This window comes from Apus apus, chromosome 3, assembly GCF_020740795.1.
Source record: "Apus apus isolate bApuApu2 chromosome 3, bApuApu2.pri.cur, whole genome shotgun sequence".
NCBI lineage: Eukaryota > Metazoa > Chordata > Aves > Apodiformes > Apodidae > Apus > Apus apus.
The window spans coordinates 23,523,946-23,771,651 of NC_067284.1; the positions used below are offsets into that span (position 1 = coordinate 23,523,946).

Here is a 247,706-nt window from a genome sequence, read left to right on the forward strand (position 1 = left end):
AGCAAATGATTAAAACTGAAACCATTTATTGAATGCACGTCAAGACATAATCAAAAGAACTTGCCAGAATCAAAATTTGAAGAGACTATCAATGAATTCTGCTTAGGACTGAATGATGTAAGTAGCAAGAATTCCAAACAGAAAGATTATATCTTTATCTTAATCAGTGTTAGTCAAATACAGAGTAAGAATTTGAGAGAGCTATTTCTCAAAATATATTCAGGATAAAATATTAAAGCAAACCATGTTTTTGCCTAACAATTTCTTTCTTCTTCTTCTTTTTTTTTTTTTTTTTTTTCTCTTTTTTTTTTCCTTCTCTTGTTTGTAATGTGGGAGGATCTTAGCCTAGCTTTTACTAAGGACTGTACTAACCCAGCCTGCAGTGCTCTTTTTCTATCTTTCTTTTTTTTTTTTTTAAGCTGTGAATAGGTCAAACATCTACATTTCCAATCAAGTAGCTGTAGTGGAAAAGCTAAGAGCACATGTGAAAGGGAGTAGAGAGCAGCCTTCTTTTCTTGCTTCCATCACATAAATACTGTTTGGTAGAGCAGAAGAGGAGATTCAGACTTTATGTAACGTTTTCACCCAATCTCCTCTTCAAAAGCATTAACTTAGTTAGGAAAGTTGAAGTAATTCTGCCAAAACACTGTTTATCTCTGGCATTCCCAGATACTCAGACACAGAATATATTCCTATAGGTATAATTGAATTCTGAAATAAGTACTTACTGTAGTATAAAATACACTTGGGCAACATTTTCATTACAGCACTTAATCCAGCTGAAATCCATTTGAGTGCTTCAGAATTCCCCCTAAGAGTATCGTGTTTGCAAAAATAGATTAGACAGATGAATAATAAGTCATGAATTATTTAACAGAGATAACACCTCCAAAACATAATTACGTCCACAATGAAACAAATAAAACAAAAGTGTAGAGGCTTCAATAAAATCAGTCTGGAACATTACACATTTTATTGAAGTACCTGGGAGAGACTGATCTTTCCAAGAAAAGAGTTGAAACTTATTACAAAGCAAAGGTGCAATACCTGAACTCAGGACATGGCTTCCAAAATAACAATTACTTTAATGTGACTGGAGGACTTTTAAGATATAGATCGGTAGGAGAAGTATTTTAGTTGGGTTTTAAAATGAATTCCTAAACTCTATGAAAATGGTTCTAATGATTTATTTTCAAAAATACCTCACCTCATTACAAGAGATAACAGAAAAAAAAAATCTGAATAGGTTTTCAGTTGCCAGATTGGTTTAAGAACTACGAAAAATCTGGGACTTTGGAACTTCTACTGTCTTCCTGAGATTTAAAAATTTTGTAAAGTCATACTTGCAGAGACTTTCATTTGATCACTTCAGATAATATTTCTTTCTTCTTTGCTGAAGAGATTGTAAACTATGGAAAGCACATTTAGGTACAAAAAATATGCTAGAAAGATGGGTGTCTGCTAATTGGCTTCATCCTGGCTCAAACCAGGACAATGTCTCACAAAGTATATATATAAATTCCCTTATGTCTGAAAACCCCCATGTAATAATATTTGAAACAGCCATTTTCAGCATGGAAAACTGTAGATTTTATGATTACCAAAATAAAAATGGTATGGTGTCCTTTTTCTGTTTACAAATATTAAAATGCTTCAGTACTGTGTCAGAGCTGCATAATCACTTAAAGCTTTTTCTTAACTATGCAGTTTGTAAATCTGTTGGCTCTTATTGCCTAATAACAACTGCCAGGTGATCAGAATAGATTAATTTCCTTGATTATTATATATTTCTTCTTCAATAGCTATCAGCTGAATAAGCAGTTGTTTCCTCAGTGTGATGCCTTCTGTCTTGAAGGTTTTCAGAAACGTCAAGACTCTTGCCTACGTTAAAGATGCAGTTTCATTTCTCTTCTCTTCCCTTCTCTTCAACACAGACAACCACCTCCAACACAAACCAAACCCATGGTAGAATTTACATGAAAGAGAAAGAAAATCTCTTTCCCCTTCAGGCTCAGCTCTATGGCAAGTGGATTCAGTGCAAGTCTTGCCACTGACCTCAGTAGGAGCAACACTCTCAAATTCTTTTCTTCTAGCAGGCCAATAAAATTCTTATCTGCACAATGACTGCCACATATTGGTACTATTTTTGCCTACACTTAGACTAATAACACTGGGAAAAGTTACATGTCCATAAATTTTGAAAGCATTTAATGGGGCTTTTAGGCATATAACCTCCTGCAAATCAGCAGAAGTTATGCAGCTGAAACCTGACATTCACTCTGGTTGTGCCATTTTCTTGTATATGGTGTGACTGTTAGTAGACATATGGGGTTTTATGTCAGAATAATAACTAAAAACTAGATATTGTTTATTTGTAATATATGCTATTGAGCATCTGAATTAATGAAATGGAATTTGTGGATGGATAGCATGTAGAAGGGAAGCAGAAAAACATTACTGCTTATAATTCAGCCTTTGACATTTATATTCAGGAGTGGCAGGGTTCAGAGTTTGATGTGTTGCTGGTTTTGTCTTCTCTTACATGTTTCAGTAATAATTTCAAATGGGGGAAGGGAGGGCAAATATCCACCTTATGTGTATAATTACAATGTAGAAAAATTTAGTCGAAGCTGCTTTCTAAACAATGGCCTACTACTGTATCTCAGTGTGGAAGGAAAAGGGCATTGTAGCCTGAGATTCCAGTCGGATGCAGTCTTTTCTGACTAGAGGAAGGAAAAAGGCAACTATGATGGAGTCTGGGAAGACCACATCTGCCCATTAGGGGCTGGGAATCTATCTCTCTTTACACAGAGCTACTGAGCAGCCATAATTTACATTAAAACTCTCAGTCCATTACCAACAGTTGACCTTTCAACCTTAGTTTAAATGCTTCACGTCCCATTACTTTCCTCCCAAGTCATTTACTTTCCTAATATTTTACAATAATGCACTTCAGCATTGTCACACATTTCTGGCTCTGATTATGGAAAATGTTTCCGTTCAAGAAAACACTCCACTGTGTGCTTTATTTTACTTATCTTCCAAAATTAAAATGAAGCATGATATTAATGTTGGCTCTCTGTAGAGATAGAAGGAAAACATGCTTATATGCTTCTCTGTCCTGGGCTTTGAATGATGGCAGTTATTTTTTCCAGTCTGTTTCAAACAGAAGAACTAATGTAATCATAGATGCATTGAAATGAAATCCTAATAAAGAGTCTTCAGAAAAATGCATATATTCATGTTCCCACTTAGAAAAAAGGTTTATTACACTTGAAAAAGATATTTGAAACATTCCATCTTTCTGAAACATTGCAGTATACTTTTGCAATAGCTTGTTACTCATTACTGAATAGATTTAATTATACTTTCTCTGTAGTAGAATTACAGTTACAGATGTTTTTTTGCTACTGATTGGAATGTCAGTAATAATTTAATTAGATATTATGACAGTTTCCATGGCTTATATGTTAACACAGTTAAATTCTCTCTGTAAACTAATTTTGAGAACAAATGTTTCTGTTCAAAACCTTTTACAGTGGAAATGTTTCAAAGGTAAAAAAGTTAATTATAAGGCTTTTTGCTCCCCTTCTAAATCCTCTGAAGGAGCAAGAACATTTTCCATGGAAATACGGTCAATCACTGTAATGTTAAAGAGGCTCTAACTGTAGCACACTGAATGGTATATGGAAAGTGTATGAAATTTAAACTACCTTACAATCAAAGTTCAGTGGTAGTATTTATTTATATAACTATAGTGACCTTCAGTGTGCAGAAGATGTGCTTTTTACTGTGTGGTTTTCTTGTATGCAAGAACATTGAATGGCTGTATTATATTTAATTAAAAGCAATAGTGGGCCTACCCAGATGTTAAAAGGGCTTGATCTGAACAGTGTGTTGACATCAGATGAACAGGAGAGGCCACCTGCTAGCTCCACTTTTGGCTTTGTGGATGATTTGCATTCCTGTGGCCTGTTGCTCTGCATGATCGCTCTCAGCACTTCACAGCCCCATGAGCTGTTTAATATCATGGATACCTTCCAGCCATGCAGGCTATCTTCTTTTGTAACATCAGTGCAAAAGAAAGAATGACCACTTGCATTATTCTGATGGGTAGAACATAATGCTTCCACTTAGCATATACCACATCAAATAGGAGGAAATTCTTTTCTATAAAGTGGATTAAGATAAAAATTAATCCATTCTTGCCTAAGAGTGCTAACAGACCTTATTTTCCTTTCTCTTTGTGAAAGATAATGCTCATAATTTTAATCTGAGCACAATACAATTCAGGCTGTAAGTGGTACCCTAGTCTTTTCAATTGAACACAGAAGGTTTCTAGTGTAAACAGGTAAAATTTGCTAAATATGTGTACTGCCTGAACTCTGAGAATCCTTTCAGTAGCATAAATGCTTTCATGAATATGACTGCAACTATTAGACTGCTAGTGCAGTCCTCATTTCCATCATCTTTCTAAAAAAACTATATATATTTTAAAGTGAGAGGCAAGAAAAATTGAATCAAAAAGAAAAAGAAGTAATTACAGCATTTACCAGCAGGCAATACTGAAAGACAAAAGAAAACTTTCAGATCCTTATTTCCATATATTGTCCTCTCTTGAGAATACACTTGCTGCATAATACTCAGTGAAAGTTTCCTATAGGCTTCCAGCTTGAAGGTTATTGTATCATCACTCAAGGAGTGGAAGGATGCCTTTATCTAAAAATAGTCATAGTTATTTTCCAGTTCCCTTTGTATTTGTGATCCATATTTATTTTTGCAGTGAAGAGTTGACTTTGTTCCATCAACTCACACTGGCATTTCCTTGTAGTTTTATACTCTAGTATTAGATAATGTATTTAGCAGAGATAAAATGCATCCTGTTATGGTGTGGTAAAAGATGCATTAATTTGTTTAAGTTCTAGAAGCAAAAGCTAACAGTTGCTTTAAGTTTTAGTAGACTGCTGAAAAATATGCTTGCTTTTGTGTTTGATATATCTTTTTCATTATGCAGTATGATGATTTAAGGTACGAGATAGACAAATAAAATATTAATACACAGCAGATTTATATATCATGTGTGCAATAATTCAGTTCTAACTTGCTTTTTAAACTTTGAACATTTTAAATCAGCTTTTTGCTATAACCAGACAATTACTTTCTTGCCAAATTATTTAGTCCCTTAGAAGCTCTGATAACTGAGATTAAAGCAGAATTTATATACCTAAATACATCTTTAAAAGCCTAACTCTAAAGCACATATTTTCTAACTCCTTAACTCAGCTAACTGCAGTATATACAATTTCTTCATATATAAGCTTGTGATTTGAAAGTTGCTCATGTATCACAAATTCTATTTCTCAGAATGTCCACAGAAGACTCAGTCTTAAAGCTAAGAGTGAGCAGAGATTTCATTTTGAAATCCAGAAGATAAAGTGCATCTAGCACTGATGAGAAATGTGGTTTCAGTTCCATCCTTTGGTTGAATCTAAGTTTCCAAACTACCAGACTTCAAAGGTTTCAAGGAATAGGAGCTGCCAGATTCTTCTAGTCAATTAAAGTTTTTCATTGACGGATTCAATGTTTTCTAGTCAGTCTTTCTGCTTTGAAATCAAAGGGCTCAGCTCTGCTCAAGCAGGATCTGGACCACTACCACTGGACTGCTGGCTACACAGAAGGTACTTGGTTGTTTTGGTTTTCTAGAAAGAAAAAAAACAAAAAGCAAAAACATTGCCCCCAGTTTCCAAATTGTGAAGTATCATCAGAGAAAAGTATCTCTTTAATCTGTAATTAAGCATACAAAACTTTAAAAGGGCTGAAGCTGAAAATGATTCTCCACTTACAGCATTTTCATGTGAGGTGCTCTGCAGTGTCCAAGACATCTGCAGGAGGTTTAACAGTTGGCACAGGACCTGCAGAAGATTTGTACTCCTGCAGACTGGCAGCTAGGGGATGATGGTATCTCAAATGGCACTGGGTTTTTGCAGGTAGACATGTTAATCTTAGGCAACTGAATTGCCGTAAGGGTGTTTAAACTCCTGTGACAGCAGTTAACTAATCAACATAGTCTTAGAAAGAGATTTAATTCACTTTGTGCCTCGACCTGGGAACTGTATTGGCCAAGTCTTCACTGGCTGCCACTGGAACTCGTGTCTGGCACTCATGGAGACAATTACATGTAGACATATCAATTCAGGTGTCTTAATCGTGCACTGAATCTTATAATTAATTGTGATATTTTCCTATACTTCCACTGTAATAGGTAAAACTATACAGAGATAGAGAATATATTGCAACAGTTGTAAACCACCTGTTTGTAAGGTGGAAGCAGGGTATTGTACACTTGGACTTCTGCAAAAACTGCAATTATTAATGAACATCTTCATAGCATCAGATGAGTGCAGAAAGAAGAGAACACACTGATACTATTCCCCCAGTGAGTTGGCTTGCAGCACTGGGTTTAACTAAGAGTAATAAAGCTCATGTCCACTGTACTTCTTCTGGAGAGGCCCTAAGTCTTAAAAAAGCTGAAGGACTTGAGACTGGCAGCAAATTAAAGTTAAATATGTACTGCAATTTGTATCTTTTAGAATCCTACATCACTTCCCCATCATAACTGTGTGTTAACTGCCATTACATCCAAGTATATGAAGTAATAAATAGGTCCCAAGTGCCGAGTAAATGCTAAAAAAATCTGAGGCATTTCTTCTCCATGTGGGAACCATCTCTAGTGAACTATACTTCTGTAAAAGGGAAGTTATTACTGTTGTTCTACAAGTGTTTTCCTTCACTAGAAAGCTGCTATGGAAAATGACAAAGAGTTTACTCTTTTGTTGAGTGCTTTGTATGCCTTCTCCAGATACAGCTTTGCAGATGGAAATGTTTGAGGTGAGTCTGAATGCTTTAGTGAATTGTGACCTGCTATAACATCAGTTTTCTTCTCAGCCTAATTCTCTCTGTTTTGCACTACCCAGGTGCTGCAAAACATCTGTTGGACTAGCTGTTCTATGCAGATTTAAATTCTCCTGCGTGCATGAATCCCCATGTCATGGTGATGGAAAAAGACTGAAAAGTTGAGTACCCACTGACTTTTAGCCATTAAAAAGAAGGGGCATTTCCTTGAAGAGGTGATAGTCCAGAGCATTCCTGCACTCCATTGATCCCTATATCTTTGGGTCTATGCACAGTTATGTGCAATTTTGAAGCAGAGTTGACTTCTACTATAGTCAAAATAGTTTCTGCCGAACCTCAAGAACACTAAAAGTGAAACACAGTTGTCTTTGCCACCCATATATGACAGAGGCTTATGTTTAACCAGCATTAAGGAACTTAAGTAAAAGAGAATAAGATTATATACATTTAACTTTCAAAACAAACTAGACTGTCATCCCTTTGACTGTATCACAGAGACAGCTTTAGGGTAATATCACTAAATATATCCAGAACATGATAAGGAATTGATAGTGGATGTTTTTGTTGTTACAGCAAATGGAGTGGCAAGGCATGATGATAACTGCTGCTATGCCTTGCTATTGTGTACATACTGATGGGGTTGTGGGGCACCACACTCTTTAGAGCTTATCTTTGTCTATTTTTAAGCAAAGTGTTAATTGAGTGCAAATGTATCTGATTCTGTGATGTAAAGAACTGCTCTTTGTTGACAGTCTTTAGTCTCTTGATTGCTTGTTTGGTATTGGCCAGCTGTGGCCTTGAGTGATGAAATACCTTAAAATATCAACTGGATTTTCTTCAAAGTATGTATTTTGCATTCAAGATCGTGAAGCAATCAAACACTTAGATTTAGGTTACATTAAGTAGCAGGGTTTGGGGGGTGCTTAGTTCAAGAAAGGAGAGGATGCTGAGGAATGTTAAAGGCAGACAGTGTTACAATTTCCTTTGAGTATTGAGTTTAACTTCACTTATAGTTGCTTTGAATCCTCCCTCTCTAACCTTGAAGGAAGCCTTTCACAGGTATAGTGACATAATTTAAGGAACCTGCCACTAGTTACCTCCCTTCATACCTAGAAAAAGGTCAGGACAATTTCATGTAAGTTTCCATGTTTGGAAAACTAGAATGTGTGCTGACAACTTCTTCCCCTGCTAACTTTGTAGGGGATCAAACCCAGTTTCACCAGTATTCTGACATGAGATGCATACAATGAACGGATTATTTTTGAGAAAGAGCCTTTTTGTATCTTTCCATAATTCAAATCTTAAAATCTCAGGACCTTCCACTGCCCCAACCTTGACAACACCTCCTTCCCCCCCACGCAAGACCCACATCCAGGTGGTGACTAAAAGCCCACTACAGCCTATGGCATCCATGGATCTGGAATGAGGCCACTGGGGCATTAATTTCAACAGAGCTACTCAGAAGGGATACAAATTCACAGGATCGAGCACTACTAAGCTGCTTGTCCCACGCAGAAAAAACATCTCTCCCTATAACAACTTGGTACTTGTATTTTCTCTCTAATGTGTTCTTTGAAGTGTCTGCGAGGAGTGCAACAACTCTGTGCTTCCTTGAAAAAAATAAATTATATACTTGTAGCTTACATTTACTCCAGTGGGATTCTTGCATCCTGGCTCTTCTGAAATACTAGCCAGCTATCCCCAGCTCTCCGACCAGTTCTCTTACCTTTACTTCACACCTCTGGGAGAGACCAAAACCTTCTGTGACTCTCTTCTCCTGAGAAGCATTCGGTTCCCTTATTCTCTGACTTTAACTTCTTACCTGGTGAAGGCAAGAAAGTTCTTCTCTCCTGACTTAATTTTACTGGCTGCCCTTACTGCTGCCTACCTTTAACAGAAAAGGTGGCCTCTTGCTCCCACATTTTGCTTATCAGTGCTTTTGCAGTGGGCGCAGTGCAGATGTCAGTGCTGGAAACTGAATGTCACAGGAAGAAGTTAGGTCCAGTTCTTAGCTCCCTGGGCTGTGACAGCCAGATTTAAAAAAAAAATCAGTTGACTATGTTTTTGAATAAAAAACTCACTAGACAATTGCCTTTTTATTTGCAGTGATCACATGAGTTGGTAAACTTTAAGTTGGATACAATCAAGTTGCAGTCTTTCACAATCAATATTTATATGGCACATATGAGGCTCTATCTTGGACCTCATAAGATGGTATCAACAGTAAAGCTAGAAAATGTAGCATTTTATACTATTTTTTCTTGGTTTTCTGCAAATCTTCAGTTATAGCAGAAGATAGTTCAAGACATTGTATAGCTAGTTCACTTGAGATCATCACAGGAGGTTAATTTATGCTGTTGCTGGTGAGAACTAGTAGAAAATAATTCAACAATTAGTATAGCTTGGGTAAGCCATACCCAAGTTTCTTGCAGCTGGTAACTGCAAAAGGGCAAAGAAAAAACAAAATGGAGAAGGACTTAGAGAGGGAGCATGATATTCCTTTTCCTTCCAAAATGAGCTCTGGAAAAACAAGACCCTGCTTTCAAGAGTTCTCTCAACCTACAGAGCCTGGACTGCCAAATGAGTATCATTTTCCTTCTTTAAGACTCCTGTAATTTTCCAGCAAAACCAACACAGGAGAACATCCACTAAAAAAAAGCAACTAGTACTGATTTTGACAAAAACTGACTTAAAATTATCGTATCAGTAAGTAATGTTACTCCCAAACCACTTTATTGTGCAGAAATATGTTACCTTTGAGGATTTGATTCCCATCTCTCCCCCCCAACCCCCCCTGCTGCTACTTACATGCACATTAGCAGGTATACTGAATCTGGAATGTCTCTTCTTGAAGCATGATTATGGTTATCTACAGTCCTGAAGCACTGTGCTCTTCAGAGTTAAGAAGGCAGAGCAAAGGTCAAGGGAGGCTCAGCTCATGACTTTTTACAATCCAGCTTTTTTTCAGCACAGAGTCTGAGGAAGTCCAAGCTGTGGTGTTCAGTCTCATGAATGTCTTTTGGCTTTCACTTCAGCTTGCATTTAAAGCTGGATAACTGTTTTAAAGGGCACTTGAATTCAGTGTCCTTTGTAGCATACTGTTCTGTGTCTGTTTAAGAGGTGTTTCATGTGCTTTTGGCAGATAGTATTTCCAGCCATTCTGAAATGCTTAAAAAGGCTTGTTTTCTGAACTGCACACTGCTGTATGGGCTGCAATTCAAATTTGGGCTTTTGAAGTTAGGGATAAATTCAGTCTTTTACATGTACTTTGGTTGTGACAATAATAAAAAAAAAAAAATACACATCCAAAATATGAATAGTGGAGGAAATAATATAAAAATAAATTTAATATATTTTTTTATGGTTTATCTTTTTATATTTGGAAGACTTAATTTTGTTTCTTTTGACACTGCTTGGGGCCAACAAGATCAGTTCTCACTCTAACAACATGGGAGTCTTGAGCTCCAGAGTATATAACTGCAAAAGAATAACTTCATTTATTTTGGGTAAACAAAAACAGTGGGGATGACTCTCAGAATGACAAGATCAACTCATTATGAGGCTTTTGACACTCCCCACTGTCACATGGAGGACAGGAAATCAGGATAGAAAAGCTGTTCCATTTTGCTGCATTTTGCAAAATATATAACTAATATATATGGATGCCCTTTCTTTCCTTTATGTTTTGCTTATTAGAGAATAAAAACAGACGGTGTTGTGACAGAGCATGCGACAGAGTTTAAAATTCAGAGGGCCTGGAGCTGTTTATGTTAACCTTAAACCACTGCTACTTGTTAGGCAGCTATAGCAAAAGCACAGCCATTCTAGAAAGGTCAGATATGTCTGCCAATCCCATGCAGAACATGTATCATCTCTTGTTTCATATCTGTTAGCCTCATACAAATGTCTCCTTAACTGCTGTGCTCAAAGATATCAGACATCCGTGTGTACAAACTGAATCACTGCCCAGATGAACTAATTGTGAAGAAGCCATAAGGAAAACTGTTCTTTGCAAATATTCATAAAGGATGGCTCTCTGGTTATATCTGGTGCTGCTTTCATGACAAGACAAGTACTCTGTGTGTAATTTAGATAGAATTTATGTCGATAGGTCAATATTTAAATGCTGATAGAAATAAACGTGAATGCTGTGCAAGTTCATAGCTCAGTATTAATAATAAAAGGTACAACTCACAGTCTGTACATGTATGTGAGTGTGTGCGCACAGGCAAAGTTTCTCACTAGAAAATGTATTCTGGGATATCCTAATCTAGCACATTGTCACACATACAGAAGAGGAACATTTTCCATCCAACTTAACATAGATTATCAATATGCATTAAGCATCATTCTCCAAGTCACATGCTTATAAAATTCATTCAGGATCAATAGATACCTTTTCTATGTAAGAACTTCTACACTTACGTAGATTTCTAAATTTACAACTACAAAGGTAGCTAATGCTTTTTTGGTTTAACATAGCATAGGTCTGTAGAACAAAATGGTGGTTACACTGAATCTGCTCAGACACTGTGTTGTTGACAGATGTATGGACTTGAGGCTTTTAGTTTTCAATAGTTTTCATATAAAGTTGGCATATAGGATACCAGGGTGTTCACTCAAGGGCTGTTATTTTGGGTAACTGGACCTGATGACATACTGAAATGCCTTCCTTTTTGCCTTGCACGGCTCCTAATTTTAAAATATTATGTGTCTTAAGTTAAGAGTGCTCAGCACCTCACAAAACAGAGTCCTTAAGCAGCACAGTCATACAGTTGCATTTCATTATGCTAACATTAAACATACACTTTTCAGACTTGGTATCAATTTTATACTGTTCACATGTTATGGTGGTTTGCTGTTTTCAGGTTTGTTGCTTTTGCTTCACAGTAAGAGGCCAGTTTACAAGATTGCACAACTGGCTGCCCCTTGGTAAAATGAAATATATTGCAGACACGTGTTAAGTAACCATCCTGGTATTGCTTTCCCATTGCACTTTGTTTCTGATCTGCCACACCAGGGTTATTACAGGCCTGAGCCTCTCTGGAGTGATGCCTGCCAAATGTGCTGAGCTCTGTCAAACTTTTGCGGAGAGCCTCTGAAGTACTCATCCTGTGTGAGGGAGGCTTCATTCACACAGAGGCTTTCACCTAAACAGAATGGATCAAATTGAAAACAGTGGCAATTTGGAGCATAAATCATACATCAAATAACAGAACTGCAGTTTGCCTGTCATTTTTCACAAGGAAAATATGCATAACTGGCATTTTGCTGAGAAATACGTAAGTAGAGTTGAAATACAAAGGAGAATGCTGCCTTCAAAGGAAGACGTGTGCTTCATTTGAGGAAATATACTTTATCATTAAGATTAATATAAGTATCCAAAACAGTATGTGTCTGCAAAATTCCAGAATGTTTTAAAATAGACTCCAGTCAGAGAGCAAGGCCCACTTCAGAATGGTTTTCACAGTCTGTGACTTGTGGATCAGGGTCTAAAAAGTTTACATCTCAGTGGGAGATGTCCTTTATCTCCTTTCACAGCAGGTGAGTTGGTCAAAGGTGAAGAATGATACCAAGAAGACTACTTCCAGCCCACTTTATCTTTCAGTCTTGTTTTGCTTTATTAAATTTTTTCAACAGTTCATCAGGTTAGTCACCAAGCTTTATTTTCTATTATTGCACTAATTTTAAAATGATACTATTTTGACTGCAGGAATAATGAGAAAAAGTCATTTGGGATTAGCTGTGGATATATGGCCCCTCCTTTACTCATTCTCTCGTGGGGCGGATTACTCATGTGTTGGTTTAACACATCCCTACAGGCAATGTCTTATTGCTTAAGGTTCAGAAATATGAATAATAAAACTAGGCCATAAGCTATTTAGCTTGCTAGAAATTAAATTTAACAGCTTCAGCTCATGAATCCAGCTGTAAAAGTACATACAGGCATTAAAGTAATGGGAACACATGGAAATCTATAGGATCATATTCCAGAGGAACCAAATTTTGTGTTTGTCTTACCAGATAATCTGGTAAGACTAGTCAAAAGAGATCTATTTTTTTTTTTTTTTCTAACATTAAACTTTTCATTCCAGTAACAAAATCCTTTGTTGAGGAAACATTACTGCTGCAGAACAATATTCATAACGCTGACTTGTCCTTCTCTCATAAAAACAACAAATCTCTCAACTAGACAAGTTCCTTGTCATTGGAGCAAAAGATTGATGCACTTACAAAAGATTAATGTGCCCAAGGCTTTATCTGTTATTTTTCCAAGTATACGGATTAATCCCACTATGACATTGCATCTGTCTACAAACTTCTTGTGTGTATCTTTAGACCATCACAGCCACAGCAATGCTTCTGGTGTTAGGATCTCAGAATATATCCATATAAAGAAAAAATTACTAAAACCTTGTATTTCAAAAACAAACTCTAAAAGGAGTTTAGTTTTGGTTTTTGTTTGGTTTTTTTGTTGTTTTTTTTTGTTTGTTTTTTAAAGTAGATGCCTTATTGTTACTGATTCTATACAGAAAGCATTCAAACACTGCAGTGTAAAATCCCAGGGGAGATATTGAGGGTTTAACTGATATTATTGTAAGACATATTTGAGCCTGTTGTGGCAGAAGAAGTTTCATGTGGGATATTCCTATGGTAAATGCTATGACTTCTCTTAAGACAGTGATAAGTGAGGAAGTATGGGGGATGGTGTAGTGGGCTTCATGGAAAGGTGAGCTTTCCAGGCAAGTGGTGAAGTCACCATCCCTGGAGGTACTGAAAAAATGTGCAGATGTGGTTCTTAGGGACATGTTTTAGTGGTGGACTTGGAAGTGTTTGGTTTATGGCTGGAAATTTTTAAAAATTATCTTAAAATATTTTAAGATAAAAGTCTAAAAGACTAAAATTATCTTAAAGGTCTTTTCCTACCTAAATGAGTGCGTGATTCTGTTTCTCTTACGAATATATCAGTGAGGGCACATTGGGGTCAGCCAGGTTAAGAACATCTAGCAACTTGTCTTTCTTTAGACTCTACAAGCAGTATCTGCACAAAAGCGAAATAGAATAATAGCATCATAGAATTGTTTAAAGAATTGTGAAAGACTTTTAAGATCATCAAGACCAACCATTAACCTAACTTTACCAATACTCATCATTATATGGGATTTCTCCTTCTATGAGGAAAACAGTGTGCTTTTTCTCCCTTGAGTCAAATCTTAATTCTGCCTCTGACACCAAGATGATTCCTTCTGCATTGCAACTGTGTTTTGGCAGCACAAATCAGAACAACAGACTTTGATGGCATATCTCTGTACAGACCAGTGCACTACTAAAGGCTACGAATGGGAGCCAGGCCAATGACCAGCTGCTAGCCAGGTCTTTTTCTTCTGCAGAATACTGAGTGACATCAGGAGTAGGATGTTCCACTTATTGATCCCACAGCCTGCTCCCAAAAGATGAACTGCTATCAAAGTCTTGGGTCATATCTTGAATAAGTCAGTTGTCCCTTATATTCTTTATATAATTACTGCTAGGCAGCCTTTTCAAGAGTAAGTTCATCACAGCCACATATCCATCAACTTTATTGCCTTATGACATCATCCCTCATTCCCCTGTATAACTGCTGCTAGGTGACATGCTACCTATTGTGAAATCACAGCTGAATAAGTGGTGTTCAAGTTATCACGGTTACTGTCTTTTCAGCTACTGTATTCAGCCTTATGTTTTGCAGTACAGAGATGGATAGGCCAAGTTTTGGCACTATAAGAGGGAGCAATTAAGTTTTCCCTTAAAATTATGACCTGATTAGGTTCATATTAAAAACATAACATTGCATGTTGTTGCACAGGATGTACTTTGTTTACATCAAAGGTATGTACTAAGATACCTATTTATGTACATATTAAGATACAAATGTAGGTCTAGCTAGTAATTAACCTGCCTCAGGATCCACAATCCATAGGTTATTACAAGAAATCAGATAGTGATAAAATCTGCTTCTAAGTAAAACTCTTTATTTTCACCTAGTGTCAACTGAGTAAATACTTGTTATATTTTTTAACCTTTCTATTATAGCATGTATATGGGCACTAGTCCTTCTTAGAATTCTGCTAAGTTCTTACCTTCCATCACTTCTTAGGTGAAGGTAATAATTCCTACTAGGTAAGAATTGCCTAGTCATGTACTGAAATAAGAATATTGTTATCAATTTCAAATTTTCCGCCTGCCATGAAATTCATACTTGTTTTTATGCTGTGAAGGAGAAATGTGACATACTCAATTTTAACCTTGGTTAAAAAGTCATACATTTCTAATTTTTCATGATGGTAGTTGTTAAGAATCAAAGGAATAATTTGCTTTCTTAATGATATGGGAATATAATTTGCAGTTTGTTTTTAAAAACTGTATCACTGTTTTCAGATATCATTCTTCAGGAAATGTGTTTTCAATTATAACCCGCTCCCCTTTTTCTCTCAGACTAGCTAAACAATCTATTTAAGCAAGATATATATATATATTTTTCATAAAAATATCTCTCAAACACCTTATTTTCTAAGTTTCCATTTTGTTGAAATTGCTTATGTAATATGCAGAATAATAGAACACTTATTTTAATGATGCCCAGTTAAACCTGAATGTGCATCTCATTGATTGTTGACTTCATTCACTCTCCCTTTGTGCTCTGAAAAGCCCAAATCGTTTGTGTTATTCATAAAGACTGATAAGACCCATTGGCAGTAAAAATTTCAAAAACTTTAATGATTAATTCATTATTGTATTCCATGTCTGTATATAGTACCAACTGCACAAGAATTCATGACAGTACATTCCAGATAAAACACATTTTGAATATAATACAATAATTGCCCCCCTTAACAGACCATTTATGCTTCTGCAGAAAGATCCCAAGACTGCCTGGCCAGACTAGAAGATTAATAAGGGTGGTGAATTATTAATCATGCAGTGAACCTGCTCCTCAATTTAGCTGATTGTTTCACATCGTCCAGCGGAAAAGACACTTCAACAGTTTTTGCCTTTTCCATACAACTCTTTTCTGGGTGGAGTCTTCATCAGTGCCAAAATTTCGTTCCTTCTGGTTATAATTGTACCTCCAGCTTTGAAGACCACACCTATTCCTCAGCTCCTAGAGCCTGACTTTGATCTCACTTCCGTTTAAGAAGGGCTTATCTTATTTCCTTTGTACCATACCCTGTTCAAATGCCATAGCAATGATTTGCTCACATAACTAACCACAAAAACCAGAGATTATTTCTTGGTTTTCTTAAATGGTTTTCAGCAATGCATTAATTCCTTTGTAGTTAATATTCTACTTAATAAAATCTAGTCATGACACAGATAAACAGAGAATAGCAAGAGATCTTATACTCTGCCTACAGCACTTTTCTAGATGTCTAAAAGAAACAGAGCTCATTATTTTGTCTCATTTGTCAATTAAAGGGTTTTAAAAGCTGATTATTTTCTGATTACCTTTCCCTTCCCATATTTCTTCTGTCTTTTGTCATTTTGACACATTGGGGTAGAAACCACATTTTATTTTATGTCTGAATACAGTCAAGCTTAAGACAAATATGCAAGTATTGCTATATTTTTGTATGTTCATAATTAGCATTCATACCCATCAGCTGAATTATCCCTTGCTGGAAATAATTTGTTTTTAGTAAAAACACATTGTCCATAGGTACAACTAAACTCCTCTACAACTAGTATTCTGTGAATTAGGATTCTGTGAACTCTCTATCCCTACTGTAAAGAAAACATGAATCAGATGTGTAATCTGTGAAGCACAGCATCCTGGCTGTGATGGTAGCCAGGACCAGATGTTTTACACAAAGGTGCAAAAAACCCTTACAGTAGGCAGATGTTGGATTATTTCTTTATTAACAAGGTCTCTTTCTAAGCCTTAATACTTAGAGATTGTCTGAAGCCCTAAAGGATGAAGATTTATTTTCATTTCAGAACCTTTCTTTAGTGTCTCACTAAGTTTTGCCCTTTCAGAGTTTTTGTTGTGGAGCAGTGGCAGGAATTGAATTGTGTGGGCTCCAGATGTATGTTCAGTGTTGTTTCTCCTGCTGGAGCAACATGCAAGAGCAAAATCTGCAAAATCTGCTCAGACACTGCAATATTAAACTTAGCTGTTAGCCCCTGGCAAACATAAAGGAGCAAAACATAGCTAGAAAATTACATTTCTCAACATTTTAGAAATTAAATTGATATTCACTGGAACAACAGTGGGCATGTTCCTGACTCCAGGCTGTCCTGCTCGTAAACTCCAAATTATTGCTACAAGACATAGAGATGTCTGTTCTTTTAGAGACAGTTGGACATACTTTTGTAATGGAAAAGCTTTGACAACGTAAATATAGTGGTTGCTACTTCAGGCACAGATGTACCATGGGTAAACACCACTGTGTTTACAATGGCAATACAAGTTCATTGTCTCATGAGCATGTGTGGTGACAACACTAAGGCAAGAAGGAGGAAATGGTTGTTTATGAGGATGGAAGAGCCGAAGTCTCTCTGAGACCAATTGTGAAAGAAAATTAAAGCTTCCTTTCCTGGCTATCATGCACTGGAACAGTTCTACTGCCTCTGTGGCTACACTGCTGCCTCTTCTGTCTGTGTTGGGTCTTCTGGTGCCCTATGGTGACTTGTCATCCTTCTCTCCTGTTCCTTGAAAGGCCCACTGAAAGAGGAGTGTAAGAATCCAGACTACCTCCATTAATACTATGGTACCTCACATTTTTGATAGCTCTCCCCTTGAGCTCTGAATTACAAATCAGATTTATAGTAAATGAGACATGGGTCAAATTATGTCCCTTAACATGGTATGAAACACCTCAAAATTTTTAATGGAAGTTCTGTATGTGCAGGAGAGGAAAAAACCTTTTTACAACAACAATGCAGAATAGTTTCAAGTCCAAAAGTCTATTTACCTGTTGTCCTTAAGGGAAACTATAGATCTTTAAACATCTTTCTACCCTAGGACCAGTATTACTTGAAGGTCAAAGAAAAGTCATAACTGTAACATTAATGTATTACTATAGAATTTAAATAAATACTCTGTGCATTGTTTTTAATTCCTTATTACTCAGATTCCTGGCTGTACAGTGATCCAGTGTCAACATTTGGTTTGGCATTTAGGATTCTCTCCTAGGAACTGGGAAGTGTAAATTCAATACTCTGAAGGCTTTTCAAACTTTGAGCCAGAAACTTCATGGCTATTTCTCTGTGCTTGATGTTTCCTACCAGCCAAACTTCAGGGGCTACCTGTTCAACACAAGGACATACTGCACTGCCCAGAAGGGTTACACAAACTCCCTTCATCACAGTGGAGAAGCAAGTCTGTAGCTAAGCTGCTCCAAATAAGTCCCTGAGGATGATGCAGACACCTAGCTCTCTCCACTGATTCTGCAGAAAAATGCATCTTAGGCAGCCTAATTCTCTCTAAAGGATCATAAATGCTGCAATGCCTAATTTAAATGCCTAAAGTGTGATGTTTGACTGATGCTGTCCATAACCATTTGAATCCTCTGCAGTCTCATGCAGATAGGGTGTTGTATGGGTTTGGTGAGGGTTAAATCCCAATAGGCAACTCAGCTCCACACAGCCACTCAGTCACTCCCTCCCAGTGGGATGGGGAGAGAATCACAAGGGTGAAAGTGTGAGAACTCAGTTTGAGATAAAGACAGGTGAAGCAAAGCTGTGTGTTCAAGCAAGGCAAAAGAAGGAACTACCTCACTCCTTCCCATCGGTAGTCAGGTGTTCAGCCATTTCCAGGAAAACTAAGCTTCATCATGCATAACTGTTACTTGGAAGACAAGCATCATAACCCTAAATATCACTCTGCTTCTTCCTTCTTTCCCCCAGCTCTTGTTGCTGAGCATCGTGCCATATGGTATGGAATACCCCCTGGGTCAGCTGGGGTCAGCTGTCCCAACTGTGTCCCTTGCAAACTTCTTGCCCACTTGCTGGGAGGACATGGTGAGAAAAAGAGAAAGCTTTGAGACTGGTCAACAGTAGCTAAAACATGGGTGTGCTAGCAACGCTGTTTTCATCACAAATACAAAATGTAGCACTGTAAGAGCTGTTATGAAAAAAATTAACTCCATCCCTGTTTTACTAGGACCAAACTATTACATTTGAAAGCCATTCTGTGCAATCAGAAATATGAGGAAAAAAAATATGCTGATTTTCTTTAAAAAATAACTAATTCTTTTTTTGTCACATAATCCTATGAGCTGATACACGGACATTAAACCTGCAGATCTACTATGTGAAATAAATCCCTTCTTGCCCTGGTATATAAACGTCTGCTTTGGAGGTGAACTGTGTTTTAAATCGCAGAAAGAAATCATTAAGGGTAGTGTGGAATGGTTGATACCGCAAATGACATTATTGTCATGAAAAAGAATACTGTTCTTTCACAGAATATTGCTTAGGCAACACCGTGGGTCCCTAAATGTAACAACAATACCATGTGTTCTGCTTCACAGTATGGCTTCAGTATTTTAATTTAAAGGTATTATTGACCTCCCTCTCCCAGACCCCCATGAAGCTTACAGATACATTTTTGCTTAAGATGCTGAGGAGTCAAGAAAGTGGTTATTGCAACTGTAACATAAAGTAGTGCACATTAATTTTCATGGAATAACATCTCATGTTAGTGACAAAGACAGAGAAGGTTGATGTTAAAAAGTCAGACTTTTGAAAGTGTTTTACTTTTTTTTTGTGGTTTTGTTACCAATACGCTGAAAAGGGAATCTCTGAATGTCAGTACCATTCCAGCATTTCCTGTGTCAGCCTTTCCTCTAGAGTTACAGTATTGCTTGGTTCAGTCTTTGCTATTGAGGCCAAAAACCCCCAATCCTTTGTCCTAATTTATGCGTGCTACTAAAGAGGATTTTAGATCACAAGACACAGCTGAAAACTGCAATCTGACTCTGAAGTTAAATGCAAACAGAGATGGAAGAACTACATGATGCACACATTTAACTGATGATCTCAGATTACTTTGTATTATAGTGCATGTGATGTTTGTTTTTATCCCACATTACACACTATTTCAATTTATTTTTCATTATTTAGTAGCATATTGTCCAAAAGCTTTTGCTATGTTGATAGTTTAACAACTGCATTCAGTTATTGTGGATATGCATTTTAATGACGCGTTTTCAGACAAAATGATGCATACTGAACTGAAAAACACCAAACTGCCATATTAAACACAAGCACACAACCTTGGCAAGCATATCCTTTATATGCAAATGTAAACTTTGCTTTGCCCGTTCAGTAATACCTCTGCCTTTTTTACTGCTTGCCAAATTTGGCAAGTTTATACTGCACCAGAAGACTTCTCCATTTGTTTTTGGTCCTAGGTTGAGTAATGTTGGTGACAGAAGAAGCAGAAAAATTCTAGTGACAGGCAGGTCACTGTACTAGAATTTAAACCATTACTATTGCTTTGGAACAATTTAATGCCAGGGACATAGCAGTTGAGTACTCACAGATAATTTTTGAAGGATAGATATATGGCAAATGCCTATAAAAAAATCCAAACTGTTATTCCTGGTATGCCCACAAAATATTTTTTTAACATTAACTTAGTAACTAGAAGAGTAACACCAAAAAGAACAGAAAAATCTAACTTTTGGATTTATATAATCTATAAACATTTGTGATTTAGTACATACTGTCTAATTAATGTTCACTTGCTGGAAAAAATGAAATAGAAAAATTGCATATTAGATATTAGTGTATTAGATGTTACTATATAAGATCCCATAGTTTGTAATAAAATCACCAAAAAGCAAGCTATCAACTAATCAATCTCTATTTTTCTTGTGATTTCATTGCCAAAATACACAATTCCTTTGACTATCTGAGCTTCCCAGAAATATTCCAGTTCTACCTCATCTTCTTCCATCTCCTTAATGCTGAAACTGCATCCAGCTCTGCTAGCCTCCCAGAAAGACACACTGCCTATTAATCTACCTGCCTCAAAGCTATTGCAACATAATGTCTAACAGATAAAAATTTTCTGCAGTATACAAGATTATATATTGGTATTTGTAGATTGCCTTTCATTTGTACTTTCCCTTTCAGTCAATTTTCAGCCTCCCTGGTGACTTTTTTTCTGAAGCCAGCAACAAGTTTGCTGAGTATATTGGTTTGAGACTTTCCTTGTCTGCACAGGTAGAAATCAGGTAGAGAGTTGAATGAAGTGACAAGGTAATGGACTTAATAATCTTAGCTGGCATGGGACCCATTTTAAGTAAATGTAGCTATCTGCACCTGAGCAGCTACCCTAGGGTCTTTATAGTCAGTAGGAAGGCAAATACTTACATTAGAATATGGTTCATTTGATTCTAAAATACATGTTTAATATAAATCGAAAATACTGCTTCCTTAGAGAACACAGAAAAGCTGCAGGTCCTTACCTCCTTTTTCCTGTTTGGAAAGCACTATCCCCAGAACACAGTGCAGGTACTCTTGTCAGGTGGTTATTTTGTTCTGTTTCAGCTGAACTCTGATAAATGCTCTGCACTTGAGAATAAATTGATATAGTATAAAAATTGTTCCAGCATCTCCTATTTCAGTAAATGTTTCCTAAGGATGATTTACAGTTTCTCATTGTACTAAGTGATGTAAAAGAGGGTTGCTTGCTGGAAGAGCAAGAAAACTGGCCCCACTGACAATTAATACTGTTTTGTACATAAAGGAGAGAGGAAATCAGGGCTTACTGCATATTGCACCTTATAATCCATATAAGAAATCACATCTGAATTGGCAGAAAAGACTGGGTGGAGAGAAGAGGGAGATACTGCACTTATGTGAAAAACAGAAATGGAAACATAGTCTGCATAACAGTAGGCAAAAAACTTGCTCTTACAATGATTTATTTGTTTTAATGTTATACTAGCACCTTGAAAATCCATTTGGGAATTGGCTCGTTGTTTCTTCTGATAATGCTGAGTGGTAGAACAGGTCACTGTGATGAAGAATTTGCAGTCTAAAAGACAGAGTCAGACAAGGGACACAGTTGGCTCATCAGCATTTCTGTCAGTTATGGAAATATCTCAAATGGAAAATGTTATCCACAAATAAGCACTTTCTGCTGCAATTCTCCCTTGTCTTCACTATGCCTCATAACAATTATCTGTAGCTATGTACCACTGGCACTTTGGAGACCACCCAAAGGGCTGTGGAGCACCATTCTTAGCAGTGTAAAAGGCAGTGTCCTTTGTAAACATAAAATAACATAGTTTATGGTACATCCTTTTCTTTTATGTCTCTGTGTATAGGTGTGTAACTGTTGTGTTTATGAATCTAGGCCTAAACTCACTGAATTTCCCTCTTTGTCTATTTAATGCTGTCTAGTAGTTTAAGAATAAAAATTAAATGTTTCAATTTTTTTGCATTTTACATTGTGATCTAGTTGGCAAAAAACCTGCCATCTGATTGAATGAGTGAAAGAATAGAAAAGCACAGGATCCAACATCTGGCAAGACATAACTTGGAATTTCTTCTTGTGTCTGTTTCAAATGCCAGGTGTCTATCACCTGGGGCGTAGTCTTACTTTGGCAAAGTAAATCTATTACAAACTCTCTGAAGAATGCTGTCTCTGAATGATGTCGCTGCTAATGGAACACTGATTTACTGACACAACTGTAAAGAATCTTTTTTTAACATTGTGTTACACTTCCCATCAATTTAGATCAACCAGACCTACCATATGTGAGAAGTTACCTGCATTCTTCCCCAATAAAACTGAAATGATGAAAGCTTTGCTTTCCCAAGGTATGGTCTACTGTTGGTAGCCCCATTGTGTTTTTTTTTTAAGCCCTCTTCTTCTTTGTCGGGGCTGGAGCATATTATTCCTGCAATGCTTGCCAGAATTCTATGGCTTATTTGTTGTTTGAGACTCACCATATGTGTCTTTGATCCCTGCCTAGTAGGCAACTTGGCTGCTTGCCAGTTTGGCACTTATGATTATCAGCAGTATGAATAGTTCCCTTGCTTCTGATTCTGTCCTCCTTGCTGTCATCAAATCACTCTTTAAGCAACTTTCTTATTTTCTTTTAGATGCTTTACCATGCCTTTCTTGGCCAAGGTTTTGTGTCACACTGCAGGAAATCCAACTGCTAGATGTTTCCACTCCTAATGATATGGCTGCCAATTACCTGTGCAATTGCATGAGAACAATAATGAGTACAGAAACCTGCCTGCTGGTAATATTTGAAGTTTCCCTGCATATTACACAAATTTGCCTCTTCTCTACATCTGGTAGGCTTGGTGGCATGACTTTTATGAGAGATTATTTATTTTTGTGAAAAGCATTCCTTTTAATAAACATTTTTAAACCTTTGACTACCATACAGTGTGAGCCAACGACAATTACAGATTCAGAAGAGTATCAGAATGATAAATAGTTTTAAGAGACAGATGGAAAGCCAAAAGCCAGTCGTGTGCAATTTCTATTCACTATCCTGACGTAGCACTAAACACATCTGAGTCCTTCCATGTGTTCTAGTAAACTGAAGTTGTTCCAAAATGCCAAATATCGTTGAAGAAAAAATATGCGGAATCAAAATAAGGAACAGCACAGGGCATGTAAAGGTCCAGATATGAGAGGCCCATGTGCTGTTACAGACAGGTCTGCCAGAAGTCTCCATTATTCTCTACACGATTTTGCAGAAGCTTCAATTGGTAACTATAAATATACTGGCACTACCACTGAAAGTGGACAAGGTGAAACAGCACACATTGTACCTTATCTGCCTTCAAATTAACCCACAAAGTGTGGTGCAGTAAGTTTCTTAGCATGATTATGCCTGCCTAAGACACACTCTTCTTGAGCTACTTTTACATTGTGCTGTCCCACATGACTCTTATTTAGGAATCACAAGTTGAACTAGCTCTAAAGCTTTTAACACAGTGGTTTTTTGATAGAGACATTATCACACCCTCCCAAGAAACACGGAAGTTTCAGATGACTGCTTTTTATTCATATGTGTCTTGATTTTGAAGCAACTGTTTACAAAGGATTAAAAGAACTAGTTCATAGAATCATAGAATCCTAGGGGTTGGAAGGGACCTCGAAAGATCATCTAGTCCAACCCACCCTGCCAGAGCAGGGTCACCTAGAGTACATCACATAGGAACGCATCCAGGTGGGTTTTGAATGTCTCCAGTGAAGGAGACTCCACAACCTCTCTGGGCAGCCTGTTCCAGTGCTCTGTCACTCTCATAGTAAAAAAATTTTTTCTGATATTCACCTTAAACCTCCTATGCTCCAATTTGTATCCATTACTCCTTGTCCTATCACTGGTCATCACTGAAAAAAGCTTAACTCCATCTTCTTGACACTCACCCTTTACGTATTTGTAAACATTGATGAGGTCACCCCTCAGCCTCCTTTTCTCCAAGCTAAAGAGACCCAGCTCCCTCAACCTTTCCTCATAAGGGAGATGTTCCACTCCCTTAATCATCTTAGTAGCTCTGCGCTGGACTCTTTCCAGCAGTTGCCTGTCCTTCTTGAACTGAGGGGCCCAGAACTGGACACAATACTCCAGATGCGGCCTCACCAATGCAGAATAGAGGGGGAGGAGAACCTCTCTTGACCGACTAACCACACCCTTTCTAATGCACCCCAGGATGCCAGTGGCCTTCTTGGCCACAAGGGCACATTGCTGGCTCATGGTCATCCTCCCGTCTACCAGGACCCCCAGGTCTCTTTCACCTACACTACTCTCCAGCAGGTCAGCCCCCAACCTATACTGGGACATCGTGTTGTTCTTCCCCAAATGCAAAACTCTACACTTCCCCTTGTTGAATTTCATCATATTTCTCCCCGCCCAACTCTCCAGCCTGTCTAAGTCTCTCTGAATGGCAGCACAGCCTTCTGGTGTGTCAGCCACTCCTCCCAGCTTAGTGTCATCAGCAAACTTGCTGAGGGTACATTCTGTGCCCTCATCCAGGTCGTTGATGAAGATGTTGAACAACACCGGTCCCAGTACCGACCCCTGAGGGACTCCACTAGTCACACACCTCCAACCAGATTCTGCCCCATTGACTACAACTCTCTGACTCCTTCCCATCAACCAGTTCCTAATCCACCTCACTACCTGATCACCAAACCCATACCTGATCAACTTATCTACAAGGATGCTGTGGGAGACGGTGTCAAATGCCTTACTGAAATCAAGATAAACCATATCTACCGCTCTACCATCATCTATCCACCTAGTAATTTCCTCATAGAAGGCTATGAGGTTAGTCAAACATGATTTACCCTTGATAAAACCATGCTGACTGCTCTTGATGACCCCCATGTCCTTGATATGTCTAGAGATAGAGACAAGAATAAGTTGTTCCATCACCTTTCCAGGGATGGAGGTGAGGCTGACCGGTCTATAGTTACCCGGGTCCTCCTTCTTGCCCTTCTTGTAGACTGGAGTGACATTTGCTGTCCTCCAGTCCTCAGGCACCTCTCCTGTTACCCATGACTTACCGAAGATGATGGAGAGTGGACTAGCAATGACCTCCGCCAGCTCCCTCAGCACCCTTGGATGCATTTCATCCGGACCCATCGATTTATGGATGTCCAGATTACTCAACTGATCCCTAACCCAATCCTCATCTACTATGTCCTCACCTATCTTGACTACTTCTGGGGCTATATGAATCTGGGGCTCATGGGGAAATCCTGCAGGAGTAAAGACAGAGGCAAAGAAGGCGTTCAGCACCTCTGCCTTCTTTATATCCTCTGTCACCAGGGCTCCCACCTCATTCCTCAGTGGGCCAATATTGCCTCTAGTTGAAATATTCAGTGCTAAGTTGGCAAGCGTGAAAACCAAATCTTGATTTCAGGGAGAATGAGAGGTGCAACAGAAAAAACCAAAAATGTTGCACAAGATCCAAGATTGTTTGGGATTACTTTATAATGTATCACTGATATATTTTCCTTCTCTGCATGATATTGGAATTTCAGATAAAGGTCTTCCTTTTCAGCATATTCAGTGGCACTCTGAGCCTTCAAGCAGGTTTGTGTCTTAAAATGTTTACAGTATAGAAAGATACAGAAAAGTGCAAAATTAAATTATTTGCCTCGATAAAGTGGTTGTCTCTTCACGTGTACCACATCATAGATAAACTGTCTCTCACTGAGAGACAAAAGAGAAAGGCTCGCTTTTATGGCCAGCCTTATATCCGTAGCTGTACAGGTAACAAGACCAAAGCAAGTATCCAGAGTCAACATTTAATGGAAACTTAGTGGAATCTGAAACTGTGAAAATATAAGAATTTTGAATTCACAAATATTTTACTGGAAGAAGGCAGGAAAGACACCAACTGCCTCAGACTGCAGTCAGTAGAGAAACCACTGTCACTTTTCTGTGGCCAGATTTGAAATTGCAGAAATGCCCACTAGCAGTATTTTCAAATAAATGGTAAATATCTTGCAAAAGAAAAAAATTCACAGCCAATAAATAATCGTCGTGGTAGCACTGGCACTCAGAGACAGGGAGGGCTTTGGATGCGTGGAACAGCAAGCTTGAAATGCAAAGCAGCACAAGAAAAAGATGGTGGTTCAAGAGCATCATGTCTATCACTGAATGAATGAAACAGGGACTTGGCTGCAAACCTGATTATCTTTTGCAGAAAATGGCTGAGGGAAAGGTTGGCGAGTTTAACAAAAAAAACCCTGATACCCCGGAAAAGGAATGATCCAGAAACAATTTCCAATCCATACGGTATTTCGCTTGAGAATAGTTTGGAAAGTTGGCTGACACACTGAAAGCTGAAGGAGATGACAAAATATAACCTGCTGCTTCTGAGAGAGCTGTTAGAACTTGGAAAGCATTCCATTCGCTATGTTTAAAGTTTCTGCGACCCAAATGAACAGCACAAACGCAAGCGTGCGCATAAAGCCTCCTGTCAAGGACCTGCTGCCCCCTGAACGGCCTAGAGAGCACGACAGGTTTCATTCCGCACCGTTTGCACAGCCCCAGGACCACAAACAGGACAAGCAGGCTTGGTCTCGGAGCACCCCTGTCCCTTCTCCCTCTTCCTCTCTCTTTCCCCTCAAGCTTTCTGCCAAACGCTTTGGAAACCCGGGCTGGGCCCCGTTTCCCCCGGGTGTGTGCGGCCGCGGGCGAGACGCCCGGCTGCCCTCACGCCTGTGCCTCCCCCGAGCTGTCGCCGGGTCCCCGAGCCTCCTCAGGCGCTTCTCGCCCACCTCGCAGCGCAGGCGGCTGCGGGGCGCACCAAGCCCGCACCAAAGGCGGGCAGCCCCCGCCGGGCAACCTCAGCGCCGCGCTCGGAAGGGTGAAGCGGGGGAGGTGAGGAGAAGCTGCAGCCTCACGGCGGCCCCGCCGCCGGTGCCCGCCGCGGCCGCGCTCTCTCTCTGCGGCGGCCGCCGCAGCAGCCGCGGGAGGGGCGCGGCGGGGGTGCCGGCAGGACGGGCTCCGCGCTCCGCCCACCCAGCGCTGCTCGGGGCCGGGCTGCGGGCAGCGGCTGCGGCGGGCGCGGGGCCCGAGGGCCCCCCCCTGGCCGCGGGGCTGCGCCGTACCTGCGGCTGGTTGCCCGGCGCTCGGCGAGCGCCCCGGCGGCGCGCCATGGGCACGGTGCCGTCTGCTCTGAAGCACTGCCTCAGCTACCAGCACCTCCTCAAGGAGCAGCTGTGGATCGGGGAGCCGGCCGCACCGCCCCCGGCGGCTCCGCATCCCGGGCAGGTATCGGCGGGCGGGGGTGAGGGGATGGGAGGGCGCCGGGCCTGCCAGGGGGAGGCCGGGGCCCGCAGGGCGCGGGGGTCTCCGCCGCCGCCCCTCGCCCCCTCACGCTCGTACCCTTCCGTCCCTGCTGCCTGTCCCCAGCCCTCGCCCCGCTGCCTGCCGGCCTCGCCAGCCTTCCCGCCGGGTGCAAGGGGCAGCATGGGTGAGTGCGGGCCTCTCTCCCCCCGCCTCGCCGCTGGGCCTCTCCTGGCCAATACTGCAGAAGGTGGCTGTCTTTAAACCATCTGGCTGGTAGTGCAACACGCAGCCTGGCATCTCTAGTGGCGCCGGGGGCAGGGATGGGGCGGCATTAAAGAAATCCGCTCATTTGTGTCGCCCTCACCTGTTCCAACCCACAGTGTGAAAAGGAGAACTGTAGGGTGACACATATTTGGCAAGGCCACAATATCACCCTTGCTTCCCGGAGTTTGTGTGTCTCAAACCGGCAGGTGGTGGGCCCGTCTGCTGTCGGGTGGAGGGGTCACTGCAGAGTCAGCTCCTCTGGAGAAGCTGTACCCTCCTTGTGGCCTGGGGTGCGCTGAGTGCCGACGGGCTTGTCACGGAGGGGTGAGTGAAGGTGGTAGCTTGCTCTCCTGTCCCTCAGCTACCATCAAGAGGTGCGGAGGGGAGCTGGAGATAGCGGGGAGTGGGAGAAGTTCGGTGGTGAGAGATATGGGCAGGTGGCCAGATGGTGACCGTAGGGCATGACTGTCCTAACCATGTCTTTAGAAGGAAAGAAATGAAGGAAGGGGAAGGCTACTAGTGGCTTTTAGGGAGGAGGTGCCTAAATCTGGAAGGACATTGAAGAAAGGTGTCAATATGAAGCACTCAAAGAAGGAAATAATTCTGAGCATGGCCTTGCCTTTACAACATCCTTATTGTTGGGGCATATTGTTTCTGAACTGTCATTCCTTCTGAGTCTAACTCCAGTTATCAGATATTGCTTTAAACATTAAAAAACACGTAGCAAGCCTAGAACAAAACTAGTTTAAAAATCCTGTCTTTAAAAAAGCAATTTTTGTCCATTGCATCTTTCTTCCGTGTTCTACGCCTTTCAGATATGCTGGGGGTACATCTTCCAGTTTTTCTGTGAGTGAAACTATTAGGTAACAATGTAACTTTACAGGTGGGAAGGTCAGGAAAAGTAAGATGTTCTGAGTGCCGTGAGCGCTGGCAGCATTGCAACTTTGCTTCAAAAGGTCTGGGCTTGATATCTCAAAAGCTGCATATATGAAATACCCAAAGCACTACTATTCTCAGCACAGAGCTTTGTATAGGTGAGCTCTGTACATTCTATACATGATGGCTTTCAGCTATCACCGTTCCCTGAGAATAGTGTTTATCCAGCATTGATTTTTTTTTGGAAAAAGTAAAACATAATTCCTTCAGTTGTTTCTGTAAAAGGGAAAAAAATGTTTTTTTACTGTAAGAAGAAATAACATAGAACAAAAGGACTTTATGTGTCAGGCATGAAGCAAAGCACTATAATCCTCTTCATCTGCTCTTGCAAGATTTTTGTGCACCATTTTCTTTCAAAAGATGTGAATGTTTTTTCAAAAATCCTTCAAAATACCTTGATATGCCCCTTGATTGCATCAATCTCAGCCCCCTGACAGACAAAGCATCTGGAAGGTTCAATGACTTTTTCAATAGAGAAGGTCTGAAGTCAAAGACAAGCAATAATATCTTCCCAGAAAATCATAGGTAAAAAAAAAAGAAAAAAAAAACACCAAAAAGGCTTTCTTTATTGTAATGGATACCTGCAGCTTTTGCAGTGTTTTTTGCAGTGTTCCTCTTTAATTTTCATCAGTATTTTTCTTCCTCTAAGAATACAGAAATATATCCTCCCCAGCAAACAGCAAACACAAGAATTTGCTGCTTATCCTTCCTGTGTACATTGATGTGGTTGTAAGCTGTACAGTCTACCGAGCCCATTGACATTAATTAAATCTGGAGTTAGTCACTGTTAATGTTTTAACATTTGCTTCTGCATTACCTCAAAATGAGTTTTGTAATATGATTTTAATGCTTCAATCATTTTCTTATTATACACTGGAACAGGTTAACCAGGGATATTGTGGATCGCCTCTTCCTGGAAGTGTTCAAGGCCAGCTTGGGTGGGGCTTTGAGCAACCTGTTCTGGTAGGAGATATCCCTGGCCATGTAGTGATGTTGGAACTAGGTGATCTTTAAGGTCCCTTCCAACCCAAACATTCTGTGATTCTGTGATTCTTTACTTTATATGAATCTTTAAATTTCTGTTTTTCTCACGCAAGTGCTTAAACAACCCATGAATATTTTCTGTTTGCTTGAGTGCATTCTGTACCAATCCTGTCAGGAAAAAGTATATTCCTTTTTACGTGATCTAGAAACCATATTAGCTCAAGTGATGGTTATAAAAAATGCATTACAATTATGGGGACACCACTGTAATGCACTTATGTGGGTACACCAAGAAATAAAAGGGTGGAAGAGGCTTAAGGTGCAAGAACAGTTACCCTGAGATAACTTAATGCTTTCATGGCTGATGAAAATAAGGAGTTGATTTTCTTGCTGAAATATGTTCAGGAGTTTTTCATGTTTGTTCATTTTTTAAACACAAAGTGAAATGTCAGCATTATTAGTGTTGCTACCAGAGCTATTGTAAAACTAAAATAATTCAATTTTGCTGACAAATCCCAGATATATAAAAAATTTGTTATATACTGTGCTGACTCATTTATAAAGGTCCAGGTTTAGCCACTTGGAGCTGTATTTGAGGCAAAGTAATGGGCCCTAGAGTGACTAGTGGGATGTCTTAGTCTTTGTTTTTCTTTAATTTTCTTTTTTTGTTTAGCTAAGAATTTTATAGTATTATTACAACTGTATTTGACTTTAAAACATAGGGATGCTTGAGGAGTATAGTTATTTGGAAAGGTGAAAAGCAAAAGATAATTGGTCTAATGGCTAGATAGAAAGTAAATAGAATTTTCTCCTATCTATTAGTAGAATTTACTAATATCTATTTCACTCTTATTTAGACTTGTCTATGCTACATAAAAATACTATTGAAGACCTGACCTAGTCAATGGGACACAATATTCCTATTGCAGTATCTTAATTTTATTCCATTTTCTTAATTCCTTAATCTTGTTTGCTTCAGAAATAGTCTTACATTTCATACATGAGGATGCCAGTTTTGCTTCATTCTCTTAGCATTACCCCAGTGTATACTGTTTTTATTATTAAGTCTGATTCATTTTATATTAAAGGGCTGATTAATTTTACTAAATAGGAGCTATAGTTACATGAGAGTGCTAAAGACGGATTTATATCAGAACTGTAAAATGTGCTAGGACCTACCTGGAAAAGAGGTGGCAATCGATGTTGCAGCATTAGTGATGTTTCCACAGTGACGGAGGTTGCTCCTGATGGTGACTCATAGCCCTCGACTGGAATTTGTAATGTACTTTGTGTTCATTTTCATAAATAGCTCTAGCTGAGAAGCGGGGAGGAAGGCTGGCTGTTCATCTGCTGCTGATGGTTGTCCTCTGGCTTAGCAGGAACATTCTGGCTGAAAGGAGAGATGGTCTGAGAGCAACTGACATTGGTCTCATCCTTTTCATGTAGGTTAAAATGGACTTTTAATGCATTAGAAATATGCTAAGGACACAGCAGATAAGAGCTGGATGGCTAAAGAAGTGGTGTAAAAGACTGGGATGAAATTCAAGGATACAAAATGATTAGGTATTTTGAGATTAATAACCCAAACTAGAAACTGTGATATTATCAGTTAGAAGTGATTGAAGAACCTTGGAATACTCAAAAATCATAGGAGGATCATAAGCTGCCAATACAGTACAGCTGTTAAAAAAATCAAATTAAGTCCTTGGATGTATCAGATCAGGTATTTCCACTCAAGCAGGAAAATGTTAGTGCCATTGCAAAATACTGTATCTGAGGCTTGTTCAGTTTTGGTTAGTCATATTCAAGCAACTGAATTCCAGCTGGGACAAGTTAGGTCTTGCACTCCTGGAATGATCAAGAAAATGGAGATGAAATGTAAAATTACCTTTTTTTTTTTTTTTGATCTCTAGTATTAAGACATGGAGGATGGGAAGAAGAAGAAAGAGCTGCTTAAAGTAAAGGAATATGTTACCACACACAAACTCTTGTAATCTGTCTATATATTAAATACAGAGTAGCAATTTAAAGGCTAAGTGTTGACAGTTTTCTTTAATACTTTATAATAAAAATAATGAGGGCGAATAGCCTATATGGTTTAGATTTAGAAAAAGGATTAGTGTGATTTCCCTGGTAGTGAAAATTATTGAATTCTTAACAGTTTTTGAAGTTTACATAATAAGGAATAGAGGACTAGATATTTAAATTATGTAAAATTGCGACAATTTCAAATACAGTTTTTAATTACATTCAATGACTTAGAATAGTTTTGAAAAGATAGAATTAGTTAAGATCAGAGTGTCAACTTCAGTATGAATATTCATCTTCCACCACTTTAAATTGGTGCAACCTGCTCTACAAGAGGGTAGTGACTAAACATAGCTTCGTAGTAAGCATCTTTCTCTTAGACCCGTGTGGCTTAATGTACCACTAGCTAGTTGCCTAGGAGGTACAGTATATTAGGAGTTAAACACTTTGGTTAGGGCTACATCAACCACAAGCAAAGCAAAAGTAAGTAAAAAAATAAAACCCTAGTCTTGGTCTGATGGGTACAGCTGTGACTCTAGGAGGCGTAGATCTAAGTAATGCTGATGTGTGCCATGCTATCGTGTAAGATTTCTGTCACAGACTTAGGCTGTCATGTGAGACGCAGTACTCAGAATTATTAACAGTATATCATCATTGGAAAACACAGTGTACTTTGAGAGTTTTATAACTGGAGAAGAACACAAACTCTACATGCTGAATGTGTGTAATAACACACAAAACCTGGGGTCCTCTGATTTAGAATACTAACTTCTGTTTCACTGCATAGGTTGCAATGATTTATATACTACATGTCTAAATATCCAGACCTAAACCATGCAGTCAAAGATTCCCTCATCTCCTCACTGCGTGACAGTCTTGTGTCAAGAGATGCACACAAGTGTCTTAATTTTGCAGTTTTAATTTGCTGCATTTCCCAATATACTACCATGTTTTAAACATATGCTAGAAACCTCTCAAATTTAAAACACAGTGCATATGACAATTATGTATATTTGTCTTAACCACTTTTTGTATTTCATGGTTAATTTTTGATTCAAATTACAGTGTAAAAATTGAGGCATATGGTATTACGCTACCTGGGCAGATAAGGCCTGTCTGTGTTATTTGAATCTTTTAGCTGCACCTCAGAGTGAGTGATTTGAGATTTACTATATATTTCAGGTTCTTTTTATCTCCATGTAATAATGTATTCCAGGAACAAATTCACATTTGCAAGCTTTCCTTAAATAACTAGACGATTTCTGTTTTTTTATTTAATTTATTTTGTTTAAGAAGTAATATAAAAATTTGTTGTCAGCAGTATTGCAGATGTATTTTTATTTATTCTGACAATTACAATATGCAAGAAAAACATAATATTTTACATTAATTTTTTGATCTGCTGAAAATTGCACATAAAATGCATTTTTAATAGGGGAAAAAGAAGGTAGATGCCCTGAACTGTATTGCAGAATTCTTCTTTCTTGACTTTTTAAAAGGATGACAGCATTTAAAGATACTTAATGAAATCAATATGGAGAAAGTATATTAACTACATGGGGAAAAGGTCTTATATCCTTGGGTTTTTTTCTCTCTTCTTTACCCACCATTCTTACCTCATTCATGTTTTCATCCTGAACTTCCAAGGTATATACATTTTATGTTGTCTTTCATTTAATTGAGATTACATAACTGATCACTAAGAAACTGTAATTCCTCATTTCCAGCCCTTCATATTCCTCTACATGTAGGGACCTTGTCAATACGTAAGTCGGTAGTTGCATCTTTCTCTTGATGAATGGAAGAATGGGACTTCCTTTGTTTTGTTACAGATTCCCAAGCACCATTTATTTTTTTTAGTGTTCATAAACTGTAAAGCATACAAAGTTATAAAAAAATAATATAGATAGAGGAATAAAGTAGAATAAATGAGAAATGGCATTTAATACGTGCTGACACTGAAGGTAGTAAATAAAACACAAAACCACACTCCCACTGAATTTAACTGGAGTAGGGCGAGTTCAGTGCTGAGCTCTTTCCAAAATTTTTTAAAAAATCAATAGAAGTTTCCACTTTAGAAGATCCAGTCAGTAAACTCATGCTGATTTTTCAGCCAGGTATTCTTTATGCTCCAGAATAAGAGCTCAGGAACATTGGTGAATGAAATGTTGAAGAGAGAAAGTCCAAAAAGGCTAAGTAGTTGGTTTGCTAAAGGTGCCAAACAGAATGTTAGAAGAGGCTAATAATAAAGTGTAAGTTTGACCTAAATGTAATGAATGACTTTTAGTTCTTTTGTGTCATTGGATTGTAAATAGTGGAAAGATAATAGGAGCCTTTTAGTTGATACAGATTTATGCTATATTGGGATTTTTGTGTGGGTTTAGAACTTCATAATACAGCTGGAAATGCTGTAAAGGATTTAACAGATCTTGCTCTGCAAATTTGGGAATTAAAAAAAAACAAAACACACAGGAAATTTCTACTCCGACCCAACATCTGTTTTTTGGTGAGATCCCGTTTTTTACTTGTCCCACCTCCACCTTCTTCAAAGCCTACATATGGGCACAGTGATGTTCATTTCCTCTCTTGCCAGCTCAAGGAAAAAGACTAATTTCAGACACCCTTTGTGTCAAATCATCGTTTTAAAATCCATACATATTGAGATCATTCTTCTTAATTCATTTTCTCATTGCCTTGGCTGAGAGTGAAGATGAATTACGTGCCTAAGGTCAACTAGATCTGAATTTAATTCCTATTGAAATAAGTAGGAATATTATCTTTGTCTCAGGTTTTAATACGGATTTTATTTACCATTTGTGGATCTTCTAGCTTATAGTTTGGTTGAGGAAATCTCACAAGTGCCTTGTAAGACTACAGTAATTTTGTATTTTTGAACTGTCTGATGAGGTGACAGATAGTAGTAAAAGTCATCTCTGTAGCAGCTTGGATCACAAGTTAGGTTTTTTCCATTTAGACTTGGCTTAAAAGTGGAATGCTGGGTACCTAGAGTGAACTTACATGTATTTTCTCTCAGTTTTAATGACAGAACCTTTTTTGTGTGTGTGTTTTGGAGGAAGGAGATAGCTCCAGTTCTTGCAACATCTGTGTTGAAAGATTCACTTGTTTATGAAAGTGTGTGTTTGAATTTCGGTTTTTGGGTGAGTATTATTTAATGAGACACTGGTGCAATGTTGGTACAGTCCGGAGATAAAGCTGAAATGAGTGCTTGTCACCCTCTGCTCTTTCACAACATAAATATTTGAAGCATTTAAAGATGCTGATCATTCTTTGAAATGTTAGGAATTGAAGGTTATTGAGATCTTTTGATGTGTTAAATGTGGAAGGAGTTACGTTTAAAGAAACTGTGGCGGACTTCAGAAAAGTAGTTATTTAGTACTTCAGGCTGTGTTGAATTCTCTTCTATTGTTTAGCTCTCTCATTCATTTAACAAAGGTGAAATATTTTCTTTAGCATTCTTCTTTTCCCCCAAATGTATATTTAAAAAGATAGATGAAGTATGAACGATAAATGTGTATTAAAGATGGTGTGTGGTATTGTGAACTTGCTGGGGAATGTGTACCACCTTACAATGTGTGCCAATGCACATCATAATGCATATGTGGACCTTGACATACAGTGTAATGAAATACTACACACTCAGTAAGTTTCATGAATTAACTGAACCTCAGAAAACACTGCAACATAAAAATATTCATTTTAAGAATGGAAATAAAAAGCTTATCAAGCACAAATTTATGGGAAAAGGTTCTCTCTGGCTATCTAATCCAGCCATCTTCTGTCACATAGGAAAACTCAGCAGGATATTGGAACTCTGAGAAAGGTTGCTTTATTGGCTGATCTGGAATTTCAGAGATAAGAGCATGTAATATGAGGCCTGTAGCTCTATGATCAAAATCAGGCTTTCATACTGTGCTAAATACCAGTAAAGCTAATTCAGCATTCTTGCTTTTCAGTAAAAGAGAAATATTTTATTACTGCTACATTAATGTGTACTTGTAGAGTCCTTCTGGGGCAGAAAAGTCAAAATGGCATGCAAACTTTAAGTAGTGCAGTGGAGATAAAAGTTTCTTCTATTTTGTAGTATGTTGATCATGACATAAGTTGTGATGAAAAATAGTTTATTAAATATGAGTTTGTGAATCAGATATAGACTTAATTTTTCTTACTATCTGGTCAGAATTTAATAAATCTCAAATCAGAAAACTGACAAAATACATGATTTACATTTCAGAAGAAACACTTTCAGGGGTAGTTCTAAGGGTTCCTTTTCAATCTTAAGGTATTAGTGTTGGAAGTAATCAGCTCACAACTTTTCATACTTTTACTGAGTTAGACAATAATTAATGGCTGAGATTTCAATCATAGTTTGGGACAAAATTCTAATGTGGCAAAAGATGAAAAAGATGCTGCAGGTGATAAGAAGGAAATTATACTTACTGTCCTAATGTTGTAGCTAATATTATTTTAAAATTATTCCCTTGTTCAATGGGGATTTATTTTAAGTTTTGGTGTAAATGAATGAAAGTTACTCCAATTGTTATATTACATTTAAACTGATTACTTGGATTAAATTTACTTCTGAGAGTGATTCTCAGTGGTTATTACGACAAAAAAACCTGGATTTATTACATGTGAAAATTGCTAAAAGGTGCATGGGTAAAAAACTGTGTTGAGTAGCATTTCTTCTTTGTTTGACTGGGCTTTTTTTGTCCACAGATGTTAGCTGTTTTCTATGGGAATAAAGGTGTTAGTTTATGAGTTTCTTGGGAAAAAAAAGTTTAAAGAGTTTGAATACATGAGATGTGTTGACTGAAGTACCAGAGGACACTGGTGGAATGTTAGGTGAAACCCATAGGGAAATAATTCAACAGCAGCATCTGGAAATGTGGCTTTAGGGTTTACTTTTAATGCAACTAGTTAAGATGAGATTAAATATAGGTGTTAGGATGTGAGAAATAGGGGAGCAAGGTAAGTGATGAAGGTATATCATGTGGAACAGTGGGATTAGGAAAAAGATTTAACAGAATCCTCAGCTGATCACAGCTGAATTTTTAAAAGCCTGGGAACATAATTTGTGTTGGACTTTTTGCTGGCTTCATATAAAGCAGAACAGCTTACATGAAGAATTTATTGGGGAAAGAAGAGAGGATAGGCAAGTTCTTTGGCTCTGTTGTGTCTCACTTTTGCCCGAGTGGTGTGAAGAAGACGGAAAGTTAATCTACTAAACCAGCTGGCTCTTGGTTATACAGAGAGGAGTCAAGGGGTGACTGAGAATTGTTTTTTGTCTCCCTGCAATTTTTTCATATTTAGGACTGGATTCAGTTGCCTAAGCCCAGTTGTCTGGTGCCATGTGAGATGCCCTAAGTTAGCTGGAATGGTTTATCGGGTTGGCATATATCAAACAGGATTTATGGGAGACCTTCTGGCTTGGTAGCATATAGTCAAGTGGGATGGAACTCAAACCCAGTAGGTGCCTGTAATTAGACATCTGGCTTGTGTCCTTACTACTCGACTAGTTTGTTTCATAGTCTTTTGGCCATTGCTGATAGCACTGAGAAATAGCTTTAGTCAGCTGGCCATGCTGCATTGCTGATGCCATTAAAGATGCTCTATACCATCCTACTTTGTCCCCAGCTGCCAAAAAAGGCACAGATCCTGTGTCTTACATGCTGTGGTTAGGGAGTCTTAAAACATTATATGTGAATATATAAATTGACTGTACTGGGATACCTGACACACCTAAGTTCCAGTGTCTTGAAGTCCAATTGGAGCCAGCCATTAAGAACATTTCAGGACATTGTGAGCTTAGTGAGTGGTATGGCCAAATGGTCATTTTAGTCCCTAAGTATTATTATCTATCATCAGAGTTTAGAACAATCCTTTGGTGAAGATTATGTGCTGGAGTATAATGAAAGTACAGTCAGAGGTAATACCATCAGATTTTTTCTGATTTTGTGCTTAGTTAACACTGACCCACTGGTTTTATTACCAGTTTTACAAGTCAGATTTCTTTGTCACCTGTTGTACAACTTATCCAATATATGCTTGCTGAAAAAAAAAAATCTTCTTAAATTTGTAAAACCTAGAAGTGGAAGCAATAAAAATGTAGGTAATCTCATAATGCTTTTTGCCATGGCAACACTTAATCTTCTCAAATAGTCTCAAGTGACATGATCTCACTTTGTCGTAGTTTCTCCAGTACCAGTCCATTTTCTTCTGCTTATTCCACTCCACTGTTTTCAGGTTTGCATGATTAGAATATGTTAAAATCTGATTAATACATTGTAAGCTGCACCAGTTCAGCAGCAGCTGTGGCATACCGTTACAAGATAAGCTCATAAAAACTTATAATTAAAAAAAAAATGTTTATTTTAAAATAAGGCATTGCATCTTTTTTCTAAATTTCATGAAAGGAAAATTTTCAGTAGCTTTAATTATTATCAGTTAAATGGGCAGAAAAATATATTATTTAAAATATGCTCACATTTGACTGATTCCATTGTGAAAACAGAACATTTTTATAATGTCAAGAATGGTGTAGCATTCAAGATACCATAATTTGCTTCCTACTGTTGGGAAATTATTATGGTAACACTTTGCAGATGTTATTTTTCTAAAGACCTTTATAAATTTTAAATTCTCCTGAAGGATGGGTTGCGAACAGTGGCTAAATAAATAATCATTAAAATACTGTCATTTTTATCAGTGCCTTTGGGAAGAGAACTATGGAAAACATAGTCGAGGGCCAGCTGTAGTTGAATTAAAGATTTCCTTGATCTTTTAGGTACTGCCTTTGGACACAAGAAGGTGATTTTGATGACAATAATAATTGAGAATAGTTGATTTACTTCCAACTTTTAACTTGAGTTCTTAAAGATCTATGCATAACTCACTTTTATTGACAATGAGGTATTTAAAGAGACTTACCTGATGGTGTAGATGGGCTGGCTTGTCAATGGATTAGTTTTTCCCTCCATTGATATCCGAAAGCATTATAAAGGGCAAATTACTTTCACATGTTGGTCTTTTAAAGATGATCATGCCTCTGCTTTTTCAATGTGTGGAAAAAACACCACTCTTTCTCTCTTCTAGAATTCTGTCTTCAGTCTTGCCCATAAAACACCATACACACCATAATACTATTACCATAAATAATAGTGAAGGAAAGTGTGGGAGGTTTTGGCTCCAGTGTCATCAGTATGCTGTTGATCTCAGTTCTCTGTATCCTTCTCATCCAGCCCAGATGGCAGAGTATAATTGCTTTTCCAGGCTTTAACCAAGATAGGAATATGGATGAAAGTGAGTTGGCTGCAAAATAACTTGGTTAATGGAGAAATGCTGCTTGTTAGCCAAGGGAAGCATTTAGGGAAATAGGAAAAAGGTAATGTATGCACCACGTTCTGAAAATACTTTCTTGATTTTTGCTAAAGTGTCTGGATATGTTGGCCTCTTACTAACAATGGAAGTCTCTACTATAATTTATTATTTATGATCCTATTATAATACAAATCTAACTGTGGTTGTCTATGCCTCTGTTACCACCTGACTCTCATAATACATTCCCTTCATTATTTTGCAAGTTACTGAAAATTATCTGTGACTTCAGCATATCTGTCTGCTTTTTTTGTTGTTTGAAGTGTTAACTGTACTTGACACTTGTATTCAAACTTCTGCCCATGTGCTCTTCATTTGTTGAAAATAACAACAAATGTTTTTAGAAGATGGCAAATCAAGTAATAAATTATAATTTGGGAGGTTCAAACTCATTGAGGAGATGTTTTTTTGGCAGATTTGGTCTATTTTTTTGTTCTGTTGGGTTGTGAGCAATTTAATGTAAAATACCAACATTACCAAAGGTTCTTCCTTGTTTTCAAAGATTGTTAGTGGTCTTTGGGCTTGATTTTATCCTTCTGAGTATTTTTCCTGTAATGCCACTACTTTTTTCAGAGAATCCAACATCATGGCATAGAGCTGGACTGCAGTTGCTCTTGGAGCCAACTGCTCCTGCTGGGCATTTATTCCCCAGCTTCTGAGATTTTTGTTTTTCAGGACTGTCAGAGCAGCAGTTTTGATAGCCTGCATCTGCCTGTGGAATTTTCTGATTCACTGGAGTTTGTGTTCAGCAAATTTTAAGCCATGACCACCAGAAATGTTTGTATGACTCTACTGGCACGTGACAAATTGTTATTCTTGGCAGTATAGTTAGAATGTAGCATGGACTGTCATGATTTTGATAATTGCAATTTAAAATTAGTAACTTCATACAGTTGAAGTGCTCACATTTCTTACCTCTGCTTACTAAAGGGAAAGGCTGTTAGCAGACTGTAACTATCTTCACATCATATTCATTTTTAGCCATATTTTCCAGCATGCTTTCACTGGCTTTGTTTAAATTGAGATATCAAAATATTTGAAGAACAATAGGATTAAAGCCCAATAAAATATGGAAATTAATACTACATCTAGAACATTGATATTTATATCTATATTGCCCCTTAATATATATTTCTTAGATTTGAAATAATACTAATAATTGCATTTTATGTAATAACAATATTATGTATGTTTCTTCATTCATGTTTATATTTTGAGTAAGTGGTCTTAACAGATTTTGCTCTTTAACATTTTTTAAGGTGGGAAATACAGCTTTTATTAATTTTCTAACCAGCATAGCAATCACTGTGATATGACCACTGGCCATGTTGTTTTCTGTCATTCTATTGTGTCTCTGCTTTGCACAGCTTAGGAGGGTTGAAAGCAATATATGAAAAGTTACAAAGCAAGGACCTAATCAGTACTGAAGCTAAAGAATATAGACAAACACCTGTGCTGACTTCAGATATTGAAGAGATCAAGGAGAAAACCCAGTTTATGCAGAAACTTATAAGGTTGTAAAGAAATGCAGGATAATATTGTTGCAAGGTCAGTTTGATAAACCATGTAGTTTGTTTGACTAAGAGTAGTAGTTTCAGAATGCATTCCAAACCCATGGCATGAAAAAATAAGGAATCTTTAAGCCTGTTTATTACTTCTGGACTTGGCACTTCCTCATGAAAGTGGAAGATGAGGAATAGTCTAAGAATGATTGTCAGTCTTTGATGTGATATGAAAGGTACAAAAGAAAGCAACTTTCATCCTCTCATGTATTTAAAATTATATTAATAAATTATTAGAGCTTATTAATATGCTTTAAAAATAAACACAGAAGTAGACACCTCCAAACAGTATTCAAATATATGACTACCCTTTCCATTAAACAAAATGGAAAGAGCCAGGGTTTCAGTTTATGTGTTTTTGTAGTTCAAACCGAGTTCACTTGAATTGGTTATATGAGGCAAGTTATATGCTGGAGGCAGCTGCAGGTTTTGTTTGCATGTTTGAGTGGCTAAGCACATCCACTGTCAGCAAAAGGGTAAACTGCAAATCATAGAGAACAATATTCAGCAGGTGTTTCACACAAAGTATGTGTGAGTTGACCTCTTCTGATCTAGTATAAAGGAAAATAGTCTGAGAAGTGAGGAATTCTTTCTCTTATTCCCTCTGTTAGACTCCTGCAGGCAGAGATTATATTGATTTATTAACTCTGTAACTCTTTTGGAAAATGTGCTATTTTGTGTTTGGCCTTAAAGAAATGTCCTTTCACGTGGCAAGAAGTTGCTTATTTCGTTTGCTGCATCTTGTTACATTTTTCTAAGACCTGGGAGATACTGTTCTGTGAAATCAGTTTGCACACTTAGTACCCCTCTGGTGATTCTCTGTGCAGCAAGTGATTTAGCACAATTGCATATCATGCCTCAGTTTTCTCTTTTATGAGAGGACTTGTATTTGTGTATCAGACAGAGATCTTTTACTGTTAGTTGGATTTTGGTGTATTTTTTTGTGTCAGACCCTTGTTTGTTGCTTGAACAAAACATTATCCTTTGGGTTTACTCTCATAGCATCTGATAGTTGTAGTCGCCACTGGGTAAAGAAATGGTGCAGCAGGATCAGAGAGAGTTAAGTTAAAAAGCACTAACATTCAGATGTAGTTTATGACTTCTGCTGCTGTAATCTGGAGCATGTGATACAACTGTCCTCCATCAACAAAGCTTCTACTTTACAGTGCTAGCCATTAACAACTACTGCACTTTCTTTTTAGGTGCAACTGATAGAAGGAGGCAAAGAGAGGGAGATATAGGCTGCATTCTGCTCCAATGTCAAACTGGAAAGTCGGTCCATGGATCAAGATCAGGATCAATGTCAGTTCTCTGCTTACAGAGGAGTTATGGGAAAGCAAGGAGGAAATAATTCAGTTATCTGAATTGGTTCTAATGCATAGCTTGAGCAGAAGAATAGAAATGGTGCCAGTTGCTCCAAAGAGATGCTCTGAAACAGGAATGAGGATGCTCTTCATTGGACTGATGCAGCTTAAATATCCATGTGCTACATGTTGCCTTTCATATACCTGGAAAATTGTTGATGTGTAAGGTTTCAGTTGCTGAGAGTACGTTTTGGATTGAAATGATCTACTGCAAGGGATAATATTACTTCCTCTTTCCTGTGTATTTATCTGTATTCCAGTTTTTAAGTGAGGAAGAGTTTAGAGGCAAAGATGAAGTGTGGCATCAGGATGGATTGGGAATCATGTCAGCTAGGAAGCATGAAAACATAATTTAGAATGATAAAAAGAATACGTTATCTACTGAGCTCTTGCAGGAATTCAAAAGAGATTCCACTGATTTTTCTTTGTTATACATTAGTTTATATCATTTGAGGAAGATGTCTATTTTGAGGTTAAGACATCTGAATTAACATGCAATTAGGTATCTGCAGCAGCTGAAGTTCCTGTGATAGCCAGTGCAGAGTCCTAGGACAGGACTCGGCTGCCTAAGTGTAGGTGCCTGGTGCCATTTGAAACACCTAGAATATATGAGACATGCTTATTTGCTTATTGGGTAGGCATATATTGTGTCTTGTAGAATGCACAAGAAACCTGTTGCCTTCTGGATTGGCATTCAGTTCCCCAAGCAGTTTTGCAAACCTCATGATTGACATCATCACCCACTGGGTGTGAACCTTGGCATGACCTGAGTTATTCTTTATTCTTTATCTCCATCAGGCATATTAAATAAAGTTCCTTTGGCTGCAGTGGGAATTTAGACATCTAGCATGCCTAATTTAGACACCTGCATGGGGGAAAACATTTAGAAGCTCAGTTCAGTAGCCTAACAGATGTGCCTGGTACTATTTAAGATGCCCAGCAGTGTATAGACAACTTGATAGATTTTAAATGAGACCTACAGTAAATGGGCAAAATGGGACCCATGCCCTTCCTAGGCAGCACGTGGAGACTGGAAATTTTTAGTCGTCCAGAATGACTCCAGGTACCTATGTTTACACAGCAAGAATGAGCTGAGGTTTCTTAACCTTGAACTGAATACTACTCTGCTGTAGCTTTGGAAGACCTATTCTAAAGGATTTCCAAATTAATGGTAATAATAGATGGTATTTTGCTTTTTTAAATTTCTAACTGTATGTCCATGAGTACTGTAGTTAAGAGTGTGACCTGAATTTTCTAGTTTTGTGTAAGAATATTTTTTACAGTCTGTGGAGCATTCCTGATTAATGTTAACCTTTTGAACTGTCAGTTCACCAGTTTTCTGTTTACTTAATAGAATACTTTGTACAAAATATAATTTTATAATTTCTAAATGCAAGTAATCATTTTTTGTTATTATTTGTTTGCTAATATTATTTGCAATTTATCACCTTTGTCTTTAAAATTTAAGTCCTATTTGTAAAGAGGATTAGATGAAATAACTGGCCACTCCATCAGCATAAACATTTACAATTTAGTTGAATCCCCTGTGTTTAAAATAATATTTCTGCTATTTTCATATGAATGACTTGTATTTTATTGCAAACAGCCGTGCAGCAGTTTAATAAGTGTACTAGCAGATTATATTAGAATTTAATAACTAATGGAAATGACAGTAGAAATGTTAGAGCTATTACTTAACAATAGAAATCCCTACAGTGAATTCTCAATCAGTTCAGATAATCTCCTGATATATGAAAATCAGTACTCTTTCATGAGCTGACAGAAGCCCTCTAACAAAAGTTGCAAGTGCATTCAAATTAAATTTGAAGAAGTGGACTAAAGTTATACCTGTAGATTTAATCTCCAGTGCAGGAGAGACATAGACATAGACATGCTGGATCAGATCCAGGAAAGGACCATGAAGAAGGTTAATGAATTGAAGCATCTGTCATATGAGGAGAGGCTGAGAGAGCTGAGAGTATTTAGCCTGGAGGAAAGAAGGCTTAGAGGGATCTTATAAATATGTACAAATTCCAAGTGGGGTTGATAAAAAAGATTAATTCAGTGACAGGACAGGATGCAATGGGTATGAACTGAAGTACAAAAAATTCCATTTAAATATTAGAAAAGTCTTTTTTACTGTGAGGGTGGTCAGCACCTGAACAGGTAGCCCAGAAGTCACCATCCTTGGAGATATTCAGGACCCAACTGAACCAGGTTCTGGGTAACCTGCTTTAGTTGACCCTGCTCTGAGGAAGAATGATTGAACTAGATGATCTTCAGAGGTCCCTTCTGATCTCAATGATAATTTAGTTTATTCCATATAAGTTATCTCTGCATTTAACTAATTTTATTCTGTAATGATATACTTGCATTTTTCACCCTCCTGTGGATGACTGTATTCTTTTTTGAAGTAGGAAGTCCAAAACTAGACATAATATTTCTACTCATTAAGTGACAGGCTACTGTTTTATCTGTGACATCCCTGTTTATAGCCTAGGATTAGATTCGCCATTTAATTTAGTATTTTTATTTATTTTTAACTGTTTAGTCAGATACTCTCTCTCTTTTATTTTACAACTTTGGAGATTTTTTTTTTCTTGAGGGGTAAAAATTATTAAAATGGAGAAATAAACATGAAAAAAATGAGGAAGGAAAACAGTAAAAAATTCTTTTAATTAGTCCGCCAGCATCAGATACAGTATGGATAGTCCTAAGTATTGTTTTATGTATTGCTTTTATTGAAATGCATCATACTTATTTCTCTAGTGTGTCAATGGATTTTTGAATTTCAGTCCTGTTGTCTAAAGCACTTACAGCTGTTTAATTTGTGGTATTTCTATGTTATTGTTCAGGTCATGAATAAGCAATGATATAATAAGAAAAATGTACTTAGTGAAAGCTCAAGGGCTGAATGTTTTTGCTAGTCATGGCCTGTTCCTGGCTACTGGTCTTCATGTCAGCAGCATATGGCAGAAGTTCCAGCACAAATACTCAGTTTATCTTTGCTGAAGGATATTCACCAGGTGTATCCCACTGTTTTCTGAATATATATATCTATTATTTATATCTCATAGGTGAATCTTCTCAATTTTCCCCCTAGTCAACTTGGGAATCAATGTTTTATATCTGCCTTCCAGTATTGTGAACTATCTAAACAAGTCTCTGCAATACCACTTCAATCATTAGTTGATTATGTACTAAGGTTTTAATTTCTTCCTGTTAATTTCCTCTGTCTTGTAAAGTTTAGACACATCTACGTGTTCAGAAGATTGACAACTGTTTTCTTTGTTCTTTTATTTATCTCAGAGCCTTCTCCCAGTTTTGGGACATTTGTCCCTGTCACTGCACACATACTTATGGAGTTATTATTCTGTGTCCCTGCTGATCCTTGTTTAAAACTGCCCTCTGGAATAATTCTTCCCTGTACAAGATGAACTTACCTTTGTTCAGTTGTCCTCTGTGCCAGAACACCACCTTGTGGAAAAGCAAAGCAGAGCTTCGTCTTTGCTTGTTTAGAAAGACTGAAAAGACCTTAGCGTCCACATTCTTCCTGCTTACTTTTTGGTCCTTTCAGTTACTTTTGGGTAGCTCTGGGTAATATTTCCCAGTGCTATTACGGTCCATGTGAATGGACTACATGGAATAAAAATCAGAAGGTGGAAGGAACCTCATCACCTTCACTTGAAGTGGTGAAGCAGTAACAGAGATGTAAAAAGTGTTTTTATTTAATTTGATTACATTTATGGTTGTGCTAAGAAGATTGTACTGCTCTAATTAAGGCTTACTAGGATTTTCTATAATGAACTTGATTTCTCAGCTATTTATAGCTCAGGGAAAGAGTTTCCATACAGATATTTGGCATTTAGTGTCTCAAGCTGAATGGTATGGTTTTCTTTTTTCCTTTTTTTTTTTTTTTTTTTTAAGACTCTTTGGCTGCATTCTGTTTTGAGGGAGGCAATTTTTTTTTTGTGGTTTTATATGCTTTTTGTTCTCCTTTGGCAAGGCTTGATGCATGGAAAAAACAAATTTTCCAGACTCTTACCCTTTTATGTCAACTATTTCCTTTTTGCTATTTCAAACATAGTGCTTTGAAAGTCATTACTTTTTAACAGAGCCACTATGTAATTCAGTAAGCAGTCACCTCTAAGTACCTACCATAATGACTTTTTATACTTTGATACATAAAAATACTTAATATAATACAGATTTGTCAGTATTTTTTTCTGAAACAAAATTATTTACCTGACATGTTTAGTGTTTAATGTAAGTACTTGTGTATTTCTGTAAGGTTCACCTTTTTTGGATTCCCTTAAAATATAGAAACTCGTTTTCATTTTAATTTATGTTTTCTATTTATTATCTGTAGACCATTTAATACTACACCTGAAGGTGTAAAAATTTCTACAAGTTGGTCTCATTGTTGGTTCTGAGAGTCCTTCCTTTTACCCAAGGGGATGACGCATGTTTGTAAACCTCCAGTTAGAGTTCTGTGAACTTGATCCCTCAGTTCAAAAGCACAAGCCCTGATTAAGGTCTAATGCCATCCAGATAGTAAACAGAGACGTGTTTAAACTCTGCATAAGTTCTGAAATACTTCAGTCCTTTCTGTGGATTTGAAGCTTGCCTAGTGCTCGCAGATGACATTGAGCCTGGCACAGAATGTGACTGGTGGCTCAGGTGACTTCTTCATCTGTGTTTCAAGTGATGCCCAAATATTCTGCAAGTGTGACTCTTATGATCAGAAGATTTCCCAAGAAAGCAGGGAATCTCTTTTTTCTTCCTGAAATGTATCTCCACCATCATAGAAGAATGTCCTAACGGCTAGTTACTGAGTATTCATTCATAGTTACAAGTGAGATTAGGGTCCAAAGATGCTTCTTTACTCCTCTAGTTTCATTTGGGCCACAGAATGAAAAAATGGTAAAGAAGGTGGTACATGTACTCTTATAGTGTCTTTTTTGTTTCTGAATTGTGTCTAGAGATTATGCACAGTAAAATGCATAAATAGTACACAGGAGCCTCAGCCTAAGTATTCTGCTTCCCTTTTACTTGTTTGTTATCTGAGCTTCAGCAACGCAGTGTAGGAGAAATTATTACTTATGCTGGAGAGTAGGATGGTCAGAATACAGTTTGTGAGGTAAATAAGAGACTGTCTGAGGAGGGAATAGGAGGTAATATTGAAAGCAGATTTATTAGACCACAGAGGCGCGGTTGGTGGAGTTTCTCAGGTCTTTTTAAAAAATGTTTTTTCTATAGCACTAACACGATTTTTTTTTTTATATAATATATGTTTTTGTTAGAATAAGATAATCTTGTTAGTCCAAATGTTTTCATGACAAAATATCAAGGTGGTAAGATCTGCTGGCGACAGAAAGACAGGAGACATCAGTGCCACACTGGATGGCACACAGGAGGAACTGAGTGACCTTGAAGACAGGAGCAATCAATGTGCTGTAGATGAAATTCAAAGCAAAACAAGATTCTTCTGGACTCAGAGCCAAGATGTTTACTCTAAGTTGTTTGTTCATCAGCTTGAAGGGTGTAAGGATTTGTCTGCCTTAATTTTCCACTACATGGCCCATGTAATAGTCATCCCATACTTTGTTCTTAGTGTTGTGTTCAAGAGCAGTGAATTCAAGTTGGGACTGACTAGCGGACAGGAAGGATATAGAGAAAATCAGGGGGTGAGAAACCTGGGCTAAGGCTTAAAGAGATTTTATTACTCAAATATCACAGATGGAGTATAAAAATCAATACTTGAATGCTTTTCTGCAATATCCCTTCCAAATTTCTGTCCCCTACGAAAGCCGAGGACTGCAGACATCCCCTGAACGACTGTGTAAATGGCTACTGCACATGTTGGAGCTATGTAAATTGTTCTGTAAAGACAGATGCAGTTGTTTGATTTCAACAAAAGTTTTGCCACAGTAGGAATTTACAGGATTTGGCCTAGAAATTAAACATTTTTGCTACCGAAGTTTTATTTTTCATGCTCTAAATTAAGCTTTGGTTCACATAATCTATTTTAGCTCCATTTTTGTTGTTTCATACCCCCTGTCACAACTCATAGCACAGCTGTGGCATTTGTCTTGTTACAAGAAGGATCTGATAATCATGAAGTAACCTAGATTTATGCCCGTAGTGCTGAAGTGGTACCATATTTGTGAAAATAACAAAAAAAAAGAGAAGCAGTATGCAGCAGATGTGAAGGTTTTACCTTCACATTTAAGTAGGTTTATACTATCAGGGAGTGTGGGCTTAGCACAACCTGACAGTGTTTCAACTTACCAGATGTTCCACATGATCAAATAGATACTATACAGCTGTTTCCCATTCTTTTTACTGGGCTCAGATAAATACATAGTAAATGCTCTGAAATATGTTTATTGTATTTTGGCTAGAGTTGTGGCTGTTGCTGCAGAGATCTTACTTTCATCTATGGACACTGAGAATGTGCGGGGAAACCAATGGTGCTGTGGGAACGCTCCTTTTCTGTTGCTGTGAGGAGAAATTAGTGGATATTTGGTTGAAACAACCTTGATGATACTAGCTAGGGAGGGATGAAAAATGGGTTTTTCCTCTGTTTGTGGATGATGGGAGATTAGTGGCCCTATCTGCACACTGCAGAAGTGACTTCTCATCTCTAGGCACTGTCCCCCTGGGCTGACAGTGTTGTCCTTCCCATGTGAGTTTAACTTTCAGGGGAGGTGGTGGGTGCAGCAGGAGCAGCCATCCCACAGGTAGCTCATGCTCATCCCAGCATGAGCTTTCAACATGAAAGGAGATACTGGGTTGGATTTTGTATTCAGTGTAATACAGAAAACTGGGCATCTCCAGAGCTCCTGGTGGGGCTGCCTGCATCCCTCCTGTCTACTCATGCAGGTGCTGGCAGCATGCCCCAAGCTGGCCACTTGATTTGTTTTTTAAAGACATAGCTTTTTGGGGGTCAGTCTGAACAACTGCCCAGAACTGTTTCAGCACAGAAAGGCCCAGGTTATGTTAACTGCCACACCTGTCAACTTTATTCAATAACAGAGCAGCTAAGTAATGAAAAAGGATATTTCATTTCCCTTCACCTGCTTTTCTGCTCTTGTTTCTCCTTCCCTCCCTCCAGCTCCCCATGCTCTCCTTAGCTCTTTGACCTTACTGCTGCCTTCCTTCCCTCCTTTTGCCGTCGGCCTCCTGCCTTTCCAGATCTTCCCTTACACCTGGAAAATTCTTCTTCATGTTTACCAGGGACCTTCCTTGTTCTTCTTTAAATCCTTTAAAACCTTAATCTTCAGGGCAGAGGAATTACTTTCATCTTTCATTAATAATCTCTCTAACATTTCTTGACTGCTCTGTTCTTTTCAGATTTATAGCCTGGTCTTGCAAACATTTACAGAGAAGTAGCTGTTCGGTTAAATTGAGAACATTCAGTTAGAGGTTTGGAGGACTGGATTGTTCATTGGGAAGGTTTTTGGAATGGGAATATTTCTCATTCTGTAAAATACAGTGTTCAGTTATGGTTTTATGTACATTTTTATAATAAACATTTGTGGCCTCAGAGGAGCAGTGATAACTTCTGCATGCGATAACTTCTGCTTTTAACTTCTATTCCCAAACTCAAAATGTGGAACTTGTTCTCATAGAATTTTAAAGGTCATGAGCAAATTTACTGTTGATTATTTGACTTTATACCCAGAATCATATAAGAGGACATGTACAAGTGACCCTTCATTGTTTTGTGTTTCAGTATGGATTTGTGTTTCAGGAATCTCAAACATCTGGACTGCCTGAGTACATAAAGATTGTAGAAGTTGGGCCAAGAGATGGATTACAAAATGAAAAGGTAAGTTTTCTCTTTTCTGGAAATGTGTTTTGACATGCACATCAGCATTAATTTCATTGTGTAAAAGACACATATCCTGCTAATTGTGTCTTTTCTGTTTTGTACTATAAATGCATTTACTGATGTGAGTGTTAATAGCTGTCTTCTATATTAGAATAAAAGCGCATTAATATTTAGTCAGATGTTAAGACAATTTCTTGCTCTACTTAGTTAACTAGCCTTTCTGTTACTCTGCTGCTATTTGTCTCTATTTGTATTGTCAATCAGTCACATTCTGTCATGACAGAACTGGTAAATGCCATAAAATACTGCCTATCTTAGTGATGTGTTTGTGCTACATGTGCTAGTCTGCTAGGGATAGTACAGTAGGTTTTGTTACACTTCCTGCTGAACAGGCATGGAAGGAGAGAGAAATGGTAGGGAAGCATGGGAAAAGATTGGAAGAGACTATGTAAAATAGGGTACATGTGTCAAAACAAGTATCTCTTTCCACAAACAGAAGGATAAGCTTATATATTTCATGGTTACTGACACCAAAGGTGTTAATAGTATAAACAGAATAGGAAATTCACTCTGCTTCAGCTGTGGAGATTTTTTTTTTTCCATTTTTCTCTGATTGTACTTTCTGTGTTACTGTTTCCTTTGTCACTTTTTGCTAGGTTTGTGTTTGTTTAATAATTAATGAGGCTACTGCAAGTAATTTCTCTTTCTTTTGTGCTGGACAAAAAATGGAGTAGGGTCATGTACACTCCCTAATGGTTTTGTTGTGCAGTAGCTTCCTACTGTTGTGAAGCTGTATAGTTATGGTACAGTGTATGAGTACAGTTCATTATTTTTTTTTTTAAAAAAAGTATTGATTACGTGCTAAGAACATTTCACTTACAAAAGTTTCTTACTTCATGAAGTTAATTTACTATATATACTATACTATGGTGTAACTCTGTGTCCATAGGTGATAGTCCCAACTGATATCAAAATTGAGTTAATCAACCGGCTTTCCAGAACAGGGCTGCCTGCAATAGAAGCAACCAGTTTTGTTTCATCCAAATGGGTCCCTCAGGTATGTAAATTCATCACCATTCAGAACTAGTTCAATTTAAGTGCCATTTCATGCAGTGCAGGTTTCCAGTAGTACAGCCTGTATAATTGTGCAAGAAGATGGAACTAAACCAATATATTGTTTGTTCGTAAAATCGGATATTATTGTCAGACACTGCTTATACAGTTTTCAAGACTTACACTTTTTTCAGGTCAGCTGAAGTAATTCTTAAAAAGTAGTCAAAATTGAGAAAAATTCAGCAAGCTGTGCAGAAAGTTGGTGAATTCCTAACTCCAGCAGGGAAGTGTAAGCCAAGTATGGTAACAAGGAGAGCAGAAGTTGTAGCCTTTATGACCAAAGGGCTGTCCAACAGTCTGTGAGAACAGAGCAAGTCTGGTGAGGGTAGCCAGGGCAGCCAAGAGTACTCACGCTCAGGTGAGTCCACAGGGGTGCAGCAGGTCCAGTGGCAAACTGGGAGGTCAACTCTGTGAGACACAGTCAAGACCCACTCAGGAAGGCGCATGGTAAACACAGGCTTGGCTGCTGCTGTGCAGCTGCAGTTTGTCAGGCAGGGAGGAAGCATGAGAGCATCCCGGCCTACAAAGGGAAGGCACATTAAGACATTTTAACAGCTGTTTGGGGTGCTCTGCTGATCTGCTTTCCAGCTTTTCTTGGTGAGCTCCAAGGCTTCTGATTGAGGCTTCTCAATTTGCTCTCTTCTTATCAATGGGCTGGCCTTGAGCATAAGCAGCTAAACTCTAAGAAGGGAAGCACTATGGGTCCTGAACAACAGAAATGTTAGGAGTACAATTTGCCGTGGTTACTACATAGGGTGTGAGAAGTCTTAAATATTGTCATCACTTGCCAAACATAAATAATTTAGCAGATGATTCCCTGTTTCCCACTTGCAGAAGAAGAGTAGGAATTTGAATGAGTATGTGTGTGCAAGGAACAGCAGTAAATGGGGAGTGAGATAACTGGGTCACAAGATGCTGAGTGTGGATAAGACATGTGGGGACAATGTATCAACCCTCTGAGCAAAGGGCAGCTGGGATTCAGAATGTTGAGTGTAGACATAGTGATAAAGATTTGAACATATGAAGCTGTCAGGTTGCAGAGTACTTATCTTGAGTATCGAGTTGAACACCAGTGGGTTGGATCTCTGCGGGACAGTCATTGTGAAGGGGACTTGCTGTGGAGACAACATTAGTTCAGAGCTCTAGAATCAGAGTAAAGACCTAGGTACACAGGACTTCTGCAACTGAGAGAACTTCTCTGCAGAGTCCCATCGCGCCAAACCAGGGGAGTAAACTCCCAAGGCCTAAAGGTTGTGTGGATTGTCGTGGTAACTTTACTCTTCCCTGAAGCCAAAGACCATATTTTATCTGCTGCACTTTGTAAATATCCTTGTAAATTTCTGCTGTGCAGTCCTCCTTTTCCAAACATATACACTTAGATGTTATGGATTCTAGTTAAGGAGAAGTGTTGCAGATTCTATCCTGATTTTGAGCTTGCTCACAAAGAAGCAACAACTTTCTGCAGCTAATAATATAGAGAAAATTCTGTACAATCAGTGTTATTGTTGTCTTGTGGAATAGAGACAAAGAAAGCTCGTACATTTCATTTTTCTCTTTATTTGTATATATATATATAATTGTAATTAAAGAATTGGGATGATGATACATTACTAATATTTAATGTTGTTCCTGCCTCTTTCTACTCTTCTGAGAAATAATAGTCATCAGTATAAAAAGAAAGGTAGCATACCTTTTTTCTTTTCTCCTAAATTAAATTCCATTTTCTACATTTGGGAGTATGTTTGGAAGATCAAAATTTGGGACTTCAGTGTATGTAATAGTATTTAGGCATGTTAGTTATTTTGCAGATCTGGCACTCTGTGAGCAGCCATAATGCATTTTGATGAATTGTAATAATTTGCTTACTATTTTTCCAGAACTATTTTTTACATTTAGTACCATTCAGCAGAAATCCCAGCCTTTCTGAAATCAACAGCAATCCTAAATCACTATTAGGGGCTGCAAGACTTTGAGATTTAGCACTGCAAGTTCAGGCTTAGTTCTGAAGTATACTATGTAGCTGCTGTTTCTGCATATTTAATAATTCCCCACAAGTAAGGAAATAAGTCAACACTTGTCTATATAATTTAAACAAATTTTCAAGAAATGATGCACTTGTTTGCTCAGAAGCATTTGTGTACTTATACATTTAGTAAAGACTACACAAGTTATTTACAAAGTAAAACTTGATATTAGTTTATTTGAGAAAATACTTCATTTTTTAACATTGTTGTACATCTTTTGTCAAAATGCATATAAAGTTTGTCCTTTTTAAACCAAAAATGCATCCTGGGCCTGGACTGTATCCTAGGTTTTCCTCTGAGAGACAAAAGCATGGTATGATAATACTTCTTATTCATGAGTTAGCTGAGCAAACCGGCTGTACAGCACTCTTTAAGGGACTCCTTGGATGTATTTCAGCATTCCTGGGATCACCAGGGAAGGGCCTAAAGGAAGGATAATAGTGAAAGGGGAAGTGAACAGCAACAATGCAGAATTTCTTTGGTATTAACACAGGAGCAATGAGTTTTCAGATTGTGTCCATTAAAAGTAGCTTGGGTAAGTTTTTCCAAGTGCCATCAAACCTTGGCAGTTACAGCAACAGAGAATAATGTAGGGATTTTTAAAAATTAGAAGGAAAAGTCCAAAGCAAAGGTGGATTTCTTAATTTCTTTTAAAATTATTTCCTTTCCCTGTGAGCCATTAGGAGTACCAGGCTTAGCACAGGTTTGTCAGTTTTGGAAACAATGAACAATCCTTTCTTATTTTAAATTCATGTCTGAATACTTTATTGTAATCGCTTAAATTATGTTTAAAGTGTTTTTTTGTTTGAAAGATAAGATTGTGTTGCTTTGATAGGGAGAGCAATCTTGACTTTGTCTTTTCTCCTTTCTTTTTTTCTTTTCATAGGTTATGGGAATAGAATTCACAATTATGTTTAAATAACTCATTCACTTATTTCTTCTTCTAGTATTTTAAAGCTCTTTTATAGTTTCCCATCCACTGTTTTTTTTGGCAGAGATTTTTTTACTGAGAAAAGCTAAAAGAAAAAGTTCCACAGTAGCAAGGTGCCATATAAAACAGGATCCCACACCTATAACCTAAATGGCCAAAAATTATAAATAACTAGCATTAGAAAGCTTATTTTTAAACACATTTTTAAAATAAATATTTTATTACAATTTAAAATCTTATAACATGCAATATGTGTTAAAATGGGATTTTACTTACAGGACAAATAGTAAAGGGACAAATGCAATACATATAATATTATTTGGACCTGGCAACTTTATACTGGTTGAAAAATTTGTTGTTTTGGTTTTTTATTATGTTTTATGTCAGGCTATAGTTTTAAGAGTGTGGAATTAGTTCCAGATTTGTCATCTAATTAATGATTTGGTGTAAAAAAATCTTCTTTGCCCTAAGAAATGTAAATACTATTTATGTTAAATTAAGGTATGAAAGATTGTTCTAAAAAAAAAAAAAGAAGGCATTTCCAAATGTTTTTTTTTGTGAGGTTACCAGAAAAGTTAAGCAGTCACACTGATTTCGTTCATGTAGAAACCATGGCAAAAAGTTGCTTTGTGCCATCACTTGTTTCCTGATGCGAAATGGTTTGTGTCTGGCTACATATATGTGACATTCCCTATGTTAACTTCCTTATAGATAAGTTTGGCTTACATTTGAGGAGCTATACATGCATTTTTCTGATATTTTTAAACTATTTGTTTTCATAGTGGGAAATAAGTTATAGGAATATTCCAGGTTGCCAGTAGTGTTGTCACTTAATAACCTAGTTTAATTTAATAACACATATCTAGAGTTGTGGTACTGCAAAACTATCAATAAAGTATTCATTAAAAATAATGAGTAATGAAAGCTTTGCAGTTCATGTCTTTTTATATGGTACTCCTCAAATGACTTTTCATCAGTATGGAAAGAATCAGAAATCCAATTTAATATTGTTTACTTGGAAGATTTGCTTTTATGAGACCTGGTTTCAAAAGCATTTAAATACACCATACAGTTTTTAAGACTCAACATTTCTAAGACATGAAATGCTAGGGATATGTTTTATTAACTGTATTGTTTTCAGGCATGCACACCATTAAAAAAAAGCTAATTTTTCCTCCACTTCTTTAATGAAAATGTGCTTGTCAAAATAATCTGCAGTTTATTACATTAGTAAGTCTTTGATTCATCTTCTTGTTTAGTAGATGGAGTATATTTAATCTTGAGTAAGAAAAGTGTTAAGAATATCTTAAAAAGGCATAGTTTATTTTGTGAGGAGACTAAGGAAATAAATGTTTGAATAAAGTAATGGTCGTTGATCTTTGCTATAATAAGGAAGTTATTTCCTTCTTTTGAAATAAAATTCTAAAGATATTAAAATGTACACACTGGACTTTTCTGTTTTTTAAGACAGATATGTGATTAATCTTTTCAAATATGCTGATTACAATGTTGAGTAATTCAGAGTCAATTATGCTTAAGATTGTGAAGTCACATTTATCAGAGTGCTGACATTTTCAAGATTTGGGTGGTTTTAATATGTTACTTACTCTGTTAATTCCACCTATTGAGTCTACTGAGATAAGTTTAAAGTTGCAATAATAGATGATGATCAACATGATCACAAATCTCAATTTATGACACAAATTATGTATTTACAGATATACACAAAAAGAAACACTGTACAAATCTTAGCCCCAGTTCTATATTCAGGTAGGACTGGAAAGCTTGCAACTCAAATACTCAAATGTTAAGAAATAAAAAAATTGAGTGTTTGTACATCATCAATTTAACCCCTTTGTTGTCACGCTTTCTATATGAGCTATATACCTAATGAAGGCAAAAACGTAGTCTAAGCCAATTTCTACTTAGCTATATGAGATCAGACAGTAACCACAGATCAATAAAAATGTATTATGTATTTTAGATGGCAGATCATAAAGAAGTAATGAGGGGCATTGAGCGGCATCCTGGAGTCCAATATCCTGTTCTCACACCTAATCTTCAAGGTTTTCATTCTGCTGTAAGTGTCTTCCTAGAAGATGTCCACAATTACCTCCTTCGTGTTTCAGATGCCTTCAGTTCAGTACCATAAACTAGCTATTTAATGTCACATAGGCTGTCCTGTTAAAACTAAACTATAGGGTTTTTTTAATTAAAACCTCTCAGTTTTTGTTATGAAAAATAGCTAAATTCACAGAGTGATGTTAAGCTCTATATATTAATATTTTAATGGAAGTATTGATCACACAGTCTTTTCAAATTCCTATAAATAATGCTTGTGTATAAAGACAGCAGTCCTTTAACTTGTTGGCCCAAGAAAAGTTTCTGAAGAGTGTCTTATTACTGGAAAATAGTGAAGAAGAATGCAAAAAGAACCAAATAAATTAGAATGCTTTATAGGAAAGCATTAGATTTCTTAAACTCTGCATTTCATTTTTTTTGGTGTTTGAAAGCTTAAATTGTTTCAGTTCATACAAAATAAATATTCAAAATTATGGACTCTAATTGCATAGAATTGCAAACACGGAGCAGTTCAGTCTTCATAAAACATGCACATTGACAATAAAATCTTTACACTTTTTGGTTTTCTGAACATTTTTAATGCTGGTGTGCTTTTTTTTGTCTTGTTATAGGACAAGCCATATTTGGAAAGCATACTGCTTGATGGACATTTGTGGTGTAGTCTGTCATTCAGTTTCTATACTGTATATGAAATATCTGTTAAAAGAGAATCCTGTACATTGGGGAGGGAGTTTTTATAAGGGCATGTAGTGATAGGATAGGGGGTATGGTTTTAAACTGAAAGAGGGTAAATTTAGATTAGATATTAGGAAGAAAATCTTTACTGTGAGGGTGGTGAGATGCTGGAACAGGTTGCCCAGGGAAGATGTGGCTGACGCCTCAAATCATAGAATCATAGAATCACAGAATGTCTTGAGCTGGAAGGGACTCCTAAACGTCATCTAGTCCAACTCCCCTACAATACGCAGAGACATCAACTGGAACAGATTGCTCAGAGTCCTATCAAGCCTGACCTTGAATGTGTCCAGGGATGGGGCCTCCCCCACCTTTCTAGGCAACCCGTTCCAGTGATCCAGCACCCTCATATTAAATAACTTTTTCCTGATGTCCAACCTAAATCTACCCTGCTGTAGCTTAAAACCATTACCCCTGGTCCTGTCATTACATGTCCTGTGAACAGCTCTTCCCCAGCCTTTTTATAGGCCTCTTTCAGGTATTGGAAGGTTGCTATAAGGTCTCCCTGGAGTATTCTCTTCTTCAGGCTGAACAACCCCAACTCCCTCAGCCTGTCTTCATAAGAGAGGTGCTCCAGCCCTCTCATCATTTCTGTGGCCTTCCTCTGGACACTCTCAAACAGGTCCACATCCTGTTTGTGTCAGGTTCCTCAGATGGTCACAAACCTTGTCTTCGCTTATGGTGGGAGGGACTTTGTCTCTCTGGTCTGCATCTTGTGGGCCATCAACATGAGAGTTGTAAGGAAAGGGATTGTCAGTGAAGACTGAGCCAAAAAAAGTTGTTGAGACTCTCAGCCTTCTCCTGGTCTGTTGTTACTAGTTCACCACTGTGGCTCATAAGGGGGGGATGCTTTCTTCAACTTCCCTTTTCTGATTTACACACCTGAGAATCCCTTCTTGTTTTTCTTTACATCTCTTGCCAAGTTCAGCTCCAGCTGCACGTTGGCCTTCCTGACCTCATCCCTACACAACTGGGAAACATCCCTGTACTCTTCCCAGGAAACCTGTCCCACTTCCACTCCCTGTGTCATTCCATCTTGCCTTTTAGTTTGACCAGCAGGTCTCAACTCAGCCATGCTGGTCTCTTGCCTTCCTTGCCCGATTTCCTACACCTAGGGATTGAGATCTCTTGCACTTTATGGAAAGCATCCTTGAAGATCTGCCAGCTCTGTTCTGCTCCCTTATCTCTGAGGGCCATTTGCCATGGGGTTCTACTTACTAGCTTCTTGAAGAGCTGGAAGTTTGCTTTCCTAAAATTTAGAGTCCTGACTATACTTTTCATCTGCCTCATACTCCTTAGGACAGTGAACTGCATGAGTGCATGATCACTGCAGCCCAGGCTGCCTTCAACTTTAACATCCCAGATGAGTTCACTTGCATTTGTGACCATCAGGTCCAATAACACATCCCCTTGGGTAGAGCTGTCTGTTTCTTTTTTTAAGAAGTTGTCATCAAGGCACTCCAGGAGTTTCCTGGATTGCCTACAGCTTGCCGTGCTACTTTTCCAACAGATGTGAGGGTGGTTGAAATGTTCAAGGCCAGGTTGAATGCAGCTTGGAGCACCCTGGTCTAGTGGGAGGTGTCCCTGCCCATGCAGAAGGGTTGGAACTAGAGGATCTTTAAGGTCCCTTCCAACGCAAACAATTCTGTGATTCTGTGATGATTCTATAGGCAACTTAACTATCAACAGTCAGATTTATGGTGCCACAGCTTTGTCTGCAGTAGTAGCTTGCATGGGTTGAATTAAATCTGCTATATCTCTATACCACATTTAGTGATACAATTAAAACAATGTGAAAATACTTGTAGGTTATTGCTGAATTCTTTCTTGAGGCTATTTTTTTTTCTTCCCTCTATTTCAGAGGATACTTATTTCTGTGAGGGTTGCTGAAGCTTAGACATTATTCTGCAGAAGTGGAGAGAAGAGGGAAAAGCTCCATTCTTTTTCACAGAACAAGAGTATTTTTCTCACTGGATAGTGGAAATTAATTAATTAGCTATTTTTCTAAGCTTAAATGTTTTCTTCTTCTACAATTTGACTTTCAAGATTCTAGTTTATTTACTGAGTACTGAGGGACATGAGTACAAGCTCAGGCTAATTGCCCCTTCAGTGGAGTCACCACATTTACACATTTTCTAGACTGGTGTTTGTTCAGAGACTTTTTCTCAGCAGACTCTCACATACTCATTTTCTACATTATCCATATCAACTATGACAACAAGAGCAACGTAGCCTTTGATGCTAGAGCTGGCTCTAACAGGTAAAATCCCTGTTGGTTATTCTTGCTGCTCTGGGCACATGCACACACAGAGCTTTCCAAAGCATGAGAATGACTTCCTGGCATTCATGAGAAACAGTCTTTGTGCAGAGGGTGGATATTTCAGAGTTGTTATACGATCTCTTCCTTTTCTGAAAAATAAATATAAGTATCAATCATTGTTATTTTCATAGTTGGTTTATATGGTTTCCAACATCTTAATACTGTTATCATTTATCACTTTAAAAATTGCTTACCTAATTGTGAAAAAGAGGAAGTAAATATGGCATGGTGAATTAAATCAAAGTTTGATTCAATGTATTTTCATGTAATGGATTTTAAAGAAATTGGAACGAAACTTATATTTTAGATATGGATGCTATACTTACAATGTGCTTTTAAATTCTAGAGTGGCATAAAGAATTAAATTCTTAATCTAATATTTTAATATAGTATTATGATTCTGGTTTATTGAAATTTATTTTTCAGATTGCAGCAGGGGCTACAGAAGTCTCAGTATTTGGTGCGGCATCTGAATCCTTTAGCAAAATGAATATTAATTGTTCAATTGAAGAAAGTATGGAAAAATTTGAAGAAATTGCTAAATCTGCAAGGAATATGAATATTCCAGTGCGTGGGTAAATATGAAGATTCTTAAGTAATACAGAGTTATCTGAGTCACAGGGTTTATCTGTATGGTATATAATATCTATATACATTTTTACATTTTAGCTTAGTTTACAAATAGTCTTTATTGTGATTTTTAAGAAAAAGTTGGATGTATTTAGATATTTTGCTTTATGTTTTGTATCTGCTTAATGGTGACTAATGTTTTCTGAAAACTGAAAAAAAAAATTAGCTGTGTGCATAAATATAGCCATTTTATTATACAAATTGTTTTTATCATCACAGATGACAGAATAAAGTTTATTGTGTTGCTGAGAACTCATAACACTGTTGTCTGCACCTTAAAAAATACTCTGCATACTGTTATTATATCACTTCATGCACTGTAGAATCAAGATATAAAAGTGATAGACCAAATTTACTTCTAAGAAAAAAAATATTCTCAATGTAAGTTATTCTGAAAACTCCAAGTGTTCAAGTATTTGGAGTTTCTAGTGCATGAAACTCTGGAATTTTCCAGTATTTATCTTTCTCTGGAGTACCTTCTCTTAAGATTGAAATCATTCTGAATGGTACTCACCCTTGAACAGCCTTTCTTTTTCATTTCCTTTTTCTTTTTCATTACACAAAGCTCTTATCTCAGATTACTTGTGAAAGTCCTTGTGAATGTAAAAAGGCTTACATAGGTCCAAGGAGAAGCTCAACAGAGGTATATACTAAGACAAGAGACTAAGTGCTTGAAAACTTGTTTGGGAATAAATACTAGGTTCTCTCTTTCCTCCAGAAGCAGTGGTTTGATAATTCTCCTGCTCAGCTTTTCCACAGTAGTATGGTAGTTTGAGCATTTGCTTTGAGAAAGGAAGAGCTGACTTGTTCCTTATCCTCAGAGGATTACAGGATAACAGAATGGTTTAGGTTGAGAAGGAACACTGAAGATCATCTTGTCCAACCCAAAAATTTTTACACATGCACACATCCAACCAAGGGTAGCTTGTAAATGCATGGGTCCCCATTCCCTAGCTTGATTATATGTTTCAGATAGAAAATCATGGAATAGAGAGGTAAAGAACTTTCACTGTATTGAGAAACAATAACTTGTAGCAGAGTTTAAGTACTCTGCCTAGCTGCTAATCTGTCAGATAGAGTCAGGGTTTGCCTTCCTGAGCAATTTTTCTTATAAGAGGTCTGTTTGCTTGATAGGTCTTTACCACCACTGTTTCTGAAACTAGGTTCTGAGCGAAGATCAAAACTAGTAATTTGGGTTCTCCAGGAAGATTAAGCTCTAGAATGTCTGAATTTTATGTCCCAGATTGGTGTGGATAAGGGAGTAGACAGTCAATCCAGAAAAGACAGCATGTGTATGGCAACAAACCTTATGCACTGGTGAGCATTTTTACACTAAGCTTTTGATTTCTGGTTTTCTCAGATGTGTAGGCATGTCAGGCAATATTTTTGGTTTCATATTCCTGTATTTGACTAGGAAAATGCCATAATAGAGACAATAATCAAGGGAATCCTCAAATCTTATTCATTGTATGTTTTTAGACAGCTATGGGTGTCAACAAATAGACTTTGCAACCTGTCCAAAAGATGTAAACTGCAGGTGAAAAGAAGCCCCTGTGGTGTACTGTTATGTGGGAGCTTCAAATGTCAGTTTACCTTCTGTGCACTATTTCCTCATATTTAAGAAACTGGCAACCTGCTGCTTCTTTTTCCACATATTGCATGTCTAAGGCAGTTGTAATACTCCAGTAGCAATTATTCTGGCACTCATACAGTGATGTGATGGAAATTAATGTTCCCGTGACAGGATTCTACAGCAGTCCCATACATCTATTGTCTTCTAGCTGATGAACTGTGTGTGGTGTGTTTTTCTACACATAGCAGAAAAAAAGGTGAAAGCAGCAGGATGGGAAGGCACACACAGAGAGGAAGAAATAAGAGGCAGAAAATAGTCAAACAGAAGCAGAGCACAAAAAAAAAAAAAAAGAGAAAAAAATAGTAATTAAGACTAAAAGGAAGGAGAACAAAGCAAGGAGATACAAAGAGAGGAGTATCAAGAACTAGGTAATGAAGCAAACAATTAAAAACAGCAGTACAGAGCTGAAGAGATATGAGATAATTTAATTCAGAGAAAATACAACCAGATTATGATTTAGAAGTGCTTACTTCATGCATCCAGTTCGAAGACCTGTAATTTCACTGCAAACCTAGGCAAACTTCACACAGTATATGCAGGACAATTTTATTGAGTCTGTCATGCCAGGTGCAGTATGTTACCCAGTGCTTCAACCCTGAATTGCTTAATATCAGATATGCTACAAAGTGAACAGATTCAAAGTTGTCAATGAAAATTATGTCAGTTCACTCCAGCTTTAGCTTTTTTTTCTTAGGCTTAGAGGTCTCAGAAAAGTGAATCATCCAGAAGTAGGAGGCCGTTGACAGAATCATTCCATATGTGGGATTATAACCTAGTAAAGAATCCAATAAGAGATGATAAGTGTATTGAAGAGAAACTACATTTATGTTTATGTTAAAACTATCTTCATCACAGGATATTGGCTTGGGAACTAATTTATCCAGTAAAGATTAGAGGCTGAGGCATCAGGAGGTAATATGCTAGACTAACATTACACTTCAACAAATCATACATTTCAGGAGAGGACTGTCAGATATATGTTCAGGGGGATCTAATGTAACTCAATAATAAAGTAGTTAATGTGCTACAAATCTTCTAAGAAACTAAATTGCAGAATATGGAGCCTTATTTAATAAAGAAACCCAAAACTGAGGTATTAATTCTGAGTATTTAACGTGTCCCTTGAACATGGATTTCAGCATATTAAAATACTGAAATAAGTTTTGAGCATGCTAGAAGATAAAAGAGAACTAGTTAACATTATCTGTTTGGACTTTGAGCACATTTCTAAAAAGTCCCTTCCAGGGAGATTTTGAGGAGGCAAAAAAGTAATTAATGAAAAAGAAAATGTTGCTGTGGATCAGAATATAGACAAATATGTTCTCAAGAGAATAACTAGCAAGTCTTGTGATACATTGAGTCTTGTTCCTGCATGTTCATACTCATTCAGATGCACTCCATGTGGGTTGCAGAGGTACAGGAATCTGTAGGAAGCATTGAGATGGAATGATTACTTAGAAATAAAAATAATAAAGAGATTGTTTAATGTCCACTTAGTCCAGTACTTTCATTTAAGCTCCAGTGTACTGTCTTTTGTTGAGTAGAATTCTGAAGACCATAAAAGTAATAGCAGGAGAATGAACATAGAAATACAGAATTCAGAAGGACTTTTTTTTAACGGTAGATCTCTTAGCAGTTGAACACAGTTCTAGAAGGTGGACTTAAAACTTTTAATTAGATAAAAAATTAAAATATACCCATAAAAAAAAAAGCATCAGTTTTGAGTGCTAGATCCAGAAAATAAATATGTCTGTTTACAACATTTCAGCTGCTTGTGAGGGGGAAGATTATGGAAGCAAACTGTCATTTTCTATTTAATTCTGGAAGACTAAACTATAAGTTTCAGGAAGTAAAACTTACAAAGAGAGTTCATAGAAGTATTCAGTGCAATCAAAGTGACTTTTTCCTTGAAATAAAAAATAAAAACTATCTGTCAATGCATGCAATATATGATCTTGATTTATGATCTTATATGTGGCTGCTTTTAGTGACAGGTAAAATAGATGGCAAAATTCTCTAAATGCTGAGACAGTCAAGGCTTTGTAGCAAGTTGTTCTTTGTGCCACGTACTTTATGTTTTATATACTCATCTGTAAGTGTCACATGGACAAGTCAAGCAGGGGCAGAAACTGACAGTTCCAGAAGCTGAAATTTGAGACTTCCTGTTGAATGACGTCAAAATCCAGCACTCTGAAAACAAAAGGTTGGGATGTTACATAATTCATCAGTTGACATTTGGTGTTTAGAATTGGTGCTCATGGTTTGACTAGTTGTTATTTAATTTTCAGGAGAAGATTAGTTTCAGGTTTTATTTTGTTTTGTGGCTTCTATTTACTGAAAATAATGATATATTTTCTACAGCTATTGTCACATGTAGCAAATCTGAGCATGACCACCCAACAAGTCTGAGCTTGTTATCCTAAATCTGCTTGTAGTTACTAGAGGGAAACAGGCAGTCTTCAGGCCATGGTTTATTGTAAGTGCTTTTCCAAGTTCCTGCCTTACGATAAGATGAACCACTCCTGATGATCCATCCTTTTGGCTTCAAAGGATTTTGGGTCCTATTCTATGTTAGCCATCCTGTAGGTGGCTTGTTTAAGACACAGACTGTAGATTATTGTCTTTGATATCAGAAGTTAGAAGAGATAAATCCCATCCTACTTGTGCATAGGCTAACACCTTGTCAATTATGTAAATTACAATAGATATAAGAAATGTGTTAGTAGGCTTTGTGCTGCAAGGTAACAAAGCTCTGGACTATGTAGACAAAGATTTGTACTCTGTGCACTGAGAATCAACATTTTGTTTTTAATCACCCTTTTAGAGACTTTTAAAAAATGGTGGCCAAAACCTGCAGCTTTTGCTCAAACAAGCTCCCAGGATTACACATTTTGTCATCTAATATAAATTTTGTAGACTAAGTATTTTGCTTGAATTACTGAGGTAATAAAAATATTAATATGCATAAATAGTAATTGTAATAATTTTAATACAGAGATTGTTTCCTTTCTGAAGTACTGTTATTGTTTAAAGTGTTATTTATTTGCAGGAAATATAGTTGAGTGCTTTGCCCTAACTCCTTATTTGTGCAGTTGAAAAATACTTCAGAAATACTTTAAAGGGCTTCAAATTTTATTTCCTATTTTTACTGGCAATTTAGAGTTTATGTCGTGAACATAAATCATTGGCAATCTTTGGATCTTATAAAAAATACACTCAAACAGTTGAAACTAAACTTTCAGTTTTACATGTCTTACTGTTGCTACAGCTGCACTAACATTGACTCGATCATCATCCAGAAGATTTATGTTGTCAGCTGTCACACTGAAAATCTGTAGCACAGTACACAGTTTTCTAAATGTTTACTATATTAGTTCAAATATTTATGAAGAATTGAAGTCTTATGTATGGTCTTAGAAGTTAGACTATTTATTAGTGTCATAAAGGGGGTTTTATTTTTATTTTTTGTACATGCATATAAACTTTACCATAACATCTGGGATACATTCTGTGAAGACACTGAGCCAAATCAGTTATAAACTGTGTGGTCAGCTAATTACTACTATGCATATTCTGCATGTGAAATGACACAAAATAGTGCTGGTTTTAGAATTGCATCTTTTAATGCATAATAGATAATTTTGGAAAGTAATAATGAAGTTTGTTTTGTTTATAAAGAACATCCTGATTATCTGAAACTTCTGATTATCCTCTTTTTTCTTCTATTACAGTTAATGTTAAATATCTTAATTCAAGATATTTGGATGGCCTCGCATTACTGTATTTTATATATCTAATTAGAAGTACCATGAGATAAACAACAATTCAGTTTTGCACAAGCCAATACAGTTTATAGCTGCATATGTTTTACAAATACAGACAGACTTTCAACTCATATTTTCTGGCATTCTGGAGTGCTTAGGGCAGGAGTACAAATGGTTTTTTGCATTGCCTTGAACCCTCGTTTTTAGATTACACTGTGTAGTTTAGCATAGTCACAATTATACTGATAATAGGGTGAATGATACCGTTATGACTTCTTTAGATAGTAAAACCAATATAACATTTTCATGTCACTAAAAGTGACCCTGTATTTGAGATTACATGAAGAAAAAAATGCAGATGAACAATTAATAGACTTGGAAACAACACATTTTTGTATGTGGATGATAAACAAATCTACAGGGTTACACAGTATTAAGCCAGCTGGTCACAGTCCCCTGGAGAAGTTTGAGAAGCTAAGATGTGGGGATTTCTCTCTACTGAGGATAGGTTAAGAAAAGGATGTAGGAGACATCGTAATATCTATCATACTGGAGGATTGCACTGTGTAAGAAGATATGTTTTCCTTAGGAATAACTTTATACCAACTTTTACCCATTATTTTGGTGCCTGCATATAGAAAGTAATATTATTAGTTAAGTTGTTGGGGTTTTTTTTAGAAAAGAAGGATACCTGAGGAAAGTAAAAACTATCCCCGTTGCTTCTTAAAGAGTAGTGTCAAATCAGAGTTGAAATCTTAGTATGAAATTATAAAGTAATAATAATGTGTTTGCTGGTATGTTACTGATTGATGCAGGGATAATTTGATATAGTTATTTAAAGTTAAGTGGTTTTGTGGCCCTTTATTGTAGTAACAGTTTTGTTCTTAGAGAAGTTATTTTCTAGAATATAGTTTATAATTTTACAGTGTTCTTAGGGCATTCTAAAATAACAATAACTATGGGATTCACTTTGAATACCATATATATTACTGGCAACTGGGCACTACATACATAGAGGGGGTTGTTTTTTGGTGGGATTTTTGTTTGTTTGTTTGTTTTGTTTTTTTACAAATCAAATGTGGAAAAAAAGCCTCCTGACCTTTTTTTGCACATTTTGGGCTTGGCTTGGAGATTCTGTTTCTGGAAGAATCTCCCTTCCCTCTTCTCATCTTTGTATTTCCCTTCTCCTTACAGTAAAATTGCCTGTTTTTAACAAATGGCTTCCTTTGCAAAGAGTCAGAATATATATCAACCTTGTATCGTGAATTCAGCAAATCATAGGCATATACATTTTAGCACAAACATCCAATAAAAATAAATACATCTGCAGTGAACATGGTAAATTATGCGAACTTACACTATAATAATAAACAGGAAACAGCAGCATCTGAGTCTGCAACTGGCTTCTCAGGAGGCTCTGTGCTTCCAGCTGTGGTAGCAGCTGTGGATCTGGCTCTTGGAGCTCTTGCTGAAACAAGCTGACAAAGGGCTGATTACAACATGGAGTTCAGTTTCTTCTTGGATTCATTTTCCTTTTAACACACTTTGGTTATGAAAAGTTTGCTCATTTACCCTGTTTGTGGTTTTATATTCTGCACTTCACAGTCATTGGACTGGTGTGAAGATTATCACCATTCCTAGTGACCTTGATCGTGGGGACCTTATACTGTCTCTACCATTTGTGGAACATTGCAATTCAGTTTTGGCTTACTGGAAGAAATTGAAAACTCTCTTCCTCCTCCTTCTCCCTCCCCATCCCCAGAGGCTGTGCAGCATTTTTGTCCAACATGTTACACAGTGAAGTTGTTGGAGTTTATTTTTTTAGTTGTTTGTATATGCAAAGAAAACAGTTTAGGAGAAGACTAAATTATACTCACCTGCAGTGAAATCTGCAGACAAGAGACTGGGTAAACTCTGCCAGGTGAAACATGTAGAGAATTTATTTTTATTAAAGGGAGGAATTCTGATTTCACAGAACCTTAGTGAGTAAAACAGCATTTACCCCTGTGTTCCTAAAGCAGCTGTATAGATACGTTCACTTATTGCTGGTCCTTTCCACCTCTGGTTGCATGGGCTCTTTTCTTGATTGCATGCTAAAGACACAGTTAAACTACTAGAACGTCTGGCCTTGATTCAGCAAAGATTTAAGCACATACTTAGAAATAAGCACTTCCATTGCAGACTCTGCTTTTTGAACTCCCAGATACTTACTTCTGCTCTAATGCCGTAAAGTGTCTCTGGTGAATATCCCGAGACTGAGACAGTCTTTTTCATTTCAAATTCTTTTTTCTTTCAGTGCTGCCATCTTTTTAGAAAACAGCTGTATTCTCCAGCTTAATTGAATCCCCAAATTAAATCCCAGTTGCCTCTCTAACTCATTGCTCAAACTCTTCCCTCTTTTTCCCTCTGCTGCTTTTCTTCACATAGGATCTTGCTTCTTTTCCTAAGGAGAAAGAGATACAGTATGCTGTTCCTTCTGTCACTCTCTTCTCACCCTCCCCTCCTCTAATCCTTTCTCTTTCTCTCCACTGTCAGAGCAGCAGGAGTTTCTTGTCTACTTTCCATCTGTACCCCTTCCACTTGCCCCAGTGACCTCATGTTCTGTTCTTCCTCTTATTTCTCCCCTCCCTTATTCTCTTTCTTAACCTTTCACTGTTCTCTGGCTCTTTTCCACTGCAATATAAGCAAGGATTTGCCTCTTAAAAATTGCACCTTTGACCCTGCTTGGTTCTTCATATCATATCTCATCGCCTATCTCCTCTTCATTCCTAAGCTCATTGAAGGCGCTGTTTATAATTACTGTCTGGAGACCCTCTTCTGTGATTCCCTCCTAGAACTCCTACACTTTGGCTTCTGTTCCTTTCTTGCAACTGCAACAGCTCTCACCAAACTCCCTGATGACAAGATCTCAGAAACAGTAGTCTATCCTCATTCTTCTTGACTTGTCAGTAGTGTTAGCTGCAGTCAACCAGACCCTTCTTTAAACTTTCCTCTTTTGTTGCTTTCTATGGCTGTTTTCTGCTTCTTCTTTCTAAACAGTTCTTCAGTGTATTCAACAAAGTTGTCTCCCAGTTTGGAGGGGTTTGGGTGGAAGTCTGGGGCTCTGCTTAGCCTGTATTCTCTTATGTTTTTAATGCCTTATGGGTTATTTTATACACAAAAAAGAATATTCAGCAGCCAAACGTATCTGTAGATAACAGATCTACCTTCTCATTGAAACATGTTTCCTCTCACTTAAGCTTATTAATTTGGAACCACACAAATGCAATTACAAAGCGTTTCACCCAGCTCTGCCTTAAGTCTAGATGTCTTGGCAAATGCCCAGACCAGACACATGGTTATCTTCCCTCTTCCACACAGACATGGGTGTTTTCTCCTCTCATATGCTAGGCTCTTTGTACTCCTGCTTAGCTGTTTGGAGTCCACTTTCCTCTTTTAGAGGGTCTTTTTAAGCATTTCACTTTCTTTGACACTGCCATCAACTGAGTCCCATTTATATTGCTCCTGTCCTTTCTGCATGGAATCCCAATGCCTTATTTTTTTTTGAAGAAATGTAATGTTATCACCACATACCTACTTTTTATGCCAATTCACTAGTGAAAATATTAGATAAAATTCTACCAAGCTCATCCTTAATGAACTCTACTGAAAAACAGTTCTTTCATTCTCCACAAGACTTTGTTCTCTCTCTGGTTCTTTATCTGTCAAATTCTTTCAGTAATCCCTGTTTTCTGCAGTTTGATATTGAATATCAGATGCCCAGATAAATTATATCTTTCGTATTTTTCTAGTTTAAAATTTCAGTCTAGTCACAATGGTGTAAGCATGCAGAGAGTTCATAATCTTGAACAGATTTGTACATTGTAGTAGGCAGATTGCTCAGGTCACCACATACTTTCATACCCCAGCAGGCCCATCTGAATTATGTGAGGTCAGGCAAGTTTCTACTCACTGGTGTGAGCCACAGGGAGTATTCCCTTGTTCTCTAGGTACCTTTTGGCCTGCTTTTACTTTTCCTTGCCTTCTCTATTCCAGATGTCATTCATGCCACATTAGCTCTACCAAATGCACATTGTCTTGATCTAACATAGGTAGCTGCTAGGGAAATGTAAAGATATATGCAACTAGAGGGAGCATGTGTACATACATACTGTATGTTTTGCAATTACTTTGTGTTAAATATGATTCTTGCTCACTTTTTCCTAAGTGTTGTTGCTGATGTTGCAAAGTACTTTCAGTAAAAGTCTGTGTGTTCACTGGCTCTAGATACTGCAATATTATGTAAAAAGGAATCCTTTTGGTCTAAATTTTTTCATACTTGGTTGCATTTGAAAAAAATGAATGCATAAAAAAATCAAGGAGTTTCATGTCACTGAAAAGCAGGGCAGTGTTTAACTGTTAACAGTAGCTCAATTTTTATCATTAATATAGATAACATTTAGAATTTCAAAACTTAAACAGTGACATCTAAATTGGGGGTGATATTTAATGAAGTCCATGGCTGAGTTTCAAAAACCTGGTTTTCATAATGTCATACAAATAATTGAAATCATGCCTAGCAGGCATCTGGACTAAAATTATGAGCAGAATGTAGTGGACCCAGCTGCTTTTGTGAAACCAAAATTAATTTCCATTTCTTTGTCAGGACTAATCAAATTCTTTTTAGGTTCAAGATTTGCTTCATTTTTACTGCTATTTCCAGTGTGCCAACACTGTATCTTTGTATAAGAGATCTAATATGTTCTATGCATTACAATATTTACTTCTTTCAAAGTTTGTTTTTGCCTGTTACTCATCCTAATTTCACATTCTATTAGTTTATCCTTCAACTGCAAAGAAACCATACATCCATTACCCTAAGGACCTTGACTACATACAAACTGTGATCTGTTCAGTTTGCATTATCCAGTGTGTAATTTTTGCATTATATCCTTTAGTGTTGAGGGAAAGAGAATGCTGGGGCAGCTATGAAGTCCCTTGTTCTTCTATTAAGCAGCTGAGCAACCTCCCACTGGGACAGGGGCTCTGCCTGCCTCTGAATCTGTTGTAAATCCCTCTACAGCCACACTTACTTGGATTTTGAATGGCAGTTTCTGGTTAGTTTAATCCTATTCCTAATCAATTTAAGATAAACAATTAGAAGTTTAATTGGAATTTCATGGCTCTTAATAGCTATTAAAAAAAGAAACCGAATTTTAACCTAATGCAGCATTGAAACTGAACAATGGAGGCTTGGTTATGGCTTTCAATTGTGCTTTGTGGAGCTGATAGCTGCTGAGAGACACAGCTTGGATACTCAGTTTCTTCTTGTCCCAAGGCATACCTAAAAAAACAGCTTGCAATGGAGCTGTAATTCTTCTGGGGCACTGTGACAGAAATGCCAGTACAGAGGGAGAGAGTGAAAGCTCCCACTTTCACCCAGTTCTAGCGACTCATGGGATGGTTGGGTTGTTATAAGTTGCTTGTGTCCAAGTGTTGCTCTCTATGATCTAGGTAGGTAGGACAAGGAAGAAAATGGTACCTTCCTCTGAATTCCTTGTGTGAACCAGGCAAGGCAAAACTTGAGCTGTCTCTCCAACTTCAAAAGGAAATGCCAAAAATTAAATCCTCCTGCAGCAGCACTAGCTGCACTGCATTGCCAGTCCTTTACAACTTGAGATGTACATTAAGCATAAATAAAGTTATAAATCTCTAATCTGTGATTTAAGTTGCAATTTAAATTATGCATCTGCTACCTTCATCTGATACAATTTTAACTTTTCATTCAAATATTTATTCTACATTGACTGGCTTAAATATTAAAAATTGTATTTAATATTTTTTAAAGTGTAACATGGATCTATACAGATATGCATATATGAAACAGAAGTATCTTTGTGTGTTCTTTTTATTGTAGGTATGTGTCATGTGCATTGGGATGCCCATATGAAGGAAACATAACACCAGCTAAAGTGGCAGAAGTAAGAACAAACTTCTGGCTTGTCTTTTTAATGAATCAAAAACACATTTTCAAATGTTCTAAGTAATTTTCTCTACTTAATCCTAAAAAGATCTTTAATGGATAAAGTTTAAGAAAAACAAACATAAAACATAGCTAATACTAAAACTGTATGCCTAACCTCACTCAGCCATATCCAGTCAAATCTAAGGAAAATAGTATGTTTTGATTGTTATCAGTCATAAGGAAAAAATACTATTTCCTCCAACAAGAAGGTAAGGAAATTCTTAGAGAAATATGCTCAAGCACATGTGTCAGTGGACCAGGTTGTATGAGATGATTTCCAGCACAACCTCTTGCCAAGGGTATCTGCTTTTAAATCCATTTTATGCTGGCACGAGCACACTGCGCTGTCAGCCACTAGAGCCACAGCTACAGCACTGTACTTATGGTGAGTGTCATGTCATTGACACATGAACCCAAACTCATTCCCAGTGGGATTTCCTACTACTTAACTTGTTCTACTGCTATGGTGGAATATTCCTTCCCTTCCTGCCCCCTTTTCCCATTTAGGATAAAGGAGAAAAAAGATAATGTATTAGTCCAGCCTTATTTTCCAGCAGAGAGAGACATGTAAAACATTTTGCAAGTGGGCAAACGGCATGAAAGCCGAAATGGACAGTAGAGAAAGTGGAGAGAATTCAGGAGGCACAATGCAGAACATGATGGCCTTTCTCCTGGAGAAAGACTTCTCTGTTACACTTAATCACCTACTTTTGATGATTTAGCAGAATTTACAAACCACTGTTTTTGTTTCTTTGTGACACTAGCACCTAGTCAACATTCTTCTGATTTATTGTGTTCTGCGTGTGTGGCTTTCGGGTCCTGTTCTCCTGCATCTTCTTCTGGTATACATTCCAGATGGAACTTGTGATAATGCTTCTCCCACAGCACTCACATATACTCATACTCTTTGGAAAAAACAAACAAACAAACAAACAAACAAACAAACAAAAAACCAAACAACAAAAACCCCTACACTGGAAGGTACTCAGTATTTCTAAATTAATTTGATTTAATATGAAGTGAAAATTGCAAGTGACACAGCTTTAGTAAGAGCAGTGATGACAGATTCAGCTGTGCTGTTGGTAAATTGCTTACTGCAGTATCATGTTCCCCAACAGGCTTCTTTCCATGTGTTGCTTGTTTTTTAACTACTGTCCTTGCACAGAAGAGCTCTGTTTCAGTTTGCCAGTGGGAGTGCTACTTAATGTTCCAAACCTGCAAACTTTTACTCACACAGATACTTTATTTTCTCTCTTAATCCTAAAACATAGCTTCCTGTGTACCTGTATTCCATAGTGTATGTGTTCAAGAATAAAAGCTGCCTCATTAAAGTTCTTGAGGCCCTGATTCAGCAAGCACAATGTTTATATAGAACCACCCGATTAGCTGTTAATGGATTTTACATAAACACATGCACTCATCCTTTGCTGAATCAGAATTATCAAAGTTACTGGATGTGTTGCTAAACCCTTTTGGAGGGCTGCCTCTCTGGTCATCATCTTTCTCAGCATGGGAGTGTGTAACTCCCTTTGCATTGCAATCAGCAGCTCCAATTGAAAAGTTTAGATTGTTTCTTCTGCAGTCAATAGCAGTGACCTTTTTTTTTTTTTTTTTAAGCAGAAGATTTTTTTAAATGAAGCAAAACCAATTACAAGGTGTGGCTTGTTAACCAGGCTACATGCATTTCTGGCTTACTAGGTGCATAACTGCTTTACACACAGTTATCTAGTGAGCGCAAACTTCAGACGCCTTCAGACTTCTAGAATCCATCTGGTACATTCATATGGCTCTTTATTAAAAAAATAATAATTAAAAAAAAAGTTCATTGATTAAAATAAACTGTATAGGTACTTTTTATCACTCTGCCTTTTGTTGAAATGGAGTCACTATTTGCTATCCTGTGGTTTGTGAATTTCAACCTTAGGGAAATAAGCTTTGAAAGTTGTTGGAAGCACTATATAATATCCATGAAGACAGTTGTGTTATCCACTGTCTTCCAGTCATATACTTGGCTGTTTTTATCTGTCTGCCTTCTTCTTTCTCTCCTTAGCTTTCTTTTAACCTAGAGCAGAGGATTCATACAAGTATTATCCAGCATACAGGCTGATCAGACTACGGAAAATGTGCCTCTTCTTATTTGAATTTGAATATTACAGAGTTTCCCTTGCAGCACAAGGACTGCAGTGTGTCTTTGTTACTTGCTTAAAATCATCTGTAACTCAATTATGACCTTTTGTATTCAGTTTAAGAGTATAGTTTTAGATGTTCTTTCCAGCAGTAGGATTGTTCACATGCCTAAGAGGTTGCAGTGTTGGGTCACTAACTCCCATTTTGATCAATGCTTGGTGTCAGGGCAGTGCTCCCAAGGGGAGCACCACAAGACTCATGCATAGTAAAACTGCTCAGTGATGCAGAACACAACCCTGTTCAATCAACAAAGCTGCAAGTTCGAAATCACATTCTGACTACACTGACAAAACAGTGTGCTCTCTTCTCCCCCATGCTCCTCCCAAAAATCCACATTGAAAACTTACAAAACTATAATTAAAGGGCTGACTCCTACTATTGTAGGATAGAAAATCCAATATGAAAAACTCGTTTCAAAGGTCAATTTAAGGTTAGATCATGACAAGTCAGTGACGGTGCTCAGCTTGTTAGCAGAGTTTCCCCCTCTCTTCTTTCATCTTTCAGAACTTAATTTTCAGAAGCTGAAAGACCTAAGGACTGAGCATGGAAAAGAAGTGAATGCAACATGATTTCTAGCAATTTATAAAGTGTCTTTGTCATCACTAAAATGCTGATCTAGAAAAAATTTGAATCATGAATGAAAAAGAACATGAGGAAAAAAATGCAGTCTGCTTTTTTTACCCTGTTCTTAAACAAAAATTGAAGACTGGGGATTAGCCAGAGGTAATCTACTACTTGCTGCAGATGATTTTTTTTTTTTCTTACAACAGTAGTCCAGTAAAAACACCTGCCAGGTGCTGAGGATATAAAAATATGCTGCAAGACAATATTTTTTGCAGTCTGGTGAATGTCCCTTTCTTAAAATGTATGTTGAATTTATGTGGATGCGAACCATGGGCTCTTTGACAAAGACTTTTACTGCCTTTGCAGTAGTCATAGCACTTTCAAGCTTTAAGCAGAACAATTCAGGCTACTTCAAGTTCTTTTTCAGCTGTTCTTTGAATTAAGTGAGCAGCAATATTAATCCAGCACTTCCAAGACTGCTGGTACAGCACTTTGTCAAGCTTTCTCAGACATATTCACAGCAATCCCACTGATGAAACCCCAGAATTGATTTAACAGCAGAGTGCAGTGCAGCTGAAGATGTCTTGGAAAGAGGTCATATTTTCTCATTTCTGAACAGTTAATTTCTAGATTGAGATTCCATTCCAGTGGAGTGGCCTTTCAGGATCGTTGACACACAGCGGGGAATGCTAAAGCAGACAAATAGGCTCAGCAACTGAAAATAAAGTGAAACCTTTTCCAAATAAATTCAGAATGTCTGAGATAGAAAGTTTGTATATTCAATTTCTAAAGCAGTATTTTTGGTGCAGGCATAATTTTATACTTCCTAGTATATGTCTCTCTCCATACAAACAGTATGGGGCCAGAACTCAAATATCTGTCAAAGAAAGAACTGCTTAGAAAAGTAATTCCAGAAACATGTGGGCACTACCTACATAAGTAAGAACTATTTGTGCAGGTATTGAGAAAAATTTTAAATCTGAATGTCTAGAATGTTAAGTGTTACAGTTTTGCTTTGTTAGTATTTTAATTTTCGCTTTCATGAAAAGCAAGAAAAATTATCAACTACAACATGGTAAAACTTCAGTTTCATTGATGCTTTCAGTGCCAAGAGAAAGCAAAATCAGGCTTCTTTTTAATTATTTTTTGTCTTAGTTCAGCCGTATGCCTGGCTCTGTGTAATAAGCAAACAAAAGGGCAGGTCTTTATCCTGAACAGCTTTCAAATGAAAAAGTATACAAAGAAAACCAAACAGCTGGGAAATCCCCAGAGAGAGGAAAATGTTGGGAAAGGGCTTGACAGAAACTTAATTCGTAGTGTAAAATGTGGCTTATTTGGATTCTACAGGGGAGTCAAAAAGCAAGGTTTTGACAATTTTGGCTTGGTTGGTTATTCCATGGACAGAAGCAGAACTATAAATTTAGAATAAGAGGATGGGACTTTCCTCTTGGGTGACAATCTTCAAGAATGAATAGAGTTTCTGATACATAGGTCCACCTTGGTGGGTCAAAAGCTGAAACTTGCACATAAGTATGTCCTTTTTATTTTATGTTCTTAACCCTGTTTTATGTTCTTTCATCTTGACCTCTTTGTGTTTCTCTGTTTCTAATCAGGTATCTAAGCGGCTGTACGGTATGGGCTGTTATGAAATCTCCTTGGGGGACACAATTGGTGTGGGGACTCCTGGAAGTATGAAAAGAATGTTGGAAGCTGTTATGAAAGAAATTCCTCTGAGTGCCCTTGCTGTTCACTGTCATGACACATATGGCCAGGCACTAGCCAATATCCTCACAGCCATACAGGTAACTAAGGTTCTCATTCTATAGGTATGATAGTAGCAGTCTTAGTTTAATTCAAATGCACAATTAAAAAAAATAAATCCAGCTTTAAGGAGATTACTAGAAAAGGAAAAGACACTCACTAAAAGTTCAGAAAGTATTGTTCATGCATAGGATTGTCTACAGGTATTACTGCAGTTGCTTTTTCAAGAAAATTTCAATTCTCTCCTACGTTCAATTTCATACAAAATTACTAAGAAACAGTGGCATTTATTATATTCCATTGATTTTGGATGAATGAGGGAGATAAAATATTTTTTTCTGTTGTCTCAGATTCCACTTAGGAACATGTGCATGATAAACTAGAATTTATATTTTACAGAGTTGTCTAAATATAAAATGGAATAATTCACATTACAAGGGCATGTAGTGATAGGACAAGGGGTAATGGCCTTAAACTGTAAGAGGGTAGATTTAGGTTAGACATTAGGAAGAAATTATTCACTATGAGAGTGGTGAGATGCTGGCAGATGCAATACATATTGCCCCAGGTTGTGGATGCCCCCCTCTCTGGAAGTGTTGAGGTCAGGTTGGATGGGGTTCAGAGGAACCTGGTCTAGTGGGAGGTGTCCCTGCCCATGCAGGTTGGGTTGGAACTAGATGATCTTTAAGGTCCCTTCCAACTCAAACCATTCTATGATTCTGTGATTCTATGACAGTTACATCTTGATTTCAGATAGATAAATCTAAATTATTGGTAATTATGTATACAGACAGAATAGTCTAGATGATTTTATCACTGTTAACGTGCCTTCAGTATGCTTTTTTTCTTTATCAATTATACCTCCTGAAGAAGATTCACAACAACTTTATATCATATTTAATATATTTTCAACACTGTGGCTAAGTAATGTGAAATAGTGAATTTTCATAGGAGATATTTTTGCCTTTGTGTTCATGTATTTGTAAAAAAATGGACACAATATAAGAAAGAGGCTAAAAGTTCTAGTGTAGTTTTTGTAAAGATACAATATTGAAAAATACCTTAATGTATGCATGCATCCCTAGGGAGACCTATTCTTACTAAATGTTACAGAATCAAAAGCTGTTTGCAAATCATAGGTCTATATTGTTCTGTTTTACAGTCAATGCATCTTCTTCTTCCTTGCAATTCAGGGAGCCATTTTTAAGGTCAACGTTCCTTTGTCCTGACTTGTTATTTTGGCAGAGCTCATATTCTGTTGTTTAGAAATAACAGCAGTGTGTTAACAGTATTAGGAATATAAGCAACAAGGAAATGTTTCAATAAGGCAATCTATGCAGATATTTGATTAAATACTGAAAGGCAAAATCTGGTGAAAAGGTTCCAAGTTCTACAGTGTTCACTTTTGACCCTTACTCACTTTTACTGTTGCAAATGTGTGTGTATGTACCATGGGATAATTAAATTGCTAGTTTCACAGTTTCAGTCACAGATGTAATAGCTAGAAGCATGAAAACCCCTGAGCATGGGAGGAGTTTGCCATAAAAATACTTGTAGCATTGTTTTTCAAACCTTTACAATAATTGCTGTCATGATGCCTGCTAAACACCGAATGATGGCTATGCTTTGCTAACCCTAGTATTTATTGTAAATGATTAGTGTTTCAGGTTTACCTCCTGCTCCTATTTTTTTTATTTGCTTCTTAAATCAACCATGTAAGAGTGTCGTGGTTTGGGACAACTCGACAACAAAGGAACAGCCCCATGGCTGCTCACTCAACTTCCCCCCCCACAGACACACACTGGGATGAGGAGGACAAAGCTACTGGGTCGAGACAAAGGACAAGGAGGGTTCTTCACTGATTAAGGTCCCAGGCAAAACCGACTCAATTGGGGAAAAAATAATAATTTAGTTTCACACTAATCAAACACACACAGGACACAGACAACACACAGAGCAGGGCTTGCATGTGTTACCCCACCCCTCCCTTCTTCCCAGGCTCAAATCACTTTGTTCCTGGTTTCTCTCCCTCCTTCCCCCAGTGGCACAGGGGGACAGGGGATGGGGTTTAGAGTCAGTTCACAGGCTGGTGGCTCTTGCTGTGCCATCCTCCTCAGGAAGAAAGATTCCTTACAGTCCATCCCTGCTTCCCCACAGGGTCCCTCCCATGGGAGAGAGTCCTCCAGGAACCTCTCCTTCATGAGTCCTTCCCATGAGGTCTGGAGCTGCTCCAGCCTGGGCTTCCCATAGAGTCACAGCCAACTCCGCTGGCACCGGAGACTTCCAAAGCTGCATAATCAGAGTTCACTGGCATCAAATCCACTGGCCACAAAATCCAAGTCCACTGGCCAAGTTCACCCTTCCTGGCGCCTTCAGTGATTGTTTCACCACATTCCTCCACGAGTGCAGGGGGACAGCTGCCATCTCGCCATGGGTTGCAGGGAAACTTCTGCTTGGGCACCTTCTTCCCCTTCTTCCTCACCAACCACCAGCACTGTTCTCCTTCCCCAGCACAGTTCTCCTCCCTCGATCCTTCTCTGCTCAGGTGTTATATCAGTTCTTTCCTATGTTAATAGCTGAGGTGCATCTATTGTCCCTCTAATGGCTCCTTGGCTGGTTTTGGAGCCAGGGGAGCTTCTCAGCCTCTTACCGGAGCTACTTCTGTGGCCCTTCCCCCGCTGCCAAAACCCTACCAAACCAAACCAGAACAAAGAGTAAAAGGTGAAAAAAGTTCTTAGGTACCTAATGTGCAGTTTAGGCTAATTAACATGTAAATTCAAGAGAATAACAGACTTTAAAACCTCCCCATGCAGCCTTCTCTGGTTTCTGGGAAGTCGGGGGTGTCTGATACCCTCCAGAAAACTCAACTATATGCTCCAATTCTGCTACAGTGCATGTGTAATGGTGGGATGTTTTTGGCTGTGCTGAGCTTGTCACAGATCTTGCCAGAAGTCCTTGATGAAGCAGGCATTACACAGTCTCTCTGGCTTTGTGGAAGCAGTTCTTTGGCTCGCTCTAAGGTAGGTCCCCGGGTTCTTGGATCCTCAATACGTCACAACGTCTCCTGTCCCTGGTCAAGAAACGAGGCAGCTAGCAGTGAATTATAGCTAAGCAGTACTGTTTCTAAAACTGGACAATTTTACAGGTCAGCCAGATGGAAAAGTGCCAAAGCCAGTAGATCAGAGTGCCTAGGTCACTTCTAACCTCTGCTGTTAGGCTTGCCTGTGCTTTCCTCTCTGCCAAAGAAACATGAACAGGTACAGTGCTGGAGTAAAACCCCTTGTCTAGAGCTCAGCAGTTCATTTCATAGCTGGAACTCTCCACAGATGCAATTCCTTATTCTTCCCCCTTTATGGGTCTGTGTGACCGATACAATATTTCATCATCAGTGAAATAATGAACTATGGTTATTGTTTGAAAACCATTTTAAAGAACATTCAGCATGCAAATTGCATTCTTCCTAAGAGATTGCAGACTACAACCTCAAACTGGGTACTGTTTTATTGTATATTGTATTTCCTAAGAATTAATGAATGACAGCTGGAAAGCCACAAATCACTCTACACTAATACAGGCATTGCTTCAATGGGAGATCTCCTAGGAATGGAAAGAGGTGCTGGTGATTCAGTAAGTGATTTTTTAAACAGATCACATTGTTCCATGCAGGATTATACTACCCAGAATATTTTCTTTTGTTTGGGGCTGATCCAAAGTCATCTAGAACTGACAAGCCATATCTGTATAAGAAATTAGCAGGGAAGTAGTATTGTAATTTTAGTATTCAGTTTTATGTATGTTGTTTTAGCAAAAGGATAGGTAGTGAAAGATGGGGGAGAGATTAGCCAACTTTGAAAGGATAACTAATATTTTAAGTTCTTGAAGCGAATAATATAGATAGAAAGCATTGCCTAGAGAAATCAAATCCACTTCCTTTTGTAAAGAGAGTCTGTGAAAAAATAGGAGGAACACGAAGAACCAAATATTAAATATTTTAAGTAGAGACATGACTGCCTCTTGGTTAACTGGTTATATATTAAAATATCAGAGTATATGATTTACCAAAGAGACGAATTCAGAAGATGGGAAGTGATGTGGCGATTTAGTTACAGGTTGTGGTATTTTGAGTAAAATTACATATGTGGGTTAGTTAATGTGACAAACACAAAATATAGCTAAAAGAAGCAGTAAAAAATTTATAGGAAATTGTTACAGACCTCCAAGGGAGGGTAAAAAGATGGGTCAGGCAAATTCTGTGCTAGAGAGGCCCCAGTAAGGTAGACCATTGATCTGGTGAGATTTGAGTTACCTTGACTATTAACTTCTGTAGTGTGTACAGAAACGGGTAAGAAAAGGAAAGTTTTTTAAGGGAAGTGATATGGAAATGTTTTCTTGCATAGCAGGTATGGTTGCCAGGAATAGCATTGTCTGTTTTCATAGCAAATATCTGAACATGAAAAAGAATAAGCAAAGAGGCAAAGAGAAGATCTGGCCAGTAGTGATACTTCAAGGAATGAAACAATTGCATGGTTATCCCACAGAACTTTATCAAATTCAAATCTAGCATAATTCATTTGTATAAACTGACCCCTACACTACTGAGATCAAACCTTAATTTAGAAAAAACAAGCATGAAACTCTAATGACTTACAGGGACCAGGAATTTTTACCACCTTGTGTAATCATTTTCATCCTGTTGGACACAATGAGATGAATGAGTTTGATGATTTGCCAAATTAAGTTACTTTTTATTGGTGCTTTCTTTTTCCAGAAAGTAGGAATTTTGAAATACAATCCACACTTTAGTGCCATAAATAGAATTTAGCAAGCCTCTAATTGAGTTTTTATGGTTCAGACAGCAAGATCCAAATTTGTGAATACAGGTTTTCATTACAAGCATAATCTATCCCCTTACAAAGAGTGTAATGATATTTCATTAATATCTTTGAGATCCTTGAATTGTAAAGATTAAATACACTTTTTGTTTGTTTTTTTGGTTTGGTTTGTTTTTTAAGTCCAAATAGAAATGGCTGGCTGCTGACATCTTTCCTTCATCACTTAACACAGTCGATTCTAGCCCCTTTGGGCAACTCTGGAGGGTCTAACCACCTTGCATATTTCTATGGCTCCGGTTTACTGGTGTAGTAAGGACTACATTCACACAAAGGCACTCCATCTGGCTAGGTTTTAAGTGCCAGAACCAGGAAAGGAATCTGAGCATAGGTGCTAAAGTTCATGGTTTATTAATTCACAAGGATCATTGTGTTACAGGAGTAGAGCTAACTACAGATAGCAGCCTGAAATGGTAGAGCCTACATTAGACACCTAAAAAAATTGTGTTTAAAATTCCTCTTTTCCAGGCCCCTGCCTGAGCTACCCTGCAGCAGTGTTGCAATTGTGCTTGCTCCCAGTCTTGTAGCAGCCTGATTCTCACCCTCATCTTCACCTGCTGGCTTTAATTCCTGGCTCAACCTCACACCTGTCTCATCACTAGGGACCTGCTGGATGATTACTGGAAGGTGACTGGTCTTGGTTACTGTCTCCAGACCTGATTCTTGTCTTGAATTGTTGACTCGACTTCCTAATTGCTTTTAGGTGAGGTTGCTTGCTACTGCCTGCTTAGCTGTGACTCCTGGCTCCTGTCTTGCCTTTATGGAGCAGTCTGTCCTTGCTGCTACCCAAGACAGTCAAGTACTTAGAGGAGGAACAAGCAACCAATATCTTGAGCTTTAAGGTCTGTTCTTAATGGCAAGCAATGCTGCTAAGCTGGGGGATAAAGCAGTTGTAAGGGTTAGCAGGTGTCATGTGTTTTGATCTTGAAGCTCAGCTGGAGGCTTTGTCTTGCAGAGAGGCAAGATATTGCCACTCAGTCATATTTTGAAAGCATATACTGGTGTCTGGGTGTACACAAAACCCTAACAGTTCTGCACTGGGAACCCTGCTGGGGAGAAAAGAGAGTCCAAAAAGTCAACCTGACAAACTGGTGTCTGTGTCTGAGGGGTGTCATGAATTTCAACATCTCTTTTAGGTGCCAGACTTCTATCTCTGTCATTCTCCTGTATTTCGGGGACTAAATGACTGAAAATAATATACCTATGATGGTGAATTTCCAAATTAATACAGAATCTGTAGGAACATTGATTTAGCATTTGTATCCTGCAGTCAGTTCTTCCACCTTTGATTTGTTGAGCTTATATTAGTAGATGTGTGCAGGGATGCAGGACTGATGCTGCTAGCTTATCTCAGGGAATGACTAGTATGTACAGCTAGAAGCCAAGCAGGTTGGGAGCTCAAATAGGAAGAAGGTAAATACATCTGTATACTAGTTATGTATAAATTGTTTTAGGGTTTCTGGTGGTGATTTGTTACCTTTTTACTGAGGTATGCATATAAGCACGCATACAAGCATACACAGAATCACATTTAATATCTTGATTAAAAAGAAGCAACAGTATAATTTTTTAAAATACCGTTTTCCAAATTTTAACATTGTAAAACCTCATAAGCACATTTTCCTTTGGTTTAGTTTCCATTAGTTTTATTCTGGTTTCTGAGTTCTAATTTCTTCTTTGCATTTCATTTACAAACAGGTACAAAGTTTAAACAAGTGTGTTTCTCCTGGATTTATGTTTAAATTCCCCCTTTTTTATAATTTTAATGCAAAGCCATAGCTGGGCTGTGATCTTTTGAGTGGTTGCTTGGACAGGGTCGCAAAAATAAGAGAATTTTAAAGCTCAGTGAGCTTGGTTGCAAAATGCTGCATTAGAGAGAGCAATGAGGACATGATGTGAGTAAAAATAAAACAGTAAAACTAAAAACTCCTCATTCCCTGTTTTTCTAAGTATGAAACAGCAATCCTAGGTAACAAAACAGACTTTAATTGAGAACAAAGAAAGCAAGATTAACTCAAAGCATCTTTAATTCAGATATGCACAATTATTTCTGTGCTGATATAAATGGTCCATTTTGGAGGGTCAAAATTTAGGACTGCTTTTTATCTGCCAGCAGTCTTGGTTTAACCAACATCTGAATTCCTTCACTTTCCCACTGTAAAACAGAGAAAAAAGTGTATGCACAAGTCTTAAGTAAAGATGTAAAACATTCTATCCTGTCTCCCAGCTTTGTCTACCATTGACTCCTATGCGTTATCTTCATCATTGGTAGTTCAGCTTCTTAATGACCATTGGCTACAGTCATGATAGGATTAATAATGATGCATACATCTACATCTCTAACTCCTGTCTAACTTATTAGCAACCTAAAATTGGATATTCAAGATAGTACCAAGAAAGAAAGGACACCCAACAGTTCTTTATCTACAAGAAATGCTCTATTTTTAATTTCCTGAAAAGCATAATCAGTCAGAGCTGTAGTGTCATAGATAAGCAACCACAGAAAAGTGTGAGGCTTTGCATGTACTCATGTACTAGCTGCAGAAGGCAGTCTAGCCATGTTTGTCTGTTGCTACACAGATAAAAATATAGTGATTTTGGGGAGCTAAATAGCAAATGAGGAAATGAACTTGTATGTGGTGGGCTGCCAAAGCCTTGTTTGAGTAATACATTAAATACCACTATGATTTTGTTTTATTATCAACAGTGTGCTGGGGTGCCCACTGTCTAGCACTGAAATTATTTATCTTTAAACAATTTTTTAACAGAACAAAAATAGTTATTTTAATTTAGTTAAAATTTTGACACTGTACTAAAGACAGGGCGTTTAAAGCCAGAAGGGAGGTATTGTATGAAATTAATGAAGTACAGGAGGCAGGAACCATAACATCTTGGCTTCTCTTTTCCTTACACAGCATGTCACTGTGCACATAACTTTTCTTCAGTTATTTTATTTGTAAAACAAAAATAAGGCTCATCTCTTTTAGTTTGCAAAATGCTAAAAACAATCTACAGAGGAAGAACATCAGACAAGTACATTATATTATTTATGTGTTATATTTATGTAGTCCAGATTTTAAATTATTTTTTTGAAATTGAAGTTTAGAAATGGAATAGATTTTATATTTGGCATAGAATGTAATTTTGAGGTTAAAGAAAGTAAGGTATATGAATGGGTATGTGATTCAAATACATACATGCCCATTGAAATTATCTGAGTTCTGTAACAGTTCATTTCCTTTCCCCTGCACAGTCTGGCACTCTGAAGAATTGGTGTAGGACAATACACAAGACTTGCCATATGAAATATGCACGTATTTTGGGATCTAGAAAACATGTTAATATCTTTGCATTCCTATTTTGGTAAATACTTAGAAATGGAGAGGTTTCTGCAGACCTCGCAAGTTTATTTTGCTGTTTGTTTACCAAGATATGTGAGGAAACAGCAGAAGACTTAACAGTGATTTCCAGAAACTAATTTCAAGGTTCAGATGGGGAAACATTAGAAAAAAATCACAGCTTGACTGAGAAAAGCTGTATGGGATTCAGGAAGGGATGGTCATGCTTCAGTATTTCACTGGAATTCTTTGAGGAAGCCACTGCCAAAGAAGACAAAGGATATCACATGCTTTGATTTTTCAGAAAATAATTCACAGTGTTCTGTACTAGAAGTTAATATTAAGGTGTGGAGGCATGTAATAAGCAGAAAGTTGGCTAAATGGTAGGAAACAAATGGAGTTATAAAATGGAATTTCTTCAAGCTGGAAAGCACCCATCTGCAGGGTTATGGAAGCGTTAGCCTATGGGTCCCAGGTTTTCCTGCTTAAATGGATAATTTGCACTACCATAATACTCATGTTAAGGGCAATTAGTCTAACTTGAAGAAATTACAGCTTTGAAATTTTAGACTTCCATTGTGAGAAACAGGATAGCTAGCACAATTTTTAAGTGTAAATCTGTCTAATATTCTAAAACACACAAAAGAAAACATTTGGGATCAAAAGTAAGAGTACAGTAATAGACATAATTTTGGTAAAACGAGATTATTTATTACAACATACCTGTCCTCTTAAAAAAGCACCTTCCTTGAGCTTTCTACTGTTTAATTTCTCCAGGAGCTAATTTATCATAGACACCAAATAATACTTCTGAATTATTTGTCAGCAAACTAAAAGACCCATTAGCAATGACACAAAATTCCATAGAAACCATCAGTTTTCTTATTTTTTTTTTCTGTTTCCTATTATTCCCTTTTCTTCAACATTGCACTTTTGTGAAGCTATGAGTTAAGAAAAGATGTTTGAGCTGAAGGATTACATTATATTGGCAAAGAAAAGAGTGACTGGAATTGTTTAAGTTTCAAAGCTAACAAAACAGAGGTGAATAATACTGTATTTGAAAACAGGTGGTAACAGAGGATGCAGAGAAGGCAGAGTTACTGATACCTTCTTTGCTTCAGTCTTTACTCCTAAGGGCAGCCCTTGTGAATCCCCAGATCCTGGTTGTAAGAGAGAAAGCCTGGAGGAAGAAAGACTCTCCACTGGTCAATGAGGATTGGATTAGAGATCAGTTGGGTAAACTGAACATACACAAATCTATGGGCCCTGATGGGATGCACCCACGAGTGCTGAGCGAGTTATCCTAGCAGTCTCCATAATTTTCAAAAGATCATGGCAAAAAGGGAGAGGTGCCTGAGAACTGGAGGAAAGCCAATGTCATTCCAGTCTTCAAAAAGTCCAAGAAAGACAATCCAGGAAACTACAGAAGGTAGGGAACCTAAGAATGTTATCAGGAGTAATCAGCATGGATTTACTAAGGGGAAGTCATGCTTGACTAACCTGATAGCCTTCTATGATGGTGTGACTCAATGGGTAGATGCAGTGAGACCAGTGGATGTAGTCTACCTTGATCTTAGCAAGGCTTTTGACGCTATGTTCCATAACATCCTCGTGAGCAGGCTCAGGAAGTATGGGGTAGAAGAGTGGACAGTGAGATGGACTGAGAACTGGCTAAACAGTAGAGCCAGAGGGTAGTTATCAATCGTGCAGAGTCCAGCTGGAGACCTGTAACTACTGGAGTCCACTAGGGATCAATGCTGGGTTCAGTCCTGTTCAACATCTTCATCAACATCCTGTATGATGGGACAGTGTATCCTCAGCAAGTTTGGAGGGGAGGATTGGCTGATTCACCTGAAGGCTGTGCAGCCATTCAGCAAGATTTGGACAGACTGGAGAGCTGGGCAAAGAGGAACCTAATGAGGTTTGACAAGAATAAGTCTAGAGATCTGTACCTGGGGAGGAATAACAACATGGACCACTACAGATCAGGAGCTGACCTGCTAGAAAGCAGCTTCATGAAGAAGGACCTTGGAGTCCTGATGGACAACAAGTTATCCATGGGACAGCAATGTGCCCTTGTGGCCAAGAAGGCCAATGGTGTCCTGGGGTGCATTAAGAAGAGTGTGTCCAGCAGGTCGAGGAAGGTTCTCCTCCCCCTTTACTCTGCCCTAGCGAGACCCCACCTGGAGTATTGTGTCAAGTTCTGGGCTCTCCGGTCCAAGAAGGACAGGGATTTACTTGAGAGAGTCCAATGGAGGGTACAAGGATGATTAAGGGACTGAAACTACTGTATTATGAGGAAAGGCTGAGAGACCTGGAGCTGTTTGGTCTAGAGAAGAGAAGACCAAGATGGGATCTTATTAATATATATATATAAATATCTGAAGGGTGGGTGTCAAGAAGGAGGGGCCAATATCTTTTCCTCTGGAGGCTTTAAAGACCCACCTGGATGTGTTTCTGTGTGACCTGCCCAAGGTGGGGGACTTGGACTTGATGATCTCCAGAGGTCCTTTCCAACCTCTAACATTCAATGATTCTGTGATTCAATGATTCTAATTGTGAAAAGGTACTAGACTGCAAGGTTTCTGTGAAAAAAAAAAACACAACAAAAAAAACAAACTTAAAAAGAAGATGTATACTTTAGGAAAGTATAAAAACACACGTTTTATCAAATTACATTACTACTGTGAGCACTCAGCTAGTTACTTTTGTAACTGAAAAACCATACTACAACAAATGAATAAATCAGACCTACATGTGGGGAAAAAAAGAAAACGTAAGCATTTATACTGAAAATCTGAGAGATGTTTTCCAGTATTCTCTTCCTATGTTTTTTTTTTTTTTAATTTAAATTTCTGCAAAATAAATAAGAAGGCAAGCAAATGAGCTAACATTACCACTGCCCCTTTTCTCAAACCAGTACAAAAGAAGCAGCAACACTGTTTTTATTGCTTTGCTATGCATTTTGTGCCAGAATGTGCGTAGTATGCAATTCCTGAGGAGCTGAAAGTTTTTGACCTTTCTTCCTGTGCTTCAGAACTTGATAACCTGATAGTTCACAAATAAATTCCTCATTGCTATTATTACAATTGTTACACTATTACTAGGAAAAAAAAAGTTTATACAGTAGACTTTGTTTCAAGGTTGTTATTTTTTGAACTTTTTAGAATAGGAAAGGGAATATAGGAGGGAATATATTTGTGTTATGTACTGAAATAGCAGCCAGCGCTCCGGAGGCAAAGATCTATTTACATACCTGTACAAACAGGTAGCCGGGATATTTTGTGGGTTTTGGTTTTTATTTTAAAGGAAACTTAGTATATTGTAAATTATTAAATATAGCAGATCTAAATTGTTTTAGCTGTGTCGAATGTGATGATTACATTTCAGAAGCTTTCAACCCTAGTTAGTGAACCAACAAGCCTCAGATCTAAGTCTGTTTCAGCGTACTAATCAAACCAAAGAGATCCTACATCAGTTGGAGATTATTCTCATCTCCAAATTCCCTCACTAGAGCTGACTTGGAGCAGAGACACAACTTCCCTTTGGCTTAAATTCAAATCTCAACTGTCTTTTAAAACATTTTCAAACCTGGAATTTCTCGTGGAAATCTCTGTATCTCTCTATATCTCTGCAAGTTCATATAAATTTATCACTCTATGTCTAAATGGAATATGGAGAAATCACTGAGCAAAGAGAGAAGTAAAATCTGAAGTGTTTGTTGTTTTCTATCTTCAAGCCAAAATAATTTCTGTATTAATAGCATTGGCACTGTGGATTTATAGAAATAATTAATTTGGCCCAAATATTCTGTGGGGTTTTTTTCTGCACTTGCACCCTCCTTGCCTGCTTCTACTTTTTTTCTTGCAGTGATGTTTTATTGTAGCTTCCTAATCATATCTTAAATGCCTTCATTTCTGAGTTTTCCATCCTCTGATGTTCATTTGCACATTTCATTTGCAGCGTCAGTGATATGTTCCAATTTCAGCTTCAGTGTTTATTTTCTGATTTGTTACATGCAGAAGCATTAAGGCCATACTGATTTGGTTGACCAGTACCTAACAGGCATTCCAGAATTGCTTCTAGTAATGTAGATGCACAGTAATGTGCATCTTTCTCCTCTTGTGAATGAACTTCTTCCCATGCAGAAACAAATGGATTCCGAGAATTTACTTGAAGTGATTCTTAGGTCTTAATCAGATTATATTCGGCTGCATCATTCTTTAGTTGTCATATCTGGAACTATAGTTTGTAAGGGGAAACAATTAGTGTTAATAGAATACAAAAAGACAGTTTGGTCTTTTTTGTCCTTTTGTCAGCAAATAAGAGGCTTGCAAGGTTGTGTTTACAAACAAGGCTCACACAAAATATCATAGAATGTAATGTAGATGCAAACCCAGCATTTTATAGGCCTGTTTGAGGATAATACTCTGTACAGACTGTTAGTGTCTTCTTCCCCTCTCCTTTGTTCTCCTTTGTAATGCCTTTTTTGCCATTCTTTGCCTCCATCACTGCTTAAGTGGAGCAAATATGCTGCTGGCAGCTCACTGGCAAGAAGGGAGAATGGTATGAACAGATAATGTGCTCCTACATTCACCTAATCCTAATATTTTCACTGGCACTTTTGTTATTTTTGCCCTCTGTTTTGCTATTTTCCTAGTCATTGTTTGATACTTGTAAGTCTACATGGCCAGAGCAATAGTCTTTTTACAGACCTCCTTTTGTCATCCCAACTGTGTCTTGTTTAACTTGCCTATTTAAATGGCTACGAGTCAGCATCATTCAGTTCTGAAGTGGACTGGGCAGTAATCCAGCTCTTTCTGTTAGAGACAGACATTCATTTTTTTAGACTAGAAACAAATTACTTCCAAATGCTGGAAATGTAAGAAGACTTTTCAAAAAAGGTTTTCAGGTGTTTATAGAACAAATTAGTATAAAATAGTTTTCAAAATGCTAGGCCCAATTTAAAATAAATAGTTAGTACTTTTAGGAGTTGTGAAAATGTAGCACTAGAAGACTGAAGTCACTGATGTATAGATCTGTAGCGTGCATAAAGACTACAGAGAGGGCACAATGCTCTCAAATTCTGCAGCCATTTTTGTGTTGTGCCTCAACTGGTTTGCATGCATTAAAAAGGTAGTATTCTGTTGGGTTTTTTTAACATGAGACTACATGGGTGACTGTAGGTCTGATGAGACAATTGTCTGTAACAATCAGAAATTGAACTGGTAGCTGTTAGTTTACAATAGTTTTTGATTCAGTTCATGAAAATCAGAGTCTAGCTTATCAAGGTTCTGCATCTGGGTCAGGGCAATCCCAAGCACAAATACAGGTTGGGCGCAGAACAGATCAATAACAACCTGGAGGAGAAGGACTTGAGGGTGATGGTGGACAAGAAGCTTAACATGGGCTGGCAATGTGGGCTTGCAGCCCAAAAAGCCAGTTGTCTCCCTGGGCTGCATCAAAACGAGTGTGGCCAGCAGATCAAGGGAGGTGGTTCTGCCCCTCTAACCTCGTGATACCCCACCTGGAGTACCGTGTCACTTTCTGTGTCCCCAGCATAAGAAAGACATGGAGCTCCCGGAGCAAGTCCAGAGGAGAGTCGTGAAGATGATCAGAGGGCTGGAGCACCTCTCCTGTGAAGACAGGCTGAGAGAGTTGGGGTTGTTTGGACTGGACAAGAGAAGGCTTTGGGAAGACCTCATAGCAGCCTTTCAGGGGCCTACAGGAAAGCTGGGGAAAGACTTTTTGCTAGGGCATGTAGCAAGAATACAAGGGGTAATGGATTTAAAGTTGAAGAGGGTAGATTATATTAGACATTAGGAGGATATTCTTTAGTGTGAGGGTAGTAAGACATTTGAAGAGGTAGCCCAGGGAAATTTTGGAAGCACCATCCTTGGAAGTATTCAAGAGCAAGTTGGATGGGGTTCTGAGCAACCTGGTCTAGTGGGAGGTGTCCCTGCACTACTCTGCTCTGATTCAAGGCTCAGGAGCATGAGAAGCTGAGGTATCTGTCCCTCTTTACTAGCATGATGTGCTTAAGTCTGTATACAGGCTTGTTCTGAGAAGCTTTTATTTTGGCTAAGTTTTCCCAGAGCGCTGTAGTTCAGGGCAGGTATCTGCCCCCTGGGATGTCAACTTGATTAATAAAAGATTGGCAGAGTTCTTAGCAGCATGCTGTAGGATCTGAATATAGAAGATGTTGGCCAGTATTTTTAACTGAGATGGCTAACATGCCAATGTAAATTAAATTTCTAATTTAAGTACACCACAAAAATCAATGTTTGAATTTAAAAAATAGTAATCTAAACCATGTTCTAGATGAATACTATGTGTATGTTCATTGGACTGCCTATTTGTTCCTGTGATTAAGATGTACTTGTGATGATGATCCTAGGATATATAGCTTTAGATAGTTTTTAATCTAGCCAGTAATTGTGTATCTGGCTTTCTGTTTTCAGCTAGTCTCCTTTAGATTGACTGTGGTTAAATCTTATTCCTTTTTCTTCATTTTGAGCTTAAATGCTGCACACTAAAATGGTATGTGCTGCAGAGACAATTAACATAGAGTATTTCAACATAATTTAAAAAATAATTTCGAAAGAAAAAATTAGAAGTTTGGTGAGGATGCAATCATTTTAAGTACCTTTAAAGATAAGTTTTTATCGAGGATTTGATTCCTCATTCAATTTTCATGGTTTTTTGAAAATAAATTATTTCTGCAAGAGTTGCTTGACTTTTTTTTAGAAATTTTCCCTGTAATCATATTGCACTTTAATCAGGCTGTGACTCTGTATACATCAGCTAGAAGAAGAAAAGAGGCTTTTAGGCATGTGTGTTTTTCTACTTTGTGAAAATTACTCTCCCTTTCTTTTTACCCTGAAGTAGTTTTAATTAAATGTTAACAGCAAGTGATAAATTCGGACAGAATCACTACCATGCTTCCCTGTTGGGATTGTTTCTTTGCTTTACCTTTTGTTATATCTGAGTGTGTCTATTCTAGTTGCTGCCTGAAAAAGAGAGTATTGCATGGAACCTGAATTTCATACCCAAGCAAGGGTCAGACAAGCTTGCCATGGCAGGAACAGTCTTGGGAAATCACAAATCTCAGTGTCTCCAGTAGGGATGCACAGTGTTTACAGGATGATGCTTCCTTCTTTTTTGGGCAGCTCTGCAGACAGCTGTGCTGAGGGGGTAGAACTAAAGGAGATAGAGTGACTTCCTATTGTTGAAATATATCAGGTGGCTTTAACCAAGCTCTCAGAATGTTTCCTAAGGTAAATTGAACTGCAGAAGCCCTGGAGAGACTATGATTAGGCAGACTGAAGTTCCTGCACTCACTGTGAATGAGTCTGCTGGGTTGATCTTGTAGCTGTATGGGAACAAGTGAGCATTTGCATAAATGGAATGAGCCGAAGATGACTCTTCAGTTAAGACAGAAACCAGAGCTGATGCAGCACTTAAAGTAATACAATCATCTTCTCTTTCTGTCCTGTGCAGAAGCAACACTGAAACCAGCCTCCTGAGTCAATTGATTTGTCATTTATCTTTTTTTAACTTTTGAAATATTACAGTACAAATCGAAACAGCCAGGCTTTCAGAAGTAAAATATCATTGTTAATTTTTAAAGATAAATGAAAGATAGTTTTATACACTCCATAATTTTTGCCAGCTTTCGTATTTTCATGTTTATTTACTTTTTTTCTTCTTTGTCGCTTAGAGCAACTGCTATATGGTTACAGATTGTTAGAGGCAAATTATGTGATTTGCTTAACACAGAATCCTTTCGAATGCATAAAGTAAACAACTCCAGAAAGAACAATCTTTTTCTGATCTATGTTCATAACAGATTTGTTTGCACTAAGAGCTGCAACAATAGATAAGAATTCCTAATTTCATGTGGTATCTTTTCCTCTGAGGTTACACTGAGTGAACAGAATAAAAGTACACTTAGTAAGGCAATATATTGTGCATATATAGCAGAAGATAAGATGCTAAGTTGAATGTCTTTTTAAATTAATGTTCTGGCTTTATTTTTTGCAGATATACTGGATGAACATTTTGTAACTGTATTATTTATAAAAAAAGAACTTAAATCAGGATAAGGGAAAAAAATTGCGAGACATTACATTTTGTGGCTCCCCACCTTAATACTGCCACTTAATTAGTCAATGTAATGTAATGAAAGATTCTTTTGGAAGTATTGTAATGTGATGAATATTACAAATTGGTCCAGTTATAATGGAATAGTAAAAGCAGAGAAACTGTAACACTTCTTTGTTTTGTTTTTTTTTCCTGCATTGTGGTGAAGACCATGGTGAAAACTATTTGAAATAGAGATTCATGCTGCCTATGATGTCCAAAAAGATGCCCTATTTGATTGCATCTACTTTGGCCATATTACTGTAATTATTAACTTTTTAATCTCATCCTAGAATTCAACTCAAGACATTCTTGAGCACAAAATGTAATGTTCTGCTTCCTTCACAGAATCACAGAATCACAGAATGTGAGGGGTTGGATGGGACCTCCAGAGACTTAGTCTAAACCCCCTGCCAAAGCAGGACCACCACAGGATCTAGGGCAGGTCACTCAGAAAGGCATCCAGATGGGTCTTGAAAGTCTCCAGAGAAGAATACATTTGTCTGAGTCTTGAATCATAATAAGCATGTGCATAGCCATTTGCAAGTTTAGGGGCTATTTAAAGAGAATGAATTTTAAGAAAAAAAGTATTGATAGAATATACTACTTTTTTTGTTTGTTTCAAAAGATGTAAAGGACATAATCACATTGAAAGAAAACAGAAATATCTTATACTTTATTATACTGTAATGTTTACTGCAATATTGCCATAACTTTTGCTTAACTAATTGGAAACATAGTCTTTAGTTCCTCTAGATAATGAAGTGTGCAAGAATGAATGCATATTTTGTTGTTGTGTTTTGTTTTATGAGTTTTGATGTATTTTTTTTTGCCTTACAATGATATTCAGAACACAGATACCAGTGAAGAAAAAAAGAAGCAGTATAACTACTGTAAATATTTTATAAAATGTCCATCTGAAGCCCCTCAACCTCTGGTAATTAGAGGCCATACTGTGGAGATTGACAGGGTAAATTACTAGTTAATGTTTACACAACAAAACATATGCCCAGTACAATATCCTACACTGATGTTACTGAAACCAGAGTCCGGAAATGTACAGTGGAAACAAGACGTGGTACTTTTCTTGTGCCAACACAAACAGCAATTACAGCACAGTGTGAGAGAAGTCATAAGAAATACTACTGCATATCAGTAGTTCAACAGAGTCAGCACTTTTGTGTAATTGCAGGGGAAAAGGGCTGAAAAACATTACAGATCTCAGCAAGAAATAGCCCTTTATACTTTTAAACTGATCCTTGATAAAACAATGCCAGGGTCATGAGAAGGCTACTCTGCCAATTTTGCTTCACTGTGGGATCCATTGACATCTGGCTGAGCTGCGGAAGCTGGAAAACTTCTTTCATATTCTCTTGACAGTAAAATGGACATGTGGAAAACATTCTAATCTGTTAATCTTTGGTGCTCCTGAAGAAAAAGGACATTTGACTTTATGCTATGTGATAATAAATATTAAGTCTCCAAATCTAGTTGTGAATAAGTTAAAAGCATTTGAATGGAGAATTCAGTTCTTATTTTCCAAAAATGGAAGAAGATGGATATGCACCTGTATAATTCAGATGATGTAATAATTGCCAGGAGGTTTTTTCTAAGGGTATTTTACCATACGTTTTGGAAATCCACTTTCCTTTATGCTGACTGTTTTGTCAGTGGATATTAGGGAGCAGAATCTCTAACTTCCTTATTATGTCCTGTGTACTAGAATTGGATGAAGCAGTGTTTCACTCAAGGGATTAAGAAAATAGAAGTAAGAGAGACTCAAAATACTAGTTACGCCTGAATAAGAAGTGCAGCTTTTTATTTGATAGCATTAACTCTACAAATTATTTTTTCCCTGGACTATAAATCTAATATGGAGTGATAGTGAATGATGGAGATATACAACTATACTGCTTGAGATAGGATGCACAATCCTTAATTTCTGTAGTGAGATATGTCTCCAGAAATTGCAAGAAAGAAGAATCTCTCACATCAGAAAATAACTACTATGAGAATATACTATGTATTGCAAGTATGAAGCATATATTGTATAAATTAGCACAAAATGCAAAAGACACCATGGATTATGAAAAAACTAAACTACAATTCAAAATTCTGCACACCCTGGTAGTACATTTTTAATTAATCTGAACAACTAAAACAATTGGAAGCATGAGATAGGAGTAGTCATCTACTTTAAATTGAAACATACAACAGATTATTTAATATGTTGTTACTGCCATCATGTTTGGGATAGTAGCCAAAACCTTCAGCAGATGTTCTTGTATGGGGCAGAGACAAGGGAGACGTGGATTGAAGGATATTTGCCAACTGCTCCCTCCCTTTGTATATCACCACATACAGGAGAAACAAGTGTAGATCTAGTTGTGAAACTGTGAGTGGGAACAATACTAAAAGTCACAAATATATGAGAAGGTCTTTTCATTCTAAATGTGGAAGCCTGTTATGTGGTGGAGATGGGAAGCACTGAATGAAGTTGAATTAGTTGTGGTACCCAGTTGGTCTATTGAGCTTCTCCAGCTTCCATGCTAAGGAGCCAGTGGTGGTTTTCAGGCTGTGAAGTCCACACATCCACCCACATGTATGGGTGATCAGCCCCAGACAAGGAGCTGCTATTTCTGTAGGATGCCATAGCACATCTGGAGATAAGCCCCAGGGATGTGCAGGAGGTCCCTATTTTTGCTGTCTGGGTGGCAGATGGGTGTGTTTTTAGAGAGAATTCAGGGAATGAAAGTCAAAACAAAGTGTTTTTTGTGGCTGGGTGATGTTACTGGCTCTAGGGGAGTCAGGTGGTACTGTGTGAAGGCCCTGGCTGAAATGAAGTCAGATGGGATTGCAGCTGCTGTTTCCATTTTGTTCTTTAGATACCCTGATGCTGACATATCATAATACTGTAATCAAATAGAATAGTTCTGCTCTGTTTTCCCAGCTTTCTTATAAAAGTAATAGCTACAAATTTACTTTATAAAAATAGATGTTTTCTGCCACCCATCTATTTTGTGTGCTTACATTGGTACAAGCTAGTGCCCTCTGCCACTTGGTGCATCATGCTGAAAGTACAAAGTGAGGGAAATTAGACCTCCAGGAACAGTTTTGGCCACCCAGCTTTAGCTGCAGAATGAAGCAACAGAAACTGATCTTCCAGTAACTCAGAGGGCTGGGAGTTGGCAGAAGCTGACCAGGGCTGAACAATATGATAAAAAGAGTGTTAGTTTCATTATAAGGTATAGATACCAATAAAAGGGGTACCTAAGATAGATGAACTAGATTTTATGTTCTCTAAATGTTAGAAAAAGTTGCCTTTTTTGGACACTGTGATGCTTGGGTCACATTTGCCATTTTCATTTAGTGATTCACATGTTCCTCATTTGCCATGTGCACTTCATATTGTAGATCAGTGCCTTTCCCTGATTCTCCATACTAACCTCTGTCCTTTTTAAATACTGTGACTCACAGTGAAGTTCACTTCCTGCAGTCTGCATCTCAAACATAAGTTTTTACCTGTGGTTCCATTCTTTATTCAGCCCATTCTCAGCTATAGTTCCATAATTCAACCATTTTATTTTAGTGGGTACATCTCTACTCTGCTTGCTCTTTGTGAGCCATCCCTTGCAAAGTAAGTGGATTTTGTTTCTTCACTGGACCTCTAGTGTCAGCAGTTCCAAACATGGTTTCTCCAGTCTCAACAAAATTTTCCTTTTCCAGAGCGACGCCCAGTAACTTTGCCATCAAGTAATCTTTTTGTCTTCACTGTCCATTGAAAGCCCTCAGTTTATTTTCATGTTTATTTTTATTAATTTACACTGGCATGTAGCACATGATGAAAGCCCAGTTGTAACCTGGCTTCATGTCAGGTACAACCTGGTGCAGTTACATGTCTGGACTAGGTGGTTCCCTTCCTGCCTATCCCAAAGCTGCCTTTCCTCTCTGGTTCCCCCTTTCCTTCTGGATCCCAAGATCATTATCTTCTCTGCTCTACCTGTTTAGCTGGTCTTCTGACTGTGTCCAGACTTAAATCTACAAAATTAACACCCAACATTTTTAGATCAGATTATTTCACAACACATAACAAGTAGACAAACTGTTAAACCACCAGAGGTTTACTTGAGAGCAGCAACTTCTGCTGAAGAGCATCTGCGGCAACAAGTAGTGACCTCAAATCAGCAGCAGCTGAACTGGGAAATCTGGCAATGCCCTGGGTTACTGGGGTTGGGAACGGAGAGTCTGGAAAGTCACTCAGTTCTGTGATGATCATCGTGTTAGTCTTCACGGGTTTCGACAAGGCCTTGAAATGTGTCTCCTGCTCCCCTTGCAGGTTTTGTGATCCTTATCAAGGGAGCAGGTCGAATTCTGTAGCACCCTAAATTAGCAAACTCCTGCCTGCTGTCTTGTAAATAAAAATGAGCGTACATTTCAGAAAGGGAGCAAAATATGCTTGCATAGGCAATATTAAAAGTGATTCGTGAATGTCTGCTTCCCTGTATTAATTTTGTTATGGATTAGGATTAGAATTGTCCAAACTTTTCAAAATCTCAAAACCAGTCTCACATTTAAGGGCATCAGTTCCCTGTAAGTATCCATGAGCATTCTCTGGATAACTGGTCTCACAACACAGATCTCAGCTGATCAAGTCCACTGCTGAGAGGCTTCCTATGCAGGTGATGTGCGGTCAGCCAGAGGGACAGATTTTCCAACTCAGTTTCAGAGAAATTGCTTCACAGTTCTTTGTTGAGGTTAAGGCAAAGAGCATGGTCAGCTGCTGCTTTCTTAACCCTTGGGCATTTTAGCTACCAGGCTGACCAGTTCCTGAGAATTAAGTGGAACTTTCCTAAGTTCATAACGAAGTCCAGACAGTGTGATCTGTTAAAAATCAGTATTTCTCCTCTGTCAAACCTGAGAGTGAAAAGCTACAAGAATATTTCCAAGAAGCTTGTGTTAAAATAATTGAAGATTAGCATAACAAAGCATTTTTCTTCCCCAAAACTTGTTCTCGGAAGTAGCCAACCCCATTTTTCACTAAAACTTTCCAAAACAATCTGGCCCAAGGCAGAGACAAGGCATGGAAAATATAAGATCCAGCAGTTAAAGGCTGACAAAGTAATAAACAACTGAAAGTAGGGCCTTATGATGGAAAGTGTTAGGGAACTTTAACTCTAGATGTCATTGCCAGCTTTGCTAATAATAAACGTGTCACTAGCAATATGAAAAGATGTGTGCAATAAGTTAAAGGAATGCTGTATTAACCTACTTTATGCAGCATGTCTGCCCACAAATTGCTTGCATCTCAATATGTTTTGAGAGAAAAGGATTATTTTTTTTTTCCTTTGGCTGAATGCATTCATTTTCTAACTAAACAAACTGGGAAATTATGGATTTTAATGTAACAGTGACACCCGGTGGTCAGTAATGATGGAGTTTACACTGAAAAGTGTTTTCTTTTGTGATTCATTGATCTTTAGGAAGACTGAAGAGAAGTAAAAAAACCAACAATACAGCAATGGATATGTAGTTAACTTTCAGGATTTTCCACAGAGAGGTGTCCTATTTTATTGCCTTATATGTAGAAATGTGTGCTTCTAATTGCTCAAACACTAAAATTACAGTTATTTACATACAGTTATTTTCTTGAAATAAAGAAATACTTCTTCCTCCCTTCTCTCCTCCTTGGAACAAATGCTGAACTAATATACTGATATTTTGTCATATCTATGTGTGCTTATTTTTAAGGCACTGTGGTACTGAACTTTGTAATGCTGTGGCCCCTAAACTTTCTGGAATAACAAATATTTTCCTGTTCAATACCTATTTTATGCATACCTGGGATGCTTGATATTGTGGTTTCAAAATCTCATCATTTAAAAAAAAACATCCCAGTTTATGAGAGACCTGGTTTGTAGTTGCTGCTTTATACCTCATGTGTCCCTAGAGTTGCTGATGCTGATCTTGCCATTTTTAAGAGAGGAACAAAGTTTATTTTCTGTATGATGAAGACAGGTTTAAAGATCAGTAAGGAAGGAGACTGACTGTCCCACTAAGAATTTATGAGGCAGTAGTAAAGTAATTGGAGAAACATGAAGCATTTATTATTTGCTGGCAATAATGATTTCCTGTTAGATCTGGCTATTTGACAAAGGTGATGAATTTAATATCTTGCTCTCTCATTGGGGAATTAAGAAGTTAGCATGGGACAGGAGCAAAAAGTCTTCTGCCTTCTCTAGAGAAACAGCTAAAGCTAGCCAAAGCTAAAGTTTGGAAGGTGTTCAGGAACCACTGTAAGAAATTTAGTGATTATCAAAACTCCTCAAATGTTAAAAAAGATTGGAGCACTGAAGTTGTCCTGGAAGCCAAGCCATTGTTCACTCACACACATATCTGTGTGTAAGCAGTTCAGTGAGTGCTCATCTAGGACAGATCCTACAAATAGCTGCCGTGCAACTTCTCATGAGTATCAGCACAATTTAGTGCCTGTCAGGAAGTGACAGTAAGACTGTGGGCTTGTTAAAGATCTCATTTGGACAGTGAGTGTTTTGCAGGCTCAGATTGTGTAAAGGCTTGAAAATCATTCTCTCATTTAAAAGCCTGTCAAATATTGGACATGTGATGAAGGAAGAGGCTTTGTTTTACACATTATGTCCATTTTTAGCTTTTCTTTTAGAGGTCCTTGTGCTTTTAATGGCTGCAAGAGCAAAGCAGCTTCATAGCTGCTCAAACTTGCAGAGAAGTTATTTATTAGGTGCCATTTCAGATTCTTTGCTTGGACAGGCTGGGTTGTAATATTAACCTTCAAATTAGTTAGTAGTGCTGCTAGAGGATGTTTTCCAACATCTGTTTTTAGCAGTTAGAATGGAGCTCTGAGTATGGATTATTTAAGGTCTTTTTGAATGGAGCTCCACTGGAAATGAACTGCAGTGATTCTGAACACGAATCAGAAAACATATTATATTTGCCTGTACCACATGCAAGAACAGACAGATACAGCTGAGCCTCCTGCTGAAATACTAGTATGTTGCAGTAGACATCTTTTCAGAAGCGTTGTGAAGAGAACCTTAAAGGACCATACCTTAAAAGACAACACCTGGTCATTGATTTGAGAACATGTCAGATTTGGAGGTCAGTCAGACTTGATGTATCATATACACTGTGTCAAGACCTTGTCTACAACTGGCTGAATGTTAAAATGGCAAATCCATCTTAATGCAGGTACCGTTATAGAGACATAAACATGTTTATGCACTGTTTCTGGGAAGTAGTGGTTTAAGTGTCCTGTACCAGAATGAAAGCTTCTGTAACAAGGATTGTTACCAATATGCAACATTACATATCACATTACATATTATTACCAGTATGTAATATGTCTGTCATCAGACCATCTCCTTTTTCTGTTTAGCCAGAGTAGTTGATGGTTTAGAAGACAGAACAATTATCACTGTCCATCTGGAGGTTACTGCTCTCACTGCTTATCCAGCAGAAGGCATTATTTTTATGCTCTTGCATGTATGGTGGACTAAAATGACTGAGGTCACTCCAGCTTCCAGAGAGGTCTTTGGAATTAACTCAGATGAGGCTGCCTGAGAATATACCAGAATGTACTTAGACAAAGATGTGTATTTCACTTTAGCTTTATGTTGCTGAGGTATCCCATGCCCTTCCATGTATACATAAACACTTTCAACAAACAATAATAAGCAATATATACCCCAGTGTTATGAGACTTGCAGTGCAAACGCAGAATTGTGGTCACATTACAAGTGTTTATACAAGAACATCAAGAAAATAATATATCCAGTGCCTTTAAAAGATACACCCTTTTAGTACTGGCATCATCTTTCTTCTTGTTTTTCACACAATGAGAGCCCTGTGAAGTGTTGCAACAGGCTACTAGTAGTAATATTGTTGGCATCCTACAGAAGGTGGTTCTTCCAGCTTTGAACTTGCAAAGGTCTCTGGCTGTTTTCAGATACCACTTTAATTGTCACCAGATACAATTTAGATTATATTTGTCACATTTTTTCACAGGGACAAGCATTTAATGAGATAATTCACTGGGGTTAGAAAGTGACAGTTTATGTGCTACTAATGCTGTTTCTGAGTGTGTTGATCTTCCTTGGGTATTTAACAGCCCATTATTTGCCCATAGCTTTTATCCCCATGTAAAAGTTACTGAAAATAAGTGCATCTAGGAGAATTCTCTAACAGTTATGACATAACCTGACAGTTGTTGAGAAACTCCATGAGGTACAGATATCCCCCCATGCAGGGGGGTTGGAAATAAAAAATCTGTAAGTTCCCTTCCAACCCAAACCATTTTATGATTCCATGATTCTACTGTTTCATCTCTGAAACAGTATTTTTAAGTGGAAATCTTAAAATCCCCATGAGAGAGCAGGCATGGTAGTGGAACATAGGCTTGTATCATATCAGCACTTGACATTTTAGTCTCCCTTCACTTTTCTTCAGACCTTCACTATTCCCTATATCTTTTCACTAAGAGGCCTTAGGTATGTTTCTGCAGGGACACTTAAAAGGCCAACAGCTGCCTCTGTGGAGTTTGAAGCAATGACTTCCAGAGTAAATGTATGAATCTTAGCAGCTAGTGCAAAAAGAGAATTTCCAGTTGAAAGCTATCATAAACATATATCCTTAGTGTATTGGACACAGATGTGTTGAATAACACATTTTCTGACCAATGGGTTACACAAACAATGTGTGTGACAAGTGACTGAAATGTGAAACTTGTACTTTGGTGATTCACTCCGTAATTCACAGATTAGTGTACTTGAAAGTACAATATCCCTTCTCAGAGAGACTCGTTGTGTGAGGAATATTAAACAGTACTGTCTTGCCTGTCACGATTACGCACCACAGCTCCTTTGAGGTCTTTATTACAGGCTTTAAGCAGCTACCTAGCTCAAGATGATATTATCTGCCTGAGAATAGGACCTGGGACAACCCTTCATGGGATTACTCTTTATTATTGCCTTCCAGAAATGATGGCACTTCAAACAACTTGCAAAGCTGTCACAGTTTAACGCAGCATCAGCTGTTAAACCATTGACAGCAATGCTCTCTATCCCCTCTCTCTCACACCCAGGTAGCGAAATGAGAAAGAGAATAAGGAGAGAGACTTTCTGGATTGAAAACTAAACTAGGCAGCTTTAATTAAATAGTAATGATAAAAGAAAATATGTACAAATACATACAAGTATGTGCAGGAATGTGCAAAACCCTCTTACCTCCCCCTACCCCCAGCAACTCCCAGGGCATCTCCTGAGCTGTGAGCAGTTCCCAAATGTCCCAGAGCTGCTGGAGAGAGCGGTAGAGCAGACAGGAGCTGAGGGGAGAGTTGTGAGGGTCAGGAATGCACGGGCCTGGGGATCAATGGTGATGGATAGAGGGAGTCCTCCTTGAATGCTGGTCATGAACAGAAGAAGCAGCAAAAGAGGTTGTGTTTTCTTTTAGACTGGTGAATGCAATAAACAATGAGACAGACAAACTCAAATTAAGTTCTTTAAGCTTTTATTTAAACAGATCTGCCAACATTTCATTATTGGTTACATTATGAAAAGACCTTGTAGTCTTCCTCTAGAACAGGAACAGAAAAAATTACTTTTGTGGTAGTTTCATGATCTCTAATAAAGAAGAAAGAAAAGAAAACTAAAAGAGAGAAAATGCTAGGAGGAAAGTTCTTAGTAGAAGAACAGCCATTAATACAAAACATATTTTAGAGGACAGATGTACCAAAAATCTTTTGGAATACAAGTAAATCAGATGCTAATATTAGGACTCACAACTTGCAAAGATTTGTACATATGCTTAAAATTACACATTTGAATAAGAACATTGATTGTATTTGGTTGCACATAAGCCTTTGCAGGAATAGATGCAGGCTAGTTAAAACCATGTAAAGAGAAAAAGAGGAAAAAAGCATAAAAATTCTGGCTCTAAACCGGCAATCATCTTATCTGCCAAAATCCCATGTAATGGACCTCTGTTCTACATCCTGTGTTTGAAGAGTCTTACCTTATAAAGATGTCAGGACTAACACTGTTTTAAGGAATTTCCTCCAAGAAACACATCCGTTTGTGGAGAAATGTGTACTTTATCCATGGTAACTAATAAGTATAGCCTGCTATTTATGAATAATTACAAATAATACTCTGTACTGATGTTGCATTTTTGTGTTGTTATCTTCCAGATGGGAGTTACTGTAGTGGATTCATCGGTTGCAGGACTGGGTGGTTGTCCCTATGCAAAAGGTGCTACTGGAAATGTAGCCACAGAGGATGTGATCTACATGCTAAATGGCCTGGGGATCAATACAGTAAGATATTTTACTTTCTAATCAAGATCTTAAGGAAAATATTTTTCTAGAAAACATATGTTACATACCTGACAATTACTTGTGCTGTACAGTAAGATATTCAGAGAAAACAGTAGTTTTTGCAAACTCAGTGCTTTAATATGGCTTTGCAAAGAACATGAACGATGTTGTCTTCATTAGCATTTTAGAGTTAGAACTGGTGTGCATATATGACAGGAATTTGAATAAACCACTCTCCCAACCTGGAGCTATGAGAAGCTCAGTATCAACTGCTTCCAGTCATTGCTTTGCCTCAGTAACCACCAAAAAATCCCTACTGTAGACATTTCCCCAGATGGCTGCTCAGCTCCACAGGACTGAGCAAGCCTCAGATTTTTTCACAGAGCTTTGGATTTGGTTCATAGTGCTTGTCAATTTTTCTGGCTTCAAAGTAGAAAAAAATTATGGTGTTTGGAGCCCAAGCACGGGATATTGCTGTTTCTCAGGTGTCCACTTAATGTATTCCAAAGTTGTACAAAATCTGTTACTGGCTAGCAGACTTCACAGCCTTATTTCCAGCCCTGTTCTTGGAGGAGAGGGCAAAACAGCTCATCTGCACTGAACTGCGCTTTAATGAACCTTACAAGTGAGCATCCACACCTCAAGAGCACACAGTTGGTATCACTGTGTTGGTTGGCATGTTAATTATTCTGTATTCCTGGGAACCAAGTAATGCTGCTTTCTCCAGAGAACGTGCTCTTTGGTCTTCCTGTTGGTAATTGTTTTGGAAACAGGGCTTAATGGGCTTGTGTGAACTCAAGCAATACAAAGACTTTACCTTTAATTTGGATGTGGACTTTTAGAATCAAGCTCAAAGGAGAACATAGAAAGAGCTGCAAAAGCTGCAACATGTGTGGCTTGTATTTAAACCACTGCAGAAGGAAATTGAAAAGCCTGATGTCTGATATAGAGTGATCTGTGTTGTTGGGGAACTTCTTAATTGTCTGTTGATTGCATTTCAGTGTGACACGCACGCCAACGATGTTCTTGGACATAAGGAGACCATGGAACTTGTTTCTGAATTGTACATCCCCTGAGGGCTGTTAAAGCATATTCAGTACCTTACAGAATTCAATGTTTATCTCCTTTGTATTCTTCTTAGGGAGTTTGGGGTAGATGTCAGATACCTGTTTAGAAAAGGTTTAATCACAAGTGTCTGTTGTAGAAGTGGACTCTGCTTTGTGCTGTTCATTTGTACTTTGGGGTAGCTTTTTTTTTTATGAAGAAGGTATTTATTCTTTTAAACATCACAGTTCTTTGTAATAAAGAGGAGTACAGAGGGGGGCCTGCAGGAAACCTGGAGAGGGACTTTTTACAAGGGCATGTAGTAATAGGAGGAGCCATAATGGTTTTAAGCTGAAAGACAGTATTTAGATTAGGAAGAAATTTGTTAGGAAGAAATTATTTGCTGTGAGGGTGATAAGACACTGGAACAGGTTACCCAGGAAAGTTGTGGCTGCCCCCTCCCTGGAAGTGTTCAAGGCGAGGTTGGATGGGGCTTTGAGCCACCTGGCCTGGTGGAAGGTGTCTGTGCCCATGCAGGGGGGTTGGAACTAGATGATCTTTAAGGTTCCTTCCAACCCAGACCATTCTATGATTTTATGAAATAATGCACTTCACATTGCTGTGCACCTTAAACCTAGGCTTTCAGTATAGGCTTTCCTTGGGCAAAATACCCACTGACTTTTCTAAGTGACTTGTAGCAAAAGTAATCAGTTAAATAAAAGTATCCTGCTGAAAAGAAATATACCTTGTTCCAGGTTTCTTGATAAGATTTACTAATCTTTTAATGAACTGGTGTCCAAAGAGTAATCTAGCTAAAGATTGATACCAAATCCCATGAGGATTAGTATCTTACCATCAAATATTTATTTCTCCTTTTGTTTGTTTGCTTCATTTTAAAAAAAAAATATTTATTTAATTTTAGTTTATGCAGTAGCAAAACACAAGTCTTTGCTTCTTTTCTGACCCATTAAGAAAAGAATGGTTTACTGGATGAGAGACATAGAGCCTCAACATTATTACCTTAATATTTGAGCTTTGGTCTTTGCAGTGTTGGCTGTTTTTGGAACCATGGCCAATTCTGTAAAATCATTATTGCAAAATCTATTCATATGTCCCTTTTTGTGTAATGACACCAAATGAAATTTTAATTGCTAATGCTGCCCATTTGCAAGGAATACTTTCTCATGTTTCTCTCAGCTATGCACTAAAGCTTTCATTTTGTTGACTGAAGTCACTTAAAGTGTCAAGCAAAGTGTGGACAGTATTTAAGCATACATTATTGAGTTCAGATTGACTAGATACATCAAAATAATAATTAATGCTTGTTCTATGCTGTTCTTCAGAACATGTAACCAAGAAGTGGCACATGGAATGAATCTCTAGCTGTCTAAATGTGAAATAATTCTCTAGCAGAGCCCATCTACAGAGAGATTTATTGGTTGTACCATGGTAATGGATAGATAATTATGCCACAGATCATTAATGCTTATGAAACTTTGTAGGGACATGTACTTTCTATAAAAACAGTTTCTACATGGTTCCTATGTAATTACAGTAATAGTACTTGTCTTTATGAAGCCTTCAAAGTGCTTGGCAAACAATAAGCCTTTCTGAGAAGCAACTGAGTACCGTTAGCCTTACATTACTGACACCAAAACTGAAGTTCAGAGAGATAATAGACTTCGTATTTATGAATGCTGAATGAGAACTGATTAATTGAAGTCAATGGGAGTTAGAGGACCTTGCCCTCTAGCAGAAGCTTTTCTGACTTGAGGCACTTATCCAAGTTTGCAGATACTTGTCTTTGTGTTTCATGGTTCATTCCTTGGTGTCAAGGAATAATTTTGGATATATGGAGTGCTTAGCAAGTGCACTTAAATATATTCCTGAGATCTATCTGAAGACATTAGTTTGACTCACAACATTACAAATACCTGTCACTGTCTTTTTCCCATCCCCATCTGTGAGTCATGCCTGTGAATGTTGAGTGTTGTGCCCTCATGGTATTCCTCTTTGGTTCTCAACAGTTGCATAAGAAAACAAAATGGCAGAGATGCTTGTGATCCATGTAATGAATGTGAACTATGAACATATGCTTCTTATCAAGACATATAACATTATACTGTGTTACAGTGCTGAAAATGTTAATTTTGTATAGTTTAGGGGTTTTATTTTGCCATCTTCCATAATCTAACTTCCAATTATGTCTATGGTGGTATGTTTCTCATTTCTCTCTAATAAAAAAGCACAGATGCTCTAAGAATCTTTTAGATTTCATTATGTGCAATAGCTCTCTGCAAACTAAGCCTAAGTAATTACCAATAAAGGATAAACAGAATGAACCAAAATCACCCTTGTTATAACTGTATTAAAATGGAAATTATAAAGGAATGTCTTTGAACAATATGTTTTAGATGGTGCTGTATAATAGAGCTGACTCAAAGCATTTCTTAATTTTAAATTTAAAATGTTTTTCATTACATTTCCATGGAGTAATTTCTATTCTCATCATAATTTTTAGCCAATTCCAAGAATGAAAAAGGCAAATTTACTGTAGGACATAGAAATAAGCACTAGATCCAGTTAAAGAATTAAGCATTTAAATCAAGTCTTGGTCTGAACTTCGGTGCATAAATCCTTAGGTATTATGAAAGTGTATTTGTGGTGCTATGCATCTTGTACTGCTTAGTGTTGGGTGACACACTTCACCCCATTTTATATGACTGATCAGTGTATTGGTAGTTCAAAGTCCCCTTTCACATCACTTCTGCAGGAACTTCACTGGCTTCTAAATTCCAATCGTCAGAGCGAGTACTTACATCACTTATATGATCTAACTCTCAAACTCTTACTATCCATGAGTAATCCAGGACACTAATAAGGAAGGCTTTTTTCCCTCTTAATCAGTGGTCTGATTCCATTTTAGCAATCAAGCAGTAATGATATGTATCTTATGCTAGTTAAAAAGCAGTTGCTCAAGGAACATTTTTTTTAACATGAACAGAACAAGGAGCTTGCAGGTTTTTGCTCTGTTGTGCTCGCAATGTATATTGTAATTTTGCATTGAAAGGAAATTATTCAAGAAGGAGATTATGCTTACTGAAGTGAATGGAGGATCCCATTTTTCACTGAACTCAGTCACCACCAATGCAAGTGTGTTTCCTCCATTCTCCTGAGCTGCAAATAGGATACTCATAAGCATGAAGTTTCTCAGTGCTGGTTGATAAATAAGTACAGCAAATATGTAGACACACTATTATTCTTCCAACTTCTTATACTTGTTATTCCAGTTTTTTATTCCAGATCCTTTTGAGATTGAAGCATATTACTGAAACATTCAGTCCACTACTGTTAGGACAAGACATCACCCTAAAAATGGTAGAGCCTTCCAAACAACTGGAAGCTGTGACTATTGTCTACATCAGTGTAACTCTACTGATCTCTGTTACTGGCCTATGACATGAATCAGGACCTTTATTTGAAATAATTAAACCCAGGTGCCAAAAAAAGTTGGAGTTTAAGCATTTTCAACATATGCATTTATTCTTAAAAGTTTTTCATCTCTCTTTTAGGGAGTAAATCTTTATACAGTGATGGAAGCGGGAGACTTCATCTGTACAGCTTTGAACAAGAAAACAAACTCAAAGGTTGCACAAGCTTCCTTCAATACTGGAGCTATCAATTAAATGGAGGGGGTTTTTTTGCAGGTAAATTACATTCCACATCTACCAAGGAAAATTACATCAAGAAATCAAATATAAGGAAACCATTTCAGCAAAGAACCAAAATAGGACCCATACAGCTTTTTATTATCAGAAGAATTATTGTACTGTACTGTCTTGTCAAGAATTGTCTGATTTGTAAGTAAGAAATAAATTATTGTAGTACAGAACCCTGAGCTTGTTACTTCTACAGATGAGAAAAATGTATAAACACCAAGATATTTTACCATGGTTTAAACTGAATTTTAGTTCTTTTCAGGAAAACTGGATAGAAGCAGCAAATACATAGTTAATTTTTAAACAAGTTTACTTTTAGAACAGTGCAAATATTTGCAGTAGTTTATGAGATCCCACACCATGTGTGGCCATTCTATTATGTGTTTTATTTACCTGAATCCTTTTTATTTGTCAAGTCAGTTGCGTTATGAACATGGAGCCAAATCTGAATTCACCATAAGAATTTTTTAGTAATAGCACTTTTTAATTTTTGTTTTGTTTAACATCTGTTAAGTATATGGATGACTTTATCGTGTTCCAAGACTTTGTGGTGAATGGCAGTCTGCCAGATCCCCCAAATCTAATGCAAAGTTCCTTATTTGTTACATATGTTAAATTTGTTGTAGCTGCTTTTTAAAAAATTATTATTATTTATTTTTATTTTCAACTATATTAAAACCTAATTATATGAAGCAATTTAAAATTGGCACGGTAGTAGTAGTGTGGAAGGGGCCACATTTTTGTCCAAGATCTCATTGAACGATTTTTTTGTTCCATAGTCTATGAATTGACATTCTCCTTTACAAGACACAAATATTTGAGGATAACAAAATTCTGCTGAACTAGCTAACTTGAAGGAACCACTTACAATTTTTCTTTGTACTCTACTGATACCACTGTACTTTACAATGTTTCAGTTCAGCAAGATGCCAGTGAACTGCATTGTCATTTTCAGATCAATAATGGACAGATTCCTTTTTATAAACTGTTCAAACATGCCCTGAATATATTGTCATTTTTCCAGTCTCAAACATCAGTACTGCTACTGGCTATTTATGTGGATCTTCTGTAATTTGCTGTGCACTTCATTGTTTTTCTTCTAAAAATAGCCTGTTAGCATGAAAAATCCAAAACCCTGTACTGTGATCTTTTTCCATATTCTCCATTTTCCTCCAAAATATGAATGATTGGGAAAAGGTAAGATGAAAGAACATAAAAGATAATGTGTAAAGAAGGAGAAGGCAGAATCATTTTTGTCTGCAGCCCAACTCTGCCAAGTTACAGCTGAGTCTCAGCTTGTCTTTGAAATTCCAAAGTAAACTTTTCTTAGATCACAGAAATAACAGAAACGTCATGGTTGGATAGGACCTCTGAGATCACCCAGTCCAACCATTAGAATTGGCACATCTTTAGAAAGTAAAACTTTGCACGCAAGGTAGCTCAAAGGTAAAAATTTGATATAAAGCTTCTATCCTGTTTATGGTGTAATGATAGTCAAAACTACTGTAAACTACATTGTTTTGCTCTTCTTGTGGTAATAGTCAAAGAATAAGCAAATAAATGTGTTCAGGTGAGGCAGGAAATATCTTGCTTATCAATGCAAAATAATAATTAAATTCCTTCTTGTGGGATCTAGTGAGAAGACTTTCAGTTACTCTTAAAGACATGAACGCTCTGATTTGCCTGATGTGTTCTGGATAGACAGTTGGATCACCACAGAAAATGCTCCACCTTATTGTGCTGTGTTTCAGCTGGGGCTTTTTGTTATTTAGCAGCCACTATGGCTCATATATCAAAGTTTAATAAAACTCGTCTTGAACGATTCACAGATTAAAAATTCTGTAATGGATTAGATCCAATGAAGAACTGAGGAATCTGCAGCAGTACTTAGGCTGTACTTAGTCTAATAATTAGTAGTTAATCCTAAACGAGGTGCCAGAGTTGACATCCTAAAGGCTCCCTAATTCAGGTACCATTTATCCCTCAAGGTGATTAACCATGCTGTAATACTTTGTTTAACAATAAAGTTTCCTCTTTAGTTTGCTTCTGTGCAGACACCGAAGTAGCTAATCTTGAGCTGCAGGGTGCAGTTCTCATGTAGGGCCTGATGAGTGTTCTTCCATCCAAGATCCTGTGAGCATGTTTAACGAGCATGAACAAGATTGAGCTTCTCACAGGATGAAGGTGAAGTCAGCACTTGAAAATAAAGTAGTTGTGATGCAAAATACCTTTTAAATACTAGCCTAAATGTCGGGCTAAACAACTGATCTGAGATTAGCTTGCTAGTCATCCTGAAGAGATTTAAATGCACATTTTTTGGCATCCTAATCAATGGATCTAACTACCAGGCTATATATAGAACTGAAAAAGAACACAATTTCTGGTAAATCTAGATGAAGTTGTGCCACTGGGTAGGCTAGATTTAAAAATTCCTGAGGCCTGAAACATCACAAGAAAAAACAATGTCTCTGCAACAGATGAGGGCTTTTTTTTCCTTGAAGGTGGTGGTGAGGGCTTCAACCATAGGCCAAGTTGGGAAATGAACTGGTACTGTCCATTATTTTTACAAGTATACTAACTACAACTTCTTAGGTAAAAGTGAGTGGTTTCACTACTGCCACAACTTTTGTGTTTAATAAAATACCTGTGTAGAACATAGATTATAAAGAGGTAGCTCTGCTCAGTTCTTTAAGAGTTCTAGACATCTATGTTCCTACCTACCATGAAGGATTGCTAACTTTGGCATTAGGAGACCCTTACACTCTTGAGGAGTTTTCAGATTCACAGACTCACTGAGTCTTATCGGCTACCAATTAGATGTACCAAGTTACTTACTTCTATGCTTTGAAGACTGTCTTTTGTAATTCACTGTATCAAAGTCACTGCAGAGATCTCACAGAACAACATGGGGATCATATTACTTGTGCCAGGGCTACGGAGTATGTAAACTGAACTTCCCAGGGCAGTCTTTGGTCTGTGCTCTGTTTGAACCTGTGAAGGTTCTACAGCTGACCAGTGTCACATTGGTGGAATTTTCTTTAATACTTTCATGGTAGGTTGTTTGTGTTGTGTGTTGTTTTGGGGGGTTTTTTGTTTGTTTGTTTGTTTGTTTTCCCCATGATGTTGGTAATAGAAAGTCAAGTAATGGCTTCTTTGGCTGATCAAGATATTATGTTGTTCTAAAGACATGACTGGTGTGCTTTTTTGGAGGAGAGATTGATCAGTTCCATTAGTAATGGGCATAATTGTTCTTCATTGCCTTTCACAAAAAAGCAGTGATGTGGATCCCATACATGGATAGTGCTAATGTCTTCAAGCAGCAGCTTGCTTTGTAGTTTAAACTTTTATGTATTAGGGCAACTTGGCCCTGGACCAGCACTTCAGTGTTTCATTTTCATGTATAACCAGAGTTTATGGAAATAAGAAGTGAATATTCTGATCTTGTGAATAAATCCAGAGAGGCTTTGGCTAATTTTTTTTTTTCTTAATAGCATCATTTGAGTTCATTAAACTTTTATTATTTTAATAAGAAGTTACAAAGTGAAGACTGCAAGTCTGTGAGGTAAAATTCATGTTTTGTATCAGTGTTGTTGAAATTAAATTTGTCAAAAGGGTTGGTGTGAATGGATAAGATCTGCCTATTTTTTCATGGACTTACTTTTAAGGGGTAGAAATATTGTTTAGTTACTGTGATACTTGAAAATTGTTATTTTCTGCCACTGAATTTTTCAATGATTTGTCAGACTGCCTTAAGTACTCTTGATTGTGAAATGCCTAGAGAACTGACTAAACAGAAGAATCAGTCTGGAGAAGTGAATTAAAGACACTTGCTTTCCAGGTCTTGACTTGCTGATCAATGCTTTATTTTGTTATGTTATACTTTTGAAGATTATTTTTCTCTACAGTCCTGCTCTAACACAATGTTGATCTTTATTGCTGCAATAACACAGCAGGCAGAAGGACTACAGCCACAGTCAACTTAGTGCTCTGAAACCGATGTCAAAGAGATGATAAGTTTTTTAAGGAATTGTCATGTACCCTCTTGGTTAAATGTATTTGTGATTTTGCAATATGTGGTGTTAAAGCTGAAATAAATTCTGTCTCAGTGTTTATTGAAACTGATATGCTCGTGTATTATGCCAGCTTCAGCAGCTCTGACTAACCAGCTCACATGAACGGCGTTAGCAAATAGAAGGTGTCACTCTGACACGTACACCTGTGTTGACTTTGCTAACTTGTAATCCATTTGGAGGGCATTTTCCCAGAATTACCTTTTTATCAGTTGTTCCTGCGTGTTTTTATAGCTGACAAATCTCTTCTAAGTTACTAGGGAAACATTTCTTCCCTCCATTAACTTAACATTGAAACCTACAGCCAGGAATGGAGGTGGGAGTAAAAAAAAATCAAAGAGGCATTATCTAACTTTAGATGTTCCATTGCAGAGTAGAAATCTGTGCCCTCTAACTGTCTAAGACCTTGTATACACTTCATGGAAAACTGAATGGCTTCAGCATGTGGTCTGAAACATCAACATGTTGATCAGGGAACTCTCTTGGAAAATTCCCTGCCCTGTCCTACCATTGAAGTGCCTCAATGTGAGCTGCAGTTAGGTATCTTTACCAGCTTGAATCCAACAGCTTTTTTCATGGTGGAGACACCCGCAGTAATTTTTTTTAAAGAACTGAATATTGTTCCCTCTTAAGGCACCATCTTGGGGATGGTGCGGGTGCTGCTTCCATCCATCTCATGTGTTACTAGCTTGATCTGACATCTCGCTCAGAGTATCAGGATGCAATTCCCACACCAGCCTGAAAAGGCTTATTCCACACCTGTCTCTCCATGCAGCCCATTCTCTCAACACAAACAGTTGAGACAGCAGAGGAAAACCTTTTGAAGAGTTCAAGACTCACAATGGCAAGACAGGAGAAGTGGAGATTTGGACTTTACAGCCTTTTATCTTCATTACTTGATAAGGAACAGCTAGTCTCAAATCTCTTAACCCGTTTAATTTGAAACAAACATTAGATAAACCACATAAACAGTCTTGAAAGAAAAACCTGGAACCCAGTGTGCCCCCCCAGCTGTGAGTGCTGCAAGGCTAAAATTTGTTCTTTCTCCCTCTGGCCTGCTCCTTCTTCATTTCTTCACCCTGCAATGTCCTAGCTGTGATGGAAGGGGGATAAACACCACATCCTTACCCAAAATGACGAATGTCTTGGGAATCCCAAGTCATCAACAAGAGTTCATTTTCCTCAGCTGGGAATTAGGTGTTCACTTCAGGGGAAAAGTTTTTAATGATGGGGCTGTTACAAAGATTTCAAGATTACAAAGAACCGTTTCCATCATGAAACGGTTCGTGAAGCAGATAGAGTCTAATCACGTTCACCTGAATATAGATCATCCCAGCAGAAATTCCTTTATTTAACAATTAACACCCAGATACGATTGACAAAACACAGTCTCACCAGGAAATATAAATAAAAATAATGAATTTTACATGATTAATGGAGAAAATTTACTTTTTGTTAAGCACTAAAGTCAGCCCTAATGAAGACAGCCTGAAAAATTACACAAGCAACAGAATAGCCACTAAATAGTTTGCTGTCTTTCAGAGTAACTCACATACTTACCCTTCACTTCAAATACATTTTACATACTTGTGTGTGTGTGTGTATGTCTAAGCACAACTGTGAGAATTCCTAGCCTCTAAATAATAATAATAAAAAAAAAGTTTATAAGACAGAAAGTTACAAGACATGTTTTTATGATTGAGGTTTAGTTAAATCTGAATATAAATGGATCTCTTCAAAGAGTGTAACATAGAGGGTTCAGCATTGCAGCGTTGCTTTTTGAAGTCAGATTGAAAACCAAGACAAGGTTCACTTCATATGTCTATTTCCTATAGAAAGAAAATATGTTATCCATCACTGGTGACAACATATCCTTAACAGTATTTTCAGTTTGAACTTCCTCTTCACAGTCTCAAGATTAAGAATATTAATATAACATTTTTAAGATATTTACGTGTGGGAGGTAAACTAAATGCTGCAAATGTCTGAACTGATAAAAGAGATTGTTTTTATTAACAAACTAACCACCTTTCCACTTCCGTGTTGTATTTTTGTCCAAAGGCAGATTTAGTAATGCAATAGCATTTGATTGCAAAGCATGAAGGAATTTTTGGTTTTAATCAGATCCTAAAGAAGGAAAATATGCATGTTGTAATAATGGTAAAAAATTTCTAAAACTCTCCCCAGAAGAATTGCCTGCCTAAATAATTTCACAAGCTGCCAAAGCCAGAAGGAAAAGTCACACTGAAGAGCAGAGATTCCTGCTCTTCTGATCACTAATTGATTTCTAGCCCTAGATCTAAATTAGTCATGGTCAGAAACTGAAGCTGAATTCAGTGGAACTAGTATTTCATTCCTGATCCTGTTTGTTGTGTGAGTTATGTTTAGTGGGAATCCAGACAAAATTCAAATTAATGACATTCAGAATTTAATTAATCAGATGCTAGCATAACAAGGCAATACAAACACTATTCATGGTAACAGTTGTATAAGAAATGCCAGTCCATGATCTTGTACCCACCAGAACCAGATCATTACAAAAGTATAACAAAGACAACCAATTGCTAGTAAATAGAAGCTTAAATCTGGCAAAACAACTCCACTATGGGAAGAAATCCAGAACTCATAGCCAGAAAGTGGGATCCAGAGTGGTGTGTTAGGGACCATGGCTCCCAATACAGTGCACAGGGAGAATTAGGCACTTCGGGTATTGCCTAGAGACAATGAATAGGAAACACAGATGATGAGATGGGTCATAACCTCTCTCTAGAAGTAGGCACTAAGCTTCAACCCCAAGCAAGTAGCTCTTGCCACAGGGCATTCAGACCTCAAAATACTTTCTGTATTTGATTTGGCAAAGTTCACTCATTTATTCTTGAAAGAGGAGAAAGAATAACCAGTTTCAGCAACAGCATACTGGAGTCAAAGCATTAGCTCAGATATAGTCAAAGTTTGATTCCTTTTCATACTTAAAATGGTTCTAATCTCCTCCTACCCCACCAAGTGCTCCAGCATCAACTACAGGCAACCTTCCTGTAGTGTTGCCTTACCAATGTGGCGTTAGGCACTAGGGAACCTAGTGTACAAAACCATAACATACGTACTTTTTAACAGCTCTCTAAAATGTTTCTGACTGGATTTTTTTTTCTTTTTACCAGATGAGTTCAGATCAGAAGGGTGGGTTGCAAAGATTGTCGGTTACTCAGATTCATGCTGATACAGCATTTATAACATTGTCATGTGCATCTAAAGATGTAGGAAATGGGCAGGTCAAGACAGTGAATCTATGCAAAGAAAAGAGAGTAAAGTTCCACTTCTTTTTTTTTTCTTTTTTTTTTTTTTTAGCTTGTGAAAGGTTTAGTAAGTGTTAATAAATATAAAAATCTTTTGTATGCTCAACTACAAAATTCCATAATTTATAGTAGGCTTTCTAATATATATTTTATTATCACATATGTACAACAGGCTGGCTTTCAAGAATAGCCTTAAAAAGCATAAGCAACAGAGTAGTTCATCTGTGACTTTTATAATGGACCATAAATGTTTCAGAAGAATGGTCTGGCGAAGGACTTCTTGCCTCATGTTTTGCTCTGCAGGCTCTGAAAACAAAGAATGTGCATGTATTTAACAGTAAACTATACAGCTTTTGGTTTGAACTTGGGCTTAATTGAAATCAGTGGCAAAATTCCCCTCTTTTTATGATGAACACTGTGGTATAAAGGAATTCCCTTCACCGTTATTAATGTACTGTTCTTTCTTCCATCCCTTGTATTCTTTAAACCTGAGTTTTATTTATATGCTGATATCCCTGTAACTGCAAACCTAAAGAGAAAGCCTCTGTTCCTATATATCCTTGACTTTCTTTTTGCATTTTTCTGCATGATTCCTCTTTGATCTGCCTCTGAAGCTAATAATGAAATTTGACTCAATATCCCTCCCACTATATATAGCTCCTGCTACATCATGTTCTGTTACCTATCATCTGACAGTGTAAGTCTTGAAATCTGGCCATTTAATTTGGTCCAAGAAAATGTATCATTTAAGAAAAGGCCATTTTCATTTGACTAAGTGAATGCACATTTCTGTTTTCTTACCAAGCACTGGTGTATGGACAGTTTCTCATACTGTGTGTGGGGGAATGTTTACAGAATCCTATCAGCAGAAATGGCATTTGGCATGAATATTAACTACAATAGGAGCATTCACAGTTTGGCTTCTAAATATCTTATAATGCTGAATATTCTCATTTCCTTTCTGCATTACCTCTGCCTGCTACAGGGCTAGGAGGGTAGTCTCAGAGAATTTCTGAATTCAGATTTCACCTTCCCCTGCCATGGGACAGGAAATGAAACCTCCTGAAGCCTGGGATCTCAGCATGAACGGGGGCATTGTAGATACACATCGTATTTCACTCCTTCCTGCTGACACCACAATGTCAGCTCTTTCCATCGCTGGGGCACGCTGGTCTGTTTTTAAAGACAATCGTAGTGCCAACCTCTTAACTAAATAAAAACGTTTTATTTTGTACTTTTCCAGTTTCCTAGAACCAATGACTAATATCCTTATCAAATTACCTGATCTTTAGGAGAGTCAGCAGGACTATTCCTAGGATGAGAACTATGCAGGAGGAATAGGCGATAATGTAGACTGTTTCACCTGGAAGTAAAAAACAGAAAGCAGACATAAAACATTTACTTCTTTGGTAATAAGAATCATATTTATGATCTGTATTGGAATGCATACTTATCTAAGCTAAATTAGCTATCAATTCTGACATCAGTTTTAAAGGAATAATTAAAAGAAGGAAACCGACCTGGATAGTATGCCAATGGTAAGAATTACTCTTCCTTCACCAGTTTGTGCAAAACCATTTTCAGATTTCTTTTAGCAATAACACTTCATATGTGGAGCACTACCTTTTCTTCTACTCCAGGGCAACAGCTTGTTACTCTGATTTTGTCTTTTGTAGTATTCCCCCATTGATTTTAAGGTGTTAATTTTATTCTGTGTATCAGAAGAGACGTGACTTGTACTTACCTGCTAGACCTCTTTTCCTTTTTCTCATATTGCCATAATTGCAGTGTGCAGCAATACTTGACCTAGAATCAAATTAATGTAAAATGGGATCTAACACTGTGTTTCTGGGCCCTGTGCCCATGTAGTTTCCTCTTTCTCTTAGGCTTCTCACTCATCGGCTCGCAACAGTCACTTCGGCAGCTTATGTGCTAAAAATTCCAACTGTTGAAAAACTGGGAGTTGTTTCAACTTTTGTTTTCCAAATTAGGAGAAACTTGGTTTTCCTGCAGGAATTAATCCATCAGTTTTGATCACATATTCAGAAGGAAAAGTTTCAGTTGAGAATGTAATGTAAGCCCTGAAGGTTGGATGGAGAGGTTAGATGACTTGACAAGAGGACTCAAATACAGAATCAAAAGTATAAAACATGAGACCTTTCTGCTACTTTCCTGTTGCATTCATTCTGTCATGTTTATGCAATTAATAAGTTTTGTTTATAGAGGAACTTAAATGCAGAGGGTCTTAGCTCTTCCCAAGCTGCTCCACCTTATGTAGTCAGTGAAACATTCACCGAGGAAGACATTGTCTCCTGGCCCCACCACTGGGCCACTTACCTGGTCTGTGAGAAGGCCAGATTCTGGTCTCTGACTCAGTTACCAGTCATTATATGTTGTGTGTGCGGTTCTGTGTTTGTACATGTGCACACACAGATCCAAAATGAGACATTTCTGTATATACTACATATATGCAACAGATGTAGTATATAGTGTAACACATAGTCAGTGTGGATACTGGAGCAGCTCCAGTAAGAGGAAGTGAATATATCTTCTACAACGAGGCAAGCAGTGAGCAAGAGCTGAGCAGGGGGTCGGACCTGCATGGTTTTGATTGCAGGGTGACAATCACTTTTTCTCAAAAAGCAATCCAAAAGTCAAGTTTTCCAATAAAAGAAAAATTGAAGCAACATTTGAACCATCACAAGTTGCACCGAATGAACACACTAACGCAGCACACTAGCTGTGAGAAAGCTGGGGAGAGACTTTTTATAAAGGCATGTAGTGATAGATGTCCTGGTTTGAGGCAGGATGAAGGCAATTTACGTTTTACTGATTGACTTCATTCTGGCTCAAACCAGGACAATAGTGAAAGGGGTATTTGCTTTAAACTGAAAGATGGTGGATTTAGGTTAGACATTAGGAAGGAATTCTTCACTGTGACGGTGGTGACAAATTAGAACAAGTTGCTCAGGGAAGTTGTGGATGTCCCCTCTTTGAAAGGTTCAAGGCCAGGTTGGATGAGCCTTTGAGAAACCTGGTCTAGTGGGAGTTGTCCCTGGGCATGCAGGGGCGTTGGAATTAGATGATCTTTAAGACCCCTTCCAATGCAAACTGTTCCATGATTCTGTGATTTATTGTGCTGAATTTTGAAGAGAGTCTATCTCAAAGTCTCAGTGCAGGACTGCTAATATCATACATTAAAAAGCAGATCAGCAGTTGGCCCTCCTCTCATGTTACAACATTCCCTTTAGATGATAAGTTTTAGGAAAATAATATTTTTTTAGGCTTTTTTTTGCAGTTTCTGAATCTTAATTGTACAGTCAGACAATTTTTAAAACTTTCTACAACTGCAATTTTAGGGGCAAGAATTTCCTATTTTATTGAACTGGAAAGTGAGGTTCACACATATTTAAGGCAGATGGAAGTTTTTGATGTACTGGAAGAGTAGGAAAATTATTAGGAGAAACAGCCATGAATGGTTAAAAATCAGCTAATACAATTTCACTAAAGCATTGTCAATTTTTCATTTAAAAAGTTGGAAAAAAATATTTCATTTTAATAAAACAAAATGCTCTGAAATTATAAAAGGAAATAAAAATGTTCTTTTTGTTGAAATCTTATAAAATGCTATATTTTGTTTAATTAATTGCTAGTAAAAGAGATGCTGATTATAACATTTCCAGTTCTATGGGGAACACAAGGAAGGTGTTGGTAATGCTATCATGCTAGAAGCCATATATTTTCTTTTGCCTTCTGAGAAGAGAGGGAATTTGCAAGGCTAGAAGTGGGCACAGTTTTGTGGCTGAAGAGCTGATCCTTCATTTGATGTATTTTTTGTAGTTTAACTGTGTGAATGTGCTTATTAATCTTCCTTTAAAAATGATTTTGGGGTGTGTGTTTGTTGATAGGTACTCTGCTCTTCTTCAAAAATGCAAAGGAATATTTTATATAAATTTTCACCATTAATCTGTCTCCAACCAGTTCTTGAAATGTGAAATAGTTCTAGGGAAGTTAAAAAACATAGACATGAAATTTTGTCTGTGTTCATCCCAAATCCTGACTACCAGAATCCACATTTAAATTTCTCAATGACGTAACAGGCTGTATTATCCAATGTTTGTCTCTGTATGCATGGTATTGATCATCTGAACATGGTCTAAATAACAAGTGAAGGCTTAAAAAACAACAAACAATAAAAACATTGACTGAAATTAGGCACATTTGTAGTTAGGGATGATTCGTAAACAAACTTAGCTCTCATATTGTGCACCCAATCACAGTTCACTGGAGAGCAGACGGATCCATCACAAGAATTAAAAATATGAATAAAAGTTAGAACACTTTCCTATTCTTAGCAGAAATGCCAAAAATGTTGTGTACATACCATGCCTATGTCGTTAGCTTTCTAAGCAAGAGCTGTTCCTATTTCAGTACTACAACTGTCTGAGGTGCAGAAGAGCAAACCTAGTTTGGGTTCTCTGATTTAGATGGAGAAAATGATACAAATACCTGCATGTGCCATGGAGAAAGAAAGGCACATATGGAGTCTAAAGACTTATAATAGGAGGTAGATAAAATACAAGATGTTTCTAGCCTGGTCCTGCAGTGAATCACCACAAGCATAGAGAACTCATTTCCATTGCAAGGGGAAGAGCTGAGAGGCACTGGGTGGCTGCTCTGTTCCATGGAGGTGGTTTGTAGTCATGAGAAGCTTGTAGCGCTTCTCACCTCAAGATGGGTCTGTAGCACGGCCACCGTGGCTGTGTGAAGCATGTCTTGTCCTGTCTGGGGTGGGCTGCAAAACTCAGGGACATGACTGGGGCTGCAGATACCACTGAAGATCTATCTGGAGCTGTCTACGTAAACACATGGACATTCTCAGTGATTAAATTTGGTAGAAGACAGCTGTGGGCTCAGCAGCTGGAACAATTAGTGGGATTACACTCTTGTGTAAAACTACCTCCTTATGTATGCCTAGTGAAATGGCTGTGAATATTCATTGGACAAATTAATTCTGGCTGGTATTCAGAGGATTCTTGGCTACCCACATCTTGTCACAGGCTTTTTTCTACATTTATGAGACAGTCAGACTGATAATGTTTCATACCTTACAAATTAAAGTTGCTGGAGGTGAACCAATCTCAGTTCCCAAAGCAGCTGATACAATTATGGATAAACCCTGCCAATTACTTGTTTATCTAGATTCCCCACGTGGCAACACTCCTCAATGGGAAATATATGATAACTCTACGATTTAAGACAAAAAAAGATTAACTTCTACAGTTTTGGGTCAAGACCAATTTTATTGTATCTCACAAGAACAGGAGAAGAGTTCTGTATTTCTAACCTTGTCTTCCAGCCAAGAAATACTTTAGCTCTGTAGCTCTATGCTGATCAAACTAAATGCTTATCTTCACACATGAATCATTTTTCAAACTAAACTGTGGGAAGCAATCTTTTAAATTATATGGATCTGTGAAATCATAGAGTTAATCTGCTTAAGATAAAGTAAAAATCTGGTTGAAAGTGCATAAATAAGTAGGCAATAACAACATTTTTTAATTTTGGAGAAGTTTTGATTGATTGATCACTTTTTGATGTTGTTTCTAAAAATGACATAAAATTCTGGCCCCATCTAAGCTTATGGCAAAAGTCTCATCAACTTGTGTATGGTTAGGACTCTGCTCACATTACATCTTGTTCAGAGAGTTGTTTCAGCCCTCACACTACTGGGTTGGCTTGTACCCACCAGCGTATGTGAATGAGCATAAATCGAGCCAAGGTTTTTAAACAATCCTGTTGTCACACCGAAAGCTGGAATAATATTCTCCCAACAGAACAGTGCTATATTTATTTTCAAATATACATGAAAATATATCTATATAATTTATATTTATTATTTATTAGGAAAGATTTCTTTTATTAAAACCAGTCTTATCCAATGGCATGATTTGCAATGACACTGAAAAGAATGGAGAAATCTTACTGTTTCTTGAACAGTAAGTGTTTTTTTTTTAATTAAGAAACAGTTGAAGAAATGGTGAGGTTTTTCTGACCATGTTAATCTGTGGGTGATCAACAGTTTGAATTGGTGAAAGCCATCCTTCTGTCTTATAATGATAAGCAAACTAAAGAATTCTTGTGAGATTTTCATGTAGGGACAAGACATTGGTAAACTGTATCTCCTGCTTTCCAAGCAGAATATAGCCAAAAAGCAAGTATCCTCAAATATCTTTACAGACACAAAAAGCCATATCTGCTTATCTGCTTTGCCTCTGCACGCTCGGATTTTTTTTGGGATTTGATTTCAGTAAAGATAAATACTTTGTGAAGATAACTCCCCTTTGCAGTCTGAGCAATGCATATTTACTATCATCTGAGCCTAGGATACTGGGTTAGATTTTTGGCAGTGGGATTTATGAAGCAATTTGCAATATGGTTTTTATCATCAGGTAGATATCCTCAATCAGATTCTTCATTTTGACCTGGCTTCCCATGAGACATTTATAGTGTAGAGATTTCCCAGCCCAGTGTATATGACAGCTCCAGTAGAAGGAATATTTTATTGTATAGCTTAGGCTGGACACCATTCTTTTTATTTTTCTAAGGCCATCCAAAATTCTGTTAAGAGTTCAAGGGCAGATTTTTGGAAAGTATTCAAACTTCAATAGGAATAGGATGAACTGGGTGCAGGCTGCTTTTTGCAAATATTTATCTGAATCTCTGAGGGAAATGTGTAATACATTTTACTCAATGGAAGGGTCTGCAGTTAGGACTAGTCACAGGGGTGAAATATCTCACATTTTACATTTTCTCACTTGGAGCACGATTTCTTGCATTATAACTTGCATTATTTAACTGCTAGAGTCTTGTTCTGGCTTGAGATTCAGGCTCCCCTTATAGTTGGCAAAGAGAACCCAACACTTCCTGCAAAGACAGTCTGAAAAGGTGGGATTAATCTTCCTATGAGGGTTTCTGACTTTCTTCTCTGGCTACACATAGCACTTGGATGACATGCATGATTCTTAAGTAATTTTAATGTTAGAATTACAGCTCCATGCTTCATTATTCATATACAGGTCTCAGGAATCTCATTCCCATTAATCTATTTTTATACTTCTCAGGTTGCCCCTGTCAGCAATAGTTGAAGGATGGAGATGATACAAGTTGCTCCATTTTGTACTGCATACAGAGCTTAAATTATTTTTTTTTCAATGCTAAAGGTGTTCAGTGTGAACTGTTCTGGGACCTAATTTGTAGTATTGTCTGGAGCATTGTAATCTGCCCCACGCAAGGCAGAACAGGTCATTCTCATTACAGTCAATATTTATGCATTAAGCTCTTTAGTCTTCTCACTCTGTAATTGGGTCCTTCAAAAGGTAGTATAAAATTAATGTAATTTCAACTATGAGAAGATTTGTATATTAATTCAATATCCTTTAACTTTGTCACTTAATTGCTTACTGTAAATGCATGGAAATAAAACCAGATGCAGCTCTTCAGCCCATGGGCTACCATGATCCACAATTGCATGCTCTTCTGTGGCACGAGAAGGTAAAGTCTGATGGAGTGGAACACAAGCCCGTTCTCAAACCACTTAATGTGGCTTTGTTATTTTGTTGCTGTAACTACTTTGGGACAAAAAGTCAAGAGGGGTAGGAGAGAAGTAGGTGTGACACCAAAGCTAATAATTTGTATTACACATTATGACTGCTACTCTCTGATGACTGTACGGAGAGTCAGGCTCTGGTGGGTTTAATAGCTTAATTTTCCCCCATTATAAGACAGCATCTGTGAGACATTATTTTAAAACCACTTCTCAGAGAAATTGCTTCAGTCTCGCTATATTTATTTGGTGGTAATATAAGCTAAGCCAACCAGGTAGAGAGATTTTTCCACATTATATCAAACAGGGATGAAGCAGGTAGAGCTGAACCCACCGAAAGGACCAAATCTCTAGTCTTTCCAATCATACACAAGGGAAATTTCAAGAGTAATTTTAAGAAAATCAAGCAGTGTTTTGCCCAAACTCACCACTAATTGAAGAAGAATGGAGGTGTGCTCTGGAAAGCTTTTCTCCTGGCATTTCTGTGTTTACCCAAGGTAAATTTTTCTTCTTGATGGAAATCTGACCTGAATATTGGAAAGAAAATAACAATTCAAAATATTACTTTAAAATAATTATTTAAGTTAATATTACTGTTTTGTATTTTGATAAAAGTAATATCATTTATAAATTCATCTATTTAAAAATATTGTTTACTGATATCAGATGTACAAAGTCAATGAGTGGATGGGTGAACGAGTGTTCTTCTGACATCTCAGTTAAACATCCCCTGTAGCTTGCCTTATGGGGGACAAGTGTGCTTTAAAAATACTCTTTGCCTCAAAACAGATTAATTTCTCTTTTCACATATACTATTTGAAAAACAGGCCACTAAAAGAATTGGGTCCACCAAACCAATTTAGAAATAATGAAAAACAGGCAGTAGTTTGAAGTATTTTCCAAAAGGAAGTGCTTATTCTCCAAATGAATTGCTACACTTCAATCAACTCTTTCACAAAGGCCTGTCCTCTTAGTGGGTGTAATTTCATGAATGCATCTGAAAATATGTATCTTCTGTTGAAATGAAAAATAGAAGTTTTTCCTACATAGAGTGGTTTACAGAGCGAGAGGCTAACCCATAAAAAATGATGCATGGTCACTCACATCAACTGTAAGGTGAGACATTTTTATTCCCTAGAGCAATTAAAATAATATGACAAAGGCTCATGTTTGCAGCCTGGAACATGGTCTAAATAGCAATGGGCCAAATCTCCTGGTAATGTATTTTTTTCTGTGAGATTCAAAGGTACAACTCTTGAGTCTGCAGCAAGCTTTAATCCTGTAAGCACAGCCCCAAGAGCAAACACTTGTAGCAAGGCAGTGTCATACAAGAGTAGGAAGGCATGATGGTGTAAATACCACTTGCAGGTCTGTTGACACCACTCCTAGAAGCAAATATCACTTTAGAAAGCCATGGATATTTGCCTGTTCAGAAAGACTTCAATGTTAAAAATCTTCAACACTGTAAAAGTGAAAGTCAGTTGAAGTTTACACCCAGGCCTGGTGAATGAGTTTGCAGAAGGGGTTGGATGAGCTCTGCAACAGAACACTCACTCCATATCTTTGAACTGCCATGCAGATAAAGACAATTAACTCTGCACCTTACAGTCAAAGCCATGATCATTTGTCTGTTTGTTCTAGCTACATTACAACTAGACATCAAGCAAAAACAAAAGCAAGATTCCCAACACTCTGCAAATGTTCTGTAGAGTAGGTGCCAACCCTATACTTAGCCAAAGACCCTGGATCCCTAAGCTGTTTTGGTTTAGCTAGCAGGAATTCGTTGAGCTACAGGAGTGAGCAAGCTTCTGTTCTTCAGTTCCAATTAGGTTAGAGAATTTTCCATTACAAAAACCCCAACATTTTATCCAGAGGCTGCTTCAGGGAATAGCAAAAGCTTGTGAGCAATTATGTTATTATTATGACAGGAGGGTAATTTTTTGCTTAGTAGGTAAAGAATGACTAACACAATGATGTGATCATTTATTTGAACCATTAAATACAGCCATAAAACAAGCAAACAAATAAATAACATCCATCAGCAAAATCACCGCCAGCAGTCTCAAATCTAAGGGTGTTATGGTATCACTTTTCCAGATGACTTGTTATATGATTTTTAAACTTCTCTCAGAGTCTGAATTTTAAGTTACTAACTAAGCTTAAGGGCTGTGTTTCAACAACTTGTTTTTAATTTCTGAATAGATTTTGAGTGACAAGAAAAAAATTACAGTCTTATCAGTGGTAACATTTTGGCTGCTAAAACTAAAAAAAACGGCTAATTCATTCAATGAAATGCATGCATGTAATTAATGCATGTTTTTAAAAGACAGTCTGTCAGGTGGAACTATGAAATAGTCATTGTTTTTCATCTTTATATATAGTTACCTCTCCAAAGCTAGGTTGAGAATATCTGTAATTACATATAGAAGATGACTAGTACAGGCTAAGATACATTAGCAAGTAGTGTATCCTAAGAGGATTTATATAGCAAAATAACTAGTGTGATAAATCAGAGATATGAGGAGAAGAGTGTACTTTAGTCTTTAATCTGGTCCATGGACGAGACGCCTGGATGTATCTGGAGCACTGCAGAGGTGGCAGATGAACCTTCAGGTTCAGTTTTCGGCTACAGGACTACAGAAACCACCCTGTGATGCAACTCACAGCAGAGTAAGTGGTGACAAATGGGATTTGCACACTCCTGATCCAGACTAAAATATCAATATTTGCTCCCACGTTACCATTCATTGTACTAACAATTCTCTTAAACAATTAAAAAAATTGTCTCCTAAACAAAACAATTCTCTCCCACCTTGGCAAGGGTTTTTATATTTCACAAAAATAAGTAGCTGATTTAGCTCATGAAAGGCCTTTCTGGTTCTGGGAAAGTACATGCATTTCATCAGAGTTAACCCCAGTGTTTTTACCTAGGGCCAAATTCTGAAGCCTCCATTCACAGCAGCTTTTTTTTTGAAAGTTCCTATTTAAATCACTGAAGTTATTTGCTGTGGAATAAAGTTGGTTGCTAAATGCGTGTAAGTTATATTTAGACTCCAAGAAGAAATGAAGGAAACAACCAACATAATCTCTCATAATATTTAGTCAATTTTATTGGTTTACTAATATTAGAAAATATTCCTCAAAACCTGAGGAAAAAAAAATGCATGTGCAATTTATCCCCTACACAAGAAGTACATGTTGATGCTGGAGCCCTGAGGAGGGCCATGAAAATGATCAAAGGGCTGGAGCACCCCTCCTAAGGATACAGGCTGAGAGAGTTGGGGTTGTTCAGCCTGGAGAAGAGAAGGCTCCAGGGGGACCTTATAGTGGCCTCCCAGTACCTGAAGGGGCCTACAGGAAAGCTGGGAAGTGACTTTTCACAAAGGCATGTAGTGATAGGACAAGGGTGAACAGTTTTAAGCTGAAAGAGGGTAGATTTAGGTTAGATGTAAAGAAATAAAATATTTCCTGTGCAGTTGGTGAGGGACTAGAACAGGTTGCCCAGAGGAGTTGTGGATTCCCCTTCCCCGGAAGTGTTCAAGGCAAGGTTGGCTTTGAGCAACCTGATCTAGTGGAAGATGTCCCTGCCCATGCAGGGGGTTGGAACTAGATTATCTTTAAGGTCCTTTCTAATCCAAACCATTCTATAATTTTTAAAAAGGCAAACATAAATCTTGCTGAAGTCAGTGGTAGCAAAGGTACAGTAAAGATTTGGTGTAAGTCATCATTTTAATACTCTTTAACCATTCTTTCAAGTGTTATCTGTTACTTACGTAACTCACTGAAGCAGGATTTGCTGTGAAGCATGTGATGGAAGAGCTTGCACAAAGACTGCTCCGCGGGGGGTAGATTCTGACAGGTGCACTCCATGCGCAGCGTTGTGCCCCAGCTGCCAACGTAGGCTGCTTTGCAAGCAGCGTTTGCAGAACATGGCAGGTCACCCTTGGTTAAGGTTTCAAGACAAGCTTCATCATTGTAGCATTTTTTTGTCACATGTCTCCAACACTTTGAATGAAAAGTTTTGTATTTTTTTCTGTTGGAAAAAAACCCAACCAACAAGTATACAATGGCAGTGTATTCCCAAGGTACCACCTAAGTCTTAATAATCACAATATTCTCTGACAACTGGACTAAATTCTGCTTTGATTTGCACCTATTTGGTTTGAATGAGATCTGAAAATTAGTAATTTGAGGAAAAGCTTGGTTTTACTGAAAAAGTTTTTGAAAAAAAGCAACTGCACTTCTAATCAGCGCCTGTAGAGATTTCCCCAGGGTCGAACAAACACCAGTATGAATACTAAAAGCTTCAGATCCACAGAGAAGAAACGCAGATAGAAGAGTTACACCAGTCATCACAATGAGAATGAGGTATGAGAATAATTAACTTCTTTCCCAGTTCAATATTATTTCAGTTTGTTTGCTCTTCAGAGAATAAAATTGGCCTTTAATGTATTAATAGAAAACATATATTAAAAGTTAACAAAGAAATCTGAAGATTTTAATTAGAAACCAATTTAGTGCTTATATTAATGTTAGTGGATGATAAAAGTAGGCTGTCGTTGTATAATGTACAGTAATATATTTAAGCATTATTTCCTTAATAATAAAATTAGGCTGTTAATTTAATGTTGATACTGTGCAGCTGTAACAAGCAAGTTACATGGAAAAACATGGGCTGTTACTATACCGGCTAGGATATTATTGTAAATATTTTCATTACACAACCAAAGGCTTCAAAGCAGATGGCACTTCTGTGTTAATGGAATAATTTTTATTCATCTCATTGTTTATAAAAATGGCTAGCTATAATTCACAGACTAATTTTGCTAATTATAACCACGTATTGTCAGTGCCAGGAAACATGAATGTTCCCAAAATAATGGATAATTCAACACGTCTCCATTATCATATTACATGTGTGCACATGCACATTCACAGACATACATTTGTAGCCCAGTTCTTCTTGACATAAAAAGAGGCAATTCCCACTGACATCAATCTGAATAGCTTGCACAGAAGTGAAAAAGTCTCTTGGCCTGCTGGTTTGTTGAGTGAAGGTTACTTTGAGCACAACTTTGAGGTAAAATTCAGGTCTAATCCACAAGGGTGGCTACGCTGAAAACCAAAGTTGGCCAATTGACCATGTATTATTCTTCATGAGTTTGGTGGTCTGTGCATGTTTCAGGAAAACTTTTTTCAAGTATTGATAGGCTTGAGATGAAAATAATTAGGTAAGTTTTCTGAAGAGGTCAATTTGACGGTAGGGTCTTTGGGTACAAAGGGTCAGGTTCTGTGGTGGAACAGGTAATTAGTTTAGCCAAACAAACTTTGTCTGGTCTGCTGCACAATTTGTGCAAACTGCTGGAGGGCAAAGGTGCAGGTTGGTAGGTGTTATCTGAAGAAGGTGGTAATGAAAACATGTAACAGCATAGTTTGTGCGGCAGAAATAGTGTTAAGAGTCAAGAAAAAGGCAGCAGCAAAGCCCACATCAGATTCTAGACCTTTCTAAAAAAGAAACCTTTCAGTTTACTTGTGGAATTACTTGTGGCATTGCCATGGCTGATGCAGACACCTGTGAAGATGTCAAGCACAAGCGATAATATACAATACATGCAGTGTGGAAACTTTTTTTGCTATAGATGCTATATATGGCATATGTATAAAAATTATTGGATCAAATCCTTATTCACAGGCACATTACTAAGCAAAATATTTCTTCTAATTACCTGCACAATTCATTCTCTTCACACATGTGGATTATATTCAGGCATGATGGGGGTGGAACTGCAGAAACTGCACAGGGCTTGCCATGGAGCAATTCTTTGGCTCTGTGGCAGGATTCATCAGGCTGGGGACAATCACAAAATGTCATAATTTGGGCAACTTCAAAAGGCATGTTTTGATAGAAGAACCTTATGGCTGCTTGACATTCTTCCATGTTGCACTTCTTATTTACTGAGCAAACCTTAAGGTACAGGGACAACTGTTTGTTACATACTGCATCTTCAACACACTCCTTGTTCACATCCAAACAGGTTTTGTCTGCTGTGTATGCTAAAAAAAATAACAATTTTTAAAATTAAATCACAAGAAAGCCTAAGTGACGCCTGGTATATTATTCTGCCTGCAATATTCCCATTAAAAACAAGTCTGAGTCCTAAAATCTCTGATTCAGCTCTTCTGGCATTCCTGTTTTAATCCCATTGTGTGTTCTTCATATTTCTCCCTTCAACTGTTTGGCCCTCATAAGAAAACCTCCTGTAAGTTTTTGCCCCTGCCAGATAACTGAGGGAGAAGAAAGTGAAAACTGGCAAGATGGCAGATTCTTCATAGTATGTGACAGTTTCTGGGAGCTACTGGATACCTGAAACTGCTGAAATCTCCAGCATGCAGTCTTATGCTAGACTACATAACTGATGGAGAACAGAATAGAAACATAGTTTCCATGGTTTTAAAAATATCCCAAAAGACCTAGATAAATTGTTACCTGACATTTTTAGATTCTTATCTACTCAGTAGCTTAACCGGAAATATATTGGATCTGTTGACTCTGCTCTTCAGTAAGTTGAATGAAAAGTATTCATTTTAATCTCAAGATACATTGTACGCTATCTGCAAACAGAGCTAAAAACAGTTACTAGGATTCGTAAGTAAATTCAAACTTACCCTGTTTGGTGAGGGCAGATAAACTCCATTGTAATTTTGCTTCCATACTAATAGTGTCTAAAACAAGAAGAGATTTTAAGTGGTAAATCAGTGGTCTTCACCCAGTTTTTAACCCGTGAGTATAGGCTATGTTCCTGGCATAGTGCCAGTAGCAGAAATAAACAAGAATAAAATTTATTAACTTGACCAAATGGGATGTCAGCTTATTAATAAACTCTAAAAGCATTGTTACATATATTCATAAGTTTTGGGGTGAAAACACAGTTTATCAATGGCTGCTGATAACATTCTCTAGATAATTATAGATCCTATGAGCACAAGAAGTATCTTTAGAGCTTCTCAGTGCAGTCAGTATAAGATCAGGTTCCCTGTAAATAAATAAAGGCCAGAGGCATTAGTGCAGCTGGTTTTCAAGCCCAATTGCTTGTCATTATCTAAAGTCAAGGCAGGTGGACAATTCTTGCTATTAGAAAATTGTTTTTATTGGTCTTATATTGTTTCTAGTTATAGTGTAATAATAGAAGGGTCTGATTTGGATCAGTTTGTATCAGATTTGTATCAGATTGGATCAGATTGATTGGATTTTAAGCTAGAAAAGGGTAGATTTAGTTTGGACATTAGAAAAAAAGTTCTTTAATATGAGGGTGGTGGATCACAGGAATGGGTTGCCTAGAGAGGTGGTGGGGGCCCCATCCCCGGAGGCATTCAAGGTAAGGCCAGATGGGACTCTGAGCAATCTGGTCTAGTTGGAGATGTCCCTGCTTATTGTAGAGGAGTTGGACTAGATGATCTTTAGAGGTCCCTTCCAACCCAAGATATTCTTTGGTTCTATGAAATTAACACATAGCACTCAGGCTACCTTTTTGCTATCAAATTATTCATTTGCATCTAAATAAGCCTCTTAAAACTATCCTGTTTCCAATGGAAACTACAAATTATTAAGAAAAACTTTTGCACAGACATGCACAGTACTGTATGTATGAAAGCATTCAGATTGCTGGAATACCACTAACCTGTGCCAGTGTCCTGATTTTTCTCATCATCAACATCATCATCATCATCATCATCATCCCCATCATCCTTTTCACTCACTGCTGAAGCTTGGCTGTTTTTGGAGTACCGTAAACAAGGGTTGTTAAATATTCCCTTCCATATCTTAACATATCTCATCTGAAGTGGCTCTGAGCACTTACACTCTCCCAGCACTGTTTTTTCTCAGTGTTTTCCATGCTGACAAACATTCCTGGTTGACCATCGGGAACCTGCATTTTGCTGTGTCTGCCTGGCACACTCTCTGGAAGCTCTTAGACACTAGAAAACAGTAAGGGTTTCCTCACAGTGTTGCTTTGCAATACTGCAGTCATTCCCTAACACTTCTGGGTGGCTTTGGCCTTTGAGGTTTCTGTGTTGCCTAAAACTCAGTTCCATACCTGATCTTGAGGAAGTTTACACATATTCTGTACATACACGTACAAGCAGAGATATAAATAAAAAAGAAGATGGAGTATCATCACTGGCCAGCTCAAAACAAACTCAGGAGAAGAATAGTTGTCTTAATGCAATAAATTGAATGAAACAGCCCTATTTTCATTCTAAGATGTACATACATACATAATTTCATAGTCTTACAGACTAGGAAATCTTCCTCATGCTTACTGTCTCCTGCTAGCTGGACAATGCAGTTCACTTTAACAACTTTGCTGCTAACAGTAATGCAAGAAATCCTTACTAAAATTACTACATAAAAGGATTCATCTCACATGATCTTAACCACCTAAAGATTGGTTATATCATGGATTACCACCTTAATTCAACACCTAATTTGTAAAAGGAGAATGACAGTTCCAGAAGATAGTTCATTCATTACCTAAAATAACCATTTAAGACTGACAGGGAGAATTACTCCTTACAGTACATGCCAAAGCCATAAGCTATCATGTGTAGGTAAAACAAATACTAATGTAACACCATCCAAACTTTTGCTATACTGGTGAGAAATGTAATCTTAATCAGCAAAAAATGTAAAATTACTTCATTTAGCTGGAAGCAAAAGTAACTGTTCCAATGACATCCATGTCAGGTTTTAGATACTCAGTCTTGTTTGGATCAAGGGATAATGGATCAAGATATTATTATATCCTCCGCAATAAAACCATATATCCTAGTACTATGGGATGCACACTGACTGGTGCCAGCGGGGAGTGATGGAACAGAGCTGGAAATCAGCCTTGGGGCACACTCTCCAGACTTCCATTCTCTGGCTGATTTTACTTGTGTCAGCTTTGCTAATCATTAATCCAGGAGATATTGGATCAGACTCTGTGATCCTTTCAAGCAACAAGTAATTTTCAAGAATAGAAATAGGTTTTCTGAAGGAAAAAGAGTTCTCAGGATAATAAAAAAATACATGTAAAGGATCTAGGCCCATTGACTAGAGAAATTTTTTAAAGGTTGCACTTTATATATCACAACATACCACTTTGTACGCCGTAACTGTGTTTACACATCCAGTAACCACTCCTGGATGTAGTGAAGATATTTCTGTGACACAATGTGACACAACTGCACAACTATGCATCCCTGTTCCCTCACACTCCCATTCACAAGGTGACTGGATGTGGCTCTCTATACATAACATAGATCCAGTGGTGCCCAAGCCTCCTAGGGCAACAAGTAGCCCTCAACACACATAGTATTTTCACTCTTGTTTTCCATTGGATTTAGCAAGAGGTTTAAAAACCATTTTAATTTTTCATGTCCCTTTTATTGATTTTGTTTAAGTTAAAGCAGACATGGTATTGTTTTCACAATGAAACCTTTATGCTTATTACCTTTATCAATGCTGCACTGTTTGCCAAACAAAGTCTTGATGCTACAGAAATCGTCTGTAGTGCAGATACAGTTTTTAAATTCTGGGTATTTGTCAGCCAGGACCTGGATGATTTTGTTACATCCAATAGTGTCTTCTGCCTTGCATCTATTACCTAGAACTTACCATTAAAATTATAATGCTGTTAATGTTTATGAATGCTTAAGGGATATGGTTACATAAAACTATTCAATTGAAGCACAAAAATAATAGGTTTTGCCAAGAGTAGACAGTTGTAAACCTGTCATAATTTGCAAATTTAAAATAATATCCAGAGTGATATAATAAAGTTGTGGGCATGATATTAATTTCTTTTATTCAATCTGATCCGTTGCTAGAATGTTTATTTCTGTTCTCATTTCCAAAGTACAGAAAACCTTAAACTCATACCTTTTATTCTAGGTAGATGAGGCACAGAGACCAAACTAAAAATGTGCACAGAAGTTGAGGGGCACATCCTGAACTGGGACACTGAAACATTCATCTCAGTCCTGTATAGAAATGAGGTGCCTGGTTCAGGGACAGGAATTGCCAGTGCAGACTAAACTACTGCCACATAACAGAATAGGAGAGGGAACGTAGGAGGACAGGCACAATTCTTATGATAAGAATGATGTTAAGCCCATGCTGAGAGATGTCAGCTCCAGTTCAGATCCCTCCATCATGTGAGGATGGCACGAGCCTACAAATATCTGGCTGTTTGGACTACTACCCTAAGTTGGGCAATGACAACAAATTTGAAGTAGTCCAAGAGTATTCTGATTTTATTTATTTATTTTTACAATAAAAATAAGACAGAAGTTAGCATTGAAAAATGCAGAAACCTTAGTTTGCCAAATCAGGTTCAAGCCAGTTGTCTGTGTGTGCTCTTGGACTCAACAGTCAAGACACTTTCACAGGCTGTCAGATTGTATTTTCCTTGTATGTATAGCAAAAATAAAGAACATATATTACTTTGTGGCCAAAGATAAACCAATCACTCTTCTATGGCCTAATGGTTTAAAAAGTATTTTGTTACTTATTGTTGCTGAAGAAAGTTACAAGTTACTTAAGAAAGTCACATAAGAAGCAGTTTAATGTCATTTAAGACAGTTGATTCAGAGAGAACCATGGTTTACCTTGCCAACAGAGGTACAGAGCTCATCAAACCTCTCTTTGCTTCATGGATATAAAGTATCACACAATATGTAGCATAAGAAATATGTGGCTCACAAGATACAGGCTGGTCCTGGGGCAGCAGGAGGACTGGTTTTAATCTACTGAGCACAGATGCCATTGTCCCCACCCTGTCAACAGGGATGTCTGGCTTCCTGCCTTGCTGCTTCCCAGGTGACTAGCACAGAGCAGCAGAGACTGAGCACTCTGCTAAAACTGCAAAGACAGCAGCCATATGTCATCGCTGCCACCAAGAAGCTTTAATGTGAATAGAGCTTTAATGTTGTTTATATATTGTTGACACAAATAGCAGCAGAAGGCTGCCTAGGCAAAGGCCTGCAAGGGGAAATAGTGCATTTTGCCTGTGCCTGAAGGAACAAGTATTAGCTGTTCCCAAGTGCACATCCCCATCTTGCCATCCCAAAATCCTTTATCAAGCACTATCTACACTGCCCTTTCTCCAGTTGCTGTTGCTGACTAAGGAGGGTTTGGAGATAATGTGCTCTGCTACAAGGGAATGTAGTAGACCTCCCAGCCTCTGCTTCCACTTCAGCTCCTGTATCACCAAAGAAGGAAGTCATGGTGCTTAGGCTTGCCTGTATCTCTCTAACCCCATCCCCAACTTGACTTCTGCATTTTTAGAAGCAGAGCATGACCCTGACCCTTATCGCTCACATTTTTTTTCATTTTCAGACAGGAGCTACTGAAGATCATAAGTATAAGGCACTGCCTGACCATAAAGATAGGGTGGAAAGTACATGATGACATGGGAACTATGGAGGACCATGGAAGTGGGTGGGTAGATATTCTACTCCATATTTTATCAAGTGAGTAAGGGATAGTAAAGGTATTTCAGGAGACAATTGCAGGAAGACAAACTCCAGGGCCATAAAAAGAGCAACAAAGATCAGGAGGGGCTTGTGTAAAAATTATCTAATTTATGACTGACTTCTTCAAGGTCCTGAAGATACTTCAAGAGTGGATGTAGGTACAGGTAGGAGGAAAGGAAACACAAATTCCAATGCATTTTATGCAGCACCCCAGCCTCCCTTAGCTGATTTATCTTCATGGCACTGACAAGTTGTGGTGAGGAGGCAGGTACAGGGGCTGTGTTCAGAGTGGCCTTGTGCACTGTGAACACACTGCACTGAACCACATGAGTTGACAAGCAGGGGGTGAGCTGTAGGTTGTGGGGTTATTCACATACAAAGGGCATAGACAGAATCAGGAAGCACATCAGATTTATGGGGTTCACTGGCCTGGCCTCTTGAAAGCTGTGTAGAAATAACCTATTATCAGTAATGGGCTGTTTGTGCACTGTGTTTATTCAGCTGTGATGAACAGTGGAAAATATTTTATTGCTGGTTTTCAATTACTGTTGCTTTGTCATTGATTAGTTCTAGGTAATATATTTTAGCTCATACATGTGCTTCCAAAGCATTTACAAAAAATGCTCTCTGACCTAATGCTTAGCAGCCATTATTCATTTTTTTTTTTAACTAACATGTACCTAATTTATGTATGTGGGACCACAGTTAGAAGCAAGACAGAGTAGAAGCTGACACTTCCAGGTTTATAATCTCTGTTCTTGCACAACCAGGTCTTCAGTCATCTCAGTGGGAATTGTATCTGAAGACTGCAGAGAAAATTATTGAGTTTTGCTCTCTAGCACTGGTAAGATCACATCTGAAGTGCTGTGCCTAGTACTGAGCTCCTGGGGACAAGAGGAATATGGGCATCCTGGAGTGGGTCCTGAAAAGTGCCACCAATGTGATTAATGAACTGGAGCATCTGTCTTATGAGTGGAAGCTGGGAGTTGGAGTTGTTCAGGCTGGAGGAGAGAAGGCTCAAGGGCATTATATGCATGTATTTGTGTGTATAAATCCCTGAAGAGAGGGAGTTGAATAAAGCAGGAACAGACTCCTCAGTAGTATCCAGTGACAGGACAAGAACAAACTGGTGTATAAAAAATTACATTTCAAGGTCAGAAAAAAATGTCTAGGTCCTTTAACAGCAGAAGTGGTTGCCCAGAGTAGTTTTAATGCTTCTGTCATAGGAGATATTAAAAATCCAACTGGAGACAGTCCTGGAAGAGCACCTGCAGTTGACAATACCTGAGCAGGGGTATTGGAATAGATCTCCAGAGGTCCCATCCAACCTCAATGATCCTGTTTCTCTAAGAAAAATGAAATCTTACTTCCAAATCTAATTAAAAATGTGTTTCATTAGTATTTGAGCAATTTGAGATTCTTTTTTCTTTTGAACCCAGATGTTTCCAGTTCTTAAAAATTAATAAAATGTATACTCATGGTTAAATCGAAGATAAAAAACTTCTCTTTTTTTTAGATCTTTGAATTAAAAGAAAAAACCCCAACAAAACCAAACCCAAAAACCAACAGCAAAGTCCATGCTTTAAAATCTCAATTCTGCAGTGATGAAACATCTGACATTCTCAAAGTGAAAACTTCTGATTACATCAAAATTAAATATTTCAGTCTTTTTCATCCTCATCTGGAAGGTGTCTCATGGATGCTTTCAAACACACACCACCCCCACCTCCTCCCCCTCCCCCCCCCCCCACCCTGCTGCCCCTTTTTTTCTTTCCCAATATACCCTGGCACAGAAAGGGAAGTGAAAGAAGAATTGAAAATGCTGCTGGAGTAGTAAGGGATCAGTGATGGACAGTTCAACAGTGAGAAGAGTGATTTAGGCAGTCATCTTGAGAGTACCCCCAGATCTGCTCTGAAGAACAAAAGATGGAGGCCCTGAAAATGCACATGTTTAATTTGGAGGTTTCAATCTGAGGGACTGAGTTATGGAACTCATACCACAGATTAAGAGTACAATTATCCTTTGCAGTTAGGTTTTTCATAAATAAGCTAGCAAAAGGAATATTTGCCCCATTACCTGCTGCCTCCAACTAACATCCTCCTGCTCAGTCTTTTCCATTCATACAGCTCACCCATGAAGTTTTTAGTCTTGCATGTGTATTTTTGACAGGAAGTACTCTTACTAATAATGCTGCTAGTAGATTTAGGTACCATCAGCTGTCCAACTGCAGGTGTACACCGTCTGGGGTCATGGCACCTAATAACCTCATTTAGAGTAATTTGTCCTAGACCCAGTGCAATATCTGAGTGCTCTGCAATACCAGAGAGCCTTTGCCAAAGGCTGTTATCCTAAGGAAATATACAAATGCAAAACCGAACAAGCAATTACAGCAAGAGTTTATTTGCAGCAGGCTTCTCTGACCCTGTCACAAATACCATTAATATCAGTGAAGAAGCACATAGGAAAATAAGTGAGGGAAATCACATATTATGGAACATTGCAACAAACCCAAAGGGGAAACCATGGGAGTCATCAGGCTGGCCCACCTCATCTGCTTGCAGGGCATGATGAAAAATAGGCTACAGTATGAAACCTGGTCTTTATGTCAAGTAGTCTTGGTGCTAAAGCCTTTGCAAATGATGTGAGAGAAACAAATTCAACTTCAGATTTGGGGAAGAGGTTTGCTTCTAGAGAGCTCATCTTAGGTCACTATTTTGGACCTGAAAGTACTGCATATTCCAATATTTTTTTCAGATAACAGCCATATCTTTTGAAACTGTTCCATTCCATATAAAATATTCAAGAACACATTAGAACAGGACTTGAAACCCAGTTCCTTTGGGAACTGTTGTAGCCATTAGGTTGTCATGTATTTTTCATTTTCTCTGTCAGTTCTTGAATATATTCAGCCATTCTGTGCAAAGCAGGTACCTGAAACAGGACACACTAAGAAGGACCCCCTCAGAGAATTTTCTGCTCTAATTATTTTGAATACTGTCTTGTGAATTAAGATACTTGGGTTCAAATCTCTGCAACAAACCAGACAGGCAGAGACATTCAGGTAGCTCACACTGCAGGATTAAGTCAATCCCTATCTTCTGCTGCCTGGCTTCCCACACAGACCAAACACAAGGCTGGGTCCTGACAGCAAGACAGAGGGACATTCACTTCATCAACTCTGCTGCAGCTGAAGCTCAAAATAGATTATGGCATCACCACATGGCTGGTGTTGTTCAAATAATGTCAATATACAGAGAAGGAAGGTTTCCATGGAGATACAGATACCTCCAATTTCCAGTGACAGAGAACCTGCCTTATGTAATTAAGTTGCTGGAAATGGCAGTTATGAACCCAAAAAACCTTGCCTGCCTTCATGAATAGGATCAAGGTATGGGCTACCATGATAGCAAGTGGCTGTCTATACTGTTGCACTTCTGCATGGCAACTGGTCTGGACTGAGCCCAGCAGGCTGTAAAGATAGCTTGGGCCTGGACTCACTCCCATAAGGCAGTTTTGTCCAGTCAGCTTGGGGGGAAGACAGTTTAGCTGCTGTTTATTACATGTTGCACCTTGACAGGTGAACTCAGGGCCAGAAAATAGTCCTTGGCCCATTTTATTTGCTAGTACTGATGTAACTTTGGCAGATCAAGGTCCATGACAACTATAAGTCAACAAAGACATCATTACTTGCTTAGTCTAATGACACTACAACTCTTCCTCTCCCTTCCATATTCACAGCACCTAGCAAGTGAATACTCAACATTTAAGAGCAAGGTCTTGGAGACATTTAAAGAAAGAGAGAGATGGTGACTGAAACCTAAGATTTGTTCAAGAAGATAACAGACTTATAGATAACAGAACATTTCCTCTGAATAACAACAGAGATTAGGATGAGTTTCAGGTCAAATTTATAATACCTAGTCTTCCCTTGTTTAGAATATATTTTACTTGGAAATTATGCACCAAGATTTGGAAGTGCAATAAACAGAGACAGAGACCGATTTTCTGCTTTCATTTAAGTGAGAATTTGTTTAGCAATTCAAGGAAGTTGAGTCACATCATAACCTGTACTTTCTCATAAGATCACTCCCTGCAAGTGAATCACTCTGACATACAGGTACTATTCACTGAATAAATATAGAATATCTCCCTTACAATATTTGAAAATCAGGTAACTACCCACTGCTTTGGGTATCATGTGAGATCATAGATCATAGAAGAGACCCTAATAATCATCTAGTTCCAATCCCTCTGCCATGGGCAAGGACACCTCCCACTAGACCAGGTTGCTCAAAGCCCCATTCAACCTGCCATTGAACACTTCCAGGGAGTGAGCAGGTCAGATTCCTCTGAATTATGGAAAGCAAGGTTGGAACTTTTTTCCAGCTCTTTGTTTAACACAAGAAAATAATTTCTGCTGAATTCAGACTTCTTGATTTGTTTCAGGCTCTGAATTTCTTTGCAATTAAAAAATTTTATTTGTTACCTTATTGAAGAAACAGTGGGACTGCTACTGAAAGAATATTGGCCATTGTCAAGGATTTCAGAAGTTGACTGTCTTCTCCTTGAAATCTTACTGATTTCATTCAGTCACCACAGCAATATTGTGATAAACTATGAATATGCAACCATTCAGCAATTTGAAATAAAGTTTTGTACACCATAAAGAATTACCTGATATATTGCAGATATCTTCAGCAATATTCCAGACACTCTCACATCCATTTGCAGCATTTATACATTGCTCCCTCAAGTGCAGACAATCAGTAGTCTGGGCAGTAGACATACTTGTGAAGTACACGAACAACACTGTAAAAAAAGAATATAATGACTATTAACACAACAGATATTGTACTGACCTCTTTCATTTACACTTTTATTATAGCAATATAATTTACTGTAGTTTATCTATAGATTCACATTTTCTACCAAGTTACTTTTTAACAGAGTAAAACTTTTCCTCAGTTTCACAACTGGAAAATTAAGATTTAATTCTAAATTTTCAAAGTTGCAGTGTGGCAATTTTGTATTCTTTTTACCCCAGTATTATAACATCAACCATAGCAATATATATTAGATGATATATATATATATATATAAAAATTACTGCAGTTCTGAGATCCATAATCTATTACAGAAAGGAAGTCAGTATAAAATTCAGAAAAAACAGCATTTTATTTAGACTGTGATTTCATCAAGTTAAAGACTACCCAGGAATTCCTATGAATAGGCCATGGGAGAGAGATTTGACAGCTACACAACTGTTAGATAGTGAGGTTTTGTTTAATGATGCATTACCTGACATCCTCTTCAGTTTTACTTCATAAATGCATCTTTTTGTGAAAGTAACACTCACGTTTATGTCTTTATGTCCTTCCCTGAGTGCACTGAAGCTAAAGGGCATGTTAATTGCATAAAAAAAGTTCTGAAACTGAAGACTGATATGGAGGTAAAGAACTTTAAATCAGCACCAACTCTGGCTTATCAGTAGAAAATTAAATTGCCTTGCTAAGAAAAGACAAATCAGATGGGGTTAAGATCTTTTATCAGCATTCCCAGGGTAACACAACCACTAATTTGTATCCACATGTCTTAATTTTCAATAAAATTAAGTTTCAGACACTGATTTCAGACCTTATCAAACTAGTTGCTGAACACCTGATGGGAGGGTTTTCCTTAGGTATTGAAGGACGCAGCATCTCCCAGACCAAGTCTCCCTTTTTTCTTATGTTCAGGCAAGTTCATATGAAATTTGAGAAATTTACAGCACTGTTAAATTCCTTAAACATAATCTCCAAGAGACATGAAATATTCCCTCAGGACTTCACCAGATCTTATCCAAAGAAATTAAATGTTTCCAATAATAGATATGAGAAATAAGAAATGAAATATCAAATATGACTCTTAAAAATCATAAACAGACAGGACTGTTTAGAGGTGATGGAAATGATACTTACCTGTGATATAACAGTGCTGCTGTAGGGAGCACTTTCTGGATGTGTATTGATAAAATGAATCAACATTTAATACCTTATAACTGACAGGTGCAATAGCACCTAGTGTGCCTCAGAGACACAGAAGGGCCACGTGTGCTTACCAGCAGAGGGTGAATAAAGCTGGTGCTAATCCTTTCCTAGTTGTGGATATTCCTGCCATTTCTCAGATCTATGCAGGTCTGGTTGTGAGAGCAGTAATTTCCAGCCTGGAATACTCTTTAAGGCTGCTTCTGTCAGTCACCCTTGAAGACAGATGGATAGAAGCAGCTCCTGCCACTTGACATTGAGAAATTTGCAGCTGATCCATCCAAAGGGACAATTTTGGCTTGTTATGACATTTAAACTTGTCTCCAAAAATTTTTACTAACTGTGAAAACACTCACTATTTATTCAGTTGGCAGAGGAAAAAGTTTGATATATACCTTACAGATGCAAATACCTGTATATGTATATTATACTGCAGAATTACAAACCCAGAAATTTTTAAGAAAGGGTATTTGCTGGATGATAATTTACCTATTTTCTAGGTACCAAAATGATGAATATTTACCTGTCTGATAAGGATCCACAGCACAAGGACTCTGTGCTGTCTCCTTCCTGTTAACACACCTTTTCAGAATCAGTGGCTGAAAACATATACTAGAAGCAGGACTGATTAAACAGCCAATTAGCAACTCCTGCTCCTTTATGGATTATTTCTGTGTGTTTTTATTTCAAACCCACCTGGAAACTGTGCCCACTGAAAGGAGGAGATTCTTTTACAAAATAAACAGCTGAGTGGCATAATCTATGATCTAAGCTAATTCAATCTGAGAAAGAGCTTCTCCAGATCTAAGGTCATACTATAAACAGGTCTTTTGTTTCCCCAGCAGTACACAGGTGTCATACTGTGGCAAGCCTATATGAAACAAACTGGCCTATTTTATTTTAGAATCCAGTGCACTGTAGCTTATACAAATGCATAACTTGGCAGCTATTTCTTTAGTCATTCACTTTATTTTCTCTAGTGTTTGGAGTACTCAGTGGCCGTTTTCTACTTAGAAGAGTCAGGGTCATCTAAGAGTTAGTTTGTAGCTAAAACTTTACAAGGGATCCCAGCCTAAACCATCTATGATTCTATGATTTTGATATGAAGATACATAAATTTAGATTTCTACAGGTGTCTGTATTTTTGTACTGGTGTCTACTGATCAACCAGGTAGGTGTAAAATCCCCTGTTCTGAATAATTTGGCATCTAAAGTGAAAAGGGGGGAAAAAAAGGGGACATTTTAACAACTTCATTTTGCAGACTGAGAACAGAGGAATCGGAGTGTCTCTTCCACTCCTACAGATTTACTTTCTGTCAGATAGGGTGAATAATGGGACACCAAGCTTTGGTTTCTATCCAACTGCAAGAGCATCAAGATAGTTAGCTCCAAAGGAGAAAGGCAAACTATGGCTGAATATAGTTTGAACGAAGCTGAAAAATGATCAAGAGCAACTTTATTCTAACAAAATCTGAGGCAGAACTACATGCTGAATGTTTTAAAGAGACAAACACAAGTTTAGACCAGTGGGATGTTAAAAAGAGAAGCAGGATGTATACAATATGCAGAGAGAGAAGCAGGAGAATAAAAATAAATACATTAAATTATACTTGTCTCATTGCATTCTCTTGCACCAATTCTTTCTGTACCAGCATTGTTGGTTTTCCCTTTTTCTCCGTTCAAACTCAGGGGAAATGTCAGCATCCCTCTGTGTAGCACTGCCAGGAGTAAGTGCTTTCCGCTTAGCAAACAAGTGGCTGTTTGTTTAGACAAGGCATCCCATTTGTGAGTCTCCTTGCCCGTTCAACTTCTTACCAGTTCCTGCCCCGCTACCCTGCCTTACCTCCCGCTTCGCACACCTTCCCCGGAGCCGGGCTGAAGGTGTCTGTGCCGAGCCGCAGGGCCTGGCCGCGCTAGTCGCTGCCAGCTCCGGCAGGTGCCTGCTCGGCCCCCGGGAGGCTCCCCAGAGGGGAGGCGAGGGACTGAGCTGCAGGAGCAGCCCCAGGAGAGGACAGGACAGGAGGCGCGGGGCGAAGCGAGGGTCCCGGCCAGGCCGGGGCTGCCTCCCTCCCGCCTCCCGCCGCACTTACCGAGGCAGAGGAGCGCGGACATCTCCGCCCGCGGGCGGCGGCGGCGGCGAGTGGCGGCGGGGGCGCGTGCGGCGCCGCCCCTTCAGCACCCGCCGCGGGGACAGCGCCACGCCCCGCCCCTCCCCGCCCCTCCCCGCACCCCGCACCCCGCACCCCGCATCCCGCACCGCACCCCGGACCCGCACCGCACCGCACCCGGCAGGGCTCGCAGCCCAGGGCCAACCGGTGGCGTGGGCGTCTTGCCGACCAGGCCACGGCAGAGGGCGAAAGGGGACAGGCCTGTCCCCCTTCCGATGTAAATGTCGCCCCTTTCTCTGCCCACCTTTTCTGGTCAGGAGCCCTTGAAGAATCTTTCACCCGTGGCCTCCCGCCCCCGCGAGCTTCCTTCATTAGCGCTGTGACACCCTTTGCTCACATTGCTCGGTTTGCTCTAGTTGTTAAGCTGGACCGAGTCTAGGTGAGATGCGGTTCATGGGCGTTTTTTTACCGGATCTGGCAATCCCTCCAAATTCAGACCCACTTGACTCACAGAGAAGCTACCTGAGCAAGCTCTTTGACTGCTGGCTACAATCTCCCTGGAAAATGCCTGTTCCTATGTCTGATCATCTTCTGCAAGCACTTTTAAATGTATTTTAGAAATGATTTTTTTTGTTTTCATCTTAGACGTGGAACACAATCATGATGTATTAAGCAGAGAGAGAGAAGCTGTGGAGCATGTTGGACCACAGACCAGAGGAACAAAGAGCTAATCTACAGTCTAGACCCACACTGGACTATGGGTCTGACTTTAGGAATTTCACTAAAGTGCATAAAAACACAGCTTGTCATAAAAAACTCAGCAGATCAGAGGGTACTTAATAAAAGATAAATCAACCACAAATCACACCTGCTGACTTCACCAGGTGCCCTTTGCTTTTGCACTGAAAGGAGGAGTAAACAACAGATCCCTATTGATTTCTTCATGCTATTCGTGAGTCTTGTTTTCACAAGCTGCTTATCCTGTACAGAACATTTTTAATTGGATTTGGTCCTTGAGCATTTAAAACAAAAAGACATCATAAAACTTTCAGTATAGCTAGCAGCGACAGAGATATAGTGGGTGAAATCCTGTCCCTATTATTCAAAGCAGAATTTGAGAGAAATCCAGATTTTTAACTTAGTTAATTTATTACATAACTTATTTAAGTTACTTATTTAATTAATGCCAACATTGCTAAATACTTGTCTTTTCTTTCCCCAAAAATGTATGCATAAAATAACACAGTATTTCATCCAATATATCCAACACTCAGAAAACAACAAACCTTACTGTCAGGTAAAAGGAACAACCGGATAAATTCATATAATTTTAGCTGTGACAAAATTTTGCCTTGGTCCTAATCAATTGTAACATGCAGCAGTAGGTTGCAACACATCTTACTGCAAGGGCTGAGTAAAGCTAATTTTTACTGTATTCTCCTTCCTATAATGCACTCTCCAGGTTAATGACCTAATACGTTGTGATTTAAACTCTGTGTCTAATGATGTTATGACCAAGCAGAAACAACTCCATAATAACTCCATTTCTATGCTCCTGTCTTGTTAGGGGAAATGATGGCATACCAAAGCAGCTAGAGTTCATAAAACCTTATTAAAGCTTAGCTTTCAAATAATTTTTGAAATTTGTAGACTAGATAAGAAATGCTCTTTCCTCACCTTTTTTTAATGGATAAGAAGCAGAAACTTCTTTAAGATGCATTAATTTCCATCATGTGCAAAATGCACATTACTCTTCTCACAGTCATTTTATCTACACTAATGTCCACTGCTCACTATTGTGTTTATCTTCCAGTGATTAGTTTTGTTAAAAAATAAATACAGCTGGATATTATTTTGAATTATAAAAATATTTGGATCTTTCTTGAGTAAACGGCTTCAGAATTGGCAAAAAACTCTCCACTATTTTTTACAGATAGGTAGATGATTTTTAAGTGCACATGAAGTTTTTCTCATGAAATCTTGTCTTGAAAACATATCTGAGCTACAGAGGAAAATGGCTAGGTATTTCTCAAATTTTGTAGAACTAGCTAAATAAATACATATAAATATTTGCATCAATAAAAACCCAAAAAATGTATTTATGAAAAGCCTTCCATGAAAATAACAAAAATTTTTAGTTTGATAGTCATATTCTCAGTTAACACTTTCTATCTTTTATTAGAATTTCAATTACTTAGATAAGGTCTGATGGTATAATATTTGTCTGAAAGATATGCTGTTTACTCAATAAAAATCTGGCCAGCAAAAAGTCCAGAATCACTTCTCAATTAGTTTTTCATCTTTTATTTATATTCTCCACACAAAAAGTACTTTTAAGTTAAAGTTATGGCTCAAAGGAGTTCCTAGCAACACTGGAATATTTTAATTTTGGAGATCTAAGTGAAAATAAGAGAAAAGAACAAAGAGAACAGAAGTTAAATTTTCTCTTACAAAGGAGAAGATTAAGGCCAGAACCTCAATTTCTAACATGTCTCAGGAGACTTGCAGGAGCCAAAAAGCTGCCAATGACCTTTAGTGGTGTCCTCACCTAAGACTCACAAACACAGTTTATCCCACTGGCATTAAGGTAGTAGCAAAAAGAAGACAATATCTGTTGGCAGGTAGCATTGAACCTCCTTTTAGAAAGATGCTGCTTTTATATGTATATATATTTATATATTATTCATACATATATATATATTATTATTATTTTCTTAAAGCATCACCACCCACCGCCTGCACTCCCACCTACACCCCCACCTCCTATTAATCTCACAGGGATCTGGGCAACAGGGATGACAAGGCAGGAGAATTTTGCTGGTCTTCCACAATCTCCCATGGCCTTTTATGCTTGGAAAGTATGCCTACTCCCCTTTTATACTGACACGTTTTTCTTAGATACTCACTGCTTTCTGTCTCACTCTTCAAGGAAAAGATAAAAATACATTCTCTGGGAGGAAAGTACAGGTTTGCAAAATGTTGCTATAATTAGCATTTTTTCAGCAGTGGGTTGAGGCAAAGTTTTATGCCACAATTAAATGACTGCTGATACTTGTTTTACAACTAGTCTACTAGTTTTTAACATCTTCACTTTTTATTTACTTCTATCAAAATACAAAATTTAGAACATTTTTGAAATTCCTTTCCTCCATTTCTGTAATGTTCTCATTCAGCAGCTGTTGCATAATTTCAATTATTGAAATTATTGACCCAGACTGACCTGCCTCAGAAACACACAGCCATCCAGGTATCAGGCTGCATGGAATGTCTGAGCCTGTCACTCTTGCCAGAGGACACCAAAGACAACACCTGTGTGTACTGCGACCAGGTAAATGATCTGCTCAGTCTGGTGGCAGAGATTAAGGAGGAAGTTGAAAGACTGAGGACTATCTGGGAATGTGAAAGGGAAACACACTGGCGGAGCCACACCCTACCATCCTTAGGGAAAAGGCAGCAGGTGGAGGCTCTATGAGAAGTAGTCCTCTTGTCATCATCTAGAAGGAGGGGACCTAGGAGATCACAGGGGTGAATGGAAGCAGGTTCCATGCTCAAGACAGCAGGCGAGTCCCTTCCAGACCTTTCCCACCTTCCCAGGTGCCCTTATGGAACAGATACGAGGCTCTGGAATTAGAGGACCAGGGAAATTAAGATGTTGATAAAGCCCCATCCAGGGAGTTACCGAAGCAGTCAGCTCCACCTATGAAGACTGCTTCTGTTAAGAGCAAGAGGAGGGTAACTGTTATAGGAGATTCCCTCCCAAAGGGAACTGAGGGTCTTATATGCCGGCCAGACACTTCCCACAGGGAAGTCTGCTGCCTACCTCGGGCCTGGGTTAGGGATATAACCAGGAAATTTCCTAGTCTGGTATGGCCCTCAGATTACTACCCTCTTTTGATCTTTCAGGTAGGTAGTGGTGAGGTAGCGAGAGGAAGTCCGAGGGCAATTAAGAAAGATTTCAGGGGCTTGGGACAACTGGTCAAGGGATCAGGAGCACAAGTTGTGTTCTCCTATACCCCTTCAGTTCCAAGGAATGATGAATGGGTAAACAAGAAGACTCACCAGATCAACGCCTGGCTCCAAACCTGGTGCTATGAGGAGGACTTTGAGTTTTTTGACCATGGTTTGATTTATGAGACACCGGGTCTGCTGGCAATGGATTGGAAAACCCTGTATTGCAGGGGGGAAAGGGTATTAGGGCAAAAGGTAGCAGGGCTCAAAGACAGGGCTTTAAACAAGACTGAAAGGGGGAGGGGGATAAAATCAGGCCCACCAGAGCTGAGCCTAGGGGTCAAGTGCCAAGGATGGCAGTGAAATCGATATCCCAGCCCAAGTGCATCCACACTAGTGCACAAAGAATGGGCAATAAACAGGAAGCCATTGTGCAGCAGGACAGCTATGATGTTGCTGCCATCATGGAAACATGGTGGGATGACTGTTACAACTGGAATGCTGCCATCAATGGATATAAGCTCTTCAAAAGGGATAGACTGGGAAGGAGAGGTGGTGGTGTGGCTGTGTACACTAGGGAGTGTTTTGGTTGTACAGAGCTTGATTATCGCAATGGTAAAATTGAGTATCTATGCATAAGGATGAAGGGGAAGGTAAATAAGGCAGATACTGTGATGGGAATCTGTTATAGACCACCTAACCAGGACAATGAGGCAGATGAAGTATTCTGCAAGTGGCTGGCTGAAGTCTTGCAATTGCCAGCCCTTGTTCTGGTGGGGGACTTCAACCTACCGGACATCTGCTGGAAATATAATACAGCAGACAAGAAACAGTCTAGGAGGTTCCTTGAGTGTATGGAAGGTAATTTTGCAACACAAATGGTGAGACTACCAGGGGAGGTGCCTCCCTGGACCTCCTGTACACAAACAGAGAAGGACTGACTAGGGGAGGATTTGGTGGTCGGAGGCTGTCTTGGGCTTAGTGAACGTGAAATGGTTAAGTTTCCAATTCTTAGTGACGTAAGGAGTTAGCAAAACTTCCATCATGGACTTCTGGAGGGCTGACTTCAGTCTGTTCAGGATGTTGGTTGAGACAGTCCCTTGGGAGACAGACCTGAAGGGCAAAGGGGTCCAGGAGGGCTGGATGCTCTTCAAAAAGGAAATCTTAAAGGCCCAAAAGCAGGCTGTCCCCATGTGTCATAAGATGAAAGGGTGGAAAAGGTGGCCAGCCTGGTTTAACAGGGAGCTTTTGCTGGGACTTATGAAAAGAAGGAGAGTTTACCAATTTTAGAAGGGATAAGCAACTCAAGAAGAGTACAGAGGTCTCACTGGCTCATTCAGAGAGAAAATCAGGGAGGCAAAAGCCCAGTTGGAGCTCAACTTTGCCACTGACATAAGGGGCAACAAAAGAAGTTTTTACAAATACATCAACAATAAAGAGCCAGCAAGAATCTCCATCCCTTACTGGATGCCAGGGGAAACATTGCAACCAAGGATGAAGAAAAGGCTGACATACTTAATGCTTCTTTCCCTCTGTTTTTAATAGTCAGACCAGCTACCCCCAGGGTGTTCAGCCTTCTGAGCTGGAAGATAAGGACAGAGAGCAGATCAAGCCTCACCATAATCCAGAGGGAAGTAGTTAACGATCTGCTTCTGCACCAGAACATGCCCAAATCTATGGGGCCAGATGGGATTCATCCTAGAGTACTGAGGGAGCTGGCAGAGGAGCTTGCTAAGCCTCTCTCCATCATTTGTCAACAACCTTGGTCAACGGGAGAGGTCCCAGATGACTGGAGGCTGTCTAATGTGACGCCCATCTACAGGAAGGGCCAGAAGGTAGACCCAGAGGACTGTCAGGCCTGTCAGCCTGACCAGGAGAGATCATAGAGAGGCTCATCTTGAGTGACCTCACACAGCAAGTGCGGGGCAGCCAGGAGATCAGGGCCAGACAGCATGGGTTTATGAAAAGAAGGTCTTGCTTGACCAACCTGATCTCTTTCTATGACCAGGTGATCCGCCTATTGGGTAAGGGGAAAGCTGTGGATGTTGTCCACCTGGACTTTGGTAAGGCCTTTGACACTGTCTCCCACAGCATTCTCCTGGAGAAGCTGGCGAATCATAGCATAGACAAGTGTCCTCTTCACTGGGTGAAAAACTGGCTGGATGGCCATGCCCAAAGAGTTGTACTAAATGGGGTCAGATCTAGTTGGTGGCTGGTCACCAGTGGTGTCCCTCAGGGTTCAGTTTTGGGGCCAGGTTTGTTCAATGGCTTTATCGATGATCTGGATGAGGGGATTGAGTGCAACCTCAGTAAGTTTACAGACAACACCAGATTGGGTGGGAGTGTTCTGCTTGAGGGTAGGAAGCCTCTGCAGAGGGACCTGGACAGGCTGGATCAGTGGCCCAAGGCCAATTGCAAGGGGTTCAATAAAACCAAGTGCCATGTCCAAAATTTCAGTCAAAACAACTCCAGGCAATGCCATAGGCTTAGGAATGAGTGGCTGGAAAGCTGCCCAGCAGAAAAGGATCTGGGGGTGCTGGTTGACAGACAGATGAACATGAGGGTTGTTTAGTCTGGAGAAAAGGAGGCTGAGGGGAGACCTCATCACCCTCTACAACTGCCTGAAATGAAGTTGTAGGGGAGGTATGTATTGGACTCTTCTCCCAAGTGGATAATGATAGGACCAGAGGAAATGGCCTGAAGTTGTGGCAAGAGGAGGTTTAGACTGGATATTAGAAAGAATTTCTGTACTGAAGAGTGGTCAGACACTGGAACAGGTTGTCCAGGGAGGTGGTTGAGTCATCATCCTTGGAGATATTAAAGAAATATGTAGACATGGCACTTCAGGGCACGCTCTAGTGGTTTAGGTTGTGGAAGTTTGTTTTGTTTTGTGTTGATGGTTGAACTCCGTGATCTTAGAGGTCTTTTCCAACCATGACAATTCTGTGATTCTGTGATCGACACAGAAAAATTCAATCTTGTTCCACATGTTTTTTTTTAAGTTCAAGAATACTACATTTTCTGTGGCTGAAGAACAAAAATAGCCCTGTAATGGCAAAGGAATTTCAATAGCTATTAAATAAAATCCTGCTGCATTTTCCACAATTATTATTTTTTCTTTTCTTAGAAGAGACAAAGTAAAATAGTTTCTTGAAGTAATAGTTATATAATAGCTATACTGAAAAAAGTAAGTTAGCCCGTAGTAGTATAGGAAACCCTATAATTTTATTTAATGTTTAACCATTCTTTCCATTTACGTATTTCCCCTTATTCCTTCTAATAGAAAAAAAAATGTTCTCCTTTTTGCCTTTTAATAGAAAAATTTAATATACAAACAAATGCAATTTTCTTCTCTCACTTTACACCAGTGTAAACTAGGAATAATTGCAATAATGTCGAGTAAAACACCTGTTGGGGAAGGGTAAAGCATAAAGTAATGAAGCATTTTGTAAAGTGATAGCTGTCATGATAGTACATGAGGAAGAAGAAGAACCATTTCCCACATCATGACATTAGGTCAAAGTAAATTCTCGAAAAAATATTTACATAAGTTAATCAAATAACTCTGCCTATGAATAATTGGCTTTTCAGAAACATGGAGAATGTGTTCTGTCTATGATGACCAATGCTTTTTACTGAAAAACAAGTCCTCTCTCCCATCTTACCCTTCCTTTTGAAAAATCTTAGCTGAAATGCAAGAATAGGGCCACAGGGAGATTGCAACTCAGGTTCTTATAGATTAACCTCTTTCTAACCAATGGGCCACATTCCCCGGGTAGGCTAATTCTCCAGTGATGCATTAAATTCCCTCTTTAAAAGAAAAATTACAATGCTTAGTAGGAAGCCCCAGGCTGGGGACCTCATCTCAGAAATGGAAAACGAGTAAGTGAGTACTTGAACTACAGGACCAATGAGATATCACCTCTACAATATCCTAAGAGAAACATTTTATTTTAATTGCTGAAAAGACAACATTTGGCATATAAATCTGTTTATTGTTTGTATCATTAGTATTAAATGTCACCTAAGAAAGAAATTATTAAAACTAGCAAGATAACACAATGTTTTCTACTTTAAAGATCCTCACAAAGATCTGTAGCAACACTTGCAGATGTTATGGACTAAAATGAGCTACCAAAGTTAAAATGTCCTGTCCTTCAGGGTGCTGAGACTTGTTATTCCTATTGGCCTGAGTAGGAATTTTGAGCTTATAGCACCTTTGAGCATCATGTAAGTTTTATTTCAGTAGTTATATGTTAGGCACTCGAATCTGAAGAAAAAAAAAAGGCTATTTAGTGTAATTTTACGAAAACACGTGTGACTTGCAGCACTTTGGGTTCACGTCTTAAAAGCACAACTGTGTTGAGAAAAGTAGCCTGAAGTCTCCCAAAATCAGCCTGATGTGGAACTTCCATAATGAACACAGAATTTTCTAAAGGTGAATTACCAAAAAAAGAAGTGCAAAGTAATTCCAGAATATCGCTAGTGTATAAGTAAGCATTCCTTGTAAATAAGTCACTCATTTATAGAAACAGGATATAAATAAATGATGTTTGAGATTTCTTTCAAATACATGAGTTCTTTATATTATACATTTTAGAATATTCCACAGCATCTAAAAATATAAAAATAAATATCTACACTATTTACAAAGTATGATACAATCCAATCTTTAAAAAGACTTGTAAAGACATCTTCTTTAGTTCATACTGAGGTAAGTAGGTTTCTGTAAGACTGAGAGAAAACAGGAGAGGCAGTCATTTTGAAGGAATCCCTTTGTCCAGTTACTGTAGTCTGTAACACAGCTAAAAGTGGATGCCCTTCTCTGGTGGTATTAATGTACTGAGCCACAGTCATCCTTGCTGCAACTCCATTGAGGTAAGTTTAGTTATGCTAGGGATGAATTTGTCCCACTCTGCAATCTCTGTGTTGCCATTGTCTTCTCCAGGAACCCTCGCCAATTCATCTAAATTTGAAGTCATGCTCACTCCTGGTATCTGGAGAGTCAGTTCGGCTGATTTCAACAGGCTGAGTGCAGCTGGGATACCTGCAAGGTAAAATAAAGTCTTTCAGATTATTTCACTGTTTGTAGCAGACAGCTGACTGGTTCACCCTGTGATTGTTACACTCTGAACACTGTGCAGGTGATGACTTACTGACAAAATGGTCTGTCAGAAAATGTTACAAATTGCACTTGCAAATTTTAAGTGAAGACTATTTGACTGAAGTCTAAGGGGATTTCTGATACAGAAACCTTGAATTTCTTACTTTTAAACATTTTTATTGTCTACTACTACTTACTTATTATGCACTATTTGGTAAACTGCCCTGTGATTCCTTATCCAGACGTCACTGTGACAAGCAGAGAAACAAATGATGACAAATAATAGATGTAAAGTATCATCTACAGCCACAATCATCTGGCTTTTATGGCTGTAACCCTGCTTGTGCTGTACATACAGGAATGGCAACACTATTGGAGAAGAGCAAGCTGAATTCAGGGGGGAAAAAAACCGCAACAGCAACATTCCTTTTATAGTAAGTGAAAAGAATAGCCTTCTTCAGAGGTAATTTATTAAATTATTTTCAGATATTTGTTTTAGGAACAGATTAGCTGTCCTTGCAGATACCAATTTATCTGTTATCAACATATAGCTTATATAGTCCTAGCCTTGAGTGCCTGAAATAACTTCTAGACAACCAAAGTTCACATCCCCAGGACAGGAAGTATGAATCCTGTACTTGGAGTACCTGGCAACGTCCTGCTGGGATATAACATATAATGTAATGAGAAATATAAAATAATAAATTACATGCCATTTTGCACCTGTTCACAAAGCTAGGGATTCGTACAATTATTTCAGTGTTTACCCAGAATTGGGAAAGCTTAAACAATTTCTGCTTTTTATTTCAGACTGTGTTCATTAGTTTAGCAATGTCTATTGGAGAAAAGCTGAGAGTGGCTGTTCCTGAACGCACACAGTAACACACCCCCCAGGAAAAATAATGGAAAATGTGAGAAAATAAATTAATGTGAATTCCTTATTTGATCAGCTCAACTCACACCAGAATACATGGTAAGCAGATAAGTTGAAATAGTCAGGGACATTCAGTTAATTCAATCTGTACACCAAATTTTGCTTATAGTATTTGTTATTAAATTGACCACATCTTCAGACAATTAACTCTGAGTAGAATATAGCTTTTTATAAATACATTCAACTCCAAGGAAAATTATTTTCATACTTTCAGGTACCTGTTCTTTATTTACTTAGGAATCTAAGTAAGCAGGGATTCAAAAAAATATTTGCCACTCAACTTCTGAAATAAATGAGATTAAATTTTGTTTCATCAACATATAAACAAAGTTGTAGCATATTCTATAAAATATTTCTTGCAAGATGCCTTTCTTACAGTCATTCCTTAATTGCAAACAACCTTGTCTCATTGCATTGTGCTCAGATTCAAATAATATTGCATGCAAAATTGAATTTTACTACCACAGCATCAAAAGACACAGGGACAAGTGTACTACTAGTGGGTAACAGGTGCAGTACCATTTGCTGGAATTGTGTTTATGTTGGTCAATACAACGTGTTCTGAGAGTTTTGAAATGTTATCAAAATTGCTGATCTGGGTGGTCAAGGATTTCCGGCTCTCTGTACTTGCACGACCTCTGCTGAGCCGTTCATCATGGTGACTGCGAATGCCGAAGATGCAACAAGAAAAGGCTGCTTTAAATTCTTCTCTAAATTTCCCTGCCAACCACAAAAGAAGACTCATGAAAAAATAATATAAACCATGTTTCAACAAACTTTATAGCTTAGGAAAGAAAAAAAGAAAAGAAAAAAAAAAAGCAGCTATGTAAAGCAAAATTAACCCAAATCACCCAGATGTTGTTCTAATGCAGAAGTAGGAAATAACAATCTGAACATCCTGGAGAAAGAGAGAAAAAACCATAACCTTTTTAAGAAGAGATGTGAGATACCACCAGTTTAAGTTCTGCTGTCCAAAGCCAAACAAGACAAATATAAATTAAGACATATCTATACCAATAAGCAAACAGCATCCTGGCTGGTTCTTTGGCCTTGAACCTAGTTGGCACAGTCTGGTCATGTAAGTACTATTGCAGATGCAGTCTCCAAGCCCAATACTTGCCTATAAAATGCCAACTGGGGACCGCCCAGATGGTGGCCTGTACTACCTCCCAGCAAGTATTCAGGGAGTGTCTAGGGGAATGGTAACTGTTTCAGACCAAAGTCATGCCAGGGTCTTCTCTACAAAATTAATGTCATGGACCCTCAAATTCAAGCACTTGGACTCAGGCCTTGGCACTGTTTAGTTTAGTTATAGGTAGATAGCCTGAAAGTAATAGGATACACGAGGGAACTTGTTCCAAGAAGAGGATCTAGTTCCCACCAGAGGAGCTGGGCTGATGTTACACAGTCATTAATCTTATTTGCTATGGCTCATTACATTCAAACTATACATTAAACTTGAATTCTAGGTGACTGTAACTTACCACTGAGGAAGTTATAAATAATGGGATTGGCTGCACTGTTTGCATATACAAGCCAGTGTGAGAATGTGAACCAGGCATATACGGTTTCTCTGTCATCAGCATGATTGAACATCCCAAAAACCCTACAGAAAAAGAAAAAAAAACACTGAAAAATGGCAAAATTAGAAATAATAAAAAAAGATTTGGCAACCTCTAGCCTGATTTTATCTCTGAATATCTATTTTCAGTATCATAGAAAAGCTAATTCAACACTGCTCACTTTCTTGAGTGAATAAGGTCCTTTCCTCATCCCTTGTCTCCCTTCTGGGTGGTTGAGCACAACAGAGAACATCAGTACTTTACTTTGCAATGATGCAGATGCATGACTTTCCTACTAAGTGCCAAAGTCAATGGGTGTTAGATAAGCCAAAAAAAGGGAAAGGTTGCTTTTTACTTGTTCTAGTCAATGAGGTTCCCAGCTCTAGGCCCACTCTTCAGTTTACAGGGGCTCTGGAGTTAGAACACTGAACTGGCCCAAAACCTGAGGCCACAATACCAGCTTCTGTCCTCTGGAGAAACCTGCTTTGCCCAGATTTTTTACACCTAACCTTTGCCATTTAAGTGAAAATCTAACTACAGGCCTACTCTACTAGTGTAGTTGAGGCAGCCTGTGTAGTTCCTCAGTGGCTCAGATTGTAGGTGGCCTGAGCGGCCTTCTGAAAACTGCCTTCTGCTTCTCCACATTGCCTACCGAGGGACCTGAGGCTGAAAAGTACTTAAATTAGGCCTCAGGAAAGTGGTAGAACTGAGTGGCATGTATTTAAGCCTTCATATCCAAATAGAAAGTATTCTTTAAAAAATAAATTTTTCCTCAAGCAGCAATAAAAGGATGGTTGTTTTTCAGGATATCCAAATCTTCTGCTAGATGTCAGTATTTTGCAAAGGTGTCATGAGATATAGCTATTCCAAAGCCTTAACCTGTCAGGCACCATACGGAAAACAGAGTGCCAACGATTATGTCTCATATGAACAGGAGAGAAAAGGGTAAATAAGTAAAACAAGCTTCAAAGGCAAACTAGAGGGTTAGCCTAAGGTCTTAAAATGGTGCATGATTAGGTTTAGGCTTGAACTCAGCATCTGACAGTCCTGGGGACCAAGCCACAACACTACTCTCTCTTGCTAACTTCCAGCTGCTGCTTTCGGTAAATGCACTTCCATGGGTGCATTAACAGCAAACAAGCTGTAATCCCATGTAAAATACAGGTTTTAATGAGGAGATGGGCTACACCATTTTCATGAGGCAAACCTTGTTCATAAGGGTTCCACAATCTGGCCTTTAGTTTAAATACCATGGATAAGTTAGATAACTTTTTTTTTTGTTGCAACTGTATGCTTATTTTCCATTTCTTTATTGTGAAAAAACAATAAGCTTATCCTTCACATGTATTTGCCAGAATAAGAGGAATCTCATAACAGAGGATAGTTTTGAGACAGAAAGCTTTACCAAATGTTTATACTTGGGGATAAACTTTACCTTTTTAAGACATTGAGGATGCTAATTGGTAGATAGCAAAGTGCAAAAACCAGGAGGACAACCATCAGCATACGTGCTGTTTTCCTTCTTGCACGAATCTGTTTTATTTCAGCTGCCACAGCACTAATCTTTGACTTTGTTGATTGTCCCAGCCCCCGGGGCTGTGCTGAGGACTGCAGAGGTTTCCATTTTTTCTGAACAACAGAAGAAGTTCCTGGGATCTCAAAAAGACAAAATAAGGGGTTCTTTGAAAAACTACCATTGTGAGTATCTATAACACGAAAAATAGACATTGACATACACAATGTAAGCTTGCAGGAAGTAGATTTTTTTGTTAAATTAATTGATATAGCTGCAAGAAGCAAACCTGATTTCAGATACACTTGAAGGACTGCATAAAAAAAATTGCTTTTTAGCCAAATATATCAAGTGATGTGTTAAAATTGTCTTTCCTTCCTACACACCTTGCCTTGCTTGTGTCTTGAGACTATCCCGCTTAACCAAGCCTACTACTGCAATTAAGTTGCTTTACATTCTACATTAAATGTTTTCTTGAATGACAGAGTAGTTTATCCCATTCATATGTTGCTAATTTGAGATACTAAACAGCTTTTCAGTATCAGAAAACCATGATTAAAAACCTATACAGTTTAAGTGCCATAAAACTTCCAAATATGCAATCTAGATGACAATGAAGCAGCTAAAGGAATCAAAGCTGATGTGTGGATCTCCCTGCAAAGGTCTTCAAAGCTGAATCTATATACAGTGATGAACAGAGGTGAAGCATGGAAGAGTGCCAAGACATAGGAAGAATTAGGTGAGCCAAAGGCACCTTACAATGGATAGATGTAGCTATTAAAAAAAACCACTTTGTTGTTTTGTTTTACTTGTCCTCACATAAGCCAAGTTAAATACAGCTGTTTTGCTTCAGTTCTTCAAAATTATTTCCCACCTGCAGCTGAATGTGAAACACTACAGAAGGCAAGGATTTCCTGAGTGAATTCTATTACAATGACATTTATAATGCTTTTGGTGTAAATTACTCAAAATCCCTGGTGTTTGTGATGTGATAGTTCTTGCTTTTAAAAAGATTAATCACAAATTCAAAGACCGTAAAGCTTTTCTTCAAAGATCTACTTGAAAGACACAATCAGTAATTTTAAGAGCTATTGCATAAATTACAGTATGGATAGCCTGTAAATCTGTCTTACCTTTAGCGATCTGAAAATCTGTAACACACACAACATGCTCAATTTTTTTAAAAAAAGAAGCTTTAGGGAAAATGCAAGGCAAAGGAACCTCTACTGTTGTGGATGGGGCCTGGGAACACCTCCCTGGAAGTGTTCAAGGCCAGGTTGGATGGGGCTTTGAGCATCCTGGTCTAGCAGGAGGTGTCCCTGCCCATGCAGGGGGGTTGGAACTAGATGAACTTTAAGGTCCCTTCCAACACAACCCACTCTACGATTCTATGCTTGCTGTGTTTTTTCTACCATGTACATTTAGAAGTCTCATCATACTTTGCAATAGGATCACTATATTTAACTGAAGTTCTGGTAAACAGTTTGATTTCTTGATTGAAACTATTATCCAATAATGCAGTTAAGAGCACTGTGTTTATTTGCTCGACATGACTGATTACAGTACACCTGTCACACTTAAAAATGCCTGATGACTGCAGCCAAGTTACGGCTGATAATAGATGTGCAGTGGCTTTAATTTTACTTAGTGCAGCCTCTTACACATAAGGCTATCATCGCTAGGAAAAGAGATACCTGTAATTTCACATCATTTACAGCACTAGGCCTGTAGCAGCATTTGTTTTTCTGCCACTGGACAAAAAAGGATCAATCCAACAGTAACACCTTATCAATATGCAAGATTCATAGGGAGAAGAAATGCTGTGAAGAAGAAATAGGGAACTAAAACACTTGGGGAAAAAAACCCAAAAAACCAGGTTGGTTTCCAGTCGTTCAACTTCCACTCCAAATCTGAGCCAGCATTTTCAAGCTACGTGCAGGTTAAGAACAATTGTTTTGTAGTAACTTAATTGATGGACAGTTTGAGAGACTAGATAGACTGTAAAGTACCGAAGAGAAGGATTAATATGGTCATTGAGTGATATAGGACAGAAACCTATTCAGTGATACAAAGCATCATAGAGCTACATTGGACTGAACTTAACTTCAAAACTAACCCAGCAAAGCCTTTGTTCTGGTGAAGGGTCCTCTCAAATTTGTAAGGGTTAGATTTTACCGTCCAAATACCTTGTTATTTAATACTATAAATGTAAGAAATTAAAAGGAAAAAAATGTTTAAATATAAACCACAAGACAAATAGCAACTCTGGTTTAACCTAGTATGATTAGACATGACAGTAATTGTTATTAAGATGAATGAATGATAACAACATGCCTTAAAGAAGATTTAGCTTTTCTTATATTTTAGCTATTTGCAAGAGATATGTTTTGCCAGTGTAAGATTTGAGTTTTACTTTTAACATAGATATCTTCAGAAATCTAAAGTCTACTTATGATTTCTCTGATGGGTCAGTTTGAACTGCAATGGAAAGCATTCCTGATGTGGCAGATATTGTGCTGTGTCCAGGACAGCCTCAAATTTTGATGGCATCAGACACAATGGTGAGAGAATGATTCATGTCCATATTTTCCTGGAAGTGTCAGCCCCTGTTTGATTCACTTGAGAAGATAGGAGAGGGAGTATCTTGCATTGTGTCTTCAACAGGATGAGCTCATTGTCCTTTACAGAATGTGTGTTGGGGGACTACAGCCAAAGACAAATTCCAGATGGAGCAGAAGACAGCAGAGGGAACAACAGAATGATGTATGACAGCTCACATCCAGAAAATTATTCTCAAACTGACACCAAATTTTTGGAGGGGGAAAAATTCTTTTGGAAAAATTCACATCATTTTTGCTACTTCAGTTCAAATGTTCTCTGTGTGCTTGCTTATTTGTGGTTGTTTTTTTTTTGTTAAGTATTTTTCTCTCCTTCCTGTACTTTTAATTTGAAGCTTGAAAAGAAATAGATGTTCATACTGGAATCATGTCAATTATTTGTCAATAATTCACATAAAATGTAACCGATAACAGGGAACTTCAGATCAGACAATTCCTGTCTCACACTTCTGATAGTTCTAGTCTAACTTTTGTTCAGAAAAGACCTGCTCTGAACCTAAGACTTTGTAAGATGAGAAATAAAAATAAAAAATCATACAGACCACAAACTAAATGAGGTAAGTCCTAACTTTTGAGAGCTACAGGAGATTTTAGCACTATGAAAAAGGTTGCCTAAAGTATTTTGGTAAGTATTTCAGACACAGAAATCTTCCTTCTGCCTACAATCAAACTTTCTGTTGCTGTTTTCTCTTTTTTTTTCTCCCTCTAAGCTCCTCATAGACATGAGCAAGAAGGGGTTTACACTCAGCCTGACTGCCTTCATTTTTAAAGCATCTCGGTGCCTTCCCAAGGTGGCTGTAAGCCAGTGGCATCACTGAACTTGGTAACAGTCCTGGATGTAAAAATCCAAGTCAGAAGTGACAACATGGAGCATCTAGAGAAGAAGGTTGACACAGGAATCTGCACAGCCACAACAGCAAGCAGATGGAGCTAGTTTTAAGTGACTTACCTGGCGACACCACAGCTTTCGGAATATCTGCAAGTAGGCCAACACCATTAGGCACAGTGGTGCCATGTATGTCACCAGAAAAAAGCATGTATGATACATTTTGGGGTAAACCTCAGCTGGAAAGAAATTCAAATAGGACAAGTGCATTTAAGTAAACATACATCTCATAATCATTTTAAGCCAAATTCTTAATATAGATATGCATGTTATTTTCAAACATAATAGATTATAATAGAAGATGTATCCAATAATATTAGGGTCAGGATTGGGTTTCTAATCACTTCTATATATATTCTCTTTCCATTATAAACATGCTTTTATCTCAAGCATCTCATATCACATTATTGCTTTCATATCACATTATTACTTTAGGCATGAAGTCTTAAGAAGTTTGTTTTTATTAAATCAGTGAAAGAACATCTCATTATCTAACCAATCATTCAATCTACCTCATCTTTGATGTATTTTTCAGGTGATGTAACTGTCTTCAGTTTTAGTTCTACAAAGGCTACTATGTGTCCCTGAGTAAATTGCACAGCCTTTCACCTATAAACAGAGAACATGGACTACTGCATGCAAAATGCTAATGGGAGGAGAGACATTATTTAAATAACTTTTTGGTGGAAATATGGGAAGGGGAGGGAAGGGAAAGAATTAATTCAGTTAAGTGCTCTAAATTTAGGAAATTTGCAAGATTATTTTGACTCAGCTTTAACAATATCAAGTTTCCTATCATTGTATTCCAGTTTCCTGTGGATCTCTTTTCAAATTATAAATTCTGAGTGTTATTTGCTTAGATACAAACATCTTACAAGTACTGTGAATGTACTGTGTTGTTAAGAATGTTGTATCATAAACTTTGTTGTTAGATTATAGCCAAATGTACAGCAGGTGCCTGGAAAACTTACTTTCACTTTTGTAACATCAAATGCAGTTTAGCAATACCACACATTGACATCAGTTGCAACTTAACATATATGGGTGGCCTCAGAAAAGGAATGAACCTTGTGTAGGGTGACAATATGTAGCAGATGAGAAACTGTGTAGTCCATGAGCAGATAGATGGCATGGTAATCTTAGGAGCTGCATTCTAGGCTAAAGAAGGAATGTTTATGTAAATTTCCAGAATTTCTGAATGCTTCTGGACAATAAGATTTGCAACTGAAACTCTGTACTGATTGTAGTTTAAATTAAAATAAAAAATAAAAAAAAATACTTGCATGAGGTCAAAACACCTGTGAGTCCAACTTATTTTCTGCCTCTTAGAGTGACTGAGATTGTGAGCCCTATCAAAGAAGAGGTCCCATTGCATGCCAGGAGAATCCCTGGGAGTAGACAAGGAGACACACAGACTTGGCTCCTAACTCTCATAGCAGGGAGGAATACAACATCATGTTAATCCCAGTCTCAGCCCCAAACCCCGACTCCTCTAATGTCGTGCTCATTGTTGGCCCTCAAAGATCCAGCTGGATCACCAGTCAGAAAAATTTAGGTACCAGGGAAAAATAAACATGCTATAGCATATTCCAGCCCATGTTCATCATTGGGAAAGGTAATAGAAACATTTCCATTTACATTTGACAGCTTTGATGGATTAGAGTTAAAAACATTCTGATAAGCAGCATTTGGCTCCTTACTTGCTCTAAGATCCTGTAGCAAACCCCCTTACTAACTCTTAGCTGACCAGCTGCAGCTGCTAACCTTTGTCAATGTCTCTGTGGGAGGCAGACAATTTGGGGCAGGTTTTTTATTAAATGGTGATAACCTGGGTTTGTATATTGACGGGTGATCTCAGAATTGGTTTTGCATTCCATGAAATGCAGCCTCAAGGCAGTCCTGTCGGCCAGGGAAACACTGACATGCATGCTTCATATGCGGAGAGATTAAGGAGAAATGGGAGTAACGTGACTTACTGGGATCACAGGAGGTCAGAGCTAGAAGTACATTCTTTCTCTTCAGAAAGAGATGCCACCTGCCTCATCAATGCTCTGCAGGCAGCCAGGCCCCTCTCAGGTAGAAGGACGGTACATATTTAAAAGGCTATCTGGAGTTTATGGCTTCCAGTTTAGCATTCCAAGTAAAGCGAAACATTAAATAAGGCTAGCTATCTACAAAGAACTGATGGACCAGGTTGAAGGAAGATCCTAACACTTGCCTTTGAAGTTTAGCCACCTGGAAAGTGCCAGCTGCTAAACATCAAAGGAAACCTGCCCCTCCTCCACCCAGGGCAAAGCCCTTTGTAGAACTTCTCCCTAAGAAACATGACTCTGTTTAGCTTCTCAAGCCAGAGAAAAGCTTTAAAGCTGTTTGACAATCACAGCAGCACAGAAGGGGAAGAGCTGGTTTGATATTCTATTCATTTATCAAGTGGGTGACTTCCAGGTTTCTTGGATGAGAACATCAATCAGTCTACGGTCCCAGTGATATATCAGTTGCCTGACTGGGCTGCTGAACCTCTTACTCCCAAGCAAAAGAGGAGAAGTGTCTTTCCCTCCCATGGTCACTTAATGAACTTTGGGACAAGGGGAGATTATTTGTAGCTGGAGTAACCATCTCATTAAGAGTAAATAAATTATTCTTACTTCACTGGCTGCTGTTTCAGTGAAAAGAAGGAGGGAGACAAAAAGCAAACAGGTGGTCATGGAGACTGGATTGGGGTAAGACTGGAGTTTCTACTCAGCACCAGTCACACTGTATGATCACTCCACCTGATAAAGGATCAGTATGCTAAAACAAACCTTGTTCTGTCTGCTGCAGGGGTTATTAAACAAATCTTAAACTTTTCTAAAACTTCCTTCTTGGCATTGTATTCCAGTCCCAGATGCTTCAAATGAAGTAAGGAAGTAGAAGATTGAAACTACAGCTTCTGGATTTTTGCCAGAATTGTGCTTTATTTGTGTAAATACATATATACATATGTATATAAACTGAAAATAACCCAGACTCAAAAGGTTTTGATATGATTAGCAACTGAAATATTCCCTTGAGCCATACGTGCATAATGAAATTGTTACTCTTGACAGCTTCCCTAAGAATGGGGAAAAGCAACAAGACCATCAAGTTTGTTGAGCATCAGTAGAAGGTTCCCAGGTTCTCTAGTCTCAGGAAGAGAACTGTGAGGTTTTGGAGTTACCAATATGAAGAAGCAATGCAGCTAGAATAGTATACTTTTAGAACAAAGCTTAATAAATAAGGATGTTAGGAATTGGGTGGCCATAGTAGAGAAAATGCAACCACACAACACAGTTCTTTCCAAACTATGTTTCTATGTCAAAATACTTACAGTTAACTAATACTAAAGTTTCAAATCTGATATATTATGCTTGAATTAATGATAATGCCAAACCTAATTTTAGTATTAGCAATATTTTGACTTCTTTCTGCATTAACATGTCCCGCAAGTTTTTCCTTAAATTCTGAACACTTCGATAAACAGACTGTATAAACCATGTAAGAATGCAATTCCCAGTTATTATTTTCCAGAATTAAGACAATATAGTTTTGTACTCTTTTATGAGTTGTCTAAGAAAAAACACAACAGAAATTCTTCTCTTTGCTTCCATTCAACCATGTAGTTTTGGGAAAGGATTATCTTCATATTCTTTTTTATCATTTGCAAAGGGGTTGGCTAATGCACTTTGCCTAACTCTCTTGTTGTAAAGAGCTCTAAGACAATGTATTTAGCCAACTTGGACACTGGGTGAAGTAATTTTAATAGAAGTTTCTTTTATTTTGGCACTTTATCATCAAATTCACTACATAGCAATTATAGGCTGTTATGGAACTGTGGCCAACACAAGCTCCTTAAGTGAGTCTGCGTAGGTCACATGTCAAATCCTTCTGCATTCCCAAATAAAATATTGTTATTAGACAGTACTCAAAATGAAAAACCCTTAGCCTAGAATTGGCAATGAATTTTATATTCAAGAATGCCAGAAGCAATTAAAAAGAAATTGAGCCCTGTTTTAAGCAGAACTATCTCTCCATTTGCAGTCACTGGCAGATCTCCAACAGCATGCTTGAAATCTTATTGGTCAGGGTGGCCACTATGGTTTCACCATTCAGAAGCCCAAGTGTCACAGTGTTTATCAGACCTTCCTTCCAGACATTCATCAGACCTGTATGGATTTCAGCAGCTAGACCTAGGTATGGGTAGGGTACAGTGCTGTCTCCTGCTTTGGCATCTCTAACATTTTGCTGGACATGGCTTCTCGCTAGTCTTTTATAGCACCTCATGTTTCGGTAGCTGTGAGTTCCCAGAATTAAAATAAATCTCCAAAACACTCTGGTCATGAAGTACCCTCTTGTGCTGTCCCAACCTTGACAACTGAGCCTAATGTTCTTGGGATATATGGTGCATTTGATGGTCTGCAAAGATTTCCCCAGAAGCACCCTAGACAGCATAAATTATATGCAGTTCTAAACAAAGCAGTAAACACCCAAATACAACCCCTTCCTTCTTCACACACATTGATTCTCCTGTAGGAGTTGCTCACAGTCTTCTGAGTGTGTGCAGTATCTACATCTCCACTTTCCCTTTGCAAATATGGCTTATTCATTCTTCCTTCTTCAACCTTCTGCTTGTTAGCTTTCTTTGACCCTAAATATTCCCGTAGTAAAAAAAAAAAAAAAAAAAAAAAAAAAAGGCAAAAAGAAAAGCAACTATTTTCTTTGAAAATACTACCCTTTTATTCCTTCTGGCCTCAAGGTTCAGTGCTCTTTTTAAACTGCTATCCTGCTAACTATGTTCTTTTGTTCTACTGTTTGGGGACCTTTGTGATTTCAAACCCAGGTTCTCATAAAAAATGCATCTCCTATACTTTGGCCCAACTGAATTTTCTTAAATATTTTCAATCGAGTGGGAGTTATTTGTGTCTAATGACACTTCATTTTCCATAGTCTGAAAGGGACGTTAAGGTTAATAGTATATGTTAAGGTACAATGTTTTATCCTCATTGATAGTATATAGTTAACTCTACATTTCCTATATAATTACATTATTTGAGCAACCTGCTTGTAACTTAACATATAGAAGTGTTCTTAAGTTACTATGATAAGCTATTTTTAGAAATTGGAATTTTTTTTTATGAATAGCTTAAAAGCACCAGCAGAATAAGTATCAATAAGGGTGAATAATCATTATTATAATAATTTGTTGAAAAGGCAGCAGGATAAAAATCAAATTGTTATCTTTGGGTAGAATGAAAAGCTTCCAATTTCAGAAAACATTAACATATTTTTAATGCAAAATTATTTTCATTTTTTACTCAATATGAATAAAAAATATTTTGGAATATTTGCACTTTGTTTCTGAAGCCACACATAAAAAGAACTTAATAATGCAGAAGTATTTGTCTTTTTTATATCTTTTTCTACCTCTGCAAACATCCAAGTGAAGGCTCACAGCAAAACCTAAAGATCAAGACATTTCTCTTTGGGCACATACACTCCATAGGACTAGAATCCTGGGAGGGTTTTCATTTTTCTTTTGTGTAATGAGTTCTTCAGCTCAGGCCAGTCAGTGCACCGCAACTACTCCAGTGCATTACTGAACAAAAGGAACTCTTTAAATTCCAGGGCTACTACAGACTCTGTAGTTCAAAAGCAACACTTTCCTGTTAGGAATCAAAAAGTGGCAAATGCAAATATGGAAATTTTGAGATTATGTTTCCTGATGAAATGCTCTTCTGACTCCCTAATTCATTGACTAAAGTGCTTTGCATCACTTTCATTTCCTAGGTTGATTAAAAGAATCTCTGCTGCAGATCTAACCTTGAAGTGATGATGGCACTTCATAATAGCTCTGCAGCCAAAATGAGGGGACAGAACTTTTGCCTGGAGTGAACACTGTGGAAGAAAGTAGTCATATAAATACTGCAGCACCTAGCAGCAGGCTGGGATACAAAATTGTTCACAGATTAAGAAAGAACACTAGGAGTAAAGAGCAGATGTGGCCTCTCCAATAAAACAGCAAGTACAATACTCACAGTTTAACAGAGGTTTCCTCTAACCTACAGAGTTGCAGCACATGTGTCTGCAATGAGTGCCAGGTAGCTAGTGGCCAACTCCACCACATTGCCTTGTCCCAGAGGACTAACTGGATGAAGGGGGTGAAGAACAGGGAATGTGATAGCCAATGTCTTCTCATTAATCCCCTGGAGGCCCTGCAAAAGCCGTTAGCAGGGAGGAACTTCCAAAGCAGCACATGGAAAAGCCCTCAGCACTTCCAAGCCACTTAAGTTAATTTATCACCATAATTAAGTACAGGTGGTCCATTTGTATTTTATCTTAATTGTTCACAGGACTGAAATCTTCTTCTACAGAAGCAGCTCTGGGAGAAAATTTGATTGTCTTTTAGTCTGACTCAAGGCTATTGAATAGGCATCTTTTAGTTATATGTTTTGGTAAACTTAGTTTCATTTTGCTGTGTGTGAATAATGGTATTACTGATGGTCATTATATCCAGGGTCACAGCATGTAACTCACATGCTCTGTTAGCATTGGAGTTATGCCAAGGCCCACCAGAGTTGAGTCTTAACCACTCAGGTGGGTGGCTAACACCACTTGCTGTGATTGGAGACAAAATAGAAGTAGTTACTCCTTGGCAACCCTTATGGCTTCTTACAGATGAATTCAAACACAGAGCAACTCAGATTCAAAGTTAATCTGGAAAGGCAGAATTGCACTTCTTGGGTAGAATAATATGTAACTGATTACACTTACAAAGTTATTAAATGATCTTGTCCATGACAAATTTCAAGTTGTAGACTAACTTGCTACCCCATGTCGATGACATCTCTATAAATTCTGTAATGACATGCAATTTGCATTGAAGTCCTAAGAGATACCTATAAAGACTTATCAAATATCTGCTTTTAGCAAAAGCAATATATCAGGTAAAGAGAAATTCTGTCTTGTCTTGTCATTTCTGAAGGCTAAATACTGAAGTCTTTGTAAACCTGCAATGTCCATTGATCACAGAATTATATAAGCATTTAAGGGTGGGAACATTACTACCCTCTGGGAAACATTAACAGGGTTAAGACACAAGCCAGCCTCATTCATTCAGACTTGGTTTCAAATGTACTTTAAGTCTTAGCAATAGAAAAGAAAACAGGATTTCACAGTATTCGAAATTTGTAGTTCTAGAAAAGCATATATAATTGAGAACATTTTTGTGATATGTTTATACAACTCGACTGCATATTAATATGTCCTGATATTTTTATCACTTAACAGCAGAAATTCATTCTTCATGGTCAATGACACACTCACCTCCCCAGTGCTCATCACACACTGTGAACAAGGTGGTTTTATTGGCTAATCCTGGGAACACACTGCTGCACTCCATAACAATAGCCTGAGGAATCATTATGATGCAGGACACAATCCAGATAATTATAATGCTGTTCCTTGCTCGCTTGGCTGTGCTTTTAAACATCAAAGGGTGACAAATTGCATACCATCGATCCAAAGCAATGCAGCTAAGTGTTAGCACAGACACAGAGACTGAAACGGTCTAAAAAAAATGAAATGTTATGTAAACATATGGAGCTTTAAAAATTCTTTCTTTTAACTTTAAATTTCTTGTAATTTACAAATTATTTATGGTATATTTTTCCCAGAGTTTAAATTTTTTTTTCTATTTTCAACATAGTTAACTCTTTATCTGCCACAATTAAATAGAAATTATTTCCAGTAAAACATTCCTGTTAAAATAACTTCTTACAGAATTACAGCAGATATCCTCATCTGCTGTAGGCTCAATAGAATCAACAGGACAATTGAAAGATTAGGGTGCTAACCAAACTGAGTAGGAGTAGTAGGGTCAGACTCTGAAACTGTAAATTTATGCAACTTAGAATTTGCAAAACTTTATATGAAAAATTACTTTGAAGACATTAGGCAACTAATTAGATGTTTTTTTCCTTTGTAGTGCAGGTTTTTTTGCATGTTTTCTATGTTGTATTCGAATACCAGTACCATCATTTTGCCTTCTCAGTCTTCACAGGGACAATAGAAATTCAGCGTCTCATGAGAAAACCACAATAACCAGCTTAGGGCAGACTAAGTAATTTTGCCTTTCTGTAGGAACTAACCTATCACTTTGGGTTAATTCTTTCACTCTGTACATTAGGTGATCATTTCACTTTCTCTTTGGAATATTATACCACTGGAAAGGACCTTTTGAAACAAGTTTTGTGAGTTTGATTCAGTAAAGTAGATGGCACAATGTGGCTCTTATGCCATACAGGTATCTGCTGAAAATACAAATTGTGCTGGAGGCACAGAGCTGATCACCTGCATACACTCAGAATTCTGTTTCATTATTTTGATTTATAATGACTGAAAGGCCAAGCACTTGTCATTCTACTATGCCCAGTCACTTCGTCTAACCAGCTTTCTTAGAAAAGGTATTTGTCAATCATTTTGATGGAAATTATCTAATAGCTAATTAAGTCCACTGGTAACGAGAAGTGGCAGTTACTGCTTAAGGCAATTTGGTCAGCTCCCAGCAAACCAGGATGCTTTGTTTATTTTTAAAATATGCAAAATAAGTAATTTAACATATAAGAAAGCTCAGACTCCCTTTAGAAGGTTGAGTGTCTACCCTAGACACTTTTGTAGCTTTTTAGGTCCATACACACAGAGTATAAATTACTGCAATTCTATTTACAGACATTTTCATTGCTTTGTATCCCCTCTGAATTATTAAAACAGACCACAAAAAGCGAAGAGCATCAGACAAATGTTCCAGAAAGAGTATTGCCCAAGTCTAACAATCAAATGGACCAAGAAAAATATTATGCAAAGACACATTCACAGGTGGACCAGCTCTTTAATCCTCAGCAGGTACCCTGAGATATCAACTTCAGCAGCAGGGACAAACTTCCATCAGATTATCACTATTAGGGAAATGCTATTGTTCTTTCTCTTTTCCAGAAGATGGGTAATGTGTACACAAGTGCAGTAAAATAATACCTGTAAGTAGGGAATTGCTTTGCAGAGGGGCTGCCCAAAGAACCAAGTTTCTGTGATGTCCACTACTAAAGTTGCTGGAAGACAAGTAATTGTGACCAGAATGTCAGCCAGAGAGAGATTCACTATGAAATAGTTGGTAACTGTCCTCATGTGATGATTCTTCCACACTGCAATACAAACTGAATTTGGAAAGACAAGTTAGTGAGAAGGAACTGACTTAGGGAATGTTTCAACAGGAAAACACCTGGCTTTGCAGAATTAAGGAAACATTTGTTTCCTTTCTTTAATACAGAATATTTGAATATGCAGCTCAATGTAAGAACCATGTATTTTCTTCTAAAGAGAGAATCTTTCTCTTTTTAAAGAGAAAACCTTCATTTGTTGAAGTTTATCTCTTTTTTTTATCACAATGTGATGCTTAATTCAAATTGCTACCACATGGAATCTTGTAATCAAGGTGACAATCATTTTATAAAACATTTTGCTAGGCATAATATACTTATTGCATCTGCAGAGAATCTGCAGTTGTCTGGGTAACTGTGATTTCAGGTAAGTAAATAAAGGTAATAAGAAATTAAGCAAATCAGTCCTTTAACATGGTCACAGTAAATTAATAAATTAATACATTAAAAATGCCAATATTGAGTCTGAGAAATTAGCCTAAAAATCAGGTTTTTAATAATTTTGGAAGCAAAACTCTGAGAGTTTGTAGCAATCTATAGCTTTTGAATGTTTCAGATTCAGTCATCAAAAGTTCTTTACAAACTGATGCATAATTTTTTCCAGAATCACAGAATGTTAGGGATTGGAAGGGACCTCTGGAAATCTTCAAGTCCAACCCCCCTGCTAGAGCATGACCATGATGGAATCTAGGGCAGGTCACACAGAAACACATCCAGGTGGGTCTTGAAAGTCTCCAGAGAAGGAGACTCCACAACATCTCTGGGCAGCCTGTTCCAGTGCTCTTGTAATCTTCACAGTAAAGAAGTTTTTACTCCTGTGGGGTGGAACTTCCTGTGCCTGAGTTTGAATCTATTGTCCCTTGTTCTATCACAGGACACAATGGAAAAGAGATTGACCCCTCCTTCTTGACACCCACCCTTCAGATATTTGTATACACCACAACACTTCTTGTAAGAAAACAGCACAATTCACTGTACATCAATGGGACTTCTCCTCTAAACAATAACTCATCCGTTGTGCAAATCCAGATGAAGAGTCAGAGTCTACTTAATCTGTCAGGATACAGCACTATGCTTTATTTAGATATATACAGATCACAGAATCTTAAAGAATAGAGTTAGAAGGGTCCTCAAGAGGTCTAGGTGGCCTTCAGTTGCATTAAGAGATAATTTTATCAGCTACATTTTAATGATACAGGCTTCCAAATTTCATCTAAAACCCCTGTTGTCCCACAATAGGTGCTCTGCATATCTTTTAAGGTGTTGTAGACATGGTTCCAAATTCTATAGCTTGTATGAATTTAATCTTTGATATACATTTATCATGCTCTTGTAAATGCAAGTCAAAACCCCTCAGAAAAGCTCCTCATTGTTCTTGGGTGGTTTTTGGAGAAAATCTCCCACAGTATCCATTTCTTCTATTGTTTTCTTCCTGGTTATAGAATTTCAGGTAATCTTAACTATGGTATCTGAAAGGCAAGGCTTATAAGTCAGAACCTTAAATGAAACATCACATTAATTGTATTTATTTCACATTTGGGAGACTTCTGTTACCTACTTAAGTAATAATTTCTACAGCATCACATCATAATGACAACATAACTATCCAGATCTTTATCGATGTCACTTGGTGTGTGGAATTACTACAGTTATAGCTTCCATTCTGACAGTGCAGAGGCAACACCTAACAGGGAAGATAATACATTGCTGCCCCTTTGAAATGTTCACAGCTGGAAACACAATGCTGGGAAAAAAAACTGCAAACACCATTTCACTTTCAGTTTTAAGATTTTGAATTTTTACTTACGGCTGGTTCTTTGTATTGAGTGCTCATAGTGAAAGTATAGTCCTGTCTTGTACTTAGGCAAAAGTTAATATGAAGTGGCAATGTTTTTGCTGTTCATTTTATTTCATCAATATGCAAAAGTTAAATAAAATGTTGTTTTTAAAGTTCCCTGGTCAGCTACTTTGTTCTCATGCTATGGTTTCAACAGTCCCACATTCTACGTGATTCAGACAAGTGAATTGTTTCCAGCAAAGGATGTCATTGCCTAAAGGTGCCAGGTTTAAGCAGGTGTCTATGCTCTTTGAGGAGGCTTACTCTCATTCCTATGTTGACCTGTTCGGGGAGAGCACCTGAACATAAACACTACTTCTGGTAAAACAAATCCATTAAGTTAACAAATGTGAGGTCAATCTCATTGGCAGCAAACTGCATCACAAATCAATTCGCAGCACTTTGCATGTTGTGTTCAAAGCTTTATATCAGTATGAGCAAATGAAGCCTCATGATAGCCCAGAGAGCCAAGAAAATGTTATCATTTACATATTTGTTGCAAGGAAAGTGAAGTGCAGAACAGAAGTTGCTCAAGGCCATACTGTAAATCAGACAGAGTAAGGAACTTAGACTCCTAATTCCCAGCTCTGCACTAAGCCTTCCAGATCACATTGGCTTAGCACAGATGGAATTTAGATGAACTCCAGTACCTGCTATTCCTCAGAAAAATATGAAAGACTACGCCCCTTGCCACTCAGGGAGTAGCAGTATGCGAGAAAGCCAATGTACAGAAAGTAGCTCTGAAATAATTTTTATTCTAATCTATGGGGGGTAGAAGCACCTGAAAGGTGTGAAAAATAACAATTTACAAGCATACAAATGCTGGATAATTTCTTGCTTTAGATTTCTCTGCTTATGCTTATGTGTTTCCCCTTTTGACCTCATCTGTTCTTTGCAGCATAAATCATTTTCCATTTTTTGTACAGCACATAGCAACAAAAGCATCTTAATTAGCATGTTTACATACTACCATAGTAATTAAGTATCCCAGAAACTTATTCCATGATTGTATACAAAAAATGAATTTGTGTAAGACAGGCTTCAGAACTGAAAGTAGTGTGAAAATAAGCCAGTTCGCTGCCCTCTGCTGGTTCTAATTTTGTCTTCAACCTGCATAGGCATCGGTCATGTTTTCTTTCAGTGCAAGGCTAAACAGAGCTCTGAGGATTTGCTACGAGTTATTTCAATAGGACAGAATGGTATAAACTACAGAAAGCTAGTCCAATATATTCCTTCCATACTCGATGTCTTTCTGAGTCTACTACAGTACAAGGTCATTCAGTAATCTTGGACAACAGCTTCATTGTTATACAAGTGACCCAGCAGAGCACCAAGATGCTCCAGCCTGTGTTAAAAAAAATACTATTCTATAGGAACGCTAAATAGTTTGACTATGCCACTGAATATACTGCAACTAGTTAATATCAGAACAGAATAATTTTGCATACACTCCTTTAAATAAGCATTTTCATTTCAGGTGGTTCTATAGAGAAGTGGTGGCACTGAGCTCCTGCAAAAACCCTAAAGAAACATGCTGGAGTGAAATAGCAGAGAGCTGTGGCTTTCCACTCAGCTTGGAGAAGAGAGACAAGGATGCAGTAAAGATTCTCAACTGGGAATGTATTTTACCAAAAAGTACTCCAAAACCATAAAACAGGAGACGAGACCAGCACTAGCTTTCCTAAAAAACTTGAGAGGCACCTCAGGATTAACAGGGTGCCTGGCTAGCTAGGCACAATGTAGTGGCCCAAACTGACCTCTGCTGAAAATCTGTGAAATAGTAAAAATAGCTCTGAATAAAACCTCAATTTAACATTATGTGCAAATCTTTTATCCATCCTTTGAAGTTCCCAGATATAAATACTAGTGAAGGAAGAAACTGGGAAAATTAGGCATTAACAGAAGCATTGAAGAGAGGATCAGAATTTCTAAAAAAAAAAAAAAAAAAAAAAAAAAAAAAGGAAACCGAAAAATGTGCATGACTTTCCTGGCTGCTGGAACTCTACTGGAAGCTTATTACCTGCCCAGTGTATTTTATTATTTTCTGCATATTAATTTTTATTTAAGAAAAACTCTCACCGTTACAGTTAACTTTCCTGCAAGAGAAAACACGCAGCCAGCTTTCACACAGAGCAGCCGGTTTTTGCACTGATTATTAACTAATCTGGCTCCGAGCACTCCTTCGCCTCACCGCTCGCTTTCATTTTCCTCCGCCAGGATGAAGAGCTTTAAACAAAACGACTGCTATTCCTGCCTCTGCCACACAGTGTCAGGGAAGGCTCGGAAACGACCTTGAGTTGCAGGGCTGACAGTGTTTGGGAACAATTGCGGAGGCTTTCCCCAAGCGAGGACAGTTCTGCCTTAATGAATCATAGAATGGTTAAGGCTGGAAGGGAACTTAAAGATCATCAGGATTCAATCTCCCTGCTATGAGCACGGACACCTCACACTAGACCAGGCTGCACAAGTCTCATCCAACCTGGCCTTGAACACCTCCAGGGAGGGGGCATCTACAACTTCCCTGGGCAACCTATTCCAGCTTTACTACCCTCATAGTGAAGAATTTCTTCCTGATGTCTAAACTAAATCTCCCCTCTTTCAGTTTAAAACCATTACCCCTGGTCCTATCACTACCCTCTCCGGTGGAAAGCTCCTCCCCAGCTCTCCTGTACATTTATGACCTACTGCTCCCAAAGAAGTCTCACAAGCAAGTCCCAGGAAAGACTAAACATAACAAATGCAAATAAAAGTTAAAAATGTAAGACAGATACTATTAGAAGTCCACCAAGAAAACTTCACATACCTCATTATACTCCTGAAGAAAAAAAAACGTAACCCTCTCAATGTGTGGTGAGATTGGCATTTGTCATCTACAGATTTAATCCCTGTTGGTTTAGTATGCCAGGGCATTTTAATTAAAGGCTGTATTGCCATCTATTCAGTTAGCATCATCCATTGTATCTCAGGCTGAATATAAAAACAATACAAATGTTCCAGCTGGTATAAAATGCAGCTGCTTCCCTCACAGAAGATTTTTGTTGTCTTGTGTATATTAAACATCGTGTTGCTGTCCTTCCACTGATGCACTGCTGGTTCAGCTGTCAGTTTTTTACATGTTAACCTTAAATAATTTCCCTAACACTCATGAAGTTCTGTCAACCTCTTATTCAATGGGTCATCTCCAGTGTTACTTCCTGGCCAAAACAGAAACATAATTTCCACAACCACAAATACTGACATTTTCCTTATATAAATGAATTACTCTTACCTCATTTTTGGTGAACAGTAAATCACAGATGGATGCAAACAAAGTATTATCATTATCTTCCCCACTATACTAAACTTGAATTGTTTTATTTTGTTTTGGCAATTCAGTATCACAATTGTTTAACTAAAATACTACAACATGGCCACCCAGGAGTAATTTGGAAATAATGCTGTGATTATAAGCACTGGTCATCAACATCTCCAAATGCACGAGGCAGAAACTTTCTAAAAAGCTTTACTCCTTCACAATATTTTATAACTCAACAGTGACTGAGAAACGGGTTAAACTAATTTGAGCTACACATTATTTATTCTCTACCTCCTACCTCCACCAAAAAAAATAAATTAAACCAAGCAAACAAAAAAAATGTTTCCACTTGCCAACTAATAGGTTCTTCTTACAATGTTCTCCCCCTTGGTCCTTTTTGGTGATGTCATTACCTACTGCGAAATAAGGTTTGGGTAGCAGGGTATTAAGCAACACAATAATTTTGAAAGGAAGGCTGAAAATGGGGTTCTGGAGAGCTAACACCCCTGTGGAAACACTGAAACAATGCATACTGTTGGAAGGATAAGCGCTGTCACTGAAACTACTCACATTATGAACAATTCCTGATTGAGGATTCTTCTGCTTTAACTGAAGAGTCTAAAAAATAGGTGCTTAAGACTAAGATTATTTTATTTGTTTTAGGGAGGTTTTCCATTAGTCTTTCAATAACTGTAATGATCTTGATTAAGGGGTAAGAAGCACTGTAAACTAAATTGCAGAGTATATTTAATTACGAGTTTTTGAAACTGGCAGCGAGATAAAAAGATCTAAAGCAAAGCAATCTCTTCTTGAAGACAATACCTACTTCCTAGGCTGTCCATCTCTTACCCACTATTAAGTTCTAAACTCACACATTACTTCTTTTTTTTACATAAGTAAACTTACCTGAAAAAAGGAGTCCAATGTAAGACCAGGTTTATGTTGAAAAAGTAATAGAAAATGACACAATGGGAAAATATTTTTTATACAGTATTTTTTAACAAGGAAACGTTGAAAAAAAAATAATCCTACAGCTAGATATAATGTCCAGTAGATAAGAACTGTCCATTAATATGTGCAGCAGCTGAAAGGATGGACAATATTCTGGTCTGCATAAAGGAATTACATAGCCTGTCAGTGAGGCGATAGCTCCTCATCAACAGGATGAACGAGATGTGTCAACAAATCTGAACTAAATCATGGAAGCATGACAAAAGGGGTAGGTGGTTAGGTCATGCCCCCTATGTAACACACATAAACAAGTATATATGTGTACATTCTATCATTTTTTTTCTACCAAAACTCTAGGAAAAATACTGAAACGGAAAGAAATACATAACCCTGCATAACCCTGAACATATGAAATCTTAAAGGATTTTATTGAATTCAGCTTCACTGAAATGAACTAATTGGTACTGGTCCCCCACAAAAAGCAGAGAGAGTAAATAAAACAGATATGCAGCAAGTAGTTTGCTTTCAGCAATGCATTTTCTAAGATGTTTTCTAGCTACCGAGTGCTCTATTGTACTCAGGCTTTTAAAGGAACTTACGAATTAGGGGTTGTGGGTCACTTGCATTCTCCAACCCACTTCTATATTTTTTTGTACTGCTTCATTCTTATGGCACTAGAGAAGAATACAAGAACTGAATCCTGCTTGCTGGAAGCTTACCTTTGGAGATGACAATTGGGAGTAAGAGGACAACTATCTCATTGGCACAGAATTTGTTTTCTAACTTAGTCACATTACATAATCTTAGGCAACTAATGATCTTATGGAAATGGAACTTATTAGCAGAAAATCAGCTATGCTATAAAAACAGACTGCCAAAAATGCCAGGTCTGGTCAGCTCGAGAGGAAGTAAAACGTACCATTACAGTTTCCTGAGCTAACTATACTGATTAGCACAGACAGTTTCTCCCAACACAGACACAACCAAATCATTACAATTATAAACTGGCAAGCCTGGTGAACTCTTCTGAGCTGGCCATACTGAATGACCAGTTATTTCATAATGACATTTGATATACTTACGTTTCTATCCATAGTAACAATAAAAGCCTACAAAATCCTTACACACACTTCACATTAGAGATGGAAGGACCACAAATACAGCTGTCACACTGTGTATGACACTACAATAAAAAGATTCCACGCTTCATTATGATTCAATTTAAACCTGCACGACTCATCAAAATCAAGGTACGCTCCACAGCTGAAATGCTGTGCAACTTTGAAACCATATGCTTCAAAATGCATGTCAATCAGCGTAAAATGGAGTTGTACCAGGAAAAACCCTTCCATGTCCATGTCTGTTTCTAACACAGATGCAAGAATGCCTTTTCTTTAGACTACACAAAGAAAATACAATTGATCATGCTAGTGAAATGCTACAACAAATATCTTGCATATTATACAACTTCTGGATCTATATTGTGAATCCACATTGCCAATATATTCCCCAAACTGGGCTAAAATCCTCCCAGTCTTACTGCACTGAGAACCAGGAGACAGAGCACAGTTCTGTCAGGACTGAGTGCACCCCCAGCCTCTGCACCCTTTTACCCCTGCCCCAGGGGTCAGTTGCCTGGACTGGAGGCCAGCTCTGGTACAGGGCAGCATGTGATCAGGCTGCTGGAAACAGTTTTCAGAGAAAGATGAAAGATATCCCTTTGGGATGTCACCTGTTTGTCTGTGTTTGAGCTCAGGTTCTCACACTTTACTCAGGCAAAGACCACATGGCAAGTGTGCATGTGTCTTGCTGATTTTGATTGTAATCCTTGCCCACTGACTTGACTTTCTGGCTTAACCTCAGACCTACTTCATCACTATGAATTTGTCTGGTGATTGCTGGGAGGTGACTGAGCCCTGGTAAACATCACCAGACCTACCATGCTCTCAGGCACTGTTGGACTGTGCTGATGAGTATCCTACCCTGTCAATCTGGTTGCTGCCCTCAGCTCCTGGCTCACCTTCCCCCAGGGAACAGTCCTGTCTAGCTCATCTCTGACAAATTCCACTTGTGAGATGTACTGCAAGTGGGGGGAAAAAAAAAAAAAAAAAAAAAAAAAAGGTGTCACTTGACATAAAACAAAGAAAGAGCAAACAAAGTTTTAGAAACAAAGGAGCATTACAAAACCTTCCATTCTGGGAGAAAAATGATAAGTTAAAGCAAAAGTGAGGACAGCTTTCATCTATATTTCTGTGTGAAGAGCACTTCACTGATCCAAAGGAAAGATGTGTTAGTCTCTGTTCAGCTCTTGGCAGATGGGGTTTACTGGTTTTAGTGGGCTTGGAGTTGTGCAGTTGCTGAAAAGCTGTGCTTCGTACTTTCCTTCTTCCACAAAGAGATGATTCTTTCCAAAGATCAGTCACAATATAAAATTAATACTAGGCAGCAGATCTTGCCATCATTAAGGCTGCACCTGTTTTGGGTCTAAATAGCAGAGCAGGTTTTCAGATGTATCACTCCAATGGCTTTAAGAATGCATAAAATGGGGTAAGTTCTTGAAAATTTTAGCACATTTATTGGGAGTAAATCTTGAAAGGAAAATTAAACAAAACCATTGAAGACATCAAGTACCTCCTGCAGCTCACCTTTCTTCAGTTCACCTTGAGCACTGCCCTTTCTTAGAGCTGGGTTCAATAGGATTGCACTATTCACACTGGGCTGAGTTGCCTTTTGACATAAAGAATGGTAAAGGAAAGTAGAGTTGTCCCCACACTGGAGTCCCTGGTCAGAAAGGATATAGAGTGGAACTAGATACACATCTGGATATAAGAATCTAGAAAGAAAAGGGCATAATTTCAAATTATCTTAATATTTTAATAGTTTTTGTACTTTTTGTGTATCTCACAAGGATGTGCATGTCTTAGTAGTCCCCATATTATGCAAACACCAATGTTGATACTCAAACTCTTCTGTGAACTGAACTCATACATTCTACATCTTAGGTAGATGGAATGTATAAATATTGTATCATTTCCTGCATAGTATATTTAAAAAAATGATAAAGCAACTCAAGTTATTATTCATCTAACAGTTAAAGGTGACTGTCATGCTGACATTACAAAAGTAAAGCCCTTTCAGTGCCAGATTCCTCAAGCAATCTGGAAAAAATTAAATGTAATAACTTAAAACATGATTAAATTAAATATGGCTCATCTATAGCAACCAAACAGGATTAATGAAGATCATGGCAGCATTTAACAGAATACAAGACTCATCCAATTCTACCAAGACATGCATGTATGCATAGGCCTCCTTATTCACCAGACACCTTTAAAATGGTAACTGTGTAGCATATGAGACAGTTGCTTGATGATAGTACTCTGGTGTCAGAAATACATACAGTCCTTTTGTTCTCCAGCCCTAAAAAATCAATCTATAATGAGTAAAAATCAAATTAATGCTGTTGAGCTCTATGACTCGAAGTACAAACTCTTTGAGGAAAGGACCACAGCTGGGTTCTGCAAAGATCTCAGTATAACTAGCAGTTACTGTAAAACAAATAGAGATATTCAGAGAACAGTAATTCTCCATCAAATAAATTTGGTTTCATTCTCAGTTGGAAATTAAAGCAAGTATCACCAAATTAATAACTTAAAAGAGAACTATTCCCATTCTTTACCTGTATAACTGGAGTTAAATGTATGGAGTTCAACATTAATCATTTATGGTCTTATTCCAGTTGTTAAATGCTGCAAGCTGTTAGTGTGGAGTGATTATGTCAGTAACCAGAGACCTCCATACCTCTCTGCCTAAGAAGATATTTCCTTCTTTTATTACCTAGTTTTCTGGTTTTAATGTTTTGAATACCATATTTTCAACTAAAGACAAAACAGGTATTCACAGTCAACATCAATTCTCCATTAAGAAGTCCTATGTTTTGCTCTAGCTGTGCAAAGAAGTTGCAAGAGTTTCATTGCTGTGCAGCAGTAAAGAAACCTTTTGGTCTTCCTTGCAAGACAGCCCTGATCCTCAACACCTGTTCTGCTTCTAGTGATGAATAGTGACTGTGTGAAAAAGAAAACAGGACAGAACATACTGAAGTTATCATCCAGGTTTCAAATGCTCTGAATGTTCATGTAAATATGTCCTAAAAACATCTTCTGTTTCTTCTCAGTAGTTTGCACCGAAAACTCTGGTGAGCAGCCAATGTGGGCACATATGAGAATTGCTGACATGAAGCACTTGAATACAACCTTGAAACCTGCATTCAAATACTGAGACTTGCTGTTTTCATTTTGGCTGGTTTGTGCAGCAGCTTGGACAGTGTATGTCAGTTCTCCTAATTGAAAGCAAAATAGCAATGCAGGTCTTGTTACATACTACTAGAAATAGAATTCCTGTAGTGCAGCTCACTCAAGAGCCCAGTAGATGTCAATCAAAGTTCAAACTTCTGATTCTACCCTCATTTGTTAACTGTCAGAATGCTTCAGTTTACTACCAATATCTGAAGGATGTGATGTGCCTGCCACTTGCACAGATGTCATTGCCAGGACACAGTGAGTCTCTTCATCCCATTTGAATGCACAAATCAAAATAAGAGGCAGAAATATAATTTTTCAGTACCACATAGGGAAGGCAGGGTCTTTCTTAGTTACTTAAGTGCTACCTGAATAGGCCATCAACAAAACAGAATCAAAAGCATCGACTTCACATGCCACACTAGTCCAACAGCGCTGGTCAAACACAAGGAGAGGATCACACTGCATCATTAAGGACAACACCAGAAAGCACCATTAGCCACCAGAACTCTTTTTAGAACCACTTCTGCTCTGCTTCAAGAAGGTCCATAACTAAATCCCAGATTAACCTTGAATATGGATTTTTCAAGCAGGAAAAAGTAGCTTCTCAGAGACTTAGAAATGTGTACTGCTTTACTTCAGATTTTCAGTGGTAGTCAAAGTTTCACAAAAATGGCTTTGGGAAGAGCATTTGACCACATCCATTACTCTCTTCAAAATTACGTTAGCCTGCAATCAGTGCAGTGTGAGCTTTCTTGCATAAAGATGAGACAGTGCTCAGCTAACAAGCACCTGCACCTGCAGATCCCACGAACAACCTGCCAGTAAACAGAAGCAGCAGGTTGGGTGGGTGAGGTCTGCATAACGCACAAAATCAGTTCTGAAGAGCAGATGGCTAGGGCAGCAGCAGTCCAGTGAAAGGAAAAATGGGTGGAGAGCCAAATGCCAACTTCCACCCCAAGTAAAAAGATGAAGTACAGAAATGACAGGGAGGAGTGGCTCTACATTAGCTCTGGTATTGTCTCTATTTGCAAATGCACAGAAGAAAGCTTTTCTCCTTGTGGTTTCTGGGGAAAAAAAAACCTGTAAACAGAGCGAGAGCTCCAATAGCTGAAGATCTGACCTTGAATTTTTCAAGGTGGGAGCACAGCCTGTTTACAGAACGTGTAGAGGCAAAAAAATGCACACAGGTAGTTCTCCTAAAACCGCCTTTGCTCAAGATCAGAGAGAAGGACACTTCTCTCCCTGGCTTGAAGTACAGCCTCTTTGCGAGGGCTATTGTCTTTGCACTGCCTGTCAAGCTGGCTGCCGAGCAGTGGATCTAGCAAGCATGCTCAGGCTTCTGAATAGCTCTAATGTAACCTCTGGCTGAACACTCACTGGTTTTGCCAACGTGCACACTGGATGTTTACAGCCAGTTAGTGCATGACTCCAGAAAACATATTTTTAAAAAAAGCCTTGCAAAACGTTCCCTTCGGCTGCCCTCTGGTTTGCACCTCGCCTCGGGAAGCCCAGGGACCCGGCAGGCTGCAGCCCTGCCCTGCGGAAATCCTCCTCAAATTCATGAATGGAGGCGCCGCGCGGCAGGGCGGGGCGCGCCCTCCGTTCGCGGGAACGGCCCCCGTGGAGGTGAAGCCCGCGAGCGGCCGGGACCGCAGCTCGGCGGGTTCTCCCGCCGTCCCGGCCCCCGCACCGCGCTCGGGCTCATTCACAAGCACCGAACGGATTAAGACCAACGTCGTCCCCGCTCACCGGCTGCCCGCAAACCTAAGGGCAAGGGGTGGGGGGGCTGGGGGTGGATGAGCTGCGGGGGGTGCAGCGGCCACCGCGGGGGGTGCGTGGGGCCGTGTTTGGCCGCCCCCCGCAGCCACGCACCACCCGGGCACAGGCAGCCAGCCAGGCGAGCACCCCCGGGGCAGGGCCGCTCCGCCCGCCATCACGCTGCGCGGGGCAGCAGCTCCGCTCGGGAAAGGAGCTGGCGGGAGGGCGGCGAGCAGGCTCTGGCCGTCAAGAGCCCACCCGCCGCCGCCCCGTCCTGCTCCCGCTTGCCCGCCACCCCGGCCCCGGCCCCGCAGTCCTGCCAGGGCCGCACCCCCCCCGCTGCCTCCTTCACAGATGAATGGGAGCGCGAGGAGGCGGGCGCCGAGGCCCCGCCCCCCCCCCCCCGCTTCCCCCAATAGGAGCCCGGGAGGCGCCGCCCTCCCCTTCGCGAGCGCGGCCGTTGCTCCGCCGGGGCGCGAGCTGCGCGCCCCCCGCCCGGGGGCTGCTGCTGCTGCTGCTGCTGCTGCTGCTGCTGCTGCTGCTGCTGCTGCTGCTGCTGCTGCTGCTGCTGCTGCTGCTGCTGCTGCTGTGGGGCTGAGGGGCTGCGGGGCTCCGCTCCGCGCGGCTCCGCTCCGCGCCATGGCCGCACCCCGCGGCCCGTCCCTCTGCCCCCGGCTCTGTCCCTCAGGAAGCGCCGCGCGGTTGTTATTCCCAGCGCAGCGCCGGGCTCCGACGAGCGGTCCGGGGCTGTCAGGGGGAGCCGCAGCCCCCCGGGCCGTCTGAGAGGCGGGGCCGCCGGCCGGGGTGGGGAAGGGCGGGCTGGGTTCAGCATCTCAGGACAGGAGGGGGCCGGCAGCCCCCGGCTCTCCCTCAGCGCTCCCTCCGGTGGGCTCCGCCAGCCCCTCGCCGCCCGCCCAGCCCCGCAGCCGCCGCGGCCCCTCGCCAGCCGCGGTGCGGGCCGGTTCTGACGCTGTCCCGCAGCAAAGGCCCCTTCCCCGCAGCCTTAACTTTTCCCCACGGCTGGGGACACCCGCTTTTCCAGCGGGGGAAGAGAAATCCACCCCGTTTCCAGCCAGCGGCCGCTGAAACCCCCCCTCGGTAAGGGGTGACGGGAAGTTTGGGAGAGCGCGACTCACCCAAGACGTTCCCGACGATAGCCACGATGAAGACGACGATGTAGCCGGCGATCAGTGCCCACTCGTACTCCTTGGGATGCAAATACTCCTTCCAGAGGTATCGCAGGAACTCCTCATCGTCGTAATCGGCGGAAGGGGTTAAAAAAGCCTCCCGTGTTTCGTTTAGCTCCGACCCGGTCGTCCAGTTCCTGCACGGAGGGGAACCATCCTCGGGTTGAATCCCGGACATCCCTGGCAGTTGGTACTGGGGCTGGCGGGGGAAATAAAAAACCACAAACAAAAATCAACAAACAAAACCAACCCAAAACCAAAACAAGCCACAACCCAGACACTCTCAGAGCATCCGAGCTTTCTCTCGCCCGTCCATCGAGGCTTGTGGTTGTCAGTGCGAAAAGCGGGGTGTGGGGAAAAAAATGACGCGGGAACTTACGGGAACCAATGCGGGAACAGGCTGGGGATCCGCGTCGGTCCCCAACCCGCCCTGACCAGCCTTTTTCCCGCTGCGGGAAAAAGGCTGGGTTGCACGTCTCGTGGTGCCGAACTGCACCTGCCCTCGCTGGAAAACTCACGTCCCTTTCGGACGAAGACGATTTTCGTTTCCCAACCTAAGCACAAGCACCCCCCCACTCCTCCCGCGTCTCTCCCCTCCTACCCGGCTCCCGGCTCGTCCACACTTCTTCCGACTCCTGTTTCTCTCGGTTTCCTACCCTGTCTCGCACAGGCACTTCTTTTCAGACCTTTCTACATTAAATACCACATACATTCCATATTGTTGATAGATTGAAGGCAGGGGAAGGTTGCTGTGGAAGGAAGCACAGGGTGAAAGGAGGCATTAAAAACGAGGGGCTAATGAGGCTGTTTCCTTTCTGTGCCCCTTTGAAAGCTGCGCTGAATATTGGGCTAAGATAGAGGGATTAACCCGGATGGGCAGATCCTTAAGAGCACTGTCTAAGCTCGGGGTTTCATTGTGAGAGCTCACTGTCGACCTGAGTCTAACGTGCAGACTGTCGATGCTGAGGTTATTTCAAACATCCAGCTTGGAATCTCAAGACAGCAACTGACTCTTAGCTGTTCTGAGTTGAGCTGAGCTGGCAGAAAAGTGATTCAAGACAGCCCAGGAGCTCTAGTTAAACAACAGGAAGGGGTTCCTGTCTTCTGGTCATTGCTCCTTGAATTATTTTCATACTTCGCCCAGTGTGCAGTTCCCAAAAGAGAAGGGATAGGCTTGGATTTGTCCCTCCCTGACTGAAAAAAAACCCCACCCCTCTTATTCAGGTGATCTGCTCCCTTCCTAGCTGAATAATTTATTGACTCTGATATAAGCACCACTTCCGTTGTGAAATAATCCACCTCACTCAGTTAAGCATTTCAGTGCAGGGGCTGTACTTCCTTAGGAGTGGAGGAATTGTTGTGGTGGGACTCTACTTCCAATACTTAAGTGTAATAGAGAGGCAGATGCTTATTATCACTGCAGTGCTTAGCTCTAGACAGTACTTTATGTTCCTGATTTGTTCTTTATCAGTGTGCAGCGTTTCCTCTTGCCTTCGAGGTCCAATACAGCATACCTGCTCCTGGTATACCTGCACCTATTTCTATAGACCTGCTCTCTTTGCTTTAGTTTCCTGTAAAAATAATGAAAAAAATCCTTTTCCTATTCCACAGGGAAGTTGAGTGGACTTTCTGGGCTGAGTACATTAAATAATGAGATAGGATTCTATGAGACAGATAGGATCAGCACCTATGTTGCATAAATTAGAAAGGTAGAATTTGAAAGCATTACAAATAAAGATTAGACACTCTGCAATTAATGAAAACATGTCATTATATTAGTTGGGGTATGAGTTTTGAGAAGTAATTTAAACTCTGCTGAAAATGTCAGAATGCAGGTCTACTTAGTACACAAAAAGAGTCGTATTTTAAGGAGCTTGTCATGATCTTTTCTAGTGGTCAAGTGTTAGAGCATGATCATTTGGTGATCAGTTAACAGACAACCACACACATGCTTCATACTTTAGAGTGCTGGGCCATAATTCCGATATTTGTGTCCCTGTTGCCATAAAGTCTGAAACAGGTTATGCCTTTTTTTACATAGAGTACTTTTCTCTAATTTGCTCATCAGTAGTAAGGAATTGAGTTTAAAAGGTATAAATATTAAGAAACAACATGGTTTAATGAAAAATACATGTTAGGGCTCATTATTATTTCAACAAGATTGCAAGTTTGATTGATAATGACATAAATAATTGATTATGCAGATTGTTAAACTGCATAAATTCACCTGTACTGTAAGACGTTTGCTTTAATTGATACAGCACATTCTGATTAAGAAGACAGGATAATAAAACATCATTATGGCATACATTATAAAGATTAAAAATGGGCTAACTAACAGATCTCATAATGGAATGGTACGCAAAGAATCACCACTGAGCCTGTGCATTTCTACTGTCAGTTCTTGGTTCTGTTACACTTGCCATCCAATAACCTGGAAGAAACTGGCAGAGGATCCGAAGATCAGAGGTGGCCAGATAGGCACACACCCTCACCTCCACTCTGTAGTCAGAAAGCTCCATGTACTCCTTGGTGATATAAATAAGTATTCCTTTGAAAACAGGTTAAGGTACATAGAAGTATGAGTGAAACTTGAATAAGCAAAAATATTCACTATGTACAAAACTCTGCTACTGAGGAAATACTTTTCCAATTGCGTTGTTTTAGCTATGCATTTTAAAATCAAGATCAAATGCCTTTCTAAAAGATAAGTGCTACCTGAAATGGGAATTCAGAGAAGCTGCATGACCTGTAGTATGCAATAGGCCAGACTAGATGTTTACGTTAGTCCCCTCTGGCTTTCTAATTTGTGAAAGTGTGTTAGCAAAACATATTTACCTGATTAATTTTAGTGCTGATTTACCTTTTAATTATACTATTTGCATCAAGACTAGTGCATCAGCTTAAATCTGTTCCTTTCACATGCAAGTGAACAGCAAATGCTCAGAAGTATGTAATTCTTATTTTGTTAATTCTTTTTTTCAGTTCAAAACCTATTTAATGTGAATTTACAAAATTCTACAAGCAGTATACTGGCTATCTAGCACTTGAAAGAAGCATAAATTCAAGGTTATATCTATTAGCCTTCTTATCTCAGGAGAGTACGCGCTGTTATTTCATTTAGCTGAAAGGTTCTCATACACTGATATCTTTTCTAATCCATAACTTTCCATCACTAATCCAAAAATTTTGAAATAAAATCACCACCCTAGAAGATATGCCTTGTGGCTTTCATTGCCACTTATTATATTATATTAGACTATGTGAATATAAGTCAAACATAATTTTATGCTTTATTGCATCTGATAGCTCACAGCAACTGACATTCATAGAGCACAAACCAAGCCTACTTCAGCATCCGAGTTTATTGCTTTGTCAAACACATTTTCCCCCTTCATAATGATAATTCTATTGTAGACTTACATTTTTATTAATCACACAAATAGGTAGCGTTTTTCATATCTTAGAGACTAGCCCTTTCATTTTAAAATCTATTTGATTCAGAGGATTATTTCCATACTAGTCTAATAGCATATTAAATTAGGAGCCTTTTTAACAAAGCAGAATTAATTTTAAATTTTTTGCAAACTTGTGTTAAGAGGCAGCTGAGCCAGAGGGTTTCTGCCTACCCTTTACTGAACATTTTATCAGGTGCTTTCATTCTTGGGAAGTAAACCACATAGGCACGGCTGCTGAAGAGGAATAGTCTGCGGTATTGGCAGGAGAGATGGATTGTGTGAATATGTCCTTCCTTCCCATCTTCTTTTCACTGTTCTCATTTGACAGCATTTCTGTGTTCCCTTTCTCTCGCTCATGGAATATGCCACGTGACAGTTCAATAGAAACCCATCAGCCTTACTGTTTATTTACTTCAGCAACCCTTCTCAGTCATGTTCCAGGTTTTCTCTGTGAAGCCCTCTGGTATCTTTCCTCCTATAATAGCTTTTCCAGGTGGAAGTGTTGCTTCTCTGGAAGCAGCACTATGTAGTTTCTGAGAAGCAGATGGTCTATGATCAACTAAATAGTAATGAAGGGAAGACAATAAATGAGTAAGTCGAGAGCAGCTAAGAGCAAGAGGGGAAGACTGATAGAAAAAGCCAGGTATGAAAATCTGTACACCATAAAATTCAGTGGGGTAATAAGGCTAGTAACTACCAGGCATTAAGGTGTAAAGAGCCACAAAAGAAAAATGAATACTATAATATTTTTTTTGTGAAAAAAAAAATCAATTAGCAAGTCTTATAAGTGAGCATAGTGATGCTCTGTAACACAATGCATTTGCAGCACCACATTTCCTTTAGTCTTGTCTTGTTTTAGTATTAATTGAATAATGAATTGTAGGCTAGAGGCAAAACTAGTTTTAACAGAAGAGTCACCATTCAACCTGCTGTGGGATTTCTGGAACCGCTGGTGGCATAAGAAACATCCAGCAACTAACCTTGTTTAGTCAACCTCAGGCATTTTTCTATTTGTGTGTAGAAATCAAGATCCTGTTCAGCAGAACCTTGTTTTAAACAACGCAAGAGCTTGCTAAGGTATCATCACCCAAATATAGCCAGAATATCAGCTATACTCTTGATTCTTTAGCTCACCAGCATCATTAGAATGAGACACAGCTAAGAAAACTTGTTGTTTCTTGTAGTGATCAGGTAAGGAAGATCAGCAGTTGGGTATATCATGCCATCTTCATTATTAATATCCACCAAACCAGAGTGTATTTGAGGTGAAAAAGTCTGATCCATGTCTCATCCACACTACTGGGAATTAGAAGTATCTTCATTCACGTCAGGAGAGTTATGCTGCTATAATACAAATTAAAACAATACACTGCATAGTTCTGCAAATTCAGATGAACTGAAAGCAATACAAGGATGTTAGTTTAGGTGAAAATTCTGTTGTGCAACCTCCAACAGAATTGCCTACCATCTTTCCTGTGCTGCAGGTATAATTTCCAGGGCTGTATGATTCATATATATATATATATATATATATATATATATATATATGCTTCTCCATGCTTTTCTTCAGCCATTTGCTTATTAACAGCCTAGTAGTAAAAGGAGTTCAGGAAAAAAAAAAAAAAAAAAAAGACATATGAAAGTGAACTTGTTCCATCTGCAGTATTCACTCCCCCACCAACTCTACAGATATTTAGAAGCAAACACATCTAATGATCAGGGCACAAATCCAGCCTTGATAGAACAAATTACAATACACCTTTCCCAAAGAGATCTCTGAACTGTATATAGAAGCGGAAAGAGGGATGACTGTTGACTCTTTTGTTGTGAGACAAGGAAGACCCAGTGATGGTTTCAGTTGGCAAGTTTAAATAAGTAAAAAGAAAAAGCTCTTAACTTCATGTTTATGTGAATGCTGGAACTCATTGTTGTAGAAGCCAAGGCAAATTTATTACAAGTCCATCAAAGCTGTTAAATTAAGTAGTTTGGATGCAACATAGCACTCGAGCACTGAAGCCAGAGAAAATACAACTCCAAGAGTAAACTGTTTCTTAAAATTAATTTCCCTAACATCTCCTTCTGACCCATTTAGAAATGACACAGGTTCTTTGGTGTGATCTGAGACAAGAGGGATGATTTCATATTACGTATTTTGAGGAATAAATAGGAAGAGGTTCAAGGCTTTTTAAAAACAAAAAATAAATTTGATTATTTTAAAGGAAAAAAAGGCCTTTCAAATCAATTTAGCATGAAAGATAGTATGGTTTATATTAAAGCTTTTCATGTAGATTAAAGCTCTGGATCTACCCTTTACAACACACAGCAAGGAATAATCTCTGTTCTGCAGAATATACATTTTGAGTAGACAAGATAGATAAAGAATGAGAGGCAAAACAGTGGCAAAGATGGCTTTAAGTGATGTATCACTTTTGTAATTCTGAAAGCTAAAATACATGGCCCTGTATTACAGGCTACAACCTTTATTTTCTGTATGCAGGTTCACTGACCTACTGACATAAGATTAGATCAAAATTGCTACATTCTCCTATTTCTTTCATCAGACTTGTTCTTAATTTGTTCCGTAATCCCTTGGGAAAGCAGGTCATATTGCATGAGGTCAAAGATCCCTCTAATCAGTGTTTCATCGCCGACAGTGGCCAGGAATAATGTGCAGAGGAGAACATAGGGTAAGGCAAGTTTGCAGTGATACTTTCCATCATTACAACTTCCCATCTTTGAGCAATCTCCAATTCAGCAGCCTCTTGAGGCAAACCATCATGTCTGTTAATAAGTAGGTCTTTAAATTTTTTCCCCAACTATTTTGCTTAATTGTTTTCTGAACCCACCTGGGCCTTTGGTTTCCACTGTAACCAGAAGCAATGATTTCCACAGTTTGTTACAGTGTTCCTGCTTTGCTGCCTTTAAAACTGTTGCTGGATATTTTTACTTGGCTTGTTGCTCATCTGTTGCAATGATTAGAATATTTCCCTTTCCACCTTTTCCACACCACTTGTGATGCACTTCTCCTCAGTCTAGTCCATCTTGAATGAATCTCCATTTCAACAATTATTATTTTTGTTACTCCAATTAGCATCATCAGAAAACTTTGTCACCTTTCATATTCATGCCCTTGAATATATATAGATATATATTAATATTCAACCTCCTGTTTTGTTGTGTTTTGTTTTCATCTGGAGGTTATGTATTTTAGTTATTAGGCTAACAATTTAGTATTTGAATTCCTTTAGTACCTGTGAATATCACAAGGTCTTTGAAAACTTTTGGGTCTGTTTTCTCTAAATGGCAAATACTGGTATACTCAATCCTACATAATTTGTTCTTAGGAGCTGCTTGATACTAGACAAGCTAGGCATGACCTCATTTACATCCTAGGTTTTAACCCTTTTCTGTTCTTTCTCCAGAATGTCATGGTCACGTGCTGGCTGCTGAAGTGATCTACAGCTTTTGCAAGCCCCCAAATTCTTCCAGGGAACTGTCTGAAACAGAGTTAACTTTTTGTTTTTTGTTTTTTGTTTTTTTTTTTTTTTCCATTTAAGCAACCGTACTGAACTTGAACGCTGAGGAAGTTCCACTTTGTACCAGAATATACATTATTTTTGCAAACTTACAATTATCTCTTTTAAATTTGTGTGCATTTTTATTGTAAGAAAAAGCAAAACAATCAAACACAGTAATAAAGAAATATTTTTTTAAAAAAACCCTAACAAGGTATTAAAGACTGAAAAACAGTGAAAACTACAATACTCAAATAAAATAATTCTATTTTTAGAACATATTACTGTCTGAACAGGCTTCTGGAAAGTATGTCACACACATGGGGATGTAACACAGAGCAATGAGTATCACCCTTTCAGTTGTTCATCTCCTCTATGTCTTCTGCTCACTAGTCTTTGACCAGTTTCAGGAATGTCCTGCCTTTTAAAGTGGATGTTGACTGCAGATGAACAACACGTATACCATCCACTTGTCTCCATGCTTGTCCTCAGAGTGCCTTTGTGCTTAACTGATATGTGAAGTAATGGATAAATCTCTAATTTTAATTAAACAGAGTCAGGGCCTGTTCTCTGGTCCTGAGTTAACATGCAGCCAGTAGCTACATCAACATTACTTTGCACTTCACTTTGGCTCTCCTTGAGTGCATCTCTACTGGAACTGGCTACATCTGTGCAGTAAACTAAACAAAACCTAAGCAATGCCTGAGTGGCTTGGAAGTTAAAACAGGGCAGGAACCATTTCTAACACACAGTTTTCAGAACACCACACATTTTCCAAGAAAAGAGTTTACCTGCCATGAGCCCTGCCATGTCAACTGATGTCATCAGAGGAAGGTTACTGGCTTGCTTGCTTATCCCTGGATCCTCCTTCTTGCCCTTCTTGAAGATGAATGTGACATTTTCAGTTTAGTAGCAATCAGAAATCTTCCCTGTTTGTCATGGCTTTTTAAAGAAGACAGAGAAAAGCCTGTCAATAAAATTAGCTATTTCCTTCTGCATCACTGGATTCATCCCATCCCACAGAGCTGAATTTGCTTTAGAGTTCTGTAACTGTATCTGCCTCTGCTATGAGTAGTGTTCATTCTCCCACCCTCTGCTACTAGACCCAAGGTCTAGTAGTCTGCCTGAGAGCAGACCTTATCAGTAAAGACTAAGATGCTTTTGCTTCTTCTGTGTCCTTTGGCACTAGGTGAGCACATTGAGCCGTAAACCCACATTTCCTTGGGTTTCCTTCTGCTGCTACTGTACATTAAGAAACTCTGTTTTTTGTGTACAGACCTCATTAGTTTCAGCTCCAGCTAACCTCTGGCTTTCCTAATTCCACCCAAACAAGCTTGGACAATATCTCTATATTCCCCCAAGTAGCACATCTGTATTTTCTCCTTCTCTGTATTTCTTTTTCGTTTGGCTCAACAAAATGGCAAATCTGCTTTCAGGACTGGACGAGATTATAATGTCATAATTTACCTGATTTGAAAGGCTTAACTAGTGCAACCACTGCTAGTACAAGGGTGCTCATAATTTTTTAAGAGTTTTCAAGCTAGGTCAGGAATCATTCAGTATTCACAGCTAGCATAAAATTTAATTAAATAACACATTATATGTTCTCTGTGAATCAGCAGAACTACATTAATGATCTTATTGTTCATCTGGGTGCAACTGGTACTACCAGGTGACCCAGTAGTGCCCAGATCTTGGGTTGATGCTGGTTGAACAATGGCCTTCATCTTGCTGAAGAAGCTGAAAAGTAAGCAGGGAGCTGTTGGTTGCCTGTTCTGTGAATTCCTGCTGCAGGTCCTGCCACCAATACAGAATTACCACAGGTTGCTGTGTTCAATTTTTATTTCCTGTTGGAATACACTTTGTTTACTTAGTTAGGATGAATTTTCCTAGGAAGAGGAGAAGTGTCTTTGATGTTTTCTGTGACAAGTGCTATGTGTATTATGTTTGGACTGAGTTTTTAGTTAAATTAAATCAGGCAGTGCAAGTAATACATCATAGCAGTTATAAATCAATACAAAATCATGAAAGTTAGAAAAAATGCCTTGTTCTTATTCCAAAATGTGGAGTTTAAAGGAAAACCACAGTAGTCTAAAAAACATAAAGAAAAAGAGTTAAAAAAATGCCCTGCTTTGAAGAGCTTGTTGTGGGAACTGACAAGAAAGAAAAATAAGGGAGGGCAAATAAGAAGAGAGAGATGTGCAGACTTTTCTAATGACCCAAAGAAAATAATTCACGCTGCTGGAAATCAAACTCATGACTCTTCATTCCAGACCTTGTATCTTACACACCAGATCTTTACATCTCAGAACTACAGGGGTGTGACAAGTGTGGCAATGTAGGCATTAAAAAAAAGAGGCATCCAGGAGCCTGAGCATTTGAATATGATCATTGCATCTGAAAGTATATTCTCCTTGAAGCAGGGGATCACAGCAGAGCTATGACTGTGTGCCCTCTTATTTCAGCTGTTAATCAGAGCCTTCGTTCCCCGTACTGGAGGTACCTATTGAAGGTTACACAGGAGGGAGCTGCTGGAAAGGCTTGAACAGACACTGGTCTTAATCAGCACCTATTAAGGTTTCTCCCAGACTCAGTTGGGCTTCTTGGAAAATGGAGGAATCTCTTATCTATGTCTAGGTCAGGTGTTTGCAGGGGTGATGTTTAAATGTAACACATCAGAAGTGCTGGTACAGAAACCCACTGTGCTTCAAGGCAGGCAGCCAAATACCATTGCAGACAGCTCACAGGCCCTCATGGGAGCTTGCATCTGAGTAAATAATTGGTATTTATCATGAAAGTGAGGTTATGTCTATACCAATAAATTAGTATTCCAAACACAATTTTCTGATAATGGCATTGATACTACTTAACTCTTTCACTCTTCAAATCTGGGCACCCATGTCCAAGCTACATTTCAGATCACTAATACACACCTAGGTATAGTCTGAACATGTACAACTCCTGCCAGTTATCAGTCCCTGGAAGTTTTATGTTGTTGTGAATAAAACCCCCCAAAATGTTTATGTTTGAAGAAAGGTATGGAGCACAGCATGGCATGATCCTTGTCTTGGATGCATGAGCATGACTAGACAGATCAGTTACTATAACTGAAGGACTTCTGTTACAGAGTAGTCCTGCAATGTTTCTAGAGTAACAGATAGCATAGGGCCATTCCAAATTATTCCACGTGTTCACAGCTTCAAGGCTTATTCAAAGCCAGAATCTAGCATTGCAGAAATGTGCCAGTGGGTCTAGTTAAGTACAAGGAATTGCCTTTTTCTCCCATCAGTGCCTATAAAATGTTTCTTAAAAACTCAGAGTATTTTTTAAATGTCTTGACTTAAAATCACTTAATTCTGGATCCGATCCAAACATCGCAGAATTTTTCTTACATGACACAAGCGAAGGTGCGAAGTTTCTAGGGAGCCACTTGAAACTACTTGACAGTAGTTTCTACTATAAGGAAGGAGTACTATAATCTGTGATATAACCCATATATTTCTTTCATCAAAATTGCTTCCACGGAATGAAGGACTGTTATCAAATTAGTTGAAGTATTTTAGTTTACATCTTACAAGGATGTGCACTAAATAAATCAGCCATGGGAAGTCTCACCATATCAAGTACTAACACAGATGGAGATGAGGCTGATTCCAGTGGTATTGCTGGGCTATAAAATCACTAGGAAATAACTTAAGGGGAAGAAGAAAAAAAAAATTATCATGAACAAAGAAAATAAATAAATAAATCTAGAGTTATTTAAACCAATAAACAAAGATTATTTTTTTTACCCCTGATTCTTTGTTTCCAGAAACCAGAGTTGTGTTAACAGACCCATCTTCAACATAAAAGAGATAACTCTAGGCATTAGAAAGGTATACATACTACATTTAGCACACCGAGATTTAGTCCCCCTCACCTCACCTACCCTAAAGCAACTGCCTAAAGACCCTGAAAAATCAGCATACTTGCATTGGTGCAAGTGACAAGCTTATTTTATGTGAAATGAATAAGAAAATAAACCTTTAATTTTTATAAATAAATATTCATAAAATAAAAAGAGACAACAGGGGTTAAAAACAAACAAACAAAAACTGCACAAAAAAACCCGCAAAAAAACCCAAACAAACAACGGGAAAACAACCAACCAAACAAAAAAAACAGGAAAAGAACTCAAAGTTATATTTTACACTGACAGCAAAAATTCACAGCCCCCAGTGTTTCTGTGTTAAAAAATAACATCTCTCCTTACAATATAAAAGCTTAGATAGAGTACAGACAAAGACCTAAGGAAATACCATCAACTCATGAGAACCCTACAAAATGCTTCTATTCGAGAAGAATTTGAAGGGTTTCCAGCCTGCTGATGGCAGGCACATCTCAGACACAATTCTGTTCCATTTCATTTGAAAAACAAAACAAAACAAAGGTTATTTATTTCACCAGGATACAGGTTCAAACCAGCAAAATATTGGTTAAGAATCAAAGAAAGAGCTCACCTAAAGTCTCCATGACAAACAATATTCAAACTGTCTTCAGTGCCAGTGCATTCCACGTGCCAAGTCCAGCCCCTGGAACTTGACTGTCCACAACACTACATTGTTAAAATTGCTCTTTACCTGGCGTTTAATCACACTAAATAATTCTTCTGCCAAACAATTCCTGGGAATAGTGCAGGGGGTAGCATAGACAAGGGAATATTCCAAGCATAGTCTATGAAAAATGAAACCTGTCTTTGAGACTTTAGTATTACAGATGTAGCCAAATTGTGACGTTTCTCCTCAGGACTGGAAAATGAGCCTGGATGTTGTCGCTTTGCTGACACAGATGTAATGTGACAACATTCTGAGCATATCACCAATCTAGATTAATTTTAAAGTATTCTGTTTAAGGACTGACCTTATTTCCATTGATAATGACATACAGAAAAGTTATCTTTCAGATCCCTGCAGATTTGTAAGCAGTTTCTGAGAATGGTTAAGGTAGCTGATAGTGAAGGTCCTACTGTTGGAGGAAAAAGATCTCCTGATCTTAGGGGATCAAACTTCATTATTAAGCTAATATAATTTAAATATAATAACAACACTTGTAAGTCTTCCACCTGCAGCAGAATTTTATTTCAATAAGAAGAATCAAGCAGTAGCACACCTGCTAACATTTACTAAATAATTTGTTTTCTCCACTGACTGACAACCCCATATTTTGAGTGAACTGATTTCCTAGACAGCCTAGAGAGAGTTCTGTGATTTCCATTATTCATTACTTTTTTGAGCTGCTAGTCAGTAGACAGGAACTCCCATGACTGTCTCCATTTTAAGAAATGAATGATAAAAATGAGATTCTTCTTCATCTTGTTCACAAAGCCTGTTTTCCCTGAGCACAAGAGGAACAGGCCTTTGCTTTTAGTTTCCTCCAGTCATCTTCTCAGCCAGTTTTGCACCCACAGAGCTCCTTCTTAGAGCAAGGTGGATGACTGCTTTTGATTCTGTCTTTTCTCTGTGTGGGTATACATTCTTCTAAGCAGTCAGCATGTCTCTTCAGTTGCAACCAGTCAAAGGGAAATCCCTCACAAAGTGTGATTCATCTCTGCCCTGGCTCTGATATTTGGCTACATTCTTTAGATATCTAAACTGAATTTATTGTTGTCTGTTGATCAATGATCCATTCTCTTTCTATCAAATTTTGTGGCCTTTTTTCGTATTTAAAATGTGGCTTTGTGCAAATGCTTCTATTTTATTCAGTTGTAGCTTTGCAAGTCTTACCCATGCTAGTAATACATCAGCCCTTCTTAGGATAAATCTGTTTCTGTGGTTTGAAATAACTCTCTGGTGTGTGGAACTTGGACCTTGTGCTTGTCTTTCAGGGTATAATATCTTAAAGAGCACAGGTGTGGAACCTGACCTATAAAATGAAAGCAAGAATCAAATACTGTTTTCTTTTCCATCCAGACATCCCAGGGGGGACAACAGAATGAATTGCATGAGTGAAAGAAAATTTTATCAGTACCAATGTTTTTATAATGGCATTCTGACCCCGGTCTCTAGGAAGGAGGTTGTGTTCTATCTGTGCATGACTAAACATATGTGCAACATGCTACAGGCTTTCTTGTACAACTTGAACACAGCTACCAACAATCACAGAATCACAGAATTCACAGAATTTTTTTAGTTGGAAGGGACCTTAAAGATCATCAAGTTCCAACTCCCCTGCATGGGCAGGGACACCTCCCACTAGAACAGGCTGCTCAGAGCCCAATCCAACCTGCCCTTGAACACCTCCAGGAATGGAGCCCCCACAACATCTCTGGGCAGCCTGTTCCAGTGTCTCAACCCTCACACTGATGAATTTACTCCTGATCTCTAACCTAAATCTCTCTTCTTTCAGCTTAAAACCATTACCCCTTGTCCTCTCACTGCAAGCCCCCATAAAAAGACCCTTCCCACCTTTCCTATAGGCCCCTTCAGGTACTGGAAGGCCACTGTGAGGTCCCCCTGGAGCCTTCTCTTTTTCAGACTGAACAACCCCAACTCCCTCAGCCTGTCCTCATAAGAGAGGTGCTCCAGCCCTCGGATCATTTTGGTGGCCCTTCTCTGGACACGTTCCAACAGGTCCACATCTTTCTTGTGCTGGGGGCACCAGAGCTGGACGCAGTATTCTAGGTGAGGTCTCAAGCATTGTTATGTGTCCACTCTCACCCAGGCACTGCTGTATGTATGACCACTGTCAGTGAGCCTTCTCACTTTGGACAGTGATTTGAACAGTCAGCTGTGTACATTACATGTCAGTACATTAGGTACCTGTGGCTAAATGACGCACCTAGGATCTATACAGTATGGTGGAAGCAAAACAACAATGCTGAGATAAGCTAAAGGTCCATCAGGTGTGGTATTCTTCCTCAGTTGCTGGCAGCAGATGCCCAGGAAGAACATAAGAATACAACAAAAATGCAATGACACTTCCCACTTGTGTTCAGCAGCAGGTTGTTTTTTGTTGCATAACTTTTTCATTTAGTCTTCTGCATATTTTCAACATGCAAAGCTTGCTTTGAGAAGGATTTCCAAAATTTCACTACTGATTTTGTGAAATTACACTGTCTTTGTTTGCTTTCAGGTTGTCATGAGGAGAGTTAATGAACCAAACACTGGTTTTAATTCAGCAGTTGCCACTTGGCCACACTAATAACTGAAAAGAGAAAATTTATTCCTTGTGGCTCATTGAGTAATGACATAATGAGATGGCTGTGTTTGTATGAATTGAGAATACTTACAAGAATAAATTTATTTTAATTCAGCCATTCTCATATTTAGTATAAAAAAGGGAATACATTTCTCACTAGAAGAATTCTTCCAAAGCAGCAAAATGGATTGCATTTATTGGCATTCCTTGGGCACACAAAGTTTCAAATGAACCTGCATTACAATACTAGGGAGAATGAGTATTCTAGCTAAAAGGAAATCTTGATTTAATGAATCATACATACCACTCATAAAAATGTAACAGTATACAAGGAGAGCAATCTCTTTGCCTGGGAGATCCTGCTTCACCTCTTTGAAGGGAATGGTATCCTGCCATCTAACAACAAACATTTTGAAGGTACTCTAAGAAGGGCCATGTGTGAATGCCTTATTTAATCCTGTTTACATCTATCAGATGTCCACATCTGTGTACAGATCTGTAGGTAGGAACAGAGAATCTGTCTACCAGGGTTCCTGTACAGGCTGTTAGTATTTCCTTATAGAAGAAATACAGTATGGCTGTCAAAGATATTACAGTTTCTGTCAGTAAAAGCTATTACTAAAGGAGGACGTTGGATAAACCTTGAGAATATGTGGAAAAAATATTATCTACATATTTCCAACTACTTTCTTGAATACTTGTCTCATATCTTATTAATGGAATAAATTATTGGACTTAGCATCATAAAAACAGGAATGAGAAACAGCAAGGAAATAATTAATACATTAAACAGTGATCTACAGTATAGGAAAACAGGGTGTTTGTAAATACACTTTCCCCTAAAGAAATGGAAAGACTGTCATTTCTAGTATAGAGTATATTAACCTTTAGTTTTAAAAAGACTCTCATTTCAGAAAATAAAGGAATGTAAGATCAGTGTAACTGGCATATGCAGGAGATGAAAGTGGAAATTTGACTGGCAGATAATTTCACAGAACAACTCTTAACTTGATTTAGACTAGACTACTTTGCAGCAGGCTTTTCCCATACATTAACAAAGTATTACTAGAATGGAGGAACACTTGGGGGTCCATTGAACCTTGACTATTGAATGCTGGCACAACATTACACACAAATCATTACAGTTTAGCACATCCTTATCCTATGATTATTGCTAAGGACTTGCTTTGAATTATGCTGGGAAACACATAATACGATCAGCTATCATTAGAAAAAAAGAAGTTGATATAATAACTGCTTCAAAGTCTCTTTCAGGCATCTAAGGGTTGCCAATCTAGGCTGAAATGAATGGTCTGAGGCATTATACAAGTTCCTGGGGAGTTTAAATTTTGAACAAAGAGGCAAAAATGTATTAAACTTCTGAAAACTGATATTACTAATTATTTTGCTTATCTCAATATTTTTGCTAATTCAGAGGGATTTTGCTGCATATCCTGATCAGCTCACAGTGAGCACTTGATGCTTGCTATTTTATAAACAAAGTCTACATTTAACACTACAAATCACAGTTTTTATCCTTGCTGGGTAACTTTAATGTAGAAGTTCATAACCAAAAACCACTCTAGAAACCTCACAGTTCAAAGCTCCCCAGCTTCACTAGGCACATTACCAGTCAGTTGCAGAGTCTCCTACAGGATCCAAATCAGTGCAGCACGTGTTTAGAAGTATGGTGCTAGGGAAAGCTGATTTTTCATCCCATCTTTAACTTCTTCTGTGATTTAGTTGAAGTGTTCAGAAAAAGGTTTCATAGCTCTGTGAACCTCACACACACTCTAAAATACTAAATAAACTAACCCACAGGCATAAGCAAAAACTCAGAAAGTTTTTGAAGGTGTTTTATTACTTCAAACAAATACAGGATAATTGGCTCTAAACCTTTGTCCTGGAGAACATTAATAACGGCCAATGTTTTTAAGCTTTGAAATATTATTTAGTCATGTCCTTGTTGCTTCTCTACTCCTAAGATTGTTTTTATCTTCATTGTGATCACACTGCCTCCTTTCTCCACTGAGCACTTTTTGGTTTGTGAGCATTTTATGCTTATAGATTTATCCTTTCATACTCCTTAATTAGCCACACTTAAACCCCTGGTGAGGTCAATTTCAATTAAAGATGGGCTCATGGCATAGAATTTCAATCAGGATCTTGATTAAGCAAAGGTTAGACTGTGTGTGTTCAGATTTTTGGCTTATGGACTTGTTTGACACTCACTGTACCCACTGAAATCTGTCTTTCCCTTAGACCTTGTCTAAAAACTTGACGTTAGCTGAAAGGACATTACACCGTGGTCATGCAGCATTAGCCACAGATTGAGTGATTTACTAAAAATCATAAATATCAGAGTACTGACTTCACCTGATACTCTTCCAGGGTTGAAAGATTGCAGAATGCAATGCTCTTGTCTTTCTTCCTTAAATTCAATATTTATATTTCTGCTGCCTTTTTCCCAGTAACAGTCCAATACTTAAAAAAAAAAATAAACAAAAAACCAGTCTTGCTGAAAACCAGAACATTATATTTCTTTGTTTTGGCATCATATATAGATTATGACCCTCATACCAATTCTACTTCCTGTTTAATTTATTTTGTATGGCTTTTGAATTAACATTTTTTGGTTCATTTTGGTTTTTTGGTTCATTTTGGTTTTCTGGTCCTGTCATGACTCACTTGAGAGAAAAGGCTAACACTCACCTCCCTATAACCTCCTTTCAGGTAATTGTAGAGATTCAATTTAATCAGCTTGTGAGTACTCAATTTAAGTTTAGTATCTATCATCAAATCTTCACTGAAGCTTCACTTCTTTCTAGAACTAAGTCTGAAAAAGGATTAGTTCTTGTGATTACATTGTCACATTATGAATAACTGATGTTGTCCGTATACTTTGAAGTAGGAAGTCCCATAAAAAGTACAATTTTTACAGGAATTATGTCTTTAAAAACATAATAGAGACTTTAATTTTATCTTAAAACTGATCATATAATAGACTCCAAGCGCTTCCTTGTAAAATGGGCTTTCCTTTTCCAGACTGATTTTGATCCAAACAGATTCTACCTTCTGTATTTAATTATTTTTATTCTTTTCCATTTTATCACATTACTAATGCAGAGTTTTATTCTGCCCTCTTTGCTCTTATTTCTGATTTTCCCTAATGGTACTTTGCAACACATTTCATCAATGTGTGCATATGGTGACATGAGATTTTACTGCTGTATTTTTGAATGGCTTCACGGTAATCTTAACGTGTTTAAGGGCCTTGCTAGCATTGTTATCCCTTCAGCATATCCCTGTGACAATCTGCAAAGAGCAAAGGAGGTTTCCAGCTGGTTAGGAGTTTGGCTTACATCTTTGATCCATCTTTCTTTTAAGGGAAAGGCACTAGCAATGGTTGCAGGAGATAATAAAGCAAGACTAAGGCTGGACATTGAGGTTTTCAGGGCTAACAAAGTCAAGAACTGAGTGTGACTTTCAGCATTATGTGAGTTTGGTCCAATTCAAACACCTTAGTTATTAATATTGCTTGTTTTCTGATGAGTTACTTAACCAATTTAAAGTTTTTAAACTACTTTTGCTTTGAAAGAGAATGACATACAGCTGAATTGTTTCTATTATGACGTACAATGAATTTATGTATGTGCAGACCTATAAAGCACATATCCAGCTTTTTCTCTCCTTAATGCCTGAGGTGGTATCCCCAGGACAGGTTCACAGACCTACACATACCTGTATATTGCATGCGAAGTGCCATGAGGTGTAATGTGTCTAACGGTGAGATTCACAGGAGAACACAAACTAAGCAGGGATAACATGTAAGCTACACAATAAAAAGTGTTGAGATGCACTTCTGAAATTTTTTCCCTTTGGGGTTCATTACCTCCCTGGAGCTCTGAGATACATATTTAAGTGAAACAGAAATTTACAGATCAATTCTTCTGATTCCAGGTGCCTGTAAGCAAAGAAAAACTTATTCTTTGAGAAGTTAAGGGTAGAGCAAAAGTTATTAAATAGTGGTCTCAACTATTATTTGATGGTGAACTCGCATTGTAGGCCTCCCTCTGTCTGAAGAGGTTTCCATCAGTAGTTCTCAAGTCTCAGGGAGAGACGTGGTCATTAGATTAAAAACCTGGCAGATTAGGAGACCATCCCTGCTGACTTTGCTAAAGGGAGGGAGAAAGATTCTTCAGATGGAGGAAGCAAAGGAGAAACCTATCCTTCTAGTCCTTATTGCCAGGACCATTAATGTATTTTATATTGAAGAGTATCTAGAAAAATTATGGTAACAGGACTAGACCTCATATTTCTACATAACTTCCAGTTAACCACCAGGTTACATGGTCAAGTTCCTTCTTCTGGTACAAATTCTAGTGCCAATGCTCTTGGCTGCTTGTTAATCTGATTTCAATAGGGTGTAGGTAGCAGGTTATTTAGGATGTCCCTGGGAGTGGTTTTGTGTTCAAATATGTTGATTTGAGCTTCCTTGGGACATACAGAAACCAGAAGCAAGTATCTCACTTCAGATGTATTTCAGTCATCAACTTAACTGTATCAGTGGGATCTACCTCTGCTCTTCTGTTATTTTATAAAAAAGTGAGCACTGCTCAGTGGGCAGTCCCCTTCAGCTAGAGAATTAGCCTTCTGACCTTCTTTTATCTCTTTCCATTGCCTTTATGGAGATCCAAAATGTTAAATTTAGAAGCTATGAATCATCCTGCTGGGCAACCTGATATGAATTTACTTCCATGAAAGAGCATTCTTTAGGAGACAGTTTTTATTTTGTGATGGATTTTTCATTCCTATTTCATGAAAGTTTACTAATCCAATCTACTAGCAGATAAGAAAGAAATAATTTCATTTGAGAGATTTACAGATCAGATTTATGTAACAAAAGGAGAATATAATTCCATAATTTAAAAGGTAACTTCTAAATTTTTAGTCAAAATATACCCATTACTAAGGAATAGAAGTTGACATAGAAAATTCATGTACATTTGCTGTAAGTGCTTAAGCAATACAAATATAAATGTATGGCAAATTATTAATATTCATTAATTAGACTTACTGAAATCATCCTGCATTAATAGAATGGGATTGGGAAAATTAAAGAAAAGGGCATTTTGATAATTGTTTTTTGTTTAGTATCAAAATACCTTCAAGGGAAAAGCAAAACCTCTGACAGCATATATGAACAAGAAAGCAATGAGCCAGCAGATGGGAATTATTTTTCACAAAGTCATAATTAAAAAAAACCTAACTAACAGATTGAATTTTATGTGAGGTTGTTAATACCTGATCAACTAGTTTGTTGTCTTACTTACCAGCATATTAAGTCACAGATTACAATTTACAAAATTTTTTTGTATGTATGCATCATATTTAGAAGTTATTTAGAATGACACCGAAGTCCTCCAGTGCTACTGAGTTCAAACAGAAAATCAAAACTAGAAATCCATATGTATTTAGAAAATGGGGAAATACATTGTAAGGAGTTATCAACTGAGGTCTTAGATCCAGTACTTGCCCAAGACTCCCTTGTAAACCTAAGCTCTTACAAGTTAAGCCCATCACATTCAAGACCCCATCTCTTGTACCTTGATACAGGTGTCTCAGGATAATTAATAAAAAAACTACACTCAGATTGAGAAGGAGAAAGTCATTGAAATTAAAGAGTCTTAAAACCTAACCCTTTTGGAATTTTGACAACCAAGACAGATTATTTTGTATTTGTCCACTTTAACAAGCAGGGAAGTTTGCTGAGACCCAAATCCATCAAGTAAAAGTGTTGGTGCTGAGGATCTGACATCCACACCACGAATTTGTCAGAGGGTTTTCCCTATGAGTAGGATGGCTTGGTCCCTGCTACTGAATGCTCACTAGTGCAGTGCCTGGAGCATATCAGCTCAGGTCCACCCAAAATAAATTCAGTTTACGTATGCATAATATGAATCAAAGCACAGTCACTGAGGAAGCTTCAGAAATTCTCTTGCAAAATGCATTATCAGTATGAATGAAAGCACCAGTATAGATCCTTTGTCTACCAAGAGTCTAGACTCATCTCTTCAGAGAAGTTGTCTATATTTATTCTCAAAGAGGGCTGCATGGATGATGGTGGTGATGACGCCTGCTATCAGAGTAATGGGTGCAGTTTCCATTTCTCAACGGTCCAGAAGCAGTAGTCTACATTATCAAGCAGAGGCTCAGCTGCTCTCTGACACACTCAGATATGAATTATTTTGCCACAGTGGCCCAGATTTACTGGCAGAAAGCAAAATCCTTATCTAAGACAATATCCTGGCAAAGAGAAGCTCAGAATTAAAAACTTACATGATAAAGAGAACAAGATCTCATTATTCTTTGGTGAGCAAAAAAAAAATAAATTCCTCAATCCCAACTTAAGAGCAAATGCCAGGAAATTTATTGCTGAAGGAGCTGGATCCTGTGGACGCACGTTAAGGAACTTTCTTTCATTTCCTGCCATATGGGATTCCTCACTGGATATAAACTTTCATTCACCATTTTTCTTGGATGGATCCTCCTAGAAAGATGATTCTGAGTGTCTAAGATTTAAAAAACTTGCCTCATGCTCCAAACCAAACTAGACACTGAGAATTTCACAGCCAAAGTGACAGAGGCTCACAGTAAGTTCAGGCACTGCCAGGTTTGGGTACTCAGAGCAATTTTTTTGAATCTAATTTTGACTTTAAACACATGTATTTAAATGCTGCTTCTGAAAAAGGTGTGGAGTTTAAGTGTCTAACAGTTATCCCTTGTGAGAGTTAATGACTAGTATGAAAAATGAAACATTAATTTAGAACAAGCAATTTTCTTTGCTTGATACTAGCACTTTTATTGCCAATATAGCAGAGAGGTTCGGTTTATTTCTTCGCTAAGATTTCTTAACAGCAACAAATGTAGTCAAGTATAACTTCTGTAGATCAACCAGGAGTTCACCTTAACCTGTGGTTTAATCCAAGAGGTACCATCAGAGGTGTGAATTCTTTCAAGACCTGAGTATGTTGAATATGAACATATAATCACAACACATCATCTGCTGCAAAAAGTGTCAAATAGAAAATGTATATTTTAATTAGGCCACAAGGGGCAACTTTCATGCTGTGTGACTGTAGTTTAGGAAACTATATTTGGGGATTAGTCACATTAATCTTCCACCTAGTGAAGAGGAAGGTTCTTTCTGATGGTGAGTCAGGATATGTGTAAATGGAGAAATCCGATACTACTTTTGAGTGTTGTCTCTGCTGATCAGAATCAAAGCAGGCACCAGCAAGCTCTGATCATACCTCCCTTGGGAGAGAAACCAGGCCATAGAGACTGACAGATGTGGAAGTATCTGCTGATGAAGCCCTAGACAGGGCTATATGACAATGCACATTCCAACATCAGTCTACACAGGGCCTTCCAGCACCTAGATTAGGTTCCTGCTACTGTTTTTTTCTGGGTTTTTTGGTACTTTTAATACTGGGCACAGTATCATTCACTTCCCTTTAATTTCCTTTCTCTTCACAAAATTTTCCCATTTCTCACAATTTTCTTGTGGTTAATTTTTTTCCCCTTTATATCCTGACCCACAACCCTTCAGGGTATGGCACGGCAAATGTGGGATGGCATAGAAACAGAGAGCATGAATGAAGAATAAACAGAGCATTTTTTGCCGAAGTTGACCAGCATTGGCCTGATAGTGTTGACAATGTCTCTTACAATGTTAATCTTACAAGGCTCCTTCTCCAGAAAGAAAGAGGATTTCCTCTAGGAGAGTTAAGATTAAGTCAGAATAGCCTCCTGGAGGCACTTCTTCATTCACTGGGGGTAGAATGGCTCTAGAAAGATTAACTCCAATGAAGTGCACCTTTTATCTAGTTAACTTCTATTTAAATATTGTAAGCTCTACAAGTCAGGGGCTTCCTTTCATGCATGTAAGCACCAAAACCTCATAGCTTTTATAAATACTATTGTGCCTCGTGACAGAGTTAAACTCAATATTCTGGACTATTTCTTTTTTGTAGACTGCGAGTAATAGACACGTGGTCCACCTAGCCAATGGAATAAACTTCAAGGATGTGTGAGCATCTGCTCCTTAAGGTTCCTTCAAGGACCTTTTCAATGCAAAAAAAAGAATAATAAGAAAATGCAGAGACACAAACGTGACAGACAAATGCAATGGATACAAAGACAAGAAACAAATCTTGTCAGTCACTGCAGTTATTTGGCTTTCCAGATGCTGCAAGCAACCTTGGACTTTGTAAACCTGAGTGTGGAGGATGATGAAGAGGGGATTGGAGGACCTATGCAATCTGATGAGGGAATGTGCAAGGGAAAGGAGCAGGGAGGAATGAAGGGGGGTGACTGAGAGAAATGGTTATAAAAGAGGCTGGATATTGGTAAAATGGGGCCGGCCAGCATGCTTGTCTGATAGAGTCCTGCACCTGATTGATGCAGTCTGTCCTGTCTTCTTATTACATCCTTTCTTAATTAGGTCTCTGTGTGATCTCACCCTCTGCTCCATGTGGGTTGGTGCCATGAGGACTGGATGCCATGGGCTGGGCAGCTGCTGTGAGTGAGGGGTTCAGCATCGGCAGCTGGAGTGGGACCACAGTTTACAGCCTGTCTGCCTGCTGCCAGCTGAGGAAGGGGGGGAGTGTCTGTATCACCCCCAAGCTGGCTGTGTGTGGGGTGTGCACCTGTCACTCAACAGAAAAATCCAAGCTGAACTCACCAGCACACAGGAGGCCCTGGGTTGGAGCAAGGATGTCAGGCAGGTAGAGAGTCTGTAGGGGCATCTGTGCAAAGTGAGTATGAGCATGTGTGTCTTCTTGCAGCAAGCACTGAGATGAACCAGGTGGCAAACTGGGGACCTATGGGATGGGTAAGAGGGTTTGGGGTCCTGGCAGGGGTGCCAAATGGACCGAGGGGACAAGCTGGCACTCAGGGGTTCTGTAACTGTGCATGTGCCTGTGAGCCTGGGGAGTGCCGTGTGTGTGCCAGTGTCTGCCAGTCTCTGCCAGCCCAAGAGGAGGAGGGGATGGCGCTCTGTGCCCATCATTGATCTCAGTCCTACACCCAGGTGCTGTCAAAGGCAGTGCCCTCTCTGTGCAGATGCCTGTGTCTGTGTCCTGGGTGTGTCCTGTGCATCTGGGACACCTGCTCAGCTTCCCCACTGGGTGAACCTGCCATAGGGAAAGGGGCAGCCACATTCCTAATCCTGGGCAGAGACCAGCACTGGGCTGGGCTCCAGTAGTCAAGCAGGTGGAAGTCCTGGGCCAGAGCTGCTGCAGGTGGTGGCCACTGCTAACAACCCTTAGCAATAAACACAGTTAATTTTGTAAGAAAAAAACCCACAGTATCACCAAATCTTCTGTTACTCTATTAGAAGTAAATACCCTCCCTTTTGGAAGCAGTTTGTGAAATAAGTATCTATATTAAGGTACCCTACAAATTATGTATATCACTTGTGGAGTAACTTTTCCAAGAAACATTAGTCCATATAATTCTTATATTAAGAAATAATTATACAGTTTCGTATACATAAGTAAAAAGAGAAAGTAACTATTTCTACAATAGATCTAATTACAAAAAGGTTTTATAGAAAATGGAAATGTCAACCTTTAATTAAGATAATGTTGGACTCAAATTCCAGAATGCCTGTTTAATAAAAAAAAAAATGTTCCCTCAATGTAGTGTATACTGAGGAGTTAAAGTAAGAAGTTATAACCAAAATAGGATAGAAAAAGAAAAGTTCTTACATTTTATGAGATTCATTCACTGTTGTTTCTGGGTTTATTAATATTGCTGCAATAAATTATTACACAGATTACAAAATCACATAGAAATATACTTTTTAATCTTTGTTGTTAACTTCTACTTTAATTTCAGAGAACTATATTCCAGTTGTCCAGACACATCACACCAGAGAAAAAGACCTAGGATGGCTACCTTCCTGAGTGTCCTGGGCCACCTAGTGTTATACTACTTAAAAAATGGAAGAGAAAGTCTCCCATTCATCCTACCAAACATTAAGTATCTCATTTAGGAACACATTCTAGATTTTCTTTATAGTTATCTAATCTTCAGCTAAAATCTGAGTGAGAGGAGATGTAAGAATACAGCAGTCACCTCCAAACTGTATTGTTTTTTGAATGTACCCTACTGATGTGGGATGAAGCTGGTAGCCCAAGCCTCCAAGAGCTGATCTTGAAAGAAATGTATTAATCTTGTCTGCTTTTTTGTTACTTGTTTCCTTATAAATTTCTGTAATTTATTATTAATTACAGATTTGCAGGTGCAAAGTGCACCTCTGTGGTATGCAAGGGCTGTTACATGAAAGTAAAGCAGGGATGTGCATAAAGATGTTCTCTGATGGTTGGTGTTCATCAGCACAGCCTTTTAGCACTTTGGGATGGAGTGAAAAGCACCGAAGTCCTGGAAGAATATGAGATATTGTTTAATTGAGAACAATAGGCAGGAATAGTAAACTTTTGGGAAAGATTACTGGATTTTGGATGCCTACCTTCAGACTGAGAAACCAGATAAGTATCCAAAATTCAGTTAAAAACTTTTGAAACTGCTTGTTCTTAGCGCTCCAGAAAAATCAGGGTGGATACATTTGAAACTGGCTGGCTGAATCTGAGCAGTACTACTGAAAGTACCAATCTCTACTGGTAAGGTCCTCCTTCAAGAATCACAGGGAACCCCAGAGCCTGAAGACCAGTGGGGAAATCTGGAGCAAGGAAGACTTACCCTGGGAGGAGAAGGATGAGGTTAGGGAATATTTAAACAAACTGGACATCCACAAGTCTATGAAGCCTGATTTGATGCACCCATGAGCGCTTGGAAACTGGTTAATGGTTAATGTTATCATATGACCACACTCAATTGCCTTTCATACGTCAATCAGGAGAAGATCCTGAGGACTGGAAGGGAGCAAATGTCACTTCTTGAAGAAAGAACAAGAAGGAAGATGAGGGTAGTTATAGGCTGGGCAGCCTCACCTCTATTCCTTAGGAATCACAGAATCACACAGAATCACGAGCATTTTCAAACATATGGAGGACAAGAAGCTGGTGGAGTCTAGTCAGCATGAGTTTTCAAGGCAGAGCTCACTCCTGATAAACCTGATAACCTTCCACATCGAAATAGCTAGTTCAGCAGCTGAGGAAAATGGAGTGGATGTTGTTTATCTTGTTTTTAACTGCTTCCCAAAACATTATCCTCAAAAGCTATGGAAATTTGGGCTACATAACCAAGGTGAACTGTTGGGCTCTAAGGCTTGTGATCAGCAGCACCATATCCAGCTGGAGGCCAATCACTGGTGGTGTACCCCAGGGGTCAATATCAGGGACAGTATTGTTCAATGCTGTCATTAATGACCTGGATGATGGGACAGAGTGCTCCCTCATCAAGTTTACAAATTATACAAAACTGGGAGGAGCAGCTGATATGATGGAGAGTCATACTGCCATTTGGAAGGACTATGTCAGGCTGGATAAATGGTCTGACAGGAATCTCATGAAATGTAACAAGGGGAAATGGTGAGTTCTGCCCTTGGTAAGTGTGCTGAACATAATTGGCAGGGGTTTGGTATGGGGCAAGGGGTCTCAGCAATTACCTGGGTAGGAGGAGGTCAAGGATTGCCCTGTGCTGGTCAACTGGTTTCAGCCAGCACAGCAACAGAAAAAGCAGACTTACCATGTGCCATGACTAGAACTAATAAGATGACTTATGATGGCTCTGCAAAAACATAATTAAGAAAGAGCAGTGACCACTCAGAGAGACAAAAGAAATGTAAGGGCAGGAAGGATGCCAGAGCAGGAGAGACTTCAAAGGAAAAGAGAAGACATAGGAGCAGAGGCAGGAGAGACCTGCAAGCTGGGGAAAAGCCAGGGCTAGGGTCCAGTCTTCCAGAAAGCAGCTTTGTAGAGAAGGCTCTGGAGGTCCTGGGGGACAACAAACTGATAAGGAGCCACCAGTGTGCCCTTGGGCAAAGAAGGCCAATGCCATTCCAGACTGCACTGAGAAAAGCGTTGGCAGCAGGTTGAGGGAAGGCATCCTTCCCCTCTTCTCAGCTCTGGTGAGGCCACATTGGAAGTATTGTGTCCAGTCCTGGGCTCTTCAGTACAAGAGAGATATGGACATGCTGGAACAGGACCAGTTCAGGGCCATGAAGATTGTTAAGGAACAGGAACATCTGATGTAGCAACAGAGGCTGAGAGAGCTGGGATTGTTTAGCCTGAAGATGAGGAATATCATCAGTGTGATGGGATATATAAAAACCTGATGGGAGGGTGTAGTGAGGTCAGAGACAGACTCTTTCCAGTGGTATTCAGTGACAGGACAAGAAGTCATGATCACAAACTGAAATACAGGAAGTCTGACTTAAAAATAAAAGCCCCCTTTTTTACTGTGAGCATGACGAAACACTGCAACAGGCTGGCCAGGGAGATAACTCAAACCTTACTGCACACAGCCCAGATCTACCCTAGTTGACCATGCTTGTAGCTAAACTCAATGGTCTCCAGGTGTTTCTTCCCAGCTCAGCGATTCTGTAATTCTGTGATTCTACTGTTAAAGTAATTAAAAATACTATTTCAGACCTTATGAAAGTGTTTACAAATTCAAGTTGAATGTGCTATATGTGATTCTTGTTTCAAGATATAGAAAACAAAATCATCAGAGCTCAAGGTAGTAAAGTCTTTCATGCATCAGCTCAGTGTTTTGAACACTCTTCCATGAGGTAGAAGACCTCTGTTCGGTTTCCTCTTCTCCTTAAGTCTTCTTGAACTTACCATAAACTACCTCCCAAGGAGTTCCTGTAAAAGTGTCCTTAAGCTTGATTCTGGGGTGCATCACTGTCATTCTCTTTTGCTGGAAGACTTGAATTTTCAGTTTGTCCTGAAACACTGAGCATTATTGAAATGACTTTGTCAGACAGTCGTTAGGATAGTCATAAGAAAAGAGTTCCACAAATGAGTTTCGTTTGCCCTTTTGAAGAGGTTTTTTTTCCACAAGTAAGTGGCCATAAGAGATGGTTGGAGGTAACCCACCTGATATTCGTCCTGGTAGAATATTCTGCTGAGAATGCAAGTTTAGTTCTCCCTGACTGAGAAGGGTTAAAATCCAGATGCCACACATATTGGACATGTTCTCTGACCACTAGGTGGTTGATCAAGGGGAGACTGTTTATATTATCACCATCACTGTGGATTTAACTTTCCTTTTGTTTGTTTTTCTGGAAAAGGCCTTCAGGGACTGGGCCACCAAAAGCAGGTCAAGGACTGGACAGCTTTTTTATTAATTGGCATAGACAGAAGTTTTGGCAGGGAAGGATGAAAACAATTTTGACAATCTTATTTTAAATTTATTTTTATATGCTTGAGTGCTGAGTTAAAGAGTCAGCTGTGAAGGTAACTATAACATGGGTTGAATTCACAGAGAATGGAAAAAAATAAAAAAAGAAAACCAAACCATGGGCCTATGATTTTCACTCAAGGTTTGTTGAGTGCTCTGGTCTAATGAAATGTTGATTTCCTTTTTTGAGCAACATTACAACATGTGTCTGCCATAGCACTTAAAATAATGTTGGCCTTGTGTGGAAGCACTGATGGCAATTCCACTTCCTCTGACTAGAAATCAATCAGCACAGAAATTGCTGTTCTTTCTTCCTTCACCAAACTAATTTAGAAAGGTACTAACAAGAGAATATTGTGTACTTTTTGCTGTTCCTTTTCTCTTCCCATCTGACGGCATTTGCTCACAAGCACAGAGAAATTGATTTTCTTTTAGCTTCTACTAAATACATCAATGGAATATATTTTAACTGCATATGGGTCTTCAGTGATAAAGAAAGGAAACATTATGGATGGAGTTGCTGATATTCAGCAAGTAGGTCACACAGGTGGAATGATAAAAGCCCTGGCTATGATCATCAACAAAATTAGATTATTTGGTGGAGGAAATTGTATATGATATCACAAGTGCCACTACTACATTTAGAAGGATATTGGAAATATAGTCTTACTTTTTCTATTACTTTTACTATGCCAAAAAAATTCATCAGCATTTAATCACATTGCTCTCAGTTTACTGAACCTTTCCCTGGATGAACAGCCTCTTGATAGCTTTTATTTGGAGAAGTGGAATGTAATCTCCAGCACTAATTGGTTTCTTGGGTGTCTGCACCAATTCCGGAAGGGCCAAAGAAACTGGTTTTCACAAATTCGGGCTTGATGGAAAGGGGGACTTTTATCACCACCTGCAGCTGTTCAAGGCAGAAAAAATACGCATAATTTGGAGGTTCTCTGAGATACTGGCACCTAGTCTGTCACACAGGGCCCAACAGCTTTCACTGAGATGACCAAACACGTATTCATTTTTAACCCTCCACACAGTAAGCGTACAGGCTGTACATAGACCCAGAGGGCACACAAGAAATGAAAACAAGAACACGCATCAAAGGAGAGTCATAAAAGCATAACTCAAACATTTAGGGGCAAAAGCAAGAAGGTCAAGTTTCAACTGCAGATAAAACTAGCTAGATACACAAAGGATAAGAAGAAAGGACCATACAGGTGTGCTAGTAATAAGAGGAGATTCAGTGAAAATGTGGCTTTTTTGGATAGGGAAAAACATCCAATTTTCTTCAGAGAAAAAAGTCAGTAGCCCAGTGCTACATCTGAAGTATGAAAGACTTTACATTAGCTTGTACAAAATAAATTTTTATGTATTTACGTTTTATGAACAGCAAAAGTGATCTGACAGGATAAAACAATTTCAGATAATAATATATGGCCCAGACAAATTACACCTAACGGTTTTAGACAAAGTAGCCAGAAAACTTTGCAACAATCAGATTGTTTAATGAATTACACATCAAGAATTAATCTTGTAAAATGGCAAAAAACCTCTGGAAGATGACTGCTTATGTATTTCTAATATTTAGATATCGTAAAAAGGGTTAGTAGAGCATAACATTTCTGCAACATAATAGCTAATCCAGGGCCAGCAACAAAGGCTTAGCATGTTTCTAACCAGCATGAAGTGATTGAACATCTACTTATGTTCAACCCTTGCAAGAGGTTCAAAGGACAGTCTCAAAAGAGAGCAGATTCAGGAAAAAAAAAAAAAAAAAAAAAAAAAAAAGAGCCTTGATCTGTAAAGCTTGAAAAGTGCACTATCCCCAGCTAGACAATCTATGGAGATCACTTGCCCATAACAAGTAATGGAAACTTACCCAGTGTGGGAATTAGAGAAGTTTTTCAGTCCTACAGACAATAGCATGAGAGCACAGCTGCTAGAAGTTGAAACTAGGACACTTCCCTGAGGATGAAAATTAAACATTGGAACAGTCTATTGAAAGAAGTAGGGGAACCTTAAGATCTTTCTGAGATATTGAATTTCATTTTAAAAGCCAGTCATTGATCCATCTCCTGGGAGTAATCCTGCGGACAGTGTTCAGAGCAAGCCTACACAGATCACTATTTAGTCCCATCACAACACTCCAGCTTCTCTGTACTGAGCTGCCCCAGTATGATGACATGACACATCAGGCTAGGTCAGAGTCCTCAGTGCATGTCCTGTCATGCCCTATGTCCAGATTTTGGCCACGAGTCCAATACCAGCCAGTCTCTCTGAAACTACCAGAGTAAGACAAGTCCCATCTTGGAGCTACATGCACTCCTAGTGAAGCCACAGGGGGCTGATTCTAGCCCATTTCAAACACTCTTAGTTTTGGGGCACTGTAGGCTTGTTTTAAATTTCCTCTCCTCACTGCCATTTGCATCAGTCTTTGGACAAAAGAACTTCTCAGCTTGAGAAGCTCCCGCTTATCTGCTCAGGTTGTATATTGAAAACAAACAACTCCTCCTCCCCCACACCAACCAAATGTTTTTGCAGAGTTTTTCGTGACTAACTGTTGGCAGGCAACTCAAAATACCCCTACTGTGGCTGTGAGAAGGAGAGTTAGAATTAACACTTTCATGATTGCTAAGAAGACCTGACAACAACAAAAGGGGATAATTAGCTATAAATTAAAGAGCAGACTGTTTTTCGACAATGTAATTCCCAAATCCTGTTCTCTCTCCTCTCTTCAGAACTTATAAATGTTATTATGCCCAGCCATGCCAGGGCCAATGCGAAGTAATTAATTAATAGTGAGGAAAATACTGCCTCCATGCTTAGGTCTGTGCACCAGGCCTTTTAAAGAACTAAATGCTCATATAGAGGAAGGCAGGGTAGCTCAGCAGTGTACCACTAACAACATCAGTACAGCTCTACCGAATTACAGCTCTGTAAAAGAAGTCCAGTGTGGCTTTGGACTTGCCTTCTCTGGTTGAAAGCAGAGGGCCTGAACTTAAAATGTTGTTCTGGACATCAGGCTTATGACAAGTGAAATATGCGGTGTGAACATAATTGTAGTGCTACCCAGCTGTCCCTTTTGCCTTAGTCTTCTATTCTGTGAGTGTTTGTACACCAATATAACATCATAAAATAGATGAGAAATAGCTCAAGAGCCTAACTGGTTAAAAAATATGCCAAACACCAATTTCCATTAGCAGATGAGACCCAGATACAAGAAAAAGAAGCAGAAGGTGTCATGACCCGAGTAGGGCAACCCAGCGGTACTCAGACTGGACCCTCTTGCTTTCTAAATGCCTTTTCAGAGGGGAGCTCAGGTGCAGCTGGATCCAACCTTTGTCTCAGACCTGGCCCTTCCAGGGAGAGTGATTAAAATGTCAGGGTCCGAGGAAATTCTCGACTGTCCAATACCCCTTGATCAGATTAAGGTGAAATGATACTCAAGGCCTGTATTTGAATATTAGGTTTACTTAAAGCTATAGAAGGAATATGGATACTTCAAGTATTATCTTAGGCTGCATGATCATAAAGGCTGACAATTAGATCTCAAGAGTATAATACATATATGTTTAAGCTGCACAACCTGAGAAAAAGTCGTGCTTAGGCGTTGCCTTAAGTAATGATGTTAGGAAGGGAGAGAGAGAGAGAGTAGAATAAAAGTTTAGAGAGATATATAACAGAAAATCACCTGTCGTGGATCCAGCGTTGGGCAAGCCAATGGGGGAGAGTTGGTGTCAGTGAGGCTTCCCAAGCCCACCATTGCAGCCTCCTGTTTTATAGGCCTAGTTTCCTTGTTTCACAAGGATGAGCAAGCATGTTTGAGTCATAAACCTGAGCAGCTGGAGTGGATCTCCAAGCCCTCACCCCTCCATCCTTATCTCAATTGCTGTACATGCAGCCTCAGGCCACCTGCAGACCATCAGTGCAGTCTCCATCCTCTCAGACAGGCCTTTTGGGATTCAAACAAGACTTTGTTTAGGGGTTACAGTGCAGTTTTGACACCAATTCCAGCAAGTATAGATCCTGAGGGCTGGTCCCTTACAGAAGGCTAAGCTAAGATTTCATTAGAATAGAGTCTGTGCTGTCCTATCAAAATCAAGAAGTTAAGTGTGATTTCAGTTCAGTTGCTTTAGAAATAAAATAATTGTTGGGATACTGGGGATTCAGGATGTCCAAGTAATTGCATGCCTAAATGAGCAGAGAAAGACTAAACTGGATTCAGCCAAAATAACATGCAGGCAGGTGCTGGACAATGACATGTGGGAATCTTGCCACCAGCTGGTAAGTTCTTAAGGACAAGATATGCCTTTCACAGAGCATGCATGTGAGGAGATAAATTGCAGTTGTCTGGAAAATATGAGCAAAACATGCCTGGCCAGATGTCACCATCCGGTATTCCGATACGTGGCACTTTTTTATTAAAGGTGATCCCAAATGGTGAAATTAAGACCAAACGAGGTCAGATGTCACACGCACAACAAACTTTTATTAGAGTAACACAGCAAAGTCCCTAGAGCGGATAGGACAGGGAGGAAAACAGAGACAGAAAAGAAAGGAGAAAGCAGAAATACAGAGGTCAGCAAGCAAGAGCATAGTTACGACCACGTCCAGCGATGTCGTCGGTGGGGAAGTGGTTCCTGGTGGGGAAGTGCTTCACATGCACCCATAGTGTCACAGATTTTTATACAGTTCTTGCCCACTGCACCCCCACTTTTCTCCCTGAATAAGGGAGAAAATCCTGCTATCTTCTCTGTGCTCCTCCGAGATAGCAGGGGGGTAGGTATGGCTCCAGGGCTATGTCCTGCAGATAGTCTTTGTTTGGCTAAGTGTTAAGACCAGACATTTCAAAGAGGAGGTTGAGACAACTGGCACCACAGGATTAGTTTATTGCAGTGGAGTTTCAGTCCTAGGAAGTGGCTTGAGACCAGCACTCTTTGTCTTGTCCTGCTAAGTTGGTGGTTTTCATAAGATATCATATCAAGGCCTGGTTATCACTGAATACTCTGTTCCCAGCACCAGCTGTAGATATCCTTTTTCTTTCTCCAAGCTCAGCATGTCCCACATTAAACTCCCCAGTTCTCAGGTACACATTGCAGGAGGGGAAGCAAAACAGTTGAGTGGGTTGCTGAAACATCTCTTTAGTCCATCAACAAATGTTGTTCAACTCTCAGATGCCACAAGACAGACAACAGATATCCTGAGAGCCAAAGTCCATCACTTATCTCTTGGATTGTTCGAGACAAGCACTGTACATTCTGAATGCCACACCAGAAATGCAAGCATCAGAATCCCTTGGGGTGTTTGAATGCATGGGTCATAATAAAGTTAGACAAGCATCTTACTCGGTCTTTCCCAGAAGTTGCCAAAAGAAGTGAAGACTACATAATTTCCACTTCTTATTTGACAATCTGCTCTGAAGAAGTCACTGAAGATGTAAAATTCAAATGTATAGTGCTTCAAGGCTATTTTTCATTTCTGCAGAGGAGATGCAATGGAAGGGATTAGCAGCTGTAACTAGCTTTAACTTTCACTAGAGAAAGAGTGGACCTCATTTCCTGTAAAGTTTGAAATGCAGCAAAATAAATTCAAATGTACATCACTGTAAACACATTTTCTCGGAACCCCCTTACTCCGCAGCTTTTAATATCTCTTTTAATCCTCTAAGCTGATTACAAGGAACAAATTTCCCATGGATCAGAAACTATAATATAAAACCAGAACATACTAACATGTCTGTGCAGTTATTTCTGTCTATATTCCCCAAAGATTAATCAGCCTATAAAAGCTACACATGTTCATCCCAAAACAAAGATACATTTAAGCAACTATGATAAAGATGAAATTCCACTTGAGATGAAGTTGTCTATGTAGGGATTCAGTCTGAGATGAAGATATCTACTTTCAGCGCATACTTCAGCAAAGACCTACAATGAAGTTCAGCTGCCTAGACATTGTTGTCAAGCATGATTTCAGTTGCTGTATGGTATAGGTTTCATATCCAGTTGTCTTTCCAGAAGGATGTAAGTCTCCCACATAACGTGTTTCTTTCTGTAATTATTTTCCACATCCCAGTGTGAGACATCAACCTCACAAGAGATCAGCTTATTTACAGGGAGTGTTACATGAGTCCTGACTATATCTTTGCCCCACAGTTAAGACTGCAAGGTGTCCCATTCAGCTGCTCTCAACAAATTAGGTGACAAATACAGGAAAGTAATGTGGGATTAGAAGAGTGAGAGAAAGAGGAAACTAAAAACAAAGCAAAAGCTGTCACCAATAATATTTAAAAACATCTCAGTCTTGGACTCTCTTTAGAGCCAACTAAGGCACTTCACTTAGCAAAGAAGAAACTATACCATAAACAGGGAATGTAAGTGGCTTACAGTGATGTTCTCTATAATGGGAATGTCTGTTCTGGCATTACTGTATAATATAGAATCATAGAATGGTTTGGATTGGAAGGTACCCTGAAGATCATCTATTTCCAGCTGCGCTGCACAGGCACAGACACCTCCCACCAGACCAGGGTGCTCAAAGCCCCATCCAACCCAGCCTTGAACATTTCCAGGGATGAGACACCCACAACTTCCCTGGGCAGTTTTCTTGGGGAGTCCAGAAGTGGACACAGTACTGTAGGTGGGGTCTCATGAGAGCAGAGTGGAGGGGGAGAATAACTTCCCTTGACCTGCTGGCCGTACTTCTTTTGATGCAGCCCAGGATAAGGTTGGCTTTCTGGGCTGCAAGCACACATTGCTGCTTCTATTCTGATTCAAGGAAAAGAATCACAATTTTAGAAAGGGAAAATAAGCAGAAAACTTGAACTTCAGTTTTAACATATTTTCTTTTCCTACCAGTACTTTCATGGGTAATTTGAGTCATCTGCAGGTCTATTAGATTTTTAGTGTTCACAGTAGGTTTTTTTTTATTAGAGATGTTTGAAATGTGTTTTGAACAAGGAAAGTGACACCTAACCACTACCAAAAGGCTTTCTGATAGAACAACAGGTAGTTCCTATCTCATCATATACATGGCATGTTTAAATCTGATCATTTACAAGGTCAGAAAAGTGTATGAAAAAAGCCCCTTGAAACAAGAAATTATAGTAAAATACAGCAGAGGAAACAGTATAGCTTTACCAGACAATGAATTATGGAGACTGGTTCCTGATCAAAGAGCCAGAAACTTCAGAATTAGTTCAGTCAGTTTGAGAAACAAATTGGGTTTGGCACTTTACACCACTATGTAATGGAAAATTTAGTTAAAAACTAAGAAACTTGTCCAACCTTTGTATTTTCTGGCCCTAATTTAGCTTGGTCTGTTATAAACCCTTTCTGTTCTGAGGGCAAATGACATTCTATCTGTGAACTACAGAAACTTTTTATTTCCACTCCAATTGTGGAGATAGAAACACTGTCCCCGTCACCTCTGCTTCACTAATGGCTGGATGCCAAAGGAACATGGGAAACACAGAAAACTGTAGGCCAAATTCTTTTCTCCTCTGGTACAACACCTCAAAAAAACCCCAACAAATAAACAACAAAAAACCCATCTAACCAAAAAATAACAGCAAAAACAAAAAGGAAATCTTTATTTTAAAAGATGGGGAAATTTTGCATAAAGCATGGAAGATGTCAACATTCATAAGAAATATATTTCTACCTAGACCCTTAGGATCACTCACAAGATTTTCAGTTCTTTCAGTCTGATGTTACCAATTGCGAAGTAAACTACGTATGTTCAGATCAGTGTGGAATCAGCAGCTATTAGTTCTTACAGTAGTCATTGATGTTCATACTAGCATTCCCATCCAGAAGAGTATTGTTGCTGTTTGCCACTTGAGATCAGTGAATTTAAGTTAATTTTTACATAAGCTAATACAGTACTTTGCTGCAGGCAATGTGAATTAGTACACTGGAGTATCTTTAGAACTGTCAAGCTCCAGAGCACAGAAAACATGCAACTAATTGAGATACAAACAAGAGCTGATTTTGGAGATTAATTCTTGACTTCATAGCTTGTTAACTGTAGTAAACGAGAAAGAGTAAAAGAAAGGCAAACAGGGTAAGAGAAAGGGATACTGATAATATAATAAACAGCATATTTTAAAGTTAAGTTGGCTGTCATTATATAAAAATAGCAGCTGAGAAATACTGTCAGCTCACAACACAAAACTAGTGTGGAAAGGAAACTTTCCCTCCAAATTACACACCATCTGTTTTTGTATCATCCATCCTCAACTACCAGCTGGATAAGAGAGGTGCCGCAGCTTGCTTCCTGTCCCTTTAACTCTTCTGGCATTAAAAAGGTTTGTGTGCTTCTAAAAAATAGCAACTAGTACCTTTTAATCACTGCTGCACTTGTTTATGTCTCTTTCAGGCTGCTTTTTAACACACCTAGACCAGGCCTTAGGAGCCAAAAAAGATTAATGGAAGGAAGGGGTTTAAATGGAAGAGCCTGCCCCATATCATAGAATCATAGGATGGTTTGGGTTGGAAGGGGCCTTAAGGATCTTCTAGTTCCAGTCCTCTTGCATGGGCAGTGGCACCTCCTACTAGACCGGGTTGCTCAAAGCCCTATCCAAACTGGCCTTGAACTCTTCCAGGAGGGGCATCCACAACCTCTCTGAGGTAACCTGTTCCACTGTCTCACCACTCTCACACTAAAAAAATCTCTTCTTAATGTCTAACCTAAATCTACCCTCTTCTGTTTTAAAACCATTACCCCTTGCCCTATCACTACATGCCCTTGTATGAAGTCACTCCTCAGCTTTTCTGTAAGCTCCTTGGGGTACTGGAAGTCTGCAGTAAGGTCTCCCTGAAGCCTTCTCTTCTCCAGGCTGAAAAACCCCAAGTCTCTCAGCCTGTCTTCACAGGAGAGGTGCTCCAGCCCTCTGATCATCTTCATGGCCCTCTCCTGGACTCACACCAGCAGCTTCATGTCCTTCCTGTGTTAGAGGTTCTAGAACTGGGCTCAGTACTTCAGGCGGGGTCTCATGAGGGCAGAATAGAGTAAAAAATTACCTCCCTTGACGTGCTGGTCACACATCTTTTGATGCAGTCCAGATATGAGATATTTAAAAAAAAAATTAAAAAATTGTTCTCCATGTCTTCCAACAAATAATAATACTATTGAAAAAAGTAGAGGGTGGCTGGCTCAAAAAACAAACAAACAAACAAACAAAACCACAAAAAAACCCACACACCAAAAAAAAAAAACAACCCCAAACAAAACAAAACAAAACAAAGCAAAAACAAAAAAAACCCCAAAAAGGTAGTTCACAGTGCAAATGTAAGCTGTGAAAACAATTAAGAGATGTAAACGCTAAATTTCATATAGCTTGAAGAAAATTATTAAATATATCCAAGGAAGAAAGATTCAGTGAAGTTTCATGAAACACAAACCCACCTCTTGACAAAGAAATCTTGAGCTGCAGAGTGCTGAAAGTTCAAAGAGCTTCCTGATGTTCTTGTACCCTGGGCTTCTGGCAAGGACCATTGTGGATGATGTGGAGCTAGATAGTCTGGTGAGGTCATCCTTTCTGTTCTCCCTGTCCAGTTTCCCTTTATGTTAAAAATTGCTGACATGCTTCACAATCCACCTTTAATGCTCAGCTGAGCTCTGATAAGTAGCAGAAAATGAAGAGCAAATACACCTCTTGCTTCTTATTTTCCACAGTAGCTGCTTGCACAGGAGACAGAGTATGGCTCAGGATTTCTCTAGTAAGGGTAAGAGAAAAGAAACACTCTAACCAGATAAATTCTCCTGAAAGCAGCCCACTTCGATGCTTGCATGAGTAATGATGAACGTTGCAATGCACTTGAGACACTTTTTCTGTGGAAAATATCCTGGGATCTTGTCTGGGAAAGAAAACAAAGAGATCAGGGAAATCGTGACCGCATGCAACTAAGTGGAAAACATGGAATTTTGGGGCAGATTAGCTATTTACACATCAGTTTTAAACCCTCAAAAATCTTCTTGAATTAAATCTGTTTCTTCAAATATTTTGCTGAATATGTTCAGTAAAGATTTAAGAATCATATGATGGAGACAGCCAAACCTGAGCACACACTGTATTAAATAATGATTGAGATGTATCTCTTAATGCCATTCAAGTCTAACAAATGCAAAAAGTTCCAGATGGAAAAAAATATATTTATGAAAATGTTCCCAAATTAGATGATTTTGCATAAATGCAAAGATGTAACTAAGGTTTTAAAATTACTGTAACCCTCTGAAGAAGTCCTTATACTTTGTAATTCTGACCCATTTAATTGGATAATTTTGAACATAGAGACAGTTAGATGTGAGATGCTACTGCATGAATTTAAAGGTCTTGACATCACTGGAAAAGTGATTTCCCAGCAATGTGTCCTGTGCCCTTGACTTTATTATTATTTTTCCATTCTTGATGTCTCTGTTTATCAGTTTGGTATCCTGGCTGGCGACATGTTGCATTTTAGAACTAATGTTAAAAATCAAAGGATGATTCTTTGGAAATGGAAATCTGAAAGTTTGAAAGTTTTCCTAAGAAAAAAAGTAACTAAATATAAATTAAAACTTATCTGGCTTTTACTATTTAAATGTGTTTGCAAATACTTAACTGTAGGATTAATCTGGCCAGAATATTAATTTGGCCTCAATTAATTTTTTTAATTCCTTCACAGAGAGGTGTATGAGCTGTATTGATTTAGATAGGTCTCATCTCCTGAACAAACAAGTAAAATGTGAATTTTGAGGAGGAAAAATGTGGATATTTACTCAAAATATAAAAGTATCTTAATCTTCTGTGTACCTGTATTTTTAAGGATACTGATGTTAAAACTACATAATGTAACTTGCAAAACTATCAGTTTCTGTAGCATGTAAGTAAAAAAAACAAAACAAGCTTGTATCAGTCTTGGAGAAAAAAGCAAATGAGGGAAGTTAATAAAGTTACACAGTTCCATTTTAAATAAAAAGCCTTTTTATTCTTCTGATACTGGTGGGGTGAACACTTAAAATCAAGGTCTCTACTTACATTTTTTGTGAATAAATCAAATATTAGCCCTGTAAACTAAGAGAGTTTGTAAAAATCCTCATACCCTTTCTCTAACTGCAAATGTTTCAATAAATATTGTACAAGAGCAGTATTTCCAGCTTTTACAAATTGCTGAGAAGAGGTCTTATTGTGCAAACACTGATACAAATGTTAATGGTTACAAGTGACAAGACATTTAATTGTCATTATATGGTGTTGTCTACACAGTTTGGATTGAAACCAAAGAACATGGACTGAAAGCATGGTTCTCAGTTGGGTGCTTTCATTCCGTGAAGATGTAGAGTTCTTGGTAAAAATGTGTTGGTTTACCTCTTGGTAAAAGGTGTTGATAATAATATGCCTTTGTATGTTTTAAAATGAAGAGTTTAACTTGGAGACTACCAACAGATTGAATGAGTTGAATGCAGAGAGTTTAGAACAGAGGTTTGATCTAAAGCCTACAGGGTCTTTGAACTTTCATACTCTTCTTAAATGCAATGATCAGAATACTCCAAAATGTTTCAAAATAATTTTGCCTGCTGTAAAGAACAATGCTGAGGCCTGAAGAATTTGTGTGCATTTTATTTGGGCAGTGAATAGGCACTATCAGCCATGTCCTATTACATGCAGAGCTACCACAGTCTCCAGAATATAAGTTTCTATATTTACAGTCATTGTCCCTAGAGGCATATTGTTTAGTCTTATATCATCTTCTGAAGTCTACATAGAAGAATGTTATTAACGGTCCATTATCTAATGTACTTTTGCTCCTCCAATGGTATTTATGCTTGTACTGTTATCTCAGTTGTGTCCCTGTAACATTTGGAAGAACTTAATGGAAATCAGATCAATTACTCCAGATTAATTATATCATTTGTATCCAAATGTTGCTTTTAGTCATGTAAGATGTTTAACTTTCTTGCATGTTCTCCTTTCTACATAGTGATTAAAAGAAATCATTACCAAAATTAAGTAATGCCATGGAACCTTGGAATAATCATGAGAGAGATCAGAAACTGAGAGATCAATTCAGGTGTCTCTGACATCTTTATTAGTTGTAAGTAGCTCCATCAAATGTAGTGAAGTAATTGGTAGCAGAGTAAAGCTATTGAGTACTTAGGCGCAGTGGAAGTACTCTGCAGTTGCATAATCTGACAAGCCAAAATTCAGCAAAATTTCTTCAGAGCTTCAAAAATGTGGCTTCAGAGTGATAGGATGCTTAGACACCATAGCAGTTCTTAAAACTTTTTAATTTGGGAATTACATTCAGACTCTGTGTCTGTGTATAAAAAAGGCATGATATGAAGAATTATAATAATTTAGGTAGGCTTAACTGAACTGCACACAAAATGCACTAGGCAGCAGGTGGTAACCTTTTCTGCCTTTGATTAATTTTACTGTCAGAAGTTGTGTGTCACATTTTATTAAGATATTTTGAAACTGTGGACATGATCCTAGGCTTGCAGAAAAATACTCCGCAATTTGGATTAGCTCACTGATATCACTGATATATGAAGTGAACTTGAGATGCTCTGTGGTCTTTTTTTCATTCATAAAATGTGCAAAATTTAGGATTTGTCAAGCAGGAAAAAAAAAAAAAAGGATGAAAGATTAACAATCAGTTGTCTAAGAAGCAAACAGTATTTGTAGGTAGAAACTGCATATGAGATGCAAGCAGGGACTATCATAGAGGTGGAAGATCAACAAACATGACTTCATGATACACTGACTAGACTGATGAACTGTCTTGCAAAGAATGAAAATAGGATGTTGATGGTCAGAAGATATTTATGTTTCAAAATAACTGCTTCAATAGGCAGGAAAATACCTAGCATTCATTTGTATAATAGCAATAGGGAGTGGAACATGTCCCTTACGAGGAAAGGCTAAGGGAGTTGGGTCTCTATAGCTTGGAGAAGAGACTGAGGGGCAACCTCATTAATGTTTACAAATATGTAAAAGGTGAGTGTCAGGAGGATAAATTCAGTCTCTCCTCAGTGATGTCCAATGATAGGACAAGGGGCAATAGTTGTCAGCTGAAGCATAGGAGATTCCATATAAACATAAGGAAAAACTTCCTTACTGTGAGGGTGACAGAGCACTGGAACAGGCTACACAGAGAGGTTTTGGAGTCTCCATCCCTGGACACATGCAAAACCCATCTGGATACATTCTTGTGTAATCTAGTCTAGGAAATCCTGCACTGACAGGGGGCTGGACTAGATGAACTTTCAAGGTCCCTTTCAACCCCTAACCTCCTGTGATTCTTGGACTCTGTGAATTCAGCATCAGTCTGGCACAAATGTCAGAACAGAAGAATGTTGGTCTCTGTGTCTGGTCTTCTCTTCCCTATGTAAGTGTTTTATATACAACTCTTCTGCTCCTTTAGTATCCAAGGCAGTAAATCCAACAAGTAAATCTGACAAGTGTTCCTGGTGTCTTGGCAGCATCTATAAACATTCCAGCATTATCACTCCACTAGCTAGAAAACTTGCTGCTGCTTAAAAGAAAGCTGATTGAAGAAAAAAAATCAGTAAAAAGAAAATTGGCTTCATCCTGGCTCAAATCAGGTCAGTGCTGAGATCCCCAACACTACAGAGCTAGAATAAGCTTAAAAAAATGAAAAATTTGATATCTTTATAGGATGGAATTTGCTCTAGGTTTCTCTTCATCCCAGCCTGCAGTATGGCAGAGTCCTGTTAACTGGGAAGGAGTGAGTTGCCTGCTGGTTAAAGTGAGAGAAGGTGTTATAGGGTCTGACTCCATCTCTATCCCTGACTTTCTGTGTGAGCTTGAATGAGCTATTCAGGATCAAATCTACTTCTTATGCTTTAGTCAGTTTCCATTAAAATGGGGCTTTCCCTTCAATAATATAATTGGAATTAATTTGCCCCTTTTCAGGGTTGACTTTGTTTGGTCTAAATAATATTTTCTTTTCTATAAGCTCTGATCATCTTAACTGAGCTATTGACAGTGTAAGCATAGCTGCTGCTATGCTGGGCAGAATCAGGCTCTGCATCGCAGAATTTCATCCACAAAAATGATGGTAGAAATGGCAATCTGACACAAGGAGCTACAGCAAGACTAATGCATTAGAGCCTTTAAAATGCAGCTTACAAATGAGAAAAACCTCCATGGAATCTGGTTTCAAGAGGATGTAGTAATAGTAATTTTGCCTCCTAGATGGAGCTAAAGCACTTGTCTGCTGTGCCTTGTCTTGTGGGATGGAAGAAAGTAAGAAACATGGCAAACATAATTGCCTTCTCTTGCATTTCCAGCCCTACCTGCAATGTTATGCACTCTTAAGAGCACATTTTACAGACTAATTATTTTAAAAGTTTGATCTCCACTCTTGTCCTGGTTTGACAATTCTGCAAGGACAATCTTTTGTGAGTGTAAATCAGTCTAAAATTTAGAGAGCCTTTTCTTCACTTCTCTGCAGCCAGGCAATGCTGTTCACCAGATGCATGCTTCAGCAAGCACTGCCAGCTGCCCCAATCCTCATAAAGGACAGACAAAGAACTTTTGGCCTCAGGATAGAGACTGAACATATAGTCTAGATGAGAACTCTTCCATGTGAATAAAGGAAGAGATGTCACAATGTTGAAAGCAGGGAACTTAAAAATGAAACCAACACAGGAGACCATCTTCAGCTGAGTGTCAACACAAAAGCAAACCTTGCAGCTTTATTTACTTGAAAAAAAACACAACCTAACCAAGCCATAAGCACATATGTAAGTCTGTATCTGCCTATGAAATTCACTACCAATCGTTATACTGATTCATTACATTTCCACAGCCATATCTGTGGACAATATCAGTATTCAGTGCACTCCACATAGTCATAGTTTGAGGTGAGTAGATGGAACAAGGAAAGGAGGACACCTATCAAAAAGAAACACATGGTCAAAGTGAAAAGGGAAGAGCCAAATACTCATCATGCTGTACAGAAAGACAGAAGAGCTGAAACAGATGTGGCCAGAGTCTAAAAGCATTTAAAATATTAGTAACACTATACCTAAATAAGTGTTTTTCACAGTCTAAGAAGAGAAAGAGGAACAAGAGCTGCCTGATGGTCGGTGTGCACCAGCTGCAGGCTGGTGTCAGCTAGCACCTGGGAAAAAGATCCTAACTATCTAGAAGATGAAGTAGTAAGTGAAACTTCTTTGGCAAGCCAGCAAAGCAGTCACTACAGAAGAGAAGGTCAGATCCTTTCCTCTACGTTATTGGGCTTCTGTCTATGCTTTTGGACTCCTGGAACAAACAGATCTGATCTTCAGTGAAATGAGTGCTGCTGTATGTCTGGCATCTGGGCTGTCTGCATTGCTTGTTATTTTAAAGGCATTATTTTACTGTAATATCTTATGATAATTTTTAATTATTTAATTTGCTGCTTAAGCTGATTTTTAATCATTTAATTTGTGTTTGTTCCTTTATGCTGCTGCATATAATAATCTATGACACCAGTCCTACAATAGTTTCCTCATTGGTGTGCCTTTTTTTCCACTCTGCATCTGCGCGAAGGGTCTGTGTGTGTGATGTGAACTTTACTCACTTCTTTGAATGAAGAATAATTTTATATAAAAATATGTACTGGGATATATTTTAATTCAAGTCTTTAGGGATTTTTAACTCTCTGATAGGAATAACCTGCAATACACTTGAACTAATGTATGGAGATTAGTTTAATGCAGCAGAACAGAGTGGGAATTTATTAATGTGAATGTGCAAATGTGGTATATTCACTTGGTAACAAGTAGACAATGTAGAACAAGTAATCTATAAATTGTTACATAGACAAATCTGTGTAGTCAGAAGTTCTGCCTCCATGCGGGATTGCAAAAGCAGTCTTTAGAAACAATCTCTTTAAGCCAAGGATCTTTGTTTAGCCCATCCTCCTTCCCTCCTTGGGTTTTCCCCTCCTGTCTGTGACACAAACAATATGCCTTAGAGGAACAAAGACTTCTCAATTACTACTTGATAAAGAAAATCAAGTATTTATGTTGTGATTCCAATTATGTATTATGGAAATGGAAGTATTTGGAAATCAGACTCCAGCTTTAAAAAAGTGCATGCATGATGTTACTACATACAGGTTTATACCAAGTTCTCACAAGACAAAAATTTCTGAACTGGTTTCAAATTCTAAACTTCTGGATTGCCATCTAGTGTTATTCTGTATCATACTCTGAATCTGAAACCAATGAAAAGCAAGCTATTTTAATGGGGTTTTTGAGCCCTGCCATTAGAATCTGCTCCATACCTTCCTATATGTATTAACATTAGATTTTTAGACCAGGGCATTATCCCTCATTGAATTTCCTTGTGTGGAGCTGGAGAGACTGTGTGACACTTTGTTTTGATATGCTATAGCTTGTTTTATAGGCATACATGTCCTGACCCTGCTCATGTGGAGCAATGTGCTCTACACAGTGTGTTTCATAAGTTAATATATATGTTTTACATTCAGACCAGGTTGCTATCTGGAACCTGAGACCACAAACCATAGAATTACTCTGTAAGACTCATACCTCAACTCCAGACTTCCTAGCTGAGTGATATGCCACAAAGCAGCACCCTGTGACATTCAGGCTCCCTCTTTCAATATTTCAATATTTTTCCTTCTCTGGGCATGTAAGTATTGCAAACACACAATCCCGATTTACAGCCAAAATGCATAACTCTGAAAAGTTGCTCATCAAAGATGGAAATATCCTATACCCTATAAAACATGTTAGTGTTTTGTAAATGCGTAGTCTACATTTTGGCATGAGACACAATATAAAGCAGACCAAAATAAGAAGAATAAGCCTTTAGAGAATATCTACCTAGGCTACATCTTGTCATCATCCTCTGGCAAAATCACTACCTGGACCAGATTCTCAAACACAGCAAATGAGTTCATACCATCTGGTAGATCTTATAATACCACAGACAAAAGCTCTGTACCCTAATGTTTGTATCACTTGTCCTTCAAAAAATGTATGCTTATGTATGCCCAGATGTTTTCTTTGTTATTTTAATTTGAATTTAATTTAAGTATATTTTTAAAAAAATACCTGACCGAAGGATTAGAATGGCATTAGTGCATTGCATTCGCCAGAATTTAAACCTTTTGACAGAGAGAGTCTGTCCATATGCTTTGACAGAGCAGCTCCATGAAGCATGGAGAAGAAGTGTCAAGGCAGTTGAAGGTTTAGCTGAGAAAACAAGCCTATAGTCTAATTTATGGTTGAGCACAGATGAAAATTAATCTTAATTAAACTACAATTTGTCATGTCAATGGATGATAGAAGAAACACGGAACTGCTGTCCAGGATCACCAGGCTATCCAGCCATGACAGCCCGTGGATACAGAGCTGATCAGCTTTGGGACTCCCTGCAGCCTCAGTGAACTTGAGTGCTGCAGCAATTCCTAATGGAAGGAGAAGGAAGAAGAAGATATTCAGAGGCTTTTCTTCGTGACTGTTACTTGAACTGAAACTGTAGCAAATTGACATTTAAATAAAACACTTTTTTTCATTGGGAAAGGGATTCCACCTGTGCTACTGACTACTTGTTAGGCACCGTTCAGTTTAGCAAGACCTGCAAAGAGGGAAGAAACTGTGATCCATGGGGAAGACAAACAGGAATGAGAAGCAGAGCAAATAAACAGCATGCAGGGACTGAGACTATTGGTCTATGATGACTTCTGAGAATAAATCTTTCCAGTGCCGCAGGAGTTAATTTCCCAGATTTGCTTTGGCCTCTGCATCCACATTAAGCTTGAATTTGTATTCATTCATTTGTATTTGTTCTTTCAATTGTATTTTAGGATGACAAGGACATCCTCTTTCACAGTAGTCTTTACAGTTCACCATTTTGCATGGCGCATGCTATAGAAAAAGATGCAGTCATTCTTCATTAAATACCTGAAGCTGAGAATTAGGTTCTTTCTCAAAGAATACCTCCCAGGACTAGCAACTCCTTTATTTTAGCTACAAGAATCTACACAATCTAATGTAAACAGCTATTAAAACCATCTCTTGCTTTTGCCTAGAACTTTCCCAGAGTTGCTGGCACGTTATTTGATTGCATCTGTCAGCATATTGTATCATAGAAAGGACCTTGTTTGAGTTGGTAAACAAATTAAACTCTAGCTATTTTCTACTGAAAGGGCATTTTCATTCCTCTTACAGCTATCTTTCTGGAAGAAAAGAAGTATTCAAGAATGGGCAAAGAAGTAGCTTATCTGAGACAAGTATTGTGTAACGAAACAAGTAGAAGAATATAGGACTTTAGTCTGCTGTAAAAGACTTCAGTCATCTCTTTTGACTGTGGTAGTATCTGAAAACACATGCTCATGCTTGTGTGGTCAGACTATCATTACATGGTGCACATCTCTTCCCACCCTCCCTTGTTGAGCCCCACAGCTTCTATATCTGGACAAAGTTAATTTTCTTAGTATACTATATACATATATTAAGATTTGTTTTTTTCTTTCATTTTACCTTGCTCATTGTTTAAATTATCTCACAAATGGCTTAAAAAACAAGTTGTATAATAGTAGGCAGCCTTCATTTTCCTACAATATTCACCGTTTCAGACATTTTACATTAAAAGTCACATTTGATTCTGCTATCAGTAAGATAAGAAATGTTATGGCTGCTCTCTGTGTTATCCTTGTGACACACCTTGGCATGAGTTTTATGGGCATCTGGCAATAAATAAAAATGAAGTACTGTTCACTGCCTATCTGCATTGTTTCAGAAGTCTTGCTGTTTTATGTACTCTACCTGTCCTTCCTAGTGGCAGAATAAGGTATCATTCCTGATAGGGCTAACCTGTCTCAGATTTTGTTTACTACCTAAATGCAATTTGTGTGAGTAATACAGCTTGGGAACTATTTTATTCTAATTAAGGATGATATTTAGACATTCCTTTCTGAGGTAGAACTCAGAATGAAGTTATTCAAGAAAACACTGCCTGCAAAGTTCAGAAGATCTTTCATAGAAACTAAAACTTTTAGTATTAATGAAGGACTATGTGTTTTTCCTGTGATGTCAGAAAATAGTCTCCCTTCTTTAGAAGAGCAGGCCTTCATACAGGGAGAAATACATGTATGCCAATGAAATAGATTTCCTTCACCTACTATAGTAAACATGCCTGAGAAGTATTCCAAAGAGGTAAGTTAGGTCAGATGTCATACCTCATGACTTAATTGAAGGCCTGTTCTTCATTATGTCTTAATCTTACATCAAGTTCCATGGAGATGGAGGCTTTGGATACATTATTCTCTGAATTGCTTCCACTCCTTTGTTATTAGGCAAGTGTGCAGCATGCAAGACAACCACCCCAGAGAAATTCTACGTGTTCATGTTGCTCCAATGAGTATGATGTTTTGTAAGCTGCACTTTCAAATGAGTCAACAGGGTGTATCCTTAAACTGATAGCCATGCACACAAATAAGAGCCTTGACTTACAGGCTTCAGAGTCCACATGGGGTGTGCCATCTGTGAGGACAGTCTGAGGAAGTTCAGAGTAGATGAATAAAAAGTGTAATTCTAGTGAAAAACCTTTTAAATTATTTTTTTCTATTTCTGCAGGAAAACCTTTCCTGCAACCATGTTAGTGTCATTACTATGGGATTGTTCTTGATTTTCCCTCTCCTTAGAGCTAAATATTTTGCTCTAAGGAGAGCTCCAGCTCTCACTTTCTGACATGAACATAGTTATTTCTTAGGTAATTTCAGGGTAGATTCACAGAAGAAATTTCATAGAAGATCAATTCCCCTTTGATATAGTTTGCATCCCCTTAACAGTTTATCTTGCAGATCAGTTATTACATTTTACTGACATTTGTAGTTAAGATCTGAACCAGGTGTTTTTCAGAGCAATACTGTGATTCAATATAAAGCAGTAGAGCACCTCTTTATATAAAAAAAAAATATCAAAGCTGAAAATTTAACAGCATGTACTGAATCTGCATTCAGAAACATGAAGATGCTATAACAGGGCATGCAAAATTCCCAAACTGAAGTGACAAAATGCAGACTCCCAGCACACAGTGAATCGTAGTTTCTCTAGGGCTGAGATACTCACAACTGAGAAGGAGGCAAGAGGATAACTAGGTTAGCTGTAATTCAAAGAGGAACGTGTGAACTAAAAACTAGACCAGGGAGTTCTGGTCTCTGCTCCCTCTCCAGACATCCACACATGAAGGTGATCAAATGGAAGCAGAAGCAGGCACTGCTGCAAATGAATGGACAGCGGCGACAAACCTCATTTCACAATTTGCAGCTAATTACCAGGGACAAAACAGATTTCTAAGGCCTAAAATATGCTCCTTGGCCCTATTGAGTCCTTTGAGGTATTGGTCAGACTCACCAGTTGACAGCTCTAAGGCTTCTCAGCTTTATTCCTATGAAACCATTTCACTACTTCTCATTTTACAGCTATACCTAGAAAATAGTGAGTAGATTTTAACTGTGGATATTAAATTATTACAACTTCACATAAAATAACAATATTAACAACAATAAAAGAATATTTCTGGATTATGGCTGTGAGTAATGACTTCAGTGCAGGTGATCCTGATTTAAACAGTGATATGGAAAGTCTTCTGTAAGGGACAAACACATATGAGACTTCAGTTCGATCTTGTATCACTGAAATGCAGGAATATCACTGTGAAGCCCAAAAAAGAGGAGAGCTAGTGGGAGACAAAGCTGTTTCTCCAGATACTGAGATCATCATTAATATCCAATATTCATCAACACTTAATGCCTGGCAAACTTTGTACGAGAGCTGCACATCTAAGTATAATAAAGTACTTTGTGTTCACTATTAATCTTCTTTCCCACATGTTTGCAAAAGGTCATGAAAGGTGAACTACACAGCTAGGAGGCAAGGAGATGAAGGAATTGTACCCAGCTGTTAAATGAAGGATCAAGATGGGATGCATCAGTATTATCAGTAAGTTTGCAGATGACACCAAGTTAGGCAGGAGTGTTGATCTGCATGAGGATAGGAAGGGTCTACAGAGAGACTTGGATAGATGATAGATTAGATCCTTGGGCTAATGTAAATGGTCTGGGCTTCAACAAAGCCAAGAGCTGGGTCCTGCACTTGGGCCACAACAACCCCATGCAACACTACAGGCTGGGGGAAGAGTGGCTTTCCACCACTGCCTGGTGGAAAGGGACCTTGGGGTGCTGATCGACAAGCAGCTGAGTATGAGCCAGCAGTGTGCCCAGGTGGCCAAGAAGGCCAATGGCATCCTGGCTTGTACTAGAAATAGCATGACTAGCAAAAGTAGAGAGGTGATTGTCCCCCTGTACTCACTACTGGTGAGGCCACACCTGAAGTATTGTGTCTAGTTTTAGGCACCTCAATTCAAGAGAGATATCGAGGTGCTGAAGCAAGTACAGAGGAGGGCAATGAAGCTGGTGAAGGGCCTAGAGAATAAATCTTATGAAGAACACTTGAAGGAGCTGGGAGTGTTTAGTCTGAGGAAGAGGAGGCTGAGGGGAGACCTCATCAGTCCCTACAACTACCTGAAAGGTCATTGTAGAGAGGCTGGTGCTGGTCTCGTTTCACAGGTAATTAGTGACAGCACAAGAGGGAACAGCTTCAAACTGCAACAGTTTGACTGGACATTAGGAGAATTTTTTTTCACAGAAAGAGTGGTTAGACACTGGAATAGGCTGCCCAGGGAGGTGGGTGAGTCACCATCCCTGGATGTGTTTAAGGGTTGTTTGGATGTGATGTTGGTGGATGTGGTTTAGGGTAGATCTTTGTAGAGTAGGAATGATGGTTGGACTCAGTGATCCCAAGGGTCTTTTCCAACCTGATTTCCAACCTATGATTCTATGATTCTAAGACATGAACAGAACCATTACTTGAGGCAGTTTCCCTGCCTAAAACAACAGGAAGCATCACGTATTAGGTATTAATTTTTAACAGTGGACCTTTGAAGTGACTTCAGAGAGGTCAAGTGATTAAAACATATAGAGGAAGCAAAGGGAGATGCTGACCCTGTGACACAGGAGAGGCTGGGACACTGGGAGTGGTGGGCTGGGAGTTGCTGACAGGAGCCACTTCCCAGCTAAAACCATGGGCTAACACAACAGCCTCCCTCGAGGACTGTGATATTGACTTCTTCCAGATAGTACGTGCTGGTTTGTTTCACAGAGAAAAATTGCTTCTCATGGTTTCCACCTCATGAGAGCGACACCACTTCACTTGCCCTGCTTCAAGGCCATGGCATGAAGGAAGGATCCTGAGGGTCTCAGGGTTGTAGTAGAGTAAAACAGGCTTCAGAGAAGTTACTTATGTACAGGAACTGCATCTGGGGCCAACTGCGAGTGTTCTGTGAGGATATCTTGATAAAACGCTAGTGGAGAGCAAAAATATTCTTCAGAATAAGTCCACAAGATGTCCTTCACACCCCCTCAAACTTATTTTAAGACATTTTCCCATGGAATATTCTTAACACCAAGTGGAAAGTGAGCAACCATTTTCTTCTGTTTCAGAATGTGCAATTTCGTGCAGCTGCAGTATCACAGTTGGCAGTTACATAAATATTAGAGATACAATTAAAGGAATGTTCTAAAGGTTTGATTAATTATCACACAAACTCATGAAAAACCTTGTTATTAGCATAGCTGGCATTAGCAAGCAACCCTTTTGACAAAAGAAATGCTTGGAAGTTTTAACTGCCCAAATTTGTACTCTCTTGTGGTTGGAATATTAATAAGATGCAAAAAGCTTTTTGGAGCATCTAAAACTAAATCCAAATTAATTTCGTTTCACTGTTAACAAATGTATTTAATTAAAAGACCATCTACTATTTGAAGAGAAAAAGAAATGACTATCATGCAGTTCCAGCACATTCATTTCTGATCCAGTTCAACAGTGTAAACTTTAACTACTCATTTATTACTTGGTTTCCCTAGTTTTGTTTCATTTTGTGCTTGACTGCATAAGCATTTGGGAAGGGGACAGGGGTCTACAATCATCTTTGATGTTCTGGGGAGCAAGAGCAGCTCATAGATTACAGGCTGAACACCAAACTAAATCAAGAAACACTGAATCTGTCAAAATAAGTCCCCAGCATAAACTTTGTACCCACAGAGATGGCTTATATAGACTTATTCTGCAGAAGATAAAAAGAAGTTAAAAAATACAGAGTGCATCTTGCTTGCCAAACCCAAAGGTACTATAAATAAATACTGTGCATGCCTTGAGGCTGCTCCCTCAAGGAAGGCAGATCCGCACATGAGAAGAATAGTCACAGCTCCCTGTGCAGCAGCAGGTGGAGCTTCAGGCTTCATGCAGGTAGGGGACAACTGAGGTTTCCCTCTCTTCCCCTGCCTAACTCCTCTCTGCCTCTTGCGTCAGATGCTGGGGATATGCCCAAAGCTAGAGGCTGCAGGTAGGATTGGGAGTGGGACATCCACACTGAGTTACTGCACAAAAGGGCAACTCCTGGAGTTTCAGCAGAGCCACAAGGATGTGTGCTGGTAGTTGGTAGCAAGTGCCCAAATTCACAGTGAAGCAGAAGAGAGAACACAGGAGACAGGTTTAAGTGCTGGTAGGCAGGTGGACAGGCAGCTCCTTTAGCCTTCCTGATAAACTATGATCACAGGATGATTCAGGCTGGAAGGAACCTCAAGAGGTCCCCAGTCCAACCTCCTGCCCAAAGCAGCGTCAGTTGTGGTGTCAGGCGAGGTTGCCAAGAGCTTTATCCAGTGGGGTGTTGAAAACCCCCAATGATGTAGATGTCACAAAGTCTCTGGGCAATGTACTCTGCAGCTGCAGTTCCATCCTATATCCTTTCTCCCTTGTCCTCCTTAGTTGACAAATGTTTCTGTGTGTCTACTAGGCAACAGTAACATCATTCTTCAGAAAGCAAAATGGGGAAGGTTTGATAGTAGCACTCACACTAAATCTTCCTGCATTGATCTGCATGGTTAATAACTACTTTTTGTCTTTAACTTCTTCCATAGAGCAAAAATACCAGAACTGGGAAGGAAACCTATTTTCCAACTCTGACTCTTTTTTTTTTTGAGCTTTAGATAGTAGACTCCAATTCAAAATCAAAGACAAAAAGTGAAATCTTTTCTATTAAAATAGGTTTTGAAATTATAATTACAAATTCATTCCAGTCAATCATGTTTGGCTGTTGTTTATATTTATACTTTTGTATGTGTACTCTTGTTTGAAAGCCAGCGTTAATTTTAAACTGGATGAGCTGGAATTTCCACCTCTAGAATGACTGAACACAGTGGTCAAGCTGCTTTAGAAATTTTTTCTGAGTATTTTCAGGTTGAAAAATTCACAGAAATAACTCATCTTGGAGGGGAAAACTGAAAATGGAAATGAAATTAACAGCTTTCCTTTCAGGACACTGGCATCTTCTCCTAAAACGTTTTCAGCTAAAAATCCCTGAGTAGCTGTAGTGTGTGCAGCTGATATTCAGTCCAGCTATTTTTTTTTTTTCCTTTAAGGACTGATTAGATCTTTTTTTATATTTTAAATTACTGAGATGCAAGTTAAGAAGATTCACTTATGCAATGATGTATTGACAAAGATATACTTGAGTAGGAGTAGTTCAATGACATGATAAGCAATAAAAACAGACAAGTAGTAAAGCTCGTAGCAAAAAACAAATAAGTTTGATTTTGTGAATTTCTGGTCCCATATGGCTACTCAGTTCAAAGTACTTTAAGAGTTATAATCAGAGAGGTATTTAGTACTTTAAAAAAAAAATCTCTCTTCTGAAGGGTTTCTTACTGGTTCTCTTAAAATGCATTCCCAGACTTCTGCTGCATCAGTGAACCCTAGGTACAATATGCAGATCTACAATCAAAAGTAATGTGTTCCAAAGAAGGGAAAACAAAGCAGTTTCTGATTTGGAACTAAGCTCCAGGCTGATGGTCATGTTTGTCTGTGGTAGCCCAGCAGAGTCTTGTGTTCCCAAGCTCAGCCTCTGGCTGGCAGCTGGTGTTTCAATTGCTTGCTCTACTTCAAACCCTCCATCAGCACAGCTCAACAAAAAACCTCAAAATATTAGGAGCTACTGGCAGAAGCTTGGTGGTTACTTTTACATCTTTTGTACAAAAATCAGTAGGGAGATGAGCTGTGGCTTTTGGGGACTGGAGGTGCTGGGCTCCCTAGGGAGGATTACCAGCCCCACACCATCCCTCCCAGTGACACACAGTTCAGCCCTCCTTACTGCTCAGGTCTCAGCCTCTCCACCGGTTGTTTACAAGGGGACCTTGGCCCACGTGGGAGCTGTTCCATGGAGAATCTGCCTCTATCTGTGGCCAGCAAGAAAACACACGGCTGTTACAGGAGTATGGTGAAACCCTCCTGACTTTGCAGAAGGCGTGTCTGCCTTCCACCATCCTTCTGAGTGGTTTGTCCAGGAGTTCTCCTCATCTCACTCACTTCCATGGGCAGCACCAGCAGCCTGTCTCCTCCCTGTGTTTGCTTTGCTCTCAGTGACACGGGGAGAAGCAGCCGCATGGATGCCTGGCATTTGGCAGTTCATTTTCCCATTGTGACAAAAAATTGTGAGGAAAAGACATCAAAGAGCAGAGTGGAATTAATCCTACAAATGTTAAGCAATGTTGCTTAAAAAAAGATCAAAACAAGGAATTACCTTTTTATTGCCATGGTACATCTCTTAAAGTGAAATCAAACGCACTAATTTAAGAGCCCCATTGAAACTAAGACAATGATTGTGGAACAAGTCATGTATAAACCTTAGTTAAAATTTCAAAAAGCCAGAGATATTTATTCAGACCTGTACTTCTGCAAGTGCTGTAAATTACAATGACTAATGTTGACAGAGATTTACACAGCACACTTGTTCCAATCCTTTTCACAAGCCCATAAGATTGGACTCAGTCTATTAAAATAGAACTAGTTGCAAGTTATAAAAGTAGTTCAGCCAAATGATGAAGCAGCATAAACTTATCCAGCATTTTCTCCTGAAGATTATAATGTGTATAACTCAGGAAATTAAGACATGGATGCATTAAAGGACAGTTTGGGGTCTCTCACTGACTAGACGGAAAGGAAATGAGGCAGCAGCAGCCTGTTGGGTACAATGGGCACAGGGGAAGTTTTGTGACTTGTCCTTGGCAGCTGCAGAGAGGTAAAAAGAAGACTTATTATTTTTTTCCCTTTGCAGTGGGGTTACTATGTACTGGAAAGAGCAAAACTGGACCAGAAACCAGATCTGCAGAAGTACCATCTGAACAACACACATTTTATTGACATTGATCCGCATTTTCAAACCTCAAAAGCCAGCCTAATTTCTGTCTGACTGGGAAGTCAGTGGAGTCCAGTCAGCTGTCACTATTCCAGTTTTCTGACCTCTAAATTTCTGCTTTTAGTCACGCCTGAAGGGTCTGCATCTTGCTGGCAAAGATAGAATCAACATCTCTCTTACCTTTAAAGTTTCTCAGTTGATCTTTCCTCCATGTATTGCACTCTAGATGCCTGGGCCCTCTATGTTTGGTCTATGTGTGTCTCTCGTTGATGCAGAAGGTTTACATGAAGTGGAGGGGGAACCAGTAGCTCGTCAGGATTGCCTCTGCAGGAGCACTGCTGTTGAAGCTGAGTTTCAAACCAGGTAAGCCTAAAAGAGAGGTGCCTGCTGACTAAAGACATTTAGTCAGGGGAAGAAGGAATCTTGCCATTTGGTCCATGTATCTATTTTATCTTAGGGGACAAATGGCAGGTATAAAAATGTGGTTGCATGGTGTGTTTAGAAATTAAGCCTTAGCTGGCCACACAAGAGATCTGTGGAAGAACTCCTGAGTGCTATTACCGTCCTTCATTTTAAAATATTGCCCATCCTGAAAATCAGGACTTGGAGCTGTTCTCTCTTGGGTGTAAACAAATGTGGAAATTGCCTCAGTGTTATTTAGATGTAACAGCTATAGGGTCTAGTATTAGCTGGAAGTAATGAATACATAATTAGCTGCATGAGCCACCAATGTGCAGTTGCAACCCAGAAGGCCAACTCTATCCTGTGCAGTACCAAAAGAAATGTGGCCAGCAGATCAAGAGAGGTGATTCTGCCCCTCTACTCTGCCCTGGTGAGACCTCACCTAGAATACTGCTTCCAGCTCTGGTGCCCCCAGCACAAGAAAGATGTGGACCTGTTGGAACGTGTCCAGAGAAGGGCCACCAAAATGATCCGAGGGCTGGAGCACCTCTCTTATGAGGACAGGCTGAGGGAGCTGGGGTTGTTCAGTCTGAAAAAGAGAAGGCTCCAGGGGGACCTCATAGTGGCCTTCCAGTACCTGAAGGGGGCCTACAGGAAAGCTGGGGAGGGTCTTTTTATGGGGGCTTGCAGTGAGAGGACAAGGGGTAATGGTTTTAAGCTGAAAGAAGAGAGATTTAGGTTAGAGATCAGGCATAAATTCATCAGTGTGAGAGTGGTGAGACACTGAAATAGGCTGCCCAGAGATGTTGTGGGGGCTCCATCCCTGGAGGTGTTCAAGGGCAGGTTGGATGGGGCTTTGAGCAGCCTGTTCTAGTGGGAGGTGTCCCTGCCCATGCAAGGGAGTTGGAACTCGATGACTGTTAAGGTCCCTTCCAACTAAAAAAATTCTGTGATTCTGTGATTTTACGGTAAGAATCCATTAATTCACACTGCTTTTATTTTATGATTCATCTGTAGTTTTTTATCTATACAGGGAATATGCATCATGCAGATGAAAAAAAAAAAAAAAAAAAGCAACAGCCCGAAAGATGTTTGAAAAAGTCTGTCACCAGGTTTCTCTTTTCTATATCCTTTGTTCTGAATATCATCACCTGCACCATCACCATACTGAAAGCAAACTAATTATATATTTCCTAAGTAGCATGGTATATAACTGATTACTAGCTAAAGTAAACTTCAAAGAATGCTCTGTCCTTAATTTTGGAGGTCAGGAAGGAACTATCTGCAAAACCAGGGCTCTATATGTCACAGTTTAACTCAGGATCGGCAATTAAACAAGTGACAACAATGCTCTCTGTCCCCTCCCCCTCCCACCCAGATAGGGAAGGGAGAGAATAAGGAGAGAGGCTTCTGAATTGAAAACTAAACTAGAGAGCTTTATGAAATACTAATGATAAAAGAAAATATGTACAAATATATACAAGTTCAGGAATGTGCAAAACCCTAGTGCCTCCCCCCACCTCAACAACTCCCAGTATACTCCCCTTAGATGGGACAGTCCCAAAAATGTCCCAGATTGCTTCTGGAGATATCAGCAAGGCAGACAGGAGCTGAGCTCATATATGAGGGTCAGGAATGCAACGGCCTAGGATCAAAGCAGATGGATAAACAGAGTCCTCACTGGAATCTGGCCAAGGACAGAAAAAGAAAGGAAAGGCGCTTTACTTCTGTGATCCCTGAATCTATACTGAGTGTGATATATATATGGGATGGAATTATCTGTTTGGTCAACTTTGCCATCTGCCTCTAGTCTGCTCCTCCCTATAGGAGGGTTGCAGATACTACTTTTCTGCTCCTTTAGTGTCTGAAGCAGCAGATCCAACAAGCAGAACAAAGCGTCCTTGGTCTATCAGCCATAGCTATTAACATTTCAGTGTGATCAGTCCACCAGCTGGAAAACTTGCTGTTAATTTCAACAAGTGTGCTGCTTAAAAGAGAGTTCACTGAACAAAAAAAAAAAAAAAAAAGTTAAAAAAACCCTGGCTTTATCCTGGCTCAAACCAGGACACTATACTAATATACTCTTTATTCTGATGCATTTTTCTAGCTTGTCAGGTGAAACACAAATATTAAATATTGATTTATTATGTATTAATACTAGATATATTGTATATATGCAGATATTATGAGATACAATCCTTTATCATATGAAGGCTGTTATCAAACCAATTCACTGGAACAGAACCTTCGAAACTGTGGATAGCTTAAATGCCAGTCTTGTGATTTCTTCTGTGGTTATGTCTATACTTTTGCCAGTGCAAAAGAATGAAGATTTCTAAGCAGGCTTTGAGCCTTCAGATACTTTAGCAGTCTCATTATAACTGCAAAATGGGAAGTATCATTATGCAGTGACAATGTTCTTACACTGTACCTGTAAATGCATGGGTAACAGCAAGGGGAAAGAAGAAATTTCTTTTGGGAAATTAGGGAAAACTGAAGACCAGGTCTTTTACCATGATTGTGTGCATGAAATTTTAACCAGTTGAGGAACACTTCAGCAGACCTGCTTGAAACTTTTCAGAAGTGCTTACAGGAACAGAGCTCACTCACTGTACTGATGAGATTTTTTGGGGTTTTTTTCCTGGTTTTATGTCACTTTGTTATTCCCAATGGAGAAGTGATAAATCACCCCTAGTCCCTTTGTTGGCCCCCTCAGGACTTCTACTTGCTTTGACAGTCTGCTCCCACCTGAAAAGGGACATAAAATATATCACAGGAGGAGACTTTCTAACTTTTTCCCCTTTCTGTGATACTCTGGAAGATATTTCAGTTTCTCTATCTTCCCACTTGTCAGTAACAGAAATCCCACTGAGCCCAGGTGTGGTTACTCATCAATATCAAGAGAAAATATTCTGGGACTGGATTTTCAAACTATTTTACCTGACATGAGCCAGAACAAAATGCAGGCCTTATAGCACTAAATTTGAGCTCCACACTTAAAATAAATAAACTAAAACAATTATAGTCAGGATAGGAAAGACGTACAGAGCATTCAGAGAGGAGTTAATTCAGTTGTTGGGAAGCACTGAAAACACCCAGTGAGGCTCCTCCTCCACAGCACACTGAGCATCATGGCAGCAGCACAGCCTCTGCATTCTCTCAGTGTGCTTGGCGAGGGCAAACTCAGCTCTCTGCTCACTTAAGCAACAGTAGCTTTTGTCATTTCCTGGGATGTGTGTTTAAAGACCAAAGGCACAGGTAAGCACAGTGCTCTGTGTGAAATGCTAGCCTGGGCTTTACAGTATTTTTAGTTGTCACCAAGTTTTGCTTGTCACTTCCAAGCACTGCAGATTCGGCGTGCTGCTAATGCACATTCTGGCTGCCTCGAGCAGGTGGAGGGACTGATATCTCTTTCTCTTCTCTGATTATTTTTCCCATTTAATTAAGAGATGTATAGATGAGCATGTGTTACGATATAAATGCTTTGACCCATATTTCCTGTCATAAAAAAAATTTCCAGAGTTCAAGGGCATAATGGCTCTTGCTTCGCAAGTAAGAGGAAAAAAAGTAATCACTTAGTTGTGAAGGTGCTTGCTAAAATACCCTTCATGGCATGATAAAAATGAAAAACTTGAAGTAGTTGAAGTTTGCAAGGTCACGTCTTTTGTGTTTTTATAATTTTGGAATCCAAGACAGTCATGGTAATGAAGGGAGTTACTTAAAATTCAAATAAAAAGGATTTATTAATTAATAAAAGGTGCTTGATCTTGGGGAATGAAAAAATAAGATCTTTTTACAAATAAAACCCAAACATACAGTACTACTTCCCTAATACATATTTTTTTTAAAATTTTAATTTATTATTCAGACTTTCTAAGGTTTGCCATCTGTAATTGCCAATATATTCCAGATGTTCTATTGAAAAAAGCTCTCCAAGTTGTCCATGCAACCAAAATTCAGTATTTTGTTCCCTAGAAAGATGCCCTTTCTGAACTGCACTCAGCAGTGAATCTCTGGTCTCTCAGCATGTGACTGAAGGTATCCTTTCCAAAATTACAGAAGTAATTGCAGGCTTTACAGACCTTACAGGTATTTATCTCTCTGCCTTAGAAATCAGTAAGAGTTGAGTATGATGAGTCTTTTCAAGGTATGCCTGTCTGCAAAATATAAGGAGGAAGTCCAGATACGGTGCTTAACCTTACCCCCAAAAAACCCTCAACCCAAAAAGCCCTGTCATCCTAATGATTTTGAAAATAGGACTTCAATTTCCAAATTCCTGACATGATTTCTAACATTTTTCTTCACATCCAAGCATGAGAGACTTAAAATGTCTGCTGCTGTTTATTTATTTCTGGTTCTACTAGGTCAGTACAAGCAGGTGTCTCTCAGACCTTATGCAAGTGTATTTCCTAGAGTAACGCTCACTCTTTCTGATAAGGCTTAGTAGTGCTTGCTCAAAGAAATGCAAATGAAGTAAATGCTGATTGAACTCAAACTGTCAGATATCACCTTCATTTATTATTAATCTCTCAAGGTCAAGAGACTAATATTGCTATAAATAATTGATCTGAAAATAATTCAAATTATTGGCTTGTAAACTGAACAAAATATTGCCTTTAAACATTACATAGACTGTTAATTTTTATCTGCTGAGAAAGCAGTCTTTTTTGAATTGTAGATGATTGTTGTCTTTAGAGCTAATGAAGCTGGAAAATACATGTGTTCTGTCTGTGAGCTATGCAATAAGTGATACTCATCAGGAAAAATATATTTCAGTATACATTATGTGTTAAAAGTCCTGCAGAAGGGTGGTTAAAATAATGTTATAAACAGGGGGTAAAACAAGTCTGTGAAAAGTGGGTTTGAAAACCAGTGTAAGAGGCATGACTTGAGCCCACAGGTTTTCAGTGGAGAGCTAAAATCAACATGTAGTGCAGAAATCCTGTAGAGGAAAATGTATGAACATGTATGTGACACAAAGGTAACCTCTGGTTTTCTCTCATTTGCATTGCTTTTTGTTCTCTGACCACATCTATGGGGTGGGTGGGAAAAAAAGGACTAAAGTCCTTCAGGCAAAACTTTCATTCTGTTTATAATCTCCTAAAGATTCAATAATCAATTGCTTGGGCAGTTTTATTGCTTTACACTGTGTAAGGAAAAACCATGAGGATATTAAGTTTTAAAAAAGCTAGTTTGTGGATCGTCCATTCTTGAAATCTGTAGAGAAAGGAACACTCTCTCTTGCAGCTTATTTCTTTGTAGCAAGTGAGGACCCTCTTTTAGATTTGTGATTTATGATCCTGTCTCTGCCCGCTCATTTGAAGCATTAAAAAATGAATGCAAGGTCACAGAATCAGATAATCACAGAATGGTGGGGGTTGGAAGGGACCTCTGGAGATGATCTAGTCCAACCCCTCTGCTAGAGCAGGAACCCCCAGAGCAGATTACACAGGAACATGTCCAGTCGGGTTTTGAATGTCTCCAGGGATGTAGACTCCGCTGCCTCCCTAGACAGCCTGTTCCAGTGCTCTGTTACCCTCAGAGTAAAGAAGTATTTTCTTCTATTTAGATTAAACCTCCCTTTTACCTATTTGTGACCCTTGTTCTGCCACTGGACACCACTGAGAAGAGTCTGGTCCCATCCTCCTAACACCCACCCTTTAGATAATGTTAAGCACCAATGAGATCCTCCTCAGCCTCCTTTTCTCTAAGGAGAGATCCCCTTGGGCAGTGGCAGAGAGGCTCTGCTGTGAGTTACTTGGCCAAACAGGAAATGCAGACAGTGACATTTCTCCAGAATATTCCTGTGGGGAACGGTCCATCTTTTTCTCCCCCCACCTAAGACTAAACTGAATTAATACCAGCCTGCGACAATTCCCCTCACCATTAAAAATTTTCAGTGCACAGACCATCTGAGCAAGAGATGGTTTTCAGTGAAATAACTGACATAGGATGAGAGGAGACAGCCTCAAGTTGCACAGAGGAGAGTTTAGATTAGGTATTAGGAAAAATTTCTTCAGCGGAAGGCTTGTCAAGCCAGTTTATACATCTTTAAATCACTCATATTATTGATAAATTCAAGGCAGTGGAATTGCACGGAGGTAACATGAGGCGACATCTATGTCTGCAATCACAGCTGCTCCAGCATGTGAGAGCAGCACAGCCTTGGGCTTCCCATCTGCCAAAAGGGACTGACAGCTCCAACTCAGCTATGAACAGTTCTTGGAGATTCAAGTAATTTTGTCATAATTCACTGTGGTTATTCTAGTTCCCCCACTGTTTTGTCAAAAAGTGGCACATTTTACCATTTTATCTGTCAGTAATGAATGGCATGCAAGTAGTTTCTTGGCAGAAATCTCCAGCTCGCACAGTCATCAGTCTTATCCTCATTTGGCCATCGGCATAGCTTCCTACTCAGTCCAACTGATACGCCTAGAAAACTGAAAGGTTCAGGTTTTTTAATATTTACCTAGGGATGCTGAAATGCTGCAGGCAGAATTGCTGGGAGGGTAAGTTTAGGTTGGACCTAAGTAAGGAAAACAGGAAGGAAGGGAGAAGAGATAGGAATTATAATCACTACTTGTGTGTGGGAACAGAGAAAAGGCTTGAACTCAATTAACCAAGATGAATTTTACTTATATTACTATGTAAGTAGTAGTTCCTTTGCAAGTAGGAGCCTCAGTATTTATGCAAACAGGTACATGCATGTATGCCTGCATACACACTGCTACAACCCCAACCACCAAAGTTTTCATATGTGGTAACCGAGTAACCACCTCCCTGTTTTATAACCTTTGTCTTTTGCATTTTTCACTTCCTCTCTTCATTTCCTTCCTCCATTAAGTCTAAATATCGACTGTAAGCTGTCCAGGAAAGCTACTGTGTTTCCCACTGTTTTTTAAAGGCACCGAGCAAATATTCGGGATTAAAAATCCATTCCTCATTAGCCATGCAGTAGTAGCATGCACTCCTGCATGGAATGGTCTGAAGCTAATCTTCTCAAGCAATGTGATGGAAGTGATTTTTTTTCCAATAGGATTTACAAGGCAAAAGGTAGGCAAACAGATTTCTGAAGGATGTTTCACGCAAATAGGAAAGAGGAAATTAAGGTGGAGAAAGAAGAACACACAAAAACTATTGAACTTGGTGGCCAGCAAGGCAGAGTTAACAGGAAAGCAAGAAAATCTGAAACATCAGAGCAAGGAACAGATACAATGCTCAGAAAGTAAACAGGGGATGCTAACACAGCATGACCTTATCATGTTTAATTTCTTATTCATCTTATAGGTTCTTATATTTTATTCCAGACATTTTCCATTAAAGTGATCTTGGCTTTGGTCTTTTCTCTACTGTTTGGGTGGACTCTTGGCCCTGTAGAAGTTGCAACAGTGCACTGCAAACACTGATGCTGCCACAAAGCAGATCTGAGACCTCGATTGACAACATTCCACTCTGTATGTCTGATGTCAATATTTTCTAAGATGATGTGCTTAATTTTGAAATTAAAAACGTTAATAACAGTATAAGCCAGTGTAAACAAGAACACAGGAATGAGCTGAATTTTAAAGAAACATTTTATTTGGTAAAAAAGTAATAAATTATTTCAAGAAAGTTTTTGGTTTGTATCTGTACATACACAGTATATCCATAACATAGCTGTTATGTAATCAAGGAATTTCATCTGAGAAAAAGGATTTACACATCAAGTAGTAACTTTAAATGAAACAAGCACGGTCTTCTACATCTGTCAGTACTGAAACCAACTTGATGGAATTCCTGTTTGCTTTTTTTCCCCCCAGAAATTACCCAGTAAAATCTCTTCTTGGTCTTGTGTGTGAGCTGCACCCCTCATGCTTGTTTTGCATAATCTATATCAGTGTTTTTCATCTTTTTTTAATCAAAGAGCACCTGATTATTTTTTTCCTGCAGCATTGCTGTACAAGCTTTCATTTTCAACTGGTAAAAAGTGCGTTATGAAAGTTCACTTTGACTGTCTTCTATTTTTGCTTGCTTCCTTTGCTGTATGTGAAAATTATGCACAAAATGCTTTTCTGTTTTGCCCAGTTGCATTTTTTCAGTCACCTGAATTGATTTCCATGTCACCTTCTGAAGTCTTATGGATCACCAGGGATCCACAGACCCTGCACTAAAAAGACTGATCTAAAACCTGAAACTAGAATAATGGTATTTTAACAACATATGTGACACTTGGAAGAAACATCCCACATATGATGTTGAAACATGGTGTTGTCATGGTCCAAAGAAAATAATGAAGTAATACATTCAACAGTCTTCCAAAATACATCAGTGAGGACTACATTGAGATTATTTACACCAAAATCTAACAAACACATATGCCCAATGTTAGGCTTCATCCAGGGACTGCCTTGTTTAAAAGTCTAAGTGTATGTTTAATGGCTTGTTGGATCAGTTCTTCAGAGTATTATTCAAGGGCTTGGGAAGCTGTAGACAACCAGTCTGAATTTTGAGCGTGTTGATTGCTAAATGAGGCAAGAACAAACAATGTACAACAGACACGTAAGAGTCCTGTGTTTGAATGCTAATAGGAGAGTTGCATTCATTTCTCAAACACAATAAAATATTGTCACTGGTCTGTAGTCTTTAAAATATTTCTACTTCAACTGTCATAAATTTTATCTGCTTCAGAGAAAAGACAAGCAATTTTTTCTTCCAGCTGTATTTACATATGGAAGCCAAACTATCAAAATAAACGTTTCATGGGCCTCTTATCAGAAGGTACTGTTTTTCCCTCAACTAGCTTTTGCACTTATCTGTGGAGATTTTGGTTAGTGTAATACACATGGTGGGAGAAAGATGCACAGCCTTCCACAGCAGCTTCTTCTGAAGAGAAGTTCAGTAATTTTTTGTAAACCAGATTCTCTTCTAGAAATACACAAAGATATTTTCCAAGATACACAAGGATCTGGGAATCTAGCACCCTATATGCCCCTGGCTTTTCAGAAATAGGACTTGACCACATTGAAGTGTAACATGAAAATTGCTTTAAATACTGACCTGGGGGAACCATTTTAAGAAAGAAGGTTAAGGGTATTAAAACTTGACCAGTCAGTATTGCTCAAGTAGAAATCTGCCCTATTAACTTTGCTTAAGGGCATAGTAGCTCTGTTCTGAGCTTTTCAAGAGCAAATATCTTCTTCCATCCTGTTTCTCCATACAGAAAACAGTTCTTAGAACATGGAACATGTCTTGGGTATCACATCAAAATGTGAAAAATTACCTAACTAAAAACGTGAAAAATTACCGAATCTTAACTCTTGATTTGAAAAATATGAAAAACTTCAGACCCTATAAAAAGGCACTAAGGCATCTGCAAGCACCTGTCTGAAATAAATGAAATGGTGAGACGGCGTTTTGAGCATCTGTCTCCTCTCTTGTCACCAGGGTGCTAATGGAACATGTACTCATGTAAGTGAAGACAAAATTGGAGTACATGTCTCAATTACCTGTGAACTACTGCATCTTTATGCTGCTCTAACTCTCCTGACTTAAACAAAAACAAACAAACCCCCCTCATACTGTATTGTGCAGCACAATATTGATATGGGGAATAAATTACAATAAGTACCACAGTAATCCTGATGATCTCTCTGCATTACGTAGCTGCAAAGCTACTTGTTGGTTGCACAGCTTAACCCACATAATGCTACACATTAAAAATATATATGTATCATACATCTTAGTGGAACAATTTTAAATTTTATTTTTACATTGTCTTGCAACAGATTCTGATATTTTTATTGTGACTTCCTTTATAAATGACAACATTTCCTAATACATTTCAGAATGCTAAAAAATCATCAGTTTTTTTCTCTGAAGAGTCATTTTTCACCTATCAATGCACAAACATCTATTGTCTGAGAAGTTTTTTTCCTTAAGTTTTGTGAAATATACTACTAACCTCATGTATTAGGTAGAAATTCAATTTCTCTTAATTTTTAACCTTTCTTTACATCTAGTTTGTATTTGTTAGCATGAATAAAGAGTGCAGTGCAAGCTCATTAGTAAGGGAACAACCAACATTTTGCAATCTGAGAGGTGGAAAAACTGTTTAATACAACGCTGAAGAAATGAAGCAATTGATCCACTGGGTATTATCACTGGGCATTACGATTGTGTGTAGAGGTGGTTTCTTTATGACCTGTGTTGAATGGGCACCACACGAGGAGCCTGCATCTCCTGTCTGGGCTGCCCTGGGCTGCCCACGGTGCTCTTGGGGGCCTTGCTCAGCATTGCAGAATTCTAATGGAGTTTTACTTAATGTGAAAAGGACATGTCGCTTTTTATGGATTTCACAACTCCCAAGCCATTTGGCCAAATGACCGTCACACAGCAACAGCTCTTAATTCACAGCCTTACAAAACTAGGAGCGCACTGGGTGTTCGGAGTGTAACACACTCACAATGTGCAGAGCACACTTAGGACACATTGAACAAAATGCACCTCTGTGGAAAAGCAGAAACATCAAGACAAGATCTGGGAAAAGGAAGTTAAAAAATATAAACTCTAGTTTTCCCTCCAGAAATGTGCATATCCTTTCTCTTTGCCTATGCAAATATAGTTTCTCCACTCCATGCTTTTCCATTCTATTTTGTACACAGCTGGGCTCCCACAAAGACACAAGGCAAATCAGACAGGGCTGGATGAGCATTTTAACACACAATTCTGGAGGGAACAAAATAACAGTTGGTCCTCACACCACCTGTGGAGCTCCCCAGTGTGGTCCTCCATCTCCAAAGCCACAGCTGCAGGCAGGGCATCAGGCTGCTTTTCCCATGGTGTCAGTGCCTTGTGCTCCCAAAGCAGCACCAGGTCGTGAAACGTTTCTAAAATAGTGGTGTCAGTATATTAGGTGTCTGATCCTATTTCCACTGAGGTCCGTGGTGTTCTTTTGCATTCATCTCCATTAACCTCAGATCAGGCCTTAATGTAGCAACATTCCTATGTGGGATCTCTGAGGAGAGATCTGAAAATGAAAAAAAAAGCAGCTTCTACAGTGATTATTTCTTTGCATTACTAGGTCTATGAGCTGGCTATACACCAAAACCTCTTAATGTTCTGTGTAAGTATGAAATAGCAGTATATATCTCTATAAACATAGATGATTTGGTAAATTAAAATGTTTGCCTTCTCAGGACTCTCTGTTTAGCTATCTGCTTTGACAAATACAATAAAATATTTCCAGACTGTATCAAAATAGATTTCCCAATTTACTATAAAATGTAAAGTGCTTTCACTTGAAAACTTGCCCTAAGACCCTTGGCCTCCCTCTTCCCTTTCCTTCCCAAATATAGTACTGCCTACAAGAGTATGTCAGAGCTTCTCAGAGTACAAGTGAAAATTACGCATCCTCCTAAAAACTACCCACACCGTTTTAGCACCACTTGCATCCTCATTAAATTCCTTTACTGCAAATATTAATTCAGGCATCATCCTGAATTACTCTCTACCCTGTTAAAAAATATTAAGAGTTACACAAAAGTATATTATTGCATTGCTGTTGCCTGCACAGCTGTGGAAGTAAGTTGTGCCTATATTGAAAATATGCCTGGAGCACTAAGGAGACAGTCCTTGCCTTGGGCCTGAAAACACTACCTCCGTTGGGACAGAGATGTATCAGTAAAAATGTTGATTTGAGGAAAATGCCAACTATGGCATTTCAGCAAAGAGTGAACAAAGGGACCAGTATTCATCAAGAAATTTGTAAAATCTCTTCCAGGGTCACAGGTAAAGGGGAGACCAAAACTTTAAGCAGAGGATTGAGATGCAGGACTTTGCCACTCTCATAAATAAATACCATCCCCACAGTGAAACAGTTATTGCTATGATGCATCAACCTGATGAAGTTGTCTAAGAAAGTTTGAACAAAAAGCTGACACTGCTTCACTGAAATTACTGACAATAATCATGGTGAGTTCACAGAAGCTGGAACAGATTCTCAGTGAGAATTAGATGTTCATATAAAATCTCTTCTTGGGGGCAACACGTAGAAGAGACAAATGAACTCAATCTAGCTGGTGCATGAAATGCCCTTCTGGTGTTTCTTTCTGAAAGATAGCCATGACCTTCCCAGTGGGACTCCTCCACAGAATACCACAGGATCTTTCAGATCTAAGAGTGAAGTGGCTGGGTCTCCCAGAACACTCTTCTGAAACATGAAGACCCTGTATAAGGATTACAAACTTTCAGCAACTAATTTTCCCCTATTTCTGTATCTGGAATAAAGCTGTTGCTGAGCATTTTGCAGTTAAATGGTCAAAGCATTCTCCTAAGAGACAAACTAAACATCCAGGAGGGTGTGAACCAGCTGGATGTTCTGGCTCCACAGTGCAGATGACAAGTGGATGCCAGGCTGCTGCCCAAACAACCTGCCTGTGTTTTTTGTAAGCACTGACTGGGCATAGGCACTTAATATTAGTAAATTTCTTATGACTGAGAGGCTCA

At 38.6% G+C, this 247,706-nt stretch overlaps 3 protein-coding genes across 5 annotated transcripts; 1 reads left to right on the plus strand and 2 right to left on the minus strand.

Moving 5' to 3' along the window:
* The first annotated feature begins 27,512 nt into the window (after nt 1-27,512).
* HMGCLL1 (3-hydroxymethyl-3-methylglutaryl-CoA lyase like 1) lies at nt 27,513-111,390 on the plus strand. Of its 3 annotated transcripts, none has more exons than XM_051615390.1 (9): nt 27,514-27,662; nt 49,952-50,047; nt 51,000-51,107; nt 56,103-56,198; nt 59,682-59,830; nt 71,179-71,242; nt 75,651-75,839; nt 102,384-102,509; nt 107,126-111,390. In XM_051615390.1, the coding sequence occupies exons 1-9, from the start codon at nt 27,546-27,548 to the stop codon at nt 107,237-107,239; spliced, it is 1,059 nt and encodes a 352-aa protein (XP_051471350.1). In that variant the 5' UTR covers nt 27,514-27,545; the 3' UTR covers nt 107,240-111,390. The 3 variants fall into 3 exon arrangements, with proteins under 3 accessions (XP_051471352.1, XP_051471350.1, XP_051471351.1); XM_051615391.1 differs by having other exon boundaries at nt 27,515-27,662; nt 49,970-50,047; XM_051615392.1 differs by lacking the exon at nt 71,179-71,242 and having other exon boundaries at nt 27,513-27,662; nt 59,682-59,822.
* Nucleotides 111,391-114,850: 3,460 nt separating this feature from the next.
* Nucleotides 114,851-141,909, minus strand: GFRAL (GDNF family receptor alpha like). Its single transcript, XM_051614832.1, is given in 12 exon segments — nt 114,851-114,941; nt 115,917-115,998; nt 122,670-122,768; nt 126,015-126,274; nt 127,968-128,295; nt 128,908-128,964; nt 129,921-130,119; nt 130,121-130,242; nt 130,245-130,364; nt 131,739-131,891; nt 138,437-138,571; nt 141,876-141,909. Coding segments are annotated over 12 exon segments (1,665 nt in total). The 5' UTR covers nt 141,898-141,909; the 3' UTR covers nt 114,851-114,853.
* An 8,629-nt stretch (nt 141,910-150,538) lies between these two features.
* On the minus strand, nt 150,539-181,192 carry HCRTR2 (hypocretin receptor 2). Its single transcript, XM_051614540.1, has 8 exons — nt 180,964-181,192; nt 167,504-167,682; nt 165,797-166,040; nt 158,522-158,637; nt 154,877-155,097; nt 153,364-153,485; nt 152,399-152,599; nt 150,539-150,888 (listed from the first exon to the last, which is right to left on the minus strand). The coding sequence occupies exons 1-8, from the start codon at nt 181,190-181,192 to the stop codon at nt 150,695-150,697; spliced, it is 1,506 nt and encodes a 501-aa protein (XP_051470500.1). The 3' UTR covers nt 150,539-150,694.
* Nucleotides 181,193-247,706: the final 66,514 nt, after the last annotated feature.

Bases quoted from the DNA above. Each gene is read 5' to 3' on its own strand.
- HMGCLL1 (XM_051615390.1), top strand. From the start codon at position 27,546: ATGGGCACGGTGCCGTCTGCTCTGAAGCACTGCCTCAGCTACCAGCAC. The intron at 50,048-50,999 runs GTAAGTTTTCTC...CTGTGTCCATAG, and splicing joins ATGGATTACAAAATGAAAAG to GTGATAGTCCCAACTGATAT. The intron at 71,243-75,650 runs GTAAGAACAAAC...GTTTCTAATCAG, and splicing joins CACCAGCTAAAGTGGCAGAA to GTATCTAAGCGGCTGTACGG.
- HCRTR2 (XM_051614540.1), bottom strand. From the start codon at position 181,192: ATGTCCGGGATTCAACCCGAGGATGGTTCCCCTCCGTGCAGGAACTGG. The intron at 167,683-180,963 runs GTGAGTCGCGCT...TTCCAAATTCAG, and splicing joins TATCGTCGGGAACGTCTTGG to TTTGTATTGCAGTGTGGAAG. The intron at 150,889-152,398 runs GTACTGCACCTG...TTTACCTTGCAG, and splicing joins AAACACAATTCCAGCAAATG to GTATCCCAGCTGCACTCAGC.